This window comes from Heterocephalus glaber, unplaced genomic scaffold, assembly GCF_053883595.1.
Source record: "Heterocephalus glaber isolate CG9 unplaced genomic scaffold, H.glaber_assembly_v1.0 deba00001479, whole genome shotgun sequence".
Classification (NCBI taxonomy): Eukaryota; Metazoa; Chordata; class Mammalia; order Rodentia; family Bathyergidae; genus Heterocephalus; species Heterocephalus glaber.
Window position 1 is genome coordinate 20,536,614 of NW_028258316.1, and position 215,179 is coordinate 20,751,792.

The following is a 215,179-nucleotide window of genomic DNA, read 5'->3' on the forward strand; positions in this document are numbered from 1 at the left end:
CAGCGTTTCACTTGGGCCACAGTCATCATTCGAGGGCAGTTCCTGCGCCAGTGGGGCACTAGGTCAAGAACTTTAGACATGTCATCTCATTTATCACCCCAAGAACCCTGTCAAATCAGTGTCACCCTCAATTTACAGATAAAGCATCTGGGGTTCAGAGAGATTAAACAACCTGCCCAAGGCCACACAGCTTCCCAGGGCAATCACGGAATTCTCTGTTGGCCTACGAGGCCCGTGTGGCCTGCTGCTGCCCACTAGCCTGGCAGGGCTGCCTGCGTGGGAATAGAGAACCCAGAAGGTTTTGCATTAGAGGGTGATCTCTGATAACCCCAGAGGTCATCGTGTTAAACTTCAGGCTTCCAGAGCTCTAAGAAGAAAAGACAGTTGTCCCAGGTCCCCAGGCTGGGCCTTGGGTCTCCGCTTCCCAAGCCAGGCTCTCCCCATTCTTGGTCCACTCCAACATCCTCATGTGTCCTGCCTCAGGCTCCTGTGGGTTTTAACCCCAGGGTAAACAGCAGCCCCATGGTGGCTGTGAAGCCTAGTGACCTAACTGTCCCCCTGGGCTCAGGACATGGTGTGGAGAGGTGACTGCAGGTGCGGCCTCGCCAGGGCTGTTTGTGCCAGGCTGCGCCTGAGGCTGAAAGAGAGAAAGAGCCCCTTCCAGTCTGGAAAAGATGTGGGGAGGAGGAAGGGAGGGATGGTGGAGCGCGGGCAGGAGACAGCGGCTGAGGCGCCAAGGCTCAGGGGTAAATGGCTGCTGGGCCTTCTTGGGCCTCGGTTTGCCCAACTGCACCACAGGATGATACCCCTATCTTGCCCACTTCCCAGAGTCATTCTGGAGCCTCTCTCTAGGGCTATGAAGCAGGAGAAAGACCTTTGGAAAACCCGAACCCTCTGAAACCAGCACCTTGTTATGAAGCCAGTGAGCTTTATGGTGCAGTACTAGCTGGTCGCAGATCTGCTCTGACTTTATCTCGCATGGGTATTAATGACTTTTGCAGGCTGCAGTGCCCATCTGGGTCCTTAGGAACTGGGTCCTTGGGTGTTTGAATCTCTGCTGGTGCTTACCAGCTTTGTGACCTTGGGCAGATTGCTTGGGCGCTAGGGGACTCTGTTTGCCCGGCTGTAGAATGGGTGCCTTACACCAGGCTCACTGGGTTGTTTGAGAGCTACAGGTCAGGCTGGGCAACTAGTGAGGTTTAGAGCATGAGGCCACGTGTACTCTTAGCATTTCTATTGTGTGCCTGTGCTGGGTGCAGGACACTTAGCAATGAGGGTCTCTCTATGCTGCCAGTAGAGCCAAGGGACCAATGTGGGTCAGATCATCCTAGTATAAATCCAATAGTGAGTCCCCAAGAGGGGCTCACCAGAGCCAGGTCTGCAGGTGGCCTGGAAACAACAGGGAGCTGTGGGGCTGGCTGGGAGGAGGAGCAGGGTGCCTGTCCCAGGACCAAGAAGGAGACCCCGATGCAGGAGCATGCAGGAGAGGGAAGGGAGGCTCCACAGCAGTCGGGTGGGAGTGGCATCCACTTTCCCAGGGCGGCAGCAGCCACTCGAGTGCTCTGAGCGCGGAGGGACTGAATGGAAGCATGTGCTTTGGCTGATCACACGGGTGCAGTGTGGGGTAGGATTGGGAGCTGGCCCGGGAGGCCACATGGGGATGCAGTCGAACTGACTCTGGTGAGATTTGGGAAACAACTTCAGCAGGACTTGATGATGTATCATTATGGAAAGCAGGGGAGAGAGGAGTGGCCAGATTGACCGTGCTTTCTGGCTTGTGGATCCACAGGAAGATGTGGGCTTGGAGGGGGCACTGTGAGGAGCTCAGCTTTGCGTGTGCTGCTCTGGCTACGTGAGCAGGGACAAAGTCACCGCACGTGCAAGCCAAGGAGGAGTGGTGCCAAGGAGGTGGCACAGAGCACGCTGGAGGCTGCCCCTAGCAGGGCTCAGGGTGTCCCGGGGCTACGGGGTGTGTCCAGCAGCGGTACCCACCTGGCTTTGATGGCAGCACTGGCTGGGTTAATGACAGGGAGGGTGATGAGTGAGTGACAGGATGTCAGGGGAGCCCACCCCCCACACAATGGCCCACATGGTCACCAGAGCTGGCAGGGAGGGGCCTCATTAGAGTCTGGCTCTGCTCCATGGCAGAGCCCAGCACCCAGATGTTCATAAAGGCAGGGACCCGGGTAGAGGAGGTGGGAGGTTAGTGGGACAAGGGTGCCTGGCTCCAGCCTTGGCCCTGCCAGATATTCACAAGCTGACCTTGGGAAAGCTCATTCATTCATTCATTCATTCAGTGAATGCATTCACTACCCACAACCAACATGCCAGGCTCAAAGCAAGGCATTCAGACCCAGCCCTTGGAGTTGACCAGAGACTTGTACCTAAGCAGTACCAATAGAAGAAGTAGGAATGAAACAGCAGGATAAGGGACAGCACTTTCCAGGTCCCCTGCTCTGCACTTGGCTGGCTTTGCCTCCTGGAACCTTGACCACAGTCCTGAGGGGGCTACTCTTGTCCCCATTTTGCAGGCGAGAAACTGAGGCTTAAAGAAGTGAAGCCTCAAAAGCCCCCAGGCAGCAATAGGTAGGGCTTGGGTGGAGCCCAAACCCCTGTGGGGCCTAAGATTCTTCATTTGGCTGGACACAAATGCTTCCAGAACCTGGCTGCTCACCAGAGTCACAGGGAGGGCTTCTAGGCAGTTCACAGGGCCATTCTTGTGCTTTTTATTCTTATGTCCCGACTTTGAATTTCTGGGCCAAGGATGGGGTCACAGTTGGGAGCCAGGGGTCTGAGCCCCTTCCCCTCGGACCCCAGCTCCTGCCTCTCCCTCTGGGTGCATGGCTTTGCTGGTCTCGGGATCTCCCACCTGGGGCCTCTGCACGTCCCTTCCCGAGCCCTCGGCCCGGACCTGCTTGCCACTCGCCTGGGCCCCTCCTTCCTTCCGGTCCCCTGCTTGTGGGCCTCCTCACAGACACCTTCCTTTGTCCTGAGCTTCCTCCCCAACCCCTTACTCCAGGCCCCTGGGTCCTCTACCCAGGCACGTGACCCAGCTACCTGGGGCACCTGAAATTTCAGTGCCAGAGACTGAGCCCTCTGGGCCAGGTGAACCTGAACATCAGAGCCACCCAAGACTGCCTGGGACCCAGAGCGTTGCTCCTCTGCCCTGCTGGGTCTTGTGCACCTCTCTCCTGAAAGTCACACCTGCTCCATTACTGTCCCAGTCCGCACTGGAGTGGAGAGTGGATGTGGGCCTGCCACAGCACAGAAGCCCAGTGAGTGGATGAGCTGCTGAGGGCAACTTGGGAAAAGGCAGCTTGGCCATCAGGGTTAATCTATCCCTGACCTCTGCGGAGCCCCAGGAGGGAGTTTGCAACAGGGGAAAATCAGTAGATCACCCTGTTCCCTACCTCCATGGTACCTGGAAAATTCCACCCTAGTAAGTAGACTCAGGGTGAGGACAGTGGCTGAGATGGCATGAATCATTGCAGCCTCCCTGAGATGTGGGGCACATGCTGGCAGAGAGGACAGAGTCAGAGCTAGAAGGGTGAGAACGAGCTCCCACTCTACAGATGGGCACTGAAGCCTAAGCGAAAGGGAGCCATGCGGTTGAAGAGGGCCTAGAGATGGGAGCTACAGAAGCTGCTGGGGTGGGAGCTGAGGACGCAGTGGCCTCCTCCCAGCCTCAGCCTGCTGTGGGGCCATGGCCAAGCCTCTGGCCTTCTCCAGGCTTCAGTCTCCCAGTCTGTACCCGAAGGCTGGAGGACAAGATGGGGAGTTTCTGGGAGCCCTCTCTTACCCTGCAAGGGGTTAAGCTCCTGGCTCCTACTCTGCAAGCGGCTCACCCCCTCCTTCTGACAAACACTTGTAGGAAATCAGGCTGGGCGCTTCCTGCGAGGAGGCAGCGCCTGGGCCGCTCAGGGGCGGGGAGAGGTGGGGAGTGATGCTGCTCTGTGAGCCGCAGCTTGTGCTAGCAGAGCTGCCTGGAGGCGGGCCAGGGCTCAATGGAGGCAGGGGGCTCCCCACGATTGGAACAAAGGCCTCACAGCCAGGCCCCCTGAGCCCCGGCCAGAAGGGTGCTGGTGGAGCTGGAGCTAGGTAAGGAGCTGGGGACAGGGGAGGAGGGCCAGCTGGGAGGCCGCCTTCCCTCAGGGGGCCGGACCAGTCACAGACTCCGGACAGCCCAGCTCAGGCATCGGACCAGCCTGCTAGGAAGTCACCACTGCGCAGCTGTTCCACTTCTCTCCGGCTTGGCTTAGGGAAGCCCTGTCCCGGATGAGGGTGGATTTTAGGGGGATTTTGTCCAGCCTCAGGATGCTAGATTGCAGCCCCAGCTCGGATTCTGTTCTCTGGAGAACCTGGACAAGCAATGGTCCCTGTCTGGGCCGGGGGCATCCTCGGCTCATGGAGAATTAATGTTGTGGTTGCTAAGGGGACTCTGAGACATGCTGGGTGGGGCAGGGAGGCAGCGAGCGGGATCCCCCCTAGAATTGGCCCCTTCTGCCACTTAAGTGCAGGGACAAGGAGCAGGGGCTGGGGGAAGGTGGGGGCGTCTGAGGACCAGCAGGCCAGCTGGGCCCTTTGGGATGACGAGACCAAAATCTGAAACAACCCGAGCATCTATTCTCTTTCTCTTGGGAGCAGGGGCACATTGATGGGGGCTGAGGCTTTGGGTCAGGACCTCTGTCCCCTGCCAGTGGGTCAGGGCCAGGCCACTAGCCACTGAGTTCAGCAGCCCAGCCTTTTCGCAGGGCCCAGCCACTCGATATGGGGTCTTCCTTTCCCTTCTTCCTGCCCCTCACGAATCTGCCAGCCTTAGCTTTGGAATCACAGCACCCCAGCTTTGAATCCCCAGGCTGCATTTCCTGGCTGCGAGGTCTTGAGGTTCTGTGCCTCAGTTTCCTCATTTGGGAGATATCAGGGTGGGGTAGGCACGGGAGGGTGCCCCAGGGTGGGGCAGAAGCTGCTGTACTGGCAAGGGAGCTCCCTGGAGTCTGAGACACGGAGCCACAGAGGGGAGCATCCTGGGCTTTGCGGTGGCTGAGGGGGCAAAGATGCCCCCTTCTGGGTGGGGGTGGCCGGGAGAGGAGTCGGTCTCACTCAGGAACTGAGAAAGAACCACAGGGGTCAACTAGACCCTTGAGAGAGCAGGGGCTTGGCATGGATTGGGAGCAGATGGGGCCCAGAGCTTAGGGGACCTTAGTCCCAGTGGGCTCGGCTCCCAGCTCACATGGCCGGAGCCTTCCCCAGACCCCACTGCGGGGCTCTGGAGGCCGACTGGAGCCAGCCCGCCTTTGCCTGGCACTCAAGGGCCCTGCCTTTAGCTCCTCTTCAAGTTCTGTTTGTACTTAGACCCCCAGGCCTTTGCCTATGCTGTTCCTTCGACCTGGAATCCCCTTCCTCACGCTTCTCCCCCAAGCCCACTTTGTTTCCGGGGCGCTTCCTCAACCTTCCTTCTGGGTTGTACCCCTCCCTGCCATGTAGGATTTGGGAAGGCTTTTGCTCTTTTCTCTGTCCCTTGTGTCTTGAGTAGCAGTAAGAAGTCCTGGGGCTTTTCAGAAAGTTAATTTGCACCACTCAGTATATATCTTTGGTCCTCTGAAGTGTGACCCCAGGAAGGAGGAGGGGCTTGTTCAACTAAGAACTGTGCTGAAGTTCATTTAGCACAGCCCCTGCCTCCCACCTGCCCCAGTGGGCCGTCCCTCCCCACAGTAGCAAGGGCAGCTGCAGTTGTCTGCGTTTCCGCTGGGGATGGTGTCAGCCCAGCTACACATCACGAGCAGCAGCGGCAGCTCCCGGCCAGGAACCTGGTCCCTATCACAGCTTGGGCCCATCCTGAGTTTGGCACATGGTTGGTGCTAATGTGTGTTTGTTGACTGACTGGCTGACTGGCCAGTCCTGAGCTCCATGGCACTGTGGGCTGTGCTTACACGGAAGATGGAGATCTTGCCAGGAAGGGTTCACAGGTTCAGGGGCTTGGGGACACGAGTGCCTGGAAAACTGCATCCAGTGACCACAGCTGCTCTGACATGCAGTGTCGCTCTGTCGAAGTGAGATTTCTGCGATTTCTGAGTCATCCCAGGAGACAGGATGTTCCTCTTTGTGCTGGCAGAGGCCTCTGTGATTGGGCAGGCTGCTCTGTGGCAGGGCTAGAAAAAGCCTTTTTAAAAGTCAGAAAACCACACGCCCCCCCCCCTCCCCAGGCCCCTTCCGCAGTGGCATTTCACGGAAAAGCAGAGGCTTCATCCTTAACCCTAGCACCTCCAACACCTGCCTCAGCAGCAGAGCCAGGAGAAGGTCCCCGAGCTGCTAAGCCCGGCTCTGCCTGAGGCCCTGGTTAAAATGCAGGTTTGACCCCGAGCCAGGGTCGAAGCATCTGCATGCCGGGAGGATTCTCAGCGCACTCAAGCTCAAGATCACGCCAAGCCAGGGGTTTCTAGGAGGGGAACATGCAGAGGGCAGGGGCAGTGAGGGCCAAAATGTGTACTGAAACAACTTCCATTGAATCTCTTCACATACTTACCTTTGGAAATTTTTTTTCTGCACTGGGGATTGAGCTCAGGCTTTGTGCCTGCTTGGCAAGCACTCTACCACGAGGTAACATCCCCAGCCCTTCTTTCATTTTATTTGAGCCTTTCTAACACATGTAATATATTAATCAGCACATGTTTATGCAGGGATAAGAAATATATGTATGCATGTGAGCCAATATATTTTTACTGCTGGGTTGCATGATTTAAAAAAGTTAGGAGAGTGCCAGGGCCAGGACTGATGATCACAGATCTTGTCCTGGCACCGATCCAGCAGGTGATCCTGGCTGACTCACTGTGCCCCTTGAGCCTCAGCAGAGAAGAGGACAGGATGGGAGACAGAGGAGAGGCCCTGAGTCCTGTGTCCAGAGCTGGGGTGTAGTCAGCAGGGAGTTACCACTGTCCCTACTCAGCCCTGGGGAAGCTGGCCTTTCCCGAGCCGCCTGGTTCCCTGGGGAACTCGGTGTCCAGAAATAGTTGCCTGCTGACTTTTCTCAACTGTACGAATCAAGGCTGCTGACCAGGAGCCAGGAGCTCACGAGGTGGAGGGACAAACACAGATTGTCTGTCTGCAGAGGACTTAGTTGTTCTCCACTTGGCTCAGGCTGTGGGTGGCGGGAGGCTGGCTTCCACCCCATCTGCCTGGCCCCTGTGTGGCTCTGGGCGAAGGCCTGCCCTCTCTGGGCCAGCATCAGAGGCCTCCCTGTGATCCCCCTCAGGGACGTGCTGTGTGTGCTTCTTTGAATCCTCTGTGGCTGGGAGCTCCTAGAGTGGGCTGTGCCCACAGCTTTGTCAGCTGTGTGTTTCCCAGCCTGGCACAGAGCTTGGCATAGAGGAAGTGCTGGGAAAGTGTTGGGAACAGCAGGAGAGGCGGAAGCAAAGGGAGATGAGAGGGGGGAGAGGAGAAGATGGGAGAAAGATCAAAGAGGACCCTTTCTCTGGCCAACCTTCCCTGCCACCAGAGTCCTTCCTAGTAGATCCATCTGCAGCCAGACTTCCTGTTCTCCTTCCCTCTCCCGAGCAGCAGAAAGCTGCTTGGCTCATGCGCTGGGCCTGGACAGGACCAGAGCAGCCTGCCTGGGGCTGCCCTCTGCTGTCCTTCACTCTCTGATGTCACTGTCCCTGCCCCTGGCCCCTTACCACAGTCCTTGGAAACTGCTTAGATGTCCAGGAAATCACCTGGTGGCATGGCTACCCCCACCTTTGCACGCACGGGTTCCCTTCCCCCTGTTTTTCTTTATGGATAAAATTCACATAACATAAAATTAACCACTTAAAAGGGAGCGAGTCAGTGACATTTAGCGCACAGTGTTGGATGAGCATTTCCCCTATCCATTCCAAGACATTTTCATCCCCCAAATGGAAACCCCATCCCCACGACACAGTTACAGACCCTCCTTCTGTCCCCCAGCCTCTGCCACCCACTGTATGCTTCCTGTCTGTGGAACTGCCTGGGGCTGCCATTGCCGGTGCAGGGAATTGTACACTTTGTGGCTTTCTGTGCGTGGCTTCTCTCATTTAGCATGATGCATTTCAGCTTCACCTCTATATAGCATGGGCCAGGACTTCTTTCCTTTTTGTTTCCTCCCTTCATTCCTTTTTATGGCCGAGTAACATTGCATTGTATGGTGACACACAAACTGTTTATCCGCTCATCTAGCGATAGACACTTGGGCTCTTTTTCCTTTTGGCTTCTGTGGACATGTGTGGACCCTGTATTTGTCTGAGCACCTGGGTTCGGTTATTTTTGGGGACTGGAATGATCTTTGTACCATTCCCTCACTCTCAACCCGAATTCTTACCCAAGGGGGGACAGCGAAGTTTCCCAGGGGAAATGGCTTCTTGGCTGGCTGCTTCCCTGATCTCCTTGGCCTGGGTTCCCTGGCCCCAGGCCTCCCTATCATTTGTAGCTGCTGGTTGTCTGTCTGTCACCCCCTCCCCAGGCCGTCACCTCTCCTGTGAGCAGGGCACACAGTGGCATCGGGCACACAGTGGCATCGGACACCTGCTGGTCAATGTGCCCATCACTGGGCACCTTATCCTGTGTCCCGGGCAGTTCTGTGAAACCCTGGGCAGGGAGAGGAGTTGTCATCTCAGTTTTACTGATGAAGCGAATGAAGCCCAAGTGACTTTGCCAGTCACACAGCTTGGGCGGGATGGAGCGGGCAGTCGAACCAGGACCATCTGATTCCTGAGACTTTGCTGGTAACTTGTTGTTCTGAATGAAGGAGCAGCCTCTGGGGTTAATGTTATCTACTGACCGTGTCCCTGCAGGCCTCAGGCAGGATGGCCAATGCCGAGCGGAGCCGGCGGTGACTCTGGGGCGCCCAGTAGCAGCTCTGTCTCCTGAGATGAAGTGGCCCAGGTAAACGCCAGGCCTGATGGCCAGCTCAGGGACAGAGGTGCGCTGGGCTCGGCCAGGCCTGGGGAAGGGACCCAGGCGGCGACGCTGGGCCTGGGCCCAGGAGCTGAAAGACGCAGATGGATGCAGCTCTCAAGGCTGGGGGGATGAGCGGGCCTTGCCAGGTGCCGCCAGCCCAGAGCTCCTGGAGGACTTCCACCTGGCCCAGCAGCACCCGACACCCCTGGAGTGGGACCCAGACCTGCAGGAGCCAGGAGGGCCCTCCAAAGAAGGTGAGGCTGACTCCCCCTACCCTATATGGTGTCCCATCCCCCGAATGCCCCACCTTACAGCAGAGGCAGGGGATTGGGAGAAGCTTTACATTTTAAAATTAAATTCTACCAAGCCCATAACTTAAAGTTTTTAAAGATTTCAGCTGTATAAATAATACTGTTCATTGAAAAAAACCCAGAAAATATAAGCAAAAGAGATAAAAATTTAAGAATTACTTATTATTCTATCCCCAGTAACCATTCTGTTGCACAGGTATAGATATGCAAATGTAATATGACTGTGAATATATGCTGCACTTTGTTGTCACATGCTCTTTTGTTAACTTCATAGATAGGAACACTTTCCCAGCTCCCCAGATATTCTCTGGAAAGTCACGCCTAATGCCTGCCTGCATACATAAATTGTTGGGCCAGTCTACTATTGCCGAGTATATAGTTAGCTCCTAGTTTTTGCTATTATAAATAATGCAGAGGAGGATGACATTAACACCTCTCTGCACACTTGGCTTGGTAATAACTTTGATCGTTTGAATTGTTTCATTTAGGGATTATGCCCATTTTACAGATTTTTTGAATTCCCATTTGGCAATGGGAATGTCGGCATTCCGTGTTCACTGCAATGACTGGACTCTGCATGGACAGCTCAGACCACCTCCCCAGCTCTGCCCGACAAATCACCTCTCCTCCCAGAGTCTTGCTTTCCCCCACTGGGAAATGGGAGTAGTAACTCCACTGAGAATAAGAGCTTGACAGGCGGGCACTACAGCTTTTAGATTAGGAATGAAATGTGCCTGTTTCCAGACCCCATGGATCAGCAGAGCCCATGCGGATCATAGAGAGACCGCTAGTCTGGCAGTGGATTGTCACATACCGCATGTCCTTCAAGCAGGGCTTGCCCCAGCTGCCCCCTTGGGAGCGTTTCTGAGCTCACCATCAGGGACCAGGGCTGAGAGGCACTAGTGGACAGGGCAGCCATGTCTCTTTCCGGAGTCACACTGTAACCCCTGCTATGATGCAGCAACTGCTCCAAGTCCCATGCCCTGTGTGCCCCACACAGGGCTGGGCGTGGTCATGCCTTCTTGCCCTCCCTCCACACCCTCCTCTCCAGGTAAGAGGGACTAGCCTCAAGTTTGAGACAGAACTGCCAGAGGTCAGCGGCTTGCCTATGGCCCCAGGGAGGGGTCAGGGGAGCTGGGGTGAACCAAGTGCTCCCTGGCTCTTCACCCCCTGCAAGACCCCCAGTGGTACAGACAGATTCACCTGCTTGGCCCTGGCTGGGTTCTAGGTCCAGGACTGCTCTGAACCACACTGTGATTTTTGGCAAGTTACTTAATGTCTCTGGGCTTCAGATATGCTGCTGTCAATGAGAATGACTTGCAGAAGGAGCTTTTTAGTCATTGAGGGATATAGAGGTGACCAGGGTAGGGGAAAGGACATGGCAGAGCAATGGGTGATGTAAGGATTAGGACAAGTCTGCACCTGATGCTACCCAGGTTGTCTCATCAAACTTGAGATCTTTCCCAGAGGCCAACACAGGATCTAGTACAGAGTAGGTAATGATATGTGTGACTGAGTGTGAGATGGACAGATGGGCAGATGAGTGAGTGGGCAGGTAATGGATGGGGAGTGGGTAGCTAGATGATAGAAGGATGGATGTGTGGGTGGCCGGATGGATGGATGCTTACACAGATGGATGGTTGGTAAATATTTCTTGAGCATCTACTCCATGACAATTACAATTCCCCATTTCTTGGGAGCTTGTTACACCTTCCTGCCTCCCTACTTTCCCTCTTTCTATTCAGTCAACAAATAATATTGAGTACCTACTCTGCAAATGCAATAGTGAGCCAAGCCAGCAGAAGTCCTCACTCTCCTGGCGCTTGCAGGTGTAGGCAAATATTAATGAATAATCAAGAGGGCAGCTGTCACAGTGACAAGTACTACAAAGTTGAGGTCTCCAGTCTCGAAAGAGTCTACATAAGGGAGAATGTGACCTAGTCAAGAAGCTCCCAAACCTTAGGAGGTCAAGGTTGAGCTAGCATCTGAGGGACAGATGGGGGCTCAATGGGTGGGGCTGCTGACTGAGGACTCAGCCCGTGCCTGTGCTTGTGGTAGGAGGGAAGGCATGCACATGGTAGGCTGGTGGAGGGAGAGACTGAGGGGGGCTACAGAGAGATGGATTCATGAGCTAATGGGCTCAGAGTGGCAGGGAGTGTAGGACCGTAGGAAAGGCTGGGCCTCTGCCCTGAGAACACCAGGAAGATACTGTTGAGTTTCCAGATGGGGATGAGGGTGGAGACTGAAGAGATGGTTAGATGGAGACTGCAGTGGTCCAGACACAAGAAGACACTGGCTTGAGCACAGGTGGGTGGTGGGCCTCAGAGCAATGAGTGAGTTTGAGAGCTCCATAGGCAGTAAATGTGATGGCGCCAGGTGACAAATTGGCTTAGGGGGACTAGGAGTGAGATCCCTCCCACACTTCTGTCTTGCAGAATGACATTGCCATTGGCTGATATGGGAGACACTGGGGGAGACGATATTTGAGGTTTAAGTTTAAAGGACCTTTGAGACCATAGAAGAGGCATCATATAAGTATTTGGCTGTTCAGGGGCTCCTCATGCTTCTTGCCATTGTCATGTGAGGAGCAAATGAAGCCAGAATCGAGGTGACTTGGGGTAACTTCGCACAGTGAGGCCAGACCCAGTGCATGCTAAATGAATGACCTGTCTTTGCAGAGATTGAAGCAGAGGATGTGGGCAGCCCAGAAGATGTGGGCAGCCCAGAAGATGTGGACAGCCCAGAAGGTTCTCCCCTGCCTCTCAGCTGGCCCTCTCAGCAAGACCATCAATTGAACATGACCAAAGAGGAGCCAGATGCGGCCCCCGAAAGTCCTGAGGTTGAGGAAGCTGGAGAGAGCTCCCCAAGGTTGAGGTGTAAGTCCAGTCCCAGCTCAGAGGACAATGAAAACACCAGCCCCATGGCTCTGGGGTGGGGTCAGGCCAGAGGCTGGGTGGCCTCTAGCAAAGCAGCCAATGGCAACGAGCCTTCGGAACATTCTGAGGTCAACCCATCTGTGGAACTCAGCTTGGCCAGGTCCTGGAGCAGTGGGACTGTGAGCCTCGGCCATCCTAGTGACAGCCTTGATTCTACCTGGGAAGGAGAGACTGATGTCCCCCCGTCTACTTCCCTGGCAGAAACCCTGCCACAGGGGCCCAGCCACCACCTCCTACACCGGGATGACAGAATTGGACACAGTGTGGCCCAGCTGACACCCACGGAATTCCAGCACACCTCAGCTCCCCCAGCCCAGAGCTCCCAGTGCGCTGCAGGTAGATGGACGACAGACCCTACCAGCCTGCCCAGCTTGAAGCTCAAGGACCAAGCCTGGAAGCGGACAAAGATATCACCTAAGCCACTGCCCTCCCGATTCACTGGCTCCCACAGCCCCCTGAATTCTCGGCCTAGAGCAGCCGAGAAGGACAGATTGCAGCCTGGCCAGGGGGCTACTCCGGCTGGCCGCTCCTCTTCTGATGCCCCCAGATATGGCCAGGGGTGTCTGAACTACCCACTTCCTGATTTCTCCAAGGTGGGGCCCCGGGTAAGGTTCCCCAAAGATGAGAGCTACCGACCCCCCAAGTCCAAGAGCCACAAAAGGCAGCCTCAGGCCTCTGTTGGACCCCTGATCTTCAAGTCTCCGGCCGAGATTGTGCGGGAGGTGCTGCTGAGCAGTGGAGAAGTGTCCCTGGCCAAGGGCCCACCCCCTGCCCATCCAGTCACCAGGGTACCCCAGGAATTTCAGACACCTGAACAAGCCACAGAGCTCATCCATCAGCTCCAGGTGAGCGGGACTGTGGTCCCTGGGTGTGTTGGCCTAGCATGGAGACAGGCCAGGGTAGGAGGCCTTGGGTCTAGGCCAGGCCAGGAGCCCCCTGCTGGTGGAGGGAGGGTTGTCAGGAGCAAGGAGACCCTAACAGAAGGTCCTAACTCAAAATAAGTGGTGATTGGGCTCAGGTTTCAAGGATGCTCCGTTTCCAACTTCTGTGAAAAAATTCAAACATGTTCAGGATAGCAAATAGTATAATGATTGCCCACCCCAACCCACCTTCAAGCTGAGCAGCCCCTGGCTGCCTTTTCACTTCTGCCTGACCTCTTTCCCTGGGCCCCCCAATGGATTATTTTGAAGCAGTATCTCAGGCATTCCATCATTTTATATTTTAGTGTGTCTAAAAGTAAAGACCTGGGCCAGGGATTTAGCTCAGTGGTTCTGCCGCCTGCCTCAAAAGTGCAAGGTCCTGAGTTCGATCCCTGGTACTCCCCCCCCAAAAATTGATATAAAGATATAAAGATAAAGACCTTATCTCAAACAGCCACAATAACACTACCACACCTAAAAGCTAACGCTACTGTATTATCAAATTCCGGGATGGCGCTTGGACCTCAGCATGCGCCTGTCTCACTGATGGTGTGTTCCTCCCTGTTTGAATCAGGATCTGAATCCGGCTGTGGCGGAACCACTGAGCTAGATCCCTGGCCCAATCCATGTGCCTCTAAGTCCCTGCTCTCCCTTTCTCTTTTCTTTTGTTGTTTTAATGTTTCTGTTTTGGTCTGCTTTGCACTTCTTTTCGATCTCTTTTCTGTCTCCTCCTCTTACCTCGTCCTGTAACTGATGGTTGAGACCAGCTCTGCCCTGCAGAGTCCTCCTGTCCTCTCTTCCCTTTCCCGGGGTAGGATTAGAGCGAGAGTGTCCTTGGGTTATGGCCCTCTGTATGTGTGAGTCTTTCCTCTCTGGACCACGAGCTCCACAGACATCACAGGTGGCCCCTTGAGGAGGCACCGACCCTGCAGAACTGTTGGTTACAATATGCACGGCCCCTGGTGGCCATTGCCCCAATCCAGTTTTCATTTGGGGTGACAAAATGGCAGTATTCTGATGTAATTCAGGCTGGCATTGAACTCACTATGTAGCCCAGGCTGGCCTCAAACTCACTGTGATCCTCCTGCCTCGGCTTCCCGATTGCTGGGATTACAGGTGTGCACCACTGTCCCCGGCCATTAAAAACACTTCTAAAGCACATACCACATGAGCAATGGGAAGAATGCTTTGGAAAGGAAGGGTGCCATGAGAAGGGTGGATGTGACCAAAGCCCAAAGAGCCTGTAGATGGACAGGAGTTTGGGCAGATACGGAAATGCCTCCGGATGGCTTCTTCCTCTCTGAAGAAGCCAGAAGCCCCCCAGGTCAGGGCTGCCAGCAAGGGGAACGCTGCGTGCCCGGGATGACCACCTTGCTCTCTGCTCCCACAGGAGGACTACCACAGGCTCCTCACCAAGTATGCCGAGGCCGAGAACACCATTGACCAGCTGCGCCTCAGGGCCAAGGTACTGGGCTGGGCCAGACCCCTGAAGGTGGCTTTTTTTCCCTAGTCCTAGGGAGAGGTCACTACCTTCTGCATCTGCAGAGCTCCAGTCCTCGTTCTACCCAAGGTCTCCCTGTGACCTCGGGCTGGGCTTGCCCTCTCTGGATTCTGTTTCCCTTACTTTGGAAATATTTTGGAATGCTAGAATCTGGGGTCCCCAGGAGTTTCACTAGCACTTTCTCCTAGTTAGACTCTGGGATTAGACCACCTGGGCTCAAGTCCTGACTCCGTTACTAACCAGCTGTGTGTCCCTAGGAGGAGATGGGCCCTCTCTGGGCCTGGAGGCAGCAGCACAGAATTTCTGATAAGCCCCTGGCGCTGCACCCTGGGCCCGTCTTTGCCTGTGTATTTCGCCATCTCCCCCCTAGCCTCTCCCCGTGTGTGTGGCAGGAGGGGTGGGCAGTCCACCACCCAGCCATCTTGCTCAGAGGCTGTGCATGTGCACTTGAGACCTTCCTCTTTCTGGGTGAGCCAGGAAGTGGAACCTGTGGGAGCCCCTGCAGCTTCCTGCTTTCCCCATACCCCCTTCCCCTTCCCCTTCAGGCAGCTGTGGAGGAGGGCTGGTGGCTTGGGCTGCCTTCCTTCTCACAGGGCCCTCCCACCTTCCTAGTCTGGCCCACCGTGCCATACCCCAGGCCCCTGCCAAGTGCTGCTCTCAACGTCTAGAGGCTCTTCCAGGGAGTGAGGGTGGGGCAGCCATAGTGAGAACATGGAAGGGGCCCTGTACTGGGATCCTCCTGCCTCAGCCTCCCAGAGTGCTGGGATTACAGGCCTGCACCACCACATGGAGGCCTGTCCTGGGACCAGGAATGTTCCTCTGTCCCCATACCTGCCACCCACTGGGCATGTCTGTGAGAGGAGCTTCCTCAGACCTTCCCCCGGAAGCCCAAGACCTTGACTTCTTATGAGGTCTCCTTACAGTGCTCAGAAGCACTGAGCCAGAGCTGGGGATGGCCCGGAACCCAGGGCAGGGGAGGGCAGGGGAGGGCTGGGTGAGGTGTCCTTTGGGAAAGCCAGCTCGTTGTCTTGGAATCCCCAAAGGTCAGAGGAGAAAGGGGCTGGGCATGGGCCCCAAACCCTTGAGCAACCCCATTTCAGATTGGGAAACTGGGCCCCAGCTGAGGTTAGGGCTGCGAAAAGGCAGGGAGCCCTCAAAGGTCAGGAGGGGTAGGTAGGGCTGCAGCACCTCCACCTCCATCCTCCCTCCTGCTTACTGGCTGGTGCATGCCAGGTGCCTCACACGAGTGGGACGTTACTGGTGTAAAGGTGTGCGCTGATGCCCTGTGCTGGCACAGGCACAGGCCACATGGATACCTGGGAGAGACGGGGCCCAGGCGTGGGGAGCCCCCATGGGACCTGGGTGGCCCAGCTGGTGCCCAGAGCCCAGCTCGTGTGTGAAGGGCTGGGGAGAGGCTGGAATAGGCTCAGCAGAGCCAGCTCCCCACTCCGCTTCCTCGGGGAAGGGACACAGCTGCAAGCAGGGCCACATTCTGCGGGCCCCATCTTATTGCTGCTGCCCTAGGGGAGCATAGACAGGGCCCCGGAGCGAGAAAAGGCTGTACCCCAGGTCCCACAGGCCCAAGGGAACCCAGGAGTCCTTGCTCTGGAGGCCTTGCCCTCACTCAGGGGACCCCAGAAGGCCGCCTGCCCAGACCCCTTGTCAGCAAGCCCATTCCCGAGATGTTCCTCAGAGTGAATAGGCCTGACCGTCCAGGGACCTCCTGAGCCCCTCCGGCCTGCTCAGACCCCACTGGAGGCTGGCCCACCTGGGAGGCAGTCAGGCCCAAGTCAGGCCTGGGAGAGCAGCGACAGGTAGGGGCCATAGGAAGGAGACATTGCTGAGCTGTTCAGAGGTGCCGGCCCAGGCCACTGTCATCTCTCCGGATCCCCTGTACCTGCAGATGCTAAGGCTGAGCCAGGTGGGTTTGCTCAGCCTCCTGCACCCCTGTGAGAGGTGGGGACTGTTGGTTGCCCATGGGCGCTCCTTCCTAGGCCTGGGTACTTCCGGTCTGGTGCCCTATGGGTCACAGGATGGGAATGGCAGGTAGTGATGTTGGTTGACTGCTGCTCAAAGTGGTTACAGCTGGGCATTGGGACTTCAGACAACTTGCCCAGGATCACTCAACACGTAGGCACCAGGGCCGGAGCTTGGGCCTAAAACTGGCTGCAGGGCCCACTCTTCACATCCCACTGCAGGCAAGAGACGAAATGTCTGCAGGATCTGCAGCCAGGAACGCTGACCAAGGCCCTGCCTGAGAACACAGCAGACCCAGGGTGGGAACCCAGGGCAGGACCAGGGAGCCCCCGGGCGTGGGAGGTGCAGGGCAGGGACCCAGGATCAGTCAGGGGTCACTGGCGGGTCTGATCTCTGTGCAGGCCTCTGGCCAGTTTGTGGTGATGTCACCACATTTGCTACCATGTTACCACCTCCCCCAGCCCCTGTTCTTTCCTCTGAGCTGCAGGGGGTTGGCAGGGGGTTGTGGGAAGACTGAGGAGACTGGAAGTTACCCCGGAAGGAACTGAGTGGGTGACACAAGACCACCTTTCCCAAAGTGCTTTCTGACTGCCCCACTTGGTTCAGACGCCCCTGGTGCCTGGGGATGGGGTTCAGGGAGGCTTCTGTGTTTTGTGTTGTGTTGTGAGCTGCAGAAACCCTCCCTCCTCTCTCCTCTTCCCCTCCTGCCCCATTCATAGTGCCCATTAGCATTTTAAAGGATGTGAGAAGCCCATCTGTGCAGAGAATACTCATTTGTTTAACCCAGTGTTTCCCTGCTCCCTCCTGCCCAGAATCCCCAAGGAAGCCAATCCAGCACAGGGACACTGCCGTGGACACCCTGGCTTAAAAGGGGTGCTCTAGCCCCAGGGGTGGGTCCAGCTGTGTCCAGGGAGGGCAGGCCTGAGCAGCTCGCAGCTGCCACCCTCTGCCACCACCGGTTTCTCTGAGCATCCGCCCAGGCCTTGGGCCCCTCTGCTTCAAGCTTCTCTTTTCTTTGGTCCTGCAACAGAGGGATCGGCCTCTGACCCCCTGAGCCTGTCTCCACCTGCTGCCAGTTTCCCACTGCTGCCCAGGTGGGGCCTGGGGCTGAGGGAGGGGCGGGGCCTCCCCTGGGATTTGGGTCACCTGGGGCAGAGAGGGGTGCTAATGGGCAGCCTCCCACAGGCAGGTCTGAGCAGATGGCCAAAGGGATTATTAAAATTCAGCTTTGTTCTCATCTGGTGAGGCTCAGCAGCAGGAGGAGGAGAAGGAGGCAGTGGAGCCAAGTGGCACTTGGCATACATTTTTCTGGGTCCTGGGTCCTGAAGAACAGTGTACATGGGAGAAGCTGCTTGCTGGGCACCCAGGAGTCCCTCGGCCAGCCCGTGCTTTGCTGCTTGGTCCTGACCTTGGGGCTGCAGGGGGTGGACAGGATAACCTCCCTGATGTCATAATGAGGCCGAGTCACGGAAGAGAGCGTGGCTTTTCCGTGGAGCTGCCTCCATGGTGTTCAGAGAAGTGATAATAGTGATGATGATGGGGATGATGGTGCTGATGGTGTTGTGGATGGTGGCGACTGTGACACAGTGATGACAGTTAGGGTGGTGATGGTTGGTGGCAGGTAGGGATGGTAGTGATGCTGATGGTGGTGGTGGTGACGATGAAAGTGAAGGTGGTGGCTGCTGTTCGTTGAGCACTTGCATCGTGCCCACAGTATTAGCTACACGAGCTGCTCCAGGACTCAGGTGTGTGGCAGTAGAGGCAGTAGAGCCTGGTGGGAACCCAGGCCTTGACTGCAGGGCCTACCCCTAAGCTAGGCCTGGCAAACTCGATAAAGGGTCAGACACAGTCTTTTCAGCCTTCTGGCACCTCTGGTCTCTGCTGCAGCTCCTCAGCTCTGCTACTGCGGAGCAAAAGCAGCTGTAGACGACACCTGGACAAACAGGTGCAGCTGTGTCCAGGGACACTGTGTTTACAAGAGCAGACCAGGGTCCCGGCCTCTGCTCTCAGCCGTGCAGGGAGCAAAGGCTTCTGCTACTCACCAGTCTTGCTGTCTCACTCCAGACTTCTCTCTTACAAAGCTGCTGCTCGCTGTGTTCAATCCATCCTCAAATGATGGACAACCACGACCAGGGGTACTCGTGTGTCTACTTGGCGGCTCTTTCATTCATTCAGGCAGCCATCCGTGGCTGTTTATTATCAATATAATAATTCTTATTGGAAATATTTTACTTTTATTAAGAAATAGTAATTATAATGATTTGCTATGTATTATATAATAATAGGATTACCTCATAACAAATATTATAGTTAACAATTGTTAATACTAGAAAAACCATGAGCTTTGGGGTCAGATAGAGAAGTGTTATGATCATAATCCAAACACTTATCAGCTGGAGATTCTGATTCAGTGCCTTAACCTCTCTGAGTCTTAGTTTTCTCTTCTGAAAAATGGGGCTGATGGTCCCTGCCCTCCCTGGCTTTCAAGACAGCCATAGAGAAAGCAAAGGCACATAAACTCTTCCCATCCCCCCAGGGCTCAGACCCCCAAGGACCCCACTAAAGGCCGGGATCTGTTACCAGAAGACTGCTCTCCGAGCTGTGATGAAGAGAGGACTTTCGGGTGGGTTTCCCACCCTGACCTGGCTTCACCTGCTGCCCCTGCCACAGGTGAACCTGTACACGGACCCGCCCCAGCCCAGCCACAGCATCCACACGGGGACGGTGCCTCAGGGAACCAAGGTCTTGTCCTTCACCATCCCGCAGCCCCGCTCAGTGGAGTGGAGGTCCAGCCCCACCACGGAGCCCCGAGCAGCAGAGGCTGCAGGTGAGTCTGGAAGGAAGTTACTTCCTGCTGGCGTTCTCTGGGAGCCTTGGTCAGCCTGGGCCAGGGAGGACAGGCTGCTCCCTGGGCCCTGTGACATGAAGAAGTCAGGTAGGCGTGGAAAGGGTCCTGCATGGGCCAGAGCACCCCACTGGGCCCTGGCTGTGCCCCTGGGCCTGTGGGTGATGTGGGGGGGGGGGGTGATGACGGTGTCCTTGTGGGGCCCGTTCTGTGGCCGCCCTGCAGTCAGGGTGCCACCGGGATGTGGTCACAGTTTAATCCCCCCCTGACCTGGTGAGTGATGCACTGCTGTCACCCTGTGACCCTGAGGAGGCCAGGGCTGAAGGTCACCCAGTGACGAAGGGAAGGGTTGGGACTGGGTCCCACCTGTCCCCGAGTTCAGTCCTTGTCCCCCAAGTCCCACGCCTGTGTCTTCTAGGGCGGCTGGCGGCCCAAGGAGAGCTGAGCCCCTCCTTGAACCCCGACATGCCCACCCCGGGGGGGCTTCCAGAGAGCCAGGGCACTGCCCCCATCCAGCCCTCCTCAGAGTGGACCCGGGTGCTGGCTTCTCAGGCCAGTCGGCTCCTAGCCAAGGTGAGTGGGACACTGCTCTGCCCCGGGAGGCACAGCTGACATGTGGGCACCAGGCTGTCACCTCCCAGCCCTGTACTGAGGTTGGGCAGCTGGCTCGAAATACGAGTCTCTCCCTGGACCTTAGGGCTCCACAACTCCTCCTCCTGCTCCTCCTGCTCCTCCTCCTCCTGCTGCTCCCCCTCCTGCTCCTCCTCCTCCTGCTGCTCCTCCTCCTGCTCCTCCTGCTCTTGCTGCTCCTCCTCCTCCTGCTGCTCCCCCTCCTGCTCCTCCTCCTCCTGCTGCTCCTCCTCCTGCTGCTGCTCCTCCTGCTCCTCCTCCTCCTGCTGCTCCCCCTCCTGCTCCTCCTCCTCCTGCTGCTCCTCCTCCTGCTGCTCCCCCTCCTGCTCCTCCTCCTGCTGCTCCTCCTCCTGCTCCTGCTGCTCCTCCTGCTCCTGCTGCTCCTCCTGCTCCTGCTGCTCCTCTTCCTCTTCCTCCCACTCCTCCTCCCACTCCACCCACTCCTCCCCCTCCTCTGTGTCACCAGGGCTAGCTGGAGCCCACTTCCTTGGCACTGCTTCCTGTTACAATCTCTCCAGCTGTATCTGAAGGTGCCTCTGGGTGGCCCAAGGGAGCCTCCACCAGCCCTTTCCTCTTCAGGACAAATCAGCCCCTGTCTGAGTCCATTTCACCATAGAAATCAACTCCCAGCGACCTCTCAGAGGTCTTCATGTTGTCATCAAACTCTCCAACTTACTATGAGCTTTTGCAGGTCTCTATAACTACACGCTTGGCCTTATTCCAAAAGTACTTAAAGCCACTTATGAAAATACATAACGTTTAACCACATTCTGAAAACAGAAGTGAGGAAACTGGGTCAGAGGGGAAGTAAGGGTAGAGAAAAATAAATTAACTGAGGGTGAAATGAGTAAACAAAATGTCCTGCTGGACCCCAAGTGCTTAACTACTCCTTGGGCTTTAGCTTCCTCGTCGCCGACCCTAAAGTGGGAATGCAGTTCTGTGGTCCACGTTGTGGCACCTGGTGGCTGTTGCGTGCATGGCTTGTGACTGGTCTGAAGGAGGATGTGCTCTGAGTGTAAAAGAGCCCAGACTTCAAAGACTTGAGTAAAAGAAGAATATAAACTACCTCGCTAGTAGCTTTGTTATGGTTACCTATTGAAATATTTGGATTTAAAGAACATACATTATTCTGACCGGGGATATAGCTCAGTGGTTCTAGTGCCTGCCTCGCAACCACAAGGTCCCGAGTTCAATCCCCAGTACAAAAAAAAAAAAAAATCTTCTGAAAATACATTATTCAAATTATCTTTTCCTGTTTCTTTTCACTTCTTTTACAGCACTATGGATTGAACTAGGGCCTTCCCATAGAGCTACATCTTCCACCACCCACCCTTATTTTAAATTTTAAGGAAGGGTCACTTCAGGTCACTAAATTGCCCAGTCTATGCTTGAACCTGAGTCCTCCTGCCTCAGCCTCCCGGAGTGCTGGGATTACATGGGTGCACCACCACGCTTGCCTTCTTTTTACATTTTTAATGTACCTCCTATAAAATTTTACTTTATATATGTAGCTCCTATTTGCTTTCTACATATTACATAAATTGTATATGCTAGTATTATTATGGTACATACATTTCTGTATATTTCATTTATCTAGTGCTCTTCTGAAAGTGAGCCCCAAAATACCCCTTGCCTTGTTCTTATTGAGATAGCTTCAGTAGAGGTCACAGGTGCATGTGGCAGAGCCCTCTCGTGGCACAAAGGGTGTTTCAGTGAGACGTCAGCCTTCTCGTGCCCCTGTGGAGGATGCGTGTAGGGTATACGGAAACCATTTGCCGTTTTATATAAGGACTTGTGCATCCTCGGGGTTTGGTCTCCATAGGGAGCTGTTGTTCCTGGAACCAGTCCCACTGTACAAGGAAACATATTCATTCTTTCCATTTCCTAAATATTTTATATACATGACAGCCTACAGTAAACTGCAGTTCCTTCATTTAGCACTGAAAAATAAGCCTTGGAGGTGTTTGGGCATGAGAGCATCTGCTTGTGCCTTGCTGTTTCTGGTGGCTGCATACCATTCCACAGAGGAGCGTTTAGGCTGTGTCTGTCCCCTCCCCTGTCCAGAGGCCTTCCTGCTCAGAATGAGTGCTTTATCGTTAATAATTTCCTTAACCAGGGCTGCCAGTGTAAGAGCCCCTTTCCAGCACCTACTCTCTGCTGGACAGAAACTCCCACCCTGAAGCCATGAGGCCAGACCCTGATCTTCATGCCAAAGTGTGAATGCGGCTGAATGTTAACCAGGGTCTGGGCTAACGCAGCCTGTTTCGTTCCTCTCCTGGTGTCTAGGTGGAATCCTTCGAGGGACTGATGAAGGCGGGGCAGCTCAGCCCCCAGGACCGACTCAAGGTACCCCCAATTCAGGAGATGCCCATGGAGCTGCCTGACTGTCCTGTCCCAAAGCGGAGTCCCTGAAGCTCCAGATGAGAGCCCTAGCTGGAGTGGCTCCAGGAGAGCACACAGCTGCTCCTCAGCTTCCTAGGATAACGACCCCCATCACAGTAGTCCCCACACGTGAACTGTGTTGCTGGCGAGCCAGGCACGGCAACCAGTGGTCAGCCTCAGATGCACCACACTTCATTTATCCTTGTGAAGACCCACAAGGCAGTCACAGCCCTCACCCGTTTATCCAAGATGATGCAGAAACCCAAGGCCACAGCGGTGGGCAGCAGAGCCCAGGGCCAGGTCTGCCTGCCTCCCACGCCCAGGGTTGTGACCTCGGCCCCCCTCTGCTCCTGCTGATGGACCTGCCTCGAAGCCACCAGAAGAGGCCTTTCTTTTTTAGCCCTCCCTTTTTTTTTTCCATTATAAAAGTGGTTGCCGAAAGTTTGGAAACTGGGGTCAATAGGTGGGAAGAGACCCTTAGTCCAACCTCGATGGGCTCCTTTCCTTTTGGGCTTGGAGGTGCTGATACCTGCAGCCACATCTATTCAGGGCAGCCCCCTGCTGCCTCCACCAGGGCCCTGGAAGGGGCAGCCAGACCTCTCCAGCAGGAGTGTAGGGGTCAAGGGCAGGGGTGGCACAGGCATGGGCAGAGTCAGGGGACCCTGCAAGGACCCCCTAGAGCCGTTCCCACCCCCCAGCTCTCTGCTCCCACCCTGGGACCTCTTGTCGTCCCTCCCACTGGACAGTCCTGGCCAGCAGGCAGCAGCAGGGAGCCAGGCACAGAGCAGTAGGGGAAGCAGCACAGGACGAGGGCCAGAGCAGCCAAGCCAGGACCCTGGTTCATAGAGAGATGCATGGCGTAGGGCCGGGGATTTAGCTCAGTGGTTCCGCCACCTACATCGCAAGCTCAAGGACCCAAGTTTGATCCCCAGTACCAAAAAAAAAAAGAGATGCATGGTGTGTTCCCTAGGCTGTTGGGTAGACATCATACATGTAGCATCAAACAGATGGCTGATCAAAATCATTTCTTTAAAAAGTCTTCATTGACACCTGATAATTGCGTCTAATTGTGGGAGACAGTGATCATTTGCTACATGAGTACAATGTGTAATGATCAAAACAGGCTGAGCATAAATCCCTAAGCATGTATCATTTTTATGGGGCCCTAAGCACACCTGCCCTCTAGCTCTTTATAAAGTCTAAGTTACTGTGGACTGTAGTCTGCCCCCTGGGCTGTAGATCACTAGGACTGACTTACTTTCTGCAGTTTGAACCCACGATCTGTCTCCTCCCCTCCACCGTCCCAGACTCCAGAAATCACAGACTGGAAAGAGACTTTTTTTTTTTAACCTTCCACCTCTAGGTGAGAACTTGTGATATTTGTCTTTTCCAGCCTGGCTTCTTTCATTAACATAATTTCCTCCAGATCCATCTTTATTGCCAAAACAACAAAATGAGGGGCCGGGGATTTAGCTCAGTGGTTCCGCTGCCTGCCTCGCAAGAGAAAGGTCCTGAGTTGGATCCGCAGTACCAAAAACAAAACAAAACAAAACAAAATGACCAAAACAACAAAAACAAAAAAAAGAAATTACTCCTGTCTTATTCCCTGACTCCTTTCCCCCATATGCAGAGCTTGGGGAGACCAAGCATGGCTGGGCACTAGACTCTAGGCTGCCCTAGCCTCGGTCTGTCCTCAGAGTTGAGCGGGAAGGGGATGGGAAGCCCGGGACAGTGCACCCACCTCCTGCACTTTTAGCCATGGATTAACCTTGGTCACGTTTACTGGGGTGGCTAGCATAACTGTTAGGGCAGTGCACTCTGGAGCCAGAGGACCTGGGTTCAAAACTCAGTTGTACAATTTGCCCAGTTACTGTGAGCCCTTCACTGACCTAGGTAACCTCCCTGCGCCTTGATTGCATCTTGTTCTAGTGAAAATGATAAAGTAGGCCTCTGGTTAGGATCACACTGAAGGGCCAGGGATTTAGCTCAGTGGTTTCGCTGCCTGCTGCGCAAGCGCAAAGACCCGAGTTCAATCCCCAAATCCCCAGTACCAAAAAAAAAAAAAAAAAAAAGGGATCACACTGAAGATGAATAAACGCAGAGTGCCTCTGTGGGCAGCGTTCGTCATCCTCAGAATCTGCTGTGGCAGCACCCTCTGTCTCTGCGGTCTGTATGGACTTGGGAAGAGAGGGATGCGATTGGCTTTTGCAAACCCACAGTTGTGCGAATCATGAAGGAATATCCAGGGACTCTGGCGTATTGGATCGTGTAGGGACGTGGTGAAAATCTGTTCCACACCACAACTGTCGTGGTACATTTGGTCCCTGCACAGGAAGGGCTGGTGCTGAGCCCTAAGTCCTGCCTTTGCCATGCCGTTCAGATGGCAGAGAGCTCGCCCAAGGCAGGCAACACCCAGAGGTTCCCAGCCCCTACCCCCATCCGCCGGGATCCCAAGGAGCCCCACACCCCACAGGCTGCAGGGCGGGGCACTCAGGGCTCCCGGCCTGTCTGTTCCAGGGCTTCCTGCGGCTGAGGGCTGCCCACGCGGCGCTGGAGGAGGAGTACCTGAGGGCCTGCAGAGAGCTGCCCCTGGCCCCCCAGCTTGGGAACTCCCAGGGGACACCAGGGAAATTCGATCCTGGCAGGTACGCTGGGGAGGCCCCCAGGGGACAGATGGGACAGGCCCGGGGTTCCTGCGGTCACCAGGAGCAAGGTGCTTTTTCCTCCTCCTAATTTGTACCCAAGGGGAGCAGAGAGAAAGCACCTGCCAATTAGCAACACGCCCAAACAATGGGACACCTGGAAACTCAGATTTATGTCCCTTTATGCACAGCAGTGAGAAGGCACCTTGGAGATAAGAGCTGAAACCTCTGGCTGGCCAATGGGGAAACTGAGGCAGTGGGTTTGGATTTACATAAGGTCTCCCAGCCTGGGCATGGCAGAGGCGATCACGGCTGAGGCTCCGGACTCCCAGTGGAGTTTTCCTTCATCTCGTTTATTTCCGGTTCTCAGCATCACCAGAGGATGGCATTATGTGGACCCCGAATGGGTGTCCCCCAGGCCGCTGCCCTGAGGCACGGCCTCCCGGGTCTGCCCAGTGTTGCTGCTGCCCCAGGCTCTAGGTGCGGATCTTTGCCCATTCCAGGGAGCTGGAGGCAGAGATTTATCACCTGGGAATCCGCCTGGAGGAGCTGAAGGACCCAACGCAGTGGGAGCCCGAGCTGTGCGGGGCAGCTGTGGCTCTGGACACGTGGCTCTCCCACCCACCAGTGCCCCTGCCTGCTCCTCCGGGACAAGCATCCATGCCAGCCCTCCCAACCCCGCACCTGGAGGTAACTCTTTGTCTCTAACAGTGGGCTGTTATCATTCGGCCACTTCACATGAATTATTTATGAAATGTGTGCCACAAGCCAAACCCCATGACATTTGAGTCATTCAGTGGGGTGGGGAGAGGCAGGGACGGGGACCTCCACCCTCATGGAGTTTTTGGAATAGTTGAACTAGTTGCACAGTTATTTAATTATCATTTTGATCTATGCTCTAGAATTATGGGTTCTCTGAGCTTAGAAGCAGGTCCATAGGACTGTCAAAGAAACTGTCCCTGAAGAACTGAGGATCAAATGAGATCTGAGAGTAAGTAGGAATTACTAGTGCAGCAGAGGAAAAGCATCCAGCAAGGAAATTGCCTGTGCAAAGGCCCTGTGGCCAACATATGGAAAGTGAGGGGCTGATGGTCTGAGATGTGGCTGAAGAGGCAGGCAGGGGCCTCAAAATGTGGGAGTTTGGGTAGCATCAAGGGCATGGTCTTAAACTCTTCTTGTGTTTTCAGCAGGGAATGACATAGGAGATCTGTGGGTAGACCAGTCTGAGGTGAGGGAGACAGCAGGGCAGAGGGAGAAATGTGCATGGACTTGAGAGAGGTTTAGAAGGTGCATTTGAAGGGCAGGGGATTTAGCTCAGTGGTTCCACCACTTGCCTCACAAGCTGAAGGTCCTGAGTTCAATCCCAGGTACCACAAAAAAAAAAAATTCCATAGAAGGTGTATTTGACTGGATTTGGAGGGTCAGAGAGAGGGAAGGGCTAAGGATGAGCCCAGCCTTCCTCAAAGTACTGTGCACAGGTGGGAGACACCAGGCTGGAGTGTGTGGAAGGGCTTGGCTCAAGTCTCTCCACCCATGTCACAGCGCCCCCCTTCTGCAGGCAAGTGTAGTGCAGTCACACGGATGACAATGGCAGCGTGCCTGTGCCTCCAAGCTTCTTGCTCCTGCCCTGCAAAGCCACTGAGGGTCAGAGCAGGGTGAGGAGACAGCAGCAGTTCAGATGGAAGGAGCCAGGGCTGGCTGGCCTGGCAGTATGTAAGCACCGGCCCTGGGCTTGGGACAGATTCTCTACAGTGCTCTGGGCAGGGGCCACGGGCACAAATAGGGACTCCTGAGCGTGCCATCTTGAGGGCCCCCGTGATCCTGCAGGGAAGGGGGCTAGGATGGCCAGGCTGGAATGGGGAGAGGAAGAAAGATACATCTGGCAGGAAGTCTGGGTTTGAATCTGCCCCTCGCTTCTGTGTGGCTTTGAACAAATCATGGGAGCCCCAGTTACCTGTCTGTAAAGTGGCACAAATGTGGGGTGGCATTGGTGAGAAGTTGTGTCTGTCTGGGGCCTGCACATAAGTACTCGGTTCACGGCAGCCAGTACCACAGATCGCGTGGCCCGGTTTCTGCGTTCTGCACACCCCAAAATGGTGGTGGGCTGGGGAGGCGGACTCAGGTCTTGTTCTGCAGCCCACAGCAGCAGCCAAGTACTGGCAGATGCTAGGGAAGCCGTGTTTAACCTCGGCCCTGTCTCTAGGCTCAGCCCACCCCAGGCCCCTGCCCGCTGCACAGGGATGGAGAAGAGAGCCCTGGCTCCAGCGAGACAGAGCTCAGCCCGAGGGATCTCCCTGCCCCACTCAGGCACAAGGAGCTGCAAATGGAGCAGGACTTCCACGGCCTCCTGGAGCGGTGAGCGCCCTCCACGAGGGAGGCCATCAGCCTGCTCACGGGCCATCTGGGGCACAGCTGTTCCCTGGGCAGAGGCCACAGCCCTGCCTTTGTTCTTTCTGCAGGTACCTCAGTGTGAGGTCCCTCCCGGAAGCCCTGCGGGTGGAGGAGGACAAGGAGCAGTGGGGCGAGGAGGAGGAAGGAGAGGAAGAAGCAGAGGAAGAGAAGGAGCAGGCAGAGGAAGAGGGTCTTCACACCCTGGGAGGCAGTGGACCAGCTTCAGCTGCAGGCAAAGTGGAAGCCACCAGGGTTCCTCCAAGGCGACACCTGGCACGGACTGAGCGAAGTCCCAGGGCCCCTCCCCAGTAAGTCACTGAGCCCCTGTGTGACCCACACCACCCGAAGCCACAGGGATGGCAGTTGTCATGGGGAGCTGGGCGGCTCTTCCCAGTGTGGACATGGCCAGCCCAGCCCATCTCTCTGCAGTGAGACGTGGGCCACCGAGAGAACCAGAAGTGCCCCTGGCTGCCTGGGGACAGGGTTTGGAGCAGGGCAGAGGCAGCAAAAAGTGACATTATCCTCCTTTTCCTTCTCCAAGCTCCTAGTGATGTCAGGGAAAAAGTGGCAGCTAGTGTTCTGTTTTGGGGGATGGAGACAGAGTCAGAGACAGACGGACGGAGACTGAGACACAGCCATAGGCCAGCCCACAAGCAGGGCTCAGCACAGAGCCTGGACCAGAAAACCGGATCTATCCAAATGTGCTGCTGTCTCCATGCTTTCCCCCTATTTATTTCCAAAGCTCGTTTCTATTTGTAACACAAAATCCTGGCCTTCCACAGATACTAGTAGCACAGTCTTTTGTTCCACTGAGAATCCATGGAGATGGCAGAAGCAGGAAGACAGTACAGGAATGCCCAATCTGGGAAGCGCTGTGTCACTTCCTGCTTCCACGGTGTTCTGCTTGGGTGCATTGCTGGAAAGGATTGTGCTGACATCCTCATTTTACAGTTAAAAAAAAATGAGGCCCAGAGAGGGGAGATGCCTTACCTGGGGTCACATGGCTGAAAGGTACCAGAGCCAGGATGGGTACCCATGGGTGTCTGCCTCCAGGCCTTGTTCCAGGGTAGGCTGAACCCCAGGGTCAGGCCAGGCCTCAGGGATGTGTTTTTCTCCTTCCTGCCAGGGAGAATGTGGAGCAGATGGTCTCCAGGATGCCACCAGGCTCCCAGACATCCAAGGCCAGAAACAGGCACCTGCCGGGCCTGGGCAAAACTGAGGCAGCTGCTCTGGGGCCTGGTGTGCCACCCAACCCAGTGGGTACCAAGGCCTCAGCCTCTCACCAGAGCAGCCTGAGCAGCCTGGAGGGGAGCGGCCTCTCGGGGCACCTCGCACCGAAGACTTTGCATCAGGTTGGTGCCCCCAGAGGTAAGCGTGCTCCTGGGCTGGGCTCAGAGCCTCGTGGCCTCTCCCTGGGCTGCTGAACACTGAGCTTTGAGACTGTGGCCCTTCCCTGCTTCTCTGCACCTGGAACCCCTGCTGCCATCAAGCAGCAGTTGTTCGCACTGTGGCAGGGCCACAGCCCAGTATTGAAATGTGGCTTAGCCTATAGGCCCTCTTAGAGAAATGCGTACGTGCAGACACATACATGCGCGCGCGCACACACATAGACAATCCTGACCAGCCCTGGTAGAGACACCCCCACCACCCCCCACCTCACCACCCCCCACCCCCCCGCCCCGCACTGGACGAACAGGGGCAGTGCCTGTGTCGCCTGTCCGAGCTCTGTGTGTCTTGCTGGGACCCAGAGGGTCAGCCTGTGCGTGTTTAGTGGGTTTTGTTTCCAGTACATTGGGTCTGAGCGTTTCTTCAAGCAAAGGAGACCTCGGCATTCCAGGCTACTGCAGAGGATGGGGGAATAAAACTTCCTCTCCTCTCTTCAGCCCTCATCAGGAAGGCGTCTCTCCCAAGCTGCCACCCTGGAGGCACCGTACCTGCTCAGGGTCCTCTTGGGACAGGGCATGAGTCTGTGTGTTAGCGGTGCTGGCCCCGGGGCCTATGGGCCTGACGACCCACACCCTGCCCTGGCTTCCTTCTCCGGGAACTGTGAGCCTCTGGAATGCAGGCCTGGCCAGGCTTTGGGAGGGGCTTCCTTTGTGCCCCAGGCACATTCCTCAGACTTAAAGGGACACTGCCTCTTTCAGGAGCCCTGGATGGTGTCCCCTGAGACAGACAGTGGTTTCGTGGGCTCAGAAACCAGCCGAGTGTCACCCCTCACCCAGACCCCCGAGCACCGGCTCTCCCACAGCAGGTATCCTGGACCTCACCACTGTCCCTGCAGTGTCACATGCCTGGGAATCAAAGTGCCTGTGATGCTCCAGTCCAGGGGTCAATGGTCTGGGCATTCACTGGCCCTCACTTCACCCTGGCCAGGGTGAATTCCCCCATTATATTGATAGGGCAGAGCAGAGGTCAAAGAAGGAAAGTGAACCACAAACTGTCACTTAGCACATTAGCAACAAACTGGGAAATTCACATTTGCTGAGCAGAGGAATGAGCGATTAGGCAGATGAATAAAACTCCAGGGATGGGAACGTGAGGCACAGAGAAGCCACACACAGAGAGCACTGAGGGTGGCTCCGTGGGCAGACTAGGCTGGGACCCTGGGGGAAGGGGAGGCCAGGTGAGATGCCGGGAGGGTGGAGTGATGGGGCCACCCTGTGGACCGGAGTCCGCCAAAGGGGGGTGCAGGCACCCCAGTGTGCAGGAAGAAAGAATAAGAAATCCTCTTTGCTTTCCAAAGAGCAAATTGAGCTTTATTGTTCCCCATACATGAGTTTCCAGGCCTGCGGCCACACCGTGTATACAGGATGAGGATGTCACACGGTTGTGTCCTCAGAGATGGTGTCGGGCCCCAACACCAAGATCCAAGGCCTCTGTGTGTGATCACAACTCTCTCCCTTGTCCCCAGCACTCCAGGAACGTTAGCTCAGCATGTCGCTGCATCTGTGCCCCACAGTGGAGACTCCCACCCCAAGGCCAGGGGTCCCCTGGTCTCCAGGAGAGAGGCTGAGCTCAGCACCCCCAGGCACCGAGCCCCTCGGAACCTCTCCAGCACAAGTGCTGCCCCCCGCCACAGGACACCCGGCTCCCACCTGGAGCGGGCGGTGGCGGTGGCAATGGGTGAGTGGGGGTGCTGGGCTGGCTGGGACCAGGGTCACCCAGGACCTGGCCCAACTGGACTGCAGGGATGGAAGAATCTAGAAATGGGAAACCTGGCATTACTCTTTAGGGTACAAAATACTATATAGGCTGACGCAGGCAAATTTGAAATCACAGATAGGGTGGACCAAAGGTAAGAAAAGAAAAGAAAAAACAACCTGAGAAAAATTTTCCACAACACTAGCAGTGTGTGCTTATTTACATATACATAAAACAGAAATGAATGGCCCGTATTCTGTGTGAATGTTTGGCAGCCTCCTCTTTTCATCACACGTCCTATGAACACGTTCCATCTCCGTAAAATCTATCTGTGGTTTGGTTTTTTACCTTTAGAAAATGTACAGGAACTTTTTCCTGAAATAAAACAAAAATACAGAAGAGCACATAAATCCGTGAATTTTCACAGAGTGAACCCAGGCCAAGAAACCCAGCGAGATAGAACCCCAGAACTCTACATAGCAGAGCCCCTGCTGTTCCTGCTCCCCAAAACAGAGCGCCTCAAGTTAGCTTTGCCTCTTTTTAAGATCCAGCATTTAAAAACGACTTTTAACTGAACTGTTTGAGACAACTGTAGATTTACATACAGCTGTGAAAGGTGACAAATACACGGAGAACCCAAGTGCCTCTCTCATTTCCCCCAGAGATAATATCTTCCAAAACTGTAGGAGAGTGTCAGAGCCAGCTGCTGACATTCAGTTAAAACACAGACACTTCGGAGGGTCCCTCAGCTTTTTCCTGGCCACACCCTACAGCCGCCAGCAATTGCTCATCTCATCTCCATTTCTACTATTTTGTTGTTTTAAGAACCAGCCGGGTGTGGTGGCACAGGCCTATAATCTCAGCACTGGAGAGGCGGAGGCAGGAGGATCGCTGTGAGTTCAAGGCCAGCCTGAACTACATAATGAGACTCTGTCTCAAAAAACAAACAAACAAAAAATGCCAGGAATGGTGGCGAATGCCTGTAATCCCAGCACTCAGAAGGCTGAGGCAAAGAAGTTCACTATGAGTTTGAGGCCAGCCTGGGCTTTGTCTCAAAAAAAAGAAATATATTAACGGAATCACAGAGTGCGTATCTTTTTGGGATCAGCTTTGTAGTCTGTGTAATTTCTAGAGGTTCACCCTGATCCTGCTGTGTATCAGGAGTTTGTCCCTCACAGCCCATTGTTGCTGTGCCGGGCCCAGGGTGGTGGCTGGGCCTCTGGCCCATCCCTCTGGGAGGTCAGTGAGTGTCTCTCACTGTCCTGGGAACCACACACCTAAAGGTGTGGTGGATTTCTGAAGCCAGCCCCAGGATGACACTTTGAGATGGAACCAAGTCTGGGTGCCAGGTGAAGGAGCAAGGAACTCTTTGTGACAGGAATGGGAGGAATGGGGTCCTGAAGACTTGGATCTGTGGTGTAACAGGGATGGGGGTGTCCGAGAAGCAGCTCGGCGCCCCACACTCCTGCACAAAGAACTTCTGGTTTTGAGATCAGCAGGTCATTGGCCTGGTCAGGACCTGCCCTCGGGACCGCACCTGAGCACCATCCTCTCAGCCCACCATCACCCTGCCCCATGGGTCGAAGCCTTGAGGGTCCTTTCCGCTTCAGCTCATATTGGCCTCTCTCTGCCTCACTAGGGGTCCCTGGCTCGGAGTTCAAGGGCCGAAAGCGGATTCCTGAACAGGTCCTCCCCAGCAGGACAATCAACCCCGAGCCCACTCCGGCCCCTGAAGCTGCCCCACCACCCCCTGGACCAGCAGAAACCACCCCCAACATCCTCCTCACCAGAACAGAGCGAGAGTAAGTTGGAGAGTTCAAACCAGCAGGACAGGGGAGGAGGCTGGGCTGGGAGGAGGCCCCGCCCAGCTCACTCATTGGGAGACCCAGGTGTCCCGCCTCCTGCACTGGACACTTCTCCAGCCAATAGGAAATGGCCTAGAGGTGCTGAGACCTCCCCCACCTGCAACATTTCCCTTTGAAAGAGATACGCACTGCCAGGATCTGTTTTCTACAGTTGGTTCTTTCACTGTATTTGTAACTAAGAACGTGTCTCTCTGTGTGTTCGTGTGTGTGTGCATGTGCATGTGCATGTGTGTGTTTCTTACCTCAAGCTTCCTTCTCTCCTCTTTCTTCTCCTTTTTCCCCTCTCCTGCTCTCTTCTCCAGTTCCACGGGAATGGGGCTACAGATGGGTCAGCTCCGTGCCTTCTCAGCATGGCCTATCAGCTCCCTGGGGAAGCTATTTGTGGGACCATATTTGAGGCCACCTTACCCTGTGTGGTCACATTGCCATGTGAAGTTGTGGCCAGCAGTAGGTATTTGGTGGACTGGTCCGAGCAGCCTCCTCAGCATCAGTGAGGGCATATTCACCTATGTATGTCAGGCCTTGGGAGCAAGACGGGACAAGACACTGTCCTGGGCCTTGGGAGCCTCACCATCTTGTAGGATGGATGAAGCAGCAGCCAGTGCACCCCGGCATGATAAGCAGAGCTCTGGCAGAGGCCTCAGGGCTGTGGGAACACAGGGATGGAGGCTTCAGGGAGAAGGAAGTGGTATCTCAGCAGAGACCAAAGGAGGAGAGCTAAGAGAGTGCCTGGCAGTGGCAACAGCATGTGCAAAGCCCTGGGAGTGAGAGAGTGCCTGTCACCACCAAAGAGCCAGATGTTCATGACAGCTGGATCTTTGAGTATGAGGTGGGGGTGCTGAGCAGTAATGCAGGGAATCAGCCAGGGGAGACTTATAGGACCTTGAATGCTACAGTGTGCAGCTTAGAACAGCAGCTTGATACAGAGAAGCATTTATTGAATGTCCTATGAGTGTGGGTCTCCTCCCAAGCATGGTACAGGGTTTTAGAGGGTTGAGTGTGTTTTAGAAAGAACTTCCTTGCTGCTTCAGCAGGAGCACAAAGCTGAGGAAGTGCCAAGAGAGGCCAAGGAACAGTGGGAGGAGTGGTGCCCCCCCCAAGAAGCTAGTTTGCCCCAGAAGTGTCCAGGGAGCAGAAGGACCTAGAAGGACTGCAACTCCCAGCCAGGCAGCCAGCTGGGTGTTCATGGCTTGGGCAGAGTGGAGGAGCGAGTTTGAGGGGAAAGATGAATGTCAGTGTGAGCTGGAGCTCAGGGACCAAACAGTTGAAGTCAGGAAGACTGGGAAACAGCTCAGAGAGGGGCAGTGATGCCTGCTTGCCAGGCCGAGTGGGTATCCCAAGTCCCAGGCTGGCAGCCAGGGCTCTGGCTCTCAGGGGTTAACGAGTGCCTGGAGCACCCACTGTCCTGCAGCCACCGCCCGCACCGCCCATGTGCCCTGGAAGCCCCAACAAGCGTCACCCTGGGGATTGCCAGGGAAACCAACTCCTACTGCACACATGCCCTGCGACAGTGCCAGAGCCAGGTCTCCGTGCCTTCTGTATACTCATCGGACAGCCCATGTATGCTGGAGGTGGCACCAGGCAAGAACTAACCCTGAGGGGAGCCCCGGAAGGAAGCCACTGTGGAGGGGATTCAGAGCCCACTGTGTCCCAAAGTATGGCCGCGCCATGGGAGGCCATCTTCCCACCCATGGTCTGGGTGGGATTGTCCTCCACAGTGCCAACAGGGCCCACAGGGTGACCCCAGCAATGCAGGGACTGAGCAGAGAGAAACACGATCAGCACTGCTCCCCAGGTCTAGCAGCTTCATGCTAGAGGTTGGGCTAAGTTTGGGGGTCTCCCAGGGTCACAGCAGCACCCTGCATGCCCCTGCCTGCTCAGGCCCATCCTGCTGGAAGCATCTGTGCTCCATGCACACCCTTTACCTGTCTGCTCCCTCTGAGAGCCTGGGGCCAGTTCGGTAATGCTTCTAGGACCTGTGAGGTATAAGGGTCTCGCAACAGGAGATGGGGAAGCCTGGTCCTGCCTGCCAGTGGCTCAGGGCTGGGGAGATGGATAGATGAGTGTCTTCTCCCAGGAGCGGAGAGCTGACCAACAGGAAGGGCTTTGGGGGAGGCCAGGAAGGAGTAGCTAAGCAAAGGAGAGAGGAGCCAGGCCCAGCCACATCATTAGGGTTTCCTGGGAGAGCAGCAGAGAGGGAAGGTAGCCCAAAGCTGGGGCAGTCAGGATGGAGGGTTTCAAGGGGACCATCAGCCAGGGCACCCTCGTCTGCCTCTTGGGAATTTGCCATGGTGTTTCCTGGGTGTTGGGAAGGCGAACTTCAAAGGAAGGTTCTGAAGCTTTCAGGGAATGCACACACACTGAACTCAGGTGTCAAGACGCGTAGCAAGAAGCGTGGATGAACAGCAGAGTTCTAGAATCCTTGCACGGCAGAGGTACAGCCTGAGCCTGCTGCAAAGTGGCAAAGGCCTCTGCGCCTGGGAAGCACTCGGGACTCTGCAGCTCTTTTCCTTACGTATCTGCTCTGTGCTTCCATCCCACCCCCCACCCCAGCCAGGCCATCCGCGAGCTGCAAGCAGAGGTGTCCCGGCTCCATCTGCGGCTAGAGGACAGCCTGCAACAGCCTCCCCAGGGCAGCCCAATGCGCCCAGCATCTGCCTTTGACCGCCCTGCCAGGACCCGGGACCGACCCATCAATTCTTCAGCCACCCAGGGCTCCCACAGTAGCAGGTGGGTAACCTATGTGTCCTGGGGGCAGCTGTAGAAAAATAGACTGTCCAGCCCCTGGCTCCCTGGGACCCCCAGGGCTCAACCATTGCCACTGCACTCTGTCACAAATTCACTCAATCATCTATTCACTCTGTCTTTTTTTTACTGTGTAGTATTTGATGCATACCAGAACATCTAAAGTCACACGGTAGTAATAAAGCGTTAGACAAAGAATATTCCCAAATCCCTCTCCTAACTGAAGCGCGAGACCTTCAGGTTGCTCACACACTTGGTCAGCAGCCATTGATTTGTGAGGATGACTTGTAAAGTCAGCTCACTTCTGAGTGTTTCCACAGAGGGCCCTAGGTTAAGACTTTTCTGGATATTATCCCGTAGTCCTCTGAAGTCCTTGCTTTTATCACCCCCATTTGCCCGATGAGGAAACTGAAGATCAGAGAGGCCCAGAGCCATTACCCATGAGACTGACTTGAGTCTGCTTTGACCTCTACATGCCCTTCCTCCTGTTTTGCCACAAGCATTTCTCCAGGTTGGTCTTTTCGTGGCTCATCTGGAGGCTGCACAGACCCTCATCCAGTGACACTATCTCTCTTCCCTATTGTTAGTAAATCCACAGAGAGGTTGTCTGGGGAGCCTGAAGGTACAGAGCGAGCTTGGGCTGCAGGAAGACGCACCCGGTCCTTCTCCATGCCTCAGGGGGTCCCCCGACTGTCCTTGAGTAAGTGACTGCCAGCCGGGACTGATTCCAGGTTGAAAGGGCATGCTAGCTCTGAGGGGTCAGGGATCCCAGAGCAGCACTGCAGGAGATTGGAGGGTGTTGGTGGTATGTTGGGAGCCACTGGAGTACAGACAGGACGCACTTGTAGTAGTAGCCACCATGTGTCTCACACCTGCTGTCTGCAGGCTTTGTGCATGTGCCTCTCTGGCCCCCTACTACACGGTGGGCTGTGCTGTCCACCACCTGAAGATGAGGACACTGAGCCCACAGAGCACTTGCCTGACAGGCTGTGGCACTTGAGTCCTGCAGGTTGACTCCAGCTCTGCTCACTGTCCTGGGTTGGGCTGTCCCCGCACTGAGAAGTTAGGTTGCTAATCACATAGTAGTAGTGGGGTCCGCCTCCTAGATTATGAGAAGAAGGTGCATGATGCGTCCATGCTAGCCTGGCTGAGTCAGGATTCCGGAGGTATGGGCTGTATTCCCAGGAGGCAAATCTACAATAAGAACCCAGATTTCGTCCTAGAGCCCAAACTTGCTACAGGCTCATGCCCCGAGCTGTGTGACCTGCACTCCACCCACTCGAAAGTCCTTCTCTTTCCACCCCAGGTTCAGAATCTGAGCCACCCTCCCTACAGCTGCCCTCTGGGAAGGTCAGGAGCACTGAGGATGGTGCCCAGGCAGCTCACAACAGCACAAGAGGAACAAGTGGTACCAGACAGCCGGACAGGGTCTCCTTCCAGGGCCAGTACACAGGTGGGCCAGGAGGGGGCTGGCATGGGTGCAGCCCCCAGGGGTCTCCTCTGCCATGACTCACCTCTCCCATGTGCCCAGTGGGCCGTTCAGACCTGGTGTTCCATGACAGGAGGACTGTCAGGGCAGGGCTCCATGTATCTGGGCACCTGCAGTCTTCATTCATTGATAGGCAAATAAATACTCTCCCCTCTGCCAAACATGGCTCTGGGAAAACCTAACCCATTTGCTCAGCCAATCAGTCACATGAACTCACTCTGCCACACCTCGGTGAATACTTAATGTTGCACCCTTTGCACCTGCCTGAGCCTCAGGTTCCAGTTCCCAGTAGCTAACATTTTTATGACCTGCCACCTCGCCTTACCTGAGTATGGCCTGCAGTGACACGTAGTGGCACTTTGAAGTGCTTAACATTTAAAAAGAGTATGTACTTGGTGAACCTGACAGCCTGGCAGAGGCAATAACAATAAGTAATGACAGTAAGTGCAGTGTGGCTGTCACTAGTGCCCCACTGAGCAAAGAGGGCCATTGTCCACACAGCTCCACATCCCTGCATGCTAAGAATGAGACATGCTGGGAATGAGGCACACTGGGAATGAGGCTTGTCTGGAATGTGTCATGAGGGAGATGACAGAGACCAAGTAGTCACAATGAGGGCAGCCAGCATCCCAGGGCTCCAGAGCCACATACAGCACAAAGTATGACCACCCAGCACAGGACCAGTACGGGAGGGAGAAAGGTCAGGAATCTTCTTGTAGTGGCTCCAGGTAACCTTTAGGTCTTTGAGACTTGAGGGTGGGGGAAGCAAGAGGTGGTAAGGGTCCAAGAGGCTGCCCAGCTTTCTGGTGGCATCAAGAGTTTTCCATCTGCCAGGCCCAGGATGGTGACCTCACAGATATGGCCCCATTCGGTCCTTCCTGCTAGCCTGGGAGTCCAGTGCCATGATGTCCCCACTTTCACAGCCACCCAGGGAGTAAACAAACCCATGGACCCCTGGCCTGAGTCACTCAGATCCACATCAGTGCATCAGGGTCTGGAAGAGTGTCCCTCTTTGTCATGGCTTCTGTTTTGAATCCTGGCTGGGCTGGTTGTGTTGATTGCTACTGTACTGGCAAAAACTCAGCAGCTGCTTCTAGGAGCAGAGTCTGGAGAAGGCTCGAAATAAACAATCCATGTGTTTTATATATGTGTGTGTGTACACACTCACACATATGTGGGTACAGGCACAGTGTATGTGTGCACATGAGAGACAGACAGGGAGTAGCTGTTAAGGGAGGAAGAGGGATGTGACTGGTTCTGTGTCTGCTCAGGGGGCTAATGCTGATGGCTCTTGTTTCTCCCCCAGGCCAGGAGTACCACGTGCTGCCCCCCAAGGCCATCCTGAGAGGCAGTGGCTCAGCCTCCTGTGCCCACTGCCAGCCTGTTAGGACCCAGGACACAGGTAAGGGATGGAGCATAGGACGACTGAGCTATGGCCACTGTGTCGGGGGTGTACAGCGGGGCAGCATGGGCCTGCCCTGCCCAGGGGGTGGGAGGCACAGACAAAGGGAATGAGCTTTAGTGAGCTCAGCTGGCCCAGTCCGGCACCATCTGGAGCTGCTCTCTATCATTTAAGGACTTCCTGTGTTCCTGGCAGGTAGGTGGGTGGGCAGCTGGGCAGCTGGCAATGGTGACAGTGTCTCATCTTCCTTCCATCCTCCTCCACGCCTTGTCCTTCCCCCAGAACCCAACAGTGACAAGTGGTGGGAGAGCAGTGGCCTAAGAATCCAGGCCCTGTGTTCTGGTCTCACTTCTGCCACTGACTTGCTGGGTGATCTTGGGCCAGTTCTTGACTTCTCTGAGCCTCGGGTTCTACATCCAAATTGGTAAGGTTGGAGATGGTCTCTGAGGCTTTTTTCAAGCAACAATGATGATAATAATGGAGCTGCAATTTATTAAGCTCTTACTGTATATAGGAAATCATGTTAAGCATTTTATCTACATTAATCCTCACATTTTTATGAAGTGTTACTATTATGTCCATTTTATAACTGAGGCTTGGAGAGATTAAATACAAGTGGGAGAGGCAAGATCTGAATCCAGATCTTTATACTTCAGAGCCCTGATGCTTCACCACCATGTCACTGTACATTCATTCATCTTTACACATGATTCCTTTTGGGCCAAAATTTAACTTTTTAACATTTTTATATTCTGCCTTTGCTCTGGTTCTTACTATAAATCTGGCTAAAAGAAGCCAACAGTACCCATGCCACAGGCTAAATGTTGAGCTGTCATGACATTTCCTCCACCAGATTAATTAGTCTACTACCCTTAATCATAGTCTCCTGCAAATTCTCAGAACATGAACAAAATGTGGACAACTCTTCTGCCAGAGCATAACACACATGGCCAGTAGTCCAACTGCCAATGGAGTCCTGAAACCTCATGAGTCTGGCCTTTACTGTCCTCATTCCTATCAGCATTCTGTTCTGAGCTCTAACCAAAATCTCTAATCAAGTTATGTAGCTCTGGCCAGAATCTCTTATCAAGTTATGTTTAAAGCATTCTAGGGTTTTTCTAACCTCCATCTCCAAATCTTTTCAAATTCTCCCCACAAACCAGTTCCAAAGGCTTCTGAACTACATAGTCAGGTATAGTCATAGCAATGACCCCACTTCTCTGGTACTTATTTTCTGTATTAGTCACCTTTCCCATTGCTGAGACACAATTCCCATTACTCACAACTTAAAGGAGGAAAGATTTAATTTGGCTCGAAGTTTTTGGAGATTCCATCCATGGGCAGCTGGCTCCAAGGCAGAAACATCATGGTGAAGTGCTCAGTGGATGAAAGCTGCTCACCTCATGGCAGCCAAGAAGCAGAAAGAGAAGGGAGGAGCCAGGGAGGGAGACACACCCTCCAAAAGCACAGCCCCAGGAATACTCCTCTTCCAACCAGGCCCCACCTGCTAACAGCACATTTAACTATAAACTGAACAATGAGTCAGCTCACCAGTGAGTATAGCAACCCCATGATTCAATCACCTTCCAGAAGCCCCACCTCTGAGAACATGAGACTCTCAGGGGACATTCTAGATCTAAACCATAACACTCTGGAACCTTAGTTTCTCCACCTTAGAATAGGGAGTGAGCATAGCAGCCAGCCTAGTGGCCAGTGGGATTTGATAAAATAATGCACAAAGGCCCTCAGTAGAGGGCCAGCTCATGCCATCTTTCACCATCATAGCTGCCATCAATATTGTCCCCTGACTGGAAGGAGACAGCAATGCCCTTTGCCATAGCTCCCAAGGAAATCTCAGTGCTGAGAGGGTCTCCAGAGTGCTCAGGTCTGACACTGCAGATGGAATCCTCTTTCACCTCTCTTCCAGGAGCTGCTGCCAGTGACCCACTTCGACGGCTGGCCACTGATACCCTCCCATGTCCCCTGTGTGGCCAAGCAGGAGCCTCTCCAGAGGAGGATGGCCCAAGCTCAGCCACCTCTGGTAGGCACAAGTGTGTGTGGGGGTCTGCTTTCAGCTAAACCCCAGGTTGGCTTGGGAGCCTGGTGAGTCCAGCTGGGGTGTGGCAGATGGGCAGAGGGGTTACCACCCCAGAGAGTGGGTGCTGGGGGACCCACCATTCTCTGCTGCACCTCCCCACATGGTCAGACCATGTCTCTGTGCTGTCCTCCTCCTGGCAGGGGCAGACAAGGCAGCCACACGGAGAGATGCACCTCTGGCCTCCAGCCCCAGGCAAAGGAGCAAGCGGGCAGGCTCCCTGGCACGGCCACCCCCCGGACTGTGGTACCTGGCAGCTGCACCCCCAACACCAGCTCCTCCGGCCTTTGCCTATGTCTCCTCAGTGCCCATCACGCCTTATCCTGTGGCCTCCGTGTAAGTCTTCCCTTCCACCTACTCTGCCTCTGTGTCTGACTCCTAGAAACACTAGCTTTCTGTGCTCTGTGATTTAGCCTGCGTGGGAAATGTGCAGCCCAAGCCTGACACTCTTACAGTCACTCAGCAAACCCCGAGTGCTCTCTGTAGCAGGGAGAGTGCTCCACCCTGAGGAACCCACAGTGAAGGAGAATGGCAAGAGGGCCCGCCCCCTGGGAGCTTATATCTTCCCGGGGTGGGGGCGACCTAGAACCCTAACCTCCTCCATTTCCTCATGGCAAGCCTGTAATCTGAACCCCCTTCTTTTATAATAGACTTTCTTTTTTGGAGCAGTTTGGATTTAGGGAACTTGAGTAGAATACGGAGAGCTCCCATAAGCAACACCTTCCCCAACAGTCACCCCTGTTACTAACGTCTTGCATCCGCATGGTACATGTGCCACCGTTATCAAACCAACATCAATACATTATTGGGTTTGTCGAGTGACTGCAAGAATGTCAGGCTTATGCTGCCCATTACCCACGAAGTCCATAGTTATTCCAGGGTCCTCAGTTTGTATCTGAAGTCCTTTCTATTCCAAGTCCCTTCCTGGGTCCCCCTACATTTCGTCACCCCCCATAGGCTCCTTCCAGCTGTGGCAGTGGCTCAGACTGGCCTCATCTCCCATGAACCTGACAGGTTGTTGTCACACTGGCCAGGTGTGCCGCGGTACGAGCACCCACTGAAGCAGAGCTGAGAGCATCAAGGGAGAACGGTGCAGGCTTAGAGTCAGAGGGCTGCTCTGGGGTCCTATCTGCCCTTCCTTGGCCTCTCACAAAGATGGCTAGAAACCATAGTACCTCTAATGCGGCTAGAATCTGGACTACCGGTGCACCCAGCTTCCTGCCCAGGTCAGCAGTCGGAGCATGCTCAGTGGTCTGGCCCGCGTGTGGTTTAGAACGCTCACTGGCCTGTGCTGCCACCTGCAGGCCAGCCATTGTATGGCCCCGCAGCAGAGTCTGTGTAGCCCAAAGGGATTTTTTTTTTTTTTTGAACCTTCAGCCCTAGGGGGAATTTAGGGGCTGTTCAGGCCAAGCTGGTCAGAAAAAAAAGAAGCCAGTTCTTTCAGCCTAGAGCTGTTCATCAGCATGGGCTGCTTACTAATCAGTGTTTGTTCCAGATGGTGGGAGTCCGGTCTGGGTGTGAATCCACTGCTGCCCCTCTCAGCTGTGACCCAGTTACAGAGCACTTACCATGGTCTGTCAGCACAGGGCTTCTCATCTGAATTTGCCCATTCACTCTATCTGGGAGGGAGCTGAATAGGGAGACTTGAAACGTGCTGTATCTCGTCCAGGGGCCCCTGGCTGGACAAGCACAATAACCAGGATTTGGGGTGGCTTCTAGGGCCTGAGCTGCTCCGGCCAATGCCTCATGCTGTCTGCAGACTCACGCAGCTCCCCCTAGTTTCATGCTCCTCTGTAAAATGAGGTTGTGGTGTCAACTGGCACATAGGCAGCAGCTGGTCTGTGGGTACTGAAGACGGGGAACCCAGGCCAGGTGCTATGTAGCTGTTGGAGGTCAGCCCAAGCCTTTCCCACAGTGGCAGCCATGGACGTCTTTCCAGTAGTGCATGAGGGTTCTGATTGCTGCACATCCTAGCTAGCACTTGCTGCTGTTTTTTTTGTTTCCATCCTGATGCATGTGAAGTGTGTGATGTGATCCCACGTGGCTTTGATGGGTATTTTCCTAATGGCTCATGGTGTAGCCCATCTGTCCATGGGCATGAGGGCCATTTGCCCTTCTTTGGAGAAATGACTGTGGAGGTCCTAGCCCCGGCCCCTTGCACACCATACAGTAAGGCAAGTTAGAAGCGGGCCCTGGGAAAATGGCTGCACCTTGAGACCATAATGGTAAGAGGTAAATGAGACACATGAGCTTAAATGTCCACAGTTTCCCTTATGTGAAAAACCCAAAGTACAAATAAAGAACAAAATAAAACACAGATAATAGAAATAGGTGATATAGATCTTTTGCATATGGGAAGGGGGCCAAATGACAGAGGGAGTGAGGAGAGAGGGAAGGGGAAAAAGATAAAAGAAAAAGAATGAAGATGTATTGTGTGTACTTGTACCAACTCCTCATGGGGAATGTGATCATTGTGTGCAATAAGATATACTAATAAGAAAGAGGGGAGCCAGGGATACAGCTAGAATCAACAGCATGCCAAGGGAGATGCCAAGGACAATTCTGGCAGACTCAAACTCATTCCTGCTTTATTTAGGTCAAATGCATCTGCATTCCCCTCTCTCCCAACGACACACACACACACACACACATACACACACACACACACACACACACACACACACACATACACACACACACACCCCTAATAGAAGCCACAGCCAGTTACCATGAGCCTCAAACTTAGTGGCCCTGACGAATGCAGCAATCACTTTTTGGGGGGATCTGTGCATTATCTTAGGGCTCATCAGCCATTTCCCCCAGCCCTTAAAAATACTACTACTCATCCCAGCAGGACCAGGTCAGGAGGGACTCCCATCACCCACCCCTCTGGATGAGTGGGACCAGCCCTTCTGCTCCAGTATAACCCTAATTGTTCCTATCATATTTCCCAGCACCCCGTGGTTGGCAAATGGGACCTCCATATGTTACCTCTCCACCAAAGCCTACAGCTCTGCTCTCGCCAAATCTGGTTTTAGGATTAGAAGCTCCTAAAGGCAGCAAAAATTAGTGCTTGCTCATTCCATGACAGCTCCAGAGCCGGCACGGAATAGATGCTCAATAAATTGTGGCTAAGGGAACGAGTGGTTTGAACTGCCCATCCCAAACCTATTCCAGGCCAGGCACTCATGTTTGTTCTCTTCTGTCCTCCTCCCAGCACATCCATCTACATATGCTTGTTATTCCCATCGTATAGGGATAGAAACTGAGACCCAGAGGGTAGGGACCAGTAGCCAAGCTGGGACTTAGAAGGGGAGGACTCCAAGCCCAGTGGTTCTCAGCGTTACCCAGGCAGCTCAGGGCTAATGAGCACGCTTGCTTTCCTCCTAGGTACTATGCACCCCCAGCACCTACCTCAGCCCCCCAGGCCTCCTTGCGGCCATCCCGAGGACACCGGCACTCCATCCAGCTGGACCTAGACGACCTGGAAGAGCTGCACCGGGCCCTGAGCCAGGCCGTGCAGGCCGCTGAGAGCGTGTGCTCCACCACCCGGAAGATGCGCCGCTCACTGTCGGCCGACCTGCGCCAGGCCCACAGCGTGCGGGGCTCCTGCCTCTTCTGACTCTTTGGAGGCTCCAGACAGAGGGAGACCAGGACCCTGCAGCTCCATCCTAGGAGGGTCCCCCACCTGCTCAGATTAGTATGCTCCCAATAGAGGGGTGTCAGCCATCACCAAGAGGAGCAACTTCCCGGGGCACCAGGCCGACCCAGAGGTGCTGGGACCAAGGCCACGTCTGTCCACATGGAGCCTCTGGGACTGTCCTCCCCGGCCCCGCCCTTGTGCATTCTCACCAGTACTGAGTATTTTATATACAGATGCACAGAACTTCTGTGCTGGGGAACTGTCCTGTCTTGGCTCTTCCTCAGAAGGCCAGAGAAGACAGGAAAGGCCAGGGGCTCTGGACCAAACCTGTCCCCCTCCTGTGGCCAGCCGCTCTGGGCATACGTCTCTAGGACGGGCCTGGCCAGAGACCTTGCTCCTAGTGACTGGTGGGCAGAGAGGCATTTGGGGACAAGTGGGACCTCTTAGGAGGTGATGCCAAAGGGTGACACCTGCCCAGTCCCACATGGTTGCCTGGGCCTTTCCCGTGGGCCTGCTGGGACAGAGGCCACCCACAGAGGGCCCACGAAGCCGTCCTCCACCATCCCTCTCAGTACCCCACCTCGCAGCCTGGGCTCCCCTCCGGGCCTCAGTGGCACTGGATTGGTGACCAGCTACCTCTCTGGGCCACCAGGCCAGCCACCCCACCCCCACCCCCTAGCAGCGCATACCTCAGCATTCCGGAAATGTGTGTGCATCGCAGATGTTTGTATATGTGAGGCATTGAAAATCTATTTTCGTTACGAGAGCAAAGGAAGAATCATAAAAAACAAAAAGTTCCCAAAGGCGCCTGCATGTGTGTCCTACGTAGTGGACTCGTGGTTTCTGGGTCAGGCTGGTGGGCAGGGAGGGTCTGGGCCCCAGGCAAGCCTTCCCCACTGACCTGCTGCCTGGCCTGCTCTGTTTCCCCAGCTTCGCCCTCTGCTCTGGAAAGGTCAGGGTTAGCCCTTTGTGCTGAGGCCAGAGATGTTAGACACACAGTCCACTCAGGGGCACTGCTTCCCGGAGTGACGAGACTGTGGACCGTGAGCCCCTGCTGGGGAGGAGGCGGCCCCTCCCCGCTGGACTGCAGCTCTGTCTGGACCAAGTGGACCATTCGGGCGTGGCTCCATCCCCCCACCCCTGCCCCAAGCTCCAAACACACTTGCAAGGGAGATGTCAGCTGGTTTCCAGAGCCTGCCTCATCCCAAGTGTCACTGTCTCCTGGCTCTCTTGGGTGGGCACCCTGAGGACACCTCCACAGAGACCCCCTGGGCCAACCGAGTCTTTATCCCCCATCCCATCCCCTACCCCGCCCCTCCCCGGCACAGCAGCAGCCTCTTACAGGATGCCTGGGTGGCCTCCACACGGGCCTTCCTGCCTCCAGCCCGGGCCTCACAACCTGCCTGCCCAAGACAGGGTCCTCCCCACCCCTTCTCCTACTCAGGTTCCCGCCTCAGCTTCCCTAGATATGTCCACTCGGGTGTTCAGCCTGCGGCACATGCGGCGGCTGTCTCCCTGTCCCTTCTAGGTGGCTCAGAGCCACCCAGGGTCCCATCCCCAGCAAGGCTGTTCCTGCCCACGCTGTCCTCCAGCCAGACCCAGTCTGGGCCCCACACAGGAACAAATGAGTGAGTAGCTGGTGACCTGACTGTGTCCAACTGGTCCTTTATTGATGCAGAGACAAAACAGAGGCACAGAGGGTGGGAGGGAGTGAGACAGCCTCGGGTCCCCAAGGTGCTGCCCAGCGCGGTCTTCCTAGGGTTCCTCCTTTCCCTTTGTCTTCTCTTGCTGCTGCAGCGGACACTTGTTCTAAGGGAAGCAGGGAGAGTCAGCAGAATGGGACAGGGTAGGGTCCCAGATCTCCCCTGCTGTTGCCTCTGCTGGATCACTCCAGACCACCCTGAGGCGGCAGGGAACCTGTCCCAGGTCTCCCAGGCGGGCGCTGGGTCTGGGGCAGAAGGCCAGGGCCAGGGCCAGACATATTCCTGAGCCCTTTCCCGGGCCTGGGGACACCAGCTCAGGTGGGGACAGTGGAGATGGTTCACTTTAATAATCAAGACAGCACAGCATGTCCGTCAAAGCAAGGGTCACCGCTCACCAGCTCTGATTTAGCAGATATCATGGCTTTGCATGGACATAGGCTTGGAGAAATTATAAGGAGCCTATTCTACAGGTCACTGTCACGTATAACAAAAGCCGGGATTGAGGTCCTGGACTTGCTGTAGTTTGGGTGACATCGAAAGCCTTGCTACCCATTCCCCAAAGCCCGGGTAGTAAAAATGAGGGGAGTGACCAAAGGCCAGGTCGGTGGCGATCACAAGTGATACTTCGCACGTGAGTCTCCCCAGGTGCTCCGCCTGCCCCAGGGTCCTCCCGGGTTCCGGGGGGGGGGGCTCCCTCTCAGGCGCTCGCCTCCCACCCCATCTCTGTGGCTTTCAGCTGCCCCCGCAGGAGAGCGAGTCCTGGCGGCAAACACCTGCCTCGCGGTGCTGAGCAGCCCGCAGCCCGCCCTCCCTGGGCCTCGGGTTGGCACTGATGGGCCCACTCCCGCGCGGCCTGCGGCCCCCGAGTTTACCTTTTTCCAGTCCACGTACAGGATCTCCGACGTGGGCAGGCCCACGCACTGGATGGCCTTGCGGAACTCCTCCAGCTGCTCGGGGCTGGCCCGCTCCGTGTCAGCTGCGGGGGAGCGGGGAGGGGGTCGGACCGGAGAAGAGGGAGAGGCTGCTGTGGAGGGCGGGGCAGGCGAGGGGGGGGGGCGGGGCGGGCAGGGGCGGGGCGGGGGGGCAGGGGCGGGGCGGGCAGGGCGGGGACAGGGTGGGAGGGTGGGAGGGCGGGGACAGGGTGGGAGGGTGGGAGGGCGGGGACAGGGTGGGAGGGTGGGAGGGCGGGGAGGGTGGAGGGTGGGAGGGTGGGAGGGTGGGAGGGGGGGACAGGGTGGCAGGGCGGGGACAGGGTGGCAGGGTGGGAGGGTGGGAGGGCGGGGACAGGGTGGCAGGGTGGGAGGGTGGGAGGGCGGGGACAGGGTGGCAGGGTGGGAGGGTGGGAGGGCGGGGACAGGGTGGGGCGGGGGCGGAAGGCCAGCACCTACCATAGAAGGACAGTCCCCGCTTGTGCTCGTCCTCCAGGAAGAAGGCCAGCATGAAGCTCCGGGGATCCCGCAGCAGCAGCAGATGGGCGAAGTGCTCCTTGTTCCCCTCTGTGGAAGAAAGGGCCCTGGTGAGACGACGCGAGGGCCCCGCAGCCCCATCCCTCTGGCCGGGCTCACTGGGCTACCAGGCCCCGCACTGAGCATGGAGGGACACCGATGGTGTGCGCCTCGGATGGCCGCTGTCCCCATTTCACGGAGGAGAGCGAGGAGGCCCGCTGAGTGGTGGCTGGGTTGCTGAGTGGTGTCAGTCAGCCCCATCCATGCTTTCGGGTCAGCTGGGGATGAAGTCACCACCTGCCCAATGCATGGGCTTCCCACCCTTAGCTTCCAGAGCATCTTAAAGGGTGGCAGAGAGCACCAGAGCTGGAGCCAGATTTGCTCTGAATTCTGGTTCTAATGACAAGCTGTGTGACCTCAGGAAAACTGCTCAGCATCTGTGCTCCGTTTACTCATCTGATCCTTGTAATGCCTCGTAGAAGTGTTTGCACGTAGGAGGCAGGTTGGTTTGTGGAGAGCGCTTCAAACAGTGCCTGGCACACAGTAAAGGCTGCGACATGTTGCGGGTCATTTGCAGGCCCGGGATCAGGGAATCGGGAGTAGGTCTGCCCATGTTCTCTGTACCCAAAGCCTCCAGCTCCTGGGCCCCAGCCCCTTGCAGACCGTCCCGCCGCCGGAGAGCCGGGCCTCACCCATCCTGGACAAGGTTCCGTTCTCCCTCTGGACACTCAGGATGGTGGAGTTCTGGATGCACCGGTCCCCACTGGAGCCAGTCAGGAGGAGGCGTGAAAACCAGAAAGACAGGGCGTGACAGTCACTCAGCTGGGGCAGGGCAAGGGGGGAGAGATGAGAGCAAGTCCACTGTCCCCTCCCAGGTGGGGCACGCAGACTTCAGGCTCTAGAGGGACTCACATTGTCATGTACTCCCGGACCCATAATTTGTCCTCCTTGGGGTGAGTGTCAAGGTAGAAGAATGCTGTCTGGATCTCTTGAGCCCCCTGTTTGTACTCGGGGTTCCGAAAGGCGGAGGCAACGAAAAACCACCTGCGAGTGAGCTGGGGCGGTGGCACATGTCAGGGCTCAGAGCTGAGAAGCCTCAGGTGATCCCTCCTTCCTTCCCTTGCCTCAGCAAAGAGGGAGACTGAGGCATGAGTCTCACTCCAGGCCGAGCTCACCCCAGGCCCCAATGGCCCCCTGGGGCCCCTTCATGCCCACCACAGAACACCCGTGGAGGGTCTGTGTTGTGGTGCTTCTGAGTTTGAAGGCAGGAGGAGGCCACCAGAGTCCCCTGGCATGGTCAGAAAGTCACCCATCCCCGAAAAGAGAAGGGACAGAGCCAGGAGCAGGGGCTCCGAGCCAGCAGAAGAAAAGCTCAGAGAGGAAGGTGGAGGCCCGCAGCACTCGGCACTCACCCAGTCCAGGGTGGCACTGGTGATGGGCATGGCTGTGACATTGGCACATGCTGGGTTCTGGGGGTTCAGCAGTGGCAGGACGCACAGGGCTTCGAGGGCCCAGTGCAGTGCCATGGCGAGAGCAGGAGGTGCCCAAAGCCAGGGAGAGCAGGTGGCTGCAGGGCGCAGGGAACTTTATAGGGAGCCATGGGTGGGGCAATGGAGCTGGCAAAGGTCTGCTTGGGGCTGTGACACAACCTAGCCAGCACTTGGGAAATCCCTTGCACAAATCCTTCCCCAGAGCCAGCCCCCCTGCCCAGGTCTGACACCATTTCTGACCTGGAGTCCTCTGTTTTGTTTTTTTTTGGTATCAGGGATCAAACTCTGGACCTTGTGCTTGTGAAGCAGCCATGGTGCCACTGAGCTAAATCCCCAATCCCTGGAGAGTCCTCTTATTCAAGGCCCAGGTGGGTGTGGGGCTGGTGTGTTCTTAGTGAACGTGTGGGGGTGCGCAGTTTTCAACAGAAGGGGCCCCTGGCCTGGCTGACTCTCCTCCTATCCCATTTGTGTCCACAGAGCTGCAAGGCTGGAGGGTCACCCAGCCAGAAATTAAACTTGGAAGGCACCTCAGATAGTTCCCAGGCTGGTGTGGGCTGTGTTGTTTTGAGGGAGCAGTTTGGGGTCATGGTGAGCATGAAAGGCAAATGTGAATTGGATTCCAGCTGTGTGTTCTCACAACTGTGATGGGACAAATGTTCACAGGGGCCTGCCTGGCCCTAGAGGCGGGCACATTTCCTAAAAGGAGCAACCAAGTCCCATGTCAGCTCCAGTGAGTGTGATCGGGAAGCATCTCGCAGTATGGAAAACAGGAAATGGGTGAAGTTGCCCTACCCCCGCCCCAGAGCAGGGCACTACCCCTCCTCATCTATTGATCCTCAGACTGGGACAGTGGCCAGCACTCGGTGAATCCTGGGGAAGGGATGATTTCATTTCCTATTTGCATTTCTACGTGATGGGGCCACATCTTTATCCACAGGAACAAGTACTGTCAACAAATATTATCATGGAGTGTTACAATTTATTTGTGTTGATTTCATATGTGTTCAATAATTTCTCATGTTTCAATGTAAGTCTGTGGTTAGGATTTTATTTTTACTGATTTTTATTTTTATCAGTACATGTTTGCAGTACCTGACAGTTACATTCTTCACGGGGAGTTGGTACATGGCCATAACACATCTTAATTCTTTCTATGACTTGTGGTTAGAGTTTAATGATGCATAGCTTTTCATTCACTTATTATATTCTAGTGAATATAGTGATGCCCTTTATAGCTATAGTTTTTGTTTTGTTTTGTTTTGTTTTTAGTTTTTGAGGCAGCATTTCACTACATATTTCAGGCTGGCCTTGAACTCACTTGGTAGCCAAGGCAGGCCTCTAACTCATTGTGATCCTCCCACCTCAGCCTTCTGAGTGCTGGGATTAAAGGCACGCTCTGCCACGCCCAGCTCCACGTCTATAGCATTTTGTATTATAATTTTTCCTGTCATGATAAGCATCAGAGTGACCAAAATGACTTTTAAAATGACATACTAGCTTGTATATGAATGTTCACAGCAGCACCATTCAGAGGAGCCCCAAACTAGAAATGGCTCCAATGCCGATCCACAGGAAAATGGAGAAACAAACTGTGGTGTCCTCATACAAGTGTGGGACTTAGTGAGAAGGGCTGAATCACCAATACATACACCCGCGTGGGGCAGTTGCAGAAACACTGAGGCCGACACGGCAGAGCAGGTCCGGGTGGTTCCGTTCACGGGAAGTTCTAGAACAGCCCGACTCTGACGGTGGCAGCTGGATGGCAGAGGGCCCGGGAGAGCCTCCCGAGGGGCGGGCAGTGTTCAGGTTGTCACTGTGGGGCACCACACAGGTGTGCACTCGTGAGAACTCGCTGAACTAGAAACCTAAAATATGTGCTTTTCCTTTTATTTATTCTAATTCCATAAAACTGATTTTTTAAAGTTCCCCTCCCAAATGGGGAAAAGAAAAATAAGACAAATCCAAAACAGTAATGATCTTGAATTCTGTCTCAATTTGGGAATGGCTAAGTGAATCTTCATGTTGTTGTCAGAACTCTCTCTCTCTCTCTCTCTCTCTCCCTCCCTCTCTCTCCTCTCTCTCTCTCTCTCTCTGTCTGTCTCTCCCCTCCTCCCCCATCTCTCCTCCCTCCTTCCTTTGTGTTTTGACTCAGCTTCGCTCTGATTTGAGCTTGGGGAAATGCCGATGCTGAGGAGGGCAGAGAGCAGGTGAGAGGCCTCATACCCAGGCACAGGTGTCCTTGTGCAGCTGGAGCTGCAATAGGGTCGGAGGGTCCAGAGAAGACCTTGCAGAAGCAGCAGGAGCCCAGTGGCATCCTAGAAGGCAGACCTAGTCCTTTGTAGGTCACAGAGGTGCTGCAGAGACACGACGAAGTTGAAGTGTGCGGGGTCATGTTGCTCTTTGGAAAGCTCTCTGACTGCAGCGGGAAGAAGCAAGTGTCAGGGTCAGGTCTCTACCCGGGAGGCCCGGGGTGGCTGCTGCAAGGGACCAGGTGAGATGGTGGTGGGGACAGATTTCAGGTGCTGTACGTTTCAAGGAGAAGCTGGCATTGTGTGGGGACAGCAACCCCATGAGACCTGGACCACCGAGGCTCCTGCTCAGAGCCCAGGAATTCAGAGCCCCGTAGCACACACGCAGAATTTATTAAGTGACACCTAAGCGCATGAGTCCCTTGGGATCCGGTGTCTGGTTCTAGGACCAAGCGATCCACAGCCCTACACATCCTTCACACCCACGCCGCTCATGCCCAAGGAAACAGCTCCTTACATCAGCACTCTCTCCTCACATCCCAGGCCACCAAGTGTCCAGAGGCGTTGCAGGGATGCCAGTGATGCAGTACCTGATGGTTACATCCATCATGGGGAGTTGGTACATGCCCACAACACATCTTAATTCTTTTTAGGACCCGTGGTTAGAGGTGTTTTGTTTTTTGGTACTGGGGATTGAACTTGGGACCTTGTGCTTGCGAGGCAGGTGGTGGAACCACTGAGCTAAATCCTCGGCCCGTGGTTAGAGTTTCAACAATGCATAGCTGATGGAGGAGAGGGACTCTGTTTCAAGGCTCAGGGAGGATTTGAGTGACCTAGAGGTGAGAGAAAAGATAGATTAGTTAACATCCTGTATCCTGTTCCTCAGCATGAATGCAATACATTCTTAAATCTGCAACTCTCCTCACTTTCCAAGCCTGAGAGTCCACTGTCTCGACAGGCATGGTTGAGGAAGGCTTCCTGAGTCCGAAATCGGGCCGTTTGCAACAGTTGCACAAGGGAGCAGAGAAACATCTCGTGACATTAAGTCATTCCCACTCCTCCTAAGTGTGTTTTTATTTTAATGTAATGTAGCACAAGTAGAATTAATAAAGAAAATATAAAAAGCATACTTCTTACTTCTATGAAAAAATAAAACTAGATTTCACAACAAATCAGAGAATAATAATAGTTACTGCTCTGTGTACTGGAATGTTTTGTTTTGTTTTGTTTTGACATTTTGTATTTAATTGACATCATTTACCCAAGTAATTCTGTAGTAATTCAATATTAACCCTTTATGGAGGAATTTTTTTTTTCTGGGCCTCTGGGATATCACTGAGATATCAACATAACACTGCATTTTGGGGGACTTGGGTCAGAGGACAGAGACGACAAGTCTATTTACAGGCTTTGCTTTCTCTTCTTTGTCATCTTGTGGCCTAGTTCACAGCCAGAAATTTAGTTGAAAAGTCGTGTACAGTGGGAGGTTAGAGAGTAGGATCAAGAAGCATTCTTCCTGAGTTTGAATTCTATTTCTGCCATTTTCTAAGTGACCTTGGGCAAGTTACATAAACTGTCTGTGCCTTGTGTGCTTATCCATAAATATCAATAAAAATATCATTTACTTCATATCATTCTAAAGATTAAATGTGGCAATGTGAATGAAATGTTTAGATCAATGCCTAGAATATAATAAGTATTTAATAAAAGTTAGTTATCATTGCTCAATAAATATGCATTCAGTGAATAGAAATAGATGTTATATTAATATACTATAGTGTGACTATATATTTTTGCATTATTTAAATGAAAGAATTCCTAGGAGAAGGGAGGACAATTTTTATGGCCTAAAGAAATAGCATTAAGGCCTAATCTTGTTTTGTTTTTTTTAATTCTTTTATTGGTACATTGTAGGCATACAACACAATTACATTTCTCATTGGGAATTGTACCTTTACATGATGCATCTTGGTTCTTATTTTTTCCCCATTCCTAGCCCTCCCTTCACGCCCTCCACCCTTCCCTATTTGCAAAGACTTTATTTCCATTTTTTCCATTTCTCATCATTTTTCCTTTCCCTTCTTCCCTTTCCCCTGCCCCTCCCACTACCCCTACCCCTTTGGACATTTTCTTACTATTTTGCGTTATCGATTATTCATTCTAATCATTGGTACATTTTAGGTATACAATATAATGACATTCATCACTGGAAATTTGCACCTTTACATAATCCCTCTTGGTTCTTATTTTTCAACCTTGCTCAGCCCTCCCTTCAACTCCCCCACCCCTCCCTATTTACAAAGATTTTGTTCCTAGTTTTCCATTTTCTCATATTGATTCCATTCTCTTCTTTCCTTTCCCCAACCCCTCCCACTTTCCCTTCCCCTTTGCCCCTTTTCTTCCTATTTCACATTACCTATTATACATTTTAGTCCTTATTTACACTTTCAGTTTCTCACACTAGAGAAACTATTCGGTATTTATACATGTGTGTCCTATTTATTTCACTTAAGAGTATCGCCTCAATGTGCATCTGTTTAGCTATAAATGTCTCTAATTTCTCATTTTTTATGGCTGAGTAGTACTCCATTTTATAAAATAACCACATTTTCTTGATCCAGTCTCCAGTTGATGGGCATTTGGGCTGTTTCCAAGTTTTAGCTATTACAAACTGTGCTGCTATGAACATGGGTGCACATATATCACTGTGGTATGATTCTTTTAATTCTTTGGGGAAGATCCCCAGCAGTGGAATAGTGGGGTCCAATGGGACTTCCAGTCCTAGTTCTTTGAGGTATCTCCATAGTGATTTCCACAGTGGTTGCACCAGTCTACACTCCCACCAGTAGTGGAGCAGGGTTCCTCTTTCCCCACAGCCCCGCCAGCCTTTGTTACTGGTTGATTTCATGATAGCAGCCATTCTTTCTGGTGTGAGGTGGAATCTCAGCATTGTTTTCATTTGCATCTCTCCAATGACCAGTGATGTTGAACATTTTTTCATGTATTTATTTGCTATTTCTACTCCCTTGTCTGAGAAATGTCTGTTCATTTCAGATGCCCATTTTCAGATTGGGCCTTTAAATTTGAGAGGTCTGATCTTTTTAAGTTCTTTATAGATTCGAGATAGTAGACCTCTGTCTGAAGAAAAGCAGGTGAAGATTTTTCCCACATTGTGGATTGTCTCTTCACACTGTTGGTGGTTTCTCTTGCTGTGCAGAAGCTTTTTAATAAGAAGAGATCTCACTTGTTGATTGTTTGTGCTAGTTCACAGGCACCTGAGGTTTTGTTCATAAAATCTTTTCCTGCACCAATGTCTTTAAGAGTTCTACCTAAACTCTGTCCCAACTGATTCAGCATTTCTATTTTAATATTTAGATCTTTATGGGCTGGAGATTTAGCTCAGTGGTTCCACTGCCTGCCTTGCAAGTACAAGGTCCTGAGTTCGATCCCTGGTCCTAAAAAAAAAAGCTACTAATATTTAGATCTTTAATCCACTTTGATTTTAGTTTAGTGCATGGTGAGAGATACAGGTCTAGTTTTAATCTTTGGCAAGTTGAAGCCCCGTTTTTCCAGCACCATTTATTAAAGAGGCTATCTTTCCTCCAGTGAGGGTGTTTGGCTCCTTTATCGAAGATGAGATGGCTGAGTGTGTCTGGCATTGTTTCTGCATCTTCTAATCTGTTCCACTGGTCCTCAAGTCTGTTTCTTTGCCAGTACCATGCTGTTTTTATCACAGTAGCTTTGTAGTAGAGTTGCAGGTTGGGGATTGTGATACCCCCTGCCATGTCTCTGTTACCTAGAATTGCTTTTGCTATTCTGGGTCTCTTCTTGTTCCAAATGAATTTTTGGATTGTTTTCTCAAGGTCCATGAAGTATGCTGCTGGGATCTCAATTGGAATTGCATTAAATCTATATAGTAGTTTTGGAAGTATAGCCATTTTCACTATATTAATCCTTCCCACCCAGGAGCAGGGGATGTCTGTCCATTTTCTTATATCATCTTCAATCTCTCTTTTCAGACTGCCATAGTTTTCAGAGAAGAGGTCTTTGATTTCTTTTATTTGGTTGATTCCTAGGTATTTCAGTTTTTTGGATGCTACTGTGAAAGGAATTATTTGCCCTATTTCTCTCTCAGTGAATCTGTCATTGGTGTAGAGGAAAGCTATTGATTTTTGGGTGTTGACCTTGTAACCAGCTACTTGACTGAATTTGGTTATTAAGTCTAGAAGACTTTGGTGGAGTTCTTGGCATCTTCCATATAGAGTATCATGTCATCTGCAAATAATGACAATTTGACTTCTTCATTACCTATCTTTATTCCTTTTATTTCTTTCTCTTGTCTAATTGCCATGGCTAATGTTTCCAGAACTATATTGAACAAGAGTGGTGATAGTGGACATCCTTGTCTTGTTCCTGATTTGAGTGTGAAGGATTTCAGTTTATGACCATTTAGTATGATATTGGCTGTTGGTTTTTCATAGATGGCTTCTATCAGTTTGAGGTAGAGACCATCTATTCCAATTTTTTGTAGGGTTTTTATCATAAATGTATGTTGGATTTGTCAAATTCTTTTTCTGCTTCTATTGGAGATAATCATATGGTTTTGGTCCTTGGCTCTATTGATATAGTGTATTACATTGATTGATTTGTGTATATTGAACCATCCCTGCATCCCTGGGATGAATCCCACTTGATCAGGGTGTATGATCTTCTTGATGATCTTCTGCATTCTATTTGTCATTATCTCATTAAGGATTTTTGCATCTATGTTCATTAGTGAGATTGGCTTATAATTCTCCTTTTCGGTTGGGTCTTTCTCTGCTTTGAGGATCAAGGTGATGGTTGCTTCCAGGAATGAATTTGGGAGTATTGCTTCCCTTTCAATTTCATTGAAGAGTTTAAACAGCAGTGGCAGTAGTTCCTCTCTAAATGTCTTGTAGAATTCAGCAGTGAAGCCATCAGGGCCTGGGCTCTTCTTAGGTGATAAGTTTTTAATTACATTTTCAATTTCATTGGTTGATATTGGGTTGTTTAGAATTTTTAGGTCTTCTTCATTCAACTTTGTTAATTCATATGTATCTAGGAATCTGTCCATTTCTTCTGTGTTGTCCATCTTATTGGCATATAGGTTCTGGAAGTAGGTATTGATGATCCTCTGGATTTCTGCTGAGTCTGTTGTAATTTCACCCTTTTCATTCTTAATTGCATGGATTTGGGCCTTTTCTTTCCTTTTTCTGACAAGGTTGGCTAAGGGTTTGTCAATTTTGTTGATTTTTTTGAAGAACCAGCTCTTGGCTTCATTGATTTTTTGTATCATTCTCTTAGTCTCCATTGCATTGATTTCTCCTCTGATCTTTATAATTTCCTCCCTTATATGAGCTTTGGGGTTGTCCTGGTCTTCTTTTCCTAGAAGCTTGAGGTTCAGCACCAGGTTGTTTAATTGGGCTCATTCTGTTTTCCTAATATGCATATTCACTGCTATGAATTTCCCTCGTAAGACTACTTTCATTGTGTCCCATAGATTGCTATATGTTGTATTGTCATTGTCATTTAATTGAAAGAACTGTCTGATTTCTTCTTTAACTTTCTCTATGACTCATTGGTTATTCAGAAGTGTGTTGTTCAATTTCCATGTGTTTATCAAATTTTTCAAGTTTCTTTTGCTATAGATCTCCAATGTCATCGCACTGTGGTCTGATAATACACAGGGGATAACTTCAATTCCTTTTCACTTACTTAAACATGTTCTATGTGTGAGTATGTGGTCTATTTTGGAGAATGACCCATGTGCAGCTGAGAAGAATGTGTATTCTGATTTTGTGGGGTGGAAGACTCTGCAAACATCTGTTAAATTCATTTGTTCAAGAGTTTGATGGAGTTCTAGTATTTCATTACTTATTTTTAGTCTAGTTGCTCTATCTATTTGTGACAGTGGGGTGTTGAGGTCCCCCACTACAATTGTATTAGTGCATATATGACTTTTCATGTCCGTTAGTATTTGTTTTATATAGTTGGGTGCACTAGTGTTTGGTGCATAGATATTTATGATTGTCATCTCTTCCTCTTGGATTCTTCCCTTTATAAGGATGTAGTGTCCTTCTTCGTCTCTCTTAATCAGTGTTGGTTTGAAATCTACTTGATCTCCAAAGAGGATAGCTACTCCTGCTTTTTTAGGGGTTCCCTTTGCATGGAGTATTATTTTCCACCCTTTAACTTTCAGTCTATGAGTTTCCTTTTGAATTAAGTGTGTTTCTTGTATGCAGCATATTGTTGGATTTTGCTTCTTGACCCATTCTGCCAGTCTGTTTCTTTTGATTGATGAATCGAGACCATTAACATTGATGGTTATAACTGAAATGTATTGACTTATCATTGCCATGACTTTTTCTTTTTGTTGGGTTCTCCTCCTTTACATTTAATTTCTTGTCGTGCCAGAAGGGTTCATTCTGCTTTGCTTCCTGGGGTTGTGATCCTCAATGTCTGTTCCTAGGCTATTGTGTAAAGTTCTTTGGAGTGCTGGTTTGGCATTCACGAAGTTCCTAAGGTGCTCTTTATCATGAAAGTATCTTATTTCTCCATCCATTTTGAAAGATAGTTTTGCAGGGTACATCAGTCTGTGTTGGAGGTTGTTTTCTTTTAGGGCTTGGAATATGTCACTCCAAGCTCTTCTTTGCTTGATGGTTTGTGTTGAGAAGTCTGCTGTGATTCTGATGGGCTTTCCTTTGTATGTGATTTGTTTCTCTTCTCTAACTGCTTGTAGAATTTTGTTCTTCTGTTGAATTTCTGGAATCTTAACAATTATATGCCTATGTGTAGAATTTTTTTGATCAAGGCTAGCTGGAGTCCTATATGCCTCACTTATCTATATGTCAAGTTCTTTTCCCCTGCTTGAGAAGTTTTCTGCCATTACTTCTGCAAAGAGTTTTTTATGTCATCTGCACTCTCTCCTGTTTCTTCATTGACTCTGATCAGTCTTATGTTATTTTTCTTTGCATCGTGTAGCAGCTGCTGGATTGATTTCTCATGTTCCCTTATAATTTTGAAATAATTTTTCTTTTCCTGGTTATTAATTGCAATCTTATCTTCTATATCTGAAATTCTGTCCTCAAATTGACTCATTCTGCTGTGTAGACTTTCAGTGGAGTTTTTCATCTCCTGGAAATCTATTTGCATCTGTTTTATGGATTCCATTTGTTTCCTATGTTGGGATTCCATCATGTTCCTGAGCTCCTCTCTAGATTTATTAATCATGTCTTGCACTAGGGGCACAATTTCTCCTGTTATCTGAGAAATTATTTCTGATTTCATTTTTTCCAAATCCCCTTTTGTTTCCAGTTCAGTGGGTCCAAGTGGTTGAGTATCGGTCTCATTTCCCTTTAGGGTTGCTGCAGGTGATCTGGAAGTCTGGTTTTGAGACTTATTTACGTGTTTTTTATTTCGACTGGGGGGACAGGGCGTGTGCTGTTGACGTCTGTGCGGCTCACCTCCTCTGAGCTGGGAGAGGTGGGGCAGGGACCCGGAGCAGCGGTAGGGATGGTGGCCCGAAAGCCCCTTCCTCTGGACCAGGAGCAGTGGGGCAGCGGCTCAGAAGCCCCTACCTCTGGGCAGGAATTCTGTTTTTTTGTTTTGTTTTGGTACGGGGGATCAAACTCAGGACCTTGTGCTTGTGGAGGCAGGCGTGGTGCCACTGAGCTAAATCCCCGGCCCTGGGCAGGAATTCTTTAAATGCTGAGAACTTGATTAGCTCCAGTACAGTGGTCTGGTGGTCCAGTGTCCTCTGCGTTTTTGTAGTGTGGAACCAGGTGGCTGTACAGAGAAGAGGCCAAAGGAGTGGGGGTGGGGTGAGGGGGCAGTGGATTGCTGTCGGGGCGTGGGCTGATTTGGTGTTTTTAGCGCGACTGGTGACCTCGGGACCGCGTCCGCAGACCTGCCTGTCTGCAGCGGGCTGATTTGGTGTTTTCAGCGCAACTCTGTGTACTGGAATCTTAAAAGAATGGCTAAAGTGTTACTCGGAGCACAAGTCATAGACAAAAAAGACCGTCTTAGAAAAAAGAAACATTATGGCAGAAAACCTGCTTTTAAATGAACTAAGAGAACCTACTAGAAGTACAAATGAAAACAAATTAGCATATATGTTGAAATATTTTTGAAACAATGTAATAGATAATGTGGGGAATAATTTGAACTTCTCCCTGCATCCTAATTCTCTACCTTCTATTTTGCATACATATAATATATGTAATATATAGTTACATATATATTGCATATTTTATATACATTATATATATATATTTATTTTGAGTTTTCCTATAAGAGAAACCATTCTGGATAGATCAGTAGAGCCCACATTGGGCTTGAATCTGATCTTTGACCTTGACCACAAAAGGTTGAAATTAATCATTTTTAATCATACAACACTTTTGGACCAGGTTTAATGAATGAATGAATTGGATCCCCAAAACTTACATTGAAAACCCTCTGCTTGATTTACATAAGTTTATTTTATAACAAATAGTCTTTGTAACAAATTTCATTATAATAATGGTCTGTGGGCTCCTGAGCAGAAATCCGAAGGGGGTGGGCTGCGTGGGGGATGGGCACACAGCAGGGCCTCCACCTGTGTTGGGGGCGGTGCCTCTACGGGGAGGGGTGTGTGGTCCTCAGCAGCCTCACCAGCACTCAGGGGGGCCTCTGTCTCTGCCCAAGAGGCTATCCTGATACTGTAGCTCCTCCAGGTGCACTCAGCACGCCCCCAGACACAGTACAATTTTCCTCAGCTTCACACATTTCTGGGATGTTTGAGTGCCTCTAGGGATTGGAGTTCTCAGCCAGCCCTTCCCAAACTGTCTGGCCCTGGTACAATGTCAAGAGTTTCTGGGAAAGAGACAGAAAAATCCTCCTGGCAGTCAGGGATGAGGGTGAAACACTCTCCTGGCTTTACCATTTGTTAGCTGCGTGATCTAGGACAAATTGCTTAACTTCTCTACTTCTAGATATCTCTGCCTTGCAAAATGGAGATAATCATACTGACTTCACTGGGTAGTTATGAGGATTCCATCAGTTCATATTTGTGAGATACTTATTGAATAAGACAAACTTCCTTGTAAGTTTCACTGATATAACAACAATCACCACGAGTTTAATGTCAAGTTGGGGTGGGAGGAAGGAAGACAGATCCCTGGGTGACTTGTGTACACGGTGTTATCAAGAAACACGGTGTGCATTTAAATAAAAATTACAGTAAAAGACACATTGCCGTTAATCCCCCTCAAGATGTTCCCCCTTGCTTTGAACACACTTATCCCATGGTTGTTGCCACTTTCTGAAGTAATTCTGGAATGCTCTTTCATGAGTGTTTTCACTTGTGCTATTGTGGCTGCCTTATTATCCCGAATTGATCCAAAGCATTTACTGTTCATGGTCATTTTGACCTTGGGGAAGAGCTGGAAGTTGCATGGTGCCAGATCCTTGGATAAGGCACATGAGGACCTGCTGTTTTGTTTTTATGAGCCTGCCTTTCTGTGGGACGATGCTTGGCAGCAGCATTCCACATTTTTTTTTTGTCACAATTCATGAAGACACTCATGGAAGAGGACTTCCACAACTGCTTTAGAAAGTGGCAAGAATGATGGGATAAGAGTGTTTGAAATGAGGGTCAGTATTTCAAGGGGAATTAATAGCAATATGCCTCTTATGGTATTAATTTTTTTAAATTTATGCATTCACTAGGGGCCGGGGATTTAGCTCAGTGGTTTCGTCACCCGCTGCGCAAGCGCAAGGACCTGAGTTCAATCCCCGGTACCAAAAAAAAAAAAATGCATTCACTGTATTTTTCAATCACCCTTTGCACCATTATGATAGCAGATTGTATTATTCTTTTTTTGGTGCCGGAGATCGAACTCAGGTCCTTGTGCTTTCAAGGCAGGCAGCGGAGCCACTGAGCTAAATCCCCAGCCCTGTATTACTTTTCAAGGCATTAAAATGCGGAAACACACATCGTAAGTTTAAGGAAAAAGAAGAGATATTTCCCCAATGTATAGACAAGGTGATGGATGGCTGGGAGAGGTCAGGAGACCTGGGGAAAGGCCGTGGAGCAGGTGAGCTTTAGGTAATCAGGAAGCCACACCCAGTGAAATGATTTCTTTCCTGAGAAAGCCACTTTACGCCTTTCTCCACCGAGGCCTACGCTGAGCTCTGAGAGAGGAGCCATCTCCTGTGTCAGTGCCCGCAAAGCAGAACGGGTCCTCACCAGGATGTTTGTGCCTGGGCTGAGGAAACACAGGAGAAGACTTGCTCAAGTTCAGATCCTGTTTTGTGATCTTGGGTAGGGTGGGATGTCACCTCTTTGGGCCTCCCTTCCCTTGTCTGAAAATCCAGAGTCACAGCATGCAAGGTCTCACAGGGTGGTGTGTGAGGTGAAAGTGTGTCCCGCTGAGCAGATCTGGGGCTCCTGGTCCTTGTGCCAGGACTGTGGCCACAGTGGTTTCCAGTGGGCCGAACCATGTGAAGCTGGATGTTAAAGGTCACGAGGCAGTTGATTGTTATTCCATTTTGTTGGTTTTGCCCTGCTATGATGAACAGTAGCCCTTATGGGGATGCCTCGTAAGGCTATCATTCCCTTATCCCCATTGTGCAGAGAGAGAAACTGAGGCAGAGAGAGAGAGAATGTACCATGGCCCAAGGCCCTGTTCCAGTCAGGAAGCTGGCACTGGACCCACCCACAAGCCTGTCTCTTTGTCCTCCTTTCCCTCATTCTTTTGAGACAGTCTTGCTATGTAGTTCAGGCTGGGCTTGAACTCACTATGTAGCCCAGGCTATCCTCAAACATGTGGTCATCATCCTGCCTCAGCCTTCCAAGTGCTGGGATTACAGGCATGCGCCACCATACTTGGCTATTTTCCCAGTGCCAACTGTTGATCCTCATTTGGTGTGATTGTCCATAGCAGCATCGATCCACTGTGGACAAACACAAGCCTGCCCGGGCTTTCCCCTGGAGGGGGCCTAGCTGGGGAGTCCACGTAGCTGGTTCCCGACACCTGGTTGTGCAATGAGAGATTGGGAACCAGGACACTGGCAATTCATGGAAGTTTGCTGTCTGTCCCCAAAACCTACCACCCACACCTGCTGGGAATGAACTGGCCCTGCCCCAGGGTCCTCACTGGCCAGGTCACACAGGCCCGTGAACTGGGGACCAGGCTGAGTGCCAGTGCACTGTGTACTGCAGCAGAGAATGAGCCATATCCCCTGCCCCTAAGGCATTCCTGTGGGGAACACAGAGGTGGCTGTGACTTCATGTCTCATCTGTACAATGGGCAAACTCTTGGAGAGACAACAGAGCTCAGGAAGTGGGCTCTTCTGGCTCAATTTTATTTCTGACTATTTATCAAAGAACATTTGTATTTCCCCATTCCCAAGTTTTATGATTTCATTTTTCCAGCCCTAGGAACTAGTGTACCACAACAGGTCTTAGGACTTTAGCAGGCACTAGAATGGGGGTGGGGGTAGAAACACAGACTGCTGGGGTCTGCAATTCAGTAAATTTGGGCGAGGCTGAGAATCTGCTTTGTAACATACTTCCAGGGGTGTCACAGGCTGCTTGGGGCTAATGCACCTCACAGTGCAGTCGGCAGTTGGGTTTAAATTGCAGCTCTGCCTTGTCTTCGTTCTCCCAAGACATCAAGCTTGGCTTGGGTTTCAGTTGCCCCCAGGTAGGACGGGGTGAGGGTGTCGTGGGCACCGGACCCTCTGTGCCCTCCTGAGCATCCTGGGCTCTATGACGTGGCTCTTGCAGCCTGGGCAGGACACCTCTGAAGCTCCCTGTCTGGGGCAGGTGCCCGAGTGAAGAGAGTTGGGGACTCTGGGCTGCGTGGGCACTGAGAACCCGGAAATGCAGCGCAAGTTTTAAAACATCGAATCCCAGTATGAACTCAATGGCTTGTGATTTGTCCTTTCTTCTAGATGAAAAGTGCAGAGAGGTTCTGATTCATACAGCTCCCCAGGAACAGTGGAAGGAATTAAGGAAGAAAGATATCTGAACAGAAAGCTGTGGGTTCCGATACCCAGATACATTTAAATTTCAGAGAAACAACTTTTCTCAGTCTAAGTACATCAGAAATATTGCATGAGGCACACTTACACTCAAAAGTATTTATTGTTTGTATGAAATTAAATTTATCTGGGCCCCCTATATTTTTATTTGCTAAATCTGGCAGCTTTATCTCCCAGACTTTTTCTGATGTACTTCTTCCAAGGTGGGTGCTATAGTGATTTCCCTCAAGAACCTCACAGGCAAGAATTCCTCATGGAAGCATTCTTTGCAATAAAAATCCAGATGTTATGGGGCCAGGGATTTAGCTCAGTGGTTTCACCGCCTGCTGTGCAAGCGCAAGGACCCGAGTTTGACCCCTGGTACCAAATAAAACCCCCAAAAAACCCCAGATGTTGACTGGGTGTGGTGGTACATGCCTGTAATCCCAGAACTTGGGAGTCTGAGGCAGGAGGATTGCCACAAGTTTGAGGCCACCCTGAACTACATATCAAGACCCTGTCTCAAAAAAAAAAAAAAAAAACAACAGAAAAAAACAAAAGAAAAAATCAGATGTCCATCAGCTGAAGAATGGTCTAAAAAGGTGTGATCAGGCAGGAGATGTTGCTCAGAGGCACAACGCCTGGCTGGGAAGTAAGCACAAGGTCCTGAATTTGACCCCCTCCTGCACAGAAAAAAAAAGGTATGCGGTCTGTTGACCTAGTATGCATTCAGCTTGACATGACTGCGGCCATCTTGACTTGCCAGGCACGGTTCCCCCCACAATTTCCCCACATAGCTTTCCAGGTATATGAAGTTTTACCACTGGACCCTGCCACCAGGAATGTGCCCAAGTCCTTGATATTAGCTTAGGATAAACCAGGTAATGTTCCAGCTTGGATGAAGTCACTTCTGACCTAACTCATACGTGGGCTCCTCCTTCTGACTCAAACTGTGAGGACCCACAAGCTCTCATGGCTGCCTAGGACTATGCTTCTGCCAGTAGGTCCCCCAGTAAATGGCAGCCTGCAATCCTGGATCTGTCTGCCTTTCCTGGGCCTCATAGCACCCCCAGGGCCCATTCTCACACTCTGGGGCTGGATTGGTCCAGAACAATACAATGGAATATCACCCAGCCATACAAAGGAGTGAAGTATTGATGTACACTGCAGCATAGATGACCTTAACAACATTATGCTGAGTGAAAGAATGTTATGTCACAAAAGGTCACATGTCCCATGATTCCATTTATTCAAAATATCCAAAATGAGGGCCAGGGATTTAGCTCAGTGGTTCCACCACCTGCCTTGCAAGCAGAAGGTCCCGAGTTCGATCCCTGGTACCAACCCCCCCCCCCAAAAAAAATCCAAAATGAGCAAAACCATAGAGATAAAAAGCAGATAGGTGGTTTTCCAGGTTGGAGGAGAGGAGAATTGGAAGTGACTGCTTAAAAGGTTTTTTTGGGGGGGTGATGACATTAGTATGGAATTAGATTATCTGTAATTTACACACCATGAATACACTGAATGGCATTAACAGTAAATTTTATGCTATGTACATTTTAGCGTGGTAATTACAATAGAGAATTGCTCTTTAACCTCAATGTGCCTCCACCTTATGTGTTACGGGTTCCACTGTATCCCTAAAAGATGGGTTGAAGTCCTGACTCCTCATGAGTACCTGTGAATGTGACCTTATTTGAAGATCAGATTGGGGCTGGGGATTTAGTTCAGTGGTACCTCACCTGCCTCTCAAGTGCAAGGTCCTGAGTTCGATCCCTGATATCAGAAAAAAAAAAATCAGGTCTTTGCAAGGGTTATCAAATTAAGAGGTCTTAGAATCAGCCTTGACCCTATATGGCTGTGTCTTTATAAAAAGAGGTGAAACCAGGTGTGGTGGCCCAGGCCTGTAAGCTCAGCACTCTGGGGGCTTTAGACAGTGTAAGACCGCTGGCCTTACCAAATGCTCCGAGGACCTGACTATAGTGAAGCACACCCAGGGATCCCAGCGGTGCCTTCAGAATGTAAGACCAAGGCCTTACCAAATGCTCCGAGGAGCTGACTGCAGCGAAGAACACCCGGGAAGGAACACACCGGACAAGTTGGAAAACAGACCTTTATTAGTCTGACCAGACAGCACTCCCAAAGCAAAATAGCTTAGAGAGGCAACTGGCTCAGAATCCGAGGCTGTTTTTATAGGGGGTTGAGGGGGAAGTTAACAGATAGAATTAAAGAAAAGGGGACAAAGGTTAGTGGTCAACTGTCACGTATTGATGGTCAGCAGGCATTTGCAGCTTGTTCTAAAAATTGTGGTGCCTGGAACATCAGTTCCGGCCAAACAAGGAGTTGAGTAGTTTACTTTGGGAATTTAGGTCTGTTACAGATTTTTATCTAGTGTCCCAAAACTAACAAGCATCTTTATCCATTAACTCACATTTAATCACAATGGGGCTGGAGAAAAGGAACAAAGGTTATGCAGTCCCACAACAGGAGCATGGCAAGTTCATGGCCAGCCTAGCAATTTAGCCACTTAGCAAGACTGTCTCGAAATAAAAAAGACAAAATAGGACTGGAGATGTAGCTCAGTGTGAAGGCCTTCAGTTCAATTCCCCAGCACCACACGAAAAGAAGGAAAAAAAACCCAAATACAGAGAGATAGGGAGAATGCCATGTGAACGCCAAGGGAAACGCTGGACGCTGCAGGTGGAAGCCAAGGGACACAGGGCCTGAGGATGGGGCTCAGTGGCAGTGCTCGGCCCGCGTGTAACTCCTGGTTCCACTCTCAGCAGTGCAAACTCCCAAGGTGAAAGGAAGGCCCCTGCACTGGGTCTGGCCTGTGGACACTTTACTTCCTACTTTTAGGAGAGAAAGCGTTCCTGGTACTTACTGCCACCAAGTGTGCAGATGCAGGACCACCTCAGCGCTCCATCCCTGGAGCCCCCCACCCCCCTTCTAGAGAGAAGCACAGGCCACAGACATGTCATTCTATTGCTTCAGTTTTAAATATTTATTTAAAATCCAGAAGGGAAAAGGAGAAACAGAACCCGCTGGGGTTTTAACACACTGACATTTGGACAGGGACAAAGAGAAGACAGCAGGTAAATCCGAAGACAAGACGGAGGCCAGGCGGAGACTGGTGGTGTGGGGAAACGACGCGCTGAGATGAGGCTGGAGCTGCAATGTGGATGAAAATGCGCTTCCGTGGGGAGTGGGAGCAGGCGGGGTGGGCGGCAGGAAGCATCCGAGAGTGAGGTATTAAATAATGAAAATCAAATCCATTTCCAACAAGAGACAACTTTAGAAATATACAAATACAGAGACTTTCATATAAATTTTCCCCTTCTATAGAAATAATTCCATAGTTAAGTTCAGACTCCCAATTCAGGGCTTGACTTGTTTGCAGATAGACTAACACAGTTCAGATGGCACCGGATGTCACTATCACACAGAGGGCCAAGATACTCATAGTTATTCTTTTCTCCTCAGCCCAAATGGACACTTGGTGCTAATGACAGTGGGGTTTAAGGACAGTGAGAAAGCAAGGGCGCTGACCGAAGGGTTCCTGGGAGGGAGGGCCTCTCAGAGGCCATGTGGCCTTGTGAGTCAGCTCTGTGTTTACATCCACCTTGAGGCTGCCCTGGCTGAGTGGGCTGCTCCAGGAATTGGATTCTGCAAGGTTAAGGTTCCCGGAACCTCTCCCGTGCATGCCTCCAAGGCAAGCTGGACCTCCCTCCAGGACAGGAAAGGCCAAGTCAGAATGCTTCCTAAAAGGGCAGATATTTCAAAGTCCGTAAATTAAAAGGAAATCCCTACTTCCTGTTTCTGGTAAGGTCTTTTGTTTCTTTCTTTGCTTTTCTGTTGTTGTTTTTGCTCCCCCCACCCCTCCCTCTTTTCTTTTACTCCTTAGTAGATTACCTGATGAACACAAGGGTGATGCTAGGAAAATTTAAAGAGTCCCCACACTTTTTCATTTGGAAGACAGAGAAAGATGTGGATGATGTCCCACATCAAAAAGTTTCTTCAAAGTCTGTGGCAAAAATAGTAGCACCTTCAGAATATTAAATAGGTTTTTTTTCCTTAAAAAAAATCACATACGCTATCGAGACAATTGGGAGCACCAGCAATTTCACAGTGGGAGGTAGCAAACGTGGGTCCCCCAGCCCCGAGGATCTCGCCTCTTCCCACCCCCTGGTTGCTCTTTCTCATCCTCTCACCTCTTTCCCAGGTGAAAAAAAATAGTAACACACCCTCTTTGTTTGTTTAAATAAAAATATATATAGATACCTCTTTCTCTCCTTTTCTCCTTTTTCATGTCTCCTTTCTAATATTGCACATCAAAAGCTCCCTGGCAGGGCCCAGCTAACGAGGTGCCCCCTTCCCTCAAGTTGGCTTCAACACAGGGCTCTTTGGGCAAGAAGCCGGGCAGGAAAGGGGTGGCCACAGAGCTGAGAGACAAGTCACCGGGCTCAGGTGGGTTGCGGGCCCAGCTTGCTCTGGCTGGTTCTTTGGTTGGTCTTTGGGGCTAAGCTGGGATCGATCATTCCCAAGAACAGCCTGTGCCCTGCTACCCCCTTCCCCTACTCCTACTGAGCAGACAACACCTGGGGCCTGCCTAAGGGTCCTTGGGCAGAGGGCTTGCCTCTTCTGGGGCCACGTGCCCCTCAGTACCCTTCCCTTGCCTCCTCCTCCTCCTCCTCCTCTTCCCTCCCTTAAGAGGCCTGGAGGAGCCTGGAGGTCAGAGGTCAGAGGAAGCACGCGGGTCCAACTTCAAGGCGGTACTGCTTCCCTGGTGAGGCAGGAGGGAGGTTGTCCACACCGACGATGGGCAGCTGCTGGGGGTCCTGGGTGCGGAAGGTGAAGAGCGTCTGATGCCAGTGGCCATCATGGACCTTGGGCAGAAGGAAGAGGGTACACATGAGTTTGTGTGGCTCTCATCTCCTGCCATGCACATTTTAATCAGCTTTCCTCCCAGTGCCATTTCACTGTAGTAATGGTCTATATTTGTATACTCAAGTTGTTTCTATTTTTTAATTCTTGCAATGTTTAAAAAACACCATTGTAACCAAACCTTTGTGCACATTCTTAACTATTTCCCTACAACAAATTCTAGAAGTAGAATTGCAGGACCAAAGGATAAATACACATCTAAGGCTTGGGATATATATGAAATACATATTTGGATATATATTAATCATAGCTGCTGTCCAGAAAGCCTCTACTGTTTGATTTTGCCCTATAGCTTCATGTGGGAGTGCTGGGTTCACCACACCCTCACTAATACTATGCATTATCAGTTTTGTTCCATCTTACAAAACTGTTTTTTGCCTTTTTTTGTTGTTGTCGTTCCGGGGACTGAACTTAGGACCTTGTGCTTTTGAGTCAGGCGTGGTGCCACTCACTGAGCTAAATCCCTGGCTCTGTTTTTTGCCTTTTGAGAACTTTCTATCTCTCCCTTCCCCCCAAACCCACCCTGTTTGGGGCATGGAAAAATGACAAAGAACATTAAGAGGAAAAATTATCCTGACCAAGATAGGGCCAAAGAGAAGAAATAAACATAGTATGCATTTGCAAGTGTGCTTGAAAGAGGATCTACTAATCCATGGACTTTTTACCAGCCCAGACTTTCCCTGAGAAGACACCAGCAGAGGAAAGTGAATAAAAAACATTTTAGAAAACTGTTCAGTGTGACAATAAAAGCATATATATAAAATGCTAATATAGTATAAGACTATTAGACATACTCTTATCACCAACGGAAGTTTTTCCAAAATAGTTTTCCCCACTGTCCTCGCCTGCAGGGCCCATGAGAGGCTCCAACAGTTACCTTGCAGCCATCCACAGATACCTCTGGCCTCAGCTGACCCCCAGCTTTGAAGATCTGCCCATTCCAGGCCCGGAAGCGCACAGCCTGCTTGGCCGGGGTGTGCCCCGGGCCCTCCTGCCACACGGTCACGTTCAGGCAGTGGATGGTGATGTGCTGCGTCACCTCAGAGCTGAGCAGGTGCAAAAAGTTCATCTGTACCCGGCTGACAGCAAACTCCACCTGTGGGGAACACAGTGAGCAGGGACGGGATGAGCCGTTTCCTGGGAGGCCTTTCCCGCCTTTGCACCCTGCCGTGTGACTGCCTGAAAGACAGAAACAGAGATTTGCGAGCTGGTCTCAGCTCCTAGGAATAGGACATGGAGGCTGGCTGCTGCCCCTGGGCCGGACCCAGTTCCACCTCCCATGGTACAAGTGAGTAGCCTCAGGGGCCACTTTGTCTGTTGCTCTGCCCTGCACCATCTGATATGCTCCGCCCCAAGATAGGCGCTCAGCTGGTGGGCAGTGGATGGGACTTAACAGCACCACGTGTAGCTCTGTACAGCCCCACGCTCGAGGCTCCCCAGGCCAGGCCCACGTGATAGCCACCCTGCTTTAGATACCAGGTGGGAGAGTCGACCTTGCAGGGGCTTGGAAACCACAGATTATATTATTATTTCTGGTCCATCCCCAGTTCACAGATGAGGAAACTGAGCCTGGGAAAGAAGAGGTGACTTTCCAGCCCACACAGGAAGACAGGCAGGGCTTGGAACAGAACTGAGGTTAGGTGGAGCCCAGGGCAGGGTGGGGTCAGAGAGGGTCAGCCTGGTAGGCGGTGGGGGGTCACATGGGCACCTTGGAGGCCGTGATGGGCTTCAGGCAGGTCTGTCCGCCATGTGTGAAGTTGCAGGAGACTTCAATGGTGTCCGACGCACAGCCAAGGTTAGGATCCACCCAGTAGGTACCTGCAGGCAGTGGGGCAGGGGTGACAGGAACCACCAGGGAGGAGCCAGGACTTGGCTCTGCAGAGGGACCCACCCCTTGTGACCAGCTGTGCCCCATTTGGGCATGGAGTCGGGGGTTCCTGGAGCCCCAGGGATGGAAGGAAGCCTTCTGGGGAGAGCTCATGGCCGGGAGAGCCCCAGAGGGGTCCCACGTGTAAGGTTTCCCTGTTGCCCCTGGGATGTGTTTCAGAGGAGCCACTGAGGCTGAGACAGTCCGTATCATCTGCCAGAGGGAGCTAGGGAGCACCGGGACGGACACTCCAAGGCCAGGGCTTCCCCAGGGGCTCGGGAAAGTGGCTCAGGCTTTTGCCCTGGCAGCCAGGCACTTCTGCCTGTATCTGGCTCCCCGTGCTGGGCTTCCGGGCAGCCAAACACACCGCAGCTGAGAAGAGGACACCAGGCCATCTAGTCCCAGCTCTGCCACCAGAGAAGGGGAGGTGGCTTGGGTGTGCTGCGGTGCATCCCAGTTTGCAGATGAGATCTCAGGGAGGTGCAGAGAGGGGGATATCTGGGCCCACCCAGGAAGCCCCCCTGGGACTGGGGCTCCCCTGCCAAAGCTTGGGGGCTCTTATGTCAATGCACTGAGATGGTTGTCGCCATCTGTGGGCTCCGGAAGAGTGGGCCCACTTCTCCGTGTCCCCCATAATATCCTCACGACAAGGCCCACCCTACTGGGAGGTACTGTTGAATGAATATCTGCCTGTGTGTCTGTCTCTCTGAGGCCAAGATGTGCAGAGAATCCAGTTCTTCATCTGCCCCAGCACTTCCTGGAACTAGCCCCCTACCTAGCCCACCCCACCCCACCCTGGGCAGGACGCCCCTTCTCTGGCCCCCACAGGCTCTCTCACCGTCTGCCATCTTCTGCTCACAGTCCATGAGGTCCCGGCAGACCCGGGCGGGGTTCTCTTTGGTGCCCAGGGGCGTCTTAATGCTCTGGATGAGATTGCTGAGGTAGTGTAAGGTTTTGAAGATCTCCCCTCCCTGGTCCAGCACCAGCCGGTCCGGATAGCTGTACCCCTGTCACAGGAGAGGTCCAGGCCAAGATCAAGGCCCAGGGCCCCAACTCCTCATACCTCTGAGCCCCCCACCCAGGCTCCTGGCTGGCCAGGGCTGGGTCTCTCTTCTCCTCCCAGATAAAGAAACGGGGACCAGGGATGGGGGGCGGGCGTCACAGGTCAGCCTAGGTCTTCTGCCACAGGAAGAGCCCCGGGACCAAGGCAGAGAGGATGCACAGGATGCTGGGAAGCGGCCCCCAGCCCTATGGGGAGAGAGTCTGGCAGAGGAGAGAGGCCAAACTGGGGGCCTTCCGGGCCCTTCTGGGCCCCCCTAGATATTGGGGGCCCTGAGAGGCACCAGGACACAGAACCGGGACCACCAGGACAAGCCTCAGGAGGCAGGCTTCAGCTCAGAGAAGGAGCAGGTCTCCCGCAGGGGGGTGTGGGGTGCTGGAGGGCAGGGCCTATGGGGTGCCCTGCCTGGCTGCCTGACATCAAGTCCTTTTCCAGAGCCACACATCAGAGCTAAATAAGCCCCTCAACCCCCGTGGAAGGCAGCAGTCATATGCGTGCGGGTGTGTGCGTGCGGGTGTGAACATGTCTGCAGGCACGTGGGTCAAAGACCTGCAGCCGCTCACCCTGCCTGTGCCTGCCACCCGGACACACAGTGTTGCCTTCCAGACTCCTCTGCCATTAGTGGGGGTCACAGGACTGATTCATCCCGTGCAATGGGAGCAAAGTGACAGACACCCCAGAAAGGCCTGGGAGAAAGAGGGCAGAGCCCACGCAGCAGACTGGGGCTGTCATTTCTACAGCAATTAGCCTTCACGTGCACAAGAAATAAATTGTACTGAATTCTGTTGCAACTGACCTAATACCACGTGCAACGGGGCAAGGGCATCGCAAATAGAGCTGTTTTGTTTTGTCTTTGTTTTGAGACAGGGTATCACCACACAGCCCAGCCCCAACTGCTAGGTAGCCCAGGGTGCCCTCAAGCTTCCAATCTTCCTGCGTCAGCCTTCCGAGTGCTGCAATTACAGGTGTGCACCGTACACAGAGCTTTTCTCAGTGGTGATGCCAAGCTTGCTGCAGCTGCACCCTGGGCATCTCTATGTCCTTTGCTGGCCTCCCCGAATGGATGGCGAGGGGCATGTGCATGCTTCTTCCCCTCTAGACTTTGAGCCAGATGCCCAGCAAAGGGAACAAACAAAATGCTGGTTGGCAGTCTGAGCTGGGAGCAGTGAGTTCCCTGTCACTCAAAGCGGGCAAGGCTGCAAAGGGAGCTCCCTCCTGACAGGACTGGCTACAGGACGCCAAGGCCCTTCTCTGCCTGGCCCAAAGGCCAGGATCTCAGCAGAGCTCAAGGGCCGACCATGAGTTCTTTGCTCCCTTGGGGTGACACAGTGCCCAGGGTTGCTTATGTGACCCTGGGCTTGCTGCTGCCCCGAGCCTCAGTAACTCAGATGGCTCCTCCATCTGTGACCGGCTGGAGGTGAGGAAGAGGTGCAGGCCACGCCCAGGCACTGGTCTCCAATTTCTTCTGGGAATGGAGACCACTCAGGCAGAGCTCCTGGTACCTCTGATCTGAGTGCTCCGTTAGTGTCCATCCATGTCTGGAAAGCTGCCCCGAGGTCATCTTGTTGCTGTGCAGGGAAAGACAAGGTACAAACTCCAGGCACCGAGCAGGGTCCCCAAAAGGGGGAGCCCAGACCCACCCCAGCTTCTCTGGCATGGCCAGGCCACATCCCCTCTGCAGAGAGAGCTGGCGCTGGTCCTGGCCCTCTCTTCCTCTAGCTTCAGCTGCCCCGTGCCTGTCTGCAGATATCAGTGTGACAGGCCGACTGGCCAGATGCTCCGGTCCCCAGGCTGGGGGCCCTTTCTCCATGACCGCACAGCCCCCGTGTTCTCTCTCTGCCTTGCATTGTGCTAGTATCATCTGCACTTGAGCCCCTGGCCCTGGCTTGGCAGAGACACTGCCACAGTTCTCCCATGATCACAGGAGGTGAGAACCTGGGCAGCGAGTCAAGCCAGGATCGGGGGCTCGAGCGGCACTCTGGGGGACTCCTCAGGGCCAAATGCCAGCCCTGCCCATTCTGATCGGCACCAGCTGGGGCCAGCTGCTCAGCCTCTCTGTCTCAATTTCCTTGTCCTTTTTTTTTTTTGGTACCAGGGATCGAACTCAGGACCTTGTGCTATCGAGGCAGGCTGTGGAACCATTAAGCTAAATCCCCAGGTCCAGCTCTCTTCTTATCAGTGAGAAGGACAAGGGCAGGCTGTGCAGGAGGAGGAGGCTAGGGACAGACAGCGACATCTCTATGGGCAGCAGAACGGCCAGGCAGCGACAAGTGGAGAGACAAGAGAAGCAGAGGTTCGGAGTGACTCTGGCCAAGGGCTCCTGCTCTGTTCAGCCCTCCTTGGGCCCCTGCTCTGGAACGCTGTCCCGGCCCAATCCTATGGGTGCAGTACCATGAGGACACATTTGTCCTTGGGCTGGGGGAAGCCATGTTCTCCAGCAGGGCTGTGGCACCCAGGGCAGGGCCCAATCTGCCCACTGCCTGACTCTGGGCTGAGAATCCCAGGTAGGGGACCTCAGCATCCACCCTCCTGTGTGGGACACACAGACAGGACCTCACACTCTACCAGAAAAAACTTGGTTTTCCTGCCTCCTGGCCCAGGGGCCCAGGACAAGGAGAGAAGGACCTAGGCATGCCCGGGTCCAGCTGGGCTTCCTGCCACCATAGCCAGAGAAGGCTCAGCGGCTCCTCCCCATCTCACTACCCAGATCCTCCCCCAAGCAGGCCGAAGAGAACATTCCCCAACTTACAAGCTGGATGGGGTGTCCTGGGGGACCCTGCAAAAGAAGACTTGGGGTCAGTGTTGGGTGGGGACAGGCCCAGCTACCATCTGGTCTCTGTTCTCCTGGAGGGCTGGCTGTCCCGGGTCTACAACCTTCCAGAAGGCTGTGACCTCTAAGAAGCACTTGAGGCCTGTAAGACTCAGGGTCTGTCTGCAGACAAAGCCATTCGGGAGCCCTCCTCCTGCCCGGGGCTCCATGATGCCCAGCACGCAGTTACCTACCGGTGGCCCGGGCTGCCCTCTCCGGCCAGGAGGACCCTGGAGGAAGAGGAGAAGATCGTGAGGGCCAGGCCAGCAAGTGCCTGCTACCTGGCCACCGCAGGCCCTACCCAGGGAGCCCGAGACGTAGGGATGACGGCTCCCCCATGCTGAGGGTACAGATGGGAAGAGTGGGGTCCAAAGCGGAAGGGGAAATGTGGGGACATCTGTCATCGTGGAGGAGAACCCAGAGTGCCACCCCTGTCCCCACCTTGCCCCACTCACCTTTGGACCTTGCAGTCCCTGGCAGAAGATACAAGTGGGAAACAGAGTTAGGGGGCCTGGGCAGAGCCATGGCCCCAGAAGAACCCACCCCACCTCACCCCACAAGACAGCCCCAGCCCCTCTACTCACCCAGCCCCCTCGGCTGCCTTTGTCACCCTTCCGACCCTGCAACAAAATGCAGACAGGGCTCAGAGGGGAAGTCTCATTTTCCAGACGGGGAAACTGAGGCTTGGACCAGCCCTGGGCCACAGAGATGATCTGGAACTGGGAGGACAAAGACACCCGGCAGCCCTCCTCCCCACCCCTGCACGTACCGGGAGTCCCGAGGGTCCCAGGCTTCCGAGGGGCCCAATGATGCCTTCCTTCCCCTAGAGGAGAGAGACGGGGTCTGGGGACAGGGTCGGGGAGACATGTGTCCAACCGGCTGAGGGCTGGCCAGCCTCGGGGCGACTGTCCCTGCTGGGGCACGGAGGAAGGACTCACCATCAAGCCAGGAGGCCCCCGGGGGCCCTGGATGCCTTTGAAGCCGATGTCACCAGGGGGACCCTGTGGGGAGCAAAGGGAGCTGCTGGGCCCTGGGGGAGAGGCGCTGCCGGAGGGTCCTCAGGAAGAGAAACCGAAGCCCCCAGTTATTTAGCAATACAGCTGTGCACCATGCAGTGTACACCTCTGGTCTTGATTCTGTCAAGATCTTCCACTCTTATTCCTCCCATTTGGAAATCAAGGTTTAAAGAGACCGCCAGACAGGCCTGAGGCGCGGAGCAGGTAACTGAGCAGGCCGGGAGCCTCAGTGCGTGGGAGGGAGGAAGAACTGGCCGGTGGCTCAGGCCCGCTTCCAGCTGTGTTTCAGCCCACACTGAGAGTTTGTGGAATGAAGAAATGCATGAATGAGAGGGTGGGTGGGGACCCCACAGGGGCAGGCACAAGCAGGGGTCCGCCATACCTTGGGTCCGAAGAGGCCGGCCACGCCGGGAAAGCCTGTTTCGCCAGAGTCGCCCTGCAGGGACAACAGCAGTCCATGGGGAGGGTGGAGCAAGAATAGGGGTGCCCCACGCCCTGTGCCAGGGACGAGGGACACTCAGGAGTTCCTGCCCCAGGCCTTCAGGGAAGACAGGGGAAGGACCCACAACCCCCAGCAGTCCAGTCCGAAAGCTCCACGGAGGAACGATCCCCTAAAAGCAGCCCCCATTCATGAGGGTCTGCTGTGTCTTGAGGCTGAGCAAACATGTTCCCCCGTCTCCCCAAGGAGATGCTATTTAGAGACTCCCAGAGGGCAAGAATCTGCTCAGAGTCACAACGGACTCCACAGCGTGCACACCCTGGACTCACTCACCGGCTGGCCTTTGGAGCCCAGCTCCCCCTGGGTCCCAGGAAGTCCCGTTCCACCCTCTGTCCCCCGCTTGCCAGGAGGACCCAGCTGCCCAGGAAATCCACTTTCACCCTGAAACAAATACACCAAAATGACCAGTCAAGGGGGAGAGTGGTTCTGGGTCCCCTGAAGTCTCAGGATGTCTCGTGAAGAGGGAAGTCTGGGGGTGGCTGGTCCATGCCTGAGCCTCCTGAAGACGTCTCCTTTCTTACCCTGCACCACAGGCCCTCTCCCACACTGCCTCCCTCTTTGTTTCTCCCCACCCAGGCCCTTCAACGAAGGAAGCCTGACACCAGGAGCCCCCTGGCATCTGTTGTTGTACAAAGGCCCACAAGAGGGCGCGCGTGGACAACACAGCAGCAGTGGATGTTTCTGTGGCCTGGTAGGGGGCAGTATTTACAGCTGGGTCAAGATCGGGGCTGGGACCCCCGAGGAAGATCAACAAGGTGAATTTCATTTTCACCAGTCCCAGGACAAACAGGGAGGAGGACGGGCAGGTAGATTAAGAAGCCTCTGACCTTGAATCCCGGGGGCCCCTGTGTTCCAGGCAAGCCAGCCACACCTGGATTTCCTCTCCTCCCGGCAGGCCCCAAGGGGCCAGGGTCCCCATCATCTCCCTGCTCTCCCTGTAAAGAAAGCAGGCAGAGGTGGTGGGGTGGGATATGTCTTGGGTTGCAGGAGGCGGGGTGGAGGGACACAGTGGAGGGAGGGAGGTGACACCCAGCCTTTGCAAGATGTCTGGGCCCAGGGGCAGGAGCAGCTGAGGATCTGTGAGTGGGGACAGGAAGGAGTTCCAGCCACACACGGGCTGGGCTCAGGCTCGGCGACCTTCGGGTGCTGCACTCCCAGGTCCCGAGGGATGAGGGGACCGTCCTCCCGGGCATGCCAGGCAACGTCTCCACGTTGGCTCTGCCTCACCAGTTTTTCAGCCTGCTTCTCTGGCCAGCAGCCTGTGGCAGTCCCCCCACACCTGTCCCAAACGCAGACCTCCTCCGCCGCCCTCAAGCCTGCTCACCTGCTGTCCTGCTCGACCATCCCCGCCAGGAAGCCCGTCCGGTCCAGCGGCACCCTCAGGGCCTTGCCTCCCCACCAGGCCCCGAGGCCCCGGCAGCCCCTGCAGCCCCTGAGGGCATAGAAGAAGTGGGGTGAGAGCTTCGGGGAGGACAAGGGCTGGTGGGAGAGCAGCAGCGTGCCACTCACCTGGATGCCCCTCCGGCCTGGTGCCCCAGCCTTGCCTGGCCTTCCCTTTGGGCCCTGGAAAAACAAAAGCAAGGCCAATGTCAGAGGCTGCCCGGAGGAGGAGCGGACTCCAGATGAAGGTGGCCCTTGGTGAGTGTCAGGCCCCACAAGGGGTCCAGGGTCAGGGCCACCGGTGAGGTCAGCCACTGCTGACCCTGTGCTGCTGAGTCCTGTGTCACCTCTCCGGGCCTTGCTGTCAAGCCCTGGGTGGTGTCTTCAGTCAGACGCGCTCAGGACTGGCCAGGCCATCGACTGAGAGTGCGGCCCGAGGGGCACGGTGGGAGGTGCACTTGGGCAAGAGGTGCAGGGGCCTAGGGCACCTCGGCCCTCTCCTCTCCCTGCAGACCCCTTGGCTCTGTCTCTAGCTTCTCTGGCTCTGCAGGGTGTGACGGCAGATGGAGAAGCCGGGGGTCTCTGGGCCCTGACCGCCCTGGGTCCCAGTCCCAGTGGCTGACCTCCCACAGGCGGGTCCCTGCCTGGAGCCCCTGCAGAGTGGGCCACAGGGCTCGTGGTGGAGGGTCTGTTCCCTCCCAGCCCCGCCTTCACTCGCTGTCTCTCTCCCTCCCCAGGCCTCAGTTTCCCTGGTGGGCAGCCAGCCCTTTTACCTCTTCGCCTTTTGATCCTTTGGGTCCTGGCCGCCCCCGGGGTCCCAGATGCCCCTGCAAACCAAGGTGAGATGACGTAAGGCAGCCCCAGGATTCTCCGCCTGGAGGGGGAGGGTGGGAAGGGGTTTGGGGGTGCAGGCTCTAGGGCCGCCCCCAGGTCGGGGCAGGAGAGACCAGAAGGGGCTCCCTTTCGGGGCCTCCTGCAAGGAAGGTCCCTTTCAGTACCAAAGGGCCCGATCGGCTCTTCAATCATCCCTGCTCCACCCACTTCCGGGCAGGAGGCCAGGAGAGACCACTCACGGGTTGGCCCTGCTGGCCAGGCTTTCCACGGAGTCCATGCACACCCTCCTGTCCCTGGAAAGCAAGGGAGACAGGTGAGGGGCCGCCCTGGAGGGGCCGGGGCCAGGGTGGAGCTGGGAGTCCCATGTCGCCGCCTGCTCTGAGCCTCAGCTTCCTCGTCTGCAAGACAGTGAGGCAGTGACGCCGCCAGCACACCGCGGGGGAGGAAGGGCCGAGCCCGGCAGCCCCGTGGCTGGCAGCAGAGCTGTTCCTGCCACTGACGGGATGTGCGGCCCTCGGAGGGGAAGGGCTGCTCAGGACCACGCTGGGGACTGTCGGCCGACACAGGCACAGAGAAATCAGGCCTGGCTTCTGGCCTGGGCAGTGCAGTGCCCTCCCAGGACATGGCCGTCCTGCCAGGAGGGGAGGCTCCATACTTACAGGGTATCCAGGGTCCCCAGGCTCCCCTCGGTCTCCTCGATGGCCCATGGGGCCCTGAATGACAAGGACAACAGTAAACTATGGCACATACCTCCTCGGGGCTCTCTGAGGCCTCCCCTGCCCACTTGGCAGGAGGGCCGGGCTCCAGGGGACCCCATCCCGCCCCAGGGACAGAAGGGGCCTTACCCGATCTCCCGGAGGCCCAGGGGGGCCCTCGGCCTTGCCGTCCTCACCCTGTTCTCCCTGTGGACACAGAGCCAGCTTTAGTTTTGCTTCTGTTTGTTTTGATTTTCTGAGACAGGGTCTCGCTATGCAGTTAGGTTGGCTTTAAACTCACTACATAGGCCCAGGCCGGCCTCAAACTCCAGGAGATCCTCCTGCCTCAGCCTCCTGAGTGCTGGGATTGCTAGCGTGCATGACCACACTCCACAGAACCAACTTTAGAACAAGTCACCCATCCTGGGGAACTGGGGAGTCCAGGCTGGGAAGGGCTTCCTTCAGAAATGAAGTTCAGCCTTGGGAGGGTAGTAGATGGGGAGAGGCAGATCAGGAAGAGAGAGGGAGGCGTGCGTGTCTGAGCGGACCCAGGTGTGGAGCCAGGATCTTGGAGCACAGACAGTGCTCTCTGTTCTCCACCCGCAGCCCTGGGACTATGCCCCTCTCATCTCTGAGCTGCTTTTCTCGGCTGGGTTGGGGGGGCAGTGAAGGCACAATGGGTGGTGCGTGTGGAGGAGCAGGTAGGAGTCCGAGCCACAGTGGCTGGCAGGTGGCATGCGTGGGCACTGCCCAGCTGGATGCAGGCACTCACTGAAGGCTTCCGGCAGCCCTCGTTACCCCCATCTCACAGAGCAGGTACAGGGAGGTGACGGCAGCGTCTGGGTGACTCAGTGGAAGTCCCTTTCTCACCGTGGGACACACTTCCGCCCCTTGCTGGGTGCTCCGGAAGAGGCAGGGGCTGCCCCAAGGCGCATGAGCAGCAACTGAGGGTCTTGTCCAAGGGAAGAAGCTGAAGGACAGGCCTGTCGGCCCCAGAGGGCGCTGCTGCCCCTCACAGACAGCTGTTCAGACTGCTGTCCTTGTAGTGGTAACAGCAGTGACCACACGTCCCATGGATGTGGCCAGGGGCACAGTGAGGAGGGACAGAGTTTAGCACTGAGACCCTGGGGACACCGTAAGCCCTGGCCTGGGGCAGGACAGGGGGCTGGATGCCTCTGGCCAGCACAAGGAAGGTGTAAGTGGGCGAGCCCAGGGCAACGGGCTCAGGGTGCCAGCCCCCCAGACTGGTGCCAGCTCCTGGGGGTTCCTTTCTAGGCAGGGGCTCAAGCCAGGGGATCCTGGCCGCCTGCAGAGCTTGAGGGAGGCCCAAGGCAGTAGGGCAGGGAATGGTGCCGGGCCAGTGAGTGGAGGGCTGGTGGCCGAGGCCCTTGGCTCTGAGCTCTGTGGCTCCTGTGGGTAGTGGCTGCACAAAAGCAGGCTCAGCCAGGGGCCTAGAACCAGCTGTACCCAGGGGGGCGGCTGCACTCTGGTCCCACCGCGGAGGGCGGCAGGGGTCTAGGGGCCTGTGGGGCAAGGTGCCAGTGTTTATCTGGCATATTCCTTGTGCTGGACACGTGGTGAAGTTTGTCTCACAGTGTGTCACAAAATCTATACAGCAACCTATGCTGCTGTCCCACTTTACAGATGGGGAAACTGAGGCTCGAGGAGGAAAGGGTCTCAGTTAAAGCCACTCAGGAATCAAGGGCCAAAAGGAACTCTCCAGAGCACCCCAGCACACACCTAGCCAAGGTGGCCTCAGGTTGGGGTGCATTTTTAATACTGGAAAGCCACTCCCCAGACCTGCTGTCAGAGTCACATCCCTCCCGTTCGTTGCCACCTCCTCGTGGACCTGTGTCCCATGGTGGGAGGCACTCTGGCTTCTCAGTCGGGGCCTGGTTTTGGCTAGGGGTGCAGGGCCTGGTGTCGGACAGACAGTCTGCATCCTGGCCCTGCCACTGTCCTGCTGGTCCCAAGCAAGTCCAGGACCCCGGGGAACTCAGTCCCCAACTCCCACCCCACCATGCGGAACAGTGACACCTTCGTGCCCGGGTCACGGTGAGGAGTAAGGGAGAAGTTCAGGGACAGAGCAGGCGCGCTCCTGTGCTTCAGTAGGTGGTCCCCAACCCGCCCTAGCACCTTCCACTTTGTGGTTGGCTGTTCATCGGGCGACTACAACAGCTGTGCACCACATGACGCCATTTCCACCCTGAAGGGGGCGCCTAGTGACAGTGGTGGCTTCTGGGCTTGCTCCTGGTCCCTTCTGAGCCAGCCCAGGGGACTGGCGGCACTTCCTGCAGGCTGGGCAGAACTTGCAGTGCTTGGGGCAGATCTGCACTCCGAGCAGGGACCGGCCGGCCGTAAGGGCCATGCGTGCGTCAGGCCAGGCGGCGTGACTCGGCCCCAGCAGGGCTGACTTAGTGGGGCACTGACTCAGCAGAAGGCAGGAAGCCTGGGGAGGCTCAGGGACCAGGCGCTGGGCAGCCTGCTGGGAGGCATCCTTACTGCTGAGAGGTTGAGGGAGGAGGAGAGGAAGGGAAACTCGGAGACCTGGTTTCAGTGTCACTGGGCGCTGTCTTTGGACGTGACCCAGGCACCCCCTGCACGGGAGAGTCCCCAACCATCCGGGTTCCTGACAACTCCTTTCCTGTCCAAAGCCTGGAGCCCAGGTGGGGGCGGGCGTCCCCACTGGGCCTCCGCACTCTCCAGTCCCCTCCTCTCCCCCACTGCCTGGTGTCATCTGTGTGCAAGTCTTCCTTTCCACGTTCGCGTAGACAAGGGGTGACCCGGTCGTCCCATGGCTGACGTCATTTCTCCTGCGAGCCTAACTGGAGACTGCCCCTGACCCTGCCCTGGGCACGAAGATGACCCCCTCGCAGAGTGATGGCCGCAGTCCCACAGCTCCTGCCCCAAGGACCCCAGGTGTGCCTTCCCGCTGAGCCCAGACCAGAGGGGCAGCTGCCTTTCCAAGTTGGAACACCCACCTTCTCGCCTTTTGGTCCGGGAGGCCCGAGGGGTCCCACAATGCCTTTGTGTCCCTGCAGGCAAACAAGATGGAGAGGAGAGGAGGCATGAGGACCCAGGAGGGCAAACGACAAGTGGGGACACCAGGCGGTACAGCAGGGTCCCAGCTCTGACCCAACCTTCTGTGTGGTTCTGAGCATTGCTTCCAGACAAGCCCTGCAGCAGACACATCTCTCTGGGTATGCTAGCTTGGACGGCCAGCCCTTCCCAGGGAAGGCAGGGACAGGAGCAGGACAGATGCCACCTCAAGGGGGTCCCTGGGCGCCCCGATGGGCTGAGCTCCTCTGTCCCTCAGGGGGTCCCTGCAGCTCTGGGTAAGGCAGATGGAGCTCACTTGGGACAGCGCTGTACCTGTCTCCCCAACCCGTCCCATCCTTGGCCCCTACCGCCACCCTCAGGGGTGGGCCCAGGAGCTCCCTGGCACAGAGGCGCTGAATCTTTGGGGCACCGGGGTGGCCCTTAGCTGGGGGTGGCTGGGGGAGCTGAGGCTGCGGGACAGTGTTCCAGAGAGGGGAGGGAGACTTCCTCAAGGCAGCTTCCGCTTACGTTGTAACCAGCCAGTCCCGGTTCTCCTTGGACCCCCATCCGTCCTGGAGCACCCTAGGGGGAGGAGTCCCCGTCGGTATGGAGTGGGTGTCCCAGCCGGGACCCTCTCCCCAGGCACCAGCCCCACCGGCCCTTCCTTGTCCCTGCTCGTAGGACTTTCAGGAGCTGCTTAAACAGAGCCCTGATGACAATTTAAAGTTTACACACTTATGGCTACATCAGTGTCGTTTAGAACGAATAGGCTCCAAGCTCCTCCCTCTGAATCCTTTCCCTCCATCCTACTCTGGCCTGTGCTCAGGAGGTCGCTTGTGTCCAGGGCACCCAAGGGGTGAAGCACTGTCTCACAGAGCGCCCCGGTCACCAGCTCCCAGCTCACACCCACAGTGGCACATGGGTAGCAGGAAGCAGCCACGTGGAAGCATTTACACCGAGGGAGCAACGATGGCCATACCCCATGGCTGCGTCACTGCCCATAGCCACCTCTGGGATGCCACATCAGCCTCCTCTTGCCTGCCCCGGCCTCGCTAGGCTATGACCCTGCAGCTGTCATACCCCTCTGGGTTCTTTTCTTCAGGGAGCCCAGAAAGGCCTTGGGACAGCCCTGGTGTCATCGAGTGGCTGGCAGCACTTGGCCTGGTCCTCCTGGATCTATCTCCAGGAGGAAAACTCCTTGTTGGATAAAAACACCCCCAAAGGCCTGGCACCTCCCTCACCCCTGCCGCATAGCAGGACTTTATTAACCCGGGACCCACAGATCCCTTCAATCAGCAAGGACTGCTCCTCTGTGGACTCGAGCACCCCAGGACTGCAGCTTTCTGCAGGTTCCCACGGGGACCCTGGAGTGGCACAAGGTGGCTGACATGATGAACAGCGGGTGTGCAGCTCACAGTTGGGCCCGGTGCCTCCCTCCCTGCCCAGGCCCCTGCCAGCCTACCCGAACTCCCACACCGTGGCCAGAGGCCTCACCGTTGGTCCCAGGCTGCCCCGGGAGCCTTTGGGGCCTGGGGTGCCAGGGGCTCCAGAGTCTCCAGGGACGCCCATCTCACCCAGCTGTCCGGGGTGGCCCTTGGCACCCTGCAGGGGAAAGAGGCTGTCACCGGGCTGGCAGAGGCAGGGTGGGGACAGGGCACCATGTGGCACGGGGCACCCACCTTGGCTCCCATCCGGCCCTTCTCGCCTTGCTTCCCTGGTTTTCCTTCGGGACCCTGAAGGGAGAGAGGGGCAAGCTGAGAGCGGATCCAGGCAGATCCAGGAAGCATGAGGCTGCTGGCCCTGGGCTCCCAAACAGATGCCGTGACCTGGTTCCCGTGCGGCCCTGAGTGTGACACGATGCCCCATCTGAGCAGCGGGACAGCGCCCCACGCCTCTGCCAGAGCTGAGGATCCAGCTCCAGGGTTGGAGCGGACTTGCAGGCCCAGGGCCTGGCCACAGTGAGCGCTGCCCCTGGGATGGGTGGGGGAGGGGCTCTGCTGTCATCATGGTTACCGCCGCCAAGGGGCACACTCGGGACAGCTCCCTGCAAATCACCTGCCACCTTCTTCTTCTCTGACAGGCTCCTGTGCCCCTCCCCACAGGCACTCCAAAATGTAGCCCTGGCCAGCGGAGAGAGGTTTGGCTTTGTCTCCACAGCTGTCAGGGAAACTGCTCAGTAGCGGTGGGTGAGTATGCATGTGAGTGTGAGATACAGAGACAGAGAAAAGAGAGTGCCATCCCTCGGGCCACCAGGTTGGGATGTACTAGGGGTAGGGCAGGCAGTGTGTCTGGTTTGGAAGGGACTTTCTGACTTTGAGCCTTGAAGGAGTTGGGAAGAACATTTATGCTTTTGACAAGCTTGTTTGATTTAATCCCTCTGGTTGCATTAACAGAGGCACAAACTATAGGATGAGGGAGGTGATGGTCCCATCACCTGACTACCTGTGACGGAAGAGGGGTAGGAAGGGGCAGTTGGTCCTAGACTCCCGTCTGCAGATTTCTGAAGCCAGGTGCTCTGGGTGGTCAGTGCCTGGGAATCACAGGAGGCCAGCTTTGATGCAACACAAGACAGAAATGTCTGCTACGAAAGAACATGGAACTGGGTATGGGAGAGCACGACTCTGCACAGCAGCCCTCAGGGAGAGGGGACTATGGCCCTAGAAGGAGCCAGGCACAGACTGCCACATCCTGCTGCTTGAGTCCTCGTGTGACCCTGACCAGTCCCCTGGGCCTCAGTCTCCCCAGCTGGATTAGAAAAGTCTTAGACCAGCCCCTCGCTCCCCAGTTGGAGGCCTTGAACCATGGCCACTGTGACCAGGAAACTTAATTCTTCACGTTATTTAACTTTGATTTGGAAAGCTCACGCTGAATTCGGTTACTGGTGGACACTTTTAAGTGTATGCTTGAAACAACTTAGGTTTATGGACCTACATTTTCAACTGTACATTTTATGAAGTCTTAAGTACAGATCAGGTCTTTCTGGTGAAAATTAATATCTGAATTGAGATGTGTTGTGAGCATAAATGACACATCAGATCTAAAAGGTTTAGTACCGAAAAGAGAATGGGGCCAGGCGTGGTGGCACATGCCTATAATCCCAGCATGCAGGAGGCTGAGGCAGGGGGATCCTTGTGAGTTAAAGGCTGGTCTGGGCTACATAGTGAGTTCAAGACTGGCCTGAACTACCTAGCAAGACTCTGTCTTTAAAAAAACCCAACCCCACGGTGCCTGCCTCGCAAGGGCAAGGTTCTGAGTTTGATCCCCCGTACCATAAAAAAAAAAAACAAACCAACCTCCCCAAAAGAAAATAGAATGGAAAAGCTCAAAATAATGATTTTTAATACTGATTACATGTTGAAATCATATTTTGTATCTATCAGGCTAAATAAAATGCATTGTTAAAATCAATCTCACCTATTTCTTTGTACCTTTTTAAAACGTGTCTACTAAGTTTTAAATTCTTGTATTCTGTTTCCCCTGCCAGCGCTGGACTAAGTGACCTCAAGGTCTCTCGATTCTTCCATCGTAAAATATCAGCCACCATGACCTTCACGGCGGCCCACATCCACACCCCACATGGACCCTCACCGGATTCTCCCGGGTGTCAGGAGGTAGGAGCTATTTATCCATCCTACCGCAGGGCTAAAGAAACCAAAGCTCCCAGAGACGACCCAGCCTGGCCGGGCAGTGCCTGGAGGACCCACAGGCCAGGCCAATGACACAGGGCTGGTGGATTGGCCGGTGGACCGGGGTGACCCCAGGGGTGGACAGACCCAGGATCCAGGGTTGGGGACAGGAGACTGGGCCTCCCCAGAACGGGGTGCTGCCAGTCCCGACGGTTCTCCCTGAAGGGGACCCTGAGGACCATGGTGGGAGCACCCCGGGGGCGGTGGTGGCTGGGATGGAGACTGGCAGGACACAGTCATGGATCACACAGTGATGGGGACGTGAGCTGAGAAACGCAGCGCCTGGCACCTCAGAGTGCACTCACTTACTCACAGGGGCCTCTGACATTTCTAGGCGACAGCATCTAGGGCAGTGATGGCGAACCTTTTAGAGCTTTCATTGATAACAAACGGCAGGCCATGGCAAGGGTGCCATAGATTCGCCACCACTAACCTGGGGGACCTGGGGCTGTGTACGCATGGCATGTCGCTGACCACATGGGGACGTGTGTGCATCGCTCGCTGCAGATGCATTTCTGCAAAGGCCCCGGGTGGCTTATAAAATTCTATTTTTAAATACTCAACTGTTTCCCAGACAAACACTGGGAGGTCTTTGTCCTACAGTCCTGCTGCCAAAGAGACTCAAATGCAAGCCCCTCACTGTCTCCGTTACCTGACACACACGCAGGCTGCCCCAGATGCTCTCTCCCATCCAGCAGATGAGAACCGTGCATGACAGCAAAATACCAGCATCAACACTGCTTCCACCACCAAGGCCACCACCGTCAGCATCACAAGCCCGGCACTGCCTCTGTCATATCACCACCACCCGTTCCGGTCACCCCTCCCCCAGGCTCATAAAGACAATCTTTTACATTTCTACTGCATTCCTATTTCTTATTTCTTTGCAGATGAGAAATCCAGGGCTCAGAAAAGGGGAGTAATTTGCCCTAAGTCAGAAAGTGTGGATTCTCTTGCAGGAACCTGGACTCAACCTTTAGACTCTGAGATATCTTCCAAAGACATTTCTGCCACTGTTACTACCCATTCTACAGTTGAGACTCAAAACTCACTAAAAAGGGGTCCTTGGAATGTTGGAACTCAAAGTGATCTTATGTGAGCCTTAGCACACATTCTTTCCACCTTTTTCATCATACCAAGGGCAAGACCAGAGAGGGCGAGAGGCAAGTGAAAAGTCACACAGCAAGTTACCGATGGAGAATCGGGGCTAGGCCCCTCCTGCTAAATTCCCTCTGGCCCATTTCCCTGTGGCTGAGTCAAGCCTGGGGAAGCCTCCAGCAAGGCAAGTCTGACCGAGCGCCCGTGTTCCTCTCTGGCTCATGATGAGCTCATTCTCTTACAGCTGCCCAGAGGATTAGCACTTTATTCTATTTTTAGGAAACAAACATTTTCCCACAACTGGTTTGTTGCAGGCTAATTTGGATCCACCCCAGATTACTCGTTTCTACACTGGAGGAGTGAAAATGAACGTCATGAGCAGGCCTGGATAGACGGGGGTGCTGGGCCCAGGTCCCAGATGCAAATCTCTCTGCTGGGGGCAGGAGGAGGAAGACCCCAGTGCTGAGGCCAGGCCCCACCTGCCCCCTCCGTGCAGGACGCCCTCGGGCTGCAAGGTGCCTGGTCCTCCCGGGTGACACACATCCAGCTCAGATTCGGGGACCTACCAGGGGCCTGCCATGAAGTCAGGATCCACGCATCAGTCAAATACTAGAAACAGCTCGGATGTAGGGCCTGGGTTCCAGCTGGGTCAGAGCAGAGGCCAAGAAGTGCCAACTCAAGCTCCAGCCCTGCCCATTCTTACTGTGTGAGTCTGGGCAGGTTCCTTGACCTCTCTGGTCTTCCCAGTCCCCAGGGGTTGCTATCAGTACCAAAGAGGAGCACGCTGGAGGGCACTGGTATCCACAGACACTGAGACAGGACATTTCTTCTCCACATCCCTCAAGGGCAGGGACCCCATTCACCCTTCTGCCTCAGGGACCTGGCCAGGAGACACTGTTGGCGTCTTTGCACAGGCTGAGTAGATTCCTCTAGGGTGGAAGAGCAGAGCTTCTCTGACTGCCTTCTCACTCAGTAGAGTTTGGTCACCTTGGTGCCTGGCCCCAGCTGGGTGGTAAAGACATCAATGTAAGCCAGTCAAATCCTAGGCTCAGTGGGGCCAGATATGCACAGGGTTCTGCATCCTCCTGGGGCTCAGGGCCCAGCATGGGACCAGGGATGGCATTCTAGGCTGAGTGATGGCTGTGGGGACAGCTGAAGGCCAAGTGGAGTGAAGCAGGTGACAGGGGAGGAAGAAGGGAAAGACTCAGATACACAGCATGTGCAAAGGCCCGGGAGTGGAGCAGGCCTGCCCGAGGACTCCAGAACAGCTCGGTGTGGCAGGGAGGGGCCAGGTGGGGGAGGCTGGGAGGCTGAGCAGGGCGGGGCACTGGTTGGTGCTGCGTTGAACTTGAGGGTGAAACAAGGTCCACCACGTTTTTGGTGGCGGCTGTCAAAAGCTCCCGCCCAGCTGCCCTAGCAGGCGTGAGTGTCCCCTCCATCCCCAACTGTACTCACCCGGATGCCAGTGATGCCAGGAGGCCCAGGGTGCCCGTCCTCGCCCTTCAGCCCTTCCTGGCCTTTCTCACCACGTTCACCGTCAGGCCCTGGGTCCCCCCTGTCCCCCTGTGTCAGAAGGCCAGGAGGAGCAGAGAGAGGGGAGTACAGATGAGTCACCAGGTCACAAGTGCCCCAAGCCCCAGGGCTGCATGGTGTCCACAGCCACCCACCCTGGGTTCCTCGACAGCTCTCTGAGCCGCCCTGGGAAACATCAAAGCCATGAGGACTTTCCCTGTCCCTGCCTTCACTGGGGCCAGGCCAGGGCTCAGAGAAGCCACAGTGCTGACACCACCTCCCCAGGAGTCCCCTGAATGGACCAGGTTTGGAGACAGTTGTTTTCCCAAGTTAGACATGCAGGGAGGACAGGAGCGGAGTGAGACTCAGACTGAGTTAGAAGATGCGCCCCAATGGCCCTCAGAACCAGCTGCATTTGCTTCTCTGAGGTGCGTCTGCAGCCCTTGCTCACATGGCCCTAGTTAGAGTAATACCGGTGACAAAGACTAAGCCAGGCTGTGACGGCCATGTCCAGGCCTGCAGCACAGAGGCCGCCCTTCTCAGACCATGCAGCTGGTTAGCGGAAAACTCCAGCCCAAAGGCCTGGTGCACTACTGTGCACCGCCCACCTTCCTGCTGCCTGTGTGAGCCATGGGGACCTTGCTGTCCTGCTGCTGCCTCCCCTGCATGCCACCACCCCCTCACTGTAGGACAAGCAGACGGCACCCACATTAGCACAGCACCCCCTTGGACTCAGCCAATTTTGGGTCTTTGGGCATGGATCAGACTCGATCCTCACAGAAGCCTTTCAAGGTAGAGCCTCTTTCTGTCCTGTTTTACAGATGAGGAAACTGAGGCACAGCTGAGTTAAGTCATTTGGCCTAAAGGCTCTCAGCTTGTAGAGGAGTTGGAGTTGGCAACAGGGGCTTGGACACCTGGCCGATTCCCTCAGAGAATAAGCCCAAAGGATGCATGCGGGCTCTTGTGGTTCTCCATGACAGCTGGCTTTGCAAAGGTTTTGGAGAAACCAACTCTATATATGGAGCTCCCTCCCTCATTTGTCACCTCCCATGTTCCTGGGGACCACAGAAGGGTTGGGCTCCTGCAGGGTGGGATGTGGGCTGCTTCCCTGGGCACTAGGGCAGAGCAGGAGTGAGGGGTGCAGCTTGGGCAGCGTCCATCCGAAAGCCATCTCCTGCCAGCTGGCAGGCCTGGTGGCCTTGGGCAAGTTTGCAATGGCTCAGTGGTAACAGGCCAGGAGGCTGGAAGAAGGGCAGGGCATGGAGTCACATGAACAAGGAAGGGACAGATCATGGCAGCAGGCTGGGAAAAGCAGTGTGGCTTTGCCAGTTTTGTTTCCCAGTGTTACACTTCACAAGGGATGCAGATAACTCATGTGCAGAGAGAGAGAGCAGCATGTAGAGGGCCCAGAGCAGGAGGCTGGTGCTTGGCCTGCTCGAGAAGAAGCTGGAGAACATGACCACTGTGAGCTCATCCCTGCACCCAGGGGCAGTGGCAGGGCACTTTCCAGCTCAGCCTAGGGACACAGATCACACAGCTGGGGGAAGGGTTGGTGCAGAGCAGGTCTGAGCACCAGGTGGGCTTCTGAGGTCCCATCCCACTGTGACTCTCAGGGTCCAAGAACAGCCTGGCACGAAGACAGGGGCCTGACTCCAGAGCTCTGCTCCTGGCTTGTCCACTTGGCCACTGGCTGTCCTGGCTCTCAGAGGAGGGTGCTCCCAGCAGCAGGGCTGGGTTTCAGGGACAGGCTGAGCTCCAGGGATGGCCAGCCCCCCAGTCCACAATCTGGGCTGCCACAACAGGGTGTGGCTGCTTGTGGATCCCATGCAGAATGGGTTCTGGGGGTGCCCAGACACCCCAAATCCTGGGATGCCTGCCAATGCTCCAAAGAGCCCTGGCAGTTGCCTGGCTCAAAGCTCTCAGTTTACACGTGGGAAAAAGTGAGGGCCAAAGAGAGGTGGAGACTCCATTACAGGGAGAACCCAGGCTCTGCCCCTTCCGATGTCGATGACCTGTGCTCCCCATCCTTGGCTCATGCTCCCTAAGTATTCCGACTGCTATGGCCCTGGGCAGTTTCCTCATTTGTGAATAAGGATCCAAGGGCATTGTAAGGCCTGAAGGAAAGAAGCCCTGTAGACAGCTTAGCCCAGTGCCTGGCAATGCGCACTGCTTATAAGAGAGTGATTATAGGTCACTGTGTCACTCTCACCATTGCCACCAAGAGATGACAGAGAGATGTTGGGCAAGAAGCACCCTACAAACTTTAAAGTGCTGCACACGTCCAAGAGGTAGTTTTCACTGCGAGGTGACTGCATAAAGAAAACAGTCTCTCCCAGGATTCATGGGAGGCCCAGGGACCACACAGGTGCACAGCACCTGAGCGACTCCTCTGGTCCAAGTAAGAGGACAGAATGGGTTTGAGGGAGCAAAAAGGGGCAAGTCCAGGACCAAGGAACCATGACAAGTAGAGGAAGAAAAACGATGGGAGGCAGCCGAGCCTGGAAAACACTGCCCATACCACCCTGGCAGATTCCACGGAGAGGTGTCAGGCCAGAAGGGGAGAGACAAGGCTGCGGCATTGTGCCTCAGCTCCCTCATCTGTCAGGTGGGTGTTGATATTCCGGCTAGGAGGACCGGACTAAAGGGGCTGTGAATACAAAGATGGGGGCCTTTATGGCAGGTGGTACCTGGCCCACAGCAAGTGCACAAAGCACTGGACACTAAGGGTTGTCACCAACACCACACAGTGGTCAGCACCTGGCCAGGGACGTGGAGGTCCGATAATGCTCCGAGTCCCACCAGGACCCAGCAGGACCCAGAACTCAGCAGGGCTGGGGTCAGAGAAAGTAGACAGGTAAAAACAAACAAACAAACAAACAAATCACTTTGGGCCGGGGATTTAGCTCAGTGGTTCCTCTGCCTGCCTCAAAAGTGCAAGGACCCGAGTTTGATCTCAGGTACCAAAAAAAAAAGAAAGAAAGTAGACAGGTGACACAGACAGGGGGCGCTCTCACCCTTGCAAGGGAAAGCGCCAGTAGGAGCCAACCCAGGACAACTGTGGGAGGAAGTAGTGGGGGCAGGAATCTGGGGATGGGGAAACTGAGGCCCAGAGAAGGGGAATGCTTATCTGAGGTCATGTGGAAAGCAGGGGGTGATGGAGGGGATTAGAGACATGGCACTTGGGTGGACAGCTGACTTGCATCACATGACAGGTCTACCCTGGGGCCAGGCCAGGCCTGAGACACAGGCAGGGCCAGGCCAGGGCTGCAGGGGCTGGTTAGAGGGGTGCCCGCCTGCCTGAGTGCACCACAGGTGGGAACCCAGCACTTGGGGCTGAGCTTGGCCAGCAGGCTTTGGCACCTATGGCCTGTGGTTTGCATTTCAGCCCCTCCACTCCCAGCCACACCCTGCAAATGAACCTCTCTCTGCTCCCATAAGCCTCTGCTCCTCACCTGGCACACTGCAGCAGAGTGAGCAGGACTTTGGAGCCAAACAGGCCTACATTTAGGTCCTGGATGTGCCAATTACTAGCTATGTGTCCTTGGGGGAGTTGCTTAACCTCTCTGAGTCTGTTTCCTCATCTAAAGATAAAATTTCCCTTGGAGCAGTGATGGAGGTGATGCATTCAAAGAGCTCAGCACAGTGCCTGGTACCCACGGGGTTAGTCTTCCCCAATTCCTAATTAGTGATTACAGGTCATGGGATTAGGATCATTTCCTGATCTCTCAGGATGCTGGAAGGTGATGGCCAGCAGTGCCCCTGACTCGGGGTCTGACATAGATCAAGTGCTCAGGAACTGCCCTTAGCCAAGAGGAGCTGACATTTTAAGAAAGACCAGGAAGGAGGGTGGGAGGCGGGATGTGGCCAGGCAGGAACCGGTAGGCAGCAGGCGGCACTGGGCACTGCTGACCCCACCTTGGTGTCACTGGGAGTGGAGGTCGACCAGAGAGCTGCGTGGGAGCCAGTGCTGGGGAGGAAGCTTAGGTCCTTTAAGGTACTCTTGGAAGAGCACTTACCTTCAGGCCATCGGGCCCTGCAGGGCCACTGTCTCCCTCGAGGCCTGGCTCCCCCTGGAGAGGGTGATAGAAAAGGCAGAAGACATTACGGGGGTGGGGCCGTATGCTCTCCCTCCCTCCCTGTCCCCCAACAGAACTCCACCCCTGATCCACAGGCTAGAGGCCCACAGGCTTGGCCCACTTCAGGCACAGAGCATCCAGGCTGAATGAATGAATGAGTAGAAGGCTGAGGCCTCACCCTCGGCCCCCCAGGAAGTGATGCACAGACCCCAGACCACAGGCTGCTCTGTCTCCTGGTTAAGTGCCAACTTTGCCTCAGCAGATCTCAGCACCATTCTGGCTTCTCACTCATTGGCTGTCTAAACACAGCACACTACTCAGTCCCCATGCCATCAGTTTCTTCATCTGGGAAATGGGGCTGGCACCCCTTCCTTCCAGGCTGCTCTAAGGCTGTGCCAGTGCCCCACAATGGCAGTTGCTTGAGATCTCCTTATTGGAACGGGAGCAAGACCTTACTGCCCTCCTTAGGGAAGCAACAAGTGTGCAAATTCTGTTCCTCTTGCACCCGTGGAAGACATTACTAATTGATCCACTAGAAGCTCTATGAGATAGGCCTTCTGCTACTTGCTGCTGGGTTCCTGACACACTGTGGCTACAGTAGTTGAGTGCTTGCTCCTCTCTTCCCTATGGGTCCTGATGGAGCTCAGGATCTTTCTTAACACTGCCCTGTAAGAAGATTCTACTGACCAAGCTTAGTAGATGCCCAAGCCTTGCCATCTCAGGGCCCCAGCTCCATGCTGTACAACCTTCCCCTCTCGCTCGGTCTTAATTCACGGAGCCTCTGCAGACTCTGGACCATGGGTAGTATGAAGCATTGCAGAGAAGGGAAGATGAGAAGCAAAGAGACTTGAGTCAGAAGCCTGGTACCCTTGAACTGAGAATCGAACTACCTCCCTGTCATTCTTGGGCCCCGCTTGCTCCACCTGCAGGTGCTAAGGATGCACGCAGGGACCTAATAGACTTGTGAGCATAGGGAGGTGGGCACAGGGGCCTTGCAGAGCTTCTTACAGTAAGACAAGCTTTGTGCATTTATTTTGGACAAGGAGAGGGTAACTGTTCATGGATGAGCTTTTGAGGATAACATGTTTATCAATAAAAACACTTGGAGATTAAATATATTCAAGGCCCTGGGTTAATCCAGAAGCCACTTTCTTTTTTTTTTCTGGTACCGGCGATCGAACTCGGAACCTTGCACTTTCAAGGCAGGCGCCGGAACCACTGAGCTAAATCCCCAGCCCAGCAGCCACTTTCTTGACGACAGGGCTTCTCAGACCATCTAAATTGGACTGCTAATGTGTAAGAGGGAACACTAAGCATCCAGTGCGCCTCAACATTTTGACTACAGAATGCTTTTCTCACGTTGTGGAAACGCTGGCCACCGAGGGAGACTGGGCCAGGCTGTCGAAATTCCTGGTCGATTTCTACAGCTGAGGAAACAGGCTTGCGGACACTGAGTGAAGCTCCTCTCTTCTCCCAGTACCTACACACCCTCGGGGCTTTCCAGGGAGAATATATCTGCTTCAACTTACCCGCTGCCCAGTGAGGCCCTGCTCCCCAGGGGTGCCCAGGGGTCCAAAGTCGCCCTAGGAGAAGTGAAAGACAAGCATATGAAGGTGGGCAGGGCCAGCTGCAGCCCTCACCACACTTTCTGTTTCCACTGGCTCTGAATTGGGGTAAGGAGGGGCGGCCAGGGAAAGTCTTTCCCAAGGACCAAAACTGTAAGACACCGGAGTCCCTAATCCAAATCAGCTCCGGCCATGGGCTTCTCTCACACCAGGACAGAAAGATCACCACCTCCGCCTCCACCACCACCATGGTAACAATCACCACCAGCACCATCGTCCTGGTAACCAGCACCAGCACTGTCATCACCGCCAGCACCATCTTCACCACCACATCTCCACCACACTACCACTTCTTCAACATTGTTCTAAGTACTTGTTAAAATGGACATGTGACTTCCCTAACACCGGAAGGAAAGGCGTTCTTCCACAGAGGAAGATGGGGGGCTGAGGGGTTCCACAGCAAGCCCACACTGCAGTGGAGCTCATGTCTCTCATGACACACTTGGGACCCTAACCCAGGTAGCCTGGTCCCAGCAGCATCAGGTGCAGGATGACAACTCTGACTGGACACATTCTTTACTCTCCCTTGAGACTTGCAGAGAGACCCAAACAAGGAAGGTTGAATGTCACGTGCTCCCTGAGGGACCCAGAGGATCTTCTCACCCTAGGATTTCTTGCTGGTGTCTGGGGACACAGGGAGGGGGCAGAGCTATGATCCCTCAGCCCCAGCTGCAACAACCCACTTCTGTTTTATACACGGGGTAGTTTTCTTCATTGTTTTTTGAGCAAAGGTCCTGGAACTGAGCCAAGGGTGACGAGCTGGGCCTAGAGGGGGTGATCTGCTTAAGTCCCAAGCCCTTGTGTGATTCTCCTGGGCTGGGCCTCTGCAATGTCCTGGGCTGCTAGTATGGGTCATCGGCTGGGCCTCCACAGGACAGGGTCTTCTTCCAGCAGCCATGGGGAGGGGCTTTCTTTGGGCCCAGGGATCAGTGGGCACCTGTTTCCTGGCAGGTAATGAGGACACCAGGGCGAAAGTGCAGATGGCATCACGCAGGCCTGGAGGCACAGCCACCTGGGTGTGGAGGCAGGCAGGAGCCACAGAAAACACTGCAAGAGTTGGGCTGGGGGCTCTGGGCAGGGGAGGCCTCCCACTGTGGCCACGCCAGGCCCCGCTCCCCAGCCTGCAGCACAGAGAACCCATTATCCCACGCATAAGAAAGGCCCATTTCTCCCCATGGGGAGGATGGAGCTGCCAGCTGGAAGCTGATCTCAAGAAGTCACTTTTCTTGCCTTTCATCCTGCCTCACCTTCATCCCAGCTTCCCCAGGAAGGCCCAGTTCTCCCACGGCACCCGGCGGCCCCTGCAAGAAAAGAAAAGGCTATCAGAGTCTCCCACAGCAAGGGCTGGCCCTGGTTGTAAAGGGGGAAAACTGAGACCCAGAGAGGCAAGGAGTAAGCTCAGGCCGCACAGCATGAGGCCAAGCATGGGAGAGAGCTACAGTCCAGGAACTTGGGGCTGGCTGGGCTGGCAGAGACCCGGACTACCAGTGGCCGCTGGACCTATCCCTCCCCATGCGTGCGTGCAGTTGACCTTGGCAGGATGGGCAGGAAAATTCATGATTCCATAAGGACGGGGGAGGTCAGTGGGTATCCAGGGCTGGGTGGTTCCAGCCGTGGTTCTCTCATAGCTGACCAGGGCGATGAGGGCAGGAGGATCCTGAACTGTCACCAGGGCATGGCTATGGCCTTGTGCAATCCCCAGAGCTCAGTTTGCTTCTGGATGTGGCCAGTGTCTGAGGCCCCTTCTCAGCTCCTGGCCTAGTGACCCTCAGTGGGCCAGGTCACATTCACTGTGCTGAACTCTCAGCAAGGACTGGGCGGACAGAGGCTGCTACTTTCAGTGACACCTAAAGAGGCACCGGAAACCTCCAGGAGGGTCCTGGCACCCTCCCCCCACCAACGCACCAGGTCCCCTCGCCCTGTGCCCCAGCATGGCTCCCCTGCTCGGCCAACCTCCGCTGTCCAGGCTGCACCACCATGTGGATGGCCTTGCCCGTCACCCTGGGCCGGGACAGGGAGGGCAGGCTGTGTCCGAGGGGCAGGGCCCACTACAGCAGTGAGGGACACTCACCTTGGGCCCCATCTCTCCTGGAGGGCCAGCTGGCCCCTGCAGTCCCTGAGGGCCCTGCAGGACAGACAGACACACAGACATTGGCAGATGCCGGCTTGGGCCTCCCTGGGGCTGGGGCTCGATGATGCAGTCTGGAGCAGTGGGGACCCCAGTCCACCAAGGGGGAGGGGCCCAGCCTCCTAGGGTCCCCAACCACTGAGGCCTCCTCTAAAGGGTGAACCCAGAGGGTCACCGCCTCTGCTCCACGCCCTTCGGTGGCTCTGTGCCTTGGGAGGAGGAGTGGGCTCTCCAGGGCCACAGGGTGACCTCCTCCTGCCTCCCCTAGGCCACGCTCCCCTGGAGGATCCCCGTGGCTGGTAGCTTATTCTTACCCGCCCTGCTTCCCTGCCTCCCTCCCTCCTTCTGCTTTCTCGGTGCCTGGCACCCTCTCTACCTTCTCTCACGTCTTCCTCGTGACAGAATGATAAGGGAGGGGCACTGTGGAGGGACCCCGCTCCACCCAGAGCCTGGTTCATTGGGCCGGCAGAGCCCTGGCACTGTCCCTTGCCAACGCCTCTCCTTGTCTGACCACACAGCCCACAGACCGGCTGGTGGGGTCTCTAAGCCCAGCCTGCCAGGGGCAAGGATGCCAGAGCAGCAGGGAGAGGATGCTTACCGGTTCTCCTGGGAGGCCCTTGGCACCTGGGGGGCCTGAGGGACCCGGAATGCCCTGCAGAGAAAGACAAGGTGACCTCAGTCCCTTCCCAGCCTTCTCCACCCTGCCTGTACCCTGACCTTCAACCTCTGGCAGTGCTTGAAGCACCTCTGGGTCCTACCCCACCCTCTGCAGCCTTGTGATGGGTGTTGAAGCTGAGAACCTGCTGTGGGAGCCATGCCAGGAACTTCTGTGTAGGGATATGGAGTTTCCACTGCAGGGAGGGAACCTGGGCTACTCTGCCCCAGCCCGCCCCACAGCCCCCTGCTGGGAACTGCAGGGACTCATTCTACTTACAAGAAAGCCTAGAGGCCCTGAGTGGCCTTGCTCACCAGCTGCACCCTGGAAGCACATTAAGTGGTCATTAGAGGCACACATCACGGGCGGGGAGTGGGGTAGGGGTCCAGCGGCTAGCCAGCATGGCTTTGCCCCATGTACCTGCTGTCCAGGTGGGCCCGGTCTGCCCTGAGGTCCTGCAGGGCCCTGTGGGAGCAGAGAAGTAAAGCTGGGACAGGAATTGGACAGCTCTGCACTGGAAGGGACCCAACCCAGGGGACAGGAGAGGAACCCAGGAGACCAGGGTCCTCCTCCACTCCCACTGTGCAGCTGGAAAAACCAATTGCCAGCAAAGGGTGGCTTCCCACAGTCACCAGGTATCTGGGGTCACGAACCAAGGACCTCTTCCTACTGAGGGGACATCAGAGGCATCTCAAGAAGCCTGGGCTCCCATGGGTTTGAGGGTACAGTGACTCCCCCTAGCTCTCACTGTCCCTCCCTTGTGTCTTGCTCAGGGCTTGCAGGGGGGAGGAGGGTGGCAGATGAGTCTCAGGAATGCACCCTACAGCCTCTCCCTGCTGTCCCTAAGGGGGCTGGCACTTGGCTCCCTGATCCAGCGGGATTGTGGTGAGGAAGGGCAGCCTACAGGGTCAGTACCTTCTGGCCCCTGGACCCCTGCTCTCCAGCTGATCCGTCTGGTCCTCGGGGACCCTGGAATAGGAAGAAGGTTCTTGCATGGTGGACGGCAGGGATCTCCCTTGGGCTGGGAATCAGATGGGCAGGGCTGCCCAGAGCCTGGAACTTTCCCTTCCAAAACTTTCCCCTGTCCATACATGGCCACCTAAGGGCCTGCAATGACGGCCGAGGTGGCTCTGCAGAGGACACGGCACAGCTTTGAGAATGAAGCTGTCATGTACATAACCCTGTTTAGGGAGATCCTGGAGCCAGGGATGCTGGTACATGTCTATAATCCCAACACCTTAGGAAGCTGAGGCAGGAGGATCAAAAGTTTGAGCCAGCCTAGGCAATTTAATGACTTAGCAAGACCCTGTCTCAAAAATTACAACAAACAAACCCCCCAAAAACAACCAGCCAAATAAATAAATAAATATATACATAGAGTCCACCAAAAAATATATACACACTTCAGGAAAAGAAAAATAGTGTGATGTTCTTTCATCAGATGGTGTTACTCCCTTATGGGGGACCCTACAGGATATCACATATGGCAGAAAACCCACTACACTGCCAGCCCTTAGAGAAGAAATTGGAAATGCATGTGCAGCCATCTCAATGACCAAAGCTAACCAAGTTGCAGTTCACCATACTAATAAATGCCTGGAAGCCAACTGGCCACCACTTTGAGCACCTTTTGCAACTGTAGAGGCCAAAGATAACTTGTATGAATCTCATGACGTCTCAATAAATTTAGTATTAAAATATTTATACAAGTTTTTCTTTTCCTAAGCAAAATTTTATAAGAAATAGATAAGAGAGGGGCCAGGGATTTAGCTCAGTGGTTCTGGCACCTCCCTTGCAAGCGCAAGTCCCCGAGTTTGATCCCCGGTAACAACAACAAAAAAAAGACAAAAAAAAAAAATAGATAATAGGAAATAGGGAGACAGATTGTTCTCAAATGGGAAGGGGAGCAGCAGATGGAAGGAAGGGAATGAAAAGAAGAATGAAGATGTGCTATGTACTCGTACCACCTCCACACAAGAGATTTCATTACTGCAAACAGGTGCTACTAAAAATTTTAAGAAATAAAACAAAACATTGTTGAAAGAGAAATTAAACAATACAAAAACAAACATGAACACATCCTGTGTTAAATAAATAAATAAACAAACAAATAGGGCCAGGGATGTAGCTCAGTGAGAAAGCCCTGGGTTCAATCCTCAGTACTGCAAAGAGGGACAGAGACCGTGGGGAGGAGGGCAGGTCACTTCACCAACCCACTTCACAGATGTGACAGACCTGGAGACAGGGCCAGAGCTGAGAAACGCCTAGTCACGTGACCACAGCCGGGTCTTCCCAGAGCTCGTGTGTGCGGCGGGACAAGGGCAGGGATCCCAGCCGGTAAGAAAGGCTGACCCTGCCAGGCTCCACAGCGTCTGCATACAGTCAGACCTGGGCAGAGCCCTGTCCAGCCAGACATGCAAGCTACGCTGGCCCAGCTCTCAGGGGAAGAGCAGGGCTGGGCAGGGGCAGGGGCAGGGGCAGGAGCAGGGACCCCCCAGAGACACAGTCGGAGCATTTGTTCAGCAGAGGTCAGGGGACAAACTGCCCTGTGAGGGGGGCTGGCCAACCTCAGGCCAGAGACCAGCCTGGGCCCCTCCCCAGAACAAGAGTTAGGGAAAGTCCGGATGAGGAGGCTGATGAAACTAAAAGAGGAACAATCATGTAAAAATCCAACAAGAACATTTTCCATTAATAATTGAGCCAGAAAAGTGACAACTCTGCTTAGCCAGTGGCCCAGAGCTCCCAAGGCTCAGTCCCACACCTGGGCTGGGAACAGTGCTGGCCTCGTGGACGGTGTCAGATCCTGTATTACACTGAACCCCGACTCACAGACTCAGGCCCAGGATGGTGACGTGGGCAGGGTGGGGGCATCTCGTGATCTCTCCCCGGTCACGAGAGCTGGGACAGAGGTGGAGCCGGTTGGTGAGCACTGGGCACCCCAGAGACTGCTGCTCGCCCCCAGGTCTCTCTCGGAGGCTCTGGGCTCCATGGATGGGGACGGTTTTGAGTGTGAAGTGCAGGCTCAGAGACAGCGTAGGGGTGGCCTGAATTCCAGTGCCATCTGCTCACTGGAGGAATCAAAGTCTCTCTGGGGGGAAGCAGGAGCACTGATGGAGAAAGCTCCATCCTTGTTTCACAAATAAGGAAACTGAGATGGCAGTAAACTCGCCTGTGGTTGCACAACTTGTAAGGGGAGAGCCATAATTTGAACCCAAGTCAGCTGGGTACCCATTTGATTTCACCACGGCCTGGCACTGTTTGTCAGGGTGAGGGTGAGCTTCCAGTCACAGGGGGTGTGCAAGGCAGAGCTTAGAGGAGCCTGCACGGGCAGGGAGTTGGAGAACACGTCTGAAATTCTCACCCTGCTAAGCTCAGGGGGAACCAGGGCCCGGCTCGGGGAAAACAGGCCCAATCTTTCCTGCCTGCAAAGGAGGCTGAGGCAGTGGACCACCAGCCTGTCTGGCTTCTAGCCTACACTCAGCAGCTTGTCCTGCAGGTCCCTGCTTGGTCCTGTCCCTCTTTCCTGAGACTGGGGACAGCCACAGTTGGAGGTGTCCTGGGTTTCTACCAGAGTGACTCGCCTGCCCAGAACCTGGGGCTGCCCCAGCCAGGCCCAGGCAAGGAGGTACAGGAGGAGACTGAGGCCGGGATGGCAGCGAGGCCTTGCTAAGGGCCCAGGGAGCTGAGCAGGCTTGCTCAAAACTGAGCTCCTTCATGGGCATGGGAGCACCTCTCTGGGTCCCCCATGCTCGGTGACCTGTCTGGGAAGTGGCCCAGGGAAGCCTGTTAGGCAGGACCTCGGGGACAATACTGCAGGTTTTACATTCCTGCTAAACATTTCAGGGAGCAGGGCTCAGGTCTCCATGCTCTCCTCTGGCTGGGAAACTTTGATGTGGTCAGGAGCCTGGGTTTCCTCAAGCAGGGGAGAAATTCCTCAAGCTGCTGATGGGAAGGGTGGAGGAGACAGCTCCAGCTGAGGGGGAGTCCGGGCTGGGTCTCCCTTTGGGGCAGGGCAGGGCCAGGGCCCATGAGGCTCCCCTGCCAGGTAATCCTGCTTCCAGGACCAGAAGGGACCCGGCTGCCCTTGGTCCTTGTCCCCTCGAAGAGATGGAGGACTTGGGCACTGGGAGGGGCCCTGTGGCCACAGGAATGCCTCTTAATCTTACCTCCCTCGGCTGCTGCCTCAGGCCATCTGGTACAAGGGAAATTTTAAAACTCATTGAATTCCAGCCAAGAGGTGAAAAATAATCACAGATTCCCCTGCCTGAGGCTTGGATATCAGGGCTAGGCTGCCCATGCTGTCTTGTTTCCTCTTTACAACAAGGATGCGTGCCCTGGCACCGGTACGCCAACTGGCAGAAAGACCCCATTCCATCCACCCACTCTGTATGATTGAAAAGGAAGCTGAATTCAGTATGCAAAAGAGCTGGATTCCCTGGGTTCAAATCCCAGCCCTGCCACTTCCTAGCTGTGCAACCCGAGGAAATGACTTAACTTCTCTGTACCTCTGTTTCCTCATCTGTAAAATGGGACTACAGATAGCACCTACCTACCAGGATAGTGCTGAGGATTAAATGAGTTAGTGCACGTGATAGTGCTTGGCACAAAGTAAGTTAGTGCTCACCCCAGCTCTTACCTAAAACCCTTCGTGGCTCCCTATTACCTTTAGGGCACAACTGTGGTTTTAGAAGCCCTGCCTGCCATGGTGCCTGCTGTCTTGTCCCTGTCACTGTTGACTGGGGGACTCTAAGCATGCCACCCTTCCCCCCACCCTAGGGCCTTTCACTGCCAGCCCCTCTGTCTGCAACCTGGCAATAGATCAAATGTCACCTTCTCCTAGGCTGTCCTGGTTCCCTCTCTCAGGGGAGGCGCCTCCAAGCAGCCACTGTCCATGTGCTGATGACCCTTTGCGCTATGGTCTGTGTCTGCCTAGCAGCATGTGAGACCTGTTCCCTGGGTCGAAAAGGCAGACAGGTCACGCCTGGTCTGTTTTCCAAGGTATCCACAGAGCCTCCAGAGGTTGATGCTAAATAAATGGTGCCTGAATGAATGAATGAATGAATGAATGTACTGGAGTCCATTTGGCCCAGGGGACAGCAAGGCCTGGAGCTCAGGAATGAGCTACGAAGACAGCGGCAGGGGTGACATGTCACCTATGCAGCAGCAGGCCCAGGGTGAGTCTGGGCTCCTGGCTGGTGCTGCAAAAGTCACACAGCCCAGAGCCCGGCAGGGGCCAGGAACCAGGGGGTGGTCTTCTGCAGGTGGCCCTACTCTGAGTGTGCCTCTCAGCGTCTGCCCCAGGATCCACTTACCCAGTGTCCCTTCGCTCCCCGAATGCCTGGTGGGCCTCGTGATCCTCGAGGGCCCTGTGGGGGAGAAGTTTGGGGAAGTTCTTTTTAGGGGGTGAGAGTAACACAGGGACCTAGGAGTGCGGGGGCAGAGCTCAGAGGCTGCAGCCCCCTCCCTGAGGGGTGGGCCCACGGGGAGAGGCAGCCCCTGCCCTAGATCAGAGGCCTGGGCTTCCCTGGATCTTAGGGTGGGCAGAGGTCTCCCAGGGGGAGCCACCTCCTTCCTCCTCTCAGAATCAGCACTGGGGGGCTACTGGGACAAGTCTGAAAAGAAGGTGTCCCTAGGTCGCCATTTCCCTTTCTCTCCCCAGCAGCCACCCATGTTATGTCCCCCACCCTCACCTTGACACTAAATATGACCAGGACAGGACAGCTGGGAGGAGGAAGAGTCTAGACCATGGCCCTGGGCTGGAGCTGGGGAGCCAGGAGGATGGGAGAACTGAGTGAGCAGGGATGGGGGAGCAGGAGGAGCAGGGAGCATGGGAGGGACAGAAAGCAACAGGGCCCTCTCAGGAGGATGTGCATTATCTTGGTTTGATGGAGGAATGACGGAAGCAAAGGAGAGCCAGGGAGGGCCAGCGGGAGACAGGGAGACGGAGGGAGGCGGGGAGCGACCCGGGGAGCCTGGCACTGACTGCTGGAGGCTTTGTGCTTTGAATTCTCAGCACCTGGCCTGGCTTGGCACCTGCCAAGAGCTCAGGAATTCGAGTGCACAACGGCCCTATGGACAAAGGAGCTGGCAGCCATCACGCAGCAACCTCACCCCATCGGCCAGGGGGCCCCTGTGACAGCTGCAGGGGCCTCCAGCTAAGCAGCAACTCCCAGGGGGCAGGCTCTTTTCCCAAGGAGGGGATGGTTTTCTCTCTGCCACACTCCAGGGTGCTGCCTAGCCCCCTTGCTGCACCCTTCCTCTCTTGCATGGCCTAGAGGGCACAGATGCTGCTGCGCCCAGCCAAGCTGGGGGCTGACGGGGGCTGTGTCCCAGGGTCCCAGGGTCCCAGGGTCCCAGCCTAGCTTCTTGTCAGCAGAAGCAGCTATGCACTTGGCTTGGCCCAATAAAAAGGCAGGTCAGGCAGCCGGCTGGTGAACACTGCGAGACAGGCTGTTCTTGAGGCCCTCCAGATCAGACACATGAGTGTGCCGCCGGGAAGGCCCCAGAGCCCTCTCCATGCAGAGGCACAGCCCAGAGCTCACCTGGCCTGGCTGCAGCACCAGAGAGCTGGGTTCAAAGCCTGCCTCTGCCACATACTTATCTGTGAACCTCAGACAAGCTATTTGGTCCTGTAAGCCTCAGGTTCCTAGCTATAAAATGGAATGATGAAATGACTCCAAAGGTCCTCAGTTCAAGGCAGTATCAGCTCTGTTCAACCAAGAGGTCAGACCTGGAGGCTGGACCCTGAGAGGCCACTGGGAGACCCTGGCAGGTCCCAGACCCTTCCCACCTATTCTCCCACCCCTCCAGCAATGGGGATGACACTCCTGAGGGTCCTTAATGTGCAGTAGCAGAACGTGGATGTTAAAATGACTGGACACATGGGGAAAAGCCCATAGGTGTGGACAGTATCAGTAGAAATGTCATTGGTGGACAAGCCCATTAGGTGGTAAGTGTTGTATCTAACAAAGAGTCACTGCCATTTATTAAGCACTCAGGAAATGCAGAACATTTCCCCAGCTGGGCATCCTGATTCTACCACTTATTTCTCACAATGTTCTTCCAGGGAGGGTGGCATTATGCCAACTTACAGATGAGGTAACTGAGGCCCAGGGAGGCTGTCAATATCGCCAACACCCACATCAAGGAAGTGCGGGCCAGGACTTGACTGCCACGGGTCTGATTCTGGAGTGGGCTTTCTGGGCCTCTGTGCAGACTAGGGGCAGCTGGCTGGGAAGAGGAGCCCCATGAATCCAGACCAGGGCCCCCTATGGCAAGGGAGACCCAGTGACAACTCTGGGATCTGGAAGCAGCAAGTGAGTCTGGTTTCACCAAGTCTGGGCCTAACCACTGAGTAGATGGACACACCCAGGGGGAGGCTTCAGCCGGACCTGGGCACCTCCCAGGGCATGGACTCCCATAGCTCCATCTCCAACACAGGGAGGGAGCTGGACAGCAGCCTTTGGGCTGCAGAGGAGGGCCCTCAGATTCCAAGCTGGGAACCTAGCCACCATGCTACCCCACCAGGCAGAACACTGGTCCTCGGGCCTCCTGCTTCAGCCCCAGTCCCACTTCCACATCCCCAGCTCCTCCAGCTCCAGGTCAGATGTGACTTCCTCCTCATAAACAGGGCAAAAAAGCATCTCAGTGGGAGCCCAGAGTGTGGCTTCTGATCCCAACTGCATGGCAAGAACTCCCCATCTCATTAAAAGGACTGTGGGATGGCAGCGCCCCTGGTGCTTGGCACCCGCTGCTCTGGGGACCCTCCCGAGTGAATGGACAAAGGCCATAATGCTAATGACCAAGGTCACTCTGTAATGCTCCTTAGCCCACAGTTCCTTTAACCCATGTGACCATGTTAGCGTGACCATGATAATTTCCCCTATTTTTGAGATGTGCAAAATTCAGGCTCAGAAAAGTTAAAAGGTCTCTGCCAGGGAGTGGTGGGAAGGGTCTGCCATCTGACTGCCCCCTCATTTGACAATGAGTTTGCACTCAGGGACACAAAGGCTTTGCTCACCGGGGGTCCTGGCTCTCCGGGGATCCCGACACCACCTGGAATTCCTGGGTGACCCTGCCAAGCAAAAGGTGGAGACGTCAGCTAGCAGGTGCCTCTTTCCCCTCAGTCCTTCCACAGCCGGGCAGCCCAAGCTGGGAGGGAGTAGTAGCTGGTCATCCTGAGCACCTGGGGCTTGCGCCAGGTGGCAGAAGAGTGGGACTGTCACCTAGGCTGCAACAGGAGAGGGCAGAAGGATGCAGACTTACTCCTTACCATCGACCCCTTGGGTCCCGGAGCACCTGGTGGTCCCATTATGCCACGGTCACCCTGGGATGGAGACACGATGCAGAGAAGTCATGGCTGTGGCTGTGGATGGCTCTGTGAAGCAACTGCAGAGGGCCTTCTGGGGGCCCAAGAAGGAGCAGGAACTTGACTAAGGTCTACGGAGAGCTGCTGCTTGGCTCATGGCTACATCTGGGTGGAGACCAAGGCCCTGGGCAAGTCCTGGGAGCCCCAGAAATCCCTGTAGCACGTCACAGACTGAGTTCCTTGGGGCCAGGAAGGTCCTGATTAAGGGTGCGCTAATTACATTGTCCCCTTTGATCCGGGTCCACATCACGTGGTCTTCCTTAGGCCTGGCTTTCCCTGGGCTGGGCTTGCTGAGGTGGAAACAGCCATAGCAGGTCTTTCTTTCACTCTGGCCCAACCTCGATGAGGTGCTAGAGGATCGGACCCGAATCACTCCTTCTGGACCAGTCTAGACAGGCTGGGTGAAAGGGTGGGGTGGCAGACACAGCTGTGGCTGGAAGGCGGGGCCTAAGGCAGGGCCTCAGTTCACATCCTGCCTGTTTTCATGAGGTCACATTTCTTGTGTCCACCCAGCTACTGAAAATTTATCGAGCAGCTACTGTGCACCTGACACTATATGCCTGAATATTTAGTCTCTGCGTATTCAATGAGAAGCAGAAACAGGCAGATGGGCTCCCAGGAGGCAAGACACTTGGGGTTGGCAGGGAGATGACATGAATCTCCAGAAGATGCAACCTGGAGCAGGAGAGGGGTGAGGCTCCAGGTATTATCCTAAGGGCATGACCCACCTGGGCCAGGTTGGTGGGAACATTTTTCTTGGGGAGAATTTTTTTCAAACAGGGTCTTGCTATGCAGTTCAGGCTGCCCCTGAATTCACTAAGTGGCCCAGGCTGGCCTCTAACTCGTGGCAATCCTCCTGCCTCAGTCTCCAGAGTGCTGGGATTACAGGCATGCATCAGCACACCCAGCATCCGTCAGAGAACTCTGTTTGAACTAAGAGCTGAAGGGTCACTCAGCGTATTCAGACAAAAGGATGGGGGTACCAGGGTGGGCAAGGCCACACTTTATAGGTAAAAAGGGACCCGGGACACTCGAGTGACAAGAGGACAACTGGGTTTGCTACCACACAATGGTTCCGTAAGCTGTTCCCAGGGGGAAGGGCACAAGGAACCTTTCTGTACCATTTTTTTTTACAACTTCTTGTTTATCTGTAATTATTTAAAAATAAAAAGTTAAATTCAAATGACAAGAAAGAGGAGGAGGGCAGAGCCCAGAGGGCTTGGGATACAGTGATGACGCATGAGCTCATGATGAGCCAGGAATTTAGGCGAGGCAAGACGAGGGTGAGCCTCAGTTTCTCCATCTGTCCAGGGGGGACTGTGCTGGCTGTCCCAGAGGGCCTCATCGGGGGACCAGGACCTCATCCGGGGCCATGGTGGACATGAGAAGCCAACATGAGGCAGAGTGGCTCAGTGGATAAAGTGTGTGTCACTTGCTGTCTGGGTGACCTTGCACAGGTCACCCCTGCTGCTGGAGCCCCCATCACCTCCAGACCAAGACAGAGCTGCAGGGAACTTCCAAGGCACCCCAGGTGCCATTCAGCCTCCACCTTTCTTCAAGACAAACCTTCCCTCTCTTCTGCTGCCTCCCCTGGGCAGTGCCAGTGGGCAGCCACGAGGGGCCAAGGTCACACACATCCACTGGGTGTCACAAGAAAGTCCAAGTGTACTTCTGCAAGTGCTAACAGGTGATCGGGGCGGGAGACCTGGGGGATGCTGGGAAAGGGGACACAGGCTCTTGGAGGAGGTGGAATGAAAGGGGCAGAGAGAGCCAGGAAGAATGTCCTAAGCCCCCAGGATCCATCAGGGCTCTGACTTTCCAAATCTCACAACACAGGCTCTACTTTTTCCCCAACAACTTACCTTTTCTCCCACAATTCCTGGCTCCCCAACTAGACCGATGAATCCCAGAAGCCCCTAGAGGACACATTTATAAAAACAAGAGGAAGCAACATGAATTTGGTGACATGCTGAGTTTTCAAGGCAACAGCTGCCACTTTCCCTCCTTGAAGCCCAGTCCCAGTCGCCTGCCTGCCCACTAATCCTGCCGCCTGGGGCTGCCACTGAGGCACACCGCCTCTCTCTGGGCACTGTCCTGACTTCCCTCATACAACCAGATGGTTCTGATTTGGGAGCCAAGCAGCAGGGCTGCTGCCAGCATCCCTGGGAGTGCCACACATTCTTCCTGCACCAGAAGCAGGCTGGGAGGTGGCCCTGTTTGGAGATCTGGGAGTTGGGGAGGGGCGCTTAAGCTGTGCTAGGAAGAGGCCATCTGCCCCCACCTTTGGGGGCTTTTGGCTGTTTCAAAGAGAGAAGTAAACATGCTGGCTGGGATAGAAATACCATAGCCTCAGCCAAAAACCTGATTGGAATTTGGGAAGCAGAAGCCTCTTTACTGTCTCCTGAAAGGCTTCTTCTCTCCTTGCACACGCACAAAGTCACACATGCGCATACACACACACACACACACACACACACATACACACACACACACACTCTGTGGCTCCTCTTTACTTCACTGGGTAACAACTTGCCTCCAGGTTCCAGGAGGTTTTCCTAGGTGGCCACAGGCCTTGTTGTCCCCTAAGCGGGCAAGCCACACATGTGCATGCAGCACGTGGACGCCTGCAGAAGCCCCCCAGAAAGACAGGCCAAATTCTGGTTCAGGCCCACTCTCTCCCCCACTAAGGAGAGTCCTAGCAGAGGGGGCTCTGGGAGGGCCAGGAGAGCAAACGTGCTTTGGAAGAACCCAGATGTACAGCCAAGAGTTTCCAGGCGAACGAGCAAAGACAGAGAGGGGTGGGATTGTCCCATAAAACCTGCCTCCTGTTCCCCAAACTCTGGCTAGAGTGAGACAAGCTGAGAGCAGGCTGGAGTCACGTGCTCGGGCAGGAAACCAGGCCACCTGCCCGTGGGCAAGGGTGAGAGGGCACCGCCCAAGTCCACAGGGTTCAAACTGAGTCCCACTCGCCCTTCTCCAAAGGGCTTAAAGTGGCAACATGAGGGCAGCCTGAGCTCCCTGAGCTCCAGCACCATCACCGCACGTGGACATGGGCTCCTGAGCCTGCTCTGGCATCCTTCAGACAAACCCTCAAGTCAGACGGAGGTGACACAAGGTGTAAAGTCACAGCCGCTATGTCACCACGACAAACCGAGCATGTATTTAAGTTCTGCAGCAACTTACTTTAAAAGACAAATTAAAACATTTTTAAGGTGACGGTGATAACAGTAGCAACAGCTTTATGCTCACATTCACTATGTGTCAAGTCTTGTACCTCGTACTTCTCTGTTATTGTTGTTCAGCCTCCGGGTTTGTGGACGCTGGACAAATCATTGCAGAACGGCGAAAGGAACAATCCCTCCTGATCTCCTGGGATGTTCTGAGTGGCCAGGGTATTACAAGGCTGGTAGAGGCCCCCAGTCAGCCTTAGTTCTCGCCCATCCCCTCCTCGTTTATTTAAAGGGGCACAGGGTTAAGTCAGAAGCCTGAGCTCCCCACAAGGGAGCAGTCAGACATTTAGAAGCTGTTGAATGAAGGGAATAAAAACTGCTCTGTGAAAAGGCCCTGCCTGCCTGACTCAGGGCAAGAGAAATTTCATAGCTACTTTAAATTTATGAGTTGTTGGGTCCTGGAAGGCAGGTGGGTCATAAACCTCAAACGAGAAGCCGAACAGGATCCTAATGAATAAGGGCCATACAGCAAGTGCCCCGTTCCCGCACCCCCACCTCAGACCCCTTGGTGCGCTGTCCCGGAACATCCTGGCAGCCTGTCCTGTGGATGGGGCTGAGCTGGTCTGGGGAAGCCAACCTTGGAGGCCTAGGGCTTCCACCTGGCAGTGGGGTGGAGGAGCAGCTCTGAAAGCCAGAAGCCTGGCCAGCTGTTTTTGTGTTGGCAAGAGGGCACAGGGGAGGAGGGGACGTGTTACCTAAGCGGACACTGCACAGCCAGGATCTGAGTTCTCAGTTTCAGAGAGAGGCTGGGCAGGTCCTTCACGTTGCCTACAGATAAAGGGTCACCATCTGCTATAGGAACCTTTCTCTCTCCCTCCCTGATCTCATAGCACATGCTGCTAGGTGCTGGGGATGCAACTGAGAACATCTTAGCTGAACCTGCAGCTCAGGGGCAGTATCTGCAAGCTTTGCTTCCCAAGACAGAGCTTCTTGAAAGCAAGGCTCATGCCTTGGCCCCAGCACCTAGGACAGGGCCTGGCACACCATCTGCATTTTCACTGGTACACAGATGCCAGCGCTCAGGAGGTCAGAGAGGTTTCCAAGCCCTCTGTGGCTGGCAGCGCCAGGGAATTCTGCAGATCTAAGTGTCCATCTGGGCGCTGATAGTTATGTTACTGCCTGTGGGATCTTGGACAAGCTACTTAACTTCTCTGGGCCTCAGTGTTCTCATTTGCAAAATGGGAATAATAACACCGACCTCCATAGGGCTGCTGGGGGGACTGCAGCTGCTCGTGTATGTGGTGTTTGGCACAGCGCCTTGTACCTAACAGGTGACCATTAAATGTAGCTGTTACTGCGATTACAAGGAAGGCCTGTGGTGTGAGCTTCAGAACTGTTTCCCGGGGCCCCTCTGGTTCTGCCATGAACAGGAAATGCCTGCCCTTTCACCATGGCCACATGGGGAGGGGACCGCAGGGGCCACGTGTAGAGAACGGTGCCTGAGCAAGTGTTACAGCAGGCACAGGATACAGCTGTGCTCCTCACAGCTCTGACAGTTCTCTTTCCTGCCATGGTCTGACCTGGCTGGACAGCTAGCTGGGAGCTCTGCTGACCAACGCTGCCTGGGCTGCCACCCAGTGGGCCCCAGCTCTGCCACTGTCCCTGTGGTCATCTTGGCTGAGCCAGTGTCTCCTCCATGAACCCCCAACAGGCAGAGATCTCACAGCTGCAGAGATCACAATATATATCACTAAGGCTTGTCACCACTTCAAAGTTGAGGTCACTCTGGGACTTGCTGCTAAATCTCATAATTGAACACATTAATCAGTGTGAGTCTATCACATTTTAGACATACTTTCGTAGTCGTATTTCAATATAATTGGTTTCCTTTGAATCCTTTGTTTATTTGATCCATTTAAAAACTATTCAGAGAAGGAGGTCCCTGGGCTTGGGAGTTTGGTAAAGGAATCCAAGGCACAAAAAATGGTTAGGGCCCTGGATAAACTGATTTCCAAAGACCTTTTGTGTCTTGATACACTAGGATTCTGGGTATCTATTTCCCTAGGGACCTACCATTAGCATAACTATGAAATCAATTTGCTGCTCACATTGCCTCTTTTTTTAAACCAGGAAATACATCCAGGCTGTGGAAGCCTTTCCAAACTCCCTGGGCTTCCCACAGAATGCTCTCCAATGACACTGGAAAAGTTTCAACAATCCAGGCCTCCCCCAGCTTTAATTCCTTTCTTCCCCCCGCCCCCCACAGATGTTGCAGGCCAGGTGAGGAAGCCTGTTGTGTGGACTCTCCCAGCATTCATGGTGTTTCCCAGCACAGCTGGACCCTTCTGGGTCCAGGGCGCCATTCCTCCTCCTGGACTGGGCTTGAGGAAGTCCCTTCCTGGGCTCCTGAGGCAGGACTTTTTATTGATTGATTGGCTGATTGACTGATTGATTGGTTGATTGATTGTACTGGGGATTAAAACCAGTATCTTTGAGGTGTGCTACATTGCTACCCTTTAAAAAATCTTTTTATTTTCAGTCAGAGTCTCACTAAGTCTAAGTTGCCTAGGCTGGAGTCAAACTTTTGATCTTCCTGCCTCAGCCTCCCAGAATGCTGGGATTACAGGTGTGTACCACTATACCAGCTGTGGGCTCTTATTTAAGGTGGTTGAGGAGACTGCCACCTTCCACCCACCGGGCTGGAGAGTCAGCTTGCAGGAGGTGCAGGGGCTGGCAGGAAGGACCATGCTGCCCTCCACTCAGTACTTCAGCTGCTTCTCTGGACTTTGCTCATTGACGGAAACGATCCTCAAGTCTCATTCTTTGTTTTGTTTTTTTTTGGTACTGGGGATCGAACTCGGGTCATTGCACTTGCGCAGCAGGCGGTGAAACCACTGAGCTAAATCCCTGGCCCTCAAGCCTCATTCTTAATGACTACTTGCAATCGCCTTTCTTCAGCAGACCTGGGCCTCACTTCCCAGCCAGCCAGCCTCTGGCTTGAATTTCATCTTCTCTATAATTTAGGGATCGTGGGACCAACCGCCCCCAGGAGGCTGTTGCCCTCCTCTGGCCGAGCAGCCTGACCTGTAGGTTTAACTCTAGCTCTGGGACCCAAGTCACAGAACCTCTTTGGGCAAATGCATCAAAGCCATGTGCAGAGAATCGGCCACGGCGATGGTTTTCCCATGCAGAGAGAGACCTCCCCTATCTGAGAGTCACCATCTGCATAGATGGAACAGGGAGAGGCCCACCGTGGTGCGGGCGGGCTCTGTTCTGAGAGTTAAATGAAGCAGTGCTGGTGGGGTCCTTAGCAAAGGCCTCAGCACAGGTAAGTGCTCCACAAAGGCAGCCGATGTTCTAAGACTGAGGCTAACTTACCTGTTCACCCATGGGCCCTGGCCGTCCAGGATCCCCTGGCTCCCCCTGCAATGAAATAATGGGGAGGATGAATGGGGATGGGAGATGGGAGGCCAGGTCTCTGGTGAGCTCTCCAGGCCTCTGGCTTTCATTGCCCTTGGTGGCAATCGACCAGTGACCTGGTACTCAGCACTTTGACGTGTCCATGTCATTCAGGTACTTCAGCCACACACTGCATTTTGTGGAGGTGGAAACTGAGGACCAGAAAGGCGGAATGACTAGCTGAGGTCACACAGCCAGCGAGGAGGGCTGGAACGTGAACCCAGTTGGCCTGACTGCATCCCCAACCCTACTGCATCAGGCTGCCTGCTGCAGAAGAGCAGGAAATTAGGGGGATACAGGGAACCTGGGCCCCCACTGCTCATGGGTGACCTTGGTGAGTCTGCTCTGTGCTTTGGAAACCCCATTACTGGTCTCCCTGGCCATTTCCTGTTCCCAGACACGGCAGCTTTGGCCCAGGCTCAGGTGGCTCCTACCCCGTAGGTGGCCACAGCTGCTCTGGTGTCCACAGCATGAGCTGGAGAGAGGTGAGCAGGCCCATGGGAAAAGTCCACCCAGGCTGTGTCATCCTCCCACCGCAGAAACCCAACTGGTATCTGAGGGATGGTAGCGAGACCTCAGAGGGTAGAACACAGGCTCCAGCAAGCCAGCAACTTGGCTGGGAAATGGACATGGCTGATGCACCCTGGTTGGAGCCTCAACTCCCCTTTGGCTCCTTCCCCAGACCTCATGTTCTCAAAAACCAGAAGGGCCAGGGTGGATTTGTGGGCCGTTCCCCAGCAGGGAGGGGGTCCTGTTTCATCTGGGCCCCCACACGCTGCCCCAGCCTCCTCTGGCATCACCCCTCTGCAAACCTGGCTCAGCTAACTGTTGTCTAACCTCCAAGCTCGTCCAATCCTTCCTGCATCACCACTTCCCACAGGGCTCCATGGAAGCCCCTCAGAGGAGGCTGCCCACTCACTGACAAGCAAGTCGACCCTGGGGCAGCTCTTTTTGGTATCTTTTTTTAAAAAACCCATTAACAAATGTAATACATATTTATTATATACAAGGGGGAGAATACAGAGGCCCAGAAAAGAAAATGGAAATCTATTACCCCACCATTAAGAGATGACCTCTATCAGCTTCCCAGCCCTTCCTCTGTGTGTGAAGGGGAAGGGAGCCGTCCATCTCTGCAACATACTCGTTTAAGCCCCATTCATAACCTGCTCCCCATCTTATAAAATACTGCACAGCACCATCCTGGGTGGCTGCACAATATCCCACTACCAGAAAAATCCCCGTCTGTTGGGCATGGAGGTTATGTCCATTTGGTTTTTTTCTCCATACTAAGGCTTTGTGGCAAATGGGGACCATTTTTTTTCCTCCCTTTTCGCCGTTGGCTATGAGATTTGAGGCTTGTCCCGGGGCTTTCATATGTTGGGCCCCTGCCCACCTCCTCCAGATAGTCCCAGGTGCCCTCACCTTTGAGCCATCTGGGCCGGGCCTCCCAGGAAATCCCTTCCTTCCAGGCAGGCCCTGTAACAGAGAGGTGAGTGAAAGACGCTGGCTGGATAGGGGCAGGGGCCTGGGAGCCTGGGTACCTGGCGCAGGGTCCCTGTGGGCTGGGGAGGGCCACAGTTCCTGGACAGGACAGGGATGTAGATCCCTGACACCATCAGAGAGCCAGCTGTGTGGCCTCAGGGAAGCCTCCTGGCTCCCAGGCTGGTCTCCTCCAGCCTGCATTGTGAGTTCGGAAAAAGGGAAGGGCCCAGGAGAGTATCAGGCAGGGGAAGCTTCTGCTAGTGGGCCTCAAAGGGTGGTGGGGGCCCTCCCAGAAGGGTCAGGAGGTCAAAACTACGTTCATCCTGACGCTAAGATGCCAAGTGCCTTTGTCACTCAGGCTGTGGCACCACCGCCACACTGGACTCAGAAGCAGAGCTGAGGCTCCAGCTGACTTCCATGAAGCCAGACATTAGGGAGATTTGCAAACTGGCAAGAGGCTGCCACTCAACTGAGGTGCTCTGGAAAATACAATGCATTTTTTTAGTTTTTAAAAAAAGTATATGTTGTTTACATGAAATGGGTTTATTATTAATTTCCAATGAATGAATATATTTAAAGTGTTTTAATGACTAATATCGGTACAAGTAACCAACAGAAACAAAAGCACTTTGAGGCCTCTGTCCTTTTAAAGAATGTGAAAAGGGCCAGGGATTTAGCTCCATGGCACCGAGCCTGTCTCGCAAGCGCAAGGTCCTGAGTTTGATCCCTGGTACTGCAAAAAAGAAGTGTGAAGAGATCCTGACACCAAGACCCACAGTGGCTGACAGTCTGTGCCTGGGGTGAGGTGGGGCTGGGACAGGTGACTTCCCGGAAGCTGAGGTTCTGGCTAGGACACCCCCATTTCCCAGCTAGGAGACACAGGGTTGGACCTTCGCTCTTCCACCATTATTGCTCCTCTCTGATGAATCTATGAAAACCGGGGCTACTTGTGGGAAAGTCCTATGGGAAAATGGACCCCAGCACCCAGCACCCAGCACCCAGCAGCTGGGTGAGGGCAGTCCCCGGTGCCTCCTGTCTCTCTCCTCGGGGGTCCTCCTTCTGCCTGGGCCAGGTCCCCTCTGCTGCTGCTCTCTGGAGCACTGGCCATATGTTGCCCTGCCTGTGCATGGGCGGCTCAGCTCCAAGAAACCCCAGCTCCTCAGCGGCACCACTCACCTCCACGCCAGGGGCCCCTGGTGGCCCCATGGGTCCCTCATCCCCCTGGAGACAGGAGACACAAGAGAGGAAAAAAGGAGTACATTAATCTGCGGGGGCTCTCGAGAACTTGTCCAGAGGAGCACAGGGGTGGATGGAGGAGCCCTCCCGGACACAGAGAAGGTATGCCTGGCTCGATGGCCTGCTGTGCCTCAGTTTCCCCAGAGTGGAGAGGTTCTCCTCAAGCACAATAACAGGGTTCATTTGTGTCCCTGCAGGACAGCAATGACACCTCCCCAGCTGGCACTCAGGATGGCCTGCCAGGCCTGCTCAAGGGGCCCCCTCCACGGTTGCCCCCGCCCACAGCTCCTCTTGCTGCTTCCAGGAAAGCAGCCTGCCCCATGTGGTGGCTGCAGAGGCAGAGCTGGGATCCTGCCAGCCCCAAGCAGGGACCTGGGCTGGGCAGACGCCTGCCTGTGATCTTAGGGGGAAAGCCAAGCTGTGTCACAGGCAGGCGGGGCTGGTGAGGGCCTCACCCACAGGCATAGTTGGGGCCCATGAGACCTTCCTCACGCCCCTCACTGAGAGCAAGAGGATAAGTAAATCCTCCTCTCCACTTTCTACCTGTGTGAATCATGTCATTCTCTGAGGGCCCTGGCAGGTGGCTCCCAGGAGGTAGACGGACAGTGCTATCGTGGGATCCATGTCATATGCAGACCTGGGTTCGAATCAGGATCTAGCCTGCTACTGCTCATAGGGCCCTTTAACTCTCTGAGTCTCAGTAGCTGCATTTCTAAGACGGAGCTGATAATTCCCACCCTCTTGTATCGAAGTCCTCCTCAGTGGGGCCACTGTGAGCATGAGGGGCAGCCTTCCAGGAAAGAAACCCCCAGCACAGCACGGAGGGGGCAGCAGAGGAGGGGGTGACCAGTCCTGCCAGGCTAGGCCACAGAAGGTCACAGGAAGGACCCAGGGGCCGGGCTATCAACGATGGGCTGCTGGAGAGTCTGGGGTCACCCTTGCTGCGTCCTGCCCAGGGGCCTCTGGTCCCTAGCAGGCGGGGGCTGCAGACAGGCCCGGGGGGCAGGGGGCGGACAGGAGGGGCAGGGCTGTATGGTCTCACCTCAGGCCCTAGCTGCCCACAGGGTCCCGGCAGGCCTCGAGCTCCAGGCTTACCCTGAGAGAATGGGACAAAAAGAGTACAAAGGCGGCCCCTCCTCCTCCACCACAGCCCGAAGGACCCTGACCTCAGAGCCAGGCCTCCACCGTTTCCCCGGAGCTGGCTGGGCAGGGACTCACCTTCGAGCCTTCTGGGCCATTGTCTCCAGGGGGGCCAATGTCTCCTGGAAATCCCTACAGGAAGCAGAGAGCGAGGTCACCCACAGATGGGAGGAAAGCGTGCGTCGTTGGCGCCACCCCATCCTGCTGCCGGCTGTGCCCAAGCAAGTGGGTCCTCTGTTCCACCCCAAAGCAGGGATCAAGGCCCAGCCTGGCCCCGCGCAGAGTGTCTGAGAAATACACGGGAGTGTGCAGAAAGCTCACTGAACCAGTTTCCCATTCAGCCCCACCTGGGACAGAGCCGAGGGTGTCGGGATGTCCCTCCCGGAGCCGGTCCCCCTGCCTGAGAAGCCCACGAGAAGCCCACAACAGCAGCCATCCTGTACGGCGCAACTTTCAAGGTTTGCCATGACACAGAGAGGGATCAGAAGCCAAAATCCTCAACGTGTCCTGGCCTGCAGCTTCCGGCACCGGGCAGGCTGACCTCCTTACCCCTCCACATCCTCACCCAGGGTCCCACAGACCTGAGCTCCCATTCCCTCACAGTGGTCTCTGCCCAGCCTGGAGAGCAGTTATCCTGTCCCCAAGCCTTGCCCTTCTCTGTTCCTTCCACAGTGACTGGTTGGGGGCCCAGGCCCCTTCCACCTGGCTGTCTCCAATATGCCAGTTTCCACTGCTGGTGACCAACCACCAGGTCATCATGCGTCTCTGGGCACAAGCCAGTATGAGGACATCCCCTTCCTTGTTTTAAGTATCATACCATTGTTAATCTGATCTAGAATCATCATTAACTTTGAGGACAGCCCCAATACCTCAGTGAGCTAGAAGACCAAACAAAGCCTTCTGCTAGCTAGAAACCAAAGCCTTTTTAAAATGAGTCTCTGTAACCAAAATCTCCTCCCACTTTGCCTTCAGAAGTGAGGTTCTTTTTTTTCTTTCTTCCTCTTTTAACCATTTAGGGACTCCCATAAAATCCTGGCTCAAACATCCACTCAACCTTCTCACCAGCAAAGCAAGAGGAGTCCTGAACTTGGAGCCAACATGCAAAGCCCAAGCCAATGTCTTTCTCTGCAAAATGGCAAGGTCACAAGCCTGTCCTGTCACCTTCCCACTGTGTGTTGGGGGGGGGGGGCAAACCCTTAGCTGCTTTGCGTCTCAGCTTCCTGATCTGTAACCTGGTGATAAGAGCACCTACCTCCAAAGGCTGTGCTGAGGTTTAAATGAATAATGCGAGCACCACACTTAGCCTGGCTTCTAGCACTTAGTGCTCAATTAAAATCTGCATCTGCAAGGATTCGGGGTGCACTGGGAAACCGAGTCTGCTTGGGGTGGCCTCTCTCCAGGGAGAACAAGGAGGCGGCTGGGTGCGATCAGATCCTGGCGCTGACTCACATCTGGCCAGGGGTGAGTGAGGGAGGCAATTTCCCTGGGCACTGGAGACTGGAACCTCTTCCCTGTCTCAGGGACACAGGCACAGGCCAGGCAAAGCGCGGACCCCTCAGCGCCTCCTGGTGACGGAGTCACCAATCAAAGCAGAGCTCGAGGACCAGAGAGGCAGAGCCGGATGGGCCCAGGGAGGCTGGCGAACCCGTTGCATAGCAGTGACCTAGGCCAGTCACTTCCCTGCTCTGGGCCTTGGTTTACTCGGTGGGTACCTGAGGCAGTGGCCTCTCCCTCCCATAACAGGGCCGGGTGCAGCAAGTGGTCATCCCTGGGGTGCCACAGGGCCCAGGTAAATGGGAGGGAGTGCGCGTTCCGCCGTCCCTGGCTGGACTGCTGGGAAGCGGGACTCAGAGTAAGTCTTTTTCCAGTGACCTTCGAAGGCGATGAGGGCCTTGGGGGAGAGGCCAGCTCGCTTGTCTAAAGATAGGGCTGTGTCGTCGCCAAAGTCAACACTGTGGAAACTCAGACTGCGGCTTTCAGGAAACATTCCCTCATCCTTCAGAAGGGGCAGGAGAACCCAGGGTCGGCCTCTTGCCCTGGCTGTAGGGACCACGGGGATGAGAGAGGCTGGGAGGCCAGGGGATCTTGGGGGGCGTGGAGGCTCTGGTTGGGGTTGACCTGGGTGTCCAGGACCCTGAGTGGGACAACAGCCCTGGTTCCGGAAGTGTGCAGACGGAAGTGGGTGGTGATTAGGGTTTAGCCCTCCACACACATTGTGCTAATTATCACCCATATCAGCAATTCTCAGGTTTTCTCCAAACTCCGAGAATGTGTGTGTTGACTGCTAAATCTACCCATCCAGCCTTCATCATTTCTCATTCTCCACTCAAATCCCAGAACTGAGCATTGCCCTTTTTATTTTTTGGGTGGTACTGGGAATTGAACCTAGGGCCTTCCCGCAGAGCTACAGCTCCAGCCCTTCCACCTTTTTTTAACACAGGGTCTCCAGATAAATTGCACAGGCTGGGCTCAAACCTGTGATTATCATGCCTCGGCCTCCCAGAGTTGTGGGGTTACAGATGTGTGCCTCTGTGCCTGGCTCTGAGCATTTCCTTCTGCTCCCTCCCCACATGTGGGAGTGTGGATCCCTGAGGCTTTCTGGGGCCGCTGAGCAGCTCCCAAGAGGGACCCAGGCAGCAGGGCCCAGGGGGCCTTTCCTGGCAGTTCTACCTGAACCACAGTGCCAGGGTGATCTGCAAAGCCCCCCCAGAGCCCCTGGGGAGGACGGGAAGACCAAACATGAAGAAGGGGGCTGATCCAGGCATTCCCTCTTAGCCTCATCCCCCTCTGCTGTGTGACTTCAAGCAAGTCCCTTCCCACCCCGAGCCTCAGTTTCCCGAGGACAACACCCAGTCCCAGCTGCAAGCGGCCAGACCAAGATACGGGTCACATACCTCGGGTCCAGGGGCCCCAGGAAACCCAAGAGAGCCTTTGTTTCCAACTCTGCCCTGCGGAAGAAAAGAGATCGCAGGGAGGCAGGTGTAAGCAAGGGTCCACCTGTCACCTACGCCCTTGCCATGGTGGTTGGAAAGTTCTGGAGTCTGTGGATGGACTCTGCCTGGACAGCCAGAAAGAGCTGGGATTCAAATGCCACCTCCTGTGCTTACAAATAGCAAAAGGATGGTGGGAAAACCACTTTCCAAACCCACTTCCTCACCCATAAAACGGGAGCAATAGCAATTCCCTCACTCCTGGGCTGTTGGGCAGCTGAGTCTGAGGCACAGTAACTCAGTGACACCCACTGTGGGGAAGTGGTGGGACTCATTCACTGGCATCAGGAGCCCAGTCCCCATCAGCCGGCAGTGAGCAAGGCTTGTCTACACCGTGGGGTGACCGCTGCCCCCGTGCCTCAGTGACCTCATCTGACAAATGGGTAAATGCCTGCCCCACTCCTGCTCTGCTCCTCGGGCCCCAGGCCTGCAGGAGACAGACTGCCATCGGTCCTGGATGAGAGGGCCTCCCAGGCCACCCTCCGTGACCACTTGGAGAGTCACGGGCTTCAGTTCCTCAAGGACGACACCCAGGTGTGGGGTGTCGGAGAGAAGGTACTCACAGTGGGCCCTGGCTTCCCCCGTGCACCTGGGACACCTGGCAACCCCTGGCTCCCCTGGAAAAGACACAGAGCAGGGAGGGTCAGAGAGGGACAGGAGGGTAGAGTGAACAGCTGTGTGGTCCTCAGGCTCGAACACAGCTCCTCACCCCCGAGGTTGGGCCCAGGGTGTCAAAGGGACCGGGGACCAGGGACAAGCGGGCCTTGCCACCCCCTTAGGCCAGGGGCCTCTTAGACCACAGGAGAAGCAGAAGATCTGTGGAGTCTCAGCCCAGAGACACCAGGGCTGGGTCAGGACGGGGCAGCCAGGCGGAAGGAAGGAGGGAGAGGGAGAGATGACCAACATCTGGGCCTGGTGGGCTGGCTGCTGCGAGATGTCCAGATGTGGTCACATGGTGCAGGACACGGGCAGAGAGGAGTCTCAGCAGGCCACAAACGGCCTCCGGAAGTCGGGGCCACCCTGGATCGTCCGTCAGTAAGGCCAGTTACCCTCCCTCCCTCTCTCCCTCCTTTTCACTTGTCCTAATATTCGTGGGGAAGTGCAGGATGCTGAGGAGAGCTCTGACAAGTCATCAGAGCCATGTCCTCACCATGTCAGGGGGCTGAGCACAAGTCTCCCAAACCAGAGGAGATCACTGGTACCACACTGAGGGACAGATGTACTGTCCAGGGCATTTAAGAGGGAAATGGCCACTTTCTGAGGAGGTAGGAAAAAAGGCCTCTGAGCAGGGTGATGCAGAGAGGCTGAGGGAGGGTGTCTCAGGTGGGCAGGAGTGTGTGCAAAGGGCCCGGGGGCACAGTGGGGTTGGAGCACAGCTCCACGAGGGGCAGGGGCAGGGTGTCAGAGGGACCTTTGGACTGGGTAGGGAGCCAGGACCTCCCTCTGGAAGGAATAGGGAGCCAAGTGTGTGAGCACTGGGCAGAACTGTGCCCTCAGAAGAATAATTTGGGGGCACTGAGGAAGACAGAGTGGGAGAGAAGAGGCGAGGGACCTGGAGACAAATTTGAGGCCATTGGAAAATCCAGGGAAGAGCTAATGACAGGGGATGGAGGATGGAGAAGACAGGACCATCTGAAAGGGAGCCAACTCACGGGAAGGAAGGGAGCCAGGACCAGAACAACAGGGAGCAGCTGCAGTTACCTTGTCTCCTTGGAAGCCGGGATCTCCCGACACGCCTGGGACCCCCTGCTCGCCCTGAGTACACAGCAGCAGAGAAGATGGAAGATGGTGAGGGAGGCGACAGAGTTGGAGGCCTCTCCTACCGCCAAGCCCACAGCGAGGGACAGCCTCGAGCACTGTTCCCAGGTGGCACTCGGCCAGCAGCAACCTGGTGAGGGTCAAGGAACAGCCACCCTAGGTGCAGTCTCGCCTGCCTGCAGCTGCTGGGAGGGCTGGAGACGCTGGCTACTGCTATGCAGCTGGCTGTGGGCCGCCTGGGTGGGCTGGGAGGAGGTAAACTGTGCCTGGAGCCCTAGCTGCTCTCCAGGAACCGACGCTGCCCGAAGGGCCAGGGCAGCCTGTGCAGGTTCTGGTTGCTGGGTGCCTATGCCCACGGTGTACGCTCCTCACCACCCAGCTCTGGGCTGCTCCTTCCTTCTGGGCCAGCAGATTGGCCGCCTTTAATCCAAGCCCTCGGCTTGATAAGACTGTGTGTAAACAACGAGAACCCTGGTCCTGACTTAGGCCTCTGTGTTTCTTTCCTAAGACGATGTATTGCCCAGGCTGGGGACACTCACTGTGGCCAGAGAGGTCTCCTCTACTCCCTCCCCAGCCACTCCTTCAGCTGAGGGCGGGGACCTTTCGAGTGGCCCCTCTCCACACTGCCGGGCATCACAACAGCCCGAGGGCCCCAGGATTCCTCCAGCCCTGGGACTGGGAGGAAAGACGGGGAATCTTAGAAAACCCACATGGTGCAGCTACAGCTCTGACCCAGCAGAAGAATTTCCTTGGCAGAACTACAGCCAGAATTGAAAAAAATTTTTTTTTAAAAAAACTTACTTTGGTTTTTCCAATTTGGAAAATCCTGTACAACATTCTGGAGTTTTGGGAACCCAGGAACTTTTTTTTTTTTTAATGTCCAAAGGAGGGGAGAGAGTTAAAAAAAAATTTTTTTTTTTATAAAATAGGAGGAAAGGGAAGTTTAAAAGGCACCTAGGAACACAGGATAATGAACTTGGAAAAGGTGGGCCGAGAGGATCCCTGGTTCCAGAAGGCGCTTCCTCACTGAGAGCCAAGTGGTAGTAAGTAGGGCCGAGGCCAGTCGGGGTCATGGAAAATCTGGGACTCAGGCAGGCGCATTCGAGTCCAAGTCTGCAGAAGGAAGGGACAGCTCTGTCATCCCAGGGGAGGCCTGGGGGCGGGCCTGTGTGGGCGGCCGATCAGAACACGAGATTAAGACCCTTCCCGCCACGGGGACAGAGAAGAGCTTTCAATGTCTCTCCTTCCCTCAAAGACGCATTTGATTTTCCTGAAAACTGTGCATGAAATTAATCCCCTCCTCCCCACTCCCAGCTTTTTTTTTTCCCAGCACTTCACATCTCTAAGTGTCCCAGAAGCCCCATCAGCAGCCAATTCTGCGGAACACCAGTATTTCCCTGTTCCGAGCCCCGGCTGCAGGAGGCCAGCTCTGACCGGGGTTGTGTCAAGCTCGCTGCCTGCACTCTTCCCCCTTGACCACAACTTTCCACAGCACCCAAGTCTTGAACCTCAGGATAAACAAGCAGGCATGGGTACCCCCTTGGGCAACAGAAGCCCCTTCATCTGGAGAGGGGATTAGCAGGCAGCAGAGCAGAGCCTGGCGGAGCTGCAGCGGGAGGGCGGAGCTGCAGCGGGAGGCGGAGGGGCTATCTGGGTGTCATAGGAAGAGTTGACATGACAAGCAGGTAGAGGAGGGGCTGGGCGAGCATCGCGCCAGGCTACCCAGGGCTGGGCTGCACAAAACAAACTGGGCATCCATGCTTACGCAGAAATTCTAACTGTCTAAGAGTGTGACAGCTGGGTTGGCTCCCCTGATAAAGCACAGAGTTGCTTTGACAAATTCTTCCTCTCTTCTCTTTGGGTCTCAGTTTCCCCAGCTGCAATGCACAGGCACAGGAGGAAGTGACCTCCCAGTCTCATTTGCTTAGACCTTCTGACCTCCATTTGCTGGGTGGCAGACGTTCCTGGAGCCAGGTGCCTGGGCTGGAATGCTGACCCTCTACTTAGCAGAGTGGCCTCGAGCAGGCCCCCTCAGCTCATGGGGTTTCGGGATGCATGGGTTGACTCACAGGCAGCAACACCGGTGCAGGGGACACTGCATCTGCTCCAGGGGAAGGGCACAGAGCCCTCTAAAGACAGGAGCTCAGACCAGTGGGAATTCTCAGAATGCTGCTCAAGCCCACTCACGCCCCCTTTGGGCTTCCTGGTTTGCCCAGAGTGTGAGAGGTGGGCAGGAAGTTGATCACAAGGAGTGCTACTCCCCTCTGCCTGCTCTTCTGATGCTACGGACCCAGGCCAGGTGCTGACCCTCTCTGGCCCCCAGGGCCCATCTCCCCACTCCAACTCTGGCTTGGCACAGGGTGAGATGGTGAGAATTTAGGGGGTCAAAAGGATGCAGTGAGGTGCCCCCCCCCCACAGGTGGAGAAGCAAGTCAGGGCTCAGAGGCCAGCCTGGGGATCCCTGCATTTCAGACCACAGCTCTCTAGGGCCGGGCTCCCAGCTCCACACTGGGACATTCTACATGGGGTTGCTCCCTTCCATGCCACCACCCACCCCATGCTCCAGGCCTGTGCCCTCCAAGCCCACGCACTGGCTCAGCTTCACTCTGCAGACTTAGAGGCCTACCTTGACTTACCCTCAACAGCCCCATGTACCCTGTTTGCCAAGGTCTATGGGCCCCAGGACCATGCAACTGAGCCCCACCCAGAGGGACCAGGAAAAGCAGGAGCAGGTTCAGGGGCAGGGAGAGCACAGGGAGGTGGACCTGGCAAGAGATCAGCAGCAGCCTCCAGGTGGAGAGGGGCGACATGCAGACAAACCCCAGTGCAATGAGGGAGTATTCCGATCACCTTATCACCTTTCAGTCCGGGCTCCCCCACGCTGCCCATCAGTCCCTGCAGGACAAAGGCCCGAGGTCAGGGCTGGTGGGGCTAGAACTAGATCCCAGCCCCAAGGCCCTCCTGGGTAAGGGAGCAGAGGTGAGGCAGGGGCAGGAGTGAACTTGGAACCACAGCCCTGGGACGAAACCCAAAGGAGGGAGGCACTGATGCTAGGGAGGAAGGGGTCAGACTGGACCATCCTCAGAACTGGCCCCGCAGTGCTAGCCTATCCTCCACCTGCCCTGGCTCGGCTGGACTGGGTTCAGTGTCCATTGTGATGATCCGATGGCCCCAGTGATGACCCTCTCACCCCCAGGACCTTCAGCATCCCCCGCCTGGAACCATGTTGGAATCACACTCAGCTCGAGGGCTGGTGGCCCATAAAGACATCTGGTCTAAATGACCTACAGATGACGACTAGCTCTCCTAAGCTCCTGACAGCATCTGAGGCCCTTGGCCTCCCTCCCCCACACCACCTGGGGCCATCCTTCCTTGTGGGTGCCAGGAGGCCGAACTTGGGGAGCCCCTCTTTACCTTCATGCCTTTGGGTCCTGGGTAGCCAATGGGACCCAATGCTCCCATGTCACCCTGGGGAAAGAAAAAGAAGAAGACCTCATGAGAGGTGGTCCCAGGAGGTCGGCCTGAGGTCCGGGGCTGGGCTCCCAAGGATGCAACTCCTTTGGGTTGATCTTGGAATTCCAGCAAATGCTGGAATCCATCTCATGCAATCTGCCCGAGGCCCACGTCTGGATTGGTGTTCCTCCCCAATCAGCGCTTCTTATTAGATATTGGTTACTTCTGACTCCTTCCAGCTAAGGGACTCAGGATTGCACTTGATTTCTTTGGACCTCAGTCTTCCTCTCTATAAAATGGGGATGATGATGACCCCAGCCCCTACAGTGCTGTGAGGATAACAGGGAGTTCAGCTTTCTCTAGCTAGGTGACGGGGCGCTTCCTGGTCCCTGGAAGCTCAGCATCTCCTTGGCAGGACAGCAAGGAAAGAGAGGGGCTGCCCATTGTGGGACTGGTCATGGCCCCAGGAGGATGCTGAGGTCAGCTGCTTTGTCCTGAGCTGTGTGTTGGAGAACTGCCTGAGGTCAGATCAGCCCACCTAAGGGGGGACCAGTGGGGTTCTTGGACCTGGGAAGCCCAGCAGTGCCCCACCCAATGGTGCTCTTCAAGGAGGGCATCGATTGTGCCAGAATCAGAACACATTCACCCTTGGGGGTGGGGGGTCTCTATGCCTCAGTTTCCTCATAACAAATGGGAAGTATCAGTACTATGCACCTCTTGGTGCTGCTTCCAGGAGTAACTGATTTAGCAGGCGAGACTACTTGGCAATACCCAAAGCCATTTTTGGTTGTCATAACCGAAGGACTGCTCCTGGTACTGAGGGGGCAGAGGCCGGTGATGCTGCAGAAGTCCGGCAGGCACAGGACACCCTATAGCAATCCTCCAGCTACTTTTCATATAGTGCCAAGGTCAAGAAACCCTGTCTCAGCTGGGCGTGGGGCCATACCTGTACTCCCAGCTCTCTGAGGCTGAGGTAGGAGGATCACTAGTTCAAGCCCAGCCTGAATAACTTAGTGACTTATCAAGATCCTGTCTCGGGCCAGGGATTTAGCTCAGTGGTTCTGCCACCTCCCTCGCAAGCAGAAGGACCAGAGTTCAATACCCAGTACCAAAAAAAAAAAAAGAAATACTGTCTCAAAATGAAAAATAAAAAGGGCTGGAGATCTAGCTCGGTGTGAAGGCCCTGGGTTCAATCATCACTGAAACACACACACACATGCACACACACACACACACACACACACACACTCCGTGTATACAGAGGAAACCCCAGGGCACCATTGCGGAGCATTCTGGAATATCACGTTCCCACAACAGTGAGCAGGGACCCGGATCCTGCACACTCCCTAACCCAGACTGCTCTTTGCCCTTCAGTCCATGACTCCCACCAAGACCACTACCAACCAAAGCAGCAGCCATGCAGAGGCCCCAGCTGTGGGTCACCTTCCCAGCAGCAGCTATGAGCTCTCCTTAACCACAGCGAAATGTTCCTTTGAGCATAGCGACAGCGCTGGTGGCCCGGACATGCAGCCACTGCTCTCGGTAGCTCCACATAGCCAGCAGCACCATCAGACCTGGTTGATGTTACAGATGATGAGGAAACTGGAGCTTCGAGAGGGCCCATGTGACCTGCTCCAAATTAAGTAATAAATAGGGGCAGGCACAGGCCTTGCTCTGGTCCTCGCACCTGCCCCGCCTTCCCGCGTCACTGCTCCTCTTTAACGGCCACTAACAGGTACTCAGTTACTGCTGCATGTTGGCCCCTGGCTCCGCCTTTTGCTGTGCCCGTGCACTAAGCCCCATCCACACAGTCAGTGCCCATCTAGCTCTCTGCCCCAGGGCCAATGTCACTTCCTGGCTCTAGGGTCCCCACTGAAATTGTTGGGTCTGGAGCTCATACCTTTTGCTCATGGATGTCACCACTAACTCATTCATGTGTGTGCCCACCAGGCCACCACCCATCCTGCCATCACACTGAGGGCAGGCGCTGGTAACTTTACCTCGGGGCCCTGCTGCTGCAAGTAGGTGCCTGAAAACAGTGGCTTAATGAACAGCGTGGCGAGCAAGGAAACCGACTCATCTGCAGCGCCTCTGTGGACCTGCCTTTGAAGGCCACACCTCGTTCCAGAAACACAGAGAGGATGTCTGAGGGTGTTGGGAGTTAGGGACCAGGACGCAGAGACTGGCCCATCTTAGCTCCTAAGTGATCTTCCTAAATGGATTCTCTCACACCGGAGCTGCCCCAGCACCACCCAGCCTGAGCCCCCACATGTGCTGGCTCTGCCTGGCACAGATGTTTCAGAGCCCCATGGTGACATGGGACAGCAGGGAAGACCTTGAGCCCTCCCTGGAGATAGGCTGGGGCTGTGTGACCTTGCCAGGTGCTTTCCCTCTTTGAGCCTCAGTTTCCATCACTGCAAAGGGCGGTGGTGACAGTTTCATACCAAGCACAGAGCCAGCATACAAGGGCTTGGTGAATGGCAGTGAGTGGGCCATTCTGACCCTGCTTTACAGACTGGGAAACAAAGCCAGACGGGTGATCATTTGGTGGCAGAACATGGTGGATTGCTCTACTGTGCCCCACATGCTGGGTTTTGGGCCAGATCACACGTTCTTTGGGTCTCATTAAATGAGGGAGCCAAAATTTCCTCTGTATCACTCTGAATAAAAAGACAGAAATTGTCTTTGTTGAGCAGATTTTGGAATCAGCGCAGCTTTCTTGTGCCAAAGGGTTTCAGTTACTCAAAAGGGCTGCTTCTGGGCACTCACCTCTGAGGCTGTGGCGTGCCACTGGCAGCTTATTGGGACTGGAGACATTCAGATCTGGGGTACAAGCCGGACACTTCCACTCCCTAGCTACTGACCTCGGGAAGCCTAGTGTGTGTGGAGCACACACAGAGCAGACAGACTCTGTAAATGTTAGCTTGTCCTCTCTCACCCTTCCTCGCTGCTGTAAGGACCCAGGGGACGGGAAGTCTTGGCCCCAGTCTGCATGAAAATCGCTCCAGCTGACCAGACAGGAGCCACTGGATAAATGCACACAGCCACTGAAATGATGATCGATATGTGGAATTCCCACTGCTCAGCTAAAAACCCACATCCTTTGGAAAACCATAGGTGACTCATGGTGCCTCTTCCCCTGTAAAGAAATTCCTTTCTTTTTTAACTCTTTGGGGGAGGTAAATATTTCCCCAGGCACGGAAGCTGCTGTTCCCCAAAATGCAGGGTGAGAGAGGGCACCAGCGTGGAGCATGGTGATAACTGGGTAGCCTCAGAGCCATCCCTGTGACCGCCAGGAGCAAGGACAAGTGGAGTTCACTTCAGCAGCAAAGGAAATCTAAACACAGGAAAGACATAGAGCCAGAGGAAGACACAGCGAAAGAAGAGGCCAGGAGGTGGGAAGATCAGCTCTTTGGAAGGCACCCTGCACAAAGGGTCTCGGGGTCTGAGAAATGTAGGACTGCCCAGAGCTCAGCCCCTAGCGTGGGCCTCTGAGTAGGGGGAAAGAAGAGGACTGCTCTGCCTGAGGAATTGGGACTCACGGCCTCCAATCATGCCTTCATCCTCTTCTGCTTTCTGTGTGACCTTAGCCATGGGCCTCAGTCTTCCCATCTGCTAAATGGGATTCTCCTGAGACACAAGAACAGGGCTTCCAGCTTATAAAAGGACAAGATCCCCAGTTACAGTTGAATATCTGAGAAAAAAAATGAATGATATTTAAGTATGAATGAGTGCTGAATATTTCATCTGGCATTCAAATGTAAGTGGGCGTCTTATATTTTATCTGGCAACACTGATCATGGAGACCAGAGGTGCCCACAAGATTTGACAAGAATCAGGAGGACCAAGGGCTGGGATGGCATTATATCCGTCTCCAAGATCTACACTTATTCAGCCAAACAATACTGTTACCTCTCTTGGGAGCCAACCTAGTAGACACAGGGACAATGACAAATAGAAACATTTGCCAAAGAGGACAGCCAGGAGATGTAAACATCCCTTTGGAAGAGCTTTAGGGACCAGGATTGTTTAGCCTGAAGAAGGAGCCTTGGGAAGAAGAGACAGGGAGCATCTTACCCCTAGACAATGAGGACAACTCGGGCTCAAGGACAAGAACACTGAACAATGAGGGCTTTTTTAAGGTGGACCGGGTCCCAGAGAGGGAGGGATTTCTAACACTAGAGGCGTTCAAGTTGGAATTTAATGACCATATGACCAGGATGCTCCAGAAAGTGTTCCTGCTGAGCTTAGAGAGAAGTGGACTAAAAGATTTCCAAAGAGTTCTCTAACTGGAAAAGCACATGGGAGATACTGCTTTTTCTAAAACATCTAGGTCAGCACTGTGTGCCAGAAAAGGTGCTAAGCAAAGTCCTGTTGAATGGACATCAGGGTCAACAAGTGTGTGACTCACATGTTAACACTTCCCCACCTCCAGCCAAGGCAGACATCACCAATCGATTGAAGTACCATCTCCCACTGAGTTCCATTATGACTTCGAAATCTTTCTCAATGCAACAATCCAGATAGCTGCTACCTTGCATGAAAATACCAAGTGTGCACATGCTTGCCTGTGTGTGTAATATAATAATACCAAAAACAGTTGTTACTATGCCCTAGGCACTTCATATGTATTAGTTTATTTAAAGCCTCACAACCATCCTCTGAGTTAAGCACAAACATCACCCCATTTTACTGATGCAGAAATTGAAGCACAAGAACGTTAAAGAATTTGCCCAAGGTTGCAATTAAGTGAGCAGAGCTGGGATTGGAGCCCAGTTAGTCTAGGTCCTGGGACTGGTCTCTTGGCCACTGGACTGGACCGTGTGTTTCTGTGTTCCTCACAGGAGTGGGTATGTGAGGGGTCCCTGAGGCTCAGGGAAGAGAGGCCACTGCTGAGGCTCACAGAGCCAGGAGGTGGACACAGGCTGACCTGACCTTGTGCCCCATCTCACCAGGCACTGCTCCCCCGACTTGAGCAGAAACAGATGGTTACTCCAGAGTTACTTTCAGGCTCTGGCCTCTCTCAGGCCCTTAGGGCCCAGCCCAAGGTCAGGATTCACTCTCTGCAGGCGCCAGAGCAAGCCCTGCTGTCTCCTGACAGAGCCACCCCTCATCTGCCCAGCCTGGATGGAGTCAGAGGTTCCAGCACCTCTGGCCTCCCCATGTACAGGCCCCTTGGTCCAGGGCCTCTCGGGGGTAATAACTGATATCTCAGTATTTTCCACTAAGAGTCTACAATTTTTCACTAATTTTTCAGATCCTGGGCTAAGCACCGTGTGGGCAATACCTGAGTTGACCCTCACAACCAAAAATCCAAGAGGACTCTGCTCTCATTTCCATTCTACAGATGAGGAGCTGAGGCTCAGAGAGGGCCAGTGACTTGGCCCAGGTCCCACAGCCAGGATGTGGTAGAGCTGCGACTTGAAGCCAGTACTCTGAGGGACAGGTGAAAAAGACTGACCAGCGTGGCGCGGTCTGTGCACCCTCTGCTGGCCACTTCCTCCTTCTGGACCTGAAGCCCTGCACTGCTGAATGGGCAGCTGTCACCCATCCAGGCCTCCTTGTAAATCGATGGACAGGCAGCACATGTAAAAGCACACTGCCACTCAGTCTCATTTAACTAATGAGGAACCAGGCTCAGAGACAGCAGGTGACCCATCTGAGGGCACATAGCATGGCTTTCCTCCCTCAGCCTCCTGCCCATGCTGTCTTGTCCTGCTCCTCCTGTCCTTCTGGGGATCTGATGACCAAGGAGCCCTTTCAACCCCCCCACTTCCTGCAAGGCCCATTGCCTTGGCTCTCTCTACCTGCCTCTCAGCCCTCCCCCCATCCCCAGGCATCTGTGTACTTACAATGAGGCCAGGGACTCCTGGGGGCCCTGGCAGGCCCAGATCGCCCTGCAAATACAGAAACCGAGGCAGTTACTCATTGTCTCCCCCCATGGCCCCCTCTGCGCCAACCACTCAGGGCACTTGGTGCAACCTTTTGGAGAACACTCCTTGCTCCTGACCACAGGCCCCAGGGCTCTCCAGCATCTGGCCTCGTGTTTGGACAAGACCCCTCGCCCCTCTGCCATCAGCTGTCCACATCTGTACAATGGGGCAGCTGGATCCCCCATCCAGCATCTTCCGATTATAGGTGTGAAGTATGGGCAGAACTTTGATGGGGCCCGACAGATGTTCAGAGCTTTCCCCGACAGATGGGAAAACAGGCTCCAGAGGCTGGGTGACAAAACAAAGGCTTGACCTACCAGTCGGACTCAGGCTCCCTCTCCCTAGCACCTGAGATGCTGGGAAAGTTCTTGCCTGAAAGTCAGGGGACAGACAGTGTGTGTGACTGTCCCTCTAACCCTCAGTCACCGAAGCTCTACCGACGGATCTTCTGTTCCACCAGAGAAGACAAGTGGAGGGGTCTGGCTCAAGTTCAGAATGCTAAGTTGTGAATAAAAATGGTTTTGGAAATTATGGTGAGCAGCCTCCATCTGCTTGGGCTGGTGCAGTCTGGGGGTGCTCAGATGGGAGGCTGTCATGAGAGCCACCAAGAGGAAGATAAGGGTCAGAAGCAGCCTTGGCTTTAAAACAAGGAAACTGAGGCTCAGCAAAGGGAAACGACACATCCAAGGTGTCAGTAATGCTGTGGCAGAGCTGGGGCCAGACATCAGGTCTCTGTTCTGCTTTGTCCCTCTCCAAGGAAACTTCCGGAAGAGTCTTGTCCAAACACGACGCAATGGCCAACCTCAGTACTGTACGGTGGAAAGGCCCTAATCTCCCCACTGTGGCTTCACTGATGCTTTTTTCTCTGCCTAGTGCGTTCCTCACTTCTTTCTTCATCCCAGGTCCAATGCCACCGTCCCCGGGGTTCTTCCCTGCTCCCCTTCCTGCTTTCATACCACCCAGCATACTGGCTCTTGTGCAATGGATGGGGGAGGTGGCCGTGCCATTTTCCCCGTTACACCTGGTGCTTTCTAACACCTCCATCCACTGGAGACTTGTGGCAGGCTGAACACCTTCCTGCCCTCGTCCTATTCCTATTCCCTGGAGGGGACATTCCAATCCCTCAATTTTCAGAGAAGGAAACTGAGTTTCAGAGGTGAATCTGACAGGATTCAAAACCAGGTGTGTCCAGCTCTGAGGTCAAAGTTTGGACCCTAGGGAGCCTGGCTGGGTCAGGGTTGGAGGAAATTTGCAGAATTCAATCAATACATAATCGGACACCGACTATGCGTGCAGCAGCCACCTCTGCAGAGGACACAGCTGGACACAAGCTGCTCAGGCAGGAAGCCCCAAAAGCGAAGGGGGACCGTGGCAAACATCCCAGAATGCTTTGGGTGTGTTCTGTACCCACCCCCACCCCCACCCCAGGCCAAGAATGACTGTTTTCTTCCCCAGGGCCTGGAGCCCGGGCCGAAAGGGAATGCAAACTCAGCTCCCCAGGGCAGGCTGACCTGGCTTCTCAGCAGGACAGAGCCCAGGCCTGGGATTACTTACAAACTCTATAAACAGGGCTGCAGTGGAGATTCCTTTGGCGTTCGACTCTTGCCCGCACAGGGCCTGCAGACTGTCTGCTTTCCCATAAATATTGCTGATGCTTTGTAATACGGTGCAGCCAAAGCCTCTCCAATGGACAGTGACCCACGGATATTCCCAATCCCCAGGGGTGTGGTACAGCCTGGGGCTTGGGTCCAGGGGCTCAGTGACCTGGGGACTCTCCTGGGACAGAGGTGGGGTGGGGTGTCATAGTAGATGTGCCTGACGTTCAGAGAAGGCAGGTAATTTGGAGGGGACTCAGCTAGTAGGTCACAGACTGGGATTTAACCCAGGTCTGTCTGACCCCAAAGCTTGGGCTCCTAAAATGTGCTTTGGGGTCACTCCAAATCTCTTATTCCCAAACACGTGAAGTACTTACAGGATTTCCATCAAGTCCCGGTAGGCCTCTTTCCCCAAAGTCTCCAGGGAACCCCTGTGGACAGGCAAGAGTTTAGTGTTTATAGCTTTGATCCAGACCCCAGGGGACACAAGGACAGTATCTGAGCAGTCTCACTCCGTGGATCTGGGAGACAGTGGGGTTCTGAGGCTACCCGCTGCCATCAACAACACTGCCCTCCTCAGGGACAGACCACTGTGGCCACAGCCAGGCAGCCCTCTTTCCTACTCAGTCTCTGAAAAGAAAATGAGACACAGGCCCCTTCCCTCAAATCTGGGATCTGCTCTCCATGAGTGGGAAGGACATAAATGGAGTGAGGAGGCTGGGCAGGTCTAGGCCTGGACCAGTCGCTGGCTGGCCAGAAGTTTTAAGGACATCCTTTTGCCCCATAGGCCTCAGCTTCCCCACTGGCACTTCCCAGCAAGATCTTCTGTGATTCCCATGTGCCCTCCAAACACCACCCTGTGGCATCACGATCTCTATTTTACAACTACATTGAGGTTGTGAAAGGGAAAGTGGCAAGGTCATAGAAGGTCACACAAGATCGCTCTGTAGTGAGAAGCAGGGAGGCCTGCACAGGTGAGCCCTGGCAGCTCGGCAGCTCTCAGCCCTCCCGGGCCCCACTGTGGGGCCACTCCACACTCTCTGGGAAGCCAGACAGCTGGAAAAACATCGGCTGCACAGACACCTCCAGGAGCTAGGGCAGCTCCATTCCTACTTCAAAGGGAAAATGAGAGTCCTCCAGTTTGGAGCTGGGGAGACCTCTTCTCCCCTCTCCTTCCATTCAAATCATTATTTTTTCAGGGAAATTTAATAAAAAAAAGAAGCACATGTTTCTGTGACCAAGAGGATGCCACACAGTCCAGACCATACAGACCCCTCTGAAGGACATTTGTTTTTGGTTTCAACGCTACTGAAGAGCAGAGTATGTAGAGTCAACCCAAAGATTAACCCTCAAAGCCAAAACCAAAACCAGCCACAGAACTCTATGGGCTGCCCTGCCCAAGCCCCTCCCGGCCAGGATGCCTTCTTGGGTCAGAGGGCAGGGATTAAGGTTCACTGCCAGACCATACGGCTTCGTTCAGATGCCAGGCGATGCGGACACAGTGATAGGATTTGGACCAAGGTGGTCACTCTGCATGCAAAACTTCACTTGTATTTGACAGTCACCTTGAAGAAAAGAAAGGGCACTGGTCCCATTTAACAGGTGGGAAAATTGAGGGTCAGAGAGGAAATGTCACTTGGCCAAGGTCATAAAACAAGTTGGTGGCAGATCTGAGCCTGGGTCCCACCCCTATGGATGATTATGTGCCCAAGTGCTGTGTGCAGGAAAAGCCTAGCGCACGGGAGCTGCTGGGCTGTTGTTTCCAATTGGCAGCAGAGGATGGCAGAGATGTGTGCATGTGTGAATGTGTGTGCGCACACATGCACAGGTGTGCAGGCTGTCTGCATGTGACTCCACTCAAGCTTCCTCTTCCCATATCCTAAGAGTCTCTACCAGCAAATTCCAGCCTTGCCCCGATCCAACTTTCTCTGTCACACTCTAGGGGACAGGGACATCATTCAAATGAACTATGTCAAGTCCCAGTCTGGATGTGAGCAGCCTCTAGCTGGCTCCTGTGGGCCAGAGCCTCACTGTACCCTCTGACTTGTACAGGCTGGGGAGAAGGGAGGCTCTTCCCCTAGGCAGGGGATGCCACACAGCCTGGGCAAGACGAAGACCTTCACAGATGCACCTGAGCCCTCCTGGCTGCATGGCCCAGGGTATTCCCACTAGCAGCACCAAGCAGGGCTCAGACACCTGGCTTTGCATTTGGAGGTGGCTCCAGGCTGCCTCCACATCCCCTCTGACCCAGCTGCCAGGCCAGCCTCCCCATGCCAGCCCTGGCTCTACCACCCAGGGGCCTCTCACAGCCTCAGTTTTGTCTTCTGTACCAAGGGAAATATTATGAGGATAAGACTCACAGCCCATCACAGAAGCCAGAGATAGGAAGCTAAGGAGCGGAAGCAGGAGACAGACTCATCAGACTAGCAAGTCCGTATCCCAGAGGGAGAAGCTTCTGCAGACAGATGCAGCCTGGGGACAGCCATGAGTGGTGACCACAGTGTGACCTCTCAGCAGACCCAGGAGATGGCTTCTACTATTGGCCCCATTGCAGAGATGACTAAACTGAGATCTGGGGAGGTTAAGGAACTTATCCAAAGTCCCACAGCTGTGCAATGGCTGAGCTGGGATTTCAACCCAGGCAGTCTAACCCCAGAGCTGTTCTCTTAGCTAGGAGGACGTGACAGGATAAATGGGACAGACTACAGAGAGGCTCGACACAGCCCTGGACTGAGCACAGAAGGACAGGTATGAGAGGTGCTGAGGGCTGGCTCTGCCTGGGCACGCAGGGTGGTCTCAGTGTCCGCCCTGTGTCTGTCCTCAGTCTCCCTACAGATAGTGCCCTCTGGGGATATAGGGCTTGCAGTTACAAAACAAGGGACAAGGACAGAGCCTTGGAGGTGTAGGAACAAATCTCTGGAGGAAACAATCACAGATGATCCAAGATGGAAGGACTCCAGAAGCTCTTCACATTCAACACCTCATTGAACCAGCAGGAAAACTGAGGCCTAGAAGGCTCCATCCTGCCACTCACTTGCCTCACTCCCCACCCCCTCATGGCACTGCCCTGGGCCCCTGATGCCTGGCCCTGCTGGGTCTGAGATCCGGCACCAAGCTGGAGAGGGGACCCCACACATCCCCTGGTTGTCCAGCTGATGCCAGGCAACCACACGGCAGTGAGCACCCCAGCCCACCGGCAGTGGAGACCTTTCTTCTCCACAGTCTCGCTCCAGGCTGCAGCAGGCAGGAGCTCGGTCCCTGCAGGGCTCAGCCTCGTGCTTCCCCTCAGCCCCTCTAAGAGCTGAATGCTGAGCATTCTGAGCAGAACCAGGCCCAGAGCTGACAGAGCAAGACTGGGGATTGAGACTTCCCATTCTTTCCTGCCCACAGGACTTGGGAACAGAGGTGAGGGCAGTGAGTCTTCATCCGTGTGCACAGTGGGACATGGAAGGCTGCAGAGACTGAGGCCCATCTGGTTCTCACCCTGTCCCCAGGCGGAGGCTGCTGTCCCAACTGTCTGCACCAGAGGGGCAGGGCAGAGAGGCGTGGTGCAGCAGACTCGGAAGTCCTGCACGGGTGGGTGAGGCTCCCTGGCCTGCACCCGGCTGTCCCGCCTCATCTGGCAGGGCTCCAGCCCCTGGTCAACTCCAGCCATCAGGCCACTGTACCCCTAGTTCGGGCTGGTACGAACAGTGGGCATGTTTGGTGACCTCTAGGAGGACCCGGAAGAAAGATCTTAGAGACCTCCTGACAAGGCACCAATTCCCCAAGTCTGGAAGTTTTTGCCACATGGAACATTGTCCTTTCTACCGCAGTCAAAGAAGCCCACATTTTTTCCCAGAAGGGGTGCACACCCCCAGTTGCTGACGTGGAAAGACCCCTGGAGGCCCCTTTCCCCCTCCCCTTAGCAGTGTCACCCCAGGGCAGGAGCAGGAGGCAGGCAGAGGTCTCAGGATTCCAGGGTCATTGACAGCCCTGGGACGGCTCTGGAGACCGTATCTGTGGCCCACAGGGTCTCCGGAGCAAGAGTCATCACCTGTTTGGGCCTCAGTTTCCCCATGAGGGAAGGGGAGTCCTCTGTAACTTGGCTCCCCACAGAACCGGAAAGAGCCCTGAGCTTGTCAGGGGCCCTGTCCCCTCCTGCCCCCATGCCAGGCAGCCACATGTCCCCAGGGAGGCCCGATGTCCCTGTGCCACACAGAGTGGGGCCTGCAGCAGGACTGGCCCCCTGCTCTAGCTCTGGGGTTTGACCTTCTGGCAGTGCCTCATCCCAACTGCAGCGGGGCAGGGCGGAGAGCTGCTCTGGGCAGTGGCCAGTTGCCAGCATCCTGGCAGACTCAGTGACAGACTTGGCACAAGCCAGACCTGGAATGCACTGCAGCACCTTCCCAGCCCCCGAGAGGGACCCTGCTGGGACTGACCTGAAGCCAGGCCCCCAACAAGCCAGGCCAGGCCAGGAGAAAGCCCTTCAGCTCAGCCAAGCTGGCGACATCCTCTGCTCAGACCCCTACTTGCAAACCACTCCATATTCTTTCCAGCAGGTGTGAGGAAGGAATGGGAGCCACAGACTAAGCTTTCCTTTGGAGGCTGAAGATGTGGGCAGGCACTCAGTGAGTAGTCACTGGATGAAGGAATCTCCTGGCCTGAGGCCACTTGGCTCGAGGGGCAGACTGGGGGCCAGCACAGTCCTCTCTGACCGAGGGCCTTGCCCTGAGCCCAGAGAGGCAGGGGCTGTTCCTTGCCCACATCTAGAAGGCAGGCATCGTACCAGAGCATAGAGCAGCCGTCGGGTCACAGAGAGGTCCAAGTCTGATGGTGGGGACCCCTCTATCTGTCCCTTGAGGAGGAGGTTGGACCCTATTTTTCCTTGCATCCCCAACTAGGCCCCCAGAGGGCTCAGCTGCACCCCCTGCACAGGCAATGACAGGCCATCAACCACAGCATCACAGAGAGGCCCGCTGTAACCCGAGGGCTCTGAACCCTCTCCGGTTCCAACTTCCCCACCATCCACTATGGCAATTGGGAGGCTCAGAGCTGGGCTGATGGAGCTTCCAAGTCCAGGGAGACCCTGTGGGGCAGCAGCGAGAGCCTGAGTCATGTACAGGGGCCTTTAGGGAAGTCCTCTGCCCAAGGGACAGTCCTCGCTCTGCACCCCGGCAGCAGGACCCTGGGCACGTCACGTTGCCTCTCACAGCCTCAGTTTCTCCTTCTGAAGAATGAGAGAGCTGGAATAAATAACTTTCCTACCAGCTGAAGATTCTAGGAATTCTACTTTTACAATATGAGCACCAACTAGCGATCCTAAGGGGCTGCCTCAAACAGCCATGGAGGTCAGAGACCTCGGGGACAAAGCCTCTAAGTCAGAACCCTGACCCCACTGTTCTGTCACTGTGAAATCCTGGGCAACTTAATCTCCCTGTGTCTGGCTCTTGCTTTACAGCCCAAACTAGAGAAAAAACAATCTCCTACCATAGTGGAGAGGCAGAGAGCAAGCTGGTGCTTTGGAGGTCACTGATGAACCCCTCTTGGGCGGTGCCTGCGATGGCCAGCCCCGCCCCACTGCCTCCGGCCTGTGTGTGCACAGTGAAAGGGACAGAGCCAGGTGACAGCAAGAGGACATGGAGACCTAGGTCCCCCAGCCCAGGCAGGCACAGACACAGACACCCTGGACAGAAGCTCCAGACACAGAAGTGCACAGAGGGAGAGAGGTCCCGGGCAGGGTGGCCCTGGGAGCCCTGGCAGGCACCAGCCACTCTGCATCCTGCAGGGCAGGCCTCGAAGCCACACACACAGAGCAGAGCACAGAGAAGTGGACAGGTCCAGGCCAGGCCAGGCGTAGAGGGCGGGTTCACCCATAGAGTCTGCGTAATAGACACGGAAAATCTTTACCGGCCTACCCATCTTGCCCCTCTTGCCAGGAACGCCAGGCAGGCCCTGTAGGGGGGAAAAGGGGAGTGGTCAGCATAGGACTCCAGCAGGGGACAGCATCCAGCCCCAGAGCCCCTTCCCAGCAGGAGGGCACAGTGGGCCTGGAATACATGCGATGTAGCCAGTGGCACCAATTATGGGACCATCAGAGGGACGACCCGGGGTTGGGGGCTGCCAGACCCCAGTTGGGAAATGGCTAAGGCAAACACCCAAGCGCCCCTCCTCCTGCTTCCCTAAGATGCTCTATCCCCGGCTGAGCTCCCAAATACAGGCTCAGGCTGGGAGTGGGCCTCTACCCCCTAGGGGCTCCTCGTGGATGTCAAGGTTGGGCCAGGGCCCGCGGGAAGCTCAGGCCCTGCCCACTTCTAAGTCAGACCCACCAGCTTCCCCGAGAGCTGATGCCCAGTCTCTCTGTGGAGCTCACCCATCGCCACCTCCCGTGTTGTCACCTTGCTCCTTCCCCAGGCACAGACACCACTATCTTGTCCCTTGACACCAGGTCTTCCTGTCTCCCCTGTCCCACCCCAGGCTCATGTCACTCAAGTAAACAAACTAAGCTGGCTGACCCAGAGATGAGAAGCCGTTTTGTGCAAAGAGTGACTATTTTTGGCTCTGTGGGCCATCTGGTCTCTGTCACAGCTGCTCAGCTCTGCCACTGGAGTGGGACAGCAGCCAGGAGCCATAGTAAACAAACGAGCATGGCCACACTCAATAAAACTTTATTTACACCACACATCACTGGCCATAGTCCCCAGAACTCCGAAGTTGCGCAAGTTGCTGAAGTTGGTGAAGTTGGCCCTCGAGAGGCTCCCAGACGGCACCCCTTTCCTGACTTGGGTCCCTGAGTGCTCGTGGAACCTCACCCAGGGGTCCCCCTGCAGCCTCTCCTCACACTTGGGGCTTGGACTATGCTGACGGTTGAACTTGCCAAGCTGTCAGATGGCCCTGACTTTGTACATGCTGTTCCCTACGCCTGGAATGCACACACCCTAACTTGCCCCCTTGGCGGACTCCTGCTCCACCCAAGGGTGCCTCCTCCAGCAGGGATCCTGTGCCGTCAGGGGCTGGTGCCTAGAGGTCCTGCTTTACATCAACCAGGGTGGGTGGCAGGGTGAATAGCCTGAGAAGCATGCTTACCCGCTCTCCGTCAGACCCTGGCAGGCCGAAGAGCCCTGGGATTCCAATGTAGCCCTGGGAGAAAGCAGATAGGGGTCAGAGGCTTCTCATGGTGAGGTGTGGCCAGCCCAGCCTGTCCCACTCGCCCACTGCCATCCCCTGCCCAGGGTCCTTGTGTTTGCCCACAGCAGCGGCAGCTCCTGTGCTCCTCGATGGACGACATAGGCCTTGAGGCAAGTGTATATGCCCATGGACTGCATGGTGCTGGCTTCCACGATGTAGTCCAAAGGCACATACCCTCACGCCAGGGAAGGGCGAGGGCGCTCTCGGATGGAGGCCCACCCTGCACGGGACTCCGGACCTGCGGAAGGAAGCTTGCGTCTGGGTCAGATGCTAGCATGGCCCCAAGTCCTACCCACTCCAGGAACACTTGAGGGTGGCTGTGGCTCCTGCAGCAGCTCCTCCAAGGCCTGAGAGGTCCGGGCCATGAGGTTGACGGCCACCCCCTGCCACCTGAGCGCTAGAGTCACAGCAGCCACCCTGGCATGCAGCCACATCCTGCCAGGCATGTGTGCTGCTGCCTTAAACTCTGAAAGGACCCTGCAGCCTGGCCCTCACTCTCACATACAAGGGCACTGAGGCAACGCAGCCAGTCATAGTGGGGCTGCGAGTCCCTTTAGCCAACTCCGAGCCAGCTTAAAGGTCACTTAGGGAAAAAGCCTGGCCACATCACCACAGTATGGCCCGGGCCTAGATGCATCTGATTTCCTGCCTCCTGCCTATTCCCTTGGTGTCCTCCACCAGGGCCCCTTCCCACCCTGACGAGTGCAGCACCAAACCCTGAAAAGCTACTTCAACGCTCTCACCTCTGCCCTCACCCTGATGCCCAAGCCAGAGCAACCTCCCTTCCACCCAGAGCCTTGTGTGCACCCCAGTTAGCAGCACCTAACACATCCCCTTGTATTATATTCCTTCCGCCTGTGTTTCCTCTCCTCATTAGCCTGGGAACTTCTCAAGGTGAGCATCTAGCTCAGAGCCTGTACCACTATCTGCACTCTAGATTCGTGGAATGACCTAAGGATGACCATAGCAAAAGCTGCGGCTCACACACTGTTGACCACACACTATGTGCCAGGCCCAGCTCACAGTGCTTTGCATGCATTAAAGCATTTATTGCATCCCTGTTATACGCCTCAGGGAGTAGGAATTATTAGTCAGCACTTTGTAGAAGCGAGAACATTTAGGCCCAGAGAGGTGAAGTGACTTTCCCAGAGTCACACAGCTCCAATGTAGTAGAAATGGCATCCAAAGTCATTTCACCTGACTCCTGGGCCCAGGCTTCTAACCACTGGACTACACTGCCTCCCACAAACAAGCAACTGAGGGATGGTCACAGCCATCTGTCCCTTCCCTGGACAGCTAAGAGGTCTCTGAGTCTCAGCATCCAGCATGTTTATTATTCCTAATCCTAAAGGGTGATATTTACTGACCCTTCCAAGTAGGGTCTATGTCCCAGATTTATAGGTGAGGAAGTGGGCTCAGAGAGGCCCAGTGATCTGCCCAGGGCCTCTCAGTGGGTGAAAGGCAGGGCGGGTCTCAGAGCTGGTCACTGTGGCTCCCAAGCCCAAGCTGTGCTTTCCCTGCGTCATAAATCCCGGGCAGGTGGTGATAGAGGCTGGCGGGCAGCTTCAGTGGCCCAGGCCCAGTGGCCTGAAAGGGACCGGACTGCCTGTCCCAGACAGGTCCTCTCCGCACATGTGGCTTCAAGACGCCACCAGCATGGCACAGGTCAGGCAGTCCCAGATGTCATGAGCGTGTGCTGTCCTCCAGCAGATGGGACCGGGGCCGGGAGGAGAGCTTCCTCCCTGGGCTCAGATGGGCCTGCGGAGGCCGAAGCTCACAGGAAGGAGCACACGATCCCTCCTGCTCCCTCCGCCTGGCCAGGATGGTGGCCATTCTGCCCTCTCCCTTCTACCAGGGAATAAACAGCTCTGGCTCCAGAGTGGAGGAAACATCACACAGGACCTGCCCTGACCAAGGAAGTGGGACCTGCTCGCCAAGTATTCCCCGAGAGCAACAGCCCAGGCCTTGGGCCAGGGTCCCCATCTCAGAGCCCCCTTGGGTGTGCAGTGTGTGTGGGGGTCATCTGGGCCCCATCATGACCCTGGGCTTCTTATAGACAGCAGAGAGGACTCCACCAGATCAGCTCATAGTCTTCCTACTCCATTTAACCTCCTTCAATGCAGACAGGACCTTCTCTGCCTCCCCCAGCCTGTGTGGAGCTCTCACCCAGCACCCCTGCCCAGAAGTACTGGCTGTCAACTTCCTGGCAATCCCCCTAACCATGCAAGAGGTGGGAAAAAACAGGACTCCTGGTGTACAGACAGGCAAACTGAGGCCGGAGGAGAATCGGGACTCCAATTCCCACCACCAAGGGGGGATCCCCCAGCCCTGAATCAAGGAGAGAAGTCTCTGAGGGTTCTATGACAGACACTGCAGATGGCCTCAGCTTTGGCTGCCTGATTGTTGGCAGCTGGGCATGGCCAAATCCCAGTGGAGCCTGGACCACCTAGACTGCCTGACCATAGGTCCTCACCCAGCTGCCTCCTGTTCCAGCTCTAGTGAGGCACAGGTGAGAAGGCCTCGACTCCAGCCCCCTTATAGCCTTGAACTCTTATCATGCCCACTGTGGGGACAGGCAATGCCCACCCAGAGCTCCATCTGAGTTGCACTGGCCAAGGACCACTTACCCGGCTGCCTTTAGGGCCAGGGTCTCCTATGGGTCCAGGTAACCCCTGAAACACAAAAGACAGAGGGGCAAGGACATATGGAGACTTCCTTCCCAATGCCAACACCACAGGCAAATTCTACTCCAGCCTCAGCTGCCCCTCTGGGGTGAGTTACCCTAGAGGTCTTCACCCAGGGCCCCCACAGCCTTAGGGATGGGAGGACCCTCTGGGGCCCCTCCCTGGAACCCAAATTCCTCTGGCTGAGGACCCAGCCCAGCTGCTTGCAAAATGGGGCTTTGTTGCCTTGGGGCAGCCACCTGGCAGCCCGTCCTTAGCCTGCAGCCCCCCTCTGCCTGGGGCACCCACGGCCATCTTTGCCGCAGCCAGAGCTTCCAGAAGCCATATACTGCACCTGCCTGCCAGGGTAACCTTTGGCCCCTGGGCTGCCCTCGGGTCCCGGCTGCCCCTGCAAAGGAACAGAGAGAACTGTGAGTGCAGGAAAGGAGGGGAGGGGAGGGGAGGGGAGGGGAGGAAAGCTAGTACCCAGCTCAGGGTCTGGGGTGGTGGGGGCTGGGGGTAGACAAAGGACAAGGAGAAGGGCAGGAATATGGGGGAGGCGCAGCCACCCCTCTTCAAAACTGGTCAGACTTGCTCTGAGGAACAACCCCTCTGCTTGCAGCCAGAATCAGAGAGCTCCAGGGCGGGGGCTAGCTGGCTCTGGGCTCTGGCAGGGCTGCTGTTGACTCTTGGGCCAGTGCGGCCAAATTCCTGCAAACTCCATGCGTGCAGCATGGATAATGTCCCCTAATGTTGCGGGGAACAGGCCAGCTATTCATGGCTCCAATTGGAGTAGGGTGGGTCCTGCCAGCTCCAGGCTAGCGTGGCTGGGGAAGCAGTAGGGAGAGCTGAAGAGGGAGTCCCCTGAGAGCTGGGAGGCAGAGGCAGAAGCACCTGGCCTGGGGCTTTTTGAAGAGCAGGTCCAGGGAGGCGGCAGCGGTGGGAGGAAGGGAGTGCAGAGCAAGCCAGGGCCTCACCTGTTCTCCGGGGTGCCCTGCCGGTCCAGGATAGCCCTTGTAGCCCTGTGGGGTGTGGCGGGGGGGAGAGCTTATGTCAGGCAGGGAAGACACACCCAGGCCTGTGATGGCAGGCCTGGCTCCCTGTCTGCGTGTGCAGCTATTACATCAGGCATGCGGGATGTGCTCAGAGAACACTCCCCAAGAAGATGCAGCAACCGGGCCAGGTTAGAGGATGCCCGTGCTTCCTGTCTGCTCCAGATGTGTGCATCTGGGGTGTCTGTGAGCTGAACAGGACAGAGCAGCTATGGCCCAGGGATGCTGCATCCCTGCAGCTCCTTTGGGATCCAGGGAGGGGGGATCTGTCAATAGATGGTAGTTGGAGGAGGACCCCAGGTGGGACCCGCTTGGCCACCATGTTCGGGTGAGGCGGGGACTCCCTGTCCTGTTGGGACTGTCCTTCTCCTGAGCCCCAATCAGAAAAGATGTCACACACACACTGGCCAGAGACAAACCAGAATTGCTGCCTGCCTCCCTCCCTCCCACTGTCCCTACACCTGCTGCAAGGATGAAGCAGACACCCTGATGCATGATGGAGAAGGACTCGGGCCACACCCCAGGACCAACTTTGACCCTCTGACTCCATGGCCCAGCTATTAGGTGGGGTGTCTAGGGCAAGAGAATAGAGCCAGGTGTGTACTTCCAGGTGGCCCCAGGACAAGCACCTGAGCCACTTCACAGGAATTAGGAGGTGTGTGGTGGACACCCCAGGCTCCATGGCCACCAGCTTGGGGCTGCAGTGAAAACAAGACAGATGAAGGGCTTCCGCTGGAAGCACTGGGCTGGGTTTAGGCACAATCCCTGACTTGCTGTGCAGCTCTGGGTGCGCCGCTGCCCTTCTCTGGGCCACAGATGGGGGCCTTAGAACTCTGAGTCCTCCTCACTTCTGATTGGAACCAAGAGTTTTAAGAACCCCAGAGTCTAAAACATGCACAGCAGACTCAAGACACACTCCAAAACTAGAATACATATGGGAATGCACACCCAACATGACACATACACCCCACACACACAGGTACCCCTGAAGACCCCGCTCGGGGCATGGCTGCTGAGTGGGGACCACACGGGGAGTATGTGACCTCACCCAGCCTTACAAAGTCACTCGGGGTTGGGGTGGGGCATGGTGGGGGGCATCTCCATTTCAAAGGGAAGAGTCTAGGGCTGAGAGCCTCATGAAGGATGCTCCTCTCCCAGACGTCCCCAGGCATGCACAGCTACACACTCACACACACTCACACACACACATACACACCCCTCCCCAACTCCCAGGAGGTGGCACTGTTGATTACAAACAGCAGACTTGTCTGATCCAAGAGAGCCAGGACTTTACAAGCATTCCTTTTGCACCTCCTCACAGGCCACAAATGCATCTCCCATCCAGTTGCCTGAGGAGCGTGAGGCGTGGGGCCAGAACTCTTTCCCCCATAGGCAAATAGGCCACCAGGCTCAGCCAGTGAGTGGATCAGATCTCTGCTTCAGACAGGTTTGCACTCCGGTGCTTTCTGCCTATTGGCTGGCTGTATGCTCTGGAACCGCCTCTTTACCTCCTTCATGGTAAAATGGGGATATGAGGGTTATAGGGACTGTCCGGGCTGTGCTTATGGCACTTAGTAACAGTGTCTGGCACTGAATTCAAGACCCTGCAAAAAGCAGCTGCTGTCGCCGCCGCCATGGTCTTCCTTTTTCTTTCATTCAACATTTGATGAGTTCGCACATGCTAGCACTGTTTTAGACCAGGTAGAACAAGACAGGCAGCACCCTTTGCCTTAATGGGGTTTGCATTCTTATTAAGGAACTATAAAAACAAAGTAAGTATAAAAGATAACGTCAGGTGGGGCAGGTGAAGGAGGAGGCGTTGTGTAAGGGGCCTAGAGTTTCAGTTTTGCAAGATGAAGAACTCTGGAGACCAGTTGCACAACATTGAATGTACTTAACACTTCTAAACTACACTGAAAATGGTGAAGATGTTATGTATATTTTTGCCATCATAAAATAAAACTAAGATAAAAGACCTAACATCTTTTAGTGACCAAAGCTATGAAGCAAAAGTTAGGGGACTGTGGCTGTGTTGGGAAGGAGGGGTGGTGACTGCACGTTAGGTGGACAGGAAAGACTGCCCTGAGGACATGAGTGAGGTAACAGAGGGGACCCAGGGCTCATTCTCTTGGGAAAGCCATTCTGGGTAGAGGAAACAGCAAGTGCAAAGACCCTGAGGCTGGAATGTTCTCAGAGGGCTCAAGGAAGCACACAGAGGCCTAAGCGCCAAAGCAGGACAAGTGAGTGTGGTCAGAGAGGCAGGAGACCACAGCACACATGATGGGAGGCCCAGGAGGGCTCTGGGCAGGGACACAGCATGACATGGTGCACTGGTCATCACTAGTGTTATTTTCCACCCTCTCTGGAGGACGTGTTGAGCCAAGCTGTGCACTCTTGGCCATGGTACTTGGCCTGGCCATGTCTGCCGTCTTCCCTGCCTCAAGGATGCTGCGAAGAGCCCATGGGCTAACAGAGGCAAGCACTCCAAGAGAACCAGAAAAGGTGGGCCCAACAGCCCCAGCCCTGACCAGCTCCTCTGCAGCTACCAGGCAACCCATCCTGCCAAAAGCCAACTCTTTAGCGTCTCCTCCCCGAAAGGAACCAGAGGCATCTGCCGTGAAGTTCTGAGGGACAGTCAAGTGAGCCCTCAGCTCTGGGATCAGGGTGTGCTTACAAGACACAAGTGACCTCGGGGGAATGCACAATGGCTGTGGCAAAACTGTACACAGTCAGCTCACCAACTGCTCCCATTGCCTCTCAGAGGCAGGAATTACCAGGCACATTTACTGGTCGAGGAAACCAAGGCTCAGAGATGGAAAGAGACTGCTGAAGCCACACAGCACCAGGATTATGGCTCAGTCCCTGTAACCTTCAGCACCAAATCACTGAGGGCCAAGCCCTGCCTGAGTGAGCTGAAGGGCCACCCAGGGAAAGATTAGAGATGCAACTACCAGGGTCAGAAGCTTTCCGATCACATCAATATTCACGAGGCAGAGATCAGTCTCAAAGCCCTGCAGTATCTGAGCTGAAGTGAACTAACACATCATTTTGATAGCTTCCTTGTTCACCAAAGAAACAAAGGAACAGAGGCTTGGAGAGGGAGTGGTAACCCCAAGGTTACTTAGGAAGTTATGGCTGGGCCTAGGCTGGTCCCCAGGATGCTCGACCCCTGGGTGGGCTTTGTCAGAAGTCCATAGTTCAAGGGCCCTGAACGTGGTCAGGAAGCCTGCATTTTTCCTGGTTGCCAGGGGGCAGCACAGACTGGGTGCAGGGGAGGTGAGAGGGGGCAGTGTGGAGGTGCTGTGTTCCCGGAAGCTCCCAGCAGTGTTTACCGAGCTGGGCCAGCAAACAGCTTTAAATGACAGGCCCCAGGCTCACAGGAGGCCACACCATCATCTTCTCCAGGGCCCCAGCAATTATGGGGCAGCACTGACTGCAAGGTAGACCCAGGGGCAGTGATTTCCCAGTGGTGATAGGTGCCTGGTGGGCACAAGGGGGTAGGGAGTGTTGCAGGGGAGTTCCGGGGTCCACGGATTCTGCACGGGACTGCTGGCTGCCCAGCCAGCGGGTCTCCGCAGGACCATGTTTATAATACAGCTCGGTCTCTATTTTGGTTTGGGAGCCAGATTAATCATTGCTTACAATGCACAGGGAGAGACCAGACATCACCTCACTGTTGCTGTAGACAGGCTCCCCGGCTGGCGGGGATGCTATTTGGGCTTTGAGCAAGGAGGGAGGGGGTCCCGTCCTCGCCTGAGGGTCCGGACACCAACGTGTGCTCGGAGCTCAGCTAGTCACCCAGGCTGCAGCTCATCTGGTTCAAGGCCTCAACTTCCCTCCGGCAACATGAAACTTGCCAGCCTTGCTTAACGCCCAGGAGGTTTCCCACCAAACTCACCTACCACCCTGGCTGCCCACCGCCACCCTGAGCAGTCAGCACAGAAGGGAGTCAAAGAGGAAGAAATACGCCAGCGGAGTGACTGGTTCCACGCATCCCTGCATCTCTCTGGGGCTCAGTTTTCCGAACTGGCCTCTCAAAGTATCCCATTCACTTGGAAGCTGCAGGATTGTGAAATCTGTGGCTAGTCTAGAAGAACAGTCTGTCAAGGCACAGCCAGTGTCTGCTTGGCAGCAACTTGAGACAGGGCAGGAAGGTGTAACTTATGTGTGCGTGGCTTATTCATTCATGCAGTCATTCATTCATTCAGCAAACATCTGCTGGGCCTCAACAACAACAGAAACTCTGTGGTCTAGACTAGGGATAACTGAGATATCCCCTGGCCCCCACCTTCTAGAAACAGGTGCAGGCATTAAGCACATATAAGTGGAGCGAAGGAAGGGAAGAACCCAAAGCTGGGAGGGGCAGATGCACCCAGGGAGGCAGCACTGTAAACTGAGGCTGGGAGGGAGCAGGGGCAGGACAGGAAAGATGGATGGGAGAGGAGCCACTGAAGCCCAGAGCTGCTCAGCAGCAGGGGAGCCTGGAGGAAGTTCTCTCTGGGGGCTCTGCCACCCTCAGGAAGCACTGGAGGTCCAAAGAAAGCCAGGGATCCTCTCAGGTAGCCACACATACCCCCAACACTCCCAGGTGAGCCCCTCTGCCCTCCTATCTTATCCTAGATTCCCATGGACAATGGCCAGCTCAGGCAGCACAGGAGGCCTAGTGAGACCCAGGGGGAGTGGGAGAAGTCAGGCTGGAAAGAAGGGTGCACGGGCCTCAACTTTAGTACCAATCTCACTCCGCTAGTCATGTCTACCTGGGGCAATGGATTAAGACTCTGAGGCCATCTGGGGGTTTGGCATGAAAGATCCATTGGTGATGTCTGCCAGGGCAGGGCAGGAGGGGTGGGAGGCCAAGCCCCGAGTGGGGAGACAGAGATAAGCATGCGGGCTTCTGTCTTCCAGTACTCTCTCCAGTAGGAGGAATGGTGAGTCATGCACCAGGTAGAAAGTTCCAAGGAGGCTAAGATGGGTCAACATCTCATTTGACCCTCATCCTCCTCATGGGGCAAGTGAGGCTCAGGGAGTGGAGCCACAGACAGACAGAGCTGGGACCCCATGTGGGTCCATCTGAGCCAGACTTTCTCCCGTGAGAGATTCTTGTTCACTTGATGGGTCCTCTCTTCGCTGAGAAGCTGTTTCGATCAGCCTCGTGGTGAGAAGAAGGGAATAAGGGTCGGAAGACCTGGGTTCAAATCCCAGGCCTGCTACTTGGTGTCTCAAAGGGGTATTTCTGTTAAGCCAATGGCTCTGCCTCTTGGCTGCATGAGTCACTTGGTGGCTTCTACAGCTACTGATACTTGTGTCCCCTCCCAGCCCAGAATCCCCACCCAGCTCCCCGGCCGGCCCTAATTCTCTGCAGGGTTGGGAACTGCCACTGCAGAGTGATCCCTTTGAGTTCCTCAATGACCACACTGGTCACTTAACCCCAGAGCCAAAACGGAACCCGCAGCAGAGACATTTGCTGACTGGATGAACGAATGAAGAAGTGAATGAATGAGACCTCAGTCTGTACAGCTATAAAATGGGCACAATGCTGCCTAACTCTTGGAGGCTGCGGTGAGGAAACACTGTGAGGAGGGACAGCCACCCTTTCCATCCCCTCTAAATGCCTCTCTATTTACCACCAGAACACCCAGCCTGAGCGGCCTTCCTCCTACCCACTTCCTCCATAGCCATTTCCAGCTCCCAACACACCTCCATTTTTACCAATTTTCTTTTCACTGACCACCTCTCCTCACAAGGGTGCAGGGTCTGTACAGTGAGAGTCTCTGGCTATGTGAGGGGCTCCGAGCCTGGCACACAGTAGCCATTCAATATGTTGTCCTTGAATCAGGGAATGAATGGGTTACTGGTGTCACCTGCAGTCCCATCAGAGCTTCCTGCCCTGGACAGCAACGAGGAAATGGACCCACCTCTCACTCCCCTGTGTCCCTTCTCCCCAGGGCTCCCACAGAGACGATGCAGAAAAGCCACGCTGGAGCGTCAAGACCAAGTGGCCGCTGTCATCACCAGACATGTGTGGGAAGAGAGGCTGCTCAGAAGTGGCATCCAGACCACCGGCCCTCCTCCCTGACCCTATTACTGGTTCTGCCCACTGCCCGCATGAGTGACACCAGCCTGTCATAGAACTGAACTTCTGCATGCTTACCTGGGCCATGGCTGGAGGGAAGCCCAGAGCAAGTGGCTTTGCCAAAGGCCTTCCCACCTGCACAGAGGTGGATGCTTTTCCCTGCTTAGGGAGCTGGCTCCTCTGGACTAGGGGCTGCCGGCCTCTCCAGACTCGGCAGGAACTGCTCCAAGTCTGTTTCTCCATCTCCCGCCTCCCCTGCAAGACTCCTGCCCCACACAGAGCACGGCCACTCAATGAGCAGAGGCTGGAATGCCACTCAATAAGTGAGGCTTCAGCTCATACCTCACACCTCATCCGTCAGAAAGTCCTGGAGCCCAGAGGGGAAGGGTGGGGAGAGGGGACGCATCTGAGCCAGGGGACACCATGCTTCCGGGCTCGCAGACAGCCACGCCTCCTGTCTGGGCTGGCCTGAGACCCAAAGCGTGGCCTGCTTTGGCCATGGAAAGTGGGAAAGAGGATGGGGGTGTGTGGGCCTCCAAGTCCCGTTGTGCCATGGGAGCCTGGAGGCAAGGGCAAGATGGGGCCAGGAGAAATCACAGGTGTCCATGAGAACAGACAGCCTGGAGAGAGCAGGTGAGCCACAGCTGGGAGCCAGGGCGGAAGCTCAGGGCTGGCCCAGGCTCGTGTCTACCCGACGGCTCAGCCACGGTGAGGGCTTCCTGAACCCAGGCCTACATGCCTCTCCTGTTTCCTGAATACTTGTTCTGCGCAGCCCCATGCTGGGCTCAGCAGAGACAGGGATGGACCTGTGTGCATGCCTGGGCTGGCCAGAGAGACCCAGGGCTGACAGCAGCCGAGCTGAAGTGGGCCAAGAGTCCCTGAGTAGGTGGAGCTGACAGCCCGGAGGCTAGGTGTTCCCGGGGCTTCCCGGAGGAGGCCCAACTAGAACAGAGGCTTGAAGGATGGGAGATGCTGCTGCGGAAGCCAGAGGAAGGAGCGAGAGGCCCCATCCAGGGAAGTGGCAGACCTTCCCCTGACTGGGGCATTTAGGGGAGGGACCCCTGAGCAGAGCTGAAAGGGGAGGGGCCTGGGTAGCACAGTGAGTAACAGGAATGCACAGAGAAGTCATGGCTTTGTCCAACTCCCCTTCCCCTCCAGCAGAGCAGCTGGGATGGATATCAGGCTCAGAGGGGACTGGTGTGCCCAAGGTCACCCAGCCAAGGACTGATCGAGAGTCCCCTCCCTCGGGCCCTCTGGGCCTGGCTCCTGGGTCACACAGCCCCAGGCCGTGAGGGGTCCAAGAGGGGCTCATCCTTTCCACATCAAGTAGGAGGGATGCTCGGGACCAGGGTTGCTCAGCCAGCGGGCAGTGGAGCCAGGTCAGCCTGGCCCTGCTGGCCCTCTGGACCGAGCTCATCACTGCCAGTACCCTAGCGTGGCCCAGGAGTGGCCGAGGCCTGGGCGGAAGTACAGCAAACTAGGCACCTTCTCATCACATCTCATTAACCAGTGAGGACCAATGCCGGACCAAGTGTCCCCTGCCCCAGCAGTTGAGACTCCCCAAAATCTCCCACATCTCCCACCAATGCTCCACCAATGCTGGTACCCAGGGGAGCTGGGCTGCAGCCAGGGAGAGCAGGTGGCCCACAGTGCTCTTACCCCCAGACCCATTATGCTGGCGAGCCCAGAGAACAGGGACAGGCATCAGAACCAAAGCGTACCTTTCGTCCCGGAGGTCCTGGATTCCCAGAGAGCCCAGGCAGGCCCGTGTCACCCTGCAAGACACCGACAAGGTGGCTGAGGTGGAGGTAGGAGCGAAGATACTCGTTAGATCCTAAGTGCAGCTGCAGATGGCTGGTTGTCTCAACTACTCATAGGGGTTCATGGAGGCCTCGGAGTGGACACCAGGGGCCATTGAGCAGAGGAGAGGAGCAGAAGGGTGAGCAGGGCACCCGGCCCCAACTCACTAGCTCTGCTGGATCTATTTTATGTACTGGGCCTCCCGTGGCAGAAGACAATTTGGAGCGTGAGCTTTGGGCCTAAAACCATGGCTTAAAGCCACACCCCGGAGACATGTACCTGTCTGCCCATACCAATCAGCTTTCTCCTGCATTCCCAAGATATCGCCCATGGCTGGGCCTGGGGGTCACCCAGCAAGTCAACGACCAATGCCCGGCCTGGGAGCAGGCCACACAGGAACAAGAGCAAATCCCAGGCTCCTGCCTATAATTCCATTCTGCTACTTACTGGCTGTGAGGGTTCCAGTGAGCTCCCTTTAGCATATGGGGCCTCTGTTTTCTCATCTACAAGCTCAGCCCATCGGCCCTGGGTTATCAGGTTACAGGGAAGACCCAGATGGGAGTATATGTGGAGACTGTCTTAGACCCAGGGCACACAGGTTGTGTTTTCAGAGTAGACAGAGGGAGTCCTGTGGCCAAAGTGTCTTCTCTGTAGGAAAACTTTCTAATGTCAAAGCAGTTGGGATTAGGGACACCTCAAATATAGCTTGGGCCCTTCCTACCTCTAGAGCCCCACACACCTGTCTTCTCAGATGAACCAGGGTGGGTACAGAGTCTGCTGGAAGCTTCTTGGGTGAGGCTGCCAAGAAGCTTCTGGATGCCAGGGTCACCTGGCAGAAAGCCATGTAGGCAACGGTTCGCTCGCCAAGGTGTGTCCAAAGGCAAACTACTATGTCCTGTTTGATCAGCTGTACCCCAGGATGAAAGTACCAGGACAGGTGAGGTCCAGTGTTGGGAAAGGCCAAAGGACTTTGGGGAAAATCCAACCACAGTGACCTTCCCAGACTTGCCCTCCTCCTGCTGTCACACATGGCCACAGCCAGGACAGCTCCACGCAGGGTGGCCATGTTACCATGTCTGCCTCCCCCTTCCCTCAACACTAGGGTCCCTGGAACCTACCTTGGCTCCATCATGGGCCTGTCCTGGTGAGAGCCCCAGGTCCCCTTTCTGTCCCTGAAACAGAAACAATTCCACTTTGGCCACCACGTCACCGGGAGAAGATGTCTCCCCCACAGACTCTGCTCAAAGCTCTGGCCCCGTGTCAGTGCCTTCCCATCCAGCCTCCCACTCACAACTCCCAGGGGTGTTTTCTGTGATTCCATTACACCCTGCTCCAACACTTGCCGTAGCTCCCCAGGAACTCTGAAATCCAAACCTCTCCTTCTAGTGTCCCAAGTCCCACATCTAGCCCAGCCATCTGGTCCAAATTTTGCTCTCCTGGCACCAGCCAAGCCCACAGAGAGGGGCCCTGGGCTCTCTTGCCAGAGCACAGTGCACTCTTGAGTCGTGGCCTGCACATCCTGAAGGCAGACTCTGCTCAGCTGCCAGCCAATCCAGACAGCCCATCCCCAAGCGTCAACCAGCCCCATAAGATCAGCTGAATGTGTCCTTCCCAGCCAACTTTGGAGCTCTGGGCCACCACGCAGGTGACCAGTCTGCCTGTGCATGTTGCCACAACCATCTCCTGGAGCTCCAAGGGGGTTCCTGAGCAATGAGGCAGGCAGGTTCTTTTCCGTTTTCCAGAGAGTGATGCTCACCTGCTTGCTCCCTAAGCGCCCAAGACCACTGCACTGAAGCCACTTACATCCTTCACTCCCCTCCCTTTCCACAACAGCTGGAGGAAGCAGGCAAGGGAAGTGTGACTACCCCATAACACATCCGGAGAACTAATGCCAGGATGAGGAACTGTTGGAGGCCCCCAGGGCGCAGGCACTGGCAGAACTGATAGTAGTACCCTGTGACACCAGACCTGTGCTCTAGGACATCCTGGAACTCGATGAGTTTGTGAACAGTGAACTGGGGAGAAACTGACAGGAAACAAGTCCCTGCAGGGCAGAGGCAAGTGCTCTTTGTGCCCAGCATACAGGACAGTCCCTGTCCAAGGATCCTGACCCCTGAGAGCCTGGGGCACAGGAAAAGGGCTCCCAGAGTTCATCAGCTGCATTTCTAATGGGGCCAAAAACAGGGCTCCCACCTGCACCCTGCATGCCACCAAACCCCCTTAATTCCTCAGGAAGCAGAGCTCTGGAAAGTCCTCCACCCTGACATCACTTTCTTAGAGCTCCTAATCCCTGTCCCCTCTCCCCTCACTCTATCTTCTTTTCATCCTTTCCTCTGAGGCTGGGTCCAGAGTCCTGGGATAAAGCCCTGGGCCTTGGGCAGAGCACCCCCATCTCTGAGCGTGGTTTCCTTACCTTTAACATCACACACACAAACACACACACACACACACACACACACACACACACACACACACACAGTGGTTTTCCCGGGGTTGCTAGGCAAGAGGCCAGTGGGATAATGGCCATGACACATGGGAAGGATAGCTTGGCCAACTTTAATTAATTCCTATTTGAGTCTTTTCTACATCAGAACTCAGACCATCCAAATCTTGACTCAGTCACTCTCTGCCAGAAACTGGCGCACTGGAAAGAGCCTCCCAGAGGGAAAGGGATGGCCTTTTGTGCTTCCCCACTATGTGCAGATACTGGAAGGCACTCTGTGCACCAAGTCGCTTGTTCCAAGAAAGGACAAGGATTCGCTGGCATCCAGAGGAGCTAGGCACAGCCTGGCTGACCCAGCAGGTAAAAGGCTGGGTTCCCAATCTGTACATGGAAAGACTGGATGTTTCTCCCACACTCCTTCCCCTCCTGGCCACCGGCCCCAGACTGAAGGCCAGCTCTACCTGGGCCCCTCTAGGTCACCTCTGCAGAACCCCACACCCGATCTACCTGGCACTGTAGCTGCCCTCACGGACACTCTCCACCCTCGCTGTTCACAAGCCCGGCTCCTCGCCTTTTATGTCCGTGGTGCAAGGCCAGGCCTGGCACTAGTGAGGAGTCTCATGACCAAAAAAGGATGGAGCTTCTCCTCACCCGCCCTTGCCCACCTCACTCTGCAGCCGACAGAGAAGCTGGCACAGAAAGCTTGCAGGGCTGGGTCTCTGTGCATCCTATTCTGTCATTTGACAAAGAGGGGAAACTGAGACCAAAAGAGATGACAGATTTGCTCCCTGGCCCAAGGTCCTTAGCCGGGGCCTTTTAGTACTTCATCGATTTTTCTCTGCATCCTCACCAGCCTGGAGAGTGTTTGGGACATAGTCACTGCCCGAGAACATTAAGGAGGACAGATATTTATTCTTCACCTACTACAAGCCAAATCTGGTGAAGAACACAGAGAATGCCACGATGGAGAACAAACCACAGCTGCCACCTCTGGGGAACTCTGGCATGGAAGCCAGACAAGCCAGGAGGGACAATGGCACTAGCATTTATTAAGTGCATTTCTAAGCCCTGCATGCATATTAGCTCATTTAGCCTCCAAAACTATGAAGCAGCAACTGTCATTACCCCCATTTTACAGAAGAGGAAACTGAGGCAGAGCAAAGCTATGAGGTGTGACCAAATAATAGAGTGAATGTTTAAATGTTTAAACATTTATGACAGTAAGACACATTATCATTAACCACCATCAAGATACTTTTCCTTGCTTGGAACACACTTAACTCATCATTCTGGCCACATTATGAAGCAGTTCTGGAAGTCCTCTTTTGTGAGTATCATAGTTGTACTGTCGTGGGTGCCTCAATGTCCTAAACAGATTTAAAATCTTTTCAGTGGCACTCGGCAGCAGCATTTATCATATATATTTTTAAATCACACCTCAGAAAGATACTGATGAAGAAGAGGACTTCCAGAACTGCTTCAGAAAGTAGGAAGAGAAATGGTATGAGTGTGTGCAAAGTGAGAGGGAGTATTTTGAGAAGGATTAATGGCAATACTTTTTTTACTGTAATAATTTTTTGAACTTTAAACATTAACAGTATATTTTGATCACCTTCTGTATGTTACTTGTCAAAGGTCAGACAATTAATGCATGGGATTCAGTCTGGTTACACTTCAGCAAAGCACAGAGAAAAAGTCCATACCAGTGACAGATGGAAGACAGGAGACTTCGAGAGCTGCACTCAGAGACAGATAAATCCTTGCAGGGAGTCACAGCTGAGAGGTGGATCGAGGAAGTAAGGGAGGAGTCATAGGAAGGTGCAGCCCAGAGGATGCCCAGGTACCTCTGGTCAGGTAAAGGGTGACTTTGGGGATGGAGAAGACTATACATTTTCTCAGCCATCCTCCTGCAAATGCCCCAGTAAGAGATCAAAGAATGTACAACGTCTAACAAACCATTTCTCCCTTGCTGAGGGCAAGAATCTGGTCACCAGACCCAGCTCTGCAGCCAATGAGACCTCGAGATGACCTTGAGCAAGCCACTTGTGGAGGGAATGGTAGACTCTGCCTGGACCAGACAGCAGGCCCTTATGGGACTAGAAGACTATAGGAAGGCAGGGTCGAAACCTTATGTGCTAGAGCACTGTGGGAATGGGAACTGTACTTAGCACATTTCCTGCAGGTAGGGCTGGGACACGACACAAGAGAGGGCTCTGGGGGCTGAGATCCAGAAAAAGGGTGAGAAAGGCTGAGACAGAGGAGGAATCCATCATGAAAGATTGGAAGATTCTGGGCTGGAAACTGCCTGTATAAGCTATCTCTGATCTCAAGTACCCACCACAGGGTCTGGTCAGGAAGAGGGATCATGGAATCACTCATGAATGCGCAAATGAGTGAATGTGCCCTCCAGAGACTGCAGTAGGGGACTGGGTCAGATCTGGCCCAGTCGTGGGGCTTGTGAAGATTTCCACTACTGCTACTACTATTTCATGGTTTTAGAAGTGCTGGTCAATGTAATAAGACAAGAAAAACAAATAAGAGTGACTAACATTTGAGAAGAAGGAGACAAAAGTATGTCCTTTGCAAACCACATGAATACCTGTCTAGAATATTCAGAGCTCACTGAAATACTAGTAGAACTAATAATATACCTCAGTGAAGGGGATGGCCATAAATTAAACAGAAAAAGTACAAAAATACAAAAACCAAGAATTTTCTTTAATAGCTGAGAGCCATCTAGAAAATATAATAGGGAAGACTATTCCAATCATAACAGCAACAAAACCAAAAAATTTCTAAGTATAAACTTGAAAAGAAATGTGCAGGGATTATGCAATAAAAACTAAAAATGTTTTCCAAAAGATGTTTTTAAAACCCAGCCAAGGGCTGGGGATTTAGCTCAGTGTTTCCAGCGCCTGCCTTGCAAGCCCAAGGTCCTGAGTTCAATACTCAGTACCAAAAAAAAAAGATGTTAAAACACAACCAAATGGGAAAATATGCCTAGTGTACATAGGAAAGCCTAATATTTTAAAGGTGTTAGTTCTTTATAAATTAATTATTTTATATTAAAGATGTTCATTTTACATAAATTAATATATGCATTTCATACAATTCCAATACAAAGCCTTTTTTAAGGGAATTAAAATGGCCATAAAGTTCGCTGAACAGAAAAAAACAGCCAGAAATGGGGTTTTTTTTGGTACTGGTGATCGAACTCGGGCCCTTCCTCTTGCGAGGCAGGCAGCGGAACCACTGAGCTAAATCCCCGGCCCATCCAGAAATATTTTTAAAAGAGGAGAGGGGAGACGCACAGTGTAATAAATGTCACATAAAATAGTATTTTACTAGCATACAGATATACAAAAGGAGCAATGAAATATAGTGGGATAGTCTAAAATAGATCCTGGCCTCTCGTACAACAATCAGTAGAAGAAAGGTTGTTTAATAAATGGTTAAAGATTAAGGTGAAAATGCTGATGGCCCACTTTATATTCCGTCCCCATTCAGATGAATTCAAGATGGTTTAAAAATTTTAACAGTACAAATGACATTATAAAATGACTAGGAATAAAAGGGACTATGTGTCTGATCTTAAGATGAAAAGTATAAAAACAGAGTAGGGCCTTGGGTGTAGCTCAGTCGTAGACCACATGTTTAGCATGTACAAGGCCCTATACATGGCCTTAGAAGGGACGTAGGGAAGGAAGGAGGAGGAAGGAAAAAAATAAATCATAAATTTTACCTATTTTTTGAGCCCTTTCCAAATTCGATGACATATCATAAATTCCTAGTAAGTTAGGTATTAGTATTTTTTATTAGTAGTAGTACATGTTTCCAGTACATAATGTTTACATTCCTTGTGGGGAGTTGATACATGTACATAACACATCTTAACATCTTAATTCCTTATTTAATCCCCTTTCCTTCTTTAGAAAAAATAATACTTCCATTTATAAAAATTATTATGAATATCCTTCATAGGCAAACAACAAACTGGGAAATATGTGCAACACAGGTGAAGTTTTAATAACCTTAATATGTAAATATAAATAATTTTTACAAGTCAATAGCAAATGACACCATTCCAACCCCCAAAATAAACCCATTCACAGATGACAAAAGGCAAATAAAAGTGGAGATAAGAAAAAAATTCATCTCAAAGATGAGCAGAGTGAACAGTGAATCTATCTATCTATCCATCCATCCACCTATCATGGCACTGAGGAATGAACCCAGGGCCTTCATATAGAGCTACAATCCCCAACCCTTTTTTATTTTTTATTTTGAGACACAGTTTCTCTAAGTTGCCCAGGCTGGGCTCAAACTTGCAATTCTCCTGCCACAGCCGGCAGGGATTACAAGATAGGATTACAAGCATGCGCCACCATGCCTGGCTGGAAATAGAACATGTTTTTTGCTTTTTCTTTCTTTCTTCTTTCTTACAGTGCTGGAGATTGAATCCAGGGCCTTGCACATTTCAGGCAGTGCTCTACCACTGAGCTACATCCCAAGCCCTTTTCAAAATTTTATTTTGAGACAAGATCGCACTAAGTTGTCCAGGCTGGGCTTGAACTTGCAATTCTCCTGCTTGAGCATCCCAGAGTGCTGGGATTAAAGGGATGCACCATGGTGCCCAGCTTGAATTGTTTTCTTTCAATATTCCTCTAAAGCCAGCAGCAGCATGAAATGATTTAACCTTTCCAGAAGGCAGATATTTAGTACAATAACAGCAGATATTCATAGCTGTTATGTTCAAGGCATGTGACACATTATTCATGTTTCCATGTATATTCATATGCATATATATCTTGGCACATATAAATACACATATACACACTCAGGTTCATCCTCAGAACAATCCTATGAGGTGTGAACTATTACTATGCCCATTTTACAGAAGTGGAAACTGAGACCCTAAACTGAGAGTCTAGTAACTTGCCCAAGTCATACACTCAGCAAGTGGGGAAATCAGGATTCAAACTCAGGTGCACTGGCTTCTGAGTCCATGCTAGTAACTCTATTTTTATTAATTTATCCTAAAGATATAATTAGATATTCCAACACTTATATACAACAACGTTCTTCAAGATAATACCTGTACCTCAGTAGAAGATGGTTTGATAAAAAGGAGACTGGTTATAGGAAGTATGGGGTGTTGATGTTGGGAGAACACCATGCAGCCATTAATACACATGCGGGAAGAAAGCCACAGGAAATGCTCGCAGCAACTGTTAAGTACAGAAGGCCAGATGCAGCCTCACGAGTGACTCCACTGTCACACATGTGACACATATGGAGGACCGGACACCCAAGAGAGCAGGGGGCTGACCTCCTGGAGGCTCGACGGACAGGATTCGGCATCAGACACTGGGATGCTAGCCTGGCCATCTACTTGAAACATGATGCCGGGCAAGTTACTTAGCCACTTTGGGACTTTGTTTTCTCATCCGTAAAATGGGGTCATAGTACCTGCCCTACAAAGTGCTGTCAGGCAGGACTGCTCACACACACCCGGTGCTCGCCACGGGTAGGGCTGCTACAGCGGCCGTGTGGCTGGGCCTGAGGCCTAAGAACTCGATGGGGGCCATCTCCACCCCTTTCCCACAGCTCTGCCAGCGGCTACCTGCTCACAGAGCCTCCCCTCCTGCCTGCCTGTGCCCTGGGGCCATGGTAACCCTGGCTAATTCACTGCTGAAGGAGAGGCCCGACTAGGATCAGAGCATCTGGCTGCCCCAGAGTGGCCTCCCTGGCACCTCTGGCCCACGGCTCCTCCCTTGCGTGAGGGCCTTGCATCGCACTGAACACTCCTACCTTGGCAGCAGCGCCCCCTGGGGCAGTGCCTGGACCCCCACAGGCCTGGGGCCCAGCCAGCTTCTCAGGAGGCTCAGAGGCCTTTGCAAACCTCCCCTGACCCTTTCACCTCTCCTGAATCCATTGTCTTCCTGCTGTTTCTCAGATGAAGTTCAAAACTCCCTGTACCTGCAGCCCTCCCCAGCCTTCTCTTGCCCTTTCACCAAGTTGCCCACCACTCCATAGACTTCAGTTCAGTCTTTCCACTGCCTAGGAAGTAGGTGGGCTTCACCTCTCAGGGCGGATGAAACCCTATCTGGGGGGTTCTCAGCACCCCATGCCCTCACATGGAGTCCTAGACCCTTCACCACAGTGCAACTCCACTTATTGTACAATCTGCTTCTCTTCCTTGCTCTCTCACCTCTGCACTCAAGGGCAGGGACAGTGCCTCTCATTGCCCTCTAGAACCTAGTACCTGGCACAGGCCGACAGCTGACCACCACACCCACCCTGCCAGAGCACTTCTCACGGGCCAGCCCTGCACAACAGACACAGAAGGAACTTAGTCACTCCTCATGAGGACCTGAAGTCACCTTCTGGATGAGGAAACTGAGGCATGGAAATGTCAAATGATTTGCCTGTAGTCACAGAGCTAGGAGGTGAAGGAGCTGGGATTTGAACTTGAGCCACTGGGCTCGGGAGTCTGTGCTCTTCACCACTGCGCTTTCCAGAAGCCAACTGGATAAATGAATCCAGCCAGTGACTCCATCCTGAGTCACCTTCCCACGGTTCTGTCCAGAGCTCTCAAGCTCAACTCCAGGAGGCAACTAGAGCCCTCTTTTTGGCAGAAATGAGCTTGGTGCCCATGGGTACACAGTCCCCGGGCACAGCCTGGACCCTGGGGGAGGCAGGTTGGGTGAAACCTGGGCTGACCTTCTAGGCTGCAGAGCCCCCAAAGCTCCTGCCACAGACAAACCCAAGGATCCAATCCCTGGCAAGTGAGGTGCCAAGCATCTCATCCCGCCTTTGGCCTGCCACCCCTGGGAACCTCAAGAGGGACAAGATCCCTCATCTTTCCTCTTTTCCCTTCCGTGATCTTCTCAATGCACCTGCCATTCCCACCCTTGTGGCCAGCATGGGGATCTTTACACCACAAGGCCATTAATTCCTGGGGCTGAAGACTGGGCTGGAGGATAGGACAACAGCCAAGCCAGATAAGAGCAGACTCCGTGTCGCCAGGGTACATAGTAGGTACTCAATAAACCAAGGAGGGTGAGCAGATGGGGGCCCTGGCAGCACCCATGGAAGCCAACCCCGTGCAGGAAGAGGGGGGCCCAGCACCATCCCTCAAAGGCACCACAGGCCCCAAGGGCTCTGGTGAACAGTGGGGGCCCCTTTCGGCAAAACCCCACCCCCAGTCTGCTCCAGCAGCAGCCTCTGCTTTAACCCTATCTGATCATTGCCAGCCTGGACCAGGCCAAGCACACTGGTGGTCCCCACCCAACTGCTCTGCCCTGGGAGACTTCTGCTGACTCTGAGCTCAGGCCAAGGGTCCAGGCAAAGGCATGACCCCTGCTCCACAGCCCCAGCATTTTATACAAATCCCAGGGAGAGAGGCAGCCGCTGGCCCCAGTGTCTTCTCTGGAACTCACACCCTCTCCCTTGCATACCCAGTTTCTCTGCAAGGCCTGGGCAGCAAACACAGGGCTTGCACAAAGAATGACTTTGGAGCTGGAGTCCTGTCCCTAAAGCTGTGTCCACAGGTCTCAGCTCCATGTGGTGGCAGCAGGAGCCACTTGCTAGGGACAAGACTCCACGGCCACACCCACAGCTGCTTTACCAAATGGAGGGAGACGCAGCTGGGAGCCCCTCGTCCTGTCCTACCGTGGTATATCTGTTCAGGACAGGAGTGGGCTGCTGGGAGCCCGGGATGAGGCCCCACCATGCTCCAGGGTGAGCAGGGCCAGCGCAGGTCAGCCTGGGCTGCAGGGAGGTGGGTGGGCATTGCTGCCACAGCAGCAGGGGTCAGTCAGGAACACACAGACCCAGGCCGGAGTGGCCGAGCAGGGCAAAGCAGCTGTTGCTCATGAGCATCTTGATGGACCCAGGGCCTCTGCAAAGCAGAACAAGTATCCAAAGGAGGCCGACTCTGCACGAGGCCTGGAGAGTCAGGTTCCTAGACGAGATCTTACTCTGCCAGCATCCCAGCCTCCCTATCTGTCAGTGAGTGAAGTAGCCCCACACTCATCTCTTTGGTCTTTGTGGGGCTCAAATGACACAAGCCTGGAAGTGCATGTAGTGCTGCACATAAGGGTGCAAGGACTGGGGTGACTGTCGCCAGCATCTGCCAGCTGCTGAGTGCCAGACCCCTGGGGCCTCCACTGCCTGCCTTCCAAGGAGGGACCCTGCCCTATGTGGCCAGAGTCACAGGTCTCTGGGGGCCGAGGCCAGTGCCCCTGTGTCTCCATGCAAGGGCCCGCCATGGGAGACTGGCACCTTATATCCATATCCCCAGCGCTGCTCAGATGCGACCTTGGTCCACAACCCTAAGCTGGAAGCCCAGAGGAGCCAGCTCCATGTGTTTGAAGAGCCAGGCTTGGAAGCTGATCAGCTACTCACTCTGGATGGCTCCAGGCCTAACAGATAAAGGCTTTCCTTAAACCCTTGACCTTTACAGTTGGATTAGCAAAGAATGACCTTGGACCCCAGCCAATCAAAGCCCAGAGGCCCGCACACTTTCAACGCGGGGACTGCCCTTCTAACTTCCAGGACTTGGCATCCTCTCCCTCGCCCCCCATTTTTCCACCTCCTCAGTCCATGCACAGCCAGCTCCAGGAGCATACTCCAGAGCTCCAGAGCCGGGGGCCAAGAACAAGTCAGGGTATTCCAAGAAGGCTCTCTGGGGAAGTGGCATCTCACTGGCTACCCCAGACTCCCTCTCTAGCTCAGAGCACCCCTGAGCTCCAGAATGGAGCCCCACCCGGTTACCAAATGCAACGTCATCTCAGACCTTCTGCCGGATTCCAGGTTTGGTCACCCAGGCTAACACTCAGGAGTTGTTGTCTCTCACGTCACATCCCAAGATCTTCCTAAAACATGATCCTCCCAGGTTCCTCCCCAGCCCATAACCATCTCCTCGGGGTACATCTTACACCCTGGTGAACTTTCTGTCCCTAGCCTGACATTCAAAGCCCTCCCTATGAAGCAACAAGTTGCCTTTTTGCCTGCTCCCCTTTAAGGGTTCTAGGGTCAGGTTGCCTTTCTCTTCCAACGTCTTCCAACCAGAACCCAAACTCAGGACTCCTTCCTGGGCCTCCAGACCCAGGACAGGCCCAGCACTGGGTGGGAGCAAGCTCAGGGAGCCTCTAGCCTGCATGGGACTCCTCCATCATGACCTGAAGTTTCTGCACCAAGAAAGTACCCCAAATGTGGTCCCCACCCCAGCACCCACTCCGTCATCACCTCTGCAGACCCCACAGCAAATACTCACTTTGGCACCAGGAGGGCCGGGCAGGCCTGGGTTTCCATATGGCCCAGGAAGACCCTAAAGGGAGACAAAAAGAAGGTGAGAGAGAAGAGGGGTCACCCCACTTCAGACAACAGTGCCCACCACCTTCCTTCTACTCACTGCTGAGAGCCCCCCGAAGTGACACTGTCACAGTGTCCACACAGTTATAGTCACTCCGCCTACTTCTAGGGGCTCTGGAAGCCTGGTGCTGAAGGAACCTTCCCATGCCCTATCTCATGTCACCCTGTTACCCTCTGGAGTAGATTCGAGCGCTTGCTAGGCATAGGTGCCAGGAGTTGGTACTGGAAGCTGAGATCAGTGCTCAGAGATGTTTGTAACTGTCCCAGGTCACGCAGCTGCTAAGAGCCAGAGCTGGACCTTAATCTCAGACCTGTCAGGATGTGAGATCTTACCCCTGAATTTTACCACCTCTCCAAACTCTCTCAGCCCAGCCCCATCAAGCCTCCTAGCTTCCTTGGGCTCAAACCACACTTAGCTCTTTGTTTTTCTCGAGCGTGCCTCATACAGTCTCTCCTTGTCACCGTGGCCCATGCTGTCCCCATCATTGGCCATGTCTTGCCCATCCATCCCTTCTGGCTGAAATTAGGACCCATCCCCCGAGGCCTGGCTCAAAGGCAACTTCTTCCAGGGAGCCTTCCCAGACTCCTCCAACCTAAAGTGGTCTCTCCGTGCTTTGGAATCCAGTGGCCTTTGGCAGGAGTTGACAGCTTACTGGGGGGTGGGACTCAGCCACTTCTGGACAAAGGCCACAGTATGTGACCAGAGCCTGCCACAGACTGGCATCTTCCAGAGACCATGGGGCAGCTGGGAAGACAGACGCAATGTAAGCATCTCGGTCAAGGTTGCACAGCAGAATGTGGCCAAGTGAGACTGCTTCAAGCCCAGTTTGCTCATGACACTCAGGTTTCCCAGGCCATCTCCATATCCTGGGATAGCTGGCTCCTGTCATGTCCACTTTCCCCAGCAAGAGCCCTGGCTGCAGACTTTGAGCCCGCAGAGTCGGGTAATAACCAGGTACCAGCCGAGAACAGTCCGGGGCAGTGCCAGTAGAAAGGGGCACCTGGAGGGGTCCACCAGCCCCTACCCCACCAGCCTCTGGATTTGGTCCTTGTCTCCGGCCCACTCAGCTCCTTGGCCTGGCTTTGCATGAACTGCCTTCCTCCCTCTCGGAGGCCAGCTCCCAGCTGCAGCCTGTCACATTCCAACCGAGGCACCTCCCTCTTCCTCAGTGCCTGAGCAAGGACCCTCCTCTCCTCTGAACGCACAGGAAGCAACAGTGTCCAGACTGCACTGGGCCTGGGGAATTTATAAGTGCCACGTGTGACCCTCCTTCTAAAATTATCCGCCATCCTGCCCCCTCCCACCAGGCAGTCTCCTAGAACGTGGATGGAACGCACTCCCCACCAGCCTCAGTGTCCTGTAAATGACAGGGGCCAGCAATCTCTGGAAAACCTCCTATGTCCCCCGAGCCCAGGCTCCCAGGCTCTAACTGGAGATCAGGCTAGGTGGGGTGTCAGAGGAAGGTCCCTGATGTCCAGCTCCCCTGGGACCAGATGTGGGGCATGGACGGTCAAGGGTGGCTACCTCTCCTCAGCTGTAACCCCAGCTGCCTCATAGATGGTGGGCTGCAGCTCTCAGCCCCCATCGGCAGTCTGTGAGGGCTTCCTGCTCCCTGCTCCCACTCCCCACCTTTCTTCAGTCACTGCCTTGCAGAGAAACGAGGCACATAGTTGACCCGGAGCCAAGCAGACCGATTCCATAAATGTTGCAGCCCAGAAAGCGGGTGGGGGAGGGCTCAGGGATTCCCCCTCGTCCTTCCACAGCCGGGGGAGTGTGTGGAGGTGGGAAGGGTCGGGCCACAGGGCTTTAGTGACCTCAGGTAGGACCCTGCCCCTCCCTGAGCCCGAGACCACCATCTGTGCAGAGAGGCAGTGGGGCAGTTTAATCTGGCATTCTATTATCTTTGGAATTTTATGATCTATGGAATTCCCAGTCTAGAAACAGGATGGTGGGGGGTGGGGCAGGCACAGAGACTGGAAGCAGGTCAGAAGAGCTGGGAGGAACCGTGGAAATGCCTTACTGCGATCCCAGGTTGCACAAATGGAGAAACTGAGGCCAAGAGGAGAGATGGGACTTGCCTACCATCACATGGCTTCCTGCCAGCAATGTTCCCAACTCCCAGCTGGAAATCTCTCCCAACCATTTGCCCAGCACCAGGGTGCTGTGCTAGGTATCGGGTAAGACAATGACACAGACACAGTGTCTCCCACTGGGAGGTAAGTGTTGGCAGAAGAGAGAAGAACTCGTGTGGTAGACAGGTCAGAAGGTGGGCTCTGGAGTCAGAGAACCTCAAGTAACAACCTTTCAGAGCCTTGGTTTTCTTGTTTATAACATGAGGAAAACATTGGGACCTATTCCTTAAGATGGCCAGGAAGACAGATTGAGACTGTCAAAGAGTTCAGTGGTGAAGGAGATTTGCAGAGAGATATCTGCCTTCCAGGGGGCCCCAAGGAGGGGTCATCATCAGAAAAGGAAGTGGCCCCTGATCTTGGCCATGAATGGAAGGGGAATTGGCAAAGGAGACCTGCTGAGTAGAGGGGACAGTGGAGTAAAGGTGAAAGGCAGTCCCAGGGAGGGCTGGGAGCAGGGCAGCTTGCCTGGGCCTGCAATGCTAAGTCAAGGGGTCTTGTCGGGTGCTACAGGCTGCAAGGTCCCATGTCTGGCAGTGCCTGTGGTACCTGCCTCATCCTCAGCTCTGGGCATGCACTTTTTGAAGACTCGGAAGCCAGGAGGAAATGTGGTCTGAGAAAGCAGATTCCAGGGCCAGGGCCAGGTCTGGAGGGAGCTGGGGCAGAGTAATTGCATAACCAGAACCAACCACGGGGCTCAGAGCTAAAAATATGCCCCAGGCAGTTATCTCTGCCAGGCCTTGCCAGGCACCCAGCGTGGGAAAGGCTGATTCAGCCTGAGCATGGATGCAAGTGACATTGGTCCCTGCCCTCCCTCTCGGGAAGGGTGCAGTTTTCCCTCTAAGGAAAAGCCTCGGCTCCAGCCTGGCTTGGCCATTACCTACTCACTTTCCTGGTCCCTAGAATGAGAATGATCACACCAGCCCACAGAGGTCAAATAAGGCAGCATAAAGTGATGGGCAGGTATAGCACAGAGCTGTTGTCACCCTGAGGCATGAGCTAGCTCACACTGGCCACTGCAGCTCCACCCAGCTGTCCTCCAGCCTCACTCCCACCCAGGAGCTCAGCCCTCTCTCAGAGATGGACTTCAGGACCCTCCTTCCCTCCCTCCCTCCAGCTGCACCCCAAACTGCAAGCATGATGCCTAGGACAAACACCCTGCAAGAAGTCATTGTCTTCCCAAAGCACATCTGCCCACAGAGCTCCTCCTAGAGCCCTATGACTACCCACAATGCACAAAATGGAAAAGAGGTGCTAGCAAGGGTCAGGGAAGGGCCCGAGGACACAATGCAAACTGGGACTTTAGGGAAGTAGGTCACAGGTGCCAGGGACACTTACCCGAGGCCCTCGTGGGCCAGGAGGTCCAGGTGGCCCAGGAAGCCCAGGAGGACCCTGAACAGGAAGCAAAAAGACAGTGTCAGACAGTGCCCAGAGGCAGCAGTGAATGGAATCAACCAGTCATTCAACAATCCTGCCCAGAGCTCTGGGCATAGGCATCCCATGGCTAGAAGAGGCATCTCCTGAGGTCCTATTCTGAGGACCTCATGCTCTTTGAGGCTTTCAGGCCTTTCAAAAATAGCAGCTGCTGCCTCCCAGACTTTGAAGCTCTCATCTTTTATCACTCAGATAAGTTACAGTGCCACTTCCTCCAGGAAGCCTTCTCTGATCCCTTCCCCAAGTCCCCCTTTTCCCGCCAAAGACTGTTTTATTACTGGGAAGTCATTTGCAGACACCTGTCTCTCCCAGCAGATCATGAGCTCCTCAAAGGAACCAATAAGATGAGTCATTTCTCTCCCTGGAGCTCAGCCAAATGTTTAATAAAATATAACAGCAAGGAACCTCAGAACTCAATCAAGTTCTCTCCAGGGCCAGAGCAGAGAAGGGACTTGGCCAAGGTCACACTGAGCATCTTTGTACCATGAACAGGCAGCAGAGCATCAAAAGTGCAGTCATAGCCTTTCCAGTCATCTGTGCCTGGGTTCAAATCCTTACACTGCCACTTAGTAGCTGGGTTCAGTAATTCCCTCCCCATGGGATTGTTTCAATGGTGATGAGAGATGGTAAATGTCTAGCACAGTGCCTGCTATGTCACCAGCACACAGATGTTCTCTCTGCTCTCACCTACATCGTGCCTTCCTGGGCACCTTCCAGAGCTCCACATGGCTGTCCCTGCTCCTGCTCTCTCTTCCACTCTTTCCTTCTCCAGTCCCTCCACACAGCCGAATCCTCCTTCTCCAGAAACTCCCCTGCTCAGCAGCATTAAATGGCTCCCTGCTTCCCACAAGAGGAAGGCCTGACCCTGAAGTAGGCATTTCAGAAGTACCTGTCTGGCTCTGTCCCTCCTCCCTTCACACCGGACTAAACAGTAGGCTGATCTCTGTTCAAATCCTGACTTGATCACCTCATAGCCAGGGGCTGTGTGCAGTTCCTTCTGTCCGTTTGAGTCTCAGATGCTATCCCTTTACAATGGGTCCAACATTGAGGAGTCCCCGGGGATTAACTAAGGGCCTGATGAGATGCACTGAGCCTGGAGCCTTCGAAGGAAGCCAGGCTTTCGAGGATGTGTGAGGCCTGGGGAATTCATTTGTTTCAAATAACAGTCAACAAGATTCCAGGTTTCCTGCCCAGAGTTAAAGTAGGCATTGAAAAGTCAGAACGCTTTGGCTGGTAATTAATCCGGATCTCACGCTGGGCAGCCTCGGCTCACAGAGCCAGCCTGTGAACACCACGTGCCTACTTGTCCATAAATAAAGATCAGAGAGATCCAGACAGGCAGATAGGACACCAAGGCCCCACGGTCACTGGGCAAGAACCCCAGGGGACGGAGGAGGAGCTGTTGAGTGACCCCAGGTAAGTCCTGGCCACCTCTATGCAACTGGGGGCACCTTTTGCCACACTAAGGGCAGCCTGCCTTCCATGGCACATCGAGGCCAGGGCATGGTCTTCAGTCCTGTGTCTGCCTGTGGGCCTGGGGCTAGGGCCAGACCACCTTCCTCTCCTCCTGCTCTGGGGGAACAGCAGAGTGCAGTGTAAGACCAGGGTTCTGGGCTCACACCAAACACCCCCACTTACCAGGCTAGATGGTTTGGCCAAGCTACTTTCAGGCTCCACACTTCCGTTTCTCAAACTTCCGTCAAGTGAGGATAATAATAGCTCGTACCTGCATATAATCTATAAAATGTGCTAATCCTGCTGCCTGGTGTGCAGTTAATGCTCAAAAAATGTCAGCTGTTATTTCTGTTAGGCAAGCTCCTGGAACAAAAGTCTGAGCCACCTCCTTGTGCATGTTTTGGGGAAAGAGCAAAGGGTGTCCCTTCCTAGAAGGCCCTGCTTGGCTCAATTCTCCCAGGTGGACAGGAATTAATTAAAGGAAAATGCTGGGGCCAAGGCTAAGCATTGCTGTGGGTATAAAATGCTCTTTCAATGGATAAGAAAGCCGAGAGAGGCTCAGCGAGGCAATGTGACTTGCCCCAGGCCACACAGCTAATGAGACAGCGCCTACACTCAAACCTAGGACCACCGGGTCTGTTCTGCTCCCCTGAGCAGCTTCTACAAGGACAATGCTGATCAGGTGTGTCTTTGACTAGGGATGCAGCCTTGATTAAGTCCCTTGTCCTCTGTGGGCATCTGTGGCACAGAACCTGTGCAGCACGGGCTTCTCCTGAGTTGTAGGGGCTTCAGTGGGGTTATCAGGTGACAGAAGAATATCAGGTCATCCTGGTCTCATGGAGCAGGAAGTCAAGGCTCAGAGAGGTACAAGGAGGGACAGGGCCCATGGGGTGTGGCTTCCTGATGAGGCCACAGCTGCAGAGGCCTGGTCACTCCCTCTTGGCATTTCTTCTGCCCTAGAAATGGAGGTGTCCAGGCTGGAGTCTGACCTCATCCACCACATCTGCAGAGCAGACTCATGTGCCAGCCAAGAGTCAAGGCTGGCTTGTTGATGTCAGCTCACGGCCCGACTCCTTGACATGGCAGCCCGGGTCCCAGCTTCGGGCCTATTGAAGGGGTTGGGGCCACCAGCTGCTCAGCTCTGCCTCAGGCCTGACCTGGAGGCCTGACCTGTCCGCACTCAGTGATTGCTCTGTTGGTGGTGGCGAAGGTGGGTAGCCCATGCCCCCTCCTCTGGTCAGAGACCCTGTCTGTTCTGCAGTGGAAAAATGCTGCCGTTTCTTTCCAGGGCCGGAGCGGGTGACTCTGGGATGATTCATGGGGCCAGGGTGGGATTTTCCACTCCACGCTGCAAACAACGGGGCCTCTGAGAGGGCCCAGTGCTGAGGGGCAGGAGCCGGGGAGCAGGCCTGTCATGGGGGAGGCTGTGGAGGCCTGGGCCTGGGATGCATGCAAACACAGCCATGGAAACAACCAAGCTACCACTCCAAGCTTTCCCCAAGGTCCTGGTCTCCCACGCCCAGACTGGGGAGATCCTATCCCATGGAACAAGTCTGCCCTTGTGCCCAGATGGAGCAGCCCACCTGCCAGGCCCTGCAGGAGGAAGGCAGTCCTGGTTGGCATCTCCCTGGCAGTCGGTACCCAGGAGACGTTTCACAGGCCTGGGATCTAGGAGAGCGGAGGTCTGGCCAGGACATGCTGCTTGCGGTCATGTGACCCTGGGCAGTGACCTCTGGGCCTCTGCTCTGCACCTGTCACCTGGGGAGGGGAGGCGCGCTGCAAGAGGCCCTCCCATCCCTGACCATCTGGGCTCACAATGATTCCACACACAGCCCCACAGGGTGCTGAGCATTCTGCTCTCTGTCATGGAGAAGGGACTGCTGGACAGAGCTCCTCCACAGGAACCCAGCTCTAGGTGGCTCTAAGCAAATTAGTGCCTCTCCCTGTGTCTCCAGGCCTCAGTCTGTCCAGTTGTGAAGTGGGATTATAACACCCATCTTCTGAGACAATTCTCATGTGTGCACACTGCTTATTCTCCCTGTGCCCCCAGTGTATTCTGGGCCCCGGGAACTGGTGGCCTGTGCACACCACACCTCCGGGATTTCTTGCCCCTTGGGCTTGGCTTTGATGGGAGAGGGAAATGGGAGACCCCCAGCAAGGGAATGTGGCAAACAAGAGAGGACAGGGTTCTCTCCTGCCCTTTTCCTGCTGTGCTCTGCAGGGCCCCACTTCCTGTGGGAGACCTCGGCTCAAGGTTTTAGCCCTTGCTAGGCTCTGGTAACACCTTTCCTGGCCCTAGTGTCTTCCAGACTGGGCACAAGAACCATTTGTTTCCAGGCTCCTGCACTTCTCCAGCCCCCTGCTGGGTCCTCTGATGCCACCTGCACCCTGTACCTGGTCTCAGTGGCCCTGGCCCTGCCTGGAGCCCACTGACCCAGCACGCAAAGCCAGGCTCCACAGGGACCTCACTCTCCATGGTCCAGATGATGCTGGTTAAGGAGAACATCTCTGGATCCAGCCTCAGTTTCTAACCACTCAAAGCAGAGTGCCCTGGAGACACCAAGAGACTCACCTCAGGACAGGCTGTGGGCTGGGGCTCCCAGGCAGCGTGAAAATGAAAACAAGTCTGGAAGCTCACAGAGAAGCCCTGGGTGCAGCGGTGGGAGAAATGGAGGCAGTCCCACCCCAAGCCCCTCACCCAGCTGGTCTGTGGCAGGACTCTCTCATTCATTCTGCCTCAAGTTCTCCCTGCTCCACCAGCCCCACCTCGTCACGGCCACAGAAATCCACAAGGACCCAGACCAGTGCTGGGCGTGGTACCCCTTCACCCCACTGAATGCTCACAACTCTGGGAACGTAGGTCATACCCTATCTGTATTTCACAGGGACAGAAACTGAGGCTCAGAGAGGTTAAGTGACTTGCCAAAGGGCACCAGGCACCTAGAATGCACTCCGTCCACAATTTTGTAAAGAATGAATGGAAGCCAGGCGAGATGGCGCACACCTGTAACCCCAGCACTCACTTCTGGAAGCTGAGGCAGGAAGATCACAAGTTCAAGCTCTGCCTGGAGAACTTAGCAACTTGCCTCAAAATACCAGAGGAAACAAAAGGGATGTCAATGTAGCTCAGTGCCAAGAGCTTGGGGTGAAACCCCAGCACTGGAGAAAAAGAAAGAAAGAATGAATGAGTGAGTGAGTGACCACATAAGGGAACGATTCCCACCCAGGTTGTTCCGAATCCAAAGCTCTCAAGCCTTGCAGTGCATGCAGCCCTGGGCCTGGCCCTCAGCCGGGTCTCCTGAGGTGACTCCTGGGAGAAGCGCTAGTGCACGCAGACGCCTGAAACAACGGCGACAGTGAGTAAGTCAGGCCGCCCAGGGCCTCCGTGCAGCTTCTGTGCAGCGGCCGCCCCACCCCACCCGACTTGCCAAGCCAGCTTAGCTTCCAGCTTCCTCCTGGAGCTCCTGGCAGGCCTGGGCCCAACTTGGTGCCAGCCCCTGCCAGGTGGCTGCAGGCCCCCTCCCCTGAGGACCATGGGCAAGACAGCCTTCTCAGGTACTGCTCTTATGTCACACACGGGAGACTGAGCCCTGCAGTCACTTTCCAAAATACATGACTCTCTTTTTGTTTCTTCTTTTTTTGACTTTTTTAAGACGAGGTTTTGCTATGAAGTTCAAGCTATCCTTGAATTCACTTGAATTTGCGGCAATCCTCCTGCCTCAACCTACCGAGTGCTGGGATTACAGCCTTGTACCACCACGCTTGACTAAAACAGCTCCTAAACTTGACCGCCTATGGAAGCAGAAGATTCTCTGGACATGAAGCCTTCCCCTAAGGCCCAGGATAAGGCCTGGCTCACCTTTGAAGCCCCCACCTGCCTGCACCGGGAGGGATGAAGTATGCTGGAGAATGAACTTCAGCTCTGCCTCTTAGGTGCTGTGCGAGACCTCTCTGGGCACAGTCCCCTATCTCTTCTGCTGCCCTAGGAGGAGAGCTGAACTGAATGATCTCTAAATATCTACCAGCTGGCCAGGTGGACTCCAGAGCCTTCTTTGACTACGGAGAGTCTCAAGGAGGGAAATTAGCAGGAAGTGACGCAGAGCCCCCAACCCAAGGGAGAAGGACATGGTTCAGGCGGATGACAGGTCCAAAGGCAGATTCTGCACCCTGAACCCTGGCCCTGCTCCACTTCTGGTCACCTGGATGTGCCTTCCCTGCTCTCCATACCTCAAGAGACACCTTGGAAGGGAATGCTGCCCCCTCTACTCAGCTGTGACCCCTCCTGACCTCATAGCCAGCACATCCAGTGCACATTCAGCTCAGGAAGTGCAGCTGCTGGGGTCTAAGGCCAGGGAAAGGGGGAAAGGTTCCGGGACCTCTCGGGAAAGCGGTTGCCCCCCCGCAACGTTCTCCACACTGCCAATTCCACAACACGGGACCCGCACAGAACACTGACGTAACTGCAGAGCGACGCATACCATTTCCATAAGATCTACAATATGGTTATAATAAACGCAGCCCCTCAGTCCCCTCGGAGACAGGCTGAATAAATATTATTCTTAATGATTATTAAAACTCATTAAGTGTGTTTGGAAGGCCCGGGAATTCCCAGCATCTGCCACTGTGTGCACATTGCAGGGAACCCTAACCTCAAACACAGAGCCCAGTGGGACACCCGGGTAGCGGAAGGAGGGGCGGCCACCACACTGTGCTCATCTCCAGAAAGGACAACAGCAGAGGCCTGGGCCTGTGCAAACTCCATCCCATGCTTCCCCACCCAGAGGAACTGACCTCCAGCTGTGGGAAGGTCGTTGCCCGGGAGATGGTCCCAGGCAGGCTGGAGGCATCGACCCGGAGACCATCTCCTGCACATGGAATGTTCTTCCTCTTTCCCGTCCCTGTTTGCACCAGCCCATGCTGACCCTCTTCATCCCAGACTCCTCTACCAGGGGCCACAAGTCAAATGCCCATGGGTGCCAGCCAGGCAGGTAACAAATGGGTGATGGGTCAGGTTGCTAAGATTCAAGGGGCCGAAGTGAGGACCTGTGGCAACAGCAGTGCTCACCCCATCTAAAGGGGCCACCCAGGGACTACCACCTCCCACTTTCCGAGAGAAGCTGGTTGCTGAGACTTTTCTAAGAACTCTCTCATTTTTTGACGGTTAGTAACTTAGGAGATTTTTCAAAAGAAGAATGCTGCATGTGCCAAACAAAACACATCCAGGGCTACTCATATGTGATCCTTGTCCCCAGCTCCCAGATGAGCTGCTGGGCCAGCAGGAGCCTGGTCGGAAGTAGGGAGTAGGGGGCTGCTCAGCGCCTCGCTGGGCATGACCTGAGGCAGCTAGCTCATGGCTTTCCTGAAGCCACCTGACCCTTGCAGTTGGGTCAGCAGAGCATGACCTTGGACCTCTGCCAACCAAAGCCCAGAGGTGCTCCTTCTTGGGAGGGGAGTACACCAGACCTGCACCTGTCCCAGCAGATCGTGAGCAGGCAGCAGGGTGTCCAGTGAAGGTCAGCAAAGCAGAGGAGTCCCACAACCAGCTCCCTGCTCTGGGCTGCTCCTTTCCCCTGCTCTTACCAGAACCAAACTGCCCCTCTGCCATCCACCACCACCCAAGCAGCATGCAGCCTCCACCCAGTCTTACCGGCAGGCCGCAGTCTCCCTTGAGCCCTGGAGGCCCCATCAGCAGGGGGAAAGGTGTGGGTCCCACCAGGTGGAAGAAGGAGTAGCTGCTGCTCGTGGGCTGGGGGCTGGAGGACAGGACTCTCGCCGGGGCTAAGGCCAGGGCTGGGGTGGTCTGCCGACTGGATGGGGGCTGTCTGGGGCTGGGCCTTATTGTCCAGTCATTCAAGGGGGCATCCCCGACTGCCTTCCCAGGTTTGACGGGTTCAGGCTTCCAGGAGCTACTCTTGGGTCCATCCTTCTTTGAGGCTTCTGATCCAGTGGGTTTCTTGTTTCCAGTAAGGACAGAGCCAGGAGAGAGCGTGGGAGGTGCTGTTCTGGGAGTCCCAGTGCCCAAGGCTGGAGCCACCACTGTGGCTGATGGCCGAGTGGCTCTGGTAGAGCCAGAACTGGAAGCAGAAGACAGAGGCAAAACCGCAGGCTGGGGAGGTCTTTGGGCACTGGTGCGGGTAGAGGCCAGCCTGCTGGCATGGCTGGTTAGCCTGGCCTCAGTCTGGGCTACTGTGGGCAAGGACTTAGAGGAGCTGGCCACAGGAGGCCGGGCACTGAGTGGCAGAGGTCGGGGCATGACGGGGTTCCTCTGGACAGGCTTCACCGTGGGACCAGAGGCCTTGGCAGGAGCTGGGTAGGGAGTGGGTGGCACAGGCTTCTGGGTGGGTGGGACTGGCTTTGTGACTGAATAGGCAGCTGTTTTCTGGGTCAGATGGGGGCTTCTTCCAGGGGCGACTGAAGGAGATGGGGTCGAAGGCTTGGTGGGGAGACTCTTGGGGATCTTGGTGGCTGTCATCTTCTGCAATGGTTGGGCAGCCGTAAGGCGGGTCCTGGTAGAGCTGGTAGGAGGGGCTGGGGATGAGGAATGAGGTACTTTATTGGCTGACAGCTTGGCAGGTGGCAATGGGGTCCAGGCTGGGCCTCTCCCTGCTGCATGCTGGTGAGGCTCTGGAGGGTTTGTCCTTAGGGGCTTGGTGGGCACAGTTACCATGGGTCCCCTGCCTGCTGGCCTTGCCCCCAGGGCTGGAGTGGCAGTGGTCAAGTTCTCCAGGCCTAGCAGGGCCAGGTCGGTCTGGAGGATGAAGGATCTGCCAGCCTCTAGGGGGAAGAGGGGTCCCAGCTGGGGCCGATACATGTCAGCCCGTCCACACTGCTTCCTCAGGTGGGCACAGTAGTTATGAGCAACCCGTGTCACAGGGAGGACACTGAACTGACAGAGGGCACCTTCAAACTGGACAGCGTGTGGGCTCATCTTCCCAAAGAGGAAGGAGCCCTGGGGGTCGAGCGTGGAGTCCCTGTGGAAAGGCAGCGGGACAGGCACCCGGCGCTGCCCACAGGCCGTCACGAGGGTGACCGAACGGTTGTGGAGCTCAAGTGCCAGGTGGTGCCAGCGCCCATCGTGAACATCAAGGTCGAAGGCCACAGAGCGCCGGGGCCCCAGGTGGACGATGGTCCTGCCAGGGAGGAACTGCAGGCCCAGCTGCAGCCTGTGCTTCTGGCTGCGGATAGCAAAGAGGAAGGCATGGTTGACCCGGTGGGAGCAGAGGCTCAGCACCAGTGCCAGCTCTGTGCCGAGGGTGGCAGGAATGACGGTGGCTGTGGGGGCCTGCAGCCGGGCCCGCTGCGTGAAAATGAAGCCCAGCGGGAAAGGAATGATTCCTGGGGGTGCGGGGCTCGGACCAACCCCTGCCTTCGTCCAGCTGAGGCCCAGCTGCTGGAGGACGTCCACATCTGAGGGAGGGGAAGAGAAGAGGACAGTCAGGGCCTGCTCCGGCCAGAACCCCAGGTGCATGGACAGTGCTCCTGGTTATTTGTTCACTCACTTGATCCCAACACTGCCCCAGGAGGGCGGCCGAGCGTCACACTGGTGCCATTAAGCATGCACTGCAGGCTCCTGTCTAGCTACAGGATCTTGCTATCATGGCTAAGAACACAGACTTCCTGGGCTCATATCTTTTCATATCTTACTGGGTTCATATCTCTTCCTAACCCTGTGACTTAATTCCCCATCTATTGAATGGGATGACAATTAGACCAACCTCAGAAGGATGCTGTGCTGAGAAATGAGTGAATACCCTCCTTTAAAGTGTCTGGCACAAAATGTGCCTTTTCAAGTAAAAGCTACTGGCACCTAAAATAAGGACAGCCACCAAACACTAGTACCCGGAGCATTAGAGGCTGCCCAGTGGTGACCTGTGTTACCCCTTTTCTCTTCTTCCAGGATGAAGTCACCTAAGCAGGGACCAGAGAGATGGGAATGGATGTCAGCAGAGCTTGGTAAGGATGTCCAGGGTGGCTCACCAGTCTCAGCACCTCCTCAGGAACCCACCCAGTCCCCTTCCCACCTGAGGTCTCTGGCTAGAGCAGGCTAAGGGAGCTGCAATCTGCTATCAGGAGGGAGGTGACATTCGCACTGACTCTTCCCCTGCTGTGTGGCTTTGGGGAGAGCAGGGGAAATAATCCCTGTCCTCTGCCAAAGCATGTGGACATCTGACCATGGTCTAGCCAGGTCGCATCCGCCCGGTAATTAGGTTGGCAGGGCTTGCCAGAGCAAAAGGAGGGTTTCCAGAGTGTTTAGGGCAAGGCTTCCTGACCTTGCCTCTCCCGGGTCACTTGATTTCCTTGAGCTGTCTGAGCTGCCAGTGTCTGCAGAAGCCGCTCTGGTTTCCAAACTCGAGCTCTGCAGGGAGGCAGAGGCTGCTGCCAGAACATCAGTGTAGGTCAGGGCCTCAGGATCTAACCCTGCACTCAGTGCTCAACCCCTAATCGCTGGATGCAAGGGCCATGCTGGGGTCTGAACACGGTATTTGGCACTTACTGCCTTCAGCTGACAACCGTGAGATGGGTGGATGGGTGAACAGATGGGTAGGTAAGTGGATGGATGGACAAACGGATAGACAGGTGGACAGATATTCACCTGGGCCACTGGGGTAAACTGAGGCTGCCAACCTGGCCTATTGGTTCCATAGCAGGCTCTAGAGTTAGGAGCTATGACTGAGAGCCTGACCTGTGAGCCTGGCCCCTGAGCTGGAATCTCCCCCACCCACTGCTGATGAAGAGTGCCTGCATCCTGGGGTTGTTGTCCTCACACAAGACCTGCATCAGCTAAGTCTACCTGAGTCTCTTCTTAGCTCTTGGGCTTCAGTTTCCCTGCCTTTAAGACAAGGGAGCTGGACCAGCCCTGGAGGTGGCATCATGTGTTAACAGTGTTCTAAGGACACCATAGCTCCAAGGTTCTGTATCTATCACTTCCGATTGGCTTGAAGTCAAGGCCCCATTCCTCCCTAGGACCCATGCGCCTTTCATTCCACCTCCGTTCCTCCTCCCCATCCTTTCTTCCACCTCTGTCTGTTCCCAGGTTCTAAGCTAAAATGAACCATTGCTTATGGATTCTCTTAGTAATAACAGGTCTTACATGTTTTAATCACGGACACCCTCTTATCATCCTGAAATATTAGTCACTATAAACAAGGAAAAATGGGAGAAGCCACTTGGTTGAGGAAGAGGTGGAGGCTGTGCGGCTTCCCTTCACCCCAGCTTGCCATCCCTGAAGGCTCTTCAGGTCCACGGGGAGCCACAGCTGGCCAGGGCAGGTGGCACGGATGGGGTCCCTGTTCTCATCCTCTCTAGAGTCTCTCAGTTTCCAGCGAGCCCCAAAGACCATCTGCAACAGAGGGGCCAAGCCCCACACTCTGACACCGGGAGCTGTTGGAAGGCACTGACCCCGGGGGCCTACAGGGATAGGGAAGGGCTGTATTTGCCCCCCACATTCAGGTTAGCAAAATGATCAGTAACAAGAATACAAATCACTATGCTTTACATGCATCTTTCTCCTCAATTTGCTCAGCAATCTATGGAGGAGGAAATCTATCATCCACACCCTACAGACGAGTTAGACATAATAATGTGCCCAAGACCATACAGCTTATAAAAGGCATAGCTGGGCCTGGAGCCCAGGGCCCCTGACCCCTAGATCTCTGTTTTTAGCCACTATGCTGTCCTGCTCTGGAGCCGCCCAGATTCATTGGAAGGCAGAGTGGAGGCACTTCCAGAATCCCGCCAGCAAGGAAGAGATTGCGGACAGGGAATGCATTCAGCCCAGGGCCAAGACGGAAGGGCCCGGCCAGCTGGCCCCGGCGAGATCCCTTTATTACATAAACCTGGCTCCGCACAGATAGGCCCTCCCTACCCCACTCTGCCTGACTCAGGACTCTGGACAGCTGTTCACCTACTTTGTGGGGGAAACAGCAAGCTCGGAAAATATGACATTTACCCAACATGTTGCTGGGCAGCAGAAGTCTCTTCTGGGCATGACCCTCCCCTTCCAGGGGCCCAATCCTTGCCCAGTGGCCAGGTCAGGCCACGGGGACTCCCGAGTGCTTGCTGCCTGCTGCAGAACATGGCAGGCGTGGAGGGGAGGGGAAGGGCGGCTATTTTAGGAGGCATCGTTACTGCTTGACAAACAGATGTGGGAGAGGCTTTGGTTTCCAAGAGCAGCTGTGCAGCCAGCCCACTGTTGCCCTGGCCCCTAGGGTGGCTCCTCAGGGACAGGCAGGAAAAGTGGGGTCTTATGGGAAGGAGAAAGTGAGATCCCAGGCTTAGGCAAGGCCAGGGTCTCCTCTGTGCAATTCTTAGGGTACCCATTGGACAAACTGTGACCTCACTGCACTGTGTCTCAGTAGGAATGCAAGGACAGCCCTTGTCCATTTTTGCCCTGAGCCTTCCTACCCCTGCAAAGCTCCTCGATCCCTTCATGCCCAAAGGGAACGTGCCAATGACTGGCTCCATTCCCCCGATGGGCAAACAGAGACTGAGTTTCAGCGGGGTCCCGGATGTCTGGTGCCCTTGAGTGAGTTCTCAGTCCCCTTCCGCCCTCCTTTGTCCCCTGGACAAAGAGAAGAGAGAATTACCTTCAGGAGCTCCTTGGGTGGAGGCCAGGTGACAGGCGAACGAGACTAAGATCCAGGCGAAGAGAAACCCCCTAGAGACAGGCAGACACAAGCACACATGGCATCAGCTTCCACCCCACGAGCCCAGATCCGGCTGTGGGAGCTGCAGTGGCGGCCCAGCCCACTCTCACCCCAGTCCCGCCCATGGAGAGCGGGAGGTGGGAGGCAAAGGGCAGCCTCCAGGAGCCCATCAGAGCCGCCCCACTCTCAGGATGCTCCCAGGCCTCCAGGCACAGCCTCTGGCCAGGAACCTGTGTGCAAGGTACCAGCATGACACCCTGCTTCACAGATGGCTAAGCCAAGGTCACGGGACAGGAAGCTGCAGGCAGGAAGTCCTGCACTGCTCAGGTCTGGGGTCCAGTTCAAAATCTGGTGCTCCCTACGCTAAACCTCAGCCTTCCCCACCTGCAATATGGCCTCATGGTCTTGGGTCCCTTCCCAAGGCCCCAGCCAATGGTTGCAGGAGCTGACGGTCAGTGCCAATACCAGACGGGTCTACTTATGGACAGGGACAGAAAAGACCCCCACAACCTAAGCCCACACTGTGCCACACCAGCTGCCCACCTGCTTTATGCTGCCGGAAATGGAAGGAGAGAAAAGGGAGAAGAACCTGGGGAGTTGGGAGGGCCCGGGTGCAAACCCAGCCCTGGGCTTCCCAGCCATTCGACCCGGGTGAGTCCCCCAACCCCCAGAGCCCATCCCATCTTCTGCAGCGAGGCCTGACACTTCTGCTTCTGCAGCCCAGGCCTGAGGGTGAAATCAGCTCATGCAAGTGAAGGGCTCGGCCAGGCGCCACCCACAAAAGTGTTCCCTAGACGGCCGCTGCCTCTGCACTCTGGTTGCAGGAAGGGTTAAAGCTCTGCTCAGCAGCCCCTGCCAAGATGGGCAGAGGCAACGATCTGATTGCACCTTCCTGTGGGAGCAGCCACTGGCGACACCCGAAGCCACCCCGGCATCTGATCCCCGGGCGGGCAAAGGGGAGGGCAGCACGTGGCCAGGGATGGCTGGGACACAGGCGAGGAGAACCGTGCCAGGTGGGCGGCCGCGCGGGCTAAGGCTGGCACAGACCGCTAGGCCGTCCCCAAAGCTAGGCTGGCACGCTGCTGGGGACTCATGTAATCCAGGAAACCCATTCTGATGTCTGGAGCCCCAGGGCTCTTCCCAGGCTCCCTGGGCACCTTGAAGAATAAGCTCACACTCTCCTAGCTTCCCCTACTTTGCAATGCAGTAGCAATTACAATCAACAGCAAGGGTGGCTCAGGCGCTGGGGAAGACAGCGGCATTCGCCTCCCGCTGCCCTCCTCCTTTCTGTATGCTCCTGCGGGCATGGACTTCAGAGGACCCTGGATGAAACCAGATAAGCCTAAGCCAATCCTAGGAACTGCATGTGCCATGCCAGTGACTGGTTCAGGCATGCACAGGTGACCCAAATGTGACCAGAGACATGTGAGTGGTGCCTATCAGAAGAGGAAGTGTTTCAAAGGGATGGAGGGCTGGGGATTTAGCTCAGTGGTTTTGCCACCTGCTGTGCAAGCGCAAGGACCTGAGTTCGATCCCCGGTACCGAAAAAAAAAAATCAAAGAGATGGAGGGAAGGTTTTCTTCTAGCCTCTGTATTGTTAAGGGAGAACATACTGCTTGGAGCTGCTGCAGCTATTTTGTGCATATGAGGTAACGAAGTCTCCCAAATACCCAAGGATAGCAGAATGGAAAAGGAGTGGGTGTTTAATGACACTGTTGAAATGCTGAATTAACCAACCCTAGTCCTGCTCTTTTTTTTTTTTGTACCGGGGATCAAACTCGGGTCCTTGCACTTGGGCAGCTGGCGGCGAAACCACTGAGCTAAATCCCCGGCCCAAGTCCTGCTCTTTTTGGGGGCTTCTTGTTAAGGGAAGTAGTAACCCTCCCTTACATTTAAATCACATGGCTCTGTGACTTCTGGACGAGGAGCATAAGGCACACTAACTGAAATGGCATTCAGATGCTGATGCCGGCCCCTCGAAAGCCTTGTCCAGGTTCTGGGCCTTGGCACATGCCACTCGATCCTCTGGACATGACTCTGCCGGTCAGTTCCTATGCTGGCAACCTGCCTAGCCCCACTCCACTGGGTGGGGACCCCGGTGTGGTCACTGTCCATTTCCCTTTCTAGACGAAGCCCTCCAAAGGCAAAGACACCTACCTGTCCTGTTTACTCCTGGAAGACACACAACACACGCCCAACAGAGTTCTGCAAGACGAATGTTACCCGATACTACAAGACGCTTCAAAAAGTGCCTCCCAGCCTCCTCCCCAGCTCTGACTTTCCCCCTGGGTAGTCCTCAGCCCTCTGTCATCTCTCCAAGCCTGAGCCTGCCTCCCTCACAGCCAGGGCTCCAGCTGAACTTGCTTATTCCCATCAGCTTGCTTCAGTATTTCATTTGTGCAGAAACATATAATGTGGCTGGTACACTACACCCTCTTTCCTGAAGTCTTTCCTATTCATGTAGTTTGGGTTTGTTGTTGTTGTTGTTGTTATTGTTTAATCGTTTATGTATCACAATGAAATTTTGTTTTACTCCTTTCTTGGAAAAATTGAATGTAACTCTTTTCTTATATAGAAGACTCCATTCTTGTAAATAAATCATGCTATTTACCACTTGATAATACGTCCTGAAGACAATCTTCTCAAAGGCTCTGAGAAGTCCTGCAATAAAGAAACTGGCTTCACTTTTTGACCTTCAGTGGTCCCCAAATCTAAGAAGTAGGGACTCATATTTCCTAAAGACGCCCCCTCAGACGACACTGACTCTCGCCTTCCTGTGTTCCTCGGACCCCATCAGTGCTCAGCACAGCCCTCGGTCCGGGAGTCCTTCGCTCTGCTATGCCACACACCCCCTTGTAAGGATGCTTCCCAGCTGACAGAGAAGCCAAGTGGGAAAGTTGAGGCACATGAACCACACGCATCCTTCTTGGTCAAAGGGGAAATCAGAGGAAAGTCTTTCAAATCCCCAAAGGTGAGGGGAAGAAGACGCGGAGGAGAGATGGAATCCAATCTTCTCTTCAATTCCGCTTCTCGACACCACAGCTTCCAGCCTGACAATTTCAACCCTGGCTCCCTGTTACTGACGTGTTTGCCAGCCCTGCGTCCACCTCCACACACACAACCAACCTTCTTAGAGCAGAATTCTGGTGCGCTTGGCCCTCCAACTCCCCAAGCACAGAGCACATCTGAGTCCGAGAAGGCCCTTGCAAATCATCTAGGGGCCAGATTCTTGTCCCACCACCTCCTTGGTGAGTTGGACAGCGGAGGTCGGTCCACACAGGCAAAGTGACTTTGACTCGTCTGCGGCGGAGAAGAAATCAAGATTTCCGGGCACTTCCTACTTGCTTCACACCAGAGTCCCAGCCTTCAACCGCAGGAACAGAGATGTTGGCCTGACGAGCCTGGGAACCATCTAAGTCAGCTCCAGGCCTGGAAAGTTGGCTCCCGGAGGGAGGCCCTGCCGCTTCTTTTCTCCCGTTCCAATCCTGTTTAGGCTACTGCTAATAACGTTTAGTGCCTGCGCTGGCTCGGGCTTTGTTCTGCTTGATGTCTGTTTTCACCACCGCCTTGTGGGCTTTGGCCCTATGAACCCAGGGCTCCAGAATGTCAGGAAGATCAGTGCTTGGGGGGTCAGGCAGGGCAGGAGGCAGCAGAAACGGGAGCCTCAAGCAAGGGACCTTGGAGACACAGCCTGGCCAGGAAGCCCTCCAAAGTGGGAAGCCAGGTGTTTCTGTGCCCTGCAAAAGGCCCCCTGCCAGCGCATCAAATGTGACTGCTCCTAGGTGACCAGGAGCCTGGTAGGATGGTTTCCCTTCTACCCTTACGACCTGGAAACATACACTCACTGCAAAGACCTGTAACAGCCTGAACAGTCACAGAGATCGCAGAGCCCAAATCTGGAAGGGAGCCAGCACTGACACACACTGCTCTCCCACTGGGTGAGCTGGGAACGGACCAGTTGGGAGTCACAGAGCAGTTCTGTGGCCCGGCCAGACCCCATGTACCCCAATGGCCACACCCAGGCCTTCTTCACACCTTACACCTCCTCCATGGGAACAGAGACAGGCCCTCTGCCTGGACAGGATGCAGCCATTGGCTCACACGGCAATACAAGTAACAGCTGCTGTTTATTGAGCACTTATTACATGCCAGGCACTGGTCAAAACCCTTTGCAAGCATGCTGTGTGAGCCAGGAATAAACAAGCCCATTTTGTGGATGACAAAAACAAGAAGCAGAGAGGTGAGAGGTTTGCCCAAACTCCTTCCCACGGCACACTTACGTTGGCCTGGTGACAGAGATCTCGCTCTTTCTGCCCACAGCCTACCTCACTCTGAGGTGAGCTGGAGAGCCTGCCATCCTCTGCTACCAACTGATGGGCACTTCTGTGTGCCAGGGCAGGCCACAAGGGTACCAAGAGGGTCCCTGGACACAGGGACCGGAGGAGAGAATCGCCAACAAAATAAGAGAGGAGTTTGCTCGGGAAGCAGCAGAAAACAGTGACATTTCCAGGACAGGCCCCTTCCAGTGCACCCAGCAGGGCGAGGGCGCACAAGACACTTTCTGGGCACAGGGAAGACAGGAAAGGCCAGTGGGGCCTGGAGGGTCTGGAGAGAGTCTCAGAGTGAAGCTGCAAGACAAGCAAAGCCAGGGGCACAGGACCTGGGCAATGCTGTGGCCCAGGGGGCAGGGAGGCAGGACAAGGCAGAGGCTGAGCCTCGGGCAGTGGGACTGCCCACTTGCCCACAGCTAGGGCCCCACAGTGGGGCTCCTGCTTGGCGCCATTCCTCTGGCCAACCGCTGGCATCTGCCCTGGCACTGGGTCTTTGGGAGAAAGTGAGTCAGCAGTGTGCTCCCTGGTCCCTGTATGAGCGCAGGGAGTTGGGGGGGGGGGTGCTCAACCAGCCAGCTTTTTCCAAGACATGAGGAAGAAGGGGAGCATCATCCCCCATTCCTGCTCAGAGAGGGCGGCTCGGCGAGGAAGGCGGGGCTGCGGCCCTGGCCCTGGGGTCCCCGCAGGTTGGATGGCAAAGACAGCGAGTCCTGCAGGACCCTCGGTGCGCGGGGTCCCCAGGGCTGCTCCTCTCGGGCTCTGGCCCACGCACACCCACACAGTGACCAGCTCTCGCGCCCTCTCCTCTCTCCCAAGGTCCACACAAGCCGGGAATCCCAGCCCCTGCGGAGCCACGCTGCAGACGCCTTGGGGATTCCCCGGTCCTCTCTGGCCCTTGGCCCCATTTGCACGACCAGAGGCCGGACTTGGGCCTCTCCAGGGCCTCTCTGCTCTGACATACTGGCTCTCTCTCCTCTCTCACTCCGGGGAGAATCTGGGAAACACGGACACACTCAGACCCAGGCAGACACACTCGGGCGGAGATTTCCAGAAAATCTCCAGGACGTGCGGAGCCACACAGACACTGAGCCAGGAGCAAAACTCCGGACTTGGAGGCCTAGAAACTTGTGCATAGCCTCGAAAGAACAGATGGAACCGGAAAGTAGCGGATACAGACCTGCAGACACCGAGATACAGGGAGACGGCTCCACACTCAGACACCCCCTCTCCAGGCATCCCAAAGCGCCCCTCCATCCGGCCCCCGGCCGGGCACTCTGGGAGGTGGGGCACCCGCCCCCATGGACCCCCGGGCTGGCTCGGCCTCGGCCCTCCCAGGCTGGGCCCCGCCCCAGCGAGACCCGGGAGCTTAGCCCCGCGCGGCACTCCAGGGCCGGCAGCGCTCGCCAACCCCGGCCCGGCTAGGGGCGCAGGCCGGGGTAACCCTTGGCGTCCCGCCTCGCGGGGGCGCAGGAAGGACAGGAAACACGCTCCTCTGGATCCCCAGCCCTCTCCAGATGGGAGCCGCTGGAAGCTGGAGAGGGGGCGCCCGGGAGCCTGTACTCACCCCGCGCGTGCCGCCGCCTCCGCCGCCGTGCCTCGAGCGCCCCGCGCCGATCCCGCTCCCATGGCAGGCCCCTACTTCATGCTCCCGAGCCCGGGGGGCAAGTGTGGGCGTGCCCCATGGGGCCGCCAGCCCCCCGCCCCGCCGCGCCAGGCCGGCTCAGAGCGCGAGGCCCCCGCGCCCCCCGCGCAGCCACGCGCCCAGAGGCGCCGCAGCGGGCAGGCAGCGAGGCTGGGAACCCGCTGGCGCCCGCGCCAGGCCCATGGTCCCAGGGGTCCGGGAACCGCGTTCGCCCCTGCCTCTCTCTTTTCCTGCCTCCACCGAAAAGGAAGAAGCAAGAAAAAAAGAGAGATGATCAAACTTTGGAGGCGGGCCGCTGGCGGTCCCAGGAGGCAGAGCGAGGCCGGGCGAGGGCGCGCGGAGGGCGGTGGAAGCTGCCTCCCCGCCGGCCTGGGGGAGGAGAGGAAAAGGAAGGATTTGGGGGAAATGAAGGCGATTTAAAGTCTCGGCCCGCCGCAGCTCTCCACCTTCCCTCCTCCCCGCGCCGGGCCGCCCTCTGCTGCCCCTTGCTGCCCCCTGCCGGCCACAGCCCAGGGCGCAGCCTCAGCCAGCCCTCCACCGTCCTGCCGGACGCTGGCCCCTTCCTCCCGGTGAAAAGGATTCACCGAGATAAGGGATTGCCCAAGAGTGCGCATTGATTGATCACAGTTCTGAGATGAGGAACTTCGGACTCTTGAGACAGGATTTTCGAATGGGAGGGTGGGGGGTGAAAGGAGACAGATTCTACTCCTGAAAAGAGCCTAGAATTCCGAGGACAGAACTGGGACCGGGACTTGGAGTCCGGACTCCCTTGACAAGCAGTGTCTTAATGCCTCACCAGAAAGAGTGAGCCCCAGGTTCTGAGCTCCGTGGAGGACCTAGTGGGTTGGTGTGTAATGGAGATTTACCTCCCCCAACCAAAGACTCCCGGGGATTCCACATTATCTTGACCCGCTGCAAACACCGGGCAAATACACACACACACACACACACACACACACACACACACACACACCCCACGCAGCCCTGAGACTAACCCCCCCTCTTGTCCATCTCCGTGACTCCTGCACAGCAAACAGACTCCAGACTCACACTCATTCACTTGTGCACACACACTCTCGTCCACATCACGGCTCCTCCATATTTCAGACAAACTCACATGCAGGCACAGCCACACGCTCTCCGGCTCGCCCGGAACACACACTCAGACAAGAGGATTCTGCACACACTCGGACTCCACACGTTCCTATAAATGCATGCACACCAGTGCTTACACATGCACAAAAGCACTCTCCTGGTCAGATCCCTGAAACACACACACTTGGCACATACGCACGCTCACGAGCACACCTCCCCCCACACACCATATACACCAAGCGCACACGCACACGGATCCTCACACGCACAAACTCTTCCCCCGGCCTTGTACCCACCGCCGCTTACGCGCACACCTTTACGCACACTGCAGTACACTCCCAGAGCTGCGGGTGTCCTCGGGCACTTACTGGGTCCCTAAGTGCGAGGCTGGCCGATCCGTCTTTCCGCGGGCGCCTAACGGCATTTGTATTCATGGGTCCCGCAGCCCCGGGCGCGGGCGCGGGGGCGGGGGCGGGGGTGTGTGGTCCCCTTCCCTAAAAGAGGCCGGGGCGCGCAGAGCGCAGCGGCACCGGGAGGGGCATGGGCGCGCGGGACTGCGCTGCCAACCCGGTCCGCCTGCGCTCGAACTTCGGCCGCTCTGCGTCCCTGGGCTCCCGCGTGAGCTCCGAATGCCGGGGGCGGCTCATAGGTGCGGGGGACGCGGCTCCCGCCGGGCCTTTTGAAGTCTCCGCTGGGGGCGGGGAGGGGCGCTGAAGGCAGCCTTTTAAACAGTGGCTGCACGCGGGCTCTGCGGAGCAAGGTGTCTGGTTTCAGCAAACTTTAGGAAAAGTCCCAAGCCAGAGGGGGGGAGGGAGCCTCATAGCTGTGCGCGGCTTCCTGCAAGGGGCAGAGAACCTGTGGCTGCCAGGAGGGAGGCCTGGCGTGCTGCTGGGACCCGCAGGCGGCTGGATGGCGCGCTCAGTCGCCACCACCACCGCCACCCTAGCATCTCCGCGTCGAACCAGAGTTCTTACCCTCCAAGTAGAGGAATCCCGGGCAGTGCAGGAGGACCCCAAAACTGCAGATTGCTCGAGTTTGGTGCTATTCTTCTGGGGAGAGGGGCCACCAGTTTTTCTGGGTTTTTCACAAGTCCAGACTCCTGTAAGTTGAGAACGCCTGTCCAGTCATAGCTGATGTCTTTCGAGCTGCATTCTTTCTTTGTGCCAGGCACATCCTGCCTTTATTTATATTTTTGTTATTTTGTTCGTGCTAGACTTTTTGGCATTAGTTTTTATACTTTTAAAATAGTGCATTAAAATATTATACATATATATCCCTTAAGGGTTTGTTTGGCACTCTCTTAGATATTTATCTCCATTACTGAATTTTTTTGGCAACTCCTAGTATTCTGCAACTTCACTCGCCTCAACCTAGTGTAGGTCCGGATGAGCATTGTGCTAAGTGCCACCTTTTGAGGGAAACCTGTTATTATTTCTATTTACAGAGGACAAAGCTGAGAGAAGCTGGTAGTGGTGCAGTGAGATTTGAACCTAGGTGCCCTGTCTCTGGTCTCAGTATCTGGCCACGATGGCCCAAAATCTTAGCCGTTGATGGGTTCCATCAGATCCTTGTTAGCGTCCCAGGCTCTCACCCCACCCCTGAGTTTGCTGATGTCCACACCAATCTTGAGCAGCTGAGCGCCTGGAGGCCTATGTCCATAGTTGTTTGCTGCCTGGCCCTCCTTCAGCTCCACTCCTGTTCACACCCTCTGTTCACAGCCTGTTACCCTCCAGATGCAGCCCAAGCTCGCCTGTCTGCTCTGTCTCCTACTCATATCATAGGACACATCATGGTGCTGTCATTGGAAGCTCTGTCCCTGGGTCCTCACAAGCAGCATGGAGCCTAGGACACAGTAGCTGTTCCAACTGTTGGTAATTTAAATAAGCTTGTTTTTTTTTGAAGAAAATTTCTCCAGTATGAGATCCTGTAAGGCTCTGGGGAGGAAGGGATTTCACTAAGGGTGCAAGGACAAAGAAATCTGCACGTGAGTCCACCTTCTGGGCACTTACACATCACAGAAGGCGAGCGCAGCAGCTGGATGGGTGACATCAGACACTGCCATATCATGGAGAATCCTCTGGAATGACAGAAAAATAATGTAAAGAATGTGTGATAGATAAGAGATAAGCCTCAACTGAATTATAAAGCAAAAAGGATGGAGAGAAAACAAGGAAGCCTCCCAGAAAGAGGTGGCATCTGGATCCTGAAGGATGTGTTGGATTAAACTGCAGCCCTGAAGAAGAAACATCTACAGTGCAAGGGTCACAAAATCACAAGAGGGTGCAGGTGGGTTTCAGGCAGGTTTTGAAGGAAGACTAAGGGGAACCCAGTGAGGAAACTACCCGTTTCTCCACACCATGCAGTGTGGTGACACCACATGATCACTGGCCACAAAGCAATTTCCAAGCAAGGAGATGGATTTCCTCCAAGGCTGGGCAGCAGATCAGTGGCTGAACATCAAGGCCTTTCCAGGTCTTCTCCACAAATCTGAGGGTGCAATGATGGACACCAGGGATTGCTGCTCCAGAGGGCCCAGCCCAGGTGACCTTTGGACACTCTTGAAAGCTCAGAAAGAAAGGAGAAAGCTCTCTCCTGGAGCCGCACTCTCTCCCTCTGGCAAAAATGTGATCGTTCACAAGGCTCTCTGGTGCTTGGGAGTTCAAGGCCATTATTGCAGAGTACAGACAACTGAGTAAGTGCTCCCTGAGGACTAAAGGCATTTTGCTGGGCGGGGAGGGACACCAGACTCGGGGCCTCCCAGGAGCTCGCAGTCAAGTGCAGAGAGGCGCTGTCAATACTGGCTCCAGGGAAAGGTCTTTGGGTCCTGCCTCTGCCTCTTCACACCCAGTCTTTTGCCATAGAAGTTGGTGGCACAGAGCCAGGGCCAGGCACGAACAGCTCTGATGGTAGTTGAGTCCCAAAGAACACTGAGCCACTGCCCACCCTGCAGGGGGCAGGGGGCTTTCGCCAGCCAGCCCTCAGGTGGCCATGTTGGTGGGGCAGGAGGTGAGAAGCCTAGAAACTGGATGGACACTGCTGCCAGGCCTCTGCAGAGATGTCAGCAATGAGGCATAGCTAGTGGAGACATTCAGGGGCTGTAATTTGCTCCCTGCCTGAGCAGATCAGCTATGAGCCCAGTGCTCTCTTGACACCTGGTGGCCTTGAGAGAAGCTAACAGTCTCAAGAGAATCACTGGTGGACACATAGTAGGTGCTCAGTGCGTGTTTATGGAGGAGCCACTAGGTGAACTCAACTGGCAGAATAGAAACGGTGCACTGCCCAGTTGGTTGTCCATCACTTTATGCTGTTTCTGCGGACCGACTGTGTGCCAGGCTGTGGTTCCTATGTTTGAAGGGCTGTGGTTTGAGGAAGGAGGCCAGCAGGAGATAGACAGGAAGTCCTGCCTCAGATCATGCCTATTCAACTGGTTCTGCAGAATGGAGAGGAGAGCGAGGGTCCCCCATATTAGTCTCCAGTCCACCCTTCCTGGGTACACCAGCAGGTAACTATGCTTTCATAGTTGGATCCGCCCAGGAGGTGGCATGGGATGTGCACACATCTAATAGTGCAGTCATTCACTCCCGGGTCACTCAGCCAGTGGGAGATGCTGCAGTGCACCAGGCCCTGCGCTGGGCTCTGGGCACAGGCAAATGCAAGCTGTATTCCCTTCTGGAAGGAGGGACCTTGTTTACTTCCCAACACTAGCACAAAACACAATGCCTGGAACTTAGGAAGTCCTCCACAAATGCTGAGGGCATAACAGAATGAATAAAGGAATGAAAGAACAAATGAGTGAATAAAAGTGTTGCTGAGTTAGAGCAGGTTAACTCCTCCTGCCACCTGCTCCTGTGATGATGGCTTCCCATGATGGCAGCCCCTAAGGCCACCAATGTACAGATGAGCATAACACAAAGTGTCCACCTTCCCAGAGGAACAATAAACTAGACAGCCAATTTGCTGGATGATGCCGGGTTGTCAGGAGCAGCCTGAAGCCCTACAAACACAGCGGGGCTCAGAGGGACTTAGCAGGTAATTCAGGGCCATCCTGAATCAGCTCAGAGGTAAGGCTTCTCCCAAGAGCTGCTGTTTGAGTGAGGAGGGAGCCAAGGACGGGGTGGGGGCACAACAGACTCAAAGATGTCAGAGAAAAGACGTCAGGGAAACCCCACTGGTTCTTACTTCCTGCAAGTCTTTGGTTGATATGCAGACACAAGTTCCCTGGGAAGAGGCAGCTAGGCCCAGCACCTAGGACAAAGCACTTCAAAAAAGCACACCCCACACCCACCCCTCCAGGCCCAGGGGAGAAGGCTGGAGCCAGCACTGGCTGTCACCGTGGCCTGCAGGTGTCCTCGGGCTTGGCCTCTGGCCTGGCAGCTGCCAAGGCTCCAGAAACAATCACTCCCACAACAGAATGAAGGCTGAAGCCCAGGAGCTCCTGCCTCCGTCCAGGAGACAGCACTTTCTGGACACGAGGTCCCACTGTGTGGGCACTGCAGACTGTGTCCCCTGGGCCCTCTCCCTGTCCCCTGTCTGGGTTTGTCTCCTCAGGCCTAGGCGAGTAGCAGGTGGCTGTGAGGTAGCCAAGACCCACTTCGCCATGGCCACTGCTGACTCAGCTGTGGGGTCCCCAGGAGAAATTCAGAGCTGGGAGGATCTATAGATCAGTTGCCTCATGCCACGGGTGGGAAAGGGGGGCTCAGAGACGGAGTAACTCTCTCAAGGTCTCACAAAGACCTTCTCACCTTTATTTCTGACTATAGGAGACCAACCTTGTCTCTTCATCCTTGAACAATTAGACCCACTTTCTGGATGTGAGATCAGGCCAAGTCTTGAGATGCCGGACTCTCCAGGATGTGTCTGCCAGGCATCAGTATTGAATTCTGGGGCTCCCCCAGCAGCCGAGAATGGAGACTTCTCAGTCTGTGGACCTTGGGACCGCCTCTGCCTGGAGTGTTCTTCCTGCTCTTCCTCACATCAGGGTTTCCACACCTTGGCCACACCCTGCCCCGACCTGGGCTGGCATTTTGCACACCACTTCACGTTGATGTAAGTCGCAGTCTCAGACCTCCTCAGTTAGAAGGTGCTCCTGGCTGTTGTTGTGTATTCTTTCCATACAGTCCCTCAGTAAACGTCCAATGAACAAGGAAGGGAGGGACAGGTGGAGGAAAAAGAAAGAGGGAAGGCAGGCTAAGAGTCCCCACAACAGGGCAGATACCATTTTGTCTTGGCCAACAGAATCCCATCTTTGTCCTCCTCTTTCCAGGGGCCTCCCCCTTCACTGGAGACTGTGCCTCCAAACCCTGAGGGTTGCTCCTGCTTGGACAGAGCCCCCCATGGTGGTCCCCTTCCTCTGGCCTGGGAGGCGCTTGGACATGCACATGGGACACAGTCTGGACGCAGAGATGTGAGCGGAACCTCCTGAAAGTTCTCTTCGCTTTTACAAACACATGCAGATGTGTGACAAATCCTTTTTTCTCAGGATTTAGGGGTCTGGGACACGCTATGTCCTTAGAGATGCTATGGACTTCTTGATGCTATGAGGTGACAAGGAAGCCCTAGGTTGGTGGCCAATAGTCAGAGGATGGCAGAGAGGAAAGGCAGGAAGAGATCATGTCCTTAAAGACATCACTGGGATGCGGAATTAGCACCTGGACTGCCCTTTCTTGAGGGAACAGTGTCCCTTGAACTGAAGGCACTTTTAGAGGGTTTTCTCTCACTGACAGCTGAAAGCACTTTAGTGTATGCACCAGAGGAGCAGAGCAGACAAACCATCATGGTAGCAACTCTCCTCCACAGATAGCACAAAACAAGTTCATGTTCAGCATCTTGGCTTCCACACACTCACAGGGCAGACAGATATCTGCAACTCTCTTTTAGAGAGGAAGAAGCCAGATTCCAAAGGAAGGGTCTTGCCTAAGCTCAGGCAGTAGCAGGGTGACAAATGGGTTAGAACCATGGTCTCCAGGCAGTCCCGTGTACACATGTCAGGAAGGAGGCCCTTCATGGCCCCAGCAGTGGCAGCACAGGATAGGAGCCCCAAGTGAACTCTAAAGTTTGTAGGTAAAGGCCAGGCCAAGATCTGTGACTTCATCGCTCAGCTCCTGAGTGGCAAATCTGCAGAGACTGATTTGGAGGGACAGCTGTGTCAGGGAGTCATTATGCCCTCTACAGCTGCAGTTGGCATGCTGAGATCTGCCCTGCTGGCCATCCACGCCCAAGCCCTGTGACTCACTGGACTCCTGCTAGTGGAAGTACCAGAAGGGGTAGTGGGCACTGATGCCTCGGGGTGCTTCCCCTGTCACAGAGGAGCCATATATGCCACTGTGCCTGCCGGCATGGAGACAGCTCTGCAGAACTCTTCAGATGGATCTCCCAGGGTTACCATGCCCTTGACAATGACCAACTCTGGAAAACTGCAACTCTACAATTGACAAGAGCCTGACCCCTTAGCTGAAAGTAACAGCCTTTCCCCTAAGTGCTCCTTTCTTCAGCCCCAGAATTTTCCAATCTACCAGCCACTTCTCATCCACTACCCCTCTCCTGTCTTCTTCCATCACGGTTTCCTCCAAAGGTAGAGCAGGTTTTCTTACCCAACTACTGGCAAGTGACCACAGCAGAACTCACAGATTCAGGTAACTGACTAGCATGGAATTGAGCAAGACTTCATTTACCTCTCCCCACATACAGTCTGTGCTCCTTCTATTCAACCAAATGCATATAAGCTTTTTTTTGGCAATCACACCACCAAATTCATACTGATTTGATGACCATCAAGAACCCCTCTAGGGCAGTAGTGTCTTCCTGTATGGAGACTTGGTTAAGTACGATGCATCCTTTCAGTCTGTCTGGATTAATGCTTGCTGAATATGTTTCTTCTTTTGCCTTTGTGGCTTAAGAGCCTGTGTCTTAGTTACTTCTCTCATCACTGGGACAAAATACACAATACCCACAACATAAGGGAGGAGAGGTTTATTTTGGCTCACATTTTGGTCCACAGTCACCTGGCTCCAAGAGAAGATGGCATGGCAGAGGGCTATGGTGGAGGAGAACTGCTCATAGCGTGGCGGACAGGAAGCAGAATCAAGGGAGGAGCTGGGAAGGGAGATACACCCTTCCAGGTCACTCCCACAGTGGCCGCCTCTTTCATCCAGGCCCCACCTCCTAATAGCAAGTCATCTACGAGCCCCCAGAATCCAATCACTTTCCAAAGGTCCCACCTATGATCACCAGAGGCTTTCAGGAACATCTAGATATAAACCACAAAGCCTGTGCCTTCATGGCCCTGACCACTGGTCAAAGCATGAAACATACTGATTAATAGTGTTTGTTCCTGTGGATTAGAGGTGTTTCAGTGTGGTTTGTAGCATGCATCAGCATTGATGACTGATAACAGCAGCAGTAATGATCTGATGTACTTGTGTTAGTGAGACTTGTGGAGCTATGGAAACCAGCTACGGGGCTGGTTTCCCAGCAAGACATCCCAATCGGACCCGTGTAAGCAAGAACCCCCAGATAAGACTCTGTCTGAGAATCTCCAGGTCTGAAGTATTTCATGCACAAGTTGGCCCTGGTGCAAGAGAGAACATGCTTCCTTCCATGACCCTTTAAGGGGGGACAGTGGGAGCCTGGGCTGGCTTCTCCACACCCCATGCCGGGAGGTGGCCCTTGATGTAAAGTGTGTTCTAACGTGGTGTGGTTGCTCTATTGTGCTCTTTCCTCAAAGGGCTGTGGGTGGATATGTGTGGTCATTTTCATCCCAGAAGTCCTCTGTAGAGATCAAAGCCTGGTTAACTGCTGTCTTCCATGTGGGACAAACCGTGTGGGCACAGCCCTTAGCACAGGTGAAAGGGGGTGGTGACAACTGCTCCAGTAGTGATCAGAGATGGACCAGCCACCACTGCCGCCTCCTGGAGTGGGTAAGGTACCCGTGGAGAGCTCAGCTTTTTATTCCTTTTATTTCTTTTTTATTCCTCGACTTTTCAGCCAGAATCTTGCCCCAGGGTCTTGGCTCTGGGAAGAGCCATAGCTTAGACCAATCCTGAGCCTGCACAGCACCGAAGGCTGCTTGCTGGGTACAGCCAGGTGATGCCACAGCACGTGGGGAAACTCACTTCTCCCCTCCAAGCTGCTTCCTCGGCTGTGCACAGTGAGCCGTGTGGTCAAATCCTGTGGCTCTGGCTGCCTGTGCTCCTCGCTCTCAGAGCATTCCTCGCGCTCCTTAGTTTGCAAAAGCCAGTCCTTCTCTCTGCCACCCTCCTCCATACTGGCAGTGGCCAACTGCAGGTTGCCTGGTTCAATTGCAGCTGGGTCACTGGTTCTGGGGTCTTGGGTGTGCTCTTGAACTCTGTGCACCCTCATTTTCCTTCTTTTGAGTTGGGATCACAACAGCATGCGCACATTTTAAATTGGCACAATAGTAATGGTACCTAATGGTGCCTACGCTTGGAGGATCAAATGAGTTGCTATGTAAGACACTTAGAACAATGTCTGGCACATGGTATATGAACAATAAAGATACACTGAATCTATTATTATGACAATGATATTTTCTCATATGGCTTCAGAACAAAACATATTCAGTGAGCAGCTGATGAGGATGTAAAACTTGGTGTCCAAACAGGTCTTGGGCTTTTCATTCCCCTGGATGAAAAATCTCTCCAGGAATCTTGTTTGCCCTTAACTCTAGTGTCCCCAGGGCAACTACCTTGCCCTGGGAAGCCACCAGATGCTTGGATCCACGCTCCTACACATAGTGAGTCAAGACAAAGAGCACCTCGCTATGAACCAGGTCCAGTCCCTCCAGTTAGGAAAATGAATCCCAGGGACTTGGGAGCACTCTTCCAACAAATTTGCAGCAAGTCAGAACAAAACCTCTTCTTGCTGTGGTAGTCAAAGCTGGCTAATAGCTACTTCTGCTGGCTCACAGAGCAAGTCGCTAAATTTTCAAGAATCGTGTGAGTTGTTGTTCAACATGCCATTATTAAAAGTTAAATTGCAGACAGGTGCAGTGGCACATGCCTATAATCTCAGTATTCTGGGAGGCTGAGGCAGGAGGATTGCAAGCGCATGCCCAGCCTGGGCAACTTAATGACTCAGCAAGACTATGTTTCAAATAAAAAATTTAAAAAGGGCTGGGGGCATGGCTCCGTACTGGGTTCAACCTCCAGTACTGCAAAACAAATTAATTAATAATTGAATTAATTAATTTATGATTAAAGAAATTGAAGACAAAAGTTATAAAAACTCCAAACAACTCTCTGTAGTTATTTTACTACATTTTACCATTTCCTGTGCTCTTGAGGCTATTTACATCTAGGGTAAATAGATGGTAGAAATACTATGTAGCAATGTGTGTCTGAGCTCTCTTCTCAATTCAGAGTGCAGTGCCATCACATAGGTAGCTAGCAATTGGCCATGGTGGGAGTATTTACACCTCAAGAAATAGCAGATGCTATTGGTCCTACCCTTCTGATTATCAAATACTGAATCACTCACCACTTCTGCCTCCTACCTGGGCGGGAGCTCTGGATCCATCCAAAGCAGGGGGCATCCTCTTTGTCCCCTGCACCGCTGTCTTATTTCTTGCTCACAGACCCAGATCTTGCCCATCCTTGGGCATCACTTGGTACTGTGACTTTCTCTGGAACTTTTTCCTGAAACTTCATTCTCCAGCCAACATTGCATGTTCCCTCTGTGTTCTGCTCTTTGTGGTTTCTTTTTTTTTTTTTTTTTGGTACCAGGGATCGAACTCGGGACCTTGCGCTTGTGAGACAGGCGCCGGAACCACTGAGCTAAATCCCTGGCCCTATTCTTGTGGTTTCTTAAAGGGAATGGCTTTTGTTCCATCCCTCTGGTGCTTTGCACACTGAGTTACTTCTCCAGGGGATGGTCTTTCTCTCTTTTTATTCTACATTTTTATTCTTCAAGATTCAGAAGGTATCTCCTTTGGAAAGCCTTTCTTAACCCCCCTTTCGGGACTGGGTCCAGTGACTGCTGCCATATATGTAAGAACCAGCTCTCCAGAAAGGAAGGGAGGAAGCCTTGAGTTCTAGCATCTGCCATGTTGCATGGTGTAAATACTTCCTGGTGGCCACTTTTCAAGCTACCACCATGCTGGCCTGAGTATGGTTGGGACGGATGTGCCAGTGGGTCTGAGGCAATTCCAGCACACCTCTAACTGGGTCAGGTACCACCCACCCTGTCTCACACCAGCCCTCATCTGTTCCCCATAACCCAGCTCTGTGAGAAGCCACATTGGAGCTGGAGGCAAAAGGAAAAGCTGGTAACACTGACTCACCTTTTAGTCATCATGATTTTTGCGTCAATCTCGATTTTTAGACAAGCACATTAACATGTTAGTTATCTTGATCGCCGAGGTTTTTGGCATCACGTTAAATTTTGTTCCAAATCCTATACCAAATGTTTTCACCAAGGCCAATCCGCAGATGTCTCCAGCCTGGACAATGAAAGGAAGTCTTTCTGGAAGATGGAAACCACACTCAGACCCAGGTTGGGAAGTCATAGAAAGATGGATGTCCCTTAGGTCCCAGGCCTCCGGAGATCTCAGGACTAGATACTTCAGGGCAGCCTCCAAGGCTACAGTTTGATGAGTCATCTGCCATCTGAGGGCACAAGGACTTGTGCCTGTGCCATTTTACAGAGGAGACTCAGAGGGGTAGGCAACTTGGGTCCCTCAGCTGGTCACTGAGGGAACTGAAATTCGAACCTAGAACCATCTGATTGTACAGTCCAGAATCTTAGCCACCTCTGTCCAAACAAAAGGTATTTCTAAACAGGGCCCTTTCCAATGCAGCTGCCCATGAGAGCCCAAAATAGGGGTGGTAATGAGTAGAGACAGCCGTTTCTGCCCTTCCTCTGATCTGGCCTTGTCATCAGACTAACATCGTGCTCCCTGCTCTCCCAGCCAGCCTGTCACACCAGCATGGATTGCCCCTCTCCACCCACCACCCTATCCATCTCTCCGTCAGTCTCCAAAGCGCGCTCCCAGCTGAAAGGCACTCTCAAATCCTCATTGTAAAGGTTCAGGAGAGAGAAGGAGGCAAAGCAAGCACTGTGGGAATAGTGACCTCCTCAGGTGCTGGGCTCTGCATGCACCTGTGTAACCTTGTCACCGAGGACCAGAGACCTTGTGCCTTCTACACTACCTACCTCCCGCAATATGGTACCCATGGCTACATGCACCTATTTACATTTAAATTCTTCACACTAAAATAAAAAGTCAGAAATGAAGTTTCTTAGTCACAGTAGCCACATTACAAGTGCCATATGTGGTGAGTGGCTACTGTATCGGACAGAGGAGATGGAGCACATTCCTATTTTGGCAGAGTTCTGTTGGATGCCGCACTGTATTGAGAAGGAACAGGGACTCTGAGAATCCCTAGAGCCACACAGTGAGTTGGAAACAGAACTGGAATGAGACCCATCTTTCTTGCTTCCAAAGTCTGTGCTCTCAGAGCTTGGAATATATTTGCCACCACCTGGCCCCAGAACAAGGAGGATTGTTTGCCCGGGCTGGTAGGTCCATTTGGGAAACCAAATAAAAGATCAGAAGACTGTGGGTGAATGCTAAAGTGGAGAAAAGGAGCCAGCTGCTCTAGAGGAGTATTTTTATCCTGCCCAGATAGCCTGGGAGCTCCCCCTCCCCACTTCAAGTTATTTTTATCTTGGAGCTGGAAAGGAACGCTGTCTCCCTTGGATAGACGCAGGGATCCACTGACACATCCTAACACTCCCATCGGGATGGATTCCTGCTTAAGGATTTCCAAGGAGGCCTCATATTTGTCCTCTGAGGACATTCTGTACCAGTTTGTGAGGCCACTGGGGTAAAGGTGGAGTGCCAAATCACAAACAGGGAAACAGAGGCATCTGTGGGTGCAGTGAGCTGCTTTAACAGCTTGAATGTGATAGACTAAGGATTTACACTTGGGGGACTCAGAAAGCTCCATCCTTTTGGGGTGGAGACTGGAATTCATGTCAAGGGGGTCTGGCAAGTGATGAAAAACAGCCTGGCCATTGCTGACCCCCACATCATCCCTTGCTGGCTAAGCAGGCAAGTTGCAGCACATCTCTGAGTTTCTCTTGCCTGGTCCATGAAGCAGGGAATTCTGATGCTTCTCTTGCCTCCCCTCAGTCTTACAGGAAGTCTAACTAATGGGAAAACTTTTGAAAACACCCAGAGCCCAGGAAAGATTGCACCCTATCCACCATCCTCATGTTTATCAGCTCTGAGATCTGTAATTGTATGCAGTCCCCAGCCCTGGCCCCTCTCTAAGCCTCAGTTTCCCTGCCTGAAACCTGAGCTGTTTGGCTCAGAGAATCTCCATGGGCCTTCCTTCCAGATCTGGCTTGCTGTTTCTATGACCCATTCATTCTATCAACAAGAGTTTATTGAGTTCCAGCCGCCTGAACGGTGGGGAAACGAAGGACAGGCATCTCTAGAAGGCTCTCTGTTCAGGCAGCTTCAGCCACATACGCAAATTTCCTTGTGCTTTCAAAAGGCAAATTATGGGAAACATGTTATTCACTAAAACACACTCGCCCCATCTCTCAGGGAAAAAAAGGCCTCCAGCCCCACCAAGAGCTAAACTAACAGAGGACAGAAACCCACCCTTGTTCCTCTGGGCAGCTATCCAGGGGCTCACGTCCCTGCTGAAAAGGGGAAGCTGTCTGCCACCGCGTGTCTCTGGGGCTTCGGCAGGCCTGGTAAACAACCCGTGTTTGTCTCAGCTCCTGCCATCCTGACAGGTCAGCCATAGCCCGGCAGAAACACAGCCCCGTACTGTGCCCAGCCCATCCCCTGAGTGAGGAAAATTGTGCTTAAATATTTTTATCTTCATGGGCACCAAGAGGACTGAGAGGAAGGCTTTGATTTTCCAAGGCGCTGGGCCACTCCCTTCCTCTGGGGACCGTGTAGTCAAAGCTGACCTGGGTGTCCCATCTCCCACCCCTAAATTATAGGCAGCTGCCCCCGTCGCCTGTTCCCAGGAGGTGGTGGAATTAGAGGTGGGACCACATTGTACACCATGGTCAGCCTCAGGCTGTTAGAATAGCCTCTGCCTGCCAGCTGGTTTCCTGCCAGGAGCTGGGTGGTCAAGGCCAAGGAGGGGAGAACCAGAGAGGTGCTGTGGGCAGACAAGGGCACAGGACTGGGGCAGAGAGGCCCAGGTCACCATTTGGATCTATTGCTCATCAGGGCCATGAGAAGAAATCTTGAGAGGGCAGTTGACCTGGGAAGTAATGTACAGCAAAGCAGAATCTTGGAGATCAACAGACTTTCAAAAAAGATGGCCAATGGTAAAATTTCAGTGACAGCCACCAACAGAGACATTCATGGTCAGGAATCCAGCTCTACAATTCCTAAACTCATCCCACACTGGTACTTCTTGTGTCCTGTCCTTTGCTGTAATCTCTTTGCCTTGCTGAAGGAGACTCACCTTTTAGAAATTTCTAGAAAGGAAGGCTTCAGGGAGTTGATCAGCCTTGGGTACCTCTGAGGGTCATCCAAGTGCAAGGTTCTAGGATTCTGTGGTCCCTAGATCTCTGGAGCCATAAAATATTATGTTCAGAGTGCCAGCCTTCTTGTGCCTTCTGAAGCCAGAGTTCTGAGGTTCTAAAATACTGGAATCCTCCTGGCACTGATTTTGGGCTTCTATGTTTCCAACTCTTCAGAGGTTAAGGTTTCTGGGATCCTTCAACTCTGTGGCCTATTTCAGGACAGACAAGGATCTTGCACAAGGGGACATTCATTCTCAGCAAGGATTAGGTGTGGAGGAGCCCCGAGGGACAGCTGAACACTCCTCCATCCGTGATGGGCAGCATTCCACAGCCTCAGGCTGCCGGAGCCCAGTTTGCCTCCAACCTTTTTCTGGCCATGTCCTCACTTGGCCCCCACTAAATCCTGCCCAGCCCTACCCAGAGCATGTCACCAGGTATGGGCGCAAGGCTGCAGCCCCTGGTACCTGTGCTGTGGCATCTCTCCCTCAGCACCCATTCCCTTGGGGCAGAAAGGGAGAGCGTGTGTCCCCTAGCCTCAGAATCAAAGTCACTGGAGAAGGTGGGCTTGTCGGTGGGCTCAGTCTTAACTGGTTTCATCCTGTCTGACCCAACCTAGCACCACAGTGTCCATATCTGGGCGACTCAGAGGTCCCTTCAGCTTCAAAACAGTGCTTCTCTGGGCTGCCCTTGTGGAATTCCATCTCTAGGAAATTCTCCTTCAGGCAAACCCCTCTGGACAGACTCCAGTAGCTGGAGGGAAGTGCTTACTTCATTCCTCTTTCCTTGTCTCACTTATGCATTCAACACACATCAAGACCACATCTCAGTCTACAACCAAGTACTGAAATATGATCTTCCTTTGTTCTCTTTAAACAAACTCAATCCCAACTTTGAGTCAACCTATCACCAGGTATCAGGAAATTCAGTCTTGGTCCTTACTATAGCTCCCTCACATCCCTCTTCCCAGGTTTTGCAAAGGTCTTGGGGTCTTAAGCAGAATAACACGTTCTGGAAGGTCCGTCTGCCTGCTCTCATCTGTGACCTCGAGGTCCTCATTGGGCAGCTGTCCCTCGGTATCTAGTGGCCTGGTGACATACTTTGGACATAGAAAGCTTTACTGAAGCTGGAACACCAGCACACTGGGTCCAGAACACCTAGGGATGCCATGGAGAACCCGCCCACTCTGGGGATATGTCTGTTCCCCACTGATCTAAGGGCCACCAACTTTCATCTTCTTGCTTCAGATGTACTTTGCCTCCTCCTTTCCCCTCTAGTGCCTGGGGCACCTTCCCAAGCTCCCAGAAGACTTAAACCAAGCACCTAGCTTTCAGTCCCTGCAGAATATCAGTGACCAGGCCACCTCCAGGGCTGGCCACCTGGCTAAATTGGGATGAGGGAGGAAGCCCATGAGCCATGGGGCAAATGAGTACCCACACACATTTACTTGCACGTGACCTTGGAAGAGTTCTTGAGGCAGCAGCCTGGCCCCCTGCTAACAAGGACAAGGGCCCTGGAGGTATGGCTTGTGGGACCAGCCAGGAGGTGAGGTCTCAGCACTGGGGTTCCTCAGCGAAGTTACAGCTAGGCAGAGCCATATGGAGAGGGAGGGGCTTGGGAGTGAGCCGGGACATTTGGACATCCTCCAGCTGTGAACTAAACACAGGGTTTATTGTCTGGACCCCTGACTACTGGCCCTGATGTGCCACATCTCACCTTGAGACCCTGAGCAAGGGCCCTGCCTGGGCTCAGTCTCCCTCTGTAAATAAGACATTCCTCTGGATGGTCCACAACTTCCCTGTCCAGTGCCCAAGACTGCCTGTCTCCAGAAGGCTGCCAGCCACCATCCTTGTCTTTGATTTCCGTTGAGTCCCTCCTGCTACCTTGTACAGACCTGGCCAATGGCTGTTATCTAAGTGGAGTCTGGTCTGCCATCACAGCTGGGGGCGGCTGGGGACAGGGTGGACACAAGCCCTTTGTAAGTAGCTGGATCCCCTGGCTCCTTTTGCTCAACTGTAGAGTCAGGCATCTCAGCCCCTCAGGCAACGTGGGAGAGGAGTGAAAGCCACCAGATGGAGGCCTTGTCGCTGGGTTGCCTCCCACCCAGAGATTTGAAGATTCCATGCTCCAGGGGGGAGCAGGAAGATGAGGTCCCTCAGATCAGTACTGGAGAGTTCCGGACTCTTTCACCCGATGGACAGACTACCCAAGCTCTGACATTTGTGGCAGCCCCTGTGGCTTCAGGAAGACACCTTTCAGCCTCTGGGGACAGGAAGACTTACTCCTCAGGGTTGTTTCGATCATGACATGAAAGGTGGCATAAACATGATTTGCCATCGGAACCACTGGCTCTGAGGAAGCCTTTAATGTATGCTTTTGGCATCACTGTCCTCGCCACCACCACCACCATCACTGCTACCAATGCCGTGGTCACCATTACCGTGGTCATCACCATCATTGTCATGGCATCCCTCATCATCTCCCTCATTGTGATTAATACTATTGTCACCATCATCACCATCATCACCATCATTGCCATGGCCACCACCCATCACTCCCACCACACCATCACTATTGCTGCCATGGTCACCATTGTCATTATTATCAACACCGCCTCAGAGGGGCATGGCGATGTGGGGAAGTTGAGGCCAGCCAGATCCTTCTACTCAGTGCTCTGCCTCCAACACAGTCGTTTTCCATGAGCTTGACGCCCTTTGATCCAACTCCCCTTGGTCCTCCCCAAATGTCCCATGGACACATCAAGCTCAGTCTGTCCAAGACTACACTGTTACCCCCTCATACCTAAAATGTGCTCCCTTTCCAGGGTTCCCTCCCCACTGGTACTTTGTTCCAATCATTTCTCAAGACAGAAATGTCGAAATCATCCCAGATGCTCCGCCTTGCTGTGAAATGCAATCACAGTGATTTGCCTGCCTCCAAGGAAGAGGAGCTTTTGCCATATATTTACATTTCTAGTGACAAGGACAGAGACTGGAGTAAAGGTGATGCCCAGGACTTGACTGCCAGATGGATGAGTGGGAAACACAAACAAGGAAGGACACCACTCATCTAAGAACATATGAAGTGTGGTTAAAAACTGGACCTCGGATCCCAAGCTGCCCCTTGCCCAGGCTTCCATGTAGTCATCAGGTGGCAGGTGTTGCTATAAGCCAGCTCCAGGCTATATCCGTCTCCATGCCAGACCTGAGGCTCCAGGAGCAACACCTTTCTGCCAGTCTGGCCTCCTTGCCTGTCCTCCCAAGTTATGCAGATAGCGAGTGGCACTTGAAAAGGCCCAGAACACTCATGGGCTCTCCTAGGACACTGGTGACTGGGCTCTGGGAGCTCCTCCTCCTCCCCCTGGGAGGCTGTCCTGGCACTGCACAATAGCTCAGCAAGCACCCTGCAGGATCAGGCACCTCCTTCTCTTCTGGGGCGGACAAGCAGCTCTGGACTTTGCCCCACTGCCTTCCGGCACTGGACAGTCATGGGCCACTGCCCATTTCCCAGATTGGAAAATGGAGGCTCACCCAAGCCCACCCATGGATGGGCACCATGCTTTGTCAACTAAATCTCCTGTGGTCAGAAATCTCCTTGACTATGATCTTTACTATTTGATTAGCCATTTCTTTACCCCAGGCACCATGCTGGGTGTTGAGGCTATGAAATCTTATTTAATTGCTACATCAGTTCTACGGCATAGGTCTTGTCACCCTCATCCACATGGCACTGTGCCCTAGAAAGGCTAAGCACCTCACTCAAGGTCACACAGCTTCCAGGCCAGCCTGGACCACTGGGAGCCAGCTGGGCACAGCCCCTTTCCCTGCAGATGTGCCACTTGCTGGGGGCCTGGGCACAGGTATCTGGCCGGCAAAGTGGACAGAGGCTCCCAGTTGCAATGCCCTCTCCTGTCGGCCCTAAAAGCCCCTTTCACGGGCTCTCCACACCCTACGGGGGAGGCCAGACAAAACCGCTAGTGTTGAGATTATTTTTCTATTTCCAGATGGATCCGTTTGCTGGCTCCATCCAGGGCCTCCCATCACTGCATGGGGGCCAGGGGCCCTGCGCCAGGTTAATATTAGGAGGAGCAGGAAAAAAGGCAGGCCAATGCAGCTCCTCACAGAGCGCTGGCCTGTTCACCCAGCATGGCCTCTGAGGATGGGTCCTGGGGCATTTAAGGGGGCCTGGCAGCCAGGCAGGCCAAGAGAAGAAAATAGTGTGTATTTTTCCTCAAGGAAGTTCTTGAGTGTCTTGTTTTGGGCTGGAGGCCAGAGCAGAGTCCCTAGGTGATCTAGAGAGGCCCTCTACTCATACTGAGTTGGTGGGGGAATTTTTAATTCCACTATTCATTTCACCAGCACTTACTGAGCACTTACTATTGTTGGATGGCATGGTGCACCTTGAGGATACAAAGCTTTCTCCCGGGGGGAACCCAGCAAGGACGTAGATGCCTGTTAGATAATCACACATGTGGGCAGAAACTTACAACTATTGATAAGGTGCTATGAGAAAGAAGGCCCTGGTATGGGTGGTACCAAACCTTGGCTTTAAAATAAATCATCCAGTATAAATAGTTCATTTTTCAAAAGATAAAAAATAGATAAGACAGTGACTGTCTCCCAGAAAGGGTCCCAGAGCCAGAGCCACCCCCACGCACTTTGGCTGGGCCATGGCAGAGTGCTATGGAGAATGGCAGGAGTCAGGTAACCTTGCCCTTGATCTGGGCAGGGTATGGCAGGAAGATCGGGGTATGGAGAACTCACTGATCACATTGATCAAAGCCAAGTGTGTGAGGAAGTTGCCTCCACAGATCATGAAACCTGACTCGGTTACTAGCACCAAAAAGCCAGCCCAGACCAAGAATGGAAATGACTCATCCATCTCTAGTTCTCTGTCCTGAGCTTCGGTTACCAATGCACAGACACCAAATCAGCAGATATGAACAAATGACTGTCACTGTAGAGGGGACGCTGGGGTCAAGAGGTTCCCCAAGGGTCCTCCAGGGCTCCTCCATTAAGCATCAAGGGAGTTTGACCTGAAGCTGGCATCTCACTGGGCAGAGGTGACCATCATCTGCCCTGGAAAGGCTGTCCTGTGTCACTTGTCCTATCAAGTGAGTCCAGTAGGCTAGGTGGACTCAGAGGGACACTCCAGAGGGAGATCTCAGTACGTGTGGAGGAAGAAGGTCAACAACGAAAGGGCAAGAACGGCTAGATGAGGGAGGAGCAGTACACAAAGAAACCAGTGACTCTGGTAGAAATTTGAAGAGATGCTTCTGGCCTGGGTAGGGACTTGGACCAGAATCCAGAGCCAAATGAAGTCTACAGATATTGTCACACTCGGGGCCTGGTAGGAGACAGCACACTCTAAAGGGTCAACCAAAAGAGCACCCGAGGCTCCAGGAGAAAAAGACCAAGGAGGTTGTAAACAGTTCTATCACTGTTACTGACAGGAAGTAGAAGGATTGAAATGAACTTCTCTGTGGAAATATTCAAAGCATCCACAGAGGAGTGGGCAGGTTTTGGAGAGCAGCCAGGGCTGTTTAAGCACCTTGATGACAGTGGGAAGCCTTTGCCCTCCAGCCTGGAGGGATCAGGGAAGGGAATGTGTTACTGGGCCAGCCAAGGGTGAGAGTCATGGAAGGGAACATTGGACAGGAGCTGTGGACTTCAGAAGGCAGTCATTGTCAAAGCAAAAGCCCTGACCTCTCTCCTCACCTGCCCTCCAATTGGCCAGTGCCTCCTGTAGACAGAAAGACAAGGGAGCAAAGGAACATGGTGAGACAGCCCATCCCAAAGAGGCCAATGTCCTGGGGGCACAGACCAGGGCAAGAAAGGGCAAAGAAGATGTGGCCAAGGGCGTGATAGTTAATCTGATGTGTAACTTGACTGGGCCATGGGGTGCCCAGATCACACGTGGTGTGTGGTGTGTCTATGAAGTGTCTCCAGATGAGATAAGCATGTGAATTAGTGGGTTGAGTAGAGAAATGGCCCTCCCATGGTGGGTGGGTGTCATCCAATATGGTGAGGCCTGAGAATCAGAAGAAGAAGAAGGAAGAGTCTGGAACACCCCCTTTCTCTTCTGCTTCACTGTGGAAATGGAGTATCTCACTCACTCGGTCCTCAAGTTTCGGAATTGGACTAGGACTATTGGCTTTCTTAGGTCCTAACTATGTGAGCCAATGTTTCATAATTCTCTCTCTCTCTCTCTCTCTCTCTCTCTCTCTCTCTCTGCTGCACACATTGCTTAACAATAGTGATTCATTCTGAGAAATATGACAAAAGGTAAGTTCATCATTATGGGAGCATCATAGAATGTTCTTCTGCAAATTAGGATGGCTGCAATGACACTAAGTGACACCATCTTAGGAGACAACTGTTGTACATGCAGCATGATGCAGTGTATGACTCATCTATGTGTATATGGATATATATGTACACACACAAACACACACAACCTATTGGCTTTGCTTCTCTGGAAAACCCTAATTCAGGAGGCCACCAAGGGAGACAAGCATACCCAGAAGAAATGCCCTTTACTTGGTTGACCAGTTGACCACAGGCCTCAGCACTCCCAACTGTCTTGCAGTTCAGCTGGCTGTTAGAGCACAGATTCTCCACTGGCCCTGGCTGGCATCCAGGGTTGCAGGCCCTGGAAAGACGAACTCAGAGGTGGCTTCCAAGCCCTTTCTGCCTTCATGATCCTCAGGGAAGAGAGAGTTAAGGCTCTTCTCTAAGAGCCACTTGTTCAACAGCTGCAGAGTCCCTGCTCTGTGTAAGGATCTGACCAGGGTTCAGTGATTGTCCAGTCAGATCGTTTACAGCCTGATATGAGAGATAAGAATTTATTTATTGAAGGACTATTGGCCAGGCAGGGTTAGGATAGAGCAAGAGGTATTGAATCCTCTGGCCTTATATTCTAGTTGGAGGAGACAAAAAATTAGCAAAGAAACTCATAAATGCACAATATAATTTTATAATTATAATTTTCTTCTTTGTGAAAAAAGCCAAATCAGCCTAAGTGGGCTGAATATGAAGAAAAAGCTGGGTTTTATTAAAGTTGTCAATTGCTCTATACAATACAACTGCAAACTTAATGGTCCAACCCTACCCCACACCCAGTTTTATGCAAGTGGACAGTATGCTCAGGAAGTTAGGTTGGGTACAGCTCAGGGCTTGTCCCTTCTCCATGATGACTGGAGCCCCATATGGAGAGATTCAGGTGGCTGCAGGTGATCTGAACAGCTGAGAACAGTAATCACCTGGAGGTGTCTTCATTCAGCATGTGCTACAAACAATGGTGCCCCATCCAGCAGTGTCCACATCCTAGTCCCTGGTACCTGAGACTGTGCCACCTTATGCAACACAGGGTTTGCAAACAGGACTCAATTAGAGGGTTAAGTGGGGAGTTGATCCTGGATTATCTGGGCAGAACCTTACTGACCATGAGAGTCATCACAAGGGAGAGAAGGAGGCAGGAGAGCCAGAGAAGGAGGTGATGGCACACACTGGGGACATAGAAATCAGAAGAAGCTACTCTGTCAGTTTTGGAGATGAAGGAAGAGCTATTGCTGAGGAGGCCAGGTGCCCACAGGAGCTGCAGCAGGTGAGGAAACAGAATGTCCCTACCCACTTTGATTCTAGCCCAGGGAGGCCCATTTTGGACTTCTGACTGCCAGGACTGTAAGAGAATAAATATGTATTATTTTAAGCCACTAAAGTTGTGGTCATTGTTACTATTGTTATTAATACAACATGCCTGAACCCTTGACTGGGTAACTAAAAAACAGGCTCAGCCAGGGCAGCTGGCCTGGGTGTTGGCCCAAGACCCCCCTGCATGGCTATGGCTTCCTTCCAATATGGCGGTCTCAGTGCTGTTGGGCTGTTCATGGTGGTTCAGGGCTCCAAGATCAAGTGTTCCTGCAAAACTAGGCAGGAGTTCCCAGTCTTGGAAGTCCCATCATGTCACTTCCACTGTACACCATCAGACAGAGCTGTCACAAGCCCACCCAGATTCAAATGGAAGGAACAGATTCCCTTTCTCACCCCAGGGCCTTCACATGGAGGTACATCTCCAGTCCTTTTTACTCTTTATATTTTGAGACAGGGTCTTAAGTTGTTGAGTTTTCCCTGCTAGGGTCAAACTTGCAAGCCTCCTAGACTTCTGAGATTACAAGTGTGTACCACCACTCCCAGCCCTCCCTCCCCCTTGGTAGGAGGAGGTTTGGAGAACTTGTGGCCATGTTTTTCTCAGTCTCCATGTGGCTAGCTCAGAGAGCAGTTGGGAAAGACTAGGGAGGTGACATTGAGGGGGCCCTGAAGGGAGAGAGGGAGCAAAGCCAGGGAGACGAGGGGGCAGAATGCCAAGAAGAAGCTGCCAAGGTAGAAGTCCAGAGGGGAGAAGGAAGCAGGCCAGTGACCAGCACTTCTGGTCCATGGGACAGGTGACTCATGGACACTGAACATAGCCTGAGAAGGTTCCTGAAAGAAGGGCTCCAGGAGCCCAGGGCTGGCAATGGCAGCTGAGGTGCCCCACCTCAGGGGAGGAGAGGACTTGGAACTCCCTCCTCCATGCCTCTCCATACCCTCAAGGGACAGAGGACCAGCACATGCACATCTCCCATAGTCTGTGTCTCCAGTCAGGACCCAAGGCCCACGTGGACCTTGCAACAACCTCTGCTTCTGGGCCAGGATCAGAGCTCTTCGTGTGCCCCCTGTTACCAGCCCTTCCTCACAGACGTCCTTTCAGGGCTCCACCAGATGAAGCCTTGCCTAATTAGCCCAGGGCTCCATGAATGCATTTGTCCTGGAGGTAAACAGAGCCAGAGAGAAACAGAGCGAGGCAGTGTTCACGGGCGCCTGCCTCGGAACAGGATACCCCAGGCCTGCAGGGCTCCCGCCTTCGGGGCCCAGGCAAAGCTTCCTCCACACTGCAGCTGGGAAGTGGAGGAGGCCCAGGAGCACGCCGAGAGGAAGAAGCAGGAGCAGGGCTCTCTGTCCATGGCTTGGTACTGGGAAGTCAGATCCTTCCCCAGGAAGCCAGGCATTCCATGACAGCATGGCCTGGCCTGCAGAAGTTCCTCAATACATAACTGTTCAGTCTTTCTCTGATGCATGGCAGAGTTGATTAAGAGCACAAGATCTTGTTTCCACAGTCTTGGGTTCAAATCTTGGTTTTGCCTTTTATTTGTTTTAAAATTTTAGGTTTCTGAGCTTCAGTTGCCCCACCTGTGAAATGGAGACAATCCCACCCACTTTAGAAAACTGCTGGAGCCCTCTAACGAGGCCTCTAGTCCGAATTGATGAAGATGATGACGGTGATGAGGAGGATGGTAGGTGATAGCCCTTGGCATGGGCCGTGGAGAATCAGTGTATTTCATCCTCACATCTCAGGAAAGCAGTTCGTAGAGAAGGAAATGGAAGCACAGAGTGGGTAAGGAACTTGCCACAGGCTACACAGTTGATGGGTTATGTACCATGTAACCGGATGCAAACCCAGGCGGTGTGGTCCCGCAGCCTACACTGGGCTGAGCCCCAAAGGTCCTGGCCCCGAGAAAGGAGCTCCTGAAGGGGCAGGTCCTCCGCCCACCGGCAACTGTCTTCTCGCCCCCCTGAGAGACAAGCAGCTCAGGGTACCGCTGATTCTGGCTCAGAGGTGAGTGTATATGAGGCTTGTCAAGATGGACGTGACACAAATAATGGTGCCACTCTTGTCATATCCTCTGGTCCCTTGATGTCCATGGGGAATCATTTCCAGGACCTCTTGTGATACTCAAACCTGAGGATGCTCAGGCCCGTATATAAAGCCATCCATGTTTGCATGTAACCTCTAGCTGTTACATTGTCTTGTCCAGGGAATAATGGAAAGGGCAAAGTCTATCCTTGTTCCGACAGACATATCTCTTTTTCTTTTTAATATTTCTGATCCTCTTGTTGGTAGATGCGGAGTCTGTGGATACAGAGGGCGGCTGCACCTTGGATGTCAGCATCCTTACCCTTCTCTTCCTCTTTCACTGGTACTTCTACCCTCAGCCGGGCTTCTCAGGAAGACCCAGCCCACAGGGACCTGGCTGCCCTCCCAGCAGCAGAAGAGTTAGCCTGGCTCTTTCTGAGCACAGGTAACTTAACTCCCATCTCCCTCAAGCAGAAGGGGAACTGGAAGGCAAGACGGGCCCTGGCCTTGTGCTCCCCCTCTAAATGGCCACAGTGCTCACCCCAACCCTTTCTTCTCCCGCCTCCCAGAGCAGCGGTCACAGATACGGAGAAACAAGATCTGCCTCAGGCCGGCAGGGGACTGGAGTGTGCCAGGAGGGAGGCAGGAGGGGAGGTTGAAGGGAAGTAACACGAGCCCTCTAATGGCTCCCCCAGCTCAATCTCAATCTGCCCTCCGGCTTCCCCAGAGGCTCAGAGAGGTTAAGGGCCTGGGCCAGTATCACGCCGCTTATCGGGCAGTCAGGTGGACTTTCTGAGCCTGGAGGTTTCCAGATTCCTGTCTAGAGTTCTGTGACAACACCTCCAACATCCATGTGGACCAAGGTCACTTCTTAGGGGTTAGGGACAGTACTGCACCCCTGGAGGTTCCCCAAGGGTCTTAAACAGGGAGCTGGGCGGAGCCTCTGGGCAACAGGATCCGGTGCAGCCCTGCTCCTGTGCCCACTGTGGTGCCCGGGGGAGGATCAGTGGCTGGTGTCAAGGCAGGGGGAGGCGGGCGTCCTGCGCCGGGACACAGAGGGCACCTCCCTCAGGAGGCCCAGGGCTCTCCCCCCATCCCTCCCTCTCCCTGCCCCTCTCTGTCTCTGCAGTCCCCATTGCTGCTCTTCCGCAGTCCCTGTTGCCCCATCTCACTCCCCACCCACCACACACACCTGTCAGGTTCTCCCAACGCCTCTCTCTCTGCCTCTGCCTCTTTTTCTCCTCTTCATGGCTCTCTCCTGGCCAAGTCTCTCCACCCTCACTGACATTTCTCTCTTGTTTCTGTCTCTCTTCCTCTCCCTTCCTCTTCGTCTTCCCGCCCCTCTCCCTCCTGCTCTCTTTCCCCTCCGTGACCAAGGAGATCATTGATCATCAGCTCACCTGGAAGAGATCAGGAGTGAGGGGAAGAGAGTGGCAGGCATAGCTGGGATCGGCCCACGGCCTGGTGGCGAGGAGAGCACGACAGGCTGACAGGAGGCTACTGCAAGAGTCCAAGCAGGGGGAGGAGACAAGAGGTGGGGAGAGGAAGAGGAGAGGGGAGAGGAAGAGAGGCAGCTGTGAAAAGCACGCAAAGCAGGGCTCAGTGGCTTCATGTGCAGACTGGGAGGAAGGGCCAGCAGCGGGGGGAAATTTATTGGGTACCGGGGATCAAACACAGGACCTTGCACTTGCCAGGCAAGCACGGCAGCACTAAGCTACATCCCTAATAGGGGAAAACTTTGTGGAGGGGAGACAAGGAAGGGGGATTCCCTACACGAGCATGTGCAAGGGGATCATTTAGGCTGGACCCTTGGCCTGTGAGCTGGGTTGAGAGAGGCAAGAGAAGGGACAGAAGAGGAGACAGGGAAGCTAGGCTGGGCCAGTTTGGGGAGAGGCTTGAATGCCAAGCCAAAACTTGGACCTCGGCCTATGGATGGTAGCTTTTCCTGTGAATCTGATGAAACCCTAGAACTTTCCCCACCAAAATGTACATGGCCAGTTTTGGGGACTCACGTCAAATCTGCAGGGACCCTCTGAAGCTCCTCCATGAGCCACAGATGCCCCAAATATGAAGCAGTTCCAGGGCCTAGGGAGCCACTGAGGGGTTTAGAGTTAAGGAGGTAAAAGAGTTGGAGCTGTACCTTAGGTGACTCTGCAAAGCAACACGCTTACTGGCCAGGCAGGAAGGCCATGAGTGCTGGCCCATTAGGCCCAGGACCTCTCAGAGTGCTCCCTGCTTCCTGGAGACCCAGGGCTGCTTGGGTCCAACCCAGAGGAACGCGTCCGAGCCCTGAGCAAGTGTGGCTGCAGCCCGGGGCACCAGCATCAGAGGGAGGCTCTGAAGCTGTCTAAGGAACTGGCCCTGGCCTGAGGGAGGGGCCTGCACGGCCTTTGGGACATCAGCCCAGGGCCACTGGCATCAGGCTCAGCCCCTCAGGTAACCTGTGTTCAGACAGGAGCAGCGGGGTTTGCTGTCCCCACCAGCCTGGAGTCCACCACAGTGCTAGGCTCTTGGTCCTTGTTGCAACACCTCATTGTACAAATGGGAAACTGAGTCCGGGGAGCCGTGAGACCTGCCCAAAGTTATCCCCAGGTGAGTCAGTGACCTGCCCAGTTCACTTTTTTAGTCCTATCTGAGCTCTCCTGCCACGCTGAAGGGATGAGCCCCCCAGCTCCTACAAAGCCTGGCGCCTGCCCAGCCTCCCCACCACTCACACATCCCAGCCCGTGGGAGCAGAAGCTGCTGTCATTGCTGTAGTCGCCACTGTTAGGTGGCACCCTTAGGTGCCAGACATTCAGTATCATACAATCCAATGTGCAGGTGAAAATGTCACCCATTGCACAGATGAGGAAGCTGAGGCTCACAGACGAAAGTGACTGGCCCATGATCACCCTAACAGTCATGCACAGAGGCAGATGAGGAGCCAGGTGGGCCCAGCTGCAAGCCAGACCTCCTATCTGTCTCCCACATCACACCATTTCCTTTTCTGTCATAGACCAGAGGCATCAAACTGGCTTGGTTAGAAGCGTGGAAGACCAGCAAATTTCCCCAATGACAAGACATCTGGGATTCCACCCAGCACCCAGATGCTATCCAGGGAGGCCCTCAGCCACCCTTTCCTCAGCACCAGAGCACCGGGCAGGGTGCCAGCTCTGCCATCGACCTACTGTGCATCCATGGCCTGGGAGCCTCTCTCTGGCCATGCCTCTGTCTTCCCCTCACACCAGAGGCAGCTGGGCTACCAGGCCCTGGAGGACAGTGCCAGCTCAAGTGCCTGCCGTGATCCTGGCTGGGTGGAGACGTGCTGGTGCCCTCTGGCCGGAAGGCCTGCCAAGTGAGGGGTTTGGCATGCCATCTTTGCCTGCTCTGTTTGAGGGTGACCATCTTATTCCAACAAGGAGCCGCCCCCAGGGTGGCCCACTCCAGCCCCAGTGAGTCACTTGCAGAGTGAGGGGCAGGAGGGCGGGAGCTGTCTCTGTGGCTCTTGGCGACCAGCGGAGCCCACGGGTCCACGAGCCCACGCCGAGCGGGAACTTGTGTCAACCGCTGTCTCCTATAAATCGAAGGGGGAGGACAAGGTGGGACTCTCAGCAGACCTCGGAGAGAAAGCTCAGCCTGTGTGCTCCAGGGAGGTGACCCGGGGGGACCTGGGTGCTGCTCAGGGGCGTTAATGAGCCCTCCATCTGTGCCATCTTCCACTGAGAGCCGAGCTGACACAGCACTTCAGCTGGAGTGTGTGTGTGTGTGTGTGTGTGTGTGTGTGTGTGTGTGTGTGTGTTCTGAGCGAGCAATGGCTCAGTTTTTCCAATCTGGAAAAATCCAGCTGAAAAAAGGGAAATTGAGGATGAGGAGACGAGGATTGCCTGATTTGTGTGTCTCTCATGGCTCAGAGCTGACTCTTTCCCCCCATGGTGAGCAGGAGACCTTGTGAACAGGGCCAATCATTGGTCAGGATGGAAATGTGACCTCTCCACCTCCAGCCCTGAGCTCTGACCACTGTGCCATCCTGCTAGGTGCCCGCTCTGCCCTTGGCCCCAGTGCAATGTGTGCCCTGCAGTTTTCTGACTCTGGTTTGAATTTAACATCTTCCATCTCTGCGGCCACAACATCACAGATATTTTCACCAGTCTGCATCCCAAGTAGGACACCCAGAGCCTGGCCTTCCAAGGATTTAGTCCAGGAGACAGGAGGGAGATTAGAAGTGAAACCATAAAAAATAATGACTAACGCTTATGTGGTGCTCATGCTCCCAGGCAGTGTGTTCTCTGTACACCACGCCTGGCTTGTCAGCTCCATTTTACAGATGAGGCAAGTAAAGCACTGTGAGGATAATTCAGGAACTTCCCATGAGCCAGATAGCTGGGAAGTTATGGTGTAGGGTCTCAGAGCCCAAGCAGCCTTGCTCTTGACTCTACAGCACTGAAGAAGCTAAGTGGTGGTAAAAGTGTTGGCATTTCCTCTGTGCCAGGTGCCACTCTTGGTACTGAGAACCCTGTGATAGAAAGTATAGACAAAGGCTCTGACCTCAAGAAATTTGTTATCTTTCCTTTACCCACTCATCCATCCACTATCATCCCTCATCCATCCACCCCTCTACCCATCAATTCAACCATCATCCATTTGCTTATTCTTCCACCCAGCCATTGTCCAACTATGTATCCATCTACCAATCCATCATTCATCCATCCATCCACCCACCCGTCTCTCCACCCATTTATCTGTTTATCATCCAGCCATTTATCCTTCCACCCAGCCATCATCCAGCCATTAACCATCCATGTATCCATGTATCCATTCACCCATCTACCTGCCTGCCCATCCACCTATCTACCTAAGCATCTGTCTATCCATCCACCCACCCATCATCCACTCATCCGTCTCGCATCCAGCCATCTGTGTCTGTTTTTGCTCTCTACTGAATCCTCCATACTTAGTACAGTGCCTGGCACACAAGTCCTCCACCAATATTTGTGGAAGAAATGAATACAGATTTGGGTCCTGCCCAGGAGCTGTATTCTTGCCCTTTTCCAGTCTTAGTGCAAATGGGATAGTGAAGGCTGCTTGCCCACCTCATGGGATTTGGGGAGTAGGCAAATGCTCTGTGAACTGTAAGGAGCTATGAAGATGTAGTGAGCACTATGCTACTGAGCTGGTGTGCAGTCTCTGAGGCTGGCTGGTGAGACCTGTCAGACACTTCCCCTTGGTGTGCCAAGAGGCCCAGAAAGGAAAGGAAATTGACATTTAATGAGCATCCATGATGTGCCAGGGACCTTCACATACTTTAACCCTCTCTTCTCTTTTCTTGTACAGGTCAAAGAAATAGAAGCCCAGGGAGGTCCACCATTTGCCCAGAGCCACACAGCCGATGAGGAGCAGAGGTAAGGTTTAAACCTCAGTCTGTGACTCCAAAGCCTCATGCTCATGACCATAACTTTACAGAGGATGTGACCAACTTCCTGCCATCCAAGCCCCCTCAAGTCTTGTTCAAGATTACAAAGTAAGCTCCTGGCAGAATCGTTAAAAAGTACTTCCAATTACATTTTCCATCAATTATTTCCTTTTTATTTTGTTAGAATCCCTCCCCTTTTATTTGTAAAGAAAATCTGGAGGAAATGTTCTCCCACCCAGAGGTGGGTTCTATGCAGTCCTCAGGGAAGGGCGCAGAAGGTCACACTGCTTTGTCGCAACTTCCTGCCAGCCCTCTTCTGTGGACCCTCACTATGTCTCACATGCAGGTGTGGTTGTGCTGCCTAAGGCCATCCAGGCAGAAGCCCCAGACTCCCACTTCATCAGCTTCCCGTGACCCTCAGTAGGGGCCAGGCTTCTAGGATCCAGGTACAAACTATGCCCTAAACCCAAAAGCAAGGAAATAGTTCTCCTGGAGTCCCTGACCTGGCTCCACAGGCAGGGACAGAAAAAGAAATGCCCACAGCCACGATTCCTGGGCCACCCATCACGGTCTTGGCACAGCCCTGGGCACTTCCCCAATATCTCTCACTGAGTCTTCTTAACAGGAGCATTTGGTCTCCAGGACCCCATTTTACAAGTGGGGAAACAGAGGCTCAGAGAGACAAACTCACCTGCCCAAAGACACACAACTGGCTAGGGGCAAATGGAGCATTAAGACACAGCCTTTGTTTACAAGCTGCTTTAAGTCCAGGGCTCAAAATAAGGCACTGGACACATGAAACATCAAATCACTCTTTCTGTGCTAGGCACTGTCCTCAGTCCTGGGGACCCTGACTCATCGAGAAGCTGGTGGAAACAAGAATCGATTTGGCTACAGACTTGGCAAGTGACCGTGAACTGGTTGCTCTTTTCTAGATCCCGAGTTTTTTTGGTCTGGGGTTGAATGTCTCAATCTTTTGTGCTCTTTCCTGTGAACTCCTTGGGTACCAACTTCCAAAGTTGAACCTACAGGTGAAAGAAGGTGGCTGCTCTGTGGACTTGCGCTGCATTATGGCTGCAAGTTGTCATTAAGCTCTTCTTCTTGTGCCGGAGACCCCACCACCCGTGCTGCCCGGGGAAAGACCCCAGGAAGGGGCAGATGAGGAGCCCTGTGTTTGGAGCTGAGCCGAGGAACTGCGAGGTCTGGATTGGGCACCACGGGGAGAAAGTGACAGGACCAGGCGCCAGTGCAGGGGTCGGGAACTTTCCCTGAGCTTCCCAGCCGTGGCTCCAGCCCCAGCCCCTCTTCCTGGAAGCCCTGGAACCTGGGACCCAGCACCATTGGCCCTCAGCAGAGCTCCTGCTGTGGTTAGCTCTAGTTCCAGCACTCTGGCCATTTAAGTCTCCACCTCGCCCCTTTAAATTCTATTTTTTCAAACCACATTCTTGAACTTGGCAGATAACGCGGCAGCCCGACAAGAGCCCTATTTACTTGGAGAGCCGTGAATGGGCCCTTTATAATAAGCTTCATTAATATTTCTACCTATTGGCCAGCTCTCCGTTTCCTCCCCCTATACAAACAGATTCTCCACACAGAAAGACTTTTCAAATGCTCCTGTTGACTTTCCCCAAACTGGGCGGGGAGCGGGCAGCCGGGCCTGTGAGTGTGAGTGTGCTCGGGTGTGCGGGGAGGGCCGCTGGAGGAAGGAAAGAGCCCGCTATTCATGGCAGGGCGGCCGGCAGCCCAGGCTAGGTACGCTGGGCCTCACAAAGGCACACTGAGCCCGGCCGGCCATGAGGCCAGCCCCGGTGGGGGCAGTGACGGCCCTTCTCAGCTCCTGATGCCCGGCTGAGTGACCCTGGGCAAGCGCCTCCTTCTATGGGCCTGCTGTCCTCACAGCCATGTGCAGGCGGCGGCAGCATCTCCTAAGAGCCCCAAGAGTGCTGTCTGCCCAGGTTTGCCGAACGCAGCGTCGCACCTTAATACTCTCCCTCGGTGACTCGTGTGTACAGGAAACTTGCATGAGAAACTTCCTAGAGGGGTGCAGTGGTGCACGCCTGTAATCCCAGCACTCAGGAGGCTGAGGCAGGAGCTCTCTTCTCTGCCTTTCCACGTGGTCCATTCATAAATGTTTATCCCACATGCAATGCCTTCTGCTGGATGTTGGGGACGTGATGGTCCAGAAAGTAGGCTTTGCCCTTGCCCTTGTTGGGGAGAGAGATGAACAACAATCAATAAAAGTATATACGCATTATGGGGTGGAAGTAGAGAAAGAGGAGAGAGACAGGACATGAGTGTAGGGAGTGGGGGAGTCTATCAGTGACAGGATTCAGAGGAGACGTCTCTGAAGATGACTTTAAATTCTGGCCTGAAGACGGAGAAGCCAGTCCTGTGGAGAGCCATAGGACAGGCACTCCCAGTGGAAGGAACAGCATTTGCAAAGGTTCTGAGGCAGGAACTGCTCAGTGCTTTGAAAGGGAGTCAGTGTGGTGATGGTATTCCTCAACATGGAGGAGGTCACCCGTGGGGGCGGAGTTTCCCTGCAGGGAGAGAAAGATGGTAACAGGTAGGTGCTCAGAGCTGTTTCCTGGCCCTCAGCCCCTGCGACTGCTCAGGCCCCGGTCAGCTGCTGCCTGTTCTTCCTATTTCTTGGGAACAGCAGGGGCAGTGCTTCAGCCTGCGGGCCATGGGCCAGGACAGGGCCAGCTGAGCTGGAGGGGACTGAACGAAGTGCCTGTGTACGTCTTGGCTACCTACATCTTGCCCTTTTGGGAACACATGCCAGCTTCAGCTGGACTGGGGTGGCTTGGACAGGAGTTTCTGACCCCCTGCCCACATGTCAACAGCCAAAGGCCAGACCCACCCAGGAGCCCAGAGCCTGCCAGCCAGCCCACACCCCTCTCCCTGGCCAGCCTGTAAGTACCAAGCTGGAAATAACCAGTTCTCTCCACCCTGGGGTTGTGGGCTCGCCACAGGGAGGTCCAGAGGACTGTCCCAAAGGAGACTTCTTGGACTCTTCTGTCCAGGATCCCCTATCCCCAGGCCACTGGG

At 54.3% G+C, this 215,179-nt stretch overlaps 3 protein-coding genes and 2 long non-coding RNA genes across 24 annotated transcripts; 2 read left to right on the forward strand and 3 right to left on the reverse strand.

Moving 5' to 3' along the window:
• The first annotated feature begins 3,932 nt into the window (after positions 1-3,932).
• On the forward strand, positions 3,933-44,628 carry Akna (AT-hook transcription factor). Of its 4 annotated transcripts, none has more exons than XR_015439859.1 (22): positions 3,933-4,098; positions 8,805-9,164; positions 11,900-13,002; positions 14,468-14,542; positions 19,226-19,382; positions 19,819-19,973; positions 22,317-22,376; positions 24,930-25,057; positions 25,558-25,744; positions 27,258-27,409; positions 27,514-27,753; positions 28,572-28,797; positions 29,329-29,696; positions 30,357-30,568; positions 32,226-32,388; positions 35,009-35,181; positions 35,784-35,896; positions 36,503-36,649; positions 37,992-38,087; positions 40,015-40,128; positions 40,326-40,518; positions 43,573-44,628. XR_015439859.1 is itself a non-coding variant. In XM_021262182.2 (22 exons), exons 2-22 carry the CDS (start codon positions 8,912-8,914, stop codon positions 43,802-43,804), a joined length of 4,551 nt encoding a protein of 1,516 aa, XP_021117841.1. In that variant the 5' UTR covers positions 3,938-4,098; positions 8,805-8,911; the 3' UTR covers positions 43,805-44,628. The 4 variants fall into 4 exon arrangements, 3 of the variants coding, with proteins under 3 accessions (XP_087039434.1, XP_021117841.1, XP_087039436.1); XM_021262182.2 differs by having other exon boundaries at positions 3,938-4,098; positions 35,005-35,181; XM_087183310.1 differs by having other exon boundaries at positions 3,939-4,098; positions 29,590-29,696; positions 35,005-35,181.
• Positions 26,332-29,496, reverse strand: LOC147826115 (uncharacterized). The gene is made up of 2 exons (XR_015439866.1): positions 29,380-29,496; positions 26,332-28,564 (listed from the first exon to the last, which is right to left on the reverse strand). It is a non-coding gene; the product is annotated as an uncharacterized LOC147826115 (long non-coding RNA).
• An 845-nt stretch (positions 44,629-45,473) lies between the features above and the next one.
• On the reverse strand, positions 45,474-48,573 carry Orm1 (orosomucoid 1). The gene is made up of 6 exons (XM_013073909.3): positions 48,386-48,573; positions 47,886-48,028; positions 47,666-47,736; positions 46,917-47,024; positions 46,401-46,504; positions 45,474-45,634 (listed from the first exon to the last, which is right to left on the reverse strand). Exons 1-6 carry the CDS (start codon positions 48,497-48,499, stop codon positions 45,581-45,583), a joined length of 594 nt encoding a protein of 197 aa, XP_012929363.1. The 5' UTR covers positions 48,500-48,573; the 3' UTR covers positions 45,474-45,580.
• Positions 48,574-65,719: 17,146 nt separating this feature from the next.
• Col27a1 (collagen type XXVII alpha 1 chain) lies at positions 65,720-184,031 on the reverse strand. Of its 6 annotated transcripts, none has more exons than XM_087183323.1 (62): positions 182,383-182,452; positions 176,428-176,498; positions 173,202-173,248; positions 171,489-173,016; positions 164,291-164,344; positions 160,725-160,778; positions 150,120-150,173; positions 148,923-148,976; positions 141,054-141,098; positions 140,432-140,485; positions 140,041-140,085; positions 137,312-137,365; positions 136,136-136,180; positions 130,624-130,677; positions 128,571-128,615; positions 122,680-122,733; positions 122,116-122,160; positions 119,209-119,262; positions 118,071-118,124; positions 117,412-117,465; positions 114,596-114,649; positions 114,420-114,473; positions 113,318-113,362; positions 112,082-112,135; positions 110,579-110,623; positions 105,893-105,946; positions 103,935-103,988; positions 103,683-103,736; positions 100,975-101,028; positions 96,578-96,631; positions 96,083-96,127; positions 95,942-95,986; positions 95,606-95,659; positions 94,951-95,004; positions 94,127-94,180; positions 92,784-92,837; positions 91,195-91,248; positions 87,122-87,229; positions 82,562-82,615; positions 82,377-82,484; positions 81,411-81,464; positions 80,825-80,878; positions 77,994-78,050; positions 77,808-77,861; positions 77,388-77,441; positions 77,088-77,141; positions 76,444-76,497; positions 76,259-76,366; positions 75,762-75,869; positions 75,208-75,315; positions 74,818-74,871; positions 74,358-74,420; positions 74,189-74,242; positions 74,004-74,039; positions 73,875-73,892; positions 73,614-73,649; positions 73,360-73,386; positions 72,113-72,178; positions 70,389-70,557; positions 69,392-69,501; positions 68,561-68,779; positions 65,720-67,625 (listed from the first exon to the last, which is right to left on the reverse strand). In XM_087183323.1, the coding sequence occupies exons 3-62, from the start codon at positions 173,246-173,248 to the stop codon at positions 67,479-67,481; spliced, it is 5,250 nt and encodes a 1,749-aa protein (XP_087039449.1). In that variant the 5' UTR covers positions 176,428-176,498; positions 182,383-182,452; the 3' UTR covers positions 65,720-67,478. The 6 variants fall into 6 exon arrangements, with proteins under 6 accessions (XP_087039449.1, XP_087039450.1, XP_012929199.2 ...); XM_087183324.1 differs by lacking the exon at positions 182,383-182,452 and adding an exon at positions 181,996-182,014; XM_013073745.3 differs by lacking the exon at positions 182,383-182,452 and adding an exon at positions 183,924-184,031 and having other exon boundaries at positions 171,489-173,248.
• On the forward strand, positions 68,778-86,867 carry LOC106009778 (uncharacterized). Of its 12 annotated transcripts, XR_015439873.1 has the most exons (10): positions 68,778-68,971; positions 69,231-69,318; positions 75,511-76,572; positions 77,052-77,153; positions 77,366-77,461; positions 80,615-80,762; positions 80,885-82,840; positions 82,985-83,068; positions 84,367-84,493; positions 85,143-86,867. It is a non-coding gene; the product is annotated as an uncharacterized LOC106009778 (long non-coding RNA). The 12 variants fall into 12 exon arrangements; XR_015439870.1 differs by having other exon boundaries at positions 68,778-69,318; XR_015439872.1 differs by having other exon boundaries at positions 69,231-76,572.
• Positions 184,032-215,179: the final 31,148 nt, after the last annotated feature.

Excerpts from the sequence above, each read along its gene's own strand:
- Akna (XM_021262182.2), top strand. The coding sequence starts at position 8,912 with ATGGCCAGCTCAGGGACAGAGGTGCGCTGGGCTCGGCCAGGCCTGGGG. Across the intron at positions 25,058-25,557 it reads GGGAAATTCGATCCTGGCAG|GGAGCTGGAGGCAGAGATTT; the intron begins GTACGCTGGGGA and ends TGCCCATTCCAG. Across the intron at positions 35,897-36,502 it reads GGTCCCCCGACTGTCCTTGA|GTTCAGAATCTGAGCCACCC; the intron begins GTAAGTGACTGC and ends TTTCCACCCCAG.
- Orm1 (XM_013073909.3), bottom strand. The coding sequence starts at position 48,499 with ATGGCACTGCACTGGGCCCTCGAAGCCCTGTGCGTCCTGCCACTGCTG. Across the intron at positions 48,029-48,385 it reads CCAGTGCCACCCTGGACTGG|CTCACTCGCAGGTGGTTTTT; the intron begins GTGAGTGCCGAG and ends CCACCGCCCCAG. Across the intron at positions 46,505-46,916 it reads GCGGGGACTGTCCTTCTATG|CTGACACGGAGCGGGCCAGC; the intron begins GTAGGTGCTGGC and ends GCTCCCCCGCAG.
- Col27a1 (XM_004849506.4), bottom strand. The coding sequence starts at position 182,444 with ATGGGAGCGGGATCGGCGCGGGGCGCTCGAGGCACGGCGGCGGAGGCG. Across the intron at positions 148,977-150,119 it reads AGGCCCATGATGGAGCCAAG|GGTGACACGGGCCTGCCTGG; the intron begins GTAGGTTCCAGG and ends GGTGTCTTGCAG. Across the intron at positions 77,142-77,387 it reads CTGGCCAGCAGGGCCAACCC|GGGCATCTGGGACCCCGGGG; the intron begins GTGAGTGGTCTC and ends CTTGGTTTGCAG.